This window comes from Dermacentor andersoni, chromosome 1 (genome assembly GCF_023375885.2).
Source record: "Dermacentor andersoni chromosome 1, qqDerAnde1_hic_scaffold, whole genome shotgun sequence".
Lineage (NCBI taxonomy): Eukaryota > Metazoa > Arthropoda > Arachnida > Ixodida > Ixodidae > Dermacentor > Dermacentor andersoni.
In genome coordinates, this window is record NC_092814.1 from 259,687,723 (window position 1) to 259,976,080 (window position 288,358).

The 288,358-nt window shown below is 45.5% G+C and overlaps 5 protein-coding genes and 3 long non-coding RNA genes across 10 annotated transcripts in view; 4 read left to right on the forward strand and 4 right to left on the reverse strand.

Annotated features, from left to right (window-relative positions):
* LOC126548415 (nose resistant to fluoxetine protein 6-like) overlaps positions 1–39,464 on the reverse strand; it is a 181,675-nt gene extending 142,211 nt beyond the window's left edge. The window contains exon 1 of the mRNA XM_055063702.2: positions 39,065–39,464. Within this exon, the coding sequence (XP_054919677.1) occupies positions 39,065–39,109 (45 nt within the window). The 5' untranslated portion in view covers positions 39,110–39,464. The remainder of the gene's footprint in view (positions 1–39,064) is intronic.
* A 12,167-nt stretch (positions 39,465–51,631) lies between these two features.
* On the reverse strand, positions 51,632–131,990 carry gcl (germ cell-less). 2 transcript variants are annotated; one of them, XM_050196557.3, is made up of 14 exons: positions 131,729–131,990; positions 130,910–131,033; positions 123,010–123,106; positions 121,240–121,337; positions 121,061–121,107; positions 119,942–120,079; positions 113,665–113,749; positions 111,782–111,869; positions 103,584–103,709; positions 101,196–101,265; positions 98,064–98,139; positions 78,277–78,338; positions 77,400–77,574; positions 51,632–58,831 (listed from the first exon to the last, which is right to left on the reverse strand). In XM_050196557.3, the coding sequence occupies exons 1-14, from the start codon at positions 131,851–131,853 to the stop codon at positions 58,718–58,720; spliced, it is 1,425 nt and encodes a 474-aa protein (XP_050052514.1). In that variant the 5' UTR covers positions 131,854–131,990; the 3' UTR covers positions 51,632–58,717. The 2 variants fall into 2 exon arrangements, with proteins under 2 accessions (XP_050052514.1, XP_050052513.1); XM_050196556.3 differs by having other exon boundaries at positions 103,584–103,712.
* Positions 131,991–132,237: 247 nt separating this feature from the next.
* LOC126548418 (uncharacterized) lies at positions 132,238–163,708 on the forward strand. Its single transcript, XM_050196558.2, has 7 exons — positions 132,238–133,089; positions 140,209–140,342; positions 144,553–144,714; positions 145,863–145,898; positions 148,911–149,006; positions 154,588–154,684; positions 162,897–163,708. The coding sequence occupies exons 1-7, from the start codon at positions 132,648–132,650 to the stop codon at positions 163,340–163,342; spliced, it is 1,413 nt and encodes a 470-aa protein (XP_050052515.1). The 5' UTR covers positions 132,238–132,647; the 3' UTR covers positions 163,343–163,708.
* Positions 163,709–164,256: 548 nt separating this feature from the next.
* On the reverse strand, positions 164,257–230,560 carry Nurf-38 (Inorganic pyrophosphatase Nurf-38). 2 transcript variants are annotated; one of them, XM_050196564.3, is made up of 11 exons: positions 230,310–230,560; positions 229,789–229,960; positions 226,096–226,211; positions 223,185–223,304; positions 203,098–203,184; positions 198,692–198,818; positions 186,955–186,995; positions 177,407–177,493; positions 173,629–173,711; positions 173,305–173,411; positions 164,257–164,349 (listed from the first exon to the last, which is right to left on the reverse strand). In XM_050196564.3, the coding sequence occupies exons 1-11, from the start codon at positions 230,358–230,360 to the stop codon at positions 164,318–164,320; spliced, it is 1,023 nt and encodes a 340-aa protein (XP_050052521.1). In that variant the 5' UTR covers positions 230,361–230,560; the 3' UTR covers positions 164,257–164,317. The 2 variants fall into 2 exon arrangements, with proteins under 2 accessions (XP_050052521.1, XP_050052520.1); XM_050196563.3 differs by having other exon boundaries at positions 173,305–173,414.
* LOC129381125 (uncharacterized) lies at positions 177,500–178,760 on the forward strand. The gene is made up of 2 exons (XR_008609359.2): positions 177,500–178,387; positions 178,457–178,760. It is a non-coding gene; the product is annotated as an uncharacterized lncRNA (long non-coding RNA).
* LOC140213269 (uncharacterized) lies at positions 226,262–228,603 on the forward strand. The gene is made up of 2 exons (XR_011890229.1): positions 226,262–226,384; positions 228,226–228,603. It is a non-coding gene; the product is annotated as an uncharacterized lncRNA (long non-coding RNA).
* Positions 230,561–257,934: 27,374 nt separating the features above from the next.
* LOC129381015 (uncharacterized) lies at positions 257,935–261,215 on the forward strand. The gene is made up of 2 exons (XR_008609262.1): positions 257,935–258,030; positions 261,044–261,215. It is a non-coding gene; the product is annotated as an uncharacterized lncRNA (long non-coding RNA).
* Positions 261,216–284,918: 23,703 nt separating this feature from the next.
* Positions 284,919–288,358, reverse strand: part of LOC140215311 (uncharacterized) — a 9,819-nt gene continuing 6,379 nt past the window's right edge. Inside the window, exon 2 of the mRNA XM_072285929.1 lies at positions 284,919–285,097. Within this exon, the coding sequence (XP_072142030.1) occupies positions 284,966–285,097 (132 nt within the window). The 3' untranslated portion in view covers positions 284,919–284,965. The remainder of the gene's footprint in view (positions 285,098–288,358) is intronic.

The window sequence follows — 288,358 nt, forward strand, 5'->3', positions numbered from 1 at the left end:
CGACGTCACACGGCATCGATAGTCAGCCGAATCGGTGCAGTGATCGAAGACACGCAGTAAAGGTGTGCGCACTGTCGATTTAAAAGTGCCTATCCGCGTTAATTTCCTTAGGCGTGCTCCGAAAGGGCTGGGCACGACACTTTTTTCTTTTTTCTTTCTTTTTACCGTGACGATTCAGGTTTATAGCGTGCTCAGTAGAGCGCGAGTGAAAAAAACAAATTCTGGGGTGTTACGTGCCAAAATCACGATCTGATTATGAGGCATGCCGTAGTGGGGGTCTCCGGGTTGATTTTGACCACATGGGGTTCTTTAAAGCGCACCCAATGCACGGTGCACGAGTGTTTTTGCCTTTCGTGCTCATCGAAATGCAGGCGCTGCGGCCGGGATCGAACCCGCGACCTCAGCAGCTCAATGCCATGACCACTGGGTCACCACCCCAGGTAGCGCGCAAATGTATGGACGGTGTTAGAGCGTCATTTGTAGAGACAAAAGCGTCAACTCAGCTCTACCATGTCGCATCTCGAAAGCACGTCTGGCCAGCGCGTATACGGATTCGGCTCCGTGTTTACACACGATTAAGGCAACTCGCCGCTGCACCATGGACTTCAAACTCTAGTAGTTTTATGCGCGCTGTGGTGAGTGTCGCCACTTGGGTTGACAGCGGTTCCGACACAACGAGGTGCACTCTAACGAGGCTCCATCCCCTTTTTAGCCGTCGTTCTGCCGGGCGGCGGTTCCTGTCTAAGATCGGGGAAAGAAAACCAAGGCCGGGGAATGAGGACAGAGAGCTACGGGGATGTTCCGCGCAGGCTCCAGCACTAAGGTGGCTTCCTTGCTGGCACTTGCGAGTAGCCAACATGCCCCGCGAGAGAGAGAGAGAAAATGATAAATGAAAGGCGGGGAGGTTAACCAGGACTGGGCCCGGTTGGCTTTAAAGGGGATCTGCAGCGACGCCTCTCACCGAAACGTGTCGCACCGTTTCTTTGTGTCTGAAGCCGCGGGACATTTTCCCTCCGCTCTTGTCGTTGCGTGCGCGTTGCATTATATACTGTGGCTGGGTCATGGCTCATCACAGCACCCGGCATACTCAGTCATACCAATGTGTATCCGCCCGCTGCACTTGTTTCTTTCTGGCGCCATCTATAGCTGAAACAGAAGCCCATACTTCTCCAGGCGCGTCTTTCTTATCTTTTCTCCCTCTTTTTTTGTCACTGCACCCGGGAAGTGCTCCGCTGTCTTCCGAAGACACCTGCCATTATAGTACATTTCATGTTCGATAAAGCACTCGTGTGCATAATATCGACGCAAATGTGTTCACGACCGATTACGAAGAGTGAAACGCAGGAAAAGGTTAACAACAGGTATAAAGCACCCTTTTAACCAATTACGCACTAACACGGAAAGATACGCTGATGGTACTCGAGAGCTCGACCAGCAACTTCCATATAAAGCAAGGCATGCCGGCTTTGAGCCGTGACGTCACGCTGGAAGGCTGAGAGCCCATACATTTCAATGGAAGACGACGCCAACGATGCTTACCTCTATCATCAGTTTCTCTCTCTCTCTTCTTCTACAACGCGCTGTTGTCAGTGGGAGCCTCGGCCTTCCTTGATGACGTCACAGTCAGAGCGCACAAGCCTTCCGTTATCCAGCAGGTGTTGGCTGAACCGGCTGAACCTAGCGAGACGCAGACGTACGGCGCCAGCAGGAACAGAAGTAGGAAATGTATGTTACGTAAGATAATGGGAGCGCGCAGTGCACTCGCGAGTTGGTCGCGAGTCCATAGGCACTGCGAAATGGCAGCAGTCTGGTGTGCGTGTGTATTCTCGGAAAATGAGTTTAGAACGGCTGACACGGCGAAACCATCGTTAGTGCTGAAGCCCCCCCCCTAACGTCGGGACCCCGTAACACGCGCATTTCCTTGCGTGTTACGCGTTTCCGGCTCTTCACATGTCTCACTTCCGGCTCGCCTGAAGGCGGCCGCTTGGATTTTCCGCAGGAAGCAGACGCATGGAGATTGTTTCGAAATTAACTTGCATGTAGTGCTTGTCGCTCTGAAGGTTTAGGGACCTAAAAATAAATTTTGGGTACATAGAAAAGTACTTATTATGTAATAAATATATGAGGCTACCATTGCTTTGGCATCCCGCAAAGAGGTTGTAAACACGCGTTTTTCATAGCTACAGGGCCCTTCATGCTGTGGTAGAATCGACACGCTGCGGAGAGCTAGAAAAGTGTTCATTTATGATGCCGATGATGACGAAGCCCGTTATCAAGCGATATGATGCCCATGATAGTGACAGGGCACTTTAACATTGGCATAGCTGGCCACGCTAACAATTGGGTCTTCAAGTTCATGAAGGAGGCCGTCAGGCAAAGCGACGTGACGCCAGGTGCTGCCTGCAATAGAAAGGTGCGGCAGGACAAACGACGCCATCATGCGGCTTCCGCAACCAGCACTGCGCTGTCAGGAGAATACCATATTCGACACGAGTCTCAACTTGCTTAGGCGTGGTATTCCCGTGGCATTGCGTCTTCTGACCGCCGTGGCAGCATTGGCTGCTTACACAGCCGAGTAGAACGCGATAACTAGATGGCTCAGGTGACGTTCGTTGTTCAGTCTCACACCATGAGCGGCGGAGACACGGTTTACAACTTCGGTGTTGCAAGTCAGGGACTGCGAGCTGTACCGCCCTCTAGCGAGCTCATCGGCCCGGCGACTCTTCTGGTATTCATAAAACGACTGGTACGTAAATCCCTGCAGGAACATACCTTCGCCTGGAACAGCCGTACACAGATTGCGGGAGACGCTTGCATGCCATAATATTGCATAATTATACAGAACAACCAGAAAACAGTCAGCAAACTTGAACACTATATCCTGAGGGATGCTACGGCAATATATTAAACAGCAAGAGTTCCAAGAGACCCTGCAAAAGATTATGCGCGATTATTACGCCAGATGATAGCTTCAGAAACCTGTAGTTTGATACTGGTACGGCGCCGTTGTCTCCCTCTCTCTCCTTCTCTTTCTATCTATCTATCTACTCCTTTCGTCAAGACATACACCACTTCCGTTTCCTCCGTCCACGCTGCTCCTCCGTGGGTGCAAAGCAAAAACGCTGAGGATGGCCCTGGAAATGTACAGGTCTGTGTTATATATATATATATATATATATATATATATATATATATATATTCTTTCCCTCTCTCAAACATCTTGCCTGCATTCGCGCCGGGCTACGCGGATGGATCCACGTCCCGGGCGGACGTTCCTTCTCACGCTGCTGCGGCTCGGTGGCGTTGCACGAAACTATATTAGCGCACCACACGGAGCGGAGCGCGGCAGCTGCGGCATGCGACAACCGCCAGTGGCGGCGGCCCTCCCGCGAGGAGCAGCCGCCGGTGTTGCAGCGACGAGTGGTGAAGGGTTCCTCTCTCCGTGAATGTGCGTGTGTGAGCGCTCTCGCCGATGCATACACTCAGGAACGAGGAATTTCCCCGTCCGCGCTGACACCGTCGAGCCTCGGCGTAAGCTCGCTGTTCCTCCCGAAAGGCGTGCCCGGCGGTACCTTAGACGGAGGGACCCTCTCCACAACTGCTACTCTTTATCTTTTTATTTTAAAAAGTGGATCATCCCGCCATTCGGCACCGTCGCCGTCGTAATGTGGCTGCAGGCGCGATATGGTATGCCAGTCTGGAGGGGCAGTCGGTTCGTTTTTGTGGCCTCAGAGCTTGGAAGTATGCTTGTGTGCGAGCGCACGTATGTGCATGTGTCTTTAGACCAGAAATGTGGTGCTAACAAGCAGATTCAACAAGGATGGCGACGCCGATCGATGTTCACTGAATATGCACTTCACAAGGCACGAGGCCATTCCTCAAGCTGAAGTCAATTGTAGCCTTGTTCAACGCGTCGTGAAAGAAATGTGGTTTATAATAAAGACATACGAATCAGGAGTAGAAAAGACAGCAGCAGTGTATATCTGGCGGTCGTACGAGAGAGTTGCGCAATAGAGTGGCGGTCAAGGGATTGTTGCGCCTCTCTCGCCCCACCCCAATCTCCCACATTCCATATTTTATCATTTTAAATGCTATATGCTATATGCTCTGTGCTTTTCTTTTTCTTTACTCTGATATATTCACGGCTGGCTTTCGTCACTGAATGTCAACAGTACGCGCCCTTTGCATCGGTGGTGAAAGTCCGACGACCAACCACCGACTACGAAAACGATTGAAAGAGCCAACCCCCTCGCCCTCCCCCCTCCACAAAAAAAAATCGCTTTAAAACAAAATATATGCGCATCATTTTATGACGTGTACTGCCTTGTGCACTCAAAACCACAGCTTCACAGGCCTTCTATCGCACTGCTCAATGTTGGGATAACATTCTTTAGCGCCAGCGGACGAGGATAGAAAGGGAGACGTTGACAACACAACGCGTGATTGATCTGCAGTGTGTTGTCGACGTCTTCCTTTCCGTCCTCGTCCGCTGGTGCTAAAAAAGGTGGTTGTCTATCGTTTTCATTCTCCCTGCCAAAGGTTCAGCATGGTGCGAGCGAGCTGGAAGCCATTCAGTGCGGTTCGGGCACCGCTCTTGCGAAGCGCCACGCTAGTAACATCGTCTGATACGAATTCCTTTGATACAGATGTGTTGTACACTACACTTGATGCGCCATTCCGCGTGGGATGATTTTTTTTTCTAGAGCCACTGGTGTTCAAACCCACGCAGTCATAAAATGCGCAGATATGAGGTGGTACGGATACGAATAACCATTAAAAGCATCCTGAGAAGCGCCGCCCCTTGGGGCGACACTGCGGGCCACGTGTCCCACGTGGGGACAGTTAGGCCTAGCCTAACCGCCGCATCGCAGGCTCTCTGGACAGTCCAAAGCTGACGATGGTATTCCGAGCTCTTGATGGCCAAGTTCCACTTCTGATCAGTGATGTCCTTATCCTCTCGTAACGAGGGACATGGCCAGAGCATGCGATCTTAATTGCATGTCCCTCCGCAGCTAGGACACTGTGAGCTAAAAACGTCCGGGAATAAACAGTGCATGAAGGCCAGACTACGATAAGAGCTAGTCTGAAGCATCCTAAGAGTTACAGCCTGAGATCTTGTGAGCTTTTTATGTGGCGGAGGAAAGATTCTTCTCTCCGGATAGAAATGTTTAGAGAATTCTTTAAAGGTGAATAGAGTGTCCCGGAACTCTTGGACATTGCACTGTGACAAGGCTCCTCCTCCCGCGCGGAGAGTTATTACGCGCGCCTCGGAGTGGGCAATGTCGTTGAGATTGGTGAGCGATCATGACGGATGCTATATGTATAGCTGTGCGGCACTCTTGGTCATCATATTTATGAACATTATCTTCCTCCTACTCCAGCAGGTACGCAACAGTCAATGATATATAGCTAAATGAACATAATTTACACATATATGTCTTGCGGAAGACATTACGTACCCACATTTCTCCCAAATATTTCGTCGATGCACGCCCAGCGACTGTAGTGTTGTAAACTTTATCAGCCCCTTGTTTACCGGTATAAAAATACAAAGCATTGAAATTACCGGCGCGATACTCATCGGTGTGGTGCAGAGCCCGGCGTCCTTTACGTAATTAATGTAATCAAGAAAAGAGACGAGGCACCTTGAAGAAACGCGGAAGCAGCTTTTTCTTAAAGAACTTCGTAACCTGTTTAGAGGAGGCATGTTTGGCGATAAATATTATATACGTAAACGATAAACGTGCCTGCCCTACTGACAGTGGTGCTGATATCCCAGATATCATGTGTATGACGCATGCCCCTATCGTCATCTGTGAGCCCCTCTCGTCATCTTTTCCAGCTGGGGCTCCTAGTTCTCAAGTCTGTCACCAGCAGCAGTCACCTCATAAGTGTGCAGTTATTCTGTGCCACCTCACGCCGAGCAAGGTGACCTTCAGTCAACTGTACTAAAAGAAACTGTGCTGGCTCCCGTATAGAGCGGGCGCCATGTTGTATATAGGGAAACATAATATAGTACCCATATTTTCGGAAGTTTGTCAGCTATATGTTACTGACTTTTTGTCAGAGAGCCTGCGTTCAAACAGCGAGCTATCTGTCAACGAAGGGTTCCGATGTAGCAAAAAAAAAGGAAGAAAAACGAGAGAGAGAGAGAGAGAGAGAGAGAGAGAGAGGGAGAGAGAGAGAATTGAGAGAGAGACTTTGGAAGGGCTTCTTTTTGTTGATTTTCTACGATAACATATAGAAAACGACCTTGACGACAACGTGATTGCGATTATACCATGATATCCCTGACTTCTATGGACTTCGGCAACGAAAGACAGTCAAGGACAGTGACTTGTATGACTGGAACAGTCGAACATACCCGCATGTTGTCCGTGGAAAACTAAACCAACATATCTCCAAGACTGTCGGAAATATTCTGTTTCACGTTCAAATCAATCATCTGAAAGCAGGAAATTTACCACATTCCTTGTGGTACTTGCTGAAATGTTGTGTGCCTGGCCTTGCTTGCACAATTGCATCATAACTCGCGTTATCTAGTACACATTTTGTGTGAGCTTTAAAACTGCCCCTCCTGGATTAACGACACTGCTTATAGCCTTCGAAGAAGATAGCGTACTCGGTCGTTCCCGCGATAGTTTCCACTGGTGGCAGAGAGAAGTTCGACGAATTGGGGCAAAGAGGCCCTGTATTTCTTGTAATTTTCTTACTATTTGCTTAGTCATACGAAGAAATCCCCTCAAATCTTTAAGACGCCCTCACAGTAAAAAAAATGCTATTTGGCATTGCTGACGGCAGATGCTTTGTCGAATGTTGCAACTTCCAGTGTCACGCAAGCGCTGGCGGTAGATGGCGCCAGGCTATGCCCTCAGATAAGGTGCCTTAATACCACGCTGGCATCGAGGAACCCTACTTACGCAACCATCAGTTAGTGAGAGCTGAAGAATGCAGTGGCAAATGCACCTGAAAGAGTGTCTACTACGTGCGCCAACAGGTGTAGTCTCACAGCTGTAAGGGTAGTATGCCACCTTAGTACAGAGTTAGCATAGAGCTAGATACTGACCCTATTCTCGAAGCGTGTAGGTGCGCGCACATGCTTTATGTCCATTTCCCGCAAGCCAATCAATCCTCGTCGCTAATTTGCGCCCTCTTGGAGCGTGAGTGCACTTGCGTTGCGAATACGTCGCCCTATCAACTGGTAGCAATTTGTTGGGCGCAGTTATTGTACTCATCACACTAATCATGAGTACTCATCATAAACGGTATTGTGTGACTCCTGCTTTAAAAGGTGCTTCTTTCTTTTCTTCTCTGTCACTTGCATATATACGTTTTCAACCCGAATAATTAGCAGCTTATTCGGCTAGACCATAATAGTGCATAACGAAACAACTCAGAGGAGGCAGTTTTGTTGTAGTTATGCGTAACTGGTCCTGGTCCTCGAAGATTACCTATTGCTCCTGCGAACATGCAATGAAGCGTCACTGGGCCTTGCCCTATAGTTATTGTTAAAGAGGCGGAAGTGACGTTCTGTAGCAACACTCACTTGCACTCTTTGACTTTGCTTGACATTTTTTCATGATGCTTTTGTTTCATTAATATCAAACAAATACAGAAGACGAGAATATTTACCACTTAGTGTATATACAAACAAGTGCACCAGTCTCAGTACTAATTGAAACAGCGGCCACGCATTCTGTTCGGTGTTTTCCAAACAAGTGAGAAACGCTTCATAGGCAGCATTAAGAAAACAAGAGAAAAATATAATGGAGTTGCGAGGTTAACATCTAATTTCCCGTATTACTTGAACTACTGCAGGGCACCTTAATATGCACATTTCATATTTTCATTGCAACTGTCGCATTACTGAGGCATGAAGCATATCAAAAAATCAGTGCCCTTCTACTCTGTTAAGAAGGATGACAAGCGAAGCTGTGTATGTGGGCCCCTTAATGGCGAACTGCACCTCCACCGCGGGTCGGCCCGGCATTGCACTATCTTCGAGATCGGCCCACGTATGGGGGGTGCTTAACGCCTGCTTCACCTCCGCCGCGGGTCGACTCGGTATTGTATTATCTTCGGGATCGGCCCACGTATGGGGAGTGCTTAACGCCTGCTTCACCTCTGCCGCGGGTCGATCCGGCATTGCACCAACTTCGGGATCAACCGACGTATGGGGAGTGCTTAACGCCTGCTTCACCTCCGCCGTGGGTCGGGCCGGTGTTGCACTATCTTCGGAATCTGCCGACGTATGGAGAGTGCTTAACGCCTGCTTCGCCTCCACCGCAGGTCGGGCTGGCATTGCACTATCTTCGGGATCGGTCCACGTATGGGGAGTGCCTTATGCCTGTTTCACCTCCACCGCGGGTCCGCTCGTCATTGCACTATCTCCGGGATCGGCCCACATATGGGGTTTTTTTGCTTACCACGCCAACAACGACATGAAAATATCCTTGGGCGGTAGAGGTATACAGCTTCGCTGTAAAATCAGTTTGCTTTTGTGCTGGTGTTTGTATATTATTGTGGCTCTGCTCCTCTATCTTTTCGCCAGCTGTGGGACGTAGCGACGGCCGCCGCGCGCCCCCAGAAGGTCCTGCAGTGGGCAGTTCCCACTGACCCTTTGTTGTCTAGAATTGAGCCCTTGGGCTTCTCGCCACGGATGAGCGCAGATGAGTAAGCGCATACGAAGCTTGGCCGCCGATGCATCCTCAAAAGCCATGTACAGGGACACTAACCTCTACAGGAAAGCGTAGGGTCCACAAGCTTTTTCTGACGTCCAACGGCTCCTCTTGGAAATGCTCGCACATGAGCTTGTATACGGCTCTTTGCACCTGCGGCAAACGCGTACCATTTGTTAAGCCTTTCCGAACGTTAATACAAAGAGCTGTGTCTACAATCGTAGTCAAATCCCGCTTATAACAGTGCCGCCTATCCAGGAGAAAAGTTCAAAATAACTGCACTTACTATGCGGCCCGAGTATATATACGCTCGAGCCGCACGCCGCACAGCCCGCCTGCCGCACGCGTGTGATGGTGCGAAAAATTGCACATGTCGTATACTATGTGAAGACCCTACCCTCTCTGGCTTCCACACTGTATCGGACAGGAACGAGGGAGGCAGAGGACTAGCCACGATGATAAAAAAAAATCTAGCCTTTATTGAACATCCAATCCAATCTGGACGGGGTGAGGCGGATGCCCTTCTCGTGAAGGTTATACCGCACGGGCGTCTTAAGCAGAGCGTCTTTGTGCTTAATGTCTATAGCCCTTCGTCGGACGAGAGACAGACGTTTAACTCCCTGCTTAGGAAGGCGACGTCGATAGCCAAAAACTCTCCCCTGACAGTTGCCGGGGACTTTACCGCCCCGTATAACTCCCCTCAATGTTTGGCATGGCATGCATGGGGCTACGTCAGATGGACTGTAGAAGGAGAGAACCTGGCGAGGATCCTGGATGATCTCGCGTTTGCGGTAATCATGGACCCAGGATTCCCCACTAGGCTAGGCACGTCAGTTGCGCGAGACACAACGCCTGATTTACCATGTGTAAGGAACGTAGGTAACGTAACGTGGGCCATAAAGCAGGAGAACCTGGACAGTGACCACTTCATAGTGGCGGTAACTTTACGGGTGGACGCCTGACCGGCCCGGGTATTTCGAGTCACGGACTGGGAGGAGTTCAGGAAACTTAGAAAGGAGCGAAAGAGCACATTTGCCTCGTTTGGCGAGGCTATGGGCTCGCTAAAGAAGGACGTAGAGAGGGCCACTAAGGTAGTACAAACGGAAGCGGAGGTCCTAAGAATGGATACGTACCTAGCGCACCTGTTGGAGGCCAAATCGTCAATTGTGATGAGGTAGAAAACACAAAGGTTAAATCGCAGGCTGAGGAAAAAGGTTGCGAAGCTTAATAGAGAAATCGAGAGAGAGAGAGAGAGAGAGAGAGAGCAAATGATAAAGGAAAGGTAGGGAGGGTGTACCAGGACTGAGCCCGGTTGGCTACCCTACGAGAAATCGAGAGATATTGCGCGGAGCTCAATAGGCTACAATGGGACGAGATCTGCGCGGAAGTAGACGGGTCCATGCGCTCAGGAGGACAGTGGAACCTCATCAAGCACCTCCTGGGTGACGCGCAGACTAAGCGGAATCAAAAGCAAACACTTAGTAAAGTCATACACCGGCACAAACAGGAGGGAGGTACTGACCAGTCACTTTTGAATGCGGTCGCGGATAGATACCTCCCCATAGGGCCCACGCAGGAAGAGGATTATCCGCAGATCGAGTGCACGACGGTAGAGGAGCTGGACGCGCCCTTCCCAGAATCGGAGTTCAGGGCGGTGCTCTACAATTTAAACAGCAGATCGGCTCCGGGTCCTGATAAAGTTTCTAACAGGCTATTATTAAACCTGGAGGATAAGGCAGTGGAACTACTAAGGAGGTAAACAGGGTATGGGAGACAGGACAGGTGCCTGACGGGTGGAGGCCGGCTATGGTGACACTCATCCCTAAACCAGGAAAGCCCCTTCATTTGGACAACATGAGGCCAATATGACTAACCTCGTGCATAGGCAAGGTAGCGGAGTACGCTAGTTTGAACAGGGTTTCCGGGTACATAGAGAGCAGAGACATCTCCCCACATAATATGGTTGGTTTTCGGCCCGGCCTATCGACGCATGATGTTATGCTAATGCTAAGGAAGCAAATCTTTGATAGCGGCACCCGGGACTTGAGAGGGATTCTCGCCCTGGATCTCACTAAGGCGTTCGACCCAGTGTTACATCGATACATTCTGCAGGCCACGGCCGGGATAGGCCTGGGAGTCAAATCCCAGGCCTTTGTCAGGTCCTTTCTCATGAATATAACTGCTACTATTGGTGCAGATTCGGTCGAGCGTGTACGGATTAGGAGCTCGGGGTACCCCTCAGGGATCAGTCATCTCGCCACTGCTCTTCAATATAGTCATGAAGAGTCTTTCAGACAGGCTGGGCGGCCTCCAGGGCATAAGTCACGCACTTTACGGAGATGACATGACGATCTGGTGCCCAGGGGGCTCCCTAGCGGAAATGCAGCAAGCTCTACAAGCGGCCTTGGATGAGACGGAGGCTTACCTCGCAGACACGGGTCTCAAGCTGTCAACGAGTAAGTCGGAGCTGTTACTTTACAGACCCGCAAGGCAAGGGATTAGGGCTCTGACACCCCTCAACCAGCTACCCGTAGTATTATACGCGAATAATGGGCAGAAAATTCCTACTGTCGACTCAGTTAAGATCCTAGGCCTGCTCATAGACGCGAGGGGCTGTAATGCCAGAACAATTACCCACGTTACAGCCAAGACGGAGAATATGTTGCGGTTAATCGCTAGGGTATCCAACCGAACGAAGGGGTTAGGTGAAGACAACCTCCTTCGGATGTACAACGCGTTTCTCATAAGCCATATTAACTATGTGGCGTCAGCTCTAGTATAGACCAAAACGGAAAAGACCAAGTTAAATGCCCTCATGCGCAAGAGCATCAAGAGAGTGCTAGCCTTGCCTATTGCCACGAGCTCCGACAGGCTAGATCAACTCCGGATGCACAATAGCATAGACGAGATCACAGAGGCACAGGTTACTGCCCAGGTGGTTAGGCTATTGTCGACCAAATCTGACAGGCGAATTCTCGACGAGGTTGGCATGGCTCCTAGGTTAATGGAGGACCGGCGCATAACATTGACACGAGAAATTAGGGCGACCTACCTGGTGAGGCCCTTCCCGCGAAATGTACATCCACAGCATAACGAGGGTAGACGTAAAGCCCGTGCACGAGCCATATTGAAGAAAGTTAGAGATGATGGAGACTCCGCGGTCTTTGTCGATGTGGCGCAGTACGGGAACAGGAGAGTATTCGCGTTGTCGGTTGTTAACGGGTGGGGGGTGCGTCGCTCCTCGGCCTCGGTCAAAGCGACCACCGCGAGCATAGCAGAGCAAATTGCGCTTACGCTCGCCTTGTGTTACACAGCGCGTTCCTACATTTACACTGACTCGAGAGACGCAATCAGAGCTTTCGAATCGGGTAACCTCGCTCGAGAAGCGGCCTCTATTCTAGAGAAAAGGGCTTGCGCCGGTTCTCATTATATCACGTGGTTCACCGCACACATTGGGGACGAACGTTCTCGAGGGCTTCCCAAAACTCAACGAGCTGGCCCACGACCGTGCGCAAGAACTCAGGCGCCGCGACGCTCTGGAGGCTCCGGAGGGCCAGGAAGGTACTCAGCGGAATGATCCGCTCCTCATATTTAATGAAATTACTAAACATTACCATCTTGGTCGGAGAGTTTATCCTCTGCCTCACCCGAAGCTCAGTAGAGGTCAGTCAGCTACTCTTAGAATGTTGCAGACGGGGTTTCATCCGTCGTGGGGATTCCTCAGTAGGAAGTACACGGATGTGGACCCTTGTTGTCCCGACTGCAGTGACACCGTCTGTCTGTCTGTCTGTCTGTCTGTCTGTCTGTCTGTCTGTCTGTCTGTCTGTCTGTCTGTCTGTCTGTCTGTCTGTCTGTCTGTCTGTCTGTCTGTCTGTCTGTCTGTCTGTCTGTCTGTCTGTCTGTCTGTCTGTCTGTCTGTCTGTCTGTCTGTCTGTCTGTCTGTCTGTCTGTCTGTCTGTCTGTCTGTCTGTCTGTCTGTCTGTCTGTCTGTCTGTCTGTCTGTCTGTCTGTCTGTCTGTCTGTCTGTCTGTCTGTCTGTCTGTCTGTCTGTCTGTCTGTCTGTCTGTCTGTCTGTCTGTCTGTCTGTCTGTCTGTCTGTCTGTCTGTCTGTCTGTCTGTCTGTCTGTCTGTCTGTCTGTCTGTCTGTCTGTCTGTCTGTCTGTCTGTCTGTCTGTCTGTCTGTCTGTCTGTCTGTCTGTCTGTCTGTCTGTCTGTCTGTCTGTCTGTCTGTCTGTCTGTCTGTCTGTCTGTCTGTCTGTCTGTCTGTCTGTCTGTCTGTCTGTCTGTCTGTCTGTCTGTCTGTCTGTCTGTCTGTCTGTCTGTCTGTCTGTCTGTCTGTCTGTCTGTCTGTCTGTCTGTCTGTCTGTCTGTCTGTCTGTCTGTCTGTCTGTCTGTCTGTCTGTCTGTCTGTCTGTCTGTCTGTCTGTCTGTCTGTCTGTCTGTCTGTCTGTCTGTCTGTCTGTCTGTCTGTCTGTCTGTCTGTCTGTCTGTCTGTCTGTCTGTCTGTCTGTCTGTCTGTCTGTCTGTCTGTCTGTCTGTCTGTCTGTCTGTCTGTCTGTCTGTCTGTCTGTCTGTCTGTCTGTCTGTCTGTCTGTCTGTCTGTCTGTCTGTCTGTCTGTCTGTCTGTCTGTCTGTCTGTCTGTCTGTCTGTCTGTCTGTCTGTCTGTCTGTCTGTCTGTCTGTCTGTCTGTCTGTCTGTCTGTCTGTCTGTCTGTCTGTCTGTCTGTCTGTCTGTCTGTCTGTCTGTCTGTCTGTCTGTCTGTCTGTCTGTCTGTCTGTCTGTCTGTCTGTCTGTCTGTCTGTCTGTCTGTCTGTCTGTCTGTCTGTCTGTCTGTCTGTCTGTCTGTCTGTCTGTCTGTCTGTCTGTCTGTCTGTCTGTCTGTCTGTCTGTCTGTCTGTCTGTCTGTCTGTCTGTCTGTCTGTCTGTCTGTCTGTCTGTCTGTCTGTCTGTCTGTCTGTCTGTCTGTCTGTCTGTCTGTCTGTCTGTCTGTCTGTCTGTCTGTCTGTCTGTCTGTCTGTCTGTCTGTCTGTCTGTCTGTCTGTCTGTCTGTCTTATACTGGTGCACAAATTTAGGTTTAGACTGAGTGCACATCAGTGTAAACCAAAATTTGAGCACCAGTGTGCGACATGTGCAGTTTTTCGCACGACCGCTTGCGTGCGGCAGGCGGGTGGTCCGGCGGGCGGCTCCAGCGTAAAACTAACGAAGCGCAAAACTAACAAAGCGCGACTTAACACAGTAGGTAGCACTATGTAGCACTATTTCCAAATGATTCTAACATCGCGATTCCAAACCGTACGTAAGCAGCAGGCGACCGTGAGAGCGGCTAGGTACAACAAGCTTAAACAGCACTCAAAACGAGTAGGGAAGGAAAGTATGGCGGTGCGGTTCGAGTCACTTAATCGAAAACCACGAGCCACGTACGCACAGGCATACATGCATCTGCTTACTGGCGCGTCTCGCTGCCCCAGTCACAGTCGCTATCGAATCAGGAATGTTATGCCTCCTAAATAGCTACGTCAAACGAGTCTGTCACCTAGAGGTGTCATCAGTCAGACATGGTTCGTACCCTTCGCGCAGGGCGACATCATCATCAGCAGCAGCAGCCTGGTTACGCCCGGTGCAGGGCAAAGGCCTCTACCATACTTCTCCAACTACCCCGGTCATGTACTAATTGTGGCCATGTTGTCCCTGCAAACTTCTTAATCTCATCCGCCCACCTAACTTTCTGCCGCCCCCTGCTACGCCTCCCTTCCCTTGGAATCCAGTCCGTAACCCTTAATGACCATCGGTTATCTTCCCTCCTCATTACATGTCCTGCCTATACCAATTTCTTTTTCTTGATTTCAACTAAGATGTCATTAACTCGCGTTTGTTCCCTCACCCAATCTGCTCTTTTCTTATCCCTTAACGTTATAACGTTACACCCATCATTCTTCTTTCCATAGCTCGTTCCGTCGTCCTCAATTTAAGTAGAACCCTTTTCGTAAGCCTCCATGCTTCTGCCCCGTACGTGAGAGCTGGTAAGACACAGCTGTTATACACTTTTCTCTTGAGGGATAATGGCAATCTGCTGTTCATGATCTGAGAATGCCTGCCAAACGCACCCCAGCCCATTCTTATTCTTCTGACTATTTTAGTCTCATAATCCGCATCCGCGGTCACTACCTGTCCTAATTAGATGTATTCCCTTACTACTTCCAGTGCCTCGCTACCTATCGTAAACTGCTGTTGTCTTCCAAGACTGTTTAACATTAGTTTTGTGCAGATTAATGTTTAGACCCACCCTTCTGCTTTGCCTCTCCAGGTCAGCGAGCATGCATACAATTGGTCCCCTGAGTTACTAAGCAAGGCAATATCATCAGCGAATCGCAAGTTACTAAGGTATTCTCCATTAACCCTTATCCCCGATTCTTCCCAATCCAGGTCTCTGAATACCTCCTGTAAACACGCTGTGAATAGCATTGGAGAGATCGTATCTCCCTGCCTGACGCCTTTCTTTATTGGGATTTTGTTGCTTTCTTTATGGAGGACTACGGTTGCTGTGGAGCCGCTATAGATAGCTTTCAGTATTTTTACATACGACTCGTCTACACCCTGATTCCGTAACGCCTCCATGACTGCTGAGGTTTCGACTGAATCAAACACTTTCTCGTAATCAATGAAATCTATATATAAGGATTGGTTATATTCCGCACATTTCTCTATCACCTGATTGACTGTGTGAATATAGTCTATTGTTGAGTAGCCTTTACGGACCTGGTCCTTTGGTTGACAGAAGACTAAGGTGTTCCTGATTCTATTTGCGATTACCTTAGTAAATACTTTGTAGGCAACGGACAGTAAGCTGATCGGTCTATAATTTTTCAAGTCTTTGACGACCCCTTTCTTATGGATTAGGATTATGTTAGCGTTCTTCCAAGATTCCGGTACGCTCGAAGTCATGAGGCATTGCGTATACAGGGTGGCCAGTTTTTCTAGAACAATCTGCCCACCATCCTTCAACAAATCTGCTGTTACCTGATCCTCCCCAGATGCCTTCCCCCTTTGCGTACCTCCCAAGGCTTTCTTTACTTCTTCCGGCGTTATTTGTGGGATTTCAAGTTCCTCTAGACTATTATCTCTTCGATTATAGTCGTGGGTGCCACTAGTACTGTATAAATCTCTATAGAACTCCTCAGCCACTTGAACTATCTCATCCATATTAGTAATGATATTGCCGGCTTTGTCTCTTAACGCATACATCTGATTCTTGTCTATTCCTAGTTTCTTCTTCGCTGCTTTTAAGCTTCCTCCGTCCCAGGGGGACAGCCGTGCAATAAATGAATACCACATCAAGTCATGCGCTACATCGAGGGCCGAGGCATCGGCCATGACTTAGGTGAACTGGATGGACAAAACTATAACTGATTTATGCTAGAAAGCAGTGCAAAGCTAACGGAGCGTGACTTAACGCGGTACGTAGCACTATGTAGTACTATTTCTGAATGGTTCTAACATCGTGGTTCCAAATTGCACGTATGCACATAAATATGGAACCGTGGGAGCTGCTAGGGTAGTTGGCTAGGTAGTTAGTTGGTTTATGCATCTACAAATAGTTCTTTAAATTTGTAGGGAGCATGGATACTTGTCATATGAACAAGACACATATGAACGAGGCACCACTGGAAGTGGTTTTCTGTCAATATATGTCCGGCGGGCGACAGTGGTGTGTCCTGCATACATAGATTGATGTTGGCGTGTAAACAGCACATTCATTGATACAGTGTGGTTGTGCAATGGACACAGTGTTCAACTTCTGAGCGCTCACCTCTTCTGTTTTTCCCGTCGCATAACAGCCGCATTTTAGAAGGAGATTACTGCCCGTGCCGGTGCGCATGGAGCGCTTGTGTTCCTGTGGACGCTCATTGAAACAGCGGCCAGTTCGACCTATGCGGTACCAGGTGCACGACAGAGGTATCTCGTATATCACATTAGAGATGCATTTAGTCAACTTGCTCGGATGGTTCTTCTTGCATGAGCTATACTCCTTTTTTGCTTTGGTCAGTAACGTTGGCCAACTTTCTTAAGTTTGCAAGGCGCTGTAAAGACGGCGCGAATCCCATATCTTCTGGCAACTTTCTTAATATTATGGGATGGACAATGCAAATATGGCACGACAAAAGGTGGTTTTCGGCCCAAGCGTTGCTCTTTCCTTTCTGGAGAGTCTAGTTTTTGACGCAGGCTTTCGGATGTGCTGCGAATTAAGTGGTGCGGGTAGCCAGCAGACAGCAGACGCTCAATCTGGCATGTGAAATTGGACGATGCTGCGTGTGCACAAGATTTCTGTAGAGCAGAAAGGCAACTAGGCGTGATGATGCCTCGTTTCACAAGTTTCGAATGCGCACTCTTGTAAGGTAATATATACTTTTGTTAGACCTTGCATTATTCGACCAACAAACGAGGGCATCGGTGAACTGCATATTAAGGTCTAGAAAGTGGATGTGGTGGTCCTTAGTCAATTCATGGGTGAAAGTCGAATCTTGCCCGTCAGAGGAGGAGTTAAGAACATTAGTGACAACACTGTCAAGGTCAATATTGAGAGAATTGCCTAAAATCACTAAAAAGTCTTTTTTTTTGCATGCCGCCTAATTACATGGTTAGTCTTAAGTAATTAATCAACTTCTGAAATATAATTGGACGAAAAGTGTCAGAGAGAAAATTGTTGAGAAACATGAAAAACTCCTGATAAAGCTTTCTGTTGCCCAATGCGTGCTACATATAAAAGTGCTTTTCCGAGCGTGAAAGAAGCCCGCGATATACGCAAAGTGCCTCGAGCGGCCAGTCGCGCGGCAATTTTACGTGTATTTGCGGGCTTCTTTCCCGCTCGAAAACAAACAAAAAAAAAACTTTTCTATAGGACGCATTGAGCAACAGAAAGCTGAATCGGGACTTTTTCATGTTGCTCTACAATTTTTTTCATTGACACTTTTCATCTAATTGTAATATTTGAGGCGTTGATTAATTCATTAAGAATAATTATGCATTAGGCGGAAGGCAAAACATAATCTGAGCATCTCCAAGCGACGACAAAGAACACATATTACCTTGGTTCTGTTCAGCTATGTGGCATTTGCATATTTTTAAATCTTGGTGCATGATAGTTCGAACACCCTGTATATACGAAGGTTATATATGCGCCGAATGCCAGTGCCATCAAACTGACTTATATTTCTCGTGTATGCCGACTGACAAAGTAGGACGAGCGCGTGCATCTCCATTCTCGTAATAAATAATTAAGTTCCTGCATAAAACCTGAACATATAATGCCGACTCGGGTACATCTGGAGCACACTGATTTGTTAATGGAACAGCGCATTATATATTCAGCAGATTCTTTGGTTTATTTATATTCGATTTAATCATTCAGTATGTGCCCATGGCCCACTTTTTAGTCAATCCTCCAGAACGGGTATGTGATATACTGCGGCACAAGTGAAACATAATTCAGACATGTTGCAATATGTGCGCTGTAACTTCCTGCAGATGAACCTGCCATCACTATTATTCCTTCGACAAACGCCTTACATCACCTTCGCCCTCATAACATCGTTACACAGACGTCTCACACTGTACCTACCTGATTTAGTGTTTATAGTTCGCCATAGCTTGTGCGTGGTGTAGTGCATAAACGTGCGTAAAACGAAAAAAAAAATGCATGTACTTAATGTTTTATATTTACAGTGGAACCACATAATCCTTTTATCAGGTTGAACGCTGCATAGAATGAAATCAAACACGATTGTGTGTACCGCCGTTACTTGTAAAGTATTTAATTTACCGCTTCGCTTCGCGTGTACTCGAACATGTGCGTTTATTTTGCATAACTTTAGTTTCATATTTTTTCTTAATCGCTACTAATTAACAGTAATCCTCTATCAGAGACCACCTCTAAATGGGTACAAGGAAGCCACTTATCTCCAAGTGTGCGTTCCTTAGCTTGTGTGAAGTATTGAAATAAAGAGGCTAAAATTGTACAGAACCTTCCTGCATTGAAGGAATTATCTGCTCCATACGTATGACCATATATACTTTGCTTACAGTATACGTAGATGCGAACATGTACCAAACAGCCATTCCTTTTGTCATTGAGCGAAAACTTGTTTTCAGCACATACTCGTACAAAACAACATACCGTTCTTATATAGGTTGCAGCACGTACAAACAGCTCTTTGTGTGTGCTGCTCACCTGCCCTTCTCCACTCCAAGCACTTTACTTGAAGCCAAAAAAATACCCAGCTACCCAAAATACCTCCATTTTAGGCCCTGAAATGCCAATATTTGCAGCTACGGTTGCAAAAAAATTTCAGCTATATCTTTTTGAACGCTCATTTGTATGGATTGTATACAATTGTATTTGGATTGGATTGTAATTGTCACCAAGCGCACCTTGTATCCTCGTGCTGTGCTGTCGTCCGTCAAATGATTCTACTGAATTTGTCAATAATTTCAACGATTCACGTAGTTTTTTTTTTCAGTACAGACATCCAAAAGTAGCAATAATATTAGCCGGGGATTTCAATTATCCTGAAATAGACTGGCGGACATGCACACCTGTGGGCGGTACAAGAATAAATGAGTGTACGGCATTCCTTGATACAGTTTCATTGTTCAACTGGACGCAAATGGTTTCTCTCCCAACACGCGGAAGTTCTGTACTTCCTTTAGTGCTTACTACCGAGCTGCAGAATATGTGCGTTCATGTACTGGAATGCATTAGTGAGCATAATGTTTTGCACTGCGAAGCCATGATAAAAGTCGAAAAGCCAGAAAAAAAATTACTATACGAATACAAACGGGCGGACGTGGAGCACCTTTTAACCGACTTGTCCTCTTCCTCAGATATTTTTTTTCCAGCTTCTATAATCGAAGTACTAACGAAAACTGGCGAATGGTTCACGAGAAGCTCTTACAACTAAAACATCAACACATTCCTAAAATCACAATCACGTCTTCGTTGAGTTGAGTTGAGTTGAGTGGCTGTAGGCTACTGGTGGGATTAGCCTTGCAGTTGCGGCCGGCAATTGCTCCACCGTAGCGACACTACACTACACAACTACACATAGTCACTCCTAAGGTCACCATGTGGAGGCCAAATCCGTGTCCTGCAGGTAATTTAGAAGAAGGCGAGAAACCTCCTTCCTACCTAATTGGTTCCCGCGCGGGAAAACAATGTCCTGAAGAGAACTGTGCGGAATTCCTGTCTTCTTGAGGGACCCGAATAACACACTCCTTTCCGCGTTATACAGAGTACAGCACATAAGGTAATGTTCTATGTCACCGCACACACCGCACGTTGAACATAATGGAGACAACGCCAGGCCAGTCTTATACATCCACGCAGGGGTACGAGCAGAGCCCGAGGGATTGCGGAGCAGTAATGTGGCTTGGTTTCTTTTGAGGCCGTTGGTCACACATGGCTTGTGAGGTGAACTCCACAAAGAACTGAAGTGGCACGACACCCGCTTCTCTGAAGAGTCTCTTGTCCTTTTGAGGCACTTTTCTCAATGGATTCCCAGACCGCTCTATGGGCGAGGCTGTCCGTCATCTCGTTGCCTATGATACCTATGTGCGAGAGCACCTATTAGAACCGTATGGGGAAGCCTTTGATATGGAGATTGTGCACCGAGCGTAGGAAGCTTAGACATAAAGCATCAGTAGGGAACCCGTGCTCTAACCTTTGATGGGCGGATTTTGAATCTGTAAGAATGATAACAGGTTGAGGCGTACAAAACCGTAGCTTCTTTAGAGCTGCCTCAATGGTAACGCTTTCGGCCGTTGTGGAGGACACAACTGCAGTGAAGCGAACCTACCAATCATACTTCAAAGAGGGAATGTGAAAAGCAGCTGCACTAGATCCTCTGACCTTGTCCACAGAGCCATCAGTAAAAATTTGAAGATGACGTGCATATTCAGTCTCAAGATATTCCAGTACGAGCGAACGCGTTGCCGCCAAAGGAGAACTTCGCTTAGCGCGAACATGAGGAATTGTCAACGAACAATCGAGGCTCGCGAAAGACCAAGGTGGTTTCAACCTCTTAGTTCGACCTCTAGCGTCAAGACCCAGGTAACCAAGAGTATTAAGGGCCAAGTATGCTCGGGACTCAAATCTCTTTCGAAGGCTCTGTAGCAGGGCTCGCCCGGCTATCGTTTGTTTGAGGCGGCCAATTTGCATCAATAACCTTTGTGAAGCGACTAGGCTAAGAGGTCTCGATAGAGACTCATATAGTATTGCATTGTTAGGAGCAGTCTGCGGAACGCCAAGAGCCCTCCTTAGGCCCTTTCTGTGCAAAACCTCAAGCCGTTCCAGCTGTGATAGTGAGGGGGAAATGAAAGGGAGCTGGTACATTATTCGACTCGTCACTAGTGCATCGTGCAGCCTGATCATTGAAGAAGGGTGATTTCCCCATTGCTCACTTGCAACTCTACGGATCACATTGAGACGCGGAGATAGTGATGTCACAATAGAGTCCATAGCTCGTCGCCACTGTAGACGGTAGTCAATAATGACGCCCAAAAAGCGCTTGTGCTTCAAGTGACGAAGGCAAGATTGATCAAGGTCTATCTTCAGCCGCGCTTCCCGTCTTCCTCTACCTGGAAACATGATGAAGCCAGATTTTTCCACCGAGAGAGTCAACCCAACACCTTGAAGGTAATTTTGAACTGAAAGTAATACCTGTCGAGCTATCAGAGCTAAACGCTTGTGTTGATATCCAATTAACCAAATACAAATGTCGTCCGCATATATCGACATAAGGATATGCCTGCAATGTTTTTGCACTTCAGCGGGAAGACCAGCCATTACATCATTAAACAGCGTCGGGGAAAGAACCCTTCCCTGAGGTACACCTCGCGATACCGCCCTTTCGGTGCTTATGGTACTTCCTAACCGCACTTGAATTTTACGATCACTGATAAATGAGTGAATGAATCGCAGAAGATAGCCCTGTACGCCTATAGCCTGCAAGCTATTTAGTATTGAGCTCTGAAGGACGCTATCATAAGCCTTTGATACGTCTAGGAAAATAGCTAGTGTTGAGAGGCCGAAAGCTATCTGATGTTCAATGTGGCTTATCAAGTCCAAGACGCTATCTTGCGCGCTTAAACCTGTGCGGAATCCAGTCATGCATGTTGGCAGAGCCCTTCTATCTTCGAGCCAACATGATAAACGCTTACTTGCCAGCTTCTCCATGAGCTTAGCCACACACGACGTCAGTGATACAGGACGATACGAGGCCAAGTCTGTCATTTCTTTGCCGGGCTTCAGCACTGGGACAACACAAGCCACCCTACTTGAGGGAGGAACGTTGCCAGTCTCCCATACTCGATTGAGATAGCTTAGGAGCATCTTCCGGTGTTCTAGAGGTAGGTTCTGCATCATCTGGTTGGTAATGCCGTTAGGACCTGGTGCACATCGACGCCGCAGGCTGCTGAGTGCTGTCTGTAGCTCTCGAAGTGTGAACGGGGCGTCCATAACAGACGTAGATGTTGCAAGCAGAGCACATGGATGAATTCCTAAACTTGCACGTACAAATGCATCTGCAAATTCCTCTGCAAAGCACGCGAGAGGTTTCTACTTACGCAGTGCCAGCGCTTCGAAAGGCTTACTAGGACGAGAATCACCAGAAAGGCTACCAATGACTCGCCAAATTCTCGTCATCGGTGAAAAAACAGTCAAGCTAGCGCGTCTTCCACGTCTTCCAGTCACCGTCCGTGGTTAACTTCACACGTAAAGCGGTGCATCAACAACAAAAAGCGCTTGTATTCAAAAGCAACGTTCTCAGGCTCTGATGGCGATTGGGAAAATTATAGAAAGCAAGCAAGTTTATGTAATAAAGAAATATCAATAGCTAAAGGCAAATTTTTTTAATGGCGATGTGCATGCTTTGCTAACAAACAATACTACAAATTTTGGAAAGTGGTTAATCCTAGAATTTCCTCTGTAAATTCCGTTCATTTAACTAAAGACTGAGATTTTGTCTCCATCGGAGGCTGCAGAAGAGTTAAACTTATTCTTTGATTCCGTTTTCAATGAAAAGGAGCCCATTTCTGCTGTTATAAAATTTGACTCCATTAACGCCACTATGAATTACATCGTGATCCCATATGAAGGAATCGAATTAGCTTTGAACGTCTCAAAAATAACTCATCATTTGGCCGAGACGGTATATGCCTCAAATTAATTAAAATTACCAAGCCGGTTATGTCACTCATTTTATTTGGCAGCTATATTTCAACAATCTATTGACACAGGATGTGTGCCTGAAAACTGGAGCTCGCGTGACTCCGATATTGAAATCAGGCGGTCCTTCCGTGCTTTCAGATTACAGGCCCATTTCCTTACCCATTATACCTTGCAAATTACTAGAAGGCATCATATCATCCGCAATAATAAAGTGTTTAACTGAGCACAATTATTTTTTTTATAACCACCATGGTTTCCAACGTGGTCGTTCATGTGAAGCACAATTATTCCAATTATTTACCGATCTCCATCATGCTGTTCATGTATCCACACTAACTGATGCCATATTTATCGATTTTGCTAAAGCGTTTGATAAGGTTCCTCACAGTCGTCTGATAATGAAACATGACCGCCTTAACAAACATAAACATTATTAACTAGATAACTAGTTTTTTTACGTAACCGTAATCAATTCGTTACTGTGAATGATTGGTCGTCATCATTGATCCAAGTTAAATCGGGGGTACCTCATGCAAGGCTCAGTACTTGGGCCGATACTCTTCCTCATCTACATTAACGACATTATTTACAACCTGACATCTACGACACACTTGTTTGCAGACGACTGCGTCATTTATAGACAGATTGCTAACCGCGACGACAACGCCGCTTTACAAAAGGACCTTGACAGCATTGCCACTTGGTGTGATCAATGGCAAATGAAGATTAAAGGGGTGGAGACATGAAAATTTTCGTTCATGCGTTCTTCAATTCAAGCGTTGAGTACTGCTTCAGGAAGCACGCTACACACCGCGGGATTCATATATACTCGATAAATAATTTAATAATAGCATTATTACACCGAGCGATTTCGGTTTCGGTTTCTGGACTCCGGGTGATGCTATGACGTCATAGGAGAGGAAACGCAGCACGGCTTGGTCACGTGGGTCACAAAAATAGTGACGTAAAACTATGCTGTGTCGTCTGCTCGCGCATACGCGTGCTCTGCCAGCAGAGGTAAACAACTGGCGATTCGGAGTGAATGTCGCGATTATTATAATTATTGCGAAGAGCGACAACAACGGTAAGAAAATATTGCGGCTTGTGAGAGTCGGTGATTCATTCCGAAGCGCCGTAAGCTTTAGCTTTGAAGTGAACCGGAAAAGGCCTATAGCGACGATATCGGCGACGCCGAACGATCAGGGGCGGTGAGGCTGCCGTCGGTGCCAGAGTGACTACTCCTCGGTCGCTGATTGGCCGCTTCGCCGTACGGCTGCCGCACAAACGGGTCCCGGGCCCGTTCTCTCTACGGCAAGGAAATTTCGTCGTTCGCGAGCAAAACCACCGTCGCACGGGGGCCCGCGAACGGCGTGCGGCGAGTTTCCATGCCGGTAACGTGGACGGGCCTTCCCATTGAGAAAGGCCAAGCGAACGAGAGACCGCTCCGAGCTGCCGAACTATGCGACTGGCAGATGCTACGTCAACTGCTCTCCGCGACAGCGCTGTGCATGTCTCGGTTAGCCAGGGGTAGCTCGGTTACAGTGTTCTAGAAGCCTGTAGCATAGAGAAAGGATTTTTAGAATGACAGGAAGCTGAGCTAGTTGGTTAGAATTCATAATGCAAATTAAGGGGCGATCGCGTTCAGACACGGACACAAGAGGAGAGAAGCGGACAACAGGAACGCCGCATATCCTGGTCCCTTTCGGAGTCGGCCAGCTAGTGTTACACTCAACGTGTAAAGGCCCGTCCACATTACCGGCACGGCAACTCGCCGCACGCAGTTTGCCGTTCGCGGGACGCCGTGCGGCCTTCGTGTTGTCCACTTCTCTCCTCCTGTGTCCGTGTCTGCACGCCTTATCCCTTCTTTGCAATAAGAAAGGATTTCTATATGCCCGCAGCTCGGTCATAGTGGAGGCTATGCTCGGTCGCTCGGCTCAGCAGGCTCCGTAATCGGCATTTCATCGCTACTCATCCTACGTCACGTTTTTGTGCTAGTGTGCTATGACATCAAAATTTTCGTTCCTCCGCTGTGACGTCATAACTGCCGCGCTAGCGATGGGCCTCGAGAACGAGAAGGAGCTTTTAGTGACCTTTTGGAGCTGAATTAAAATTATTTCGAAATGTTTGCAGCGTTCAATACCTCGTTGTGGGTGTCCTTGCATACGGAAGCAGCCTACAACATACTTTTTATAGCCTCAAAATTTGGTGTCCCAACCCCTTTAACGCTTCCAAAACCAAAGTTATAACTTTTACGACTGCTACTAACCCCCCACGGAATCACTACGTGATTAACGCAATGTCCATTGAACACGCTCCTTCATTAAAGTACTCAGGCGTGCACCTGTCTGCCGGCCTAACATGGAATACCCACATTGACGCAATAACTACCAAAGCATCCAAAACACTCGGATTTATCAGACGTCGCTTACATCGAGCTAACCCGAAGACAAAACTTATGGTATACACCACTACGGTGTATGCCATCAGCCCCCCCCCCCCCCCCCCAACCCCATCTGTGTAATGGCCGGAAGTGCCTTTAGGGTACGTGAATAAAAAAAAAACAGTTTGCGCATGCTACTTACTCGTTAACGTACGTTGACCCAAATGAATATTATTTTACTGAAACCGAGCTTAATGGAAATAACTCCGTCGTTCAATGTATTAATTTCTCGCCATATACATATTCCCTTTTGAGTTATTGACAATATCGGCATTTCACAAAATGCACTGACACTATATCACAAGAAAGCGCGAACACAGCACAATTCAAAAACGCGCACCAGACCTGAACGCGGTCTCTTGCTGCACGCCCTTCGCTTCCCCTTTCCCTGACCAAGTCGCAGTTTCGCCCAAAATGCGAAGCGTTGATAGCGAAAGAAAATAATTAGACAGCTGTACGAAGTAAGGTTAGTAAAGTTATCGACTGTATAAACTGCAGCAAACATTCGCTCGCAAGCTAAACTAAAAGCATGGTGTCACGCGCGCATAGGCAATCGCTCACTCACAGAACGCTGCGCGTGATGAAGAGCCGCAGCAACGGCGAGCGAATCTTCGTGCTGCCGCCTCCAGCTTCAATGTGTCTTCGAAACTTGAGATTTCTTGGCGCCATTTGTGGCAGTGCTTCATGTATGCTGTTTTTCAAGCATGGTCCTTTTGTGCGCGGCCGAGCGGGCCGTTTATGGGCTGGTCCCGGTTAACGCCGCTTTTGAGGGTCGCTCGCTATATGGGGATTTTTTTTTTTCTGCTAAAATGGAGAAGCACAGGATGTTATCCCGGAGCTGACTAAGCATGAAGTGCTCGTGCGTGGTCGTACTTCGCCATTGGAGACTAACGCCGAGTGAGAGGGCCGCGCGCTCTCGCAGCAAGGAGCTAGCGGCGCCCATGCTGCGTTTTTGCCCATGGCGCGGGGGAACCTTTGCTTCCTCTGCCGCCAGCGACTAGCTAGGCGTTTGTACAGTGCTAGGTGTTCGATGGAGACAAAATAAACCTGTCCTTCGTCAACTTGGCCACTGCCGTGCTTCTTGCGGCGCAAGGCTCGGTGCCCCTCGAGTGCGCTACGCGGTGCGCCCGATTACGCGCGGTGTTGGAATCGTACCGCTGGCACGAGTTGTTGGGGTCTCGGTGCTGACGCCCGTTATTGCCAATGGGTCGCAAGCCCCAAGGGTAGCGTTGGCCTGGCGGCCTGGGGCAGTGGAAGCATCCGAAGGTCCCGGCAAAGCATGAGAAGACTGGTAACAGAACAACTTGTTTATTCTAACATAGCAAAAGAGCGGCCGGTCAGGTCGACCGGAGTGGAGAGACGGGAGAGCACGTAACTCAACAGTACAAATCGGAGCCTCTCCTCTGGCGTCCGGGGGCAGCTGCTCTTATACTCCCGGCGTCGCGGTCCAAAAGGGAAGGAGGGAAGGTCACGGGATGAAGGTCACGGGACGGCGCAGCAGGAGCCCACGACGGCGCGAACTGTCGGGCCGAGAGACCTGCTGAACCGAGTGTAGTGACGCATTGCCAACCCTCACCCACACGACGGCGCGAACAGTTGAGCCGAGAGACGTCCAGGCTCCTCATTCGGGGAACTCCGCTCCCCGGCTACCGCGCTTTGACAAGCGAGGGCACACACACACACACGCACACACGAAGACACGTGGCACTGAAACACGCCTGGACACGCTTGGCGGGTAGGCGTTGCGGCGTCGTCGGACGGGCCAAAATGTCCGCCGCTTTGAACAAAGCCCCGGCGTCCGTTGCATCCGCGCCGGCATTACCGCGCGTTGTAGGCGAAACGTAACAGCGGCGACGCGGCCGGCACTGCGGCTCGCTATAAGCGCTGAACCCGCCTTGGTCAGAACGCCGGCAAAAAATCGCGCCACCACAATGCGAACGAAGGAACTCAATGACAAAAAAAAAAAGATCGCGAGGCCACGCTACACAAAGAAAAAAAAAAGGGAACTACGTTTCACCGGTGTCCATACAAAACCGCGAACAGACTTCTTAAGGCTCAAGCTTGAGGCTCTTGCTTGGCTCAAGTTACGTGGGACACTCTATATATGAGGTGTGATCGACGATGTACACGATAGTTTAATTTTTGAACGGCTTTGCCTTCTCATACGAATGTTACTCAGACCTATAAGCGCTGTGAACCGCCTCCTCCCACATGTGGGGCGTGCTCTCCTTCAGAACATTATATATATATATATATATATACGCGGTCCCAGCTATAACTTTATACAAAGCTTAAAAATATGCTATAAATATTGTTTGCTGTCACTTGGAGGTACTCGAATTATTTTTTTCATTCCGCCTAATCAGATAAATAGTCTTAATTGATTTATCAACTTCTCAAATATTATAATCAGATCAAAAGTGTCAATGAGAAAATTGTAGAGAAACATGATAAACTCCCGATACAGCTTTCTGATTCTCAATACGTGCTTCATAAAAGTGTCTTTCCGAGCGTGAAAGAAGCCCACAAATACACGCGAAGTGTCTCGAGCAGCCAGTCACGCGGCAATTTTGCGCGCAAGTGCGGGCTACTAGCGCGTATTGAACAACAGAAAGCTGTATCGGGAGTTTTTCATGTTGCTCTCCAATTTTCTCATTGACAGTTATAATCTAATCACAATATTTGAAAAGTTGATTACCTAAATAATTAAGCCTAATTATCTAATTAGGTAGAGTGAAAAAAATCATTTGAGCATCTTTAAGCGACGGCAAACAACATTACCTTGGTTCTGTGCAGCTATACGCGGCATTTGCGTATTTTTGAACTCTGGCTAAAGTTAGCCGGGACAGCCTGCGTGTATATATATATATATATATATATATATATATATATATATATATATATATATATATATTTCAGGGGCGTAGCCAGGGGGGGGGCTTATGAGGCTTCAGCCCCCCCCCCCCCCCGAAATTTTTTCGTGCTGTCCATGCACCGCCGACCAAAGCAACCCCCGGCGCGGGAAATCATTCTGCATTTTGTCTAGAATGCCTTTTTCACGCTCGAAAAAACATTTCACTGCTAACATTGCGAACTCGGGCGTGATTTCTCGACAACATCCATGCACCGGAAGTCACATAACGCAAGCAGCCCCATCCGAGCACAAAGTTTCGAGGGCGTTTTCATTGCGAACGGGCTCGCCGCAGCATCTCGCGGAGGCCGCGGAATCTACGGAGCGCATGGATGTCAATTCCGAAACTTTATGGGTATAACGTTCTCATAAACTTTTGATGTGAAAGGTGCATTGGCATTTCCAAAGTTGTACTTTCGATTTTCATTTGCGGAACTTTGTTGGTTTAATGCTGTTATAAACATTTGACGCCAAAGGTGTATTGACTTTTCTAAAGTGGTGCATCGGAACATACAACTAGGCAAGCCAAATCAACGCACTATCAGACAAGTTGACAAAGCACGCAGCGAGGTCCGATGAGGCGAAGCGTTTTGGTGGTTCATTTGTGCCGCCATCTCACACATAAAAATATAAACATTTTTTTTCACCTACTCTAAAGCATCCATGTCAAGACACTAAAGCCAGCAAAGGTAGCTACATTCTTATTTATTTTTTCAACTTTGACTTTTATTCACGAGGACACATTGAGCCTCTTCAATTTTTTTTTCTCGCTACCCGACCCGCGGGCTGCCAGAGCCAGCCAGAGCGCATGCGTTTTTCTCGTGTTGCCCCGACCTATTTTAGCCTAGCAGAGTTTTGGACGCTTTCTGGCTAGCGGAACAGAAAAAGAAACAATGGTCGCTCGCGGCCCTCACTGTGGGGACTCGACGGATTGCACCGCGTTCGCTTGAGAGCAATGTCTCCGGAAAGTCTTGTCTAGCCGGTGTAGGATACCGAGCGGTATGCGTATGGTTCTCGGTGGACCAAACATTTTACGTTTTCTTCGATATTCCTTCGGTAGCCACATTAGGGGCCCAAAGTAGGCATTCGATTGTGGCCAAGATACTTTGCGTTTTTCTTTTTTTTTCATTTCGGTGCCCCCGCCCCACAAAAAGGGGGAAAAAGACATTGTTGTGGCGCAGAGAATTGTCGCATGGTGAAAGTTCGATTTTGTTACTTCTTTTGTGGAAAGGAAAGCAATGGGCCACGGGACGCTTCACTTGCCGGATACTCTTATTATATTATTGCGATAGCAATTATGCGGACACTACCGGCGCATTCCTACCGTCGCCGTCGCCCTCACCTTCCGCATATAGTCCAATGGCGATAACATAGGGACCGTGCGCCGCATGCTGTATGTGCGAGGGAAAGCGTAAGGGGGGAGGGTGGCATGGATGGGCCGACGATGGTGGCTCAGTCTTATGCGTGCAAAGGAGAAAAGCGGGGAGGAAGCGCGCCGCCTTCCGTCGCGGGTGATATATCGGGGGGAGTGGATGGAATGGGGGCGGGATCTAGGATTCCGTGAATCTGTGATTGCGCAACGTGTTTATTTGCCTTATTTAATCCATTATATACCGTGACTTTTTCTTAGATACGTAGATTTATTGGAGACTTATACGTATATTTGAATATCTTCTTGCGAGGTTTTGTGTATACGCGTGCAGCGAACTTTGTTTCCAGTGACACCTTTTTGCCCTTTATCAATCTGTATCTTAGCATTTATATATTCCATTGTATCTTAGCATTTCTAATGTACGAGGGCGAGTCAAATAAAAGTGAGTCTACCCACCCCGCGCAATAATGGTTCGGTTCAGTATCTGCGAAACATGCGCGTAGCACACAGGCATCTCTAATTTACAAAAGTGACAGGCAGGTGTGAGGATAAATGTTCTGTAATGCTCTCATACACTGGGTTGAACATGGTTGCGTGACATAATGGACGCTCTAGAAGTTTAGCAGCGTGATGCCATGAGGTTTTTGACAGCTGAAGGTATTATGAAGGTACGTATGGCTGCCGTGTACCTAGAACATTGCATTTCATTGGCCTCTGTGAAAAGTTGGAGCAAACGGTTCAAAGAAGGACGTGAAAGTTGTAAAGACGATCAAAGACCGAGCCAAAGCCTTGTTTACTTGTTTTACTTGTTTTGACAGTGCGTAGCGTTCAAGAATTCGTTTGCAGCATCTTTGGAAATGGCAATGCAGCTATTGCTCATGTATTTGATCCCTCGACAAATTGTTTAAGAGGAAGCTTTAGCTCGGGCCCAACTCCGACGCGGTCTATTCAGATGCATGTAAAACGCAAGAACGCTTTTGTGAGATAACCCCTGGATCCCTCTTAATGAAATTTGTTGCATTTGACATATAAAGTTGAATTCTAGTGTCTGTTGGAAGTGGAATTTGGATTTAGGGCCTGAAGTTTGTTTAAAATATTTTGAAAAATTCGAAATTTCGAAAAAAAAATAGAAGCACGATGTTTACATAACTAACAGCTCTGCATCAAGAACAGATATCGCGGTTCTGCAAACGGAATCTACTATAACAGTCAAAGCGGATAAATTTGGTGTGTCAGTTTGTATCTTGCGGGAATTGGTTACGTTGTGTACAATGGTTCTGCAAAAGCCGTATTTCCATAATACTAATGTTTTTGAGCTTCATGTGTAACATATCAATTTTGTCCGCTGTGGGTGTACTGTAGGTGCAATTCACAGAATTGTGATATCATTTTCATTGTTGAGTTACAGAGTTTTAAACTTGATAGTTTCATTTTCTGAAAATTTTCGATTTTTGCCAATTTTCAATAAAGAATGGACGATCTAAATGAAAAATTCGAAACCAACAGTCACTAGAATTTAAGCTTTTCTTTTAAATGCAACAAACCTCGTCAGACTTGGTGCAGTGGTTGCCGAGAAAAACGACTTCGCCTTCTACATGTATTTTGATAGGAGCACCCGAACTAAAGCTTCCTCTTGAGGAGGAGGCCGAACTACAACGTGAGCTATATAACGGTGCTCTGCCGGACCACCGTCAGTTGCACTTCGCTCCTTGAAGAGGCAAGACGTGCGTCGTGTAAGCTCCCGATAAAGACTTTGCAGCGTGGCGAACACGCTTTATAGGTCACGGATCCGGGACATCAATGAGGTGCGACGTAACGCTTACGCATTTCTCACGCATTTAACGCGGGGGGTTGGATGGGCACACCCAAAGTACATGATCTTGGCCTGCGGTTAGTGCTTCGCAGCGCCTGCACTTTAGTTTGGATTCTTTCTTGGAAATTTCAGCCAACCTTTTGGAGCTTAGCACGGATCGAGTCTGTATACCCGCCGTAAAGTCGTGGCCTGATCCCGGGAGAGAATCGATTCTTCGGCAAGCCCCCACGCTCGATGCCTGGGAGTGTGCGATCAAAACGGATGACGCAGAATGCGAAGTCATGTTGGCAGAGTGGGCTAACCGCGTCGCGGCCACATGACTTCCGCGCTAGCTCCTCTGCCAGGGTCTCAACGAGTAATTTACGCCTCCAATAAAGTTTATTTATCTCGCATTTACCACTAAATAGCCACTGAATGTTTGTTTGTGCATCATTCGATTGATCTATACACACCGGTTGACAGACGAAGCAACCGACCAATGAAGCACTCAACACGGCACGAGCCTACACCCTTCGAGCGCTGGCAAACAAGCGTCCCTTCGGCTCTCTGGGAATCAAAACTAGAGGCATGCCGCTCCTATATAGACACGTGCACTAGTTAGCGCCGCAGCGCGGCCGACCGCACCAAGGAGTTCCTCCTTAACCACTTGGTATATAAAAAGCTTCCATTATTCTGCGGGCGCGAGAGCCGCTTTTCACGTTGCCTTTTCTTCCGCCATTGTAGCTTTTCTTTTTAAATTCACTTGTCTCGCACCGTTCTCTCACTCTCTCTTGCTTTGTCCGCGCCGAACAGCAGAGCTGCCGCATACCGCAGACTGAACGCAAAGGTCCCAAATTATTACGACTGGAGATGCCGGCTCGTTCGGCTCAACACGGTAGTTAAATTTTGACACACGGACAGTCGTTTAACGTGCATCTCTGCCCGAGAGCTTTCTTGCGCTTCGGTGCTTTCCCAAGTGCGACCACTCGTGCGCAGGAAGCTGAACGACAACGTCTGACATTACGTGCTCCTCGGCTTGAACACGTAAATGCGGCTTGAACGGATAAATATAGCTATACGCGGCGCCCGTGAAGCCAATCCGGATTTTACTTTCATTGCAAAAAGTTGTCAAAAGAATGCAAGGGTAGCTTCGGGTAGCAACTGGAAGCTTTAAAGAAAGAGACAGAATTAAAGTTTCGCGCGGTATAAATACCCAAATGTATACAACAGGCACGTACCCGGGGTTTTTTTTTAGAGGGGGGGGGGGGGGCAACCCAAGGCAACTTCTATGCAAATGAGGGGGAGGGGTACTTTACTAGTACAAATGTGGATAACGTCCACCATTCGCCATAAAAATGCGTAAACCCACAAAATAGAAATGACATAAGGTGTATTTTACAGGTATGCCTGTGCGATACGTACACCTCTCCTTTACTTGGCAAACAAGGAACTACGTCAAATGGACTTGCGCAGGAAAGAAGCGCAGGAAGAACAGTGCCAAGAACAAGTCAAGACGCCGAAGTATAAAATAAAGATTACTTTAAAAGAATACAACTATAAAAATACAGCAGTTGGCAACCAAGGCACACAAATCGCGCGGAATTATGTTACTTCGCCAGCCAATCACAGAAGCAAACAAAATCGTCGTCATGCGGCCTTTTCAAAATGGCGTCGTACTTGATACCTCCGGAGCGTCTGCTCTTCTTGAAGAGTCTTTTCATCGGCGGAAGCAATGAGGTGTGCAACAGACATGGACAAAGTGTATGGAGTCTGAGCATTTCACTCTTCAGAACTCTGCGGTGCCGGTCATTTCACTGCTGAACCCGTTTTACTCATGAAACTTCACTGCCAACTGAAGTGACACTTGACAATAAATAGTTGCAGCAAAGCAAGCGTGTTAGTTCAGTTCAATAAAGAATTAGGCTTTGGTCATTCCACTATTCCACTTAAATTCGGAGGGGGGGGGGGGCGTGCCCCCCCAGGCCCCCCCTTGGGTATGTGCCTGGTATACAACATATACGCGCAACAAGACATGGGCCAACAAAGCCTGCCAAATGCAACAGTGGGCCCTTTGAGCCCCCCCCGCTCTGAAAGGCCGCCGGGTGCCACAAGCGAGCCGCCTTGAAGTAAACGATGAGGCGTGGCAACTGCATGTTGCCGGGGTGGCATTCCCCGCTCTGAAGGGCCACCGGGCAACAGTTAAATTAGATAAAACAGACCATTGAGTGTAAAAGCTTGCTTATTTTGCGGCTTTTCCCTTCCGCATCTGGGCAAACGCGAAACCGTCGCACGTGAAGCTGCGTCGATTCAGCGTCTGTTCCGAGCAACTAAAAACACTGTCAAACGCTGGCGGACTACTTGGCGCAGTAACACATGTGAAGAAGCTTCGCCCCCGTAGCTTTCGCTTCATTGCCACAGAAACTTGTCCGCGAGTATAGTCTCTACCGCAGATCCATTCACGTTTCCCCATGTTCCCTAAAACCAAAGGCCACGCACGGGCAGGATAACTATACGTTATCGCTGGGCGGTATACTGTGATAAAACTTGGTGCTGGGCTAGTTGGTGATGCATTCTTTAAAACTGATGGTAGCGCTAAAAGGACGGACACAAGATGAAAAGACGACACGACGACGAGGAAACGTTTCCTCGTCGTCGTGTCGTCTTTTCATCTTGTGTCCGTCCTTTTAGCGCTACCATCAGTTTTAAAGGTATACTGTGACCCGCCGTCGTTGCTTAGTGGCTATGGTGTTGGGCTGCTAAGCACGAGGTCGAGGGATCGAATCCCGGCCCAGGCGGCCGCATTTCGATGGGGGCGAAATGCGAAAACACCCGTGTACTTAGATTTAGGTGCATGTTAAAGAACCCCAGGTGGTCAAAATTTCCGGAGTCCCCCACTACGGCGTGCCTCATAAACACGTCGTGGTTTACCCCATAATTTCATTGGGTGGGTACTGTGACATAATAACACGACATGCTCAATGGTGTCCGCACCATTTTCACACGTTATAGACAAATCTTCACCAGGAAATTTCCTGCTATAATTCCGTGTTTGGGACACCCTCACCCGGCTTTGAACAATAGGGCAAACTAGGAAACGATAGAGCTAGCTTCCTCTCCATTGCGTCTATCTAGAATAATATTTCTGCATATCTGACTTTAAGTTAGCGTAATACACTTACTGGTTATTTGCCTGCTTCAATTCCACCAGTGTGAGTCAAGGTTCTTTCTACGCGGGTATTACCGAAATAATCTACCCGTTCATCTATTTACGTTCATATTCCTCAGTCGTTTTTCTAAGAAGCTTTTGCTCTGAACCTCCGGCACTTCACACAAACTTGCAGCGGACGAAAACTGGACCAAGGGACACACACATGTACAGTCAGGAGCAAAAGTCGAGAGATCACGGCTTCAGCCGTGGAATTGTCTGAATGCTTTACATTAGTCACACAGGCGCACGTAACCTGTAGCATAATGGCGTAGCCAGGAGTGGTTTTTTTTCTTGTTTTTTGTGGAGGGGGCGCACATGTTCGGGGACGGGAAAGGAGAGGGGGCAGGGCAGGCGGCATCCTGGTACACAGAATTTTTTTAGGGGGATGGGGGGCAGGGGACGTGCTCAATATGCTCCCCCATTGGCGACGCATCTGGCCGGTACCACTTGATTTCAGCCTGCAGGGCTAGGCGGCGAAGGGGGAAAAAATTCATACCTTTTGCGGTCTCTATACTTTCATTCGCGACTCTATAGCATACATACAGAGCTGACCGGCATGAAGGCTTTAATCGCGGATCGGTCTTAAACAATAATGAACAAGACTTTCATATTGAATATCTTTACACGACCCCCATTACAGCATATTGCGTAAATATATTCAATGTCTCAGTTTCCAGAGAGATACACTGAAGGGCTGGCAACACCATCATTCTTGCACCGATCAAATTCGACAGCTCCTAGTATGTCCCCTGTTAGCATTGTCTGGATGCTTGTGCAACGACATAAACAGTAATGAAAGGTTGGGGAACAATCTCACTGGCGGCAATGGGGGGCTAGATTGCCCGATATAGCAGTTCTGCCTGTAATGTATTATGTCACTGACATAATACTGACTGACACATTTAACATTAATCCAACATTGACACATCGACGTAGCTCTTTCCACAGAACACCGGCAGCGAGAAGACAACGCGCTCCGTGCCTGACACTAACTGGTTTTGGTATGGTATGGTATGAAAAACTTTATTTTGGTCCTGAGGGATCAGTCTGGGACTGATGCGGGCCGCTCCCACGTCGGTACAGAGAGGCCGAGCCCCTCTGCTGGCCTGTTTAATTTTCGCTGCCACTAAAGGATACGTCTGGTGGATGTGTTGGTGATACATTAAGGAAACGTAACTACAATACAGTCAGAGCTGCTACATCTGGTAACCTAGTCCTCCACTGGCACAAGTGCGATTGCTCCCCTACCTCTCATGAATGTACATACCTCCCCCTCCCCCCACGCCTCCGTGTTACGCACAAGAATTCAGACAAACCAACCAGAGTACTAGGAGCTTTCGGAATCGATCCAAGCAAGAATGATTGTATCAGCAGCCGTGGAAAAGAAATTAAATGTCTACGCAGTATTGCAATCACCGATAAGAAAACCTTGGGCGAAATTCACCAAGCGAACTTACGAACAAATTTCGGGGTAAGAAAGACCTTACGAAAAAAGCGTATTCACAAACCTATAGAACTGTTCGTAATATCAGCAAGATTGCGATGCCTGCCGCTGCAAAGACGAGCGCTGTAGCCGAAAAACGGCGTGTATGTAATGGTAGCGCAGGTGTGAACTTCAGTATACTTGCGCCATAGTAAGGAAATAAGTCGATTAACAAAACCTAACAGCCGTCGTAGCTGCCGACATAAGAAGAAATTTCAACAATAGGCGGGTAGCAGTCTTACGAACCTAATTATGCCTGTCTGCGCTGCTCTAGCTGAAGCGAGTAAACTTTCGAACGTGCTGTAGCGGCCATTAGGCCAGAGGCCACCACTGATAGCCGAGGATAGCGCGTGCTTACGTTTTTGTGGGGCGCTTTGATTTTTCATCTCAAAATGCATTGAACAGTTTTAGTGGATAATTGTATTGGGCGCGCGCTGCTGTGGAAGACTAACATTAATGCAGTGCTGAGAACTTCTGCCTAATGTCTGATAGGCTGTGTTTCTTCGTGCGCGCAATAGCCGGATTTTTCATACTCCTCATGACATGGTGGTAGCAAATAGAAGTGCAGCGTCCGTCCCTGACAACCATCAAGTTTGTCATTTATGTCTTTTGAACACTGCTATATATATTTCTTTCTAGTTTCAGCTTTCTCTCGCTCATAGGGCTGCGGAGAGAGAGAGAGAGAGAGAGAGAAACAACTACATTTGGTCCACTATGGACGCAAGCAAACTCAACGTCACCTGGCTAGGCCCACTCGGGGACCATCAGGTGAAACCTGACGGCCCTCTCGCGAGCCCTCTGGACTGCCAGGAATGCGGATAATTATGGATCGTCTGGAATGCCAGGGCTGCGGATAATTATTTTTACCAACGCTTTTAAGGTTATAATTCTCCATGCGCGATGAAACAACGAAAAAAAAAACAGAAAGCGCCTAAACGTTTATAATTATCAAAACTTTTTGCGTTTGTACAATTCGCTGTCGTCTTCCATGCTGTTACCCTCAGCCTTCTATTATATTGCTCTAGTTTCAATTCAGCACTAAGTCGAAGCGACATAGTGTCTGTGCCCACGGTTTGGCTCATCCTGTGGCCTATGGTGTGAGCGAACGTATGCATACGTACAACGGACGACAATCCTGTCTTCGCATGATATGAAGCGGGACGACAAATTCGATGACGTATAGAAAATGAAATGGCGAATAAAATCGCGTACCACCTTGCTACGAAAATCATGTGGACTGCTCGAACAAGAGCTAGTGATGCTGTTAAATAAAACACACCTCACGAACGGAGCGAACAATTGTCGCATAAGTCCACACACACACACACACACACACGCGCGCGCACACGCGCGCGTGCCCACGTACGCATGTACCTTCGTAATGCATACAACCTTCGTAACACACACTTCGTTTTTGGTACTTCTTCTTTCTATCTTTTCCTCCTCTCACTTAAGAAGCCCTTCATGGGCGTTTGTGAATTCAGCACAAGAACTTTGCTCCAGTGCGCGACGGTCTTACGGTGTTCCGCGCCAGCTGCACAGCAGTGAAGCCAAATGACTACATGAAAAAGCTGGCCACAGCGGCCTGGTATCGCCAAGTGAACAATGTGAAGCGTGCACGACGTTAAGTGTGGTCACTAAAACGCGTCGTATCAGCAAGATCAGCATTTGCATCGCTCCAATTAAGCTGCCTTGTCTGCTGACCCGGCGGCGTACAGTTCGATCACTTAAGTCAGCGCGCTTGGACGAAGCTACGACATTTGCACATAATTAGCGGTGCAAGTGCACATCGTATGGATTGTACTGAAGGATTGAACGACCTTCACATCAACGCCGTGGTAATTGCAGCATTCGGCTGACAACCGGAAAATTATTTCATTTACGTGTAACGTCCCTATTTACGTTCAGCCACAGCGCACGCATTCCGCAACTCCTCAGGCTTCGACTCTGCCTCAATGGGATTTCCGGCTTCACATGTTTTAATTAGCCGCAGGAAAAGTGGGAAAATGTACGTTTATCGAGAAAGTGGTCAGGCAAGGAGACACAAATCTCTCCAACGATATTCACTGCATGCTTAGAAGAAATATCCAAGCTGTTACACTGGGAAGGAATAGGAGCGATGATAAACGGCGAATTTCTCAACACCCTTCAGCTTGCCGACGACATTGTTCTGTTCAGCAACGCTAGGGACACATTGCAACAATTGAATGAGAACCTTAACCAAGAAAGTGTAAGAGTAGGTTGGAGATTATGCAAAAGAAAAAGGTAATGTTGAATAATCTGTCAGGCGAACAAGAATTCCTGATCGGCAGTCAGCCTCTAGAGTGTGTGCAGGAGTAAGTTTATCCAGGTCAATTACTCACTGGGAGCCTTGATAATGAGAAGGAAATTGACAGAAGAATGAAAATGGGTCAGAGCGCATACGGCCGGCATTACCAAATCATGATTGGGAGCTCACCGCGGTGGTTGAAAAATGTAGTCCACAATCATTCCATTCTTCTATTACTATCATATACAACAGAAACTTGGAGGTTAACAATGAAACTTGAGAAAAAGATAAGGAGCGCTCAAACAAGCGGTGGAACGAGAAATGTTAGGCCTAACGTTGAGACAGAAAGAGAGCGGTGTGGATCACTGCAGAGAGCAAACGGGAGTTGTGGTAGATGAAATTAAGAGGAAAACTTGAAGCTGGGCAGGCAACGCGGAAGCACGCAGCTACCTAGTAGACGTCTACCTTCCAGCTTGATCCAGCTAAGGACACACCTAGTAAGTAGCCTTCTATTGTAAGCTGTACTCTAGACCTAGATCTATACAATTAAGACAGCTGGTAGCTAAGCTAATACTCCCTCCACTTACGGCTAGTAGCCATCATGGGAAGCAATGCTGTAGCTGTGGTGTAGACATTCAATGTTCAGGCTTGTTCCGGCTTCGCATGTGCTATAGTTAGCTCTACTTACCACGTTCACAATCCTGGAAGGTTGAATTCTTAATGAGAGCAGCATTCCGGGCAAGTTGGTAAGCCATTACTTAAATTATATTGCGCGACACAAAAAACGACACGGACGTGAGAGAAGACGACACACCCAAGCGCAAACTTTCAACTAAGTTTATTGTGCCACTGCGTCGGTTTTATACATGGCAGGCAGCGTAGATCGCGCATGCGCTTACAAGGAAATGAAGTGCGAATTCATGTAACATGGTTACGAGTCATGTGATGCCGCGTCCAAGAAACTTAATTCTTTTTCTGTGAGAGCCAGAGACGGCAAGCTAACACACGTGTCACCCATTTTCGCGATCATCTGCGCTTCAGATATTTCACGGATGAGCTGCGTGCTGCCACGGGAAACAATCGTGCATTGATCCTCAAGAGGCTTGCATCCATGATCGCGACTTGTAAAAAACGGCTCTGGTGGTTTCTTGGCGATCCACTGTCGCGATCATGGATGCAAGCCTCTTGAGGATCAATGCACGATTGTTTCCCGTGGCAGCACGCAGCTCATCCGTGAAATATCTGAAGCGCAGATGATCGCGAAAATGGGTGACACGTGTGTTAGCTTCCCGTCTCTGGCTCTCACAGAAAAAGAATTAAGTTTCTTGGACGCGGCATCACATGACTCGTAACCATGTTACATGAATTCGCACTTCATTTCCTTGTAAGCGCATGCGCGATCTACGCTGCCTGCCATGTATAAAACCGACGCAGTGGCACAATAAACTTAGTTGAAAGTTTGCGCTTGGGTGTGTCGTCTTCTCTCACGTCCGTGTCGTTTTTTTTTTTTTGTGTGTGTGTGTGTGTGTCGCGCAATATCATTTAAGTAGTTGAATTCTTATTTCACATGTCCCTACAAAAGCACAAGCAAGGCAACAACCACCGTAACGTTTTGACATAGACTGCGGTCAGTGCATTTCTTGTGCCAAGCTAATTCCCAACCAGGTGAGTTGTTGTCAAGCCCTTGATTTCATGCCACTGTAATAGTGCACAAATACTAAACTGCTAATCATTTAGAGAAGTAATAAATACAGTGCAACAAAAGATTTTTGTCAATACATAGCACCAGTATCGAAATATTTATGCCAACGTTCACAAAGAAATGTATTTGTGCTCTATATATTGTTCTTCCACACCTGCCTTTTAAGCTGCTCGACAACATGCAGTTTGTGCCTAAGCTTGTGCAAGTATAAGCATCTCTGTTGATCAAATGGCATCAGCACTCGCCAACTTTAATGTGTACCAAAATTGGTAATGAAACATTATTGGAGGATTTCATACAAAGTCTGACGTCTGCCACTATGCCCATATGGCCGAAAAACCAACTTTTCATTACGCCCTTTGTTTTTAAAAACTTAATGTACAGTTTAAACAAGCGTTGCCATTCAGTCTACGCACACACTGAGTGTACATAAAACACTGCAGTCCACTCATTTTATTCAGCCATTCTCAATGTTCGAGCTCCATGCTTGTAAATTGTTCTACATTTTAAGAGTCAGAAAGGTTAATTGTTTTGTGACACTAGTTGATCAGTATTAGCATACCATACTATGCATGCCGGCTATAGCAGTGCACTTAATAAGCATGTCTGTCTGAAATATTGCAACAAATGTACAGTTATATTTCCCTTGTTCCACAGGCCATGAGTAGGGCTGCTATATCGTAAAACTATTCCAATCTGTTTTTATTCCAAATCGGTCATTAGCCCTCCGCGATAGGTCAAGATGGCTCGGGCTCTGCCCATATGGGCATGGCGCCCACCCATATGGGCTGGACTCAGACCATTCTGGACGCAAACCAGTACTTATTTCGGGCACTGAACAACAACCTAACTACTGCCCGGAATAAGTTAGGTAGCCTGTGCAAACAATTCAATCGGATGACCGAGAGCAAAAAAAAAAAAGTTGTAAAAAGCAGCACAGGCAGCCGTTTTTTGTTGACTGTTGTGACTGCGTAGTTTAGAAGATTCCTATTTCATGCAAGCGTTTCTATATCGGTCAACGGGGCGGTGCATCAATGACCGCATGCGCGAACACTCAAACAAGGTTCAAAAACAAGCTAGAGATAGTCAATTGTACCTGCATTGCAATGAATGCGGCTGCAAGCCGTCTTTTAAAGAATTGACATTCTTGTCAAAATGCCACGATGAACGCGCACGTCTTATTTTTGAAGTTTTTCACATCCATCAGGGCGGCGATGCATATGTGTAAGTCTCCTCTCCATTTCCCTCCTTCAGAAGGAGATAGCATTTGTATCTCAACGATTACAATTTATTGCCCCTGCGCATGCTGAATTTGTCCCTTTATTGTTTTTTGTTCTGTTCTTCGTGATTGTGGTAGAGTATACATATATGCTGACTGAAAGAATAAAAACACTTGGTTGTTAGCCCTGTCTGTCCTTCTCTTCGTCTTGTCGTTTAGAGCTGTTTTCTGCTTGCAATCATGCAATCATGGCCCAACCAGCCCAAATGCGCGCTGTTCTAGTTGGTAGGGATTTTTCGCTGGCTCGTGCTCACCCAAGAACAGTACGGCCACCTAGCGGCCGCGGCAACTCACACAGACCTCAAACGGTAGCTGGAAAAGGACGTTGTCTTTAGTTTACGCGTAACAGAATTCTTTTCTCATATATATCCAAATTACAATCCGAAGCTATCATGAGCTGCAGCTTGTGTGTAAGTCATACTTTATTTATTTATTTATTTATTTATTTATTTATTTATTTATTTATTTATTTATTTATTTATACTGCGAATCACTACTGTGGTCCAAGCAGGAGGGGCCGTCAATCGCGATGACAAAAACAGGTGCAACCGACAACCCAAAAAAACATAATGAATGCACAATATAAATGTCACACACATAAGGTATGGTAAATTAAGAGCCGCAAAAATGACACCCCAGTTCATGCGAAAAATCGCTAGAATCAAGCACACTTGCAGGTAATCTGTTCCACTCCGAGACAGTTTTAGGAAAGAAGCTATTCTTAAATGCGTTAGTCCTAGCGAAAATCGGCGTCAGTGCCCTATCATGAGTATGTCGAGTTTTCCTTGTGGAATGAGGCTTTACTGGTATGATAAGTTCAGTAGTTCAGGAAAGACAGTTGTGTAACGCAAGGCGGCTAACTTTTCTGCGGGACTCCAGAGTAGGAATACAGTGCTGAGGTATTAACAAAGTGGGTGAGTCATGTTTTCGGTACATATTGAAAATGAATCGCACTGCCTTCCTCTGAACACGCTCGAGCTGTGCAATGTCGCCTTTATTGTGCGGGTCCCATACAATCACGGCGTATTGAAGCTTCGCTCGAACACAAGCGTTATAAGCGAGAAGTTTGACATGAAATGGTACATTGTTAAGTTTTCTCCGGAGAAACCATACTTTTTTTTTAGATCTGATGAACATATTACAGAAATGTATGTAGACCAAGAAAGTTTGCTGTCTGCAATGAAGTCTGCAAGGTACTTGTAATTGTCTACTTCTGAAATATCGCGGTTTTGCGGTTTTAGTGGTTTTTAGGTTTTCTTTCTTGTTAGGCGCAATATAACAGTTCTTTCAGTGTTATTTTCATATTCCAGTATGTGCACCCATCATCAATACACTAAGTTATTTTGCAATACGTAGTGATCATTTTGAGCAGTAATTTGTTCAAAAACAATACAATCATCTGAGAACAGCCGGATAGATACACCCCCATGAATGACATCGGCAAAATCGTTCACATAAATTAAAAACAGTAGCGGCCCCCGCCCACTTCCCTGAGGCACGCCAGAAGTGACCGGTAGCGCACCTGAACCACAATTATTTATTCTTACAAACTGCTCCATATTCTCAAGATAAGCCGCAATCCACTGGATATCATGCGGTGGCAGATGAATACGCTCAAGTTTATGCAACAACTTTCCGTGAGGCACCCTATCAATCGCCTTCGAAAAATCCAAAAATATGTCAAGCTGTACAGACAGGTCAAGTAATGATGCAAATTCATGCACAGTTGACAGAAGTTGCGTAACCGTAGACATCTGTTTCCAAAAGCCGTGCTGAGCTATAGGGTGATAAGATGTTTCGTTTAGCAAAAAAAAAAAAAAATATGTATGTCGCAATCACACGTTCTAACAGTTTACAACATGTGCTGGAAATGGGCTGGGAGTTTATGATAACGAAACGCGGTCGCCTTTTTTATGAATCGGAGTGACGCGCGCCTTGCTCCAGTCGTTCGGTATTTCCCCAGTAGTAACTGAAATATTAAAAATATCTGTCAAAAATTGAGCTATTTGCTCTGAATAGCGCCGCAAAAATACATTCGGGATGCAGTCGGGGCCACAGGACTTCTTTACATCGACTTTCAGAAGCATGGCTATGACGCCTTTAAGAGTAACCAGAGTAACTAGAGGGCCTTCGTGCACTGGTATACTAGCACATTGCTAAGCATAGAAGTACCGGATTTTGAGAAAACGCTTTGGAAGCACTGATTAAAATGATTATCTATGTCCGCAGCATCCGTAATCATTACGCTTTCAACTTTTATTTTCGTAACATCTTCTTTGTTTTCTTTCAAACGACGCCAAAACTTTTCACTATCGCTTTTAATCAAGTCATCAAGAGTATTTGAAAAATAACGTTAAAAGTAACGTCTGCTTTAGTGCAAAAGATCCGAAAGATAGCGTTTTCTTCTGTTTGCGAAGTCTCTTAATTTTTCGTTTTGTTTGGATAATTTCCCGAGTAGTCAAAGGGTTCGATATTCGCTGATCTGTTTGTTTAAAGGGTACATAATCCTTCCCACAAACGGCGACAACATTGCGAAATCTATTCCAAGAGACTTGAATGTCAGTAATAGGAAAGTCGAGGTTAGTATCTAGATAGTCAATTGTAGAGGTATCGTCTGCCTTAGGAAAATCTTTAAAGACAGAGAGCGTTTTAGAGCGATCGTGTGTAGTACCAGGTGAGTTCCAAGAAAAATATATTAAATCATGATCTGAAATTCCTGGGTGTACCGAAACATCCACACCGTGAAAAAGCTCGCCGATAAACAATAGGTCCAGAATTGCATTACCTCGCATGCTTTAATAGTCTGCTCCATACTTAGACAAAACATCGTCTAATAAAGTATCATCTGCGCTAGAGCAACCATAGTTCACACGTTCCCAATTAATGGATGGAAAATTTAAATCTCCCGTTAAAATGAAGTTCATTCCACATAGACACCGCACATGATCGTATAGTTTATCCATGAATGATTCATTGGAATCAGGTGATCGATATACGGCGCACAAAATGAATGTAATCCCGTCGGCAGACAAGTTTAGCAGCAGGTTTTCGTGTTCAGTGATTTGATCACAAACGGTAACCTCGGCAGAATGTTTCGTGACGACAGCCACGCCTCCTCCGCGGGAACCCCTATTCCGACGATATACGCTGTATCCCGGCGGTACGATTTCACTGTCACCGATAGCCCCATGCAGCCAGAGAGAGAGAGAGAGAGAGAAAATTTATTTGAAAGAAGGCGGAGAGGTCGGCTTGAGCTAACGCGCTCTACTAGCCTGCTACTCTGCACATAAGGAGGGGGAACGAGGACATAAAGGTGTGATGAGGGATGATGATGACATAGAAAGAGGGATGCGCAACGGTGAAAGCAAGTTCACCCCTCTGATGAGAAACATTCAGAAATCTCATCCATGACGCCACTATCGGGTTCCGTATCTAGTCTGTAGTCACGAGTTCAAGTGAACCTAAAGATAAAGGGGCTAAGGTTTCACAGATCACGCATACATGTGGTTCGTAAGTGAGCAAAAGGGATTCAAGAGAGTCCAATTTATTAACGCTCCTGGCATTTAAAAAAAAAAAAAAGCAGACGTAAATCCTTTGCGTCAGTTTTTAGCTGCGCGACTATGGGGCGTCGTTTTTTGAAACTGCTTCACGCGCCGTTGGACTATCATCCCACACAAATAGTTCAACATTGATACGAAGTTTGTCGTGAACCAGACTGATCTTTTTTCCTTGATCTTTCTCCAGCTTTGCGCTTTCCCAAAGCAGTTTCCGCTTTCGAAGTGTTTCGGTTCAATAATCATTTTGTAGAAATATACGCCTTCCTTTCAATACATGGGCGTTACGTTGTACTTCTTTTTCTCTGTAGTCCTGGAAGTGCAGCAAAATATGTCTTTTTGGTGCTGGTTTTCCAAGCCGACGAATGTGGCTAAGTGATATGGAGTTTACGCCTAGCCTGTCGTGAAACAGCTCTTTGATAATTTTATCGCGCCAAGCTGACTGACGCATTAGGTACACTATGAACGCCAAAAATAACAAGGTTTGAACGTCTGCTTCTATCTTCCAACTCGACCATTTTGGCATGTGCCGACCTCCGAGTCTCGTGCACTGTAGCGATAGCTGTTTGCAGGTCTGCCATGATAGTCACTGATTGGTCCAACGCCTGCATCTCTCCTTCCAGATTTGAAAGGCAGTTTTCATGGCTCGAAATCTTTTTTTTTTTTCAGTGTTTTCTAGGCGACTATTGAATGAATTTCCTGACGCCAATTCACTTCGAAAAATTCAATAAGTTCAATAAGGCACTAGCGTTTGGCGGAGCGCCTAGAAGAACGAGGATGCATGCTGCACTTCCGCACACGTGCGTGCGCACCTTACGTACGTCGCTTGTAGTGGCGGTGCTTGTCTAACGTCGTCTAACGTCATTTGGGGTAGTGGTAGTAGTCTAACGTCGGTTATGCTTGTCTAACGTCGGCAACAGCGTGGCTGTACCTCCACTTTCACTGCATGGGCGGAATGGAGGCGGATTTTTTTTTCTCACCCGCGAGCATGTTTGCATGGCTCAACCGACAATCATGCGCGCTCAGGAACGACGGAAAGAGCTCAAGGTACCACTTTGTCAGCGCTGTGCAGACGTTGCTCAATGCCACATAAGAATGGCAAATGCGTCTATGTCATAATTTTTCTCACTTTCCTTTTTTTCGAGAACAAATCCTTTGCAGTTTCTTTCAAAGAAAGCGAATGGCTTTCTTTGGGAGCTGGACGCGTTTTTCCGCATAGTCTGGCCGGATACGCGCGTCGCTCGAATGTGTAGCTCGTTTTTTTTTTGTTTTTTTTTTGCCCCAATTTATTTATTACCCTCATCGGTATTCCATCCAGAGTGGTTGCCGTACAGTTTGGTACTTGCTCTTCCGACATTTTTCATATTAGGTTGTTCAGGACACCCGCGCCCGCGCGGCACGGGCGATGATGGTGGAAACTGCACCACGCGCACCGCTGTTCGCGCCGACAGCACTTGTGGTTTCGGCGATCTGTGCGACAAGATTCGCCGTAAACTGCAATATTATAGCTTCATTTTTATTTTATCCCTTTCAAATGTAAGAAGCAGAACATAAGCGAAATTATCTCACTAGAGGGGGATCGGGCAGTGCGGCCAAACCGGATGAGCGCGCCTGTCACTGGTGATGACTGGACGGCGCGCACCATATCTTCACGTATGCTTGGGCCACGCGCTCCGCTGTTCAACTTTCATTTGACGCTGATAGTACATGGTGAGGATGGAGAGGGCACTAGAAGGAAGCAATATCGGGTTTAATCTCTCATACAAACAGGCGGGTACAGTAATAAAGCAGCAACTCCCAGGTTTGTTTTATGCGGACGACATTGTGTTGCTAGCTAACAAGCAAAGTGATTTGCAACGTCTGGCTAATATCTGTGGACAGGAAGGCAACAATTTAGGTTTGAAATTTAGTGTTAGAAAATCAGGTGTTATGGTATTCAATGAAAACAGTGAACAGACAGTGGAGATACAGGGCCAAGAAATACCTCGGGTAACAGAATATAAATACCTTGGTATATGGATAAACGAAGGCAATGGATATATGGAAGCACGGGACAAAACCATAACAGTAAAGGGGAAGAGAAATGCAGCCATAATGAAGCACAGAGCGCTATGGGGATACAATAGGTACGAGGTCCTCCGAGGTATGTGGAAAGGTGTAATGGTTCCAGGACTTACTTTTGGAAATGCGGTTGTTTGCTTTAAATCAGGGGTACAATCAGGACTCGACGGGAACCAAAGGTCAGTGGGTCGCCTCGCATTGGGCGCTCACGGGCGGTCGATTTAGGCACCACTGGCCTCCTTGAAGCCCTTGGGTTCAGCGGGAGCAGTGGTAAAGCAAACATGTCCGCAATAGACATTAGTAAGAGGCGATTGGAGGATTGGTGGAAGAAAAGTAGGGAAACGACAAAAGACGGAGACGTACAAAAGCACAGTTCACAATAGGGGATCATAAAATTTGGGCGTGGTAGTTCATAGTGTTATTTTTTTTTCTTTTTTCATTGTTTAACCTAGGTAGGATATTAGGCAGTATAGTAGCAAGAGCTTGGTGGCGCAACCCACCACCCCGTCCCAAAGGGGACGCTCATAACATCCATCCATAACCGAAGGGACATGCTTTTGCGTTCGCACTAAACGCGTTTTCCTTCGATAGAAATGTATGGTTTAACATCGGGGCTTTCCAGTGCGTTCGAATTAAGCGATAATCGAATTAACTGAAATTGAATTAACGGGAGTCGAGTGCAAGTTCACGATTCTTAAAAAAAGGCATTGCACAGCTAAAGCTACCCAGCGAGAGATATGCATCTCGTCACGAATGCATCTGACGTTTATTTTAAATGGCAGCATGACTGCCAACGCTAGCGTCTTTCATTGCTGAGCGGTACCATGCTCAGCGTTCGACTGCTGGGTGCTTACTCGCGAACATTACATATATATCAGGGAAGACAAAGAAATGTACTAATGTTCCCGACACCGGTTCCGCCGCCAACTAAGGCCTTGAATGCCTGTGGCGAGCTTTTTTTACAGCGCTTATTTTCAGGCAAAGATGTTGAACGCAAAGTACGGTGCTCGTGTACTCCTAATTTTCACGGTGTACGAGTATAACGGGATCCGAGTTAAACGCAGCCTCACGTTCGGCGAGACACCTGTAATGTCTACTACCGGCGCGGGAGTTATCTCTGTTTGAGATAAAAAAGACTGGACTCGGATGAAACCGAAGCGAGCGTTTATTCCCTCTGTGTCGTATGCCGCGCTTGCGGTGGCCCTCCCCGTCCCAGCCCAGTTGTCGCACCGGGGTTCTTTCGTAATGCACGTAGGGGGCGCTGCTTGTAGTTAGGCTTTTTCTCGGTTTTGCTACACCACCTTCGCGTTCTTTTAGAGAGAGGCGCACGAATGTTCTTATAGCGACAGTAAATACTCGTATGTGGCCTGCTTTTCGAGACGCACGTTTCTTAGACCCCTCTATCACCGCCATGTTGAACAGAAAGTGCGATATCCTCATGCTTAGGTTCCCTTAGGACACTCGGGACATGCACCCCTCTGTTGGTGTTTTATAGTGCACACTCCTCCCCCTGCATATGGTCTCCCCACCGTGGTTCTTTCCTCTCGCCTGGCCTAAAGCCACTCCATACACGTTTCCGCGGCGGTGGCGCGTGGACGGAAGGGCTTTAGCCTGGCTGTGGCAAAACTTTGCTAGTCACACATTCTTCCACCGTTTCAGCTGCATGATGTCTGCGCGTACATCGATTGTGACGTTCGCGGCACTATAAAGGTTAGCCTTGACTCGCGGATAATCCCATGTAAAGTTTCCCGGTTTCCCGCAAATCTTCGGAGCCAGATACCAGCGTGTGTGAATGCTCATTCGTACGCGCCTCGGTTCACAGGCCTGCGCCCGCGATAGTGTTCATGTAAGGTCTCCGAATCCGGCACAGGCGAACAGTGAATCAACTGATGGGATTTCACGTCCCAAAACAACGAACGGGTCATACATGTCCGATATGGCTTAGAGGAGGGCTGTGGTTTTTGGCCACCCCGTGTTCTTTAACAAGACTGTACGTCCGTATACGAGTCAGGCAAGAAGACAAGGCCTTCTTAGCCGACTCCACTTCCAGAAAAAGAAAAAAGAACTTCTGGTTAGGTGACTTGTAGATGTATGAACATGAAAATGGTAGCAAATGATACCTATTCATGACGAAAGCGCGTAGCAATAGATACAGTAACAGCAGAGTTTGGGACGGAGGAGAGCAGAGTCAGAGAAGCAGGTAGATGTTGACAAATTGGTTTTTCGCGTAACAATTGAAAAAAGAAAGAGCCAGACAGACAGACAGACAGGAAAGGGATAACAGAGAGGGAAGAGAAACAGAGATGGGACAGCAGGGAGACCGATGAGCCGCCGGTCGTGCAAGTGCGTCGCCCAGGCCTTGGGTGTGTTTTGAAGAAGCCGTAACGGTAAGCACTCGGGGCTAATGGACCCTATACATCGTGGTAGCATCAAAAAGCTACAAGGGGCAACAAGAAAACCGACGCGAGGGGTACATTGTCAAAACCGATACAGTGTCAAATTCTAGCTGAAGAAAGGGGTAAACCATGTGTTTACGCTAAAGAAGACAAAGTCAACATAACTGTGCGGGAAATACGATGCGAATAAGATACGAAATGGGTGAATGATGTACATGAAAAAGAGACCAGATATAATCGATATTTAATCATAGAATCATTTGAAACACCATGTACGTCAACCTTGCCTTGTTAGTGTCGACGCATGGTTGCCCCTTTCTTTTTGCATTAATCCCTCGTCGAAATGTATACATTTATAGTCACCAGTCAAGAATCAATTCTACGACCACGTTCTCGGCAGGCGAGCAGCTGCATTCACATCCCATGAGTCGAGCCTCTAAGGTTCCTCAGGGTGGATTCTTCGAGAAACTATCCTTTGTGGCTAGCCAGTATTTAATTCGTAGACACCATAATCAAGACCTTTTACGTAAGCAGTTGCATAACGTCTGTGCTCCTGACTACGGGGTGAGGTAGGTGCTTTGACGTATAGCTGCCACGCCAGTCCTACACCAATTCTAGAGGCTTTATGGTGCATTAGGTGAGTTTACAAGTATAATTAGTTTTTCATGCATCTGGATTATGTATAAAACCGTTTGTGAATTCGGAACTGTCAAGTCCTGAACTGTCAAGACAAATAAAGGGGTGGCGACACCAGCTTAGAATTCCCGGATCAGCTTCACACAGAGGCAAATGGCAGCAATGACAAGAAATACTGAATGATGGAAGAAAAAAAAACAGTACATTGAAAGTGGAGTCTTGTACACTTGTCTAACACAAAAAGGAAAAATAATCTATGAAGTGACCATGAAATGTTGAATGTTAACCAACGACATCATCAATGTCGTTTCTGCATAAGCACTACACTAGTCACTTATTCAACCTTTCGCGTTTCCTTTTCACACTCTGAAAAGCCTAATTTTACAGCTCCCCTAATGTTTATAATGGTACGAGAGAAAAAAAAAAAGATGCGCAAAGTACACACCCTTTGTTACGCAGATTGGACATATGCTATTTGAATTCTCGGTATAACTTAGGCCAACTTCAAGATCATTCTAAGGCCTATAAGTATTTTCAGGATTTTTCCTCGCATTAAATGTTCCTTGACTTCAAGTGCTGCCCAGATTCATGCGAGTTTGGTGGGGGGGGGGGGGGGGGGGGGTACTCGAATGAAGTGGTCACGACGCTTTATTAATGTTCTGCGGTGATTTTTGACCCGAGGGCTTGCTTCGAAAAGACCAGCACTTTTATATGGACGCCTGTGCCCGACAATGAAATTGCAGCCCAGGAATTGTTGAGAAACATTATTTACATGCAGTGGCTACTTCATCTGATCACAGCGGTGCCCTTCACTGCCGCAATAAAGCTCCATTTATCTCTCCCCCAAGTACACGCCACATCTTTAGCAGATGGTACAAGAATACATGGGGACAAGACATTTATATGAAATATAATCGAACCCCGATTTAATGAAACCCGATTGTACAACATTTTTGATTTGATGAAGTGCTTTCAATTCTTTGACACACAGTCATAGGGCCTAAGCTATTGAAAAACTTGAGGCAACGAACTAAACTCCACATCTCGCCAGATTCGACAAAGTTTTGGAAACCTGTTGTGCACAATATTCCTCAAAATTTATTGACACACTATTGCTACAACAAATGAATTATCATGCTGGCTTGGTGCAGGCCATTTTCCGTTTAAGAAAATGCATGCTGCAGGGTCTTAGAATTGCAGACTTGGCATCAGCCCTACCAGAGAGTGCCAGCTGCTCTGTCACAGTGGAGTTGAAATGGGCTTGCTGTCTGCAATAAGTGCCTAAGCCTTCTGCTGAAAAAGTCCACACAGGCAAAAATTGCACCATTTTTCACTCTTGAAGAAATATGGTATTTGCAAGAGTGGTTAAGCATTTTCAAATGAACAAAGTTCTCAGTTTAAAGAAATATTTCTCAAGTACCATCAACTTCGCTAAATCAGATTTATATGCATTCCAAATTTCCACGTTGGCAGTCAACTGTTTACTAGACTGGAAAGATGAGGTTAGTAATAGTATAGTACAACAGCAGACATGGCAGTGCATTACCGAGCACTTGTGCCATCAACACAGTCATTTCTGGTTTGTAATGACTAACTTCAAATGATTATTAAATGTATGTACATGATCTTCCCCACAGTACAACTTTATTTAAGGTAATAAGTAACATGCCTCTAGGTTAATGAAAACAAAATGCAAACTAGGAACAATCTTGCAGGTTCGGCAGAGGATTCAAATTACGAATTTGCGGGAATACCATTGATTTCAATTTTAATAGCATTATGCATGCATGCTGCATGCAATTAGAAATAACACAACACAAAAGCAACTGTCACCGAGTGATATTTGCAGTTATTCTGAACCAGCACTAGCAAACACTCTGTTGAAACAAGACACTTCGAGAAAAAAAAAGTTTTGCACCAAACATAGTTTGCAAATGTATTGCACAGCAGATTGCTAGTACCTTCCATCAATAAAAGCAAAAGAACATGTCCTAATACCAGAAAAAGCCCACACACCACAACAGTTAAAAAAAAAAATTTGTTTTTCTTGCAGCTCCCAGTTCGAAATCAAGTGGTGCTTTTGCAGTAGTCACATGAATCTGTGTAGGCTGCATTGTTAAGTTATACAATGTATGCTTTTTCAAAAGGAAACTATTTCTTGGTAACTGCTGTGGTCTGCGTACTTCTGCCAGCAAAGGAGCACTTGTCAGAGCTGTGAAAAATATTTCAAAAGTTCAGCACTCCTACGTCACTCAGTGCTAAAAAGAATGCACCAAGTCATTTGCTATACAGTCTCTCAACGACAACATGAAATATTTGCAACCACACTCAAACACACATTAACACTGTCTGCGCAGTCCAAACAAGATGGAAGCTCAACATGCATGAAAGTTGCTGTTGCTTCAGCAATACAGACTAGAACATGAGAACAGCGCAGGCAAAAAAAAAGTGTTGGGGGGGGGGAGGACTTTTTGGAGCAAGAAATGTCCACTAACACAAAATATTGCAAGCAAAAGACCTGCACTGTCAATATAAATCAGTAAATGGTGCTTAAATTAAGGCAGGCATCAGCTTGTTAGTAGAAACAGTGCATACTGGCAATAAACAAAAAGGGTGAGAAAAATGTTTGTGTATTTTACATTCTAAGGCTTTATAACACTAATTTCACACACTGGCAGCTTTTTTATTCTTTTCTATGTGGCTTGAAACACCTTTCAATGTTTATCACATGTGTTACAAGGTAAAAATGCATAAAGTTATGCAGCTCTCCTTTGTGTCTTTATAACACAGCACAAAAGTATGATAAAGTGGAATTAGAACATGCTACTAGATATTTTAGCTAAGTGTAGTAGATTATTAAACTTGTCCAGTGGTTGGTCTTATTAGTACAGATAAAAAGTTTGAATGCCTTTTTTCTTCTTCTTTATTTGCTCTTAAACCAGCATATATCACGGGCAAGATCTATAGGCAACCGCATTAGGTAAGAAAAAGTGGATGGCATATGTGCATTTTGCTCAAATAAGCAAATAACAAATTTGTAACTAAACCAAGAACAAAATTGTACTCTGCATCATAGTCACCAGCACTGGTGCACCATGTTAAGTGGCCTTCACGGTGAAGCTCATGCATATCCATGTTTCCGAAGCTGTGAAAAAAAAACGTGGCAGTTTCATAAAGCCAAGAAATAACTTGCCTCTACACCAGGAACTAGATTTCTACTTCTTCTAGGCCATTCCTGTTTTCTTTTAATACAAGCCTGCTGCTTCTGGCAGATTCCCTCCACATAACCACCCATCTGTACCATTTGTGGGCACCACTGTTGTGCGTGATTTGAAAGCCACTTTTTAATGCTAAACAACATGCTAAAACAAATAACAGGTCGCAGCTTTTTAAACTTCTTATAAGCCACTGTTATCATACATAAATGGAAAGCACATTGCTTATGCAATATTCCCCTCACTTGACTATCTGAATCAGCTCTTTGCAAATGCAAGTTTTGTGCATGGACTTTGCTAGAGTCACTTCTCAATGCTGAACAAGCTGCTAATGCAAACAGTCATACAGCTATTTTTAGACCCTTAGATCTCTTTAGGCAGATCAGTGACATTGCACCAAAAAAACCTTTAACTGCACCTGCTAGTGAGAAATGTTCACAACAGAATGTGCTTTCAGGCCAGTTGGCAATACTATTAAGCATGAGCATGCAGGACAAAAGGTATAATGAAATATAACGGTGCTATAAAACAACTAAATTTAATAAAAGAGCTGCCCCCCCCCCCCTCAACATGACAAAGGCGTACATATATGTAGCCACAAAAGAGCAACACATGAGCAGGCTTATGGTGAAAAAGTGAGCACAATGACTTCATGATATGTACAATATAAATTTTTGCAATGCAAGAAACAAGAAAAGATGCTGTTACATATTGAAGGATAAAAATAAGAATGCCTTTTTTCTTTCATGCACTTCTTTTCTTCTAACAGCATTTTATTTGCCCATGAAAAGTACTAAAAGAAAAGTTAGTTTCTAACTCCAGTTTTCTTTGAATATAGAATTGTTGGGAAGAGTGACTAGGACAGCGAATAAAGAATGTTTCCCAACTGAAAAGCACATACTGCTGTTTATGCCCACACACATGCATAATTTTTGTATTCGTCTAGTTAGCCATGCGGCATAATGTGAAAATGAAATTAGTGTGTGTAAACATGGAGGTCCATTTCATGCAGATACTGAAATAGTGACTTTAGTGACTCGTGAAATGTATACTTGTTATGCTGTAAAAGAAGGACCTACAAATAAATTTCAGTCACCGGCTACTAGCACATATACTCCCACTTTATGCCCTTTGTCCTGCAGCTTCATGGTCTAAATGCCTAATATGTATTATATCCAAGTCAAAGCCTTCAGACTTGCAACAAAATGTAAAAATGGACGCACCTACACAACTGTAGAAATGAATGTGCTTGCACAACCGTAAACACAACAACAAAAAGATCCTCCCACAACCATGCAAACATGCATCAAAACCAAGCACGAACCTCTTCAAACAGCAGTTCACATGACGAATGCTTCTGCAAATGCTTCCAAGACACTTGCACGTCTAAAAACACAAAGGAGACAACACCTACACAACTGTAGAAATGTACCCACTTGCACAACCGTAAGCACAACAAAAAAATTATCCCACACCTACGCACACACACATTAAAAGTAGCACGAACATCTTCAAACAGCAGTTCACATGACGAATGCTTCTGCAAATGATTCAAGACACTTGTATGTCTAAAAACACCAAGGAAACAAGATGTAAATACCTCGCAAAAGCAGATTCTTAGCATCGCAACTCCAAACATTTTGTCACAGGCAAGGCACTTTGTTCTCACATTATAAGTCGTACAACTCAATCTCAAATCACTCAACAGGCAAGCTCTTTCGTGAATGATGTTAATATCTGCACTGAAACAGCACAATACCAAACGGCCTTTCTGCCACAAACATGCAGAATGAGTAGTTCGTGCTCACTAAACAATCTCCGTGCTGAATTTTCATACCACCGCCATTGCATGTTAAAGTTAACAAAACACAATGACACCACAGTAGCGAAGTGGACTAGGGCCAGTATAATGTAGTGGTTCCTATCACTCAATTCCACACCAGTCTTATCATCCACCTTTCATGGCTGGCTGATCCGGCCAATAAATGCAGGTGGAGCACTGCTCCAACGACTGAAGAAGTGCAACAAGAAATGGCATTAGAATATAATCGTTACATTATCCTGGCCTAGTATTCCAATAACTGGTAACAAACCTAGCAATGCCAAATGGGTGCATAAAAATTTTGTGAATTTACTGCATGCAAATAAATATAGAAAAACCTTTCTGTTGCAATAAAATTTTAACACTGTATCAGCAGCATTTTTCTGGTATTCAAGAATCGATTCAGTCACTCAAAAACTGCCATCTTGGATATTGTGCAGTTGCTGTGCGCATTAATACTGTAGACCAGGACAACAGATTGTTTAGAGAAAACACACACACAGCTTGAAATACATAAAACATCTGTCACACAACTGGAAAATAGACTAAAATCTACCACATGTGCATTGCATAATCATGTTCTGCTTATCTTTACATTAGTAGAACACCAGAAAACACAATAACGCTAAGAGCAATTCAGAAAAAGAAAAATCATGCATCACAGATACTAAAGTTTGCCGACAACAATGAGTAACATTAAAATCGCAGCTCTCACTTTTGACAAATAAAAATGTGACATGGGACATGAAGCCATATGTGATGATCTGATGAATACCGATGACAAAAGTGTTAGGATGAGAAGGTTAAGCACAGAAGGTAAATCTGCGTCAGGGTAACAAGATATATGTACAGTGCAAGTTAAACCAACTAAAAGTATGCCTTCTTTCTGGCTACTAGCATAATATTTCGGGCTTATAATAAATTAATTTTTTTTGTGAAGCCTATATTAAGAATGTTTGTTTTGAGGGTTTCATTATATTTAAGGCTAACATGTGTCACAGCTTGCTTTATTTCCCTCTTGGCAGATTATCATGCACACAGGCTCATTAGAAGATAACTCTTTGATGTTGGGAGCAATTATAATCGCTAAGTGCTTCATTGGGCTAGTAAAATCTCACTCTTCCAGTTAGTTAAGGTCACTGTGGCCAGAAACAAGCGTAAATATTTTACTGGAAGCAAAATGGACTATTTAGGAGAAGCCCAGGGGCCAAATTTTTACACTGGGTGTCCCAGTCGATGTGCACAAACTGATTTACAAAAGAAGGCCCTCTGGAACGATAAAACCTACTCTATATTTGCCATCAGCAATATTACGTGCTCTTAAGCCAATATTTACAAAGTAATCAGCAAATTCCACAGAACTAAAATTCCGTTCAGAAGAGACAAAAGTAAAAAAATTAATTTGGGGAGAGTTCAAGCGCTGGTTCAGCCTGCTGAAAGGCACATGGCTGCTTTTCGTGTCATGCTCGCCACTTCCATTGTTAGAGATATCGCTCCTTTCTTGATTTTGTTGCTAACGCTTGGCTTTTTTTTTTTTTTTTTTTATAAAGCTTTCGCCTTGTTCCAGACAAGTTTATATCACCTACCTGCACCCTTCATCAGTACTTTGCACCTCTGTTAAACTTTACCACGACATTGCCTTTCGACACGTGTGCAAATACCCCGCTTGCCTCAGAGACCTTCAAGATCCAACACTGACTGCCTTACACTGAGCAGTGACTGATTTCAGTTCCACATCCATGCAATGATCACATTGCTGCACTGGGCACCATTTAGTACACTGTAGTGTGACCTTGGCACCACCTACATGTGGCTGCTTTCCCAGTAAAGCTGGGCCCATTTTCCAGTAACCCTTCTCCTCTGCCTTACAACTGGTGCGAACCACTTGCATACAAATGCTTCCTACAGGAGAGATTTGTTTGAGTAAAAGCTAATAACATAGAAGAAATTGCAGGCACCTTTGGAAAAGCATCTCTAACATTCTACACCTGGTAAACATTTTCATAGAAGAGTCTTGTTCTCTCTGTCATTCTTGGTGCATATCAACTGGGGCATCGGGATGTACCTGCCACCCTTTGCTATGATGGCACTGGGATCCATATATGCTGATCACATTTTTGTGTTTTTGCATCCATGACAAAAACCCTTGAGTATGCAGAAAGAAAGCAATTGCAATAAATTTTATGCTGCAAACAAAACTTGCTGTGTAGACGTTGGCTACACAGCCTAATGTTTATCTCCTAACCTTTGGATTGTTGCCAGTACTTGGAGAGTTTTTGCTCATGCAGCTTCTTGTTTTACAAACTGTTTTACAAGCAGAATGTTTGCAAATGATTCATCACTTTTATTGGCTGCTAAGAAAAAAAGTTTCCATTGTCTTGCATGAGCAAGGGAATACTGCACCTATGCAAACATTTCATTTTATTTTTTACAGCCATGACAAAATTCTTATTGAATCACTAAGAATGCTATTTTTCTTTTTGCACAGCAAATCATTAAGTTATAAGTTCTCACTGCAAAAGATGTTTGCGTTTGAAGTGCACACCAACAGTATGTGCCCCAACATTTACAGATGAGGCAAACAAAAATTAAAACATCTGGTACTATAAGAGTCAGTGATGTAGGCATCAGCAACAATGTGTCAGGTGAAAACTACGTGCCACGATCAATAAATCAAACTCTCAGAATTTCGAGTAGTTCATATCAAGAGTGAATTTGCAAAGGCTTTTATGACACAGCCAAATGGTAACTTCTGTGAATGACATATATTTACCGATATTTTTGTGCTCTTTAACATGTCTGTGCATGACACTGCACTTGTGACTTAAATCATAAAGTGATTGTGATAAACATGAACTTTAATTGTGACACATGGGACTGCACAGCTAAGGAGGGGAAGGGGGCTGCCTTGCAAACCAATTCCTGGCATAGACCACCAGTGGTGGAAGACCGTGGACACAAGGTAGCCCACTACATTCGCGTGAGAAATAACGCATGAACAAAAACATGCATCTCGTGGAGCTGCATTCACAGAAACAGGACCAAACCATGCACCAAGGAGGAAAGACATGTATTGCAGTGCCTCCTACGCTGGCTCCAAAATTTAACCTTGGCATTGTATGCAGTCAAGCTGCAGTTGTTCTTGGTGTGACCAGCTGATCAATATGTGGTGTGCCGGCAAATTCCACAAGTGTGCTTCCCCACACAATTTGTCTGGCCTGACCAAGATGGCGGACCTTGGACTAGAATTAAAAATATGGCATCAATGCTTGTGCCACCATCCCTGCCGCCCTTCACTCAGTCCAAGCTTTTAGAACATATTACTTGGCTCTGGCAGTGATGCAAGCGGGAGCTTGGTCTAATTGGTTAGGGCAACTTAGGCGTGAGGAAAAGCCAGCTCAACGAATTTCACATATCCCTTATTCCACGAATGGGTCAGCCAGTTGATTCTGCTTTCCTTCCAGTTGCACTGTTTACAGGCTCCTGTTTCCCTGTATCCTGTATCGCTGTAATGGTGGTCGTTTGTACTGTTAATGAAGTGTACATGCCACTAGCCAATATTTTGATTTTTACACACCGGCATGCAATGAGATAGCACACACAGAACCCGGCAGTCCTGCAGTAGTAACCTTTCACACATTTTGCTGTTCACTGGGATCAAACTGCACGTAGCGAGTTAGCTCTGCACAGCCTCAGTGGTCTCGTGGGAGAGTGGTGTGGTCACAAGAAAGTTGGCGCTGATGATGATAGGAAGCTTGAACTCCTTCTCGATGGTGAGCACTTTGGTCTCCTGTAGGAAAAAGAAAATGCCACGTCGGATGGCCTTGTGAAAAAGCTTCTACTGTTGCGTAATACTGTTGCGTAGTACTGTTGCGCAATACTCTACTTTAAGCGACGATGTCAAACTTTATACAAGCTTTTCTGGTTAAATGTTCTCATTGTATATATTATATGAAATCGCAAAAGGCTCTGTGCAAATGGAAACAATTTTCTGTTGGTGCAAGTTGTACATTTTAGTTGTCAGCATTGTTTTACTTGTGTCTAATTAATGGCAAATTCTGTAGTGCTAGCACAAGCACTCTCAAGTGCTCAAAAATCGTTCTTACGAGGCCGTGCACTGGCTTGATGCTAGTGATGCTCGTGCATCACCAGCCTTAACAGCCACTGACGCTGGTGCAAACCCTTTCGCTGAGAACAAAGCTTTTGTAAATCAGCAAATGATGCAAGCATAAGGGAGGCATCATGAATGCAAAAATATGAAAAAAGCTCTTGATGAAGTCTGATGTTCTGTTTGTATAGTCGAATGGCTCTACAATGAAATAACCTGTATAACGAAGGAATGATTCTGTCCCGGTTATATTGTGAGCTGTGCAGTACACAACCTCTACAACGAAGTAACCTGTATAATAAATTATTAAGGAGGCTCCAAGCTTTTCGTTATAAAGGTGTTCCACTGTAATTCGTAAACAGAAGTAATCCAACGTCAACAAAAATGTGAATACACTGCAATATAAAGAAAATGCGTTTGGCCAATTTTTATCAGATTTTTCTGCTGAAAAGGACTTCTTGATGCTGCCTGTTAGAATCACTCTATTACACATGAATGTAGGCAGTTTCTTGATGTGCTTTCTTTGTTTAATTTGAGTCAAATAGTAACATGTCCCATGCATGGCCATTCACTAATAGATCTTGTACTGACCACAGAACCACAAAGTATGTTTGTACGCATCCTTGACTGCATGAGTAATCACAACGTTATCCGCTGTCAGTATACTATAAAATGTGAAAAACCTTGTAATATAAGGAAAATCTACTATTACAACACAGTAAATGTACGCATATTAAATGATGACCCACTAAAATTTTCTATGCAGTTTTTTAATTACCTATTCCAATACAAAAAAAAAATAAATTAGCAGATTTTTAAACGGAAGCTCACTGAACAAAAGGCAATATATCTTCTGAAAATTACTATGACATCTTGAAATGAAAACACATGTTTTACAACATATGTAGAGCAGTGCATTAATAAGTAAAAAGAATGTACTCAAAGGCAAAACATTTAACCTCTGTTGATGACTGGGAATGCTATTGCAAACAGTCAAGACTGTGCAAAGCAGAAGTTGAAGCAGCAAAGAAAAAATGTTAGAGCTACCACTTATCACAAATGTTAAAAAACAACTCTACAAAATTTGGGGAAGTAGTAAGTCTGAAACCACAATCACTACCCCTTGTGTCGATGACACAAGGAAATACGGTGAGCCCCTTCTGCAGTCAGATGTTGCAGATGAATCAAACATTTTTGTTCAGTTTTTACATTAGAGGAACCAATACCATCAGATCTGAACTTCATCAGCCAAAACACTTCAATGAATGACCTCATAATTACTTGCGAGGGTGTAGAAACTGCTATAAATTGCTTTCCAGTTAATTCGGCACCCTTATCAGATGACATCTGCACAAAACTGCTAAACAAACAGAACCAGCCATATCACGCATCTTGGTTGTAACAGTTGGCTGATGCAGGATGCGTGCCCGACACCTGAAGGAGTGCGTGCATGATTCTCATTTTGGTGATGCCTCCTTAGTGTCAAACTACAGGCCAACTCCACTAACAAGCATAGGTTATGAATTATTGGAGTGCATCATTTCATCCACTGTCATGTACTTTCTAATAGAATTCAATGTATTCTTTAGCAATCAGCATGGTTTCTTTCATGGTCATTGCTGTGAAACTCAACTGTTCGAATTGGTAACCGATCTCCACGAGGCTGTTCAGCATGCACTAAACATAGATGCTATATTCATTGATTTTGCAACAGCGCTTGACAAGGTTCTGCACATCATCTTCATAATGAAGCTAGCCAATTCTTTAACCAACCAAAGTCTTAACCAATCAATCTATGTGAACGGGTACTCATCTTCACTTTCGCAAGTAAAATTCGGCGTACTGCAGTATGCAGTCCTGGGTCCAATCTTATTCCTAATCTATATTAACGACATAGGAAACAATTTATTTCCTACTATCAGGTTATCACAGATGACTGTATCATCTACAAACAAATTATTAACATTGAAGATAAGAACTCATTAAAGTTAGACCACGACGAACTCGCATTTTGGTGTCACAACTGGCAAATGGAAATTAACATTTCTAAACTAAGGCCGTGATGTTCATGAGAGCACATAACATAGGGCAGAGCTAGTATGCAATTCAGGGAATCCCTCTTCAAAAATTATCCACATTTCAATATCTGGGAGTTCATTTATCGCCTAATTTATCTTGGAACAAGCACACTGATATCATAACCAGTATGCCATCCAAAACACTCGGCTTCATTAAACAAACATACCCTAACTTATACTTGGCCAACTCTGCTACTAAACTATTAGCACACACCACACTTGCTCGTTCTAAGGTAGAATACACCTTCATTATAAGGAATCCGCATCAAACATATCTGGTCGATCAACTTGAAACAATACAGAATAAAGCAGCAAGATTTATCACGAAGAAATACCTGCACAACAGCAGCATTTCAGATATCAGGGAATCACTTTCATTGTGCTCCCTTCAAAATCACTAACTAATAAAGCTGTAATCAAATTTCCATGCACTTTATCATAGCAAATACCTGTTCTGTGAATCTCGCATCAATGCAGCTCATTGCATTTTTTAGCATTTTGGTCACCCATTTAAAGTACAATCCTTTTTTGCATGCACTAATCTGTATTGTCATTCACCACTACTTTGGCAATATACCACTGGAACAAACTACCAAGGGACATTGTACCTGTTATTAATCATGACGTTTTTAAGAGCTGAAGCTTTTTCCCTAAATGCGTGATTATTTCCGTGTTTGGTGCTTACTTGAATATGTTTTTTTTCTGTATATAATTATGTCACTGTATCCTATTAATGTTTTTTTCTTTTTTTGCACATTCGTCATTGTAATGCCCAAATTGGCCTTTAGGGTATATGAATAAATGAATAAATCAGTATTTGTAATAGTGTGGTGCCCTCTCTGTGTGGCCTTTTGACTTGACGCAACTTATGATGCCTGCGCTCGACAGGGCATGGCCCCCAAAATTGCTGGCACAGTGGGTGACATATCACTACCTATTCCCTTGGGCACTGCCGTATTTTGCTGAATTTTTGCTCAGTGACTGTACAATAAAACCTCAATAATACGTAGTTGGCAGGGAACATGGATCAGGTATGATCACGAATGCACTATTAACCGAGAATGTCAGATGAGTGGCCACAGACTTACTAACCAGAAAAAGCTATGTCTTAATGTTCACTCAAATACACATGCAGACAAGTTTTATTTGTGAGCAGGCAGCAATAAATGTGATTTTCACTTGCTGCCTTGGTCAGCCACGACAACATCCTCAAACTTAACAAGGCCACAAGCCAGTTTCTCCATGAGGCCCCACTTCTCTGTGAACACCCTCATGACAGTCAACACACACGCCGTGCCGGATATGCAAGGGCCATCATCCACTTCCACATCGCCCATGTCCACAACGTGGAAGGCCAGAAGCTATGGGAGCAGGAAACACATCATGGCCACCATGTTTTGACGTTGCTATCGGTGGCGACTGCAGTCCGGAAAAGGTCTGTGCGGTCTATGCGCATGGCATTTTGCCTATTTTGCGTTTGTATACGCCGAAAAATGAAGTAAACACTACGCATTAACCATTTGGAATGCGGTAAGAGACCACGGCTTAAGCGGTCAGCTAATACATGACGTTCAATGGCGGCAGGGTGGGGGATTCATTGCAGCTATATTTAAACTGGAATTACTTATTAAGTGGCTACTTAGTAATGAGGTTTTACTGTAGTAAGTTATTCCTTGGCACAGGAGAAACACGGAGGCATTCAGGTTTGTATTTTGTTAGACTAGCCAGATATTGAAAAGTGCTTCCATTCACCCAATAATTTTCATCATTTGGCAAACCACATTTCCTGCATCTTCAGAATCATCAAAAGAGTACAGCTGCAAAATAAATTAGGAATTTTCAATTCTTCAGAAAGTTTTGTTCAAGGGGCCCCGAGACACTTTTTTAACTAATCATAGAATGGTCTCACTATTAAAGGATGTCACCTTATGAATCTCCTGCCTCAAACGTTTTTTTCAAATCCTTCAAGTATAAACTGAGTTAGATGTAGTTATCTCACTGATGAGTGGCTTTCTCTCTCCTTTCATCTCCACTACCGCATTGGAAGCTACACAGGGGAGGTGGCAAGGGGGCAAGGCTCCACCAAGAAGTTGAGCATCTCACCGGTGAGGGGGCTCGTCCAGCACCCGGTGGTGGCCACGGCATCTACATTACGCAGCCTGCCACAGCTATCTTGGAGGCTACACAGCTACACGCAACTGTCATGTGTAGACCAGCAGTGCAAAGATGAAATGCTTTTTTTGTCTTTTTGAAATCGCAGACATACAATAGGCCTTCCTTATAACGAAGTGAATGAGACAGTGAAAAAATTAGATACAAGCAGAAATTCTATTTATGTGAATGCTTCATCGTAGCTCTGAAGTACAGCCAAATTAGCCATGACAACTCCACAGAAGTGGTAAGTGTGAGATATTCAGTGAAACAAACCTTCATTGAGGTACAAAAGAAGTCGGTGAGGCGAGTCTGTCGGGTGTTTTTGCTGGGCACGAGGAGTGCCTGCTCCAGTTTGCTCAGCTACAGCAGGAGGTCGTGGCCGTCGCCCATGCAGTCGACTTTGTTTTGCAACGGACAGAGGCTCTCCTGCGTCTGCGCCACTGGTGGTATTTCGTGAGGTTGTTCATCTATCGGCTCTTCTTCGTCTTGAGGGCCACCAAAAAACAAGTCTACTATTGTGGCATCCGTAGCTAGGGCGACAATGGGAACATGTATGCCAGCCATCGTGAATGATTCGAAGCTGCCTTCCAACTTTTTGCCAACGATTCTTTGCACAGCTTCGTAGAGATCATTGTAGACCTCGAAATCATCATCAGCCTCTCCTGCATACAACTGGTAAAATCCAGCATGTGCAAAGCAGTTTGCAATGTTTGCAGGTGCCAGCTCTTTCCATGAAAGGATTAATAAATGTATTGCACAAAGCAAGTCGATGTTGTACATAGTACTTGTTGGCATCATATGCAATGAGCATATGTTGCAAAAGACTTTCTTGGTAGAACTTCCGCATTGTCTCAATAATGCCTGGGTCCATAGGCTGCAATATCGCCGTTGTGTTCACTGGTAGAAATTTCAAAGTGATTGCTTGAAGATTTTCAATCTTGCCATGGCTGGGGTAGTTGCCAATAACAAAAAGCACATGCCTTTGCTTTGCCCTAAACTTTTGATCGAGCAGGTGCACATACTCTTCGAAAAGGGCTGCGGTCATCCAAGCTCATCTGTTGCTTTCGTATATTGTTGCGAAGTCGAGGGCCCGTGCAGCCAACAAAGGTTCCATGGACCGGTGCCGTGACAGGTACCAGGGGAAAGGGTTCTGAGCGACGTTTAAGAGAATGAAAAAAAAAAAAAAGGATTATATTAAAATAAAGTACATGGTTGAGTTTTACAATATGGCTCCAACTATCGGAGCACACTATGGTAGCGTCTTTGCATGTCCGAGTGTCTCTCTGCCTCCTCTCTCTCACAGCTGTCTGGATCCACTTTTTATGCCCTGCGTTGTCATTGTTCAGTCGCTTCCCGCGATCCAGCGTCAGGAGACTGATGAACTCAGGTCCCACCAAACCAGAGGTTTGTTGCCCTTTTCCTTCGACAGGAGTTTTGTCAGAAACACACGCACATCACGGGGCACAAAGAGAGGAACTGGGGTCGTACACTGACTACGTCTCCAGCGTGGTCGTGCCAATTTGTGCGGCTGACAGGTGTGAAGAATCGTAACCTTGCACGGACCTCATCTGCGGTGTGGATGGGCCGATTTGGGCTGCTGACAGGTGTGAAGAATCATAGCCTTGCACTGACCCGAGCTACTCCAGTGGCAGTCATACAACATCCCATTTGATGAGGCCGTCGGCTCGTTTCCCATAATTGCTTTATCCGTGACCAGAGTTTTGTCACAGAGTGAACGGCCGACCATAACGGCCTTAGTGGGCTCTTCGTGACAGTCAGGAGAGACGACCTTGCTGTCTTCAAGTGAGCTGCCTTGAAGTGAATGATGAGGCGTGACAACTGCATGTCGCTGGCGTGGCATCCCCGCTCTCAAGGACCACCGGGCACAACAATATGCAATCTTGGGGACCGTTGTGTTGCGGAAGCCCCATGGCTTTGCCGCCTTCCCGAGTATCAGCAAAGGAAGCTTGTCCTCCCCCGTCACATTAGCACTCTGGACAGCACTGTAACGCGCTTTTTGTTTTGTTTACATCCTGATGAGGATCTGCCCGGTGCAGTGTACATGTGTTTCGGCAACATTTTGTAAAACTATGCCGCCTCGTCTATGTTGTAGATGTCCTTATCTTCATACTGCTAAGTTTTTCAACAAAGGCGGACATCATTCGACGGGTGGAGGCTGGCGAGAAAAATTCGTTGGTCACCGCGGTGTTCGGAATTCCTCGCAACACCCCGAGTACGATCCTCAAGAACAAAGCCGATGTTAAGCTGAAGGCAGTGCAGTCCAGTTGCCCTGGAGCGTGGCGTGTGTGTGTCCCAACCTTTCACAAGGTCGAGAAGGCATTGTACGCCTGGTTTTTGGAGACGTGTGCCAAGAACATACCTGTTGACGGCCCAACGCTCATGGAGAATGCCAAATGGTTTGCTGTGGTTTTCGGAGAAGAAAGCTTCACTGGTGGCACTGGTTGGCAGCAGCGATTTAAGAGTCGCTACAGCATCATCAGAAAGACCCTTTCAGGCAAAAGCGAGGCGACTAGCACAAGTCACATAGAGAAGCGGTTGTCCGAAGAGTGGCCAAATGTTTCCAACAGCTTTTCGCCATCGCAAATATTCAACGCAGATGAGACGGCACTGTTTTGGCAAATGCTGCCAAGCAAGACTCTACATCTGAAGAGCACTGCATGCCATGGTGGAAAGAACAGCAAAGTGTGCATATCGATTTTGCTTGCTGCAAATATGGATGGGTCATGCAAACTATGGTAATTTGTTATTGGAAAGAGCAGGTCGCCACGCTGCTTTAGGAACGTGAAAGGCCTCCCGGTTCGATACGCGTCCAATAAAAAAGCTTGGATGACACGAAATTTTTTCGTTGAGTGGCTACAGGCGTGGGATGCCGAACTGGAGAAGTCTGGCCACAAAGTTTGTCTTCTTCTTGACAATTGTTCGGCCCATCATGTCGTCTGCCCATTAAAGTTGATCACCCTCAAGTTTCTGCCGCCAAACACAACGGCAAAACTTCAGCCTCTTGACCAAAGCATTGTGAAAGCGTTTAAGGTTGGGTACAGACGACGACTGGTGCAGAGGCTCCTAATCAACCTTTGATTAGGAATTGAACTCAAGGTGGACCTCCTCGGAGCCATTCAAATGCTGGCTGGTGCTTGGAACGTGAAGAAAAGCACAATTGTGAACTGCTTCCGCAAAGCAGGCTTTGTGGTAGCTGCAGACGACGGATGTCTTGATAGTGAAGACGATGACACTGGATGCCTGGACAGCGAATTTCGCGAGCTCTCTGCATTCCCAGGCGCCATCCCAGGCGGCGTTACAGCATGCGATTTCGTCAGCGCTGACGACGGCGTGCAAGCTGCAGCGGATCGCGCTGATGCGGAGATTGTGGCTGACATCATGGGTGACGAGGACGCAGACTTGAGCAGCGGCGAAGGTTGCGACGAAGAGGACCAACCACCATGCACCACTGCAGCTGAACTTGCATCAGCGTCATTCGCCGCTGTTGTGGCACAATGGAAGGAGCTGGCCTTTCTCATTTGGACACTGTCAACAAGCTTGAGGACAGCTTAATGAACTTGATGGTGCAGAAGAAAAAGCAAGCAAAGGTCACCAATTTGTTTTCTTCCGAAATAGAGTGCTCTGGTCATTACGCTGCGTTTGTTTTTTTATGTGCCTTAGAGGCACAGATCGGTAAGTTACCATTAGTCACGACATCGGGAAACTGCCTTGGGATGTGTGGAGTTGTTAGAGAAGCTTTTGACATGCATATTTTATATTTCGAATTATCGATATATCGAACTACTTCGTGATCCTTTTCGAGTTCGATATATCCGGGATCGACTGCATTTATTTTTTGCTGTTATGGCAAAGAGCAAGTTGCAAGAGTGAATTCATATCGAAGTGAGTGGACCAGGACGGATTGGTTACTGCGAACTTGTTGCGCAGTCGCTGCCCCCAGCGGATGTCACCGCGCTGACTTCTGGGCAAAAAGTGGCATTTTCTGGCTGGCCAAAAACCAGTGACACGACAAGCCACAGCGATGGATCACCCTCACCGACGGCAAAACCTGTCGCTTGTCACCATCACTCAAAAATTGAGTCCATGGGGTTTCGCGCCTTTGCGATAGTCCTTAATGCGAAATTAGAGCGCAGCTCTATACGAGTTTTCATTTTGTGGTATATTGGCTGGTGCGGTCAATCTGTCTCGTGTGGCACATTGGAAACGGAGCAAAGCGTGGCGCGACTGCCTCACTAATTGGTAAGTCACGAGAGAGTGCGCGTGGGCGATGCATGAGTGCAATTCACCGAAGCTGCCGCAGACAGACTTCCGCTCATGCAGCGCTTTGTTTCCATACAGACGATGCGCGCTACTCTAGCGCCATCTCGTAGCCATTGTCACTGCAAAGTCCGTCTTGCGCAGCACTACGCTTTTCTTCTCACACTTTCGTGATACCCTCCTTCTCCGCTTTCCGCCTCACGGTTCCGCTGCACCTGTGGCGCTCCGCATTCGCTTTCATCCTTCATTGTGCTTGTTCACTCGGTTACGAGGGACAATGCCAACACCGACGTTCACCGCAGGAATGGCCACCTAAGAGCTACGCTCTAAGAGCGCACGTAATTCACGTGCAGAAAGTCCCGTATTCATACAGACTTCAGCGGACGACACAAGTTCACAAGTAGTGCCACAGAACAACGCTGAAAAAAAAGTAGTGGGTCTTGGTTCTGGCATGGAGGGCACACAACCCCCCCCCCCCCCGCCCCCGCTACCACTCCTCACACACATTCCCAAAGTGCCGCCAAATCAATCTGGAGACTTGACAGCTATTCAGTGGTCAACATTTTGCTGCCTTTTTCACTCCTTTTGGATGGCTGTAGTTATCGGCATCTCCTGGGGTGTGAAGGCCAGTTTTCTCATTGATTTGATGCCCACACGATTAACTCGAGATGCATTCAGTTGTCAGCTTCTACTTTAATGGTCACGCGCATCGTTGTTGCTTTGTTAGTTCAACCTTCTTTGTTCAGACTCATCCAGGGATCAGGAAAAGGATTCAGTTTGTCGTCAGCTGGTTTGTATGCTCTTGAAACGAGTTGCGGCTGGAGAAAATGCCAGTTACGCTTAACTTTTCCTTTTGCTTCATTATTTCCTCGAGTGACGGCTCGCCACGACACTGGCAGATCCTTTGAAACATATACACGTGATATGGGTTAGATAAGGTGGAAAATAAAATCATGCAAAACATTGTCCACCATCAGACCCTGCAATAACCGTTAAACCATAAACAATATGAATGTGACCCGTTACCTCGTCTGGTTTGTCTATAATTACAGTAAAACCTTGTTAAACCGTACCCGCTTGAACAGTAGTTTCATTTTAAATGTAGTAAAGTTAAATCCCCGACTCAGTGGCCATTGAACATAATGTGTTTTGTATCCGCATAAACCGTATCAGCTTATGCGCACGTATCGGTTAAAGGGCCCCTCACCAGGCCCCATACAAAATCTTGGTTATAAGCTGGAAGTTGTTACGTGTTCTCTAGGGAGCGTTCTGCCGCAAAAATGTTTCAAGTCGGCTCATTAATAGCTCAGATAGAAATATTTCAGTGCCGCTAACCCATGAAATCAGCAGGCGGGCTTCACTGCATAGTAAGACTCCCTCTCCACTTGCCCCGTCTAGCCTTCGCAAGTGAAATTCTTTCCCTGCGTTCTCCTATGCCGGACCTCAAGGATCGCGTGACACATACGTCACGGGACCCGCCTTCACTTTTTTTTTCTTCTCGCTTTATTTTTTTTCGGCACTTCGCATTTCCGCCAATGGTGTCGCGCTCATTTTGCACAGCGCACAATTTTGTGCGCTGTGCATAAGGAAACATGACTAGCGGTGTAATTCAGGGCTACACGAATACTGAGGCAGAACAAGTGGATCGCATAGCGTGATCACGCGCTGGAACACGGTAGAAAATGGCATAGTTTCGGTACCTGCGCACATGACCGCACGACCGTGTGAACAAGCAGACGAAGTGGAAGTACATCTCTCTTGCTTCGGTGCGAAGTAAAACAAAAAACATGCAGACATTCCGATTGTGTGTTTTATTATTCCTCTTAACTTCAATTCGTCAATTCAAGCAACAGATCGCACAGATAACAGATGTCTTGAATAATTCTTGAAGTCCCGTGTCACCATGAGCGATGTCACATTGTGGACATGATTATGTAGGCACAGGGGCACTATTACGTCACCGTCAAGCTTGGAGCGCGGCAGCCACGAGTGAAGAGGGAAACGGCGTTCTGATTGAAATTTCAGATCTTTTCGCAGCACGTAGCCATGTAATACTTTGCAGACACGATTGTTATTGCGCAATGTATGCGCTCCGTTTGTCAGCTCAAAATGGCCAGACCTGGTGAGGGGCCCTTTAACACGTAGTGTTTCCACTCTTCGTCGCTCAATCACAGCGGTGCTTCGTCCCCATCGGGCGGCCCGGAAGAACAACGGCCTCCAAGCGACCTGTGCATTTGCGCATGAAGCCACATCAACATCATTTCGGCGCTGTGCTGCCGTGGCAGAGGTGTACTGTGGTTTTGTGTAGTCGTGCAAGCTACAGGACTCGCGTCACGCTGAAACTCGGATAAAAAAACACCGGGTGCTCAGCATAGAAGAAAAATTGGACATCGTTCGTGCTATCAAACGTGACATGAAGAAGTCGGCGCTGGCATGCGAAAGGGATCTACCGCTGACTACGGTGTGTGGCGTTTGGAAGGCGAAGTTGCTCGGCAGCGATGTTGTGACCGCACAGAGATGTTGGCTACGAGATTCAACTTTTAGCCATTGTTGCCTCTGTTGTTGCTGAAGTGTCGCCTAATGACAGTGATGAGGACGACACGGAAAGCGACAGCACAGGCAATTCAGGCCTGACAGTGGCAGAAGCTGCGCGTAATGTCTGCCTCATGAATGCAATCGTTGCGACGAGAACAGCTCCCCGCAATGAAAAAGTCGCCCCACGACTTCTGCAGCACATTCACGCGCGTGCACAAAGAATATGCAACGTCAACGAGGAATCTGCCATGCAAGTGTTTGCAAAGAAGAGGGTGCTGGCTGAAAAGCTGGCTCGCAGCTTCAGTAAGAGGCTGCTGTTGTCGCTGCTAGGCCGCGGCGACATCAAATGAAAATAAGACTTGTCGCGCGAAGTGAATAAATACTGCATGTTTTTGCCCTTTCATCGCACTCTCTCAGAGTTCTGTTTTTGACAGGTAAGTGGGCGATCTCATGCTTTTTCAGTTAAGCAGTACTACCGTTTATGCGTACTTTTTCCGAGGTCCGGACAATTACGGCTTACCGAGGTTTCGCTGTATACGGCACTTTTCGTGCAAAATTGGCAACTGGAAACAAGAGTCACAAGGAGTTGAGAAATTAAGCAATCTACTAAGGGAGAGAGCGAAGGCAACAGCCAAACGGGAACAAAAAGCGAAAATTAACAAATTTAACAGTAGTTTGTGGAAATATGTATGGATCAACATCTTTTTATTTAAGAAGGAACTAGTGAAAATGCCGTCGGAAGTGGAGAATGATTACATTTGTTTTGAATAGCACTTCTACAGTTATCAGTCAGGCCGCCTGACGTGGCCACTTCTCTGTTGTGCTTACGTGAGTGTTTTCCTAACCTTCCGTGGTGGTCGCAGTAGGCCTACAACTGCAGCGTCCTGCGCTCTACACAGTTGTACGGGACTGGTGGCCACGCATCGTTATGCAACTTCCCAAATAACAATACGATTCGGTTTTGGCACTTAACTTGCTAAAGCAGTAAACGAGGGACCCAGAAGAACCCTCCTCTGATTGTTCCGCAAATATATATTTCTCTATAATTCTTCCAGAGCCAATTCAAGAAACACTACTAGAAATCTTTATTTTACATGTTCGCTTGTTTACTTGTTCTTGGCAGTGTTCTTCCTGCAAATCTTTCCTGCGCAAGTCCACTTGATGTGGTTCCTTGTTTGTCAAGAAAAGGAGAGGTATCTCACAGGCATACCTGTGAGATACATCATATTTCATTTCTCTTTTGCGGGTTTACACGTCTTTATGGCGAACGGTGGGCATTATTCACAATTGTACTAGTAAAGGTAACCCCCCCTACGCCCTTCTACTGCATAAATAAGTTACCTTGGATTGCTCCGATTCCCCCCCCCCCCCCAAAAAAAAAATATTCCAGGGCGTGGTACAGTGGCATCTCGATAAATGGAAATCGCTTAAACGGAACTGCCTCTCAAATGAAACACCATCCTCATAGTTTGCCAGTTTTGTATTCATGCAAATGTATTTAGCTTTGTAGCTTTGTCTCTCAGTAAATGGAACTCCTTATAAATGGAACCAATTTCCCTGGTCCCCTGAAGTTCCATTTAAAAAAAGTCCACTGAGTCGGTATATAAAATAAAAATGTTATACACAAAATATTTTCAAGGAAATTTTACAGCTGTTCATTCTACACAATGATGAGTTATATGTGGGTTTGATATATCTGGGTTTGACTGTATATGATACCCATGCAACTTCTCCAAACCTCACAGAATCAAAAAGAAGGAAAATCTTGCATGTTTACGAGAAATCTGTGTCACATCTAGTGATAAAGTACAAAGTGACTGTAACTCGAAGTAATTTTTGAGTGATTTCTTTTTTCTTCTTTAAATGTATGGTAGCAGCTTGTCACACAATGTGCAAAAAAATTCATAATTAAACAGTTTATTTTCAGAATTCTTACACCTCAAAGCAGAGCACAAAAAATACGAGGGTGTTTGTCTGCCCATTATATGTCTATTGCGATGTTTTGAACAAGCAAGAGATTTGGGTGGTTCTGTGAGCCAAGCATTGATTGCTGTATCATATGTGATACAAGGGCTGTTTTGTGGCACGGCCGCTCGATGCAAAGCAAGGTGCGGCCAGCTACGTTGCGCCGCGGACAATAGGCGGGCGCGTCTCGGCCGAGTTTACAGTTGCGACCGCTTTTCTTTGTGAGGGCGCCACCGGTCGGGGATGCTTTCGCGACTTGGCGCCGGGGCAAGCGGGCGTTGGTTCTCGCGTCAGAACGTGTTTGCCTCGCGCTCTATGCACTAATCTCGTGCTTTTTTCGTGCGTGTGTGTGAACAAGTTGGTTCGCGTCAGAACGTGTTTGCCTCGTGCGATATGCATTAATCTCGTGCTTTTTCGCACGCGTGTGTGTGAGCAAGTCGGTTCGCGTCAGAACGTGTTTGCCTCGTGCGGTATGCATCAATCTCGTGCTTTCTCGCGTGCGTGTGTGTGAGCAAGTTTGCCTGTGCTTGCTGTGCTTTGTTAAGGCTCTTCGGTGTGCGTGTGTGCCGTAGCCAGCCTCGTTCATGTGGCGCGATGCCGCGCAGCTGTTGTGTGCCACTCTGCGACACAAATGCCAAAAAGGACCAGACTGTGAAACGTCACGAGTTCCCATGCGACTTGGAGCGTCGAGAAGCGTGGCTAAAAAATATCCCTCGCCAAGGAGTGTCTGGAAAAGGAAGCAAGTGGGAACTGAGCGATAGATCTCTGGTATGTTCCCTGCACTTTACAGAAAGTGACTATAAAACGAACACAGAACTTAGGCTCCTGCTTCCGAATGCGGTACCGACCGTGTGTTGCAAATATCCACAGTAGCTGCAAAAAGAAAATGTGCAGCCCAAAAAACGCCATCGAGGAAACTTTACTGATCACACAGTAGTTGAGGCAAGCGATAATTGCGGTAGCTCAGGAGAAAGCCCCGACATCGAAAGTGCCTTGCAGTTTCTCAGCGACGAGGTGGAAGCTCTAGTTCCAGAGACTGCCTTAGAATCATGCTCTGAACGTAGTTTTTCCGTTGACCAGGCCTGCCAAACTACATTAGATATTGTGGACGTCCTAGAACAGTCAAAGCAAGCAGTCAAGAGATTGAAAAAAAAAAAATAAAGTTGCCCGTCAAGGAGAAGAGTTGCAAAAATTGCAGTCCGAACGGGACGAAATGAAAAACCGCCTCTTACTTTATGAAAACAACAACGAAATTCAGTTCTTTGTTCAGGTATTACAAAGAGCGGAAAAATGAGACAAAGCTGCTGTTTTTATCGGCAACCAAGTAGCCACTTCAGGGGAAAAAAAACCTGCCTACAATGAAAGAATACTGCGGAATGTGTTTTATGGAAAGCGTGCTCAAATAAAGGGTATGAGCATGTTCGAAGCAGAGGCCTTTTGAAGCTTCGTTAAAAGGGACGCACTCCTTAGATAGCCTCTAGCATCACTCAATATGCTCCGTTTTCATGAGAAACAATCTACTGATGATTACTTGCAATGATAAGCGTTTTTATTTCATCTAAGTTAGTTTGAATTACTTGGGAAACACGTACAAGTTCTCCCTATGTAAAGTTTTTACTTTGCGTACGTGTTCACGAGAAGTGAATAAAAGTACTGATAGATTGCTCCAAGCAGAACCTCTCGATGGAAGTGCACCAACCGGTCGTGCATCGTACGGGCAACCGTCACAGATAGCGTTCAGGCGTATTCTAGAACAGATTTCCACCCCTGTGACAACCTGTTGGCGTTTGTGGCGTAATCAGCACTTCCAATGACGACTTAAAATATTTTTTTCTGCAATTTCCAAATATAAAACGCATTATTTACGCCTTGACTGGAGGGGAGATAGCGCGTGCCGACGCAGCTGTGAAGGCGCTCTCTATCAGCAGCCATCCCCGAGCGGTGGCGCCACAGCGGGCGCACGGAGAACTAGGCCTGAGACGCCGTTCAGGCGTGACGCAGCAGGCCGCACCTTGTGCTTTTGGATCGAGCGGCCGTATTTGTGGAGAAGAGCAGAGATCTGTTTAGTCATGAGTGAACAAATTTGCTGGCAAAATATAATGCTTTTACAGGCGATATACTGTTTCTTAGCACCATCGCTATTATGAAAATGTTGTAAAATGAAAATGTTAGCAGTGTTTACAATAAACATAGTGTAGGGCTTGCCGTGTTCCAAGAGCTAACAACAATAGCATAACCAAGAGCTCTTGGAGGAAGACTAACAAAGACTTCTTTCTGCTTGCGTCAAGCTCCCAGAAGCTATGCAAAGCAAAAATACACATAAAAGGAAGCATGTTAAGGGGGGAGGAGGGGATCAGAATTAACTTTTTTGTTTCTTGACAGAAAGGGCTGAAATTTGGCACACACACTGCACATTGCAATAAAGAGACAAATCTAAAATTTCATTAGGATATCTTAATTAGTTTTTGTTTTATAAGAATTTATAAGTTCCTTGCTTGTGGAAAGCCTGGCACAGTAACGAAACATGATAGGGAGCTGGGAATACTTTGCATGTTTGCCCAGATGTCTAATCTACATCAAGACAGTGTTCGATATTTTTTTTAGTGCGCTAATAATTTTTTGCTCAACATAACATGCACATGACTGTGCTTCACTGCATGGAGCCATGTAGTAATTGTGAAATAATTAAATAATGGAAAGATAAAGAAACATTTCAGGACTGTCTTTAAGTGCAGCACAGCTTGTGGATCACAGCAAAACAAACTGGGCCAAAATCGGTCCAGCCATTGTTGTGCTACGCTTTCCACGAGCGAGGTGATTGACAAAAAAATGCAATTGAGAAAACTGGCTGCAAAGTTTTAAAAGCACTGCAAATTTATTAAAAAGCACCAGGGCTGTAATATTTTGAATCATTGCTGTCAGGCATCTTCTTACACCTTTGCCTCATTGTTTGGTGGGCTTTGGATGCCTTCTTCAGGCGTTCTTTATCCTTTTCTTGCGCCGTCTGGAGTAGTGCATGACCACCATTTTCACTGCCAGACCGAGCCTGGTATCGCACTGCACACCCACAGAACGCTGTTGGCATCTTGGGCACAGAGTTTTAGCGATCAAAGAGTTCATCGCGGAAACAGGCATAATAATGAATTCAGTCACAAGGGGCCGAAATTCGTTCTTGGCATTGCTGCTTCCGCTCAGTCGCGGACACTGCGCGAAGGGAGTCGCGAACACTGCATGCCTGCGCTTCTGCAGTCACCGCTGACACAAAACGCGGCTCGAGGAGCGTCTGAATCATGCGACGATTCGTCTGGTGAGCCTTGAGTCACCATACAGTATGTAGCTCGTCGACGGTTGAAGCTTACTCGCAGGCTGCGTGTTCCTGTCGCACGATGCATCGGAAACGCACACCGTCTCTGCCGGCGATGGAGACCTTCGACCCGCGTCGCCTCCAACAACGCGATCTCGGTTGCTGACTCGCGCGGCCGTACGCACAGGTCCGAGAGCCTCCGTTGGCACGTCTTCCGGTGGCTTGGTTATCAGTATCGATGTCACAGGGCGATTGTCGGTATCGCTGCTGGAATCGCACGGTGCAAGATAACGCGGCACGTTATTCGCGTGTTCAGTCGGGTTCTCCGCTTCCCCCGCTGGCCGCCGCCTTTTTCTCGCCGTAGGAGGCTTGCGCTTCCGTTTTCCGAAGGCATGCTTCATTTAAAAGTTCTTTTCGAATGAGCGACGATCCATCACTGACCTGGGAGCTTTCATAAATCCGAATTCTGGAGTTCAAACGAAGAACGACGCCGGTGTGGTTTTCAAAGCAGACAACTGCGGTCCGCTGTGGTTGCCAGCTTGCCCGCTGCTGCAGCAGCAACCAATGGCGAGACGCCTTTCAGTACGGCAACCAATCGGAGGCCCGCTTTCATCGCAGGGCCCGTGTGACCGCCTCTAGCAGACCCGCGCTTCTTTTGTGTTTGTGTGTTTGTTACAAGATGGCGACGACCGAAGAATTCAGAAACGGAATGGCGAAACTTCGAGCTTTCGAACGATACCAAGGTGGCGGCGTTCGGTGGCGGGAAAGACGAGTTAGGGCTCCGCGAACTGCGGTGATTTTACGCTATTTAAAGCTGTTTTCTCGCCCTACGCACTGATAAATTAATTTTTTTCGGGCACTTTTAGCGCGTTTTCAGTCAAACCATTTTGATACAATGTAGATTAGGCATTGCAGATACCGAAACGCGTCGTTGCCAAAAATCTATCTTTTTTGCGATTTTCGCGATCTGATCCCCGCGTCCCCCCTTAAGGGACCAGGCTTAAATAGTGAAGGTATCTTTTAATCAAGAAAGGATGACATCATGAAATTTTTAAAGAACTTGTACTAGGGGAATATGTGAGAAATTTAAATGTATGTCTTTCTGCGTAGTCATAAAACATACATGTAAATGCATGGTGTGTCATATGAAATATGCAATATTGCGCGGGATCTGTACAATGCTGTTGCAGAGGAGGAGCAAAGGTGATAAGATGGTGGTTTTTGTTAGCCCAGAGTGTTTCACCAAAATAGGCTCTTGGCACAGAAAATGAGGTGTCTGCGCAACAGCTGCAGGTAAGCATCAGCACATCATAAGGTCTCACTGCTTAGGGCCAGGGGCACAGGTTTTATCAAACCCCGAATGGCGGAACATGTGAGCTGTTTAGTTGTTTAATAAAATAACAACCATGCACTTCTTTACAAAATAGAAGGTTGCTTGGGCAATCCTGGCTAAAACAAAGGCTTGTCTAATTCGTTCAAAAAAAAAAAAAAATTGCTGCCGTGATGGGTTAATCAGTTCCTGGCCTGATGTGATACAAAAAAAAAAAAAAAAATTTCTGAATTTCTTTTTTGCAGGTTGATAATTCGGACATTATCAGTCTCCCCACCTCCTCCCATATGTCTCAGAAGTACATAAATGGCTTTATTTTTTATTTACCTCAAAGGCCCGAGATTGGGGCATTGCATGATGGGTGGGGCTACAACGAAAAGAATAGTAGGGATGGAAGGAACCATCCAGTGCACAAAGTACCATAGATTGCACATGTATAATGTACGTCTTTGTGTATGTCTTACTAGTCATTCACGAATTTGCATAAAACATTTTGAATTCAAAGTGTATGATTCAAGTACCAAGTATGTATTCTGAATTCAAAACATGAATACAAATAATCTTGCACCCCCTGCAAGCTGAAGCAGAATATGAAAGGAAACTCACAGCATTCCTGCCAAGAGTGAGTGACCGAAGACCTGTTGAGTCCAGCAATACAGCGTCACCTAGGGGCCCCAGTGTGTACACTGAAAGCCGGTAGAGTAGATGCCTCCGGCCCCAAGCCACATTTGAACGTAGCACTTCAGGCTCTGACCGGTCATTGCGCCGAAATTTGATGGTCCTGTGCAGAATGAAAGTTGAGGACACCAAAACTGAGCAAAGAGCTTCATCTTTTCCTTCTACAATATTGTGTGTGTGCACTGACAAAGAAGAAGACAGACTGTGCCCTGAAGACAACGTCAGCAATGTAAGCCGACTACATGGACTGCACACAAGTTTGTGCGCCACCTAATCATACCATAAATGATTGATTGGATTTAATGCTGCAATGTAACAAGAGGCTATGAAAGATGTGGTAGAAGGCTCTGGATTATATTCTTGCCACCTTGGGTCCGTTAACCTGTACCCAATGCTTGGTACATTAGTGTTTTTGCATTCTGCTGCCACCCAGAATTTGTATACCAAAAGTAAACCGTTAAAAATAGGCATCTTTGGTTGACTTTTATTCAGCCAATACAGTCTGACAATTCACAAATTAACACGTGGAGTACGTGAACATGCTAAAAATGCAGCTTGTGCCACTATCAATTGGCCATGCAAACTGGTGTCGCATTTAGGTTAGAGTATGCAGTCTTTTATTTGAATTTGTGGACTTCTTGTGACAGTCAGCAGTACAATATTTGGCAAAAGTAATTAAAATCACATGCTCCATGGGCTGTTCTGGTTCACTCAAAAGTGTTACCTATTCAAGGGTCCTTCAAGGATTATTCCTAGTGGTAATAATTAGGGTCAACAAAAAAGATAAACCATCTACACAACAAACCTGGTTTGGTAAGTAACGATGAGGTCCACCCCAAAGTTGTAGCCTGTCCACCGCCAAATGTGCTGCTCAGAGAAAATTTAAACACATACAGCAAATGTAAAAACACAAGTTCAATATCTTCACATTTTCAAACATGCATGTTTAAGAAAGCACTGAATCATCCAAAATGGGCATTCCAGTTTCTGTCTGTGCCATTTATACCAGCACAACGAGTATCAAAGATGAATGTGCCACCATAAGAGGTGCTGATAACAGCTTCTGCCACCTTTTTCATGGCTGATATTGAAAGAAACATTGACACAGAAAGACAACTTTGCTCCCACTGCAATGTGGGAGCGAAGGGGTACTGACAGAAAATTGTCTTTTTTTTTTTGCTTGTACCAGTATCACCAATGGTTGCACTAATACAATAACGCCAATATGTTGTACCAATATCGCCAATGACGAGTGACACTCGTTCAGCCCGATGTCATGCTGCTCCCACTGCCACAGACGAGTTACGCCCTCAAAAGCTGCCCTCAAGAGCAGCTTTTTTTTTCTGTTAATTTTAACTAAAAAACCAATCAAGTAATACATTTCCAGAATCAGAATGACATAGGAAGATTGTGATAAGATAAAAAAAATTGGGAAATTTGGTACGTTCTTCCGCAATTCATTTGGGGGTTAAAGGGTTAACGGGATAGCTGCCTTTTGTTTAGAAAGCCGCCTATAGTTGTTCAGCTTTGAATGCAGAACAAATAATTAATTATATCATATTTTAATTCAACCACTTCAAAACACATTCCAAATGGAGCACTGCTTCAAGTGTGTTAAGGAGGTTCCCCGTTGCATAAAAAAAGTTGGAGGGGCTCGTCCTGCATCAAACTGCTGACTCGTGGGTTGGTCAGCCTGGTGCAGTAGTTGCATGTCATACTGATGCTACACCATGCCATCTCGCTGAAAGCTGAGCATATGTGCTTGATCAGATAATAGGGAAGACAAGGTGAGAGGAATGCTTCACTTTTCGAACAAAGTGACAGCAGGGGACCAGGCTTATCCCATGTCAAATGTGGAGAAGCACAGTAGGTAGGAAGTGCCAAAGTGCACCCACTTTTTGGTGACACAATCATGGTGTAGCTGGCAACCACCGCACTGGGCTGACTGAGGCATGCATCAGCAGCTTGTGATACCACGTTAGCATTGCCTTCTATATCCATGATGTAACAAGGAGTCCTGCTCATTGCACCTTAATGCCATCAAGCTATGCTCCACTTGGAGCATATTTTGCTTTAAAGGGTTGAATTAAATGATGCTGTAGTGAATGCATTATCTGTTGTGTGCTAACAAAATTCAGGCCTGAGACTGTAATCATGAAGTCGGCAGCTGTGCAATTATTATAATTAAGCCACAAAAAAAGTGACAACATTTTTGTGTTAGGAATTTTTTAAATGTAACTCTTTTATGTACTTAATGTACTTAATGTTACATTACTCAGCCCCTCCTGTAGTAAAGAACAGCAGACCTCACTGAGCAGCTGAATAGTGTCCCATTTAGATCAATAGTGCATAGTACTATTAACCATAGGCTCCTCTTCAGTCCCTGTTGATTTTACAAATGATAAGCCTGTTAGGGCAATGCATGTCATCACCACGTAACTTGTACATTGTGCGGCTTGTCCTGTCGTGCTTTCCACCTGAATGTTTATGCAGCATGCTAACAATGAAAACCCATGCCACTTTCCATACACAGTACCTCATATGCCCTTCAGTTGCAAATTATGATGAACTGTCAATAAATGCGTCAAACTTGCACAATTTTATTCGAAGGTGCTGCAAACTCCATAGAAAGAAAGTCAAGATAATAGGACGATGAACTTTGCACTTTCTAGTGGGCCCTCATAATTGATAAAGTGTATGGTGATTCATGCTGCATTTATTTTTCATAAAAAAGAAAAAAAAAAGCTAAAAGCCGTTCGCTATTGGCTGGAAATATTAGGAGAAAGGAAAAACCATTATTTCGCCATTGCTAATAAAATACAGCATGTCAACAAGCCATAAAACACAGTAGGACTTTCAACAAAGTGGCTGTGCATAGCAATGCTCAGTGCTCTGAAGCAAAATGAAGCCACATTAGGTATGCCAGAGGGCTAAATGTATTTTCAGCTCAATGTCCTAGTTTCTTCCTTGCAACCACTCAACAGAACTGGCATAAACAAGCTGCGAACACACAAATGTGTACATTGCGACTGAATGGGTTATGTAACCCATTCTGTTGCAGTGCTTCATTGCCCGGTCCCACATGCATGTAAGAAAACTGCATTCCACTGCACCAATTTCCTATGCTTCATGCATGCATTAAAGCAGTGAGCTACCTTCATGTCCACACTGCCTGAAATGTATGTGTTCGCTATACCACGTAAGATCTAACGGACACTTTCCTTCCAACTCTGCTGCAAATCACTGAATGACATTTCATCCCTTCTGTGTTTCTGACTGGGCAGCCTTGCTTCCCTCCAGCATGACTGGGCCTGACTTCACACAGGGTGGAATTTCTATGAGGGGGCCAGACGAAGCAGACGTGCCTCGCATCGGTTCCACCAAAACCTGATTTATGCCTGTTCCAATGACTGTAGGACAATAACCAAGATATCGATTGGACTATACTCGACGAGATCTACACCCGGATATCATTTTCAAACCAGTACACGAAATTTTTTACCTCAATATTGAAGTTTGAAAATGCGAAGCGGGTGCAGCTGCGTCGAGTAACAAATGCGGCAAGAACGCTCACAGAAACGCACGGCGTTCGCTACGCCTAGTCGTGGCCTGTGAGACCGCTGCCGCCTCAACGATACAGAAAATGCCTCAGAAGGCCTCTAAAGAGCCAATGACGGCTACCGGTACAACGCCGGCACCAATGTACTCCACCTCAGGGCACTCACCGAATGATTATAACGAACAATCTTCATCCACCGAGATGGAACATGAGTTCGACAAGGGCCTCATCGAAACCGACCCAACAAAGGCCGACCGCACTGGCGGTAGTTGGCACATTGTAGAATCACAAAGAGCTAAGAAACGAAAAAGGCCAGGAAGCCCAATCTCCGAAGCAACATGGCTCACCAAGTCAGGCAAACTTCGCGAGAGGGGAACACGGCGACCATCCATATGGTATGGCTGACAAATGAATGAATGTGTATTGTTTAGTGGCGCAAGGGCCAGGGATGGCCAAAGAGCGCCATGACTGATAATGTTTTGTTAAGCGCTGATTTGCGAGTTTCGATGGTGGGATGTAACATGGCTGTAAAGTGGCCTAAAATCAATGCGTATCATAGAAGCGTAAAATGATATATAGTATAAAATTATGATAGTGATATATGTAGTTGTCTATGGATATAGTACGTTTGATAAGTGATCATGACCCTAAAATGCAAGAATATGGAAATAGCTCCTATGCCTCCGGAAGGCCTTTGAGCCCAAAGGCTGGGAGGCAGGTGCTTTCTGCTAATGCAGTTACCGCAGCACAAACCTCAGTTAAGAGGCTGTGCTACGAATTTCCTGGTGATATAACATGAAAACTACGTACATCTTTTAAAAATTCGAACAATGATTGATATTTAAAGAGAGGTTCTATACCTATGAACATTTGAGGATGGAGCGGAATTCGCTGCCGATGTGGTAGTGGAAAATGCTTTTTCCTATTTGTGTCTAATTCCCTGCATTGCATCAGGATATGAAGCACGGTTAGTGGCTCACCACATTTATCACACGTGGGTGGATCGCCGCCGGACAAGAGGTATGCGTGTGTGCTGTATGTGTGTCCTATCCTGAGTCTGCAAAGTGTTACTTCTGTATGGCGGTTCTTTGATACCGGGGGCAGTTGCCAAGATACGGCTTGATAACATGTAGTTTATTTTCTGTTTCCTTGTCCCACAAGCGCTGCCAGAAAGCCCTTAGCTTTTTTCTTATTGAGGGCTTGAGGTCCATTACAGGGACAGTCGTGGAAGTGTTGGAAGCGTTCGTGTGGGCGGATGTGGCTAGCTGGTCAGCCAACACGTTTCCCTCTATCTCTCGGTGCCCCGGCACCCAGCATAGGACGATATGCTGCTTGGACGCATAGGTGGTTAGTAATGCTGAGTAAAGAGATACAATGACAGGGTTTTGATACTATTTCTTGACACTTTTCAAAGCGTTTACGACGCTCAAAGAATCTGTGTATATAACTGCCTTTTGGATATTAAATTCTTTAATGTGTTTAACGGCGGCCAATATCGCGTAGGCCTCTGCTGTGAAAATACTTGTGCTAGGATTCAATACACCGGAATCCGAAAAGGATGGACCGACCGCTGCGTAAGACACGCCAGAATAACACTTCGATGCGTCTGTAAAAAATTCAGGAGAGGAGTATTTGTGCTGTAATTCGAGGAAGTGCATTCGGATATGCGCTACAGGCGCGCACTTTGTAACATCTACGAAAGATGTATCACAGTGTATAGGTTGCCACAGCCAGGGCGGGGGCCGTATAACCGGGGGCATAAGGTGGTATTCAAGCAGTGGAACCCTTGTTTCTTCAGCTATGTCTCTAACACGTAGTGAGAAAGGCTTTGCCACTGTGGGCCGGTTGCGGAAAAGTTGGGAACTGAACAAATCATTTATAGTGGAATACGCGGGGTGCTCACTGTTTGCGTTCACTCTCAGAAAATACATAAAAGACGAATATGTTCTCTGCAGTTGAAGTGACCATTCATCCGATTCAACGTACAGGCTTTCCACTGGGCTTGTTCTGAAGGCGCCTGTGGACAGGCGAATTCCTAGGTGATGGACAGGGTCTAGCATCTTCAGAGCAGTTGGAGTAGTCGACTGGTAAACTATGGCTCCATAGTCTAGCCGTGTGCGTATGAGGCTTTTATATAAGTTCATAAGACATTTTCTATCACTGCCCCAGGTTGTGCGGGACAGCACCTTTAAGATATTCATTGTTTTCATACATTTGTTTTTAAGATACTTTATGTGCTGTATAAAGGTTAATTTCGCGTCTAAGATTATGCCTAAAAATTTCTGTTCCCTATTTACAGGCAGATGCTCACCATGCAGGCCTCTTTTTCTAGAGAAAACGACACATATGCTCTTTTGTGGGTTCAGTCTGAACCCGTTCTCATCCGCCCATTTGGAGACATTGTTAAGAGCAAGCTGGACCTGTCGCTCACAGATTGGGAGAGAAATTGATTGAAATCCTATCTGCACATCGTCAACATATGTGGAATAGAAGATGTTACTTGGTATGTGTAGACGAAGAGAATTCATTTTTACTATAAAGAGCGTGCAGCTGAGCACCCCGCCCTGCGGCACTCCAGTTTCCTGTACAAATTTTCGTGACAGAACGTTGCCCACTCGAACACGGAATGTGCGATTAGACAGATAACTTTTGATAACATTTAACATATTACCGTGTATACCTAACTGTGAGAGGTCTCTCAATATACCAAACCGCCACGTAGTATCATATGCTTTCTCCATATCTAGGAATATTGATACGAAAAACTGCTTATGAACAAAAGCTTCCCGGATACGTGCCTCGATACGTATGAGATGGTCATTGGTGGATCGACCCTCCCGAAACCCGCACTGGTATGGATTGAGCAATTTGTTTTACTCGAGGAAGTGTAGTAGGCGACAGTTAATCATTTTTTCGAATACTTTGCAGAGACAACTTGTTAGTGCTATAGGTCTGTAACTAGTTACAGAGGAAGGATCCTTTCCGTGCTTCAGAATGGGAATTATTATAGCCTCCTTCCAAGCAGAGGGGATCTCGCCGGAAAACCATATAACGTTGTAAAGGGAAAGGAGGGTTTTCTGTGTTTCGAATGGTAGTTGTTTTAACATCTCATATATTACGCGGTCTGAACCTGGGGCGGATGTATTACAACAGTTTAGAGCTGCCTGCAGTTCTGCTATGCAGAATGGTTCGTTGTACACCGCACTTTTTGCACATTTTCTTCCTAACTTTTGCTTCTCTATTCGTGTTTTGTAATTTAGGAATGTTTCGGAGTAGTGTGAGGAGCTGGATATGTGTTCAAAGTGTGTACCAAGAAAGTTGGCTTGATCTTCCAGGCTTTCTCCGTGGCTATTTACTAAAGGCAGGGAATATGTTTGTTGCCCATCGACTTTTTTCACTTTATTCCATACTTTCCTCTCATCTGTGTACGAGTTGATGCTTGATATATACTTCGCCCAACTCTCTCGTCTTGCTTGTCGGCGCGTTCTCCTCGCCTGCGATTAGACATGTTTAAAGTTTTCCAGGTTTTCTGCTGTTGGAGAATCGCGAAGCATCGCCCACGCTTTGTTCTGGTTCCTCCGTGCTTGCCTACATGCATCGTTCCACCAGGGAACACGCCGTTTGGAACCAATGCCGCTCGCTTGAGTAATACATTTACATGCGGCATCAAGTATAAAAGCTGTAAAATATGCAACAGCGTCATCTATGGTTATACCGGACATCTCAGACCAGGTCATGTGTGTAAGAGTTCGGTACTGTTCCCAATCGGCTGAGTCAACCTTCCACCGAGGGACCTGCGGGGGAAGTTGATCTTGTTTCGGCGTAGTTAGGATTATTGGGAAGTGGTCACTCCCATACGGGTTGTTAAGCACATTCCATTTAAAATACGGTAAAAGCGTCGGCGATAAAATGCTAAGATCTATGGCAGAGTATGACTTGTTGGCCACGTTAAAATATGTGGGCTCCTTCGTGTTTAAGAGACATGTTCCAGAGGAAAAAAGCACCTGTTCAATGACGCGACCTCACGCATCACAGCGTAAATCACCCCACAAACTACTGTGTGCATTAAAATCACCGAGAATCATATAGGGCTCTGGGAGCTCATCTATTAATGATTCTAAGTCGCGTCTGTGAAGCTGATAATGTGGTGGTATGTACAAAGAGCAGATGGTAATGAGTGTATTTAAAAGTACGGCTCGAATGGCCACGGCCTCAAGGGCCGTTTGGAGCTTCAGAAGCTGACACGCTACACTTCTATCAGCAATGATGGCTACACCGCCAGATGATGCGACAGCATCCTCGCGGTCTTTTCTGAAAGTCATGTATTGCCGGAGGAAGTTAGTGTGCTTGGAAGTTAGGTGGGTTTCTTGAACACACAGCACTTTAGGTTTAAACTTACAGAGGATTTCTTGGACATCATCTAGGTTTCTTAATAGTCCTCTAACATTCCACTGTATGACGTCATCCATGTTTAAAAAGAAATTGTGCTGTGTGTCTCAAAAGTGACATTACTTTACAGAGCCTTTGTTAGGCCCTGTAATTGGTGTTTTGTCTTTTTTGGAGCGGTCAAGAGAACCTCGCCGCTCCTGCGACGCTACTTGCGCCGTTTGGCTTGGACCGGTGTCCATAGCCTCTTGCGAGGCACTGGACACCCGCTCCAGAGAGCGATGTGTGCGTCGCGTAGACTTCATCTCAAGCGATGAAGTCTTCGTCCCTACCGGGGCAGAGGTCGACAAGACCCCCGTGGCCTCTGCAGTGCCCTGGCTTCTGCCGGAGCTTGAAGAGACCACTGGTGTGGACAGTTTGAGAGATGGCAGGGCAGCGCTGGCTGCTCCCACCGTAGGAGCGGGTGGCGCTAGCCTCGGCACGCTAGGCGTGGTCCAGGCTGCCGCCAGAGGCTGTTGTGGTGCCGCCCCCCGTTGCACCACTTCAGCGAAAGTTGTTTTTAGTGAAAATAACGAGGAAACCCTTTGTCGTGCTTCACGGAATGTTATGTTCTCCTTAAATTTTACAGTAATTATTTCCTTTTCTTTCTTCCAGGCTGGACAAGCTCTGGAGTATGCAGGGTGACTGCCATCGCAGTTCGCACAATGTACCTCATTATTGCAGTCGTCAGCAGAGTGACCGGTTGTGGCGCACTTTGCACACATAAGTTGTCCTCGGCAGCTCTGGGATGCATGACCAAATCTCTGACATTTGAAGCAACGTCGCGGGTTCGGAATGTAGGGTCGAACATGAAGTTTTACATAGCCGGTTTCAAGTGTTTCGGGTAGAGTAGTTGAGCTGAAAGTGAGTATTAAATGCTTTGTTGGAATTTCATTGTCATTTCGTCTGATTTTGATGCGCTGCACATGGATTATGCCTTGGTCCTTCCATCCATCCAGGAGTTCTTCTTCATTCAATGTCATTAGGTCTTCATCTGATACTACGCCTTTTACTGTATTCATGGTTCGATGTGCGCTCACAGAAACAGGGATGTTACCAAAGGCTACGAGGTGTGCGAGTTTGTTGTACTGTTCCTTGTCTTTTAGCTCGAGGAGCAAATCCCCACTTGCCATCTTTGTTACCTTATAGCCAGCTCCAATAGTCTCTTTTAGGCACTTGGCCACAAGAAATGGTGAAATTGTTCTTGCTTTTGTAGATAATTGTTCGCAGTGAAGTACGTGGAATTTCGGGAAAGTTTCGTTGCTTCTTGGAATGAATAGAGAGGTTGCGTCGGTGCGTACCCTTTTCGAGGCACGATCAGGTGAAAATGGGTTCGAGGATCCCATAGAAAAAGTGATTTGTTCGGCAACGGCGTCTGCCACCCACCACGGAGCCCAACAAGGGGACGTGGCAGAACATGTAAACAAGTCTGCACAGCGCCAGCAGTATGCCGTTACTATAACCCAATATGGTATACCCAAGGTAGGACAGCCACACCAGGTTAACCCTTGCCGCCAGGAAAATTTGAAGTGAATGGAAAAGATGAGAGGACAGGAAAGATTAAAAGTAGAAGAGAAAGGCGAAGATGAGGGTAGAGAGAGACAGGAAAAGGCGACTGCCGATTTCCCCCGGGTGGGTCAGTCCAGGGGTGCCGTCTACGTGAAGCAGAGGCCAAAGAGGCGTGTTGCCTCCGCCGGGGGGCCTTAAAGGTCCGAACACCCGGCGTCGGCTCAACCCCCAGGATCCCCCTTTCCCCGGACACGGCTAAGCCGCGCACAGCTACACGCGGGAGGGTCCAACCCTCGTGTGATCAGGTACGTGGTGTCGCAACACACCAAACGCCTGTATACGCAGACGCCCCTGCGGGGGGTGTGGCTGACAACCAAGGAAATTGCTTCCACCATCCAAAGCAGAAACCTCTGCCAGCACTACCAAAGGATGATGTAAAAATCATCATGTGTCCAACAAAGGGATTAACAATCAAAGACATACTAATACCAACCTTGGCGAGTGCCATTCTCAAGGCAAGCCAACCAATCCAAGACCATCTCAGTCAAACTCAAGATGGACCAGTGAAGCGACAGAATCACAGGCGCGGATTTCATCCTGCGCACTTGCCCCGGATCGAACATTATAATTTTATCGGTGAGCAGGACAGAAGTGGCCAACGTACTCCGCCGCATCATGCAACTCAAACTGAATGGACGCATGCACCAATTCAACACATACATAGCTGACCCCTACAACTGCTATCGAGGTGTGGTTCACGGCATTCCAGCGGACACACCCATGGAACATTCAGTAGTCAACATGCGAGTAAGGAAACACGGAGTTCAAATCAAACGAATTCACATGCTAGGCAAGTCATCCACGGCACTCATCACGTTAACTGGTGGCTCCCTTCCCAAATGTATTTATTACATGGGAGGAGAGATGCGACTTCATCCATACAAGCCCACTGTTCAAATATGCACGGAATGTTTCCAAGCGGGACACCGACCGGATGTGTGCCCCCACCCGATCAACATCTGGAAAAAATGCAGCCTGAAGGATCCCCCTGCCCCTGGGCACGAGTGTGTGATCAAATGCGCTGTGCGCGGGGCGGCAGGCCACAAGACTGGCAGCAACCTATGCCCACAGAAACTAAAGAACACAATCGTCAGTCCCGCTCATGAGAGCGAGTGGGCCAGAAAAAACTGCGATGGTTCAGCTCAGAAGATGAGGAAGACAGCCATCACCACAAGTCCACATCTCCTAATGGCAAAAGAAGTAGGAGCCCAGGAGCTGTCCAGGGCCGCACGAACGCCAGTGCCCCCGCAGCACCAGTAGTTACAAAAGCCTCGGGTGAGCTGGGCGACGGTTGTATTTCACAATGCTCCGCAACACACACCAAACACACAGCGAGATCCCGGCTATGAAATACTTAAACAGGAAAATGCGCAGCTACGCACACAACTTCGAGACTAGGAACGCAAATGACAGCGATCCGATGAGAAATTTAAGGAGCTAGAGGAACGCCTCACACGAAAAATACAACAGCTCGAATTGGATCATAGACAATCAGCCGCAGAACCGACACAAATCACCTCAAATACCAACACTCTCACACATGGTGAACCAAAACCACCAACACCGCAAATACCAAATACCAAAGCGCCACCCGCAATGGCCCAAATCCAACTATTATTGGCAGAAACCTCTAAATCACTAACGCACGAGATGATAACCCTCGTGAATCAGAAACTCCTCGATTTCATATCACCAATGATGGTAGAATTCGAGAGGCACAAACAACAAGTGACGGAGCAGCTAAAAACCACAGCTAAAACCACAACTACTAAGAAACATGCCATAGCAGTCGGCGCCGAATCAGCCGAAACCAAGACGGCCCACCGCATGATTGATACGGACGGATTAGACACAGGGATGTCAAAAGCATAAATAACGAGTGGGAACCATGGCTACCACTACAACAGTTAAAGAGAAAACAAAACCAAATAACCTGGAACAATTAGAGATCTGGCAATGGAACTGCTGATCCTTCGCTAGAAAGACGGCAGCCCTCCAGCAATTTATTAAAAGCTCTCGGGTAGCTCCGGACATAATATGCCTTCAGGAGGTCGGGCCCAAACGGGCCCGACTACAGGGCTGTTATGTTCTGAGCGACCCCCAAAATTCTAATGCTGCCACGCTGGTGAGCAAGTCAATCACAACACAAATAATATTCCTCCCCCAACGTACCGGGCAAACCAATTCCGTAACGATCAGCGTGCTAGCGCGGAAAAGAGGCAAAGCACACAGCATGATAACAAACATTTACAGCTCTCCCAAAAGCAAAGGTCTGGACCTACCCCAAATTTTGCCGGACACTAAGACCATAGTGGGCACCAAAGACCGGATGGTGACATTGGGCGATTTCAACGCACCACATACAATGTGGGGCTACGTGTTCACATCCCCTAAAGGAGCCCTACTTGAGCAATAAGTTGAGAATCTCGGCATGCAGACAGCAAACCACATAGGCATGCCCACACGCACAGGTAACAGCGTGAGCAGGGACACAACACTCGATCGCGCGTACACACTAAACAATAAAGATGCACAGTGGGCATCGCTAAACGAAAACTTGGGGAGTGATCGTGACCTGATTCGCTTTTCACTCTCCACCCCCAAATTACGTAGAATGATTGGCACAACGAAATTAACCGACTGGTCAATATACAGGGAGCTCCAACGGAACCTCGACACAGCAAGGACTCCCGACAACATACATGAATGGACAAAACTCATCCGGTAAACACACAAAGACACTACCAAAACCATAGAGCGCACATCGGAGGCCCCCGTGGTAGACTCCCACCTAGTAAACTTGTGTGACAAAAGACACAGATTAGTTAAGCGTTAGAAAAAACAACGCCTCAACAAACAGCTACGTGCCCGCATAACACTTCTGGCGGAGCAAGCGCAACAACACGCAGACGAATTAGCGAAAAACGAGTGGGCTACGTTCGGCGGGTCCCTCTCAGGGACCTTGGGAAAGGCTGGCACGTGGCGCATCCTTCGTGGGATGCTTGACCCGGATAGCACACGCATGGAAAACAACAAATGACTCCAAATCATATCAGACAGTTTCCCAGGCACAGATGCGGAACTACTAGAGAAACTGAAAGAATGATAGATAGGACCATCACTAAACACAGACACACCAAACAAGACATGACCATACCTTGGAAAGGCCAATTCCAAATTAGGTTAACCTTTCACATATGCAGAAGTCTTTGAGGCAGCTCAAGCAGCCGCCAAAAACTCGGCTCCTGGCCCTGATGCCATCACGAACGAGATGCTTCGGAGCCTGGACGGTAGAGTCCCGACTAAAATCACAGAACTGTTCAATGGCGAGAGCTGGCTCAAAGGCCAATTTCCCCCAGAATGGAAACATGCTAAAATTATCATGATCCCCAAACCTAAAAAGACACCCTCAATAGGCGCTCTGAGGCCCATTTCTCTCACGTCCTGCCTGGGTAAACTGTATGAACGAGTAATACAAACAAGACTGCAGCGGTTTCCAAACACCATGATAGGGTTCCGTACGGGGCTATCCTGTCAAGACTCATTCTTACTGATCAGAGAAGAAGTTATAGCTAACATCGCCCGTGGAGAGGAAAGACTAGTGCTTGCACTAGACCTTAAGGGAACATTTGATAACGTTTCGCACAAAACAATATTGGAGGAACTCGAATTTAAAGGATGCGGAGAACGTACGTACAACTACAGGCTTTTCTCACTAACCGCACCGCCACAATAGGAATTGGTCAAATCGCTTCCCAAAAGTTCAAACACCCCAAGGGGCAATAATCTCACCTTTGCTGTTCAATATAGCGATGCGTCGCCTGGCGCAACAGCTGGACCAAATCCCCGATTTGGGTTACACACTGTATGCGGACGACATAATGCTGTGGGCAGCAAGGGGCCCTCTGGGACACAAAGAACCAGTACTACAACAAGCAGCCGAGGCAGTAGACAAATTCTCAAGGAGTAGTGGCCTCAAATGTGCCCCCAAAGAATCGCAGCTCATTCGGGTACACTCGAGGCGCTACATATCCAACAGACCTGTCAACATCGTTGTGGAAGGACACGCGGTCCAAGAAGTTACGGCGATGCGGATCATGGGCTTCTGGCTCCAAAGTAGCGGGAAAGCATCTCACACCATCAAAACACTGAAAACCACTGCAAATAACATTGCACAAATGATCCATCGCGTAACTGATCGGAAAGCGGGCATGCAAGAACACGACACGCTGAGGCTCGTCCAAGCACTAGTGATAAGCCGAGTCACATACGGCCTGCCCTACCACTTCCTTAGTCGCGAGGAGAAGAGGCAGGTCGACATCATAATAAGATCAGCATACAAAGAGGCCCTTGGACTACCTAAGGGGACGTCCACAGAACGCCGCTAGCCTTAGGAGTACACAACACATTTGAAGAGCTAAAAGAAGCCACACTAATCTCTCAGAGGGAACGCTTGAGCTACACTTACGCAGGACGGGCCCTACTGACAAAAGCATGTATTTCCCCACACCCACAATTTATCAGTGAACACGTATTACCACTACCGACCTCAACACGAGCTCGAATAACGGTGGTCCACAAACCCGAAAACATGCACCCGGAATACAATAAAGCAAGGCAAAAACATGCACACAACATATTAGAACAATGTATGAAAATAATCCCATGTACAACACAATACACACGGATGCAGCCGCGTATTTGAACGTACACTTGAATGCCAGTGATGCCCAAAAGAATGTCAAGAGGTACACAGTGGCAATCATCGACACGAAAGCACAGCAGCAATTTACGGCATCTGTCAGGGCAGGTACTTCGGCGAATGCCGAAACTTTCGTCGTGGCAATGGCCCTCGCTCCCGCGGAACGCACGCAAAAGAGTGTCACCATAATAACAGACTCACAAGAAGCATGTCGCCTGCTTCTCAGGGGCCACGCGCCCAAAACATGTCACTCAATAAGACCGACGAAATTCGCCCATCATCACCGGATCCTATGGTGCGCTGGTCACACAGGCCTTGAGGGCAATGAACTGGCCGATTCACTAGCCCGAGTTATTATTAACCAGGCCGACTCGACTGGGGCAGTCCCAGGAAGCCACTGTAATAACTCCAATCCAACAAATGCCCGGGAGATCCTTGCTCATCAGCGTGCAACTAGAAAAAAATACCCTCCCCCTCACCCACAACTCAGTGGAAAGGAAGCCGTCAGCTGGCACAAAATTCAGACCGGGGTATTCACCCCACCTTAAATCACAAAATGCCATGTTTCCCACTCACTACAGGCTCGACTGCCCGTGGTGCGGCGGCATACCAACACTACAACACATTACATGGGGTTGTGAATCACACCCGTTTGATAAAACACACCACACAGTGGAACAATGGGAGGCACAGCGAACCAGCTCAGACCTGGCAGGACAACAGTCCTTCATAAGTGGGCACGGGATAGCGGCAACCATGCAGTCGCCGCTAAACCCTTTTTGCTTCTTCATGCAGTTCATCGTGCTCCTTGGAGTATGGCTGTATCCCTCGACCTGCGCATGTGCGGTTTCACCAGTGCTCATCTATAATGACTCACCGACACCGTTGCCAGTCCGGCTATCTGACGCAAGTCAAGATCTTTGGTGCCAGCAAGTAATCCAGGGCGCCATCTTCATACCTTTGCACACGGATTCACAGCCGCCAGGAGCGACATCTCCCTTCTGGCTCTACTTAAGCAGCTGCCTTCGTCCGGCCACTTTCAGTGGGCACGGGATAGCGGCAACCATGCAGTCACCGCTAAACCCTTTTTGCTTCTTCATGCAGTTCATCGTGCTCCTTGGAGTATGGCTGTATCCCTCGACCTGCGCATGTGCGGTTTCACCAGTGCTCATCTATAATGACTCACCGACACCGTTGCCAGTCCGGCTATCTGACGCAAGTCAAGATCTTTGGTGCCAGCAAGTAATCCAGGGCGCCATCTTCATACCTTTGCACACGGATTCACAGCCGCCAGGAGCGACATCTCCCTTCTGGCTCTACTTAAGCAGCTGCCTTCGTCCGGCCACTTTCAGTGGGCACGGGATAGCGGCAACCATGCAGTCACCGCTAAACCCTTTTTGCTTCTTCATGCAGGTCTGTGAAGCTCCGTCTCTTTACTCTAAACGTACGAGTAACGTCTGTCTGCTGCTTTTCCCGTGCCCAAGTGTATTTTTTGCCTCACTGTGTGAATGTGCGTTTGTTGCAAGGCTACTCATCCTATCTGGTGACGTTGAACTTAATCCGGGACCCGCAACTGACGCGCAGTACAAAGAACTTCTTGCAGCCATTTCTGCCCTTTCAGCAAAAATAGATTCACGACACACAGAGGTAATGAGTGGTCTCGCCGAATTAAAGGAAAAACAGGCTCAATTAACTAATCAAGTGTCCGATTTAACCACTAGATTAACGACAGTTGAATCGCTTGTTGAATCACTTGAGCTTAACCCATCGTCAGCTGACATACCTGCAGTTGTAGCTCACGCCGTTAAAACTGAAAATGCCTCCCTCCTGACACGTCTCGATGATCTAGAAGATCGCTCCCGCCGGGATAACTTAATATTTTATGGTATTTCTGACACTCCGTCAGAAACATGGGCGCAGTCCGAAAAATTGGTGTGCGAATTTTTATCTCATCATCTTAAGTTTGAGGTCCCCGAGAATATGGTATGTAGAGCCCACCGACTTGGCTCGTATACTGCTAATAAGACTCGCCCGATTATAATGAAATTTTCTTGCTCAAAACTAAAGGATAAAATTCTGGCACTAAAATCTAATCTGAAATCCACCGGGGTATCTGTGGGCGAAGATTTCTGCCGAGCAACGCGCCAGTCTAGGAAAAAGCTGCTTGATTTTGCTAAGGCATCAGGACAGACATACTCAATACGGCTAAATAAGTTGTTTTTGAACAAGAAGTGCTACGTTTACTGTTCTACCACTGACAATGTATGCGAAGTCAACATGCCACGTGCAGCACGCTCTTCTGTTCGGTCGCGTCAAGCTATCGAAGGAAATGGTTCGACATAGCTAGCACATGCGCAATCTAATAACACCATATCTGTCTTTTTCACTAACGTGCGAAGTCTACTAAATAAACGTGCTGCGGTGTCCTCACTGATTGATTCATGCGCTGCTGACATAGTATGTCTCACTGAAACATGGCTCTCTGCTCGGATAAAAAATAGCGAAATTTTTTATTGTGAAAAACTGTATTCATGTTATCGCTGCGATCGTGGTGTGCGATCAGGTGGAGGTGTCTTGATTGCAGTATCTGAAACGCTCACTTCAAGCTCAGTTTCCATAGAAACACCACTTGAACTTGTTTGCGTGCGCGTTGTACTCGACAACAGAGATGTTATATTTTGCACATGCTATCGCCCTCCTACTGCTTCGACATCATTTTGCGATGACCTTCACGACGCATTGAACAAATTAGTTGTCAGATACCCTAACGCTCCCCTTTTTCTTCTTGGTGACTTTAACTTTCCCGATATCATTTGGCGTAACGACATGGCAACGTCCCAGTCTTCTCAGAGTACCCAGTTCATAAACACTTGTTTGGATTTCCACTTCACCCAGCTTGTACTGAAACCAACGCGCGTGTCTGCCTCTTCATCTAACATACTAGATCTGATTCTCACTACGAACCCTGACACAGTTTCCCCAATTATTTACATAAAAGGCTTAAGTGATCACCTTGCACTCACTTTTCATATCAACGCACGGGCTCCTGTTAAGAAAACTACGAAGGTGATCCGCGATTACAGCAAAGCCAACTTGGCTTCCATCACCGCTGAAATGGAAAATTTCGCAGCTTCTTACATCGCTAATTGCGATCAGCGCTGTGTTGAAGAAAACTGGTGCATTTTCAAAAATAAATTGTTGTCATTAATCGAACGTTTCGTACCGCAAAGAACAGTCGCTTGCAAGCCACGGTCCCCTTGGTTCAACCCCTTTTTGAAGCGACTACGTAACAAAAAAAAGCGGTTGTTTCGTCGCGCAAAAGTTTCATGCAGTGACGTTGCTTGGTCCGCTTACTACCTCACTGAAAATGACTACAACACAGCCTCCGCTAGTGCGAAACAGCATTTTTATTCTGTTACCCTTCCGTCCATCTTACAAACTAATCCTCGCAAATTCTGGACCATAGTTAACGGTACACCAAGCAAAATAATCCAATTAACATACCCAAATGATCAACCTGTTGCTCCTGAAGAATGCTGTAATGTATTTAATGATGTTTTCTCTTCACATGTTACCACAATGCCACGTGGATTACCGCTTGTATCCAATTCTGGTTTTTCGCCCATGGATCCAATCTCTATTGACTGGGTTGGTGTTAGCTGCCTAATTAACAATCACAAAACGTCCTCCTCTGCCGGCCCAGACTGCCTGAACTCAAAAATTTTGAAGTGTACTAATGTATTTTCTGCTGTTATTTTGTCGCACATTTTCACTCAGTCATTACAGCAGTCTGTTCTTCCACACGACTGGTGCGTGGGAAAGGTGATTCCAGTTCATAAATCAGGTAACACACACTTACCAAGCAATTACAGGCCTATCTCACTAACAAGCATTTCATGTAAAATTCTTGAGCATATAATATATTCTCATTTGGCTGAGTTTTTAGAATCAAACTCCTTTTTCAACCCCTGTCAACATGGTTTCCGTAAGTTCTTTTCCTGTGAAACACAGCTCTTAACATTTACTAACGATCTCTTTGCAATTTCTGATCTAGGTACCGACATTGACTGCGTATTTCTTGATTTTGCCAAAGCCTTTGACTCTGTGACCCATGATTTACTTCTGCTTAAGCTGTCTCAACTTAACTTGGACGCTAATGTACTCGAATGGATAAAAAACTTTCTTTCTAACAGGACGCAGTTTGTAAACACTAATAACTGTAATTCTCGGTTTTCTAACGTACCAGCAGGTGTTCCTCAAGGGTCAGTCCTGGGTCCACTTCTCTTTCTAATCTATATTAACGATCTTCCGAACTGCGTTCTTTACTCTTCCATAAAGCTTTTCGCGGATGACTGTGTTCTTTACCGTAAAATTACTAATCCTTCAGATTCGCAAGAGCTGCAGGACGACCTTAACCGCGTAATTGAGTGGTGTTCTAATTGGTGCATGCAACTAAATTCAAATAAATGCAAGGCCATGCGTATATCTCGTAACGCTGCCACACACACCTACTTTATTAATGGTGCACCTGTGACGTCAGTTAACTCTTACAAGTATCTCGGCCTTCACATATCAAATAACCTTTCTTGGCACTCGCATATTGACTATGTTACTAAAAACGCTAATAGCATGCTTGGTTACTTACGCCGTAATTTTAGCTCTGCCCCTTCTTCCCTGAAGCTAACTCTTTATAAAACTTTAGTTCGCTCCAAATTGGAGTATGCTTCAGCCATTTGGGATCCGACTCAGTCTTCATTAGTTTCTACTCTTGAAAGTATTCAAAATCGAAGTGCACGCTTTGTATTATCTAATTATTCTCGCTATGCAAGTATTTCTTCAATGAAACGAACTCTTAACTTACCTGATCTTTCGTCACGCCGCAAATCTTCCCGTCTCTCCCTTTTTCACAAAGTTTTTCACTTGAACCCCCTGTTAAAAGAGACCCTTCTTGCCCCTCCGTCTTATATTTCTGCCCGCACTGACCACAGCCTTAAAATCGGGGTGCCATTGTGCCGTACTAACCGGTACAGTGACTCATTCATCCCCAGGACGAGCACGGACTGGAATCGCCTTCCCGCCTCAATCGCACTCATCACCGACCCTACTAACTTCAAGACCGCCGTTCAAAATGCCTTTTGTTAGTATTTTTGTTAATACTTTTTTGTTTGTATTTTTTACTGCATTACTTCTTGTTTTGACTCCACTCCTTTCTGTAACGCCTTCGGGCCTTGAAAGTACGTGAAATAAATAAATAAATAAATAAATAAATAAGACAGGTCAAGAGGGCTGCCGAGGCCTGCGGGAACTTGGACTAAAGGGGTTCCAACCATAGCACGTAAATCGTTTAAGACAATAAAAGTTTATCTCTCTCTCTCACACAGGGCAGACCTCAACAGCATTTCTGAAATGAGCACTCACACCTAACTGTACATCCACTACTTCAAGTCTGACAATGTTGACAGCAATGAAGATTGGAGTACTATTAAGGTTAAGATAAAGATGTCCTAGCCACAATGTAAAGTGGCTAGCACATCTATTTTTCAGAGCATGTACACATTTATTTGCTTTACCTGTACAAGCCATAGCTAAAAGTTAATTTCCAAATTTAGGAGAAAAAAATGTGTGGCCCATATGAGAATGTATGGTAATATAATTTTCAACAGATAAGTTTGATTATAATGTTGTAATGCACCAAATACACTCACAATGGACACTTTTGTGACGCACTCAAAGCATGAAATTCAAGTACATCCTATGGCATGAGTTCCTGCCAGTCAGAACTAGTTGTGACATGCTGTGACTCCAAACAGCCACTGCCACAGTGTTTCCAAGTACACACAGCAGAGGCAAGCATCTCGAAACCTTCCAAACTGACTTCTATGGAAATCAATTTAAAAGTTTTTCTAGTTTTTCATAAAACTGCAACAGGCATGAACACTTTCAGTGACAAGCTATTTCCACAAAATGAGGTTTCTTAACAACTGGTATGCAGTTCCTTTAAATGAGACACACTGCATACATCGACAATAAGCCAGGGGCGGCCAGGCGGACATACTCTTAAAGCCACAAAAGATTTTACCAATGTTTCCAAGAGGCACAGTGAAACACAGAAGTTTCAGACTCTAATGCCATTGACTCCCTGCCCTTTGAATACTCGAACTTCCTGTTGAGAACACACTTCTGGTTTTTGAGAATGGCAAATGCGTTAAAAAAGAAGTTTGGTAAAAGCCAGCCAGTGCTGCATGTGTCTACACTATTGAAAGTAGGCCTGAGGAGAACAGCATGCTGCTCACAAGCTGCAGTCTGGCTGCCCCTGCAATAAGCCTAGCCTACATACCTGTACATCTGTCATAAGGATTCGGCCACAACGCAGGCAGCATTTGTCAAACTCTTCTTCCGCTATGTTTTTTGGACTGAAAACAAAACAGTTACAGACAAGAATCAGCATAAAATAAGGCATACACTCAAAACAGTGTGCACTCATATGCTACCAGAAAGCCAACCTGAAATGCGAACTACTGTTCTGAAAATCAGAGAGACAGCTACACCTAATTATTTTAACTGGGCACTAGACAGAACAAAGAATCTGTGCTGCTTGTAAAGGCAATTTTTTTTACAGTGAAGCCCTTTTGCATATTCAGAAAATTTTGTTCCAGCCTTTCTTTCGATAATAAATCTTCAGTTGTCTCCCAGTTCTTTCAGACTTTGCATGCCATGTTAAAGAAATGCATAGTCAAACCCGGATATATTGCACCCGCATATAACGAATTATTATTCAGAATGAACAGCTGTAAAATCCCCTTGAAAATGTTTGTAGAAACTTATGTGATACAGTTAAACCTGCCTACAACAAACCTCCATACAACGAATTCCCCAATATTCAGAAATTTTTCTATTCCCCGCCGTCACTCCACAGAAGCACATGTATTTGAGACCTCTATGTGACAAAGTGGCAGTGGGAGACACCCTGGAAATAACAAATTCCCTTCACCGACCACCTAGTGGATTTTACCCCCAATTTTTTTTGTTTAGTGTGAGCAGCAGCCGCGTGCATTTCCTGCAGTTGCCCCTCCGACGACGGAGTGCAAAGCGGTGTCATTGCGCTTGGCATGCACGTAGTAGCCCCGCAAGAGTGAGGCTTCCGCAGAGTGCCGTTGGCGTAGAGAGTAGGGAGGGATGACGCTTGTCCATGTGAGTCTACATGCGTATTGAGGTACCCCTGCGTCCCTTGAGCCAGCTGGCAATGTTATTCTTGATGATAGTGACCTAAAGAAGGGACAGATGCTTGATTCTGCAACCCATGAGGAAGCACAGCGAAGCATCACCACGGCCATGTCCTTATTTCCTCCTCCCTTCAAACATCCCGCCCGCTCGTTCAAAGCAATGTTGCTGCCGCTTACGGGTTGCCGGCGGCGCGTTGGCAGCGCCACTCTTTGGTAGCTACAGAAGTCTCTGCACTTCACTTCGTTAACCTGACACCAGGTGACACTACTAAGAAGAAAAGGACTGCTTTTCGTGTCTCGTGGACTGGTGGTCCTTCCTTCTCTCTTTGGTTTTGACGCCGTGCGCGCGTGTGCGTCTGCTCCTGTGTCCACACATCCAATCACTTCGGTGTATCATTCCAAGGACGAGTGCCTCGATGAAAAAACGTAAAATATTGACTCTTGAAGACAAAATGACTATCTTGGAAGCTGTTTCTGGAAGTGAAGAAAAGAAAGATGTAGCTGCCAAATTTGGCATCCCAGCTAGTTCTCTGTCTAAAATTACGAATGCAAACGCAGCGCAGTGGAGTCAGGTACCGACTGCAAGAAGCCGAAGCCATCAACACACACCGACGTCGACAAAGCGGTGTTTACTTGGTTCATGGACATGAGAGCATGAAATGTTCCCATCAGCAGCGCTGTTTTGCAGCAAAAAGCAAGGAATTATGCTTGTATCTTGGGCTGCAATGATTTAAAAGCAAGTAACGGGTGGTTTCAAGGCCGCAAAAGCAGGTATGGAATTGTCAGCAAAGTAATTAGTGGTGAGTCCTCCTCTGCAGGCAGCGATGGTGCCACTTCTTGGATTGAGCACAAACTACCAGGCATTTTGGAGCATTACGATGCGTGTGATAAACACAACACTGATGAGACGGCCCTTTTTTACGAGTTGCTCCCAAACCGCACCCTTGCACTAAAATGAGACATCTGCCACGGCGGCAAGCAGAGCAAACGTCGCTTGACTGTTTTGCTCTGCGTAAATTTGGACGGAAGCGACAAGCGAGTTCCACTGCTTATCGGCAAAAGCGCCCGACCCAGATGTTTTAAAGAGACACACAGAATGCCTGTGAAATACGTGGCAAATGCAAAAGCATGGATGACACGGGCATATTTAGTGACTGGTTGAGAGAGTTCGACAAAGATATCAAGAAACAAGGCCGCAGAATTTATCTATTCGTAGACAACTGTACTGCACACCAAGTTGAAGGCCTCAAGCTGTTTAACATTGAACTCCAATTTTTACCCGCAAACTGTACCTTGCTCATACAGCCCCTTGACAAAGGAATTATTAACAGTGCGAAGTGTTCCTACCAGCGTAGACCAATGCAAAGGCTGCTTCTGAACATTTGTCTTCAGTGGGAAACAAAGGTGGACATTTTTCAAGCAGTTGAGATGCTTGAAGCATCCTGGCGGGAAACAAGTGCAGACATTATTAGGAACTGCTTCAGCAAAGCCTGGTTCGAGGTTCAGGCTGCGGAAACTGACAGTGGAGAGAAAGAGCTCTCAGGCCCGCCCGATCTCGCCGAAGCTTAGGTTTCACTGCGCGCGAATGGATGACGGATGGATGACAGCCCCGGATGACGTGCAGCTTTGCGATTTTTTGTATGCGGACGACTACACAGTCACTACGGAAGAGATCTCAGATGAGGCACTGGTGGAAAGTAGCCGATATCACATTGACGACGACGAATCTTCGGAGGTCGATGCTGCGTCGTGGGCTCACTAGATGATGATGAAACAGCGTTGTGTACTTTGATGTCTTATGAGTGTTCAGTGTTGCCGTACCTCACCAACAAACCACAGAGCAAAATAACACAGTTTATTGCCACTAAATAAATGCGTTTTGGGTGAGTACCTCCAGTTCCCCCTTTGTTTAATTTGTGCATTTCTTTTTCAGATTTTCATGCTGAAACTGCATATAACGAACACCTCTTTGTAATGAAAATTTTCGAGCATTTGTCAATTTCGTTATATCGAGGTTTAACTGTATATCCAATTACCTACTTATCCAACTTTTTAGTGAGCCCCTTCAGATTCTATATATCCGGGTTCAACTGTATTAAACTGAAAACTTGTGATCAAATTTGGCAGCTTGCACAATTTATGTTATTCTGCTTCCTAATCATACACCAGAAAAAATTTGAGGCACAAGTGCAATGTATGCTCAGGTAAAGTAAAACTCTTGCACTGACAAACATGTCAAGGCTTACCCCTTGTCGAGGCCTTGGTCGATTCTCAGCATTTGGTACCACTGGTTACGGAACACAGGATACAGAGACTCTACATCAAAAATAAGTTAAATGTGGTCAAGAATCTCCCGCAAAAGATACAGAATAGATGTTGAGACAGCACCAACATTTTCTATCAAATAAAATCCTCAAATATCTTTTAAAAGTTTGTTTACCAAAATCTCACTTGGTAAATACACCAATGAAACAGCACTTCCTCCCGAGATAGTGCTCCTAATATTTCCTGTGTGATATATCACACACATAATCAGGTATACATATACACAGTAAAAGTTGATAGCTATAGCTGGCCCCAAAGTGCTAGAATTAAAACACAAAATGCAGAGCAGTTGACAGCTGCGTAAATTTTAATGGCATAACACAACTAAATTTCCAAGGGGTCTATTTAAGCCTTATCTCAAAATATTTGTCACCAAAGGAGACAAGAAAAATTTGCTAACTTGAAATACATATTTTAAAAACATTTATGGATACACTAACCAAGAATGAATAAGACACCTAGGTGATCAAAGATATTATAGAGTTCGAATTTGTCTGGCAGACATATTCATAACTCACACTCAACAAAGGGAACCTTGCACACATATTACATACAGTACTTCAAAGCACCAAGCAGCAACCACATAAAAGTGATATTCAAGCGACAGCAACAAGCGATGTGACAGACACACCCTGTCGCATCGCAGAGCAACCCTATGGACACGACATTGCGAAAAAAGTAGCAATAAATTTACATTGTTGTGCAAAAAAACACTATCGTGAACCCTTACAGAAATGTCAAATGTATCACGAGGCCAATGTTTCAACAAGCGTCTATTAGATCTAGCTTTAATATGCTGTCATCACCAGTGGAAATCTGTTACATGTCACCAGTGTGAAATGCCATGGTACCATCTGGTGAGCGAACTTTAACACACTTTCGCAGCTCTCAGTGGTGTCTCAGGCCTAACAGTGTCAAAACAAACAACCAATCTCAATAATAATGACAATAGAGCGTGAATATACTTTGTCCTCAGTGTGAGACAAGACGAAGCGATGGGTGATTTTACTATTTATTTTTTTGCTGTCACAGCAGAGAACAAGTAGTAAGAGCAAATTCAGATCGAAGCGGGTGGACTGGTTGCTTCCATGTTGTTGTGCAATCACACTGTCCCCGGCAGAAGTCGCTATGTGGACTTGCTAACTTTTCTGGCTGGCCAAAAACCGGCGACGCAACCAGTGACAGTGACGGATTGCCCCCCACAAAGGCAAAACCTGTCACTCATCACCATCACTTGTCGCTGTTGCTCGAAAATTGCGTCTATGCGGTTGCACCTTTACAAACCATTATGGGGTTTAATGCCTTGAAGTGACACATGGGCTATGAAGGGTGCCGTAGTGGGGGGCTCCAGATTAATTTCAACCACCTCGGGTCTTTGAACAAGTACCTAAAACTAAAGCGTTTTTGCATTCCGCCCCATATTGAGATGCTTCCACCATCGCCGGGAATAGATTGATTTGTGGGGTTTAAAGGGACACTAAAGCAAAACCCTAAATCAATTTAATAATGATAAAGTATTTTTTGAAAACCCTATTGTTGTTAATTTCGCAATATGTTGATTATTAGAAGAAAAAATGAAGTTGAAAGTTCAATTTTTTAAAATTTTGCACCGAATCCCCAATGCCAGTAAGTCAGTGTGACATCATCATCATCACCACCATCATCATCATATGTTTATTTCTATACATCGTTACAAACGTTCCTGAAATTTCAAAGTATTTTTTTTTAATTTGGGTTGTGCTGGCTCAGTAAAAGTTAGTTCCCAAAACTTGCCATGTTCAGTCCACGGTTCCTTTGCAACACAATGTACCTAGTTCAGAATTAACTAGGACCTAGCAGACACTGTTAAAATCCATGACGTTGCAGCGAGCTGGTGCGGGAACTTCAAGGCAGTGTCACCACCAGGCTTTCATTTTTGTGCCTTTTCAGTTTTTTCTCGTGGTAAGAGTGTTCTTTTTGGATATTGTAGAAGGGTAATTTACTAATACAGGTAACATCATTGTTCTCTTTAATGGTCCCTATAACGTAACAAAGCAACACCGGCACTATGATAGATGATGTCATAGTGGAGGGCTCTGGACTAATTTTGACCACCTGGGGTTCTTTAACGTGCATTTAAATTAAGTACATCAGCATTTTCCTATTCCGCCCTCATCAGAATGCTGCCGCTGTGGACGAAAATCGAACCTGCAATCCCCACAAGCAGAAAGCCAAAGCCACTGAGTCCAAAGCCACTGAGTCACCATGGTGGGTTTTCTGCATTACACAAACAGCCTTTTCATACCACACATGCATACAAACACACACACCTTTTGGGTAGATGTTGTTCTGCTCTATCATCACCACGTCTAAGGGGTGGTTGATGAGATGCTCAATTCGCAGGCCCTTGTACACCTCTGTGTATTCCTGGCCTTCTTCACACTGTGTGAAGCAGTCTCCTTGCCAAAATAAAAGGAGAAAACAGAAATGGTGAACAAAACTTTAAAAAAATCGAGAAAATAAAAACAAATGAATACGCACACAATTTTAAGCACGGGCTTACGATAGGAATAGGTTAAAGCAGAATAGGCAATGGGTAACAAGTTTAACTTTCAAAGAGGACTCGAACCCAAAAGTGCAGAGTTCATCCCTGCCTCTCTGCCCCCCGCAACACCAGGGATGATCACCAGCGATAAATATAATAAAAAGTGCAAACTGGTTTGCACCGTTCCTCCATTGTGTTCAATATCCTTGAATGTTGGTTCTCTTTTGACAGATCCGTAGAACACGGAGGTTTTCACGTGCACATGAAATCAAATTTTGACTGAATCTTAAGAGATTTGTCCGACTAAGAGTACTGCCCTAACTTAGTTACCTGCATATGGTCAGGTGAAATATCAAAGAAGTTTCGGCCTAGGAATTTGGACAAGGCGTTTCCAAAAGCAAGAAAAAAGAATGTTTTGCTGGAGTAAATGTTTCCTAATTCAAACGCCGTTAATGCAAACTTTAAGATAATCGAACCAATTGCCATGATCCCACCAAAGCTGCATATAACTCGAAGTGTAAAAAGAAGGCACTGAATATGAATACTCATTGGTTCAGCCATCGATCATTTGAACCATGTGCTGCCGAGTGTCCGATATCACGGTACAGCAAATGCAGCAGAGTGGAGAGGCAAGACTCTTGCATGGCAGTCATGGAAGGGCAGAGTAGGAACACCACAGTAGTGGTGCCTTGCTAGTCATGATTGCCATTGTAAGTCTCCTGGGCGCACACATTCCTGCAAGCGACTTGTTGAGTGAACGTGTGCTGAAGATCCCAGTGGTGGCAACGCCGAGAGGTAAAAATAATCTCTTTCCCAATTCCTTCCTAAAGGGCAACTGCAACGAAATTTCACTTTGGCTAAATTGTTTATAAATGAGTATTATATACTACAGATGCAATCACGGCAAAGATGCAGGGCTGGTAGTTGTCTCATTCTCTTATTAACAGCCTTAGCCTCTAAGCAGACAATGCGCGCACCTGACAGTTCGCAGAAATTCCAGACCACGGTTTCAAAAATTTTCAGTGTAATGTGGGCACTGCTTGATATCAGAGACCATGCCGAGGAAATGAGCTTGGTTCTCAATATTTCGCAGCTTATGGCCCTTCCAGCAAGCAGTAATGGTGATGTCTTTCAAGTTTTAGTACACAAAACAACAAAACATTTATGTTTTGAGAGTTCTTTACGATGCATCCACTAGTATTTTAAGTGCAAAACTTTGCTCAAAGGCTGCTTTATATCTACACTATATGAAATAATTTACATGATCAAAAATTTCACTGCAGTTCGCCTTTAAAGCTTCCAGCATTACTGTGCCCATGTTTGAGCTGTGGGCTGTTTCCTTTGGCTCTACATGTGCTGATCGTGGCTAATCATGCATGTGGTGCAGAACTGTGGCATCTTAGTTGTTGCCGACACGCAAGGCACCTCCTGTTTATGCTTTGTGCAACCTGTGAAGTGAGCGATTTTCGGCGCACGCAGACACATGGAGAACAGGAACACCATGCTTTTATGGAAAAAATTTCTTCTGCATTGTTAACCAATGCTATGCTACACCACGCAATGCAATTACTGTAATGCATGGTGTTGCTCTGTGATATGTTAATAATGAGCATATAATTCATTATATAATGAATCTCACATTAATATATGTACAACCACTTTATATGCACGCATAGCCTAGTTGTATTGGTTTGTTGTCACTGTTGTGATCAGAGAGACTGATGACCTTTAATTTGTTGTTGTGGAATCTGAGTACTTCAAGGCACACGGACAAACAATTTAAAAGTGTGTTGCTTCTGCAACAATGGCCAGCCAACTAGCCCCTCAATATCTCCTTATTAAACTTTTCTTTAGCTTGCTCAGTTCCACGTTGTGTAGTTCATTTCACCTTAGCTTTCCTCCACTTATATATGGCATTGCGTGTGCTTTGAATGATATAAATCTGCCTTGGTTACACTTCAGATCATCTGTTTTCTTATTATTCAGTATTAAATTCAATGGCAGAGAAAAGTATTTATTTTTTCTGAATACCTGTGCCAATTTATATTCAGGATTTCACTACAGTAGAACCTAGTTGATACCTTCCCATTACGTACGTTTTCCCGGCGCCAACACTCGCAATCAAGAAAGCAAAAAATGACCCAACAGAGTTACGCTCGTTTTTTAGCGGTTCCAACGTTCCAGGAAAACACGATTTTTCGGCACCACCATTCAATACATTGCCAAACTGCGATTGTATGATAAGTTTTCCGGCTGCTAGATCCCATGTAAGCAAGAAAATTCGCGGTCCAGAACATTATATAGCTGCGGCATCCGATTTCACCCACCAGCTCGACTTTGTTTCAGTTTCCAGTTGGCCTCTTAAAGGGCCCATCCCCAGGCTCCACAGCAAATTTTGGTTATATGCCGGAAGTTGTTATGTGTCCCCTAGGGAGCATTCTGTCGCAAAAATTTTTCAAATCATCTCATTAATAGCCGAGATAGAAATATTTCAGTGCCGCGAACCGATGATTTCAGGAGGCAAGCTCCACTGCCAAGCGAGACACTCTCTCCACTCGCCCCCTCTAGCCTCTGCAAGTGAAATTCCTTCCCTGCGTTCTCCCATACCGGACCTCAAGGATCACGTGACGCGTACATCATGGGCCCCAGCTTCATTTAGTTTCCTCCTCGCTTTTTTGCGGCACGGCACACTTCCGCTGACAGCGTCGCGCACGAGCTGTTGTGATTGTCTCGTTTCACTCAGTGCACAATTTTGCGCGCTGTACATGAAGACATCTGACTAGTGGTATAAGTCACTGCTACATGAATAGAGAGGCAGACACAAGCGGATCACAGAGCATAATCGCGTGCTGGAACATGGCAGAAAATGACATGCCGTATCTACTCACATAATGGTCGCACTTTTCTGTAAAAAAATTGCCGCAAAATTCAGGGGTGCGATTATTACGTGGGCTAAATTTACTGCGAAAAGAAAATCTTTTTTTTTCATCTCGCATTTGCTGCGGGATGACAACAGGTCAACAAACAGGTGGCTGCCGCTGTAACAGTATGGGACACCAAAACAAAAATGGCGGCCGGCGGAGCAAACCGAATGCGCCGAACGCGATTTTTCTTCTTTTCGCGAGTACATTACGCGCACTGAAACAGTTTCTTCTATATCAGTAATGAATAATATCATTAATATCGGCACATCTGCAGCAATAACGTAGCCATGTCCACTTTGAGGGGACAGAAATGGGCATGCTTAGCTGCCAGTGACATAGAGACACATGGCGGGTATGCTGCGGAAACTGTAGCATTTGTCTTCACTACCATCCTAATACAGCATGTTTCCGATAAGGATGGGCGAATATCTTAGCTGTATTACAAGCGTCAGCATATGAATAGGGTACACTTCTAACGTATCAGTGTAAACGTGGCTACTATCGTTGCCGCTTGCAATTTGTTCCGTGCCCACAAGTGCAGACGAGAAGAATCAAAAGGCGCTTTTTTGTTGTTGTTGTTGACCATAACCATCATAAAGCCTACAAATAATAAAGCCAAGGCAAGTTTGGTTGTAGTTTTGTTCTTTCATGGAAGTGTGGAAAGTGATGAAAGGAATAAAATGAGGCATCTGCTTTAGAATGTTTGGTGCGTGCAGACCACTTGGTATGTCTTGAAGAGTCGTTCGCGTAGCATTCAACAGCATTCGACAGATGGTAAGTGCGATCATCATTAGCTAGACTTGGCACACGAGATATCGCTGTGGCGAATTCGGAGTGCGATCATTACTCGGTAATGAAACAAAAATCGAATTTTGACGACAAAATTCAGGGGTGCAATTTTTACGCGAGTGCGATCATTATGCAAGTAAATACGGTAGTTTCGGTGTCTGCGCGCACGACGTGGGAACAACCAGACGAAATGGAAGTACATCTCTCTTGCTGTGGTGCAAAGTAAAACAAAAACATGCAGAAATTCGGTTTGTGTGTTTTGTTATTTCTCTAAGCTTTCATTCGTCTATTCAAGCAACATGTTACACAAATAACAGATGTTGTCTTGAATAATTCTCGAAGTCATGTGTCACCACGAGTGACGTCACAGTGCAAACACATGTACATAGGCGCACTAGCATGTGTACGTCATCCTCTGGCTTGGACCGCAGGATGGTATGGTATGGTGGGATGCCAAAAATTCCTTAACACACAAACTTAACTAGGGCGACATATCCACCAATGGTAAAACTTTATTGAAGTCCTGCAGATCGTGAGTCATCATGAAGTGGGCCGCTCCCACGTGCGAACCGGAAGGCCAAGCCTCTCGGCCGCATTGTGGGCCTGCTGGACAGCCCAGAGTTGGGCCAGAGAGCAGTGGCCGCAAGGAGAAGGGAAAATGGCGTTCGGTTAGAAATTTCAGATCTTTTTGAGGCATGTAGCGATGTAATATTTTGCAGACCCGATTGTTATCGCGCAATGTATGCTCTGCGCAAAATGGCTAGACCTGGTGAGTGGCCCTTTAAAACACCACGCAATAGCAAAACAACAAAATGCCTCTCCAGCCACCGAAGCACCACCAGCTCGACGTGCGTCAGCGTCGCATGTCACAACAATCCGTGCGACGCTTCGCTTCACGCAGATGTGAACAATAGTTGAGTCTGTCAAATTTTTTTAGTTGCTTCGGCTATTACGTTTTCCCGGTTAGTATGTTTTTTTCTTGCAGTTTTTCCAAAACGCATGAACTAAGTTCTACTGTACATCTGCACATGCCCACTGACATGTAAAGTATGCAAGTACAGTTGAACCCCATTATAAAAAAAGGTTGTATCTGGCACAAAAATATCTACACCATATCTGATATTTGTCACACGTGTATAATCCAGTGCACACAGATATCAGTGAGAAATGTTTTGAATTTACTTTGCTTTATCCAATAATTTGTTATATCAGCGTTTGAGGCTCAACTCTATATACACTGCTTGAACTCTATGTCACTTAGCTGTATCGCTTTTTTGCAGTCCTTAGATAACTACGGTCCAACACCCATAGAAAATAATGCTTGTTTGGCAGTATTAAGACAGTACTCACAATATTTCTGCATAACCAGACTTCCTTTATTCCTTTAGGATTACATTCGAACCCACTTGTAACAATATTCAAGTGCCACAAAAATTTCATTGTTATAACCGATAATTGTTACAACCGGGTTGCATGAAAAAAAGCAAAATAGAGGGATGGCAGAGCTGTTGTGAGAAAACTATAATGGCAGGGAGGCCAATGCCTCTCCCCACCTTCTTTCTACATCTGGCTGCTGATTGTGCTGATTGTGACTGTTTAACTCTGCTTCCTGCACGCTCCGATCACATGTAACAAGCTGTGGCTGTCGGCGTTCAGGAATGGCACTGCCATAACAACTGCAAAGAGGGGTCATCGGTGGCAAGTGACATGCGAGCTCCGCCAAGGTATCACTTAGGTGGCCCCAAAACGGGCCTTTAAAGAAATGCGAGAAAGTTGCTGCAGCAGCCACTAAGCTTGAGAAATTCAAAAGAAATGCTGGAGCGAGATCGCCACAAGCATCTCGCGACGTACTTCTCATTGGCTTGCACGAGAAAACCCCATTTCCATCAACCTTGCTTGCTTTACACGAAGCTTGCCGACATTCTTCTCCTAGGCATCCAGGTGTTTCACATAGTGCAGCAGGAGGTCTCTCGCAAAACCAAAACCCTGGAGGGACTGATTCATCTGCAGGGCATCCTGAGAGGACAACGTTGAGGATGCCTGCCCTACCACGTCCACTGACGTTGTTTCCATCACTCTCGTCATCACTGTTGCTGTCGCAATCCTATGCAAGCGACATCGCCTCATTGGTTAGAAGTTCTGACGTTTCTAATGCCCCGATTGCATGTAGAAACTCTTCCGAGTCCTGAAGCATCCTTGTCGACTGCAGATCAAAGCTCAGGCATCACTTCTTCAGTGGGAGCTTTGCAGGCTTCATATAAGTAACTGCTGCCTTGGACAAAGCACGCTTTCCTAAAGCAGTTCCGCACCGTAGAAGCGCTTACTTCGGACCACGCACAAAAGATAAACTGCACAGCCATCAATAGATTGATATTCAAGTCTGGTTTCTCCCTGCTTGTCTACGTGGCCACGTCCATCAACAAGACCAACTTCTTCAGGACGCGACGATGATACATGACCTTAAAATTTGGCATCCATGGGCTGCAAGCATGCCGTTGTGTTTAACGGCAGGAAAAAAATTTCTGCACTTGAGAGCTTAGGCATGGAGTGGTGGGCACTACAATTATCTAGGATGAGCACCACCTTCCTCTTAGATCGCTTGATATGTTGATTGAACTCCAAGAGCCACTCATGAAAAAGTTCTCACGTTATCCATGCCTTCCAGTTGTGAAGATAGCGTACCGGTATCCTGGCAGTACCATAGATGTTTTGATTTCCCAATGACAAATGCAGGGCACTTGTTGCTCCTATCCACGTTGGCGAACAAAAACACAGTTAGGCACAGCTTGCTGTTTTCACTGCCCTTACACGTGCCTTGTTTGAGTGCACATGTCTTGGATGGCAACATCTGGAAGAACAGTCTTGTTTTGTCGCCATTATAAATGTCGGTGTCAACGTAGTTGTCAAGGATGCGGGGCAGCATTTTCTCCACTCACTTCAGCTCTGTCTCCATGTCAGGCAAAGCTTCCTCGCTGGTGATGGCTTTCTAAACAGTGCCATGCCGCTCTTCGAAGCACTGTGCCCAGCCACCACCTGGAAGTCCACATGGTTGACGAGTAGCGCAAACTGCTTTGCCTTTGTGGCCAGAATTGGCCCCGTGATGGGCAAGCTCATGGCAGGGATACCGAGAAACCACACGTAGAGGGCCTCTTCCACCTCCTTAGGTACCCTGTCAAACGCATTTGCACCCGTTGTCTACCGAGCAGTTTTCTATGTTGAACTAACTTCTCTGCTGAGCAGATGATTGTCGGCACTGTCGGTTGCGATAGTCCATACTTCTTCACCAAATCACACACTTTTTTAGCATCTCTGTAGTCCTTCACGATACTGCACTTCGTTTCCAAATCTATAGCAGTGCGCTTTCTTTTCACCGGCAACGTCGTGCATTGCCCATGATGAGCCGCTGGATCAGCCACCATTTGTTTCGGCGGCGAGTCAAACAAGGCGGAGAAACCACATGGCCAGGAACGACTTCGATGCAACCAGCAAAGACGAGCACAAGCGATTTAATCCATTGGCAGAACTGCGCAGACTGAGGGGCCAGCGAGCAATCTGGGAGCAGCACTGTCAGCACAGTTGGCACGGTCCATTCGCGTTTTGGAGAATGGTGCGGCATAGAGCTATGGGCGCAGCCCATTCGTGTTCGGAAAGGTGAAAGGGCGACGCGAGAGAGGCACGGGAGAATGGTGATGCGGAGAAGGCTGTAAAACAGGTTCTACTGTATGAGCGCACAGCGGCTGTTGGGGCGGTGGGCAAGGATGTAGCAGCTTGAATTTCGCTTTTTATTTTTTATTTTCAAGGATTTCCCATTCAATTACCTTTTGGCGTGGACATCCAGACTTCATCGTTCAAACCAATAATGCGGCACAGGGACGGTGTAGTAGGTGGGTTATTTCACCATAGAAAACATATAAAAGTTGATGGTGCAGCAGCTTCTTATCGTTATAACAGATATATTGTTGAAACTGGTATTGTTATAAGTGGGTTCGACTGTATAAGGACGTATATATGAAATGTTATCAGCATTAAACTAGTACTATATGCTTATAAAGGATATCAGATACATATAACAAAGGTATTTTATGTCGGATGCGACTTCGTTGTAACGAGATTTGACTGTAGATAATAACCACCCAACAAATCCGACAGAGTAGTAAAGTAGTTAATGACCTCAATGCGCAAGATCACTTACGAATCTAACTGTGAGGAGGAGGAAGTCAGTGAAAACATCCGAGCAAGGACGCACACACAAAAAAGCCAAGGGGCTCACCTGATTTCTCCTTAAAGTATTTGTGTGCTTCCAGTGCACACTCCTTCAGGTCACCTTCCCAAGAAGGGTGCTCCCTCAAAAAAGTCCACTGCAATGAAATGTGTACACACAGCTTGCACTCAGCTTACTCTGCTGATATTGATGGTGTCATGCAACAGTGCGGCACTGAAAGTTAAACTAAGTCACAAAACAGACAAATTAAACTTCTATTTTTAATGAAAATGCGAACTGATGAATCCAGTTCAGAATTGTCTTACGCAGTTGCACTCAAAAGGCACATGTATTTCTTGAATGAAGTGAAAGTAAAAACTGCAGAAGGACATTAACTCCTTCTGCAACTGAGATGCACAGCCGAAAATTGGCATTTCAGGTGGAATATCTTGCGTTGCAACTTTCACCATTTCAACAAATAGGAGAACAGAGCATTATTCGAGAAACGGGATAACTCAATATTTTGCTTCACTACATTCAGAAGCATCGAGTACGAAATGGCACCGAACATCTCTGGTGAAGTTACACTTCCTAAAAGAAATTACAAAAGGCAATGTTGTGATGGTTTGCCAACAAAACACTGACAATAAATTGAAATATACACCACGCACCACTAGGCAGCAAGAAAAGATTAAAAAATTATGCAGATCCCATGCACTGTGGGAATCAATGTAAGTGAAGCTTTCTGTGGTGTTTCCATTAACTGACAGTAATTGGTGGTGGTGCTGATGGCAAAAGTTTAGTTATTGAGCACTTGGTGCAATATGAGAGTGCTGGGGTGATGTTCCCCTTGCATGCACCCCTTGTGTTTGTCGACATAGTACACAGAAAAAACAGCAAGGCATGTTTGCTCGAGGCATTGTTATGGGCCACTGTTAATAGCCTGTGAGAAGGTTAGCACTGTCATTTCCTCACATGGCACATCGTATCATGGCAGAAGTGTTAAACTTCAATTAAATGATGGTGATTTAGGTGCTAAAACCACAATCTGATTGTGAGGCACGCTGTAGTCGGGGGCTGCAGATAAATTTTTACTACCTGGGGCTCTGTAATGTGCACATAAAATCGCATTTTTCCCTCTGAAATACGGCCACCAAGGTCAGGATCAAACCTGTGACCTCGAGCAACACCATAGCCACTAAGATACTGCGTCAGATACAGAAGCGTTGATTTGGCGATTGCAGCCACTTTCATGGTGTAGTAATGACACTACAGAGCTTTACTGCGCCTTTGCGTCTGCACGCTCTGCATCAGTTTTCCACAGAACAAATTTGCACTATGTTAATTTTTCAGAAATATCAGAAACATACTGTATCATACCTTAAATTAACATTTATCCACTTAGTATTCAACTGTTGCCACGTGTCGTAGTAGCCTTTCCTTTACTGAAAGGTTCCCAAATGAAGCAAGCTTTCTGACGTCACAGTGCCCCTCGCTTGTGCCGTGTACATGAGCTGCCATACACAAAGAGTGGTACAGTTCGCTCATTTTGCAACTGCATTGGTGAATAAATAGGTAGGGCATCCGGTTCTATCCAGTCTCTGACTCCTCTCTCTACTCCCTCTCAGAATTGCTGCGTGTGAGCACAGAGGAAAGCGCTGCAGCTTCTGCAATGCTTTTGCCGGGAGAGGGCATTGTGCCAATTCCCAAGGAGCTCCAGAGAGCATCGTGACTGCGCTCTCCTCAAACGAGGCATGCTTTATGAATCTCTTCTTCAGCCCTCCTACCATATGCTCTCAACTCCCTCCTGATGCAGCATGCAAGACAGCGACAGCAGCAGCAGTAGTGGAAAAGTCAAAGGAAGAGGCAAAGAAAGCTTCACTTTAAAAGAAAGCGAAAAACATAGCCATATACACGCATGCTCAAACAGAAAGCAGAAGAGCACAACTCACGGCCGTGACCATAAGGTAGAGTGAGAACTCTGTCTGCACGACGACTAATCTAGGTGATTTGACCAGCTGCTCCATGAGGCCAGGGCTGAAAGTGAACATTGTTTCCCACTCTAAGGCCAAAAATCACTCTCATTGTAACAATAGCGGTAATAATCTGAGTCACTAAATGTACAATAGAAAGTAAGATCACAAAAAATAAATTTCGCCCAAGCACAAGTGGTGCAGCACTGCGGTTAGCCTCACAGGTTCTTCATAGAAGGGACATTACAGATAAAATATGGCTGATAATAACTACATGACGCTTCCGGTGTTTATAACATATTACATGCAGGGTCCTTCATTTTTTGGGTGAAACCCAATTTCTAACAGATGTTTTGCCCTTTTGTAAAGGGTAAGAATAAATGCAGGTGCCACAAAACCAATGAACACTGCTCACCTTGTGTGAGCAAGTGGTCAAGATATATCAAATCAATATAGTATTATATTAATCAAATATGAATATGATATATGCTTCGTTTTTGCTAACACTCAAGCAAAAACAGTGATATATATAATACGTTCAGCGCCTGCCAGCCTTGAGTGAATGGAACCTTGCAGCCCTTTTATTAGCCACATTTACATAGCTACAATAATAGCACATCGCATCACATCTTCCGCATGTTGCAGACAAGTAAACGGCAATGCGCTAGGAAGCGAAAGCAGTGCTGATGTTACTGTACTACATTGCGAACGGCAGCCATGACGTTGAAAGAATGTTTTCTCAACTAAGGTACCTGCAGAGAAGGGTGGCAGATTGGCTAGCAGTTATTCCATTAATTTTGTTGCACAGAGTATAGTGCAAACCGTAGAACAAGATGACAACAGATAAGAACAAAAAGTCTGACAGGTTTAGGATGGACACAGAAATGCTCAAAATGCACATAATAATGTATGCCAATAAGGGCCTGAAAGATAACTAACAGCATCACACTTCTTGTGAAGCAGGCCCACATGTGCACCATTATTCGTGCTTTTCTTTCTTTCTTTGTTAAGCAAAAGTGCAGAGAACAAAGTAAACAAAAGAACAGACTGGTGGGCTAGTTGTTGTTGCATAACTTGAAGTATAGCACAAAAGGGCATGCAGGACAACAGAGGAGATGTGTCTCACAAAGGAGATGATAGAGGAGACGACAGAGCACTGTGCCTTCATCTCCTTTTAACAACGTATTGTAGTGCAAAGGCACAATTGCAAAAAGACACACATCACAGGCGTGTGTTATGTGTACATTATGTCGTTAAGCAAACACCAACAAGTCCTCCTTCATCCTTCTCTGTCATCCTCCGTGCTCTCTTTTATGCTACACCTCAAGTTCAAAAAAGGATCGTCAGGAATGGTTCTATTAGCTGCGTGTTTTGTTTTTTTTAATGTGTAAATAATGGAGAATTTCTCTAGATAAGCTCATAATAACTTGTGTGCTTTAACTAGTAACTCTTTGTCAATAGTAGTATATGTTCCTGTGAGTGATTTCGCTTGTTTACACGACATGTCTCTGAACAAAGGCAGACCAATGCCTGCGTTAATAGTTTGTGAAAGTTACCAAGAAAATCTAGAAATGGGCTGACAGACAATCCCCCGCCCCCCCTATTTCTCCTTGACCTTTCTCATTTAAAATATCCGCGATTTTTACCCGAATTTAAAAGAACATAAAACCCGGAAACGAAGGACCCGAAATACTGTAATGTTATGATCTGAGCTTCGTTGACAACTAAAAACTAGGGATGCACAAATATTAGAAATATTGAATACAGATTGTATAGTCATTGCAATTCGATTTGCACTCGATTCAAGAATTCACTACATGAACTCAAACATTTGTTTCTGTCCCAATGCCAGGGATAACAAAATTTATTGGAGTCTACAAGAAGCAAGATAAACGCAAATGGTGGCTGATCCAAATGGTTGTGCTGCTGAGAAGCCACAGTTGCCGCGCAGAGGCACCAGTTGCCAAGCAGACACATGGAGTAGCTAACTCCTGTTCAATATTTTCCAGTCATTCAATAAGCATGCCTCACCTTTAGACTGCTTACCAATTCGTTTTCTCAGTTTAAGCAAAACAATATATTATTAGGAAAAGCTCACCATGTTTTCCTCTCTTTAGACCAATGTGCGGTTCTGTAGTACAGTAGAACCTTGTTGATACGTCTTTTAATCCTTTGAGGGTCTACTTTTTTCGCCATATGCAACCACCCAGGGTCGTTTTTTTTTTATTGCAGATTCCAATTCTCCTTAGGGACTTCTTTTTTAAAAAATGTACCGCAATTTTTCTAGGGTGATCGTGAAGTGAGGAAAACATTTTTTGCGTTGGTATATATGTACAGTGTTCACGGAATTAAACGCGTCAATTTAGGGCTAAATAATGTGCATACTTTCGCTTCAACCGACTGCAGGTCGTGTCACATCGATGTAATTCTGGCACGTACACTTACATCGGAGCCCTAGTCACCTTTGGTGACCAAATTCCTAGTGACATGACATTGTGCTCTCGTGTGCTTTGCACATATGTAGCGTTGTACTAAATGCTCCATGTCCTATTTCAATCCGTGAGCACTATACTCTTCATTCATGAATAACAACAATGAAAAAAGGAATAAACTTATAGGAATTAAAAATTTGATGCATCTTTATACACATAGTTCAAGGCCTTGAAAATGCGCACACGAGAATATTTTGCAAGACTCAAATGTTCCTGCTCTTACACTAATATGTACATCCATAGCGTAATCGAACTGAGTAGGTGCGCAGACTCAAGAAAACTGTGGTTGTGTGCCCATCAAAAAAGCACGTGTGACAAACTTCCACTAATCTTCAACTTATCGCCAACCAGAGGCAATTAGCTTTCGAGAGTGTAAAAAAAAAAGAAAAGCAAAGGAAACGCACGCACAGCAGTATCCTTCCTGTGTGCATCCCTGTGAGCACTAAACGAGCGAGAAAGAGGCGGTCGCCCTTTGAGCGATTAGTTACGAGATAGCCATCAGTTTTGCAAGCACAAGAAGTCGAAACCGCCCGCGGAACAAAACCCGAACCGCTGCTCGCCCTCGCGCACTCCAATGCGCCAGCGGTAGTACATAGACGTGTGGGAGCAATCTAGCTCTAAAACAAACCATGCAACGAAAACCGAGAGAGAGAGAGGCGCGCAAAAAAATTCCCTGTATTCCCATGTAGTGGCAGTACATGACAGAAAATAAAAAGTTAGGAAATTGGCACGCTTTTTAAACGTACAGACGACACCGTAAATATACGGCATCGACCATTTTTGGACTTGTTCGTGGCGCCGTATATTTACGCCATTGACCCTTAAAGGGTTAAGGGACCGTGGAAGAAAAAAAAAAAAAAATGTAACAGCCGGGAAATGTTACTGTGGGCCTCTTCAATTACGAGTCCCTGACAGCCCCAGATTGCTTGGGACTGCTGTGCTGCATTCCATTTTGCTCGGACAGCTTCGGAAGCTCCGCCCACTAGTCCTAGAGTTGTCGGAGGCATGTTTGGTTTTGACGTGGAGCGGAAGTTCAGGACTGCCCATGGACTGCTGGAGCTGTCAGCAGATTTCTGCTCAGACCGGTGCAAGCTGTTAGAAAACCGACAGCTGTCAGAAAAAGATGCGTGCGACGTCTGCCGCCATGTTATGAAAGAAGCCGTGTGTTTCTGCATACTTTGTGCATTCCAGACAGCAAATATTGCATACTTAGCTATCATGTCTCTTACATCAGGGCCTTGTGTGCCAACATGCGAGCTTTTCATTAGCCGTGTAATTGATACAGTTTTATTCTTCCGGGTTTCTTTAAGAGACAAGCACACAATCAGGCGCACATGCTTGTTTTTCTTGATGTGTTTCACAAAGTCTGTCATGCTCATTGCTTAGTAAATCGGTCTATTTCGCCTTTCAAGTGAATGAATGAGCGAAACTGGTGCACGAGGAAGCATATCATATTGCATGTGGCCGTTTCTTGCAGGCAGCTGGGGTGGTACACAATTGAAGCTTTGGGAATTGCTGTTGTGTTGATCTAAATCTATTGCCAAGTTTGAGAGTTGATTCTTTGGCGTGCATGATTAATATAGACGGTGAACATTTGCTCTGTCCGAGATACATGTTAGGCCTTTCGTAGACGGTCTCACAAGCTTTGAGGATATCGGCGCCACTTTCTGTGTGAAAGTCATGTGGTATGGTCGCGATTTTGCTTACATTAATGTGGGAATTCCACTTAAATTTTGCACACTGAGGCAGCTTAACTACAGACATTAGGTTACACGAAGAGCGAGAGTGTGACGTAAATCGTGCCATGCAAACACATTCTATGGTTTCAGCCTGCGATTCTGCTTCGCAAGCGCCAGTGTCATCTTCTTTTCCTTCGTGCTTGTTTGTTTAGCGCTGTTAATTTCTGGGAACGAGCTTTATGGTTGTGTCGGTGACGTGGCTCCCAATACTGCACCATCCCATAGGCCACGCTAACGAATTCGCTGAGAAGTGGGGCTATCTACGAGTAGCTATGAGCAGAAGACGACATTCAGGAGAGTGACTGCTAGTTACGGTGCTTTGGAGTGAAACCTCGAACAGTCCCTGGCAGCTGGATCACGTGACTGTGCCATGCTCTTCTGTCAGGGCTAGTCAGAGCGAAAGCCGCGGACAGTCTCAGACTGCATAATCAAAGAAGCCCAGTGAGGAAAGCCGCAAATCGCCGCAATAAAGTCAGAAGCAGCTCTGAATGGTCTGGCTCTGGCCAGTACAGTTATTAGACATCTTGGTGTTTGTATTGTGACCGGAAACGGCACATGAGTGCATGTGTAATTAAGGGGAACGCTCTATGTTCCATGACAGTGGTTCCTTTCCACTTTTAGATGCTTCACCACAATATACTGCGTATGCTTTTATGCATAACATGGTGTATTTCGGCGAAGCTGACTTTAGGGAACCGGCAAAAACCACAACCACACCGTGACATGCATTAATAGGGCTGACAATAACATACTTCCTGCATTTAAAGGTGAGGCCATGGGCAGTGTTTGACAAGCTTAACTGCGAGTTAACATTTATCGTCTTCGTAGCAGCATGCAAAAGTGAATTTACCTCATCACCGCTGAATTTACATGACCACAGTGTTCAAACCCAATGTAAGATGCAGGAACATACAGAACAGCGACATATCAAATGGGAATGTAATACATAGGAGTCAATGGGCTTTAGATCGAGACCACAAAAACGCAATGTAGCAGTCGGGAAAGCACAACAGCGAGGAACATATCAATGGTGTTTCACAGTAACATACTTTGTAGCTTCAACACACAGTGCACCCGACACTTAAAGAAGTTAGCACCCTTTGGGGCTCATCTTGTCCTACAATAATTGTCATCTATTTTGCCTGCATTTCCTTTCTTCAACGCTGCGAGCCTGGTACTTCCAGGTCACGAATGGCATGCACATCATCAGCGTGACATAGCATTCTCGGCAGGAAATTAGCAAGCGCAGAGTTTTCAAGAAAGGAAATGCAAGCAAGGCAGATGACGATTACTGTTGTGGGACAAGATAAGCACCAAAGGCTGCGAACTTTTTTAAGAGCGTACTTGCATCTGGTGAGGTGTTGCTCCTGCATTTCATCAATGCCATTGTGAGCACCAGTTAAGATCATCTTTCAACTGTCTCTCATTTAGAAGTTTATCACTTGATCAGACATCATAATTGCAGTACATGATTCAAATGTTGTAAATAAGCCTTTTTTTAGCAACCAAACTCAGCACGACCTTTATATATCCCTTCGTTTAGTAATAAGAACACGTTTGGTATTCGATTAGACATTCAAAGGTTGCTTTTGTAAAATATTGGTACATAATTTGAATAGAAAATTTTGCTATTGCAACACTCATGCTAATAACATAAAGATTGCTAATTCAAATGAGTGAATGAAGCCTGTAAGTACCATAAAACCTAACATATAATATGGACCCAAATATACAATATGAATGGAAACTTTGAGGCCACCAAAGGGAAAAATTAAGAAATTTGTGCGAGTATAGTACAATCAAGAAACATTTTTTTTTTGTTTTTGGCAATAGGACATAAGTTTTCTTAAACACTAAAACCCATAAACACTTTGATATATACCTGACAATAATTTGACAGCATGTCAACATCCTGCAAAAAATCCTATTTTAGTGCAAGTTTTATGTTATTAAAGCTTCTTTCCTTTTTTGTTTTTTACCAGCAATCTTTTGGGAATACTTCATTGCCCTAAGTGCGAAACTTACGAAATCTGCCGTAGAGTTTTCGCGTCCTCATTGACAAGGAACGTGAGATTGCGTTCCAGCCATTCGAAGCACTTCTGCTTCAGGCGTGTCAGAGCGTACTGTTCAGCAACTTCGTAATATGAAATAACAGTGTCCAGCCTGCAGCAAGAAAAAGAACAGTAAATCATTTTTTAAAAAGAAGATGCCTACAGTGGTATAACATACAATCCACAGCTTAAATAATTAATTGGACCTAAGTTGTGGGTACAAAATAAATTTCTAACTTTAGAAATGAAAGTAAGATCTGAAGTGATGCTAGATTGATGGTTAATACTTGTGAAATAGAGAATAGATCAAGTTTACCAAAGGTTGTAGTAATGAGTGGCTGAGGCTAGTTAAGTGCAAAATCATACGCTGCGCGACACGAGACAAACACAAGAGCTCGCATGCGCGAGAGCGTCAGCGGAAGTGCCCCGCTCAGCAAAAAAATGAGAATAAAAAGAATGCAGGGCCCGTGACACATGTGTCACGCGATTCTCCAGTTCCAATACGGGAGTAAGCAGGGAAGAAATTTCGCTTTCGGAGGCTAGACGGGGGCAAGTGTAGAGAGCGTCCATGTTGGTGATGACGCTCGCCTTCTGAAATCATCACTTCACGGCACTGAAATGTTTCTATCTAGACTATAATTGAACCAATTTGAAAAATTATTGCAGCAGAATGCTCCCTAGAGGGCATGTAACAACTTCTAGTGTATAATCAAAGTTTGCTATGTGGCCTGGTGAGGGGCCCTTAAAGAGGCTGAATTCAAAATGTGTTCAAAATTTTAAAAGGAGACAGCGTACAGATAGGCATGTAAATTTTTGTTTTAATAAATAAAGCACAACAAAAGCAAAACATCCAGCAGTAAACACATGCTGCCAAGGATGAATTAATGGACAAATTAGGCATTTGCTTATAAAAAAGCAAGAAAGTGTGCCTCATTTCGCAAGAAAAAAAAAGAAAAGAAAGAGGTTCATGGAAATGGGGCAGGAACATATTTGCAAACAATTTAAAACAGCCTCCTTTCATTCTCTATCAAGTTTGCCAGCACTTAAGAGTCTCCTAAGAACTTAAGCTAGTGAAGCAGCCGACAGAACTTACTTGATTGTCTCTTCCATTATTTCAGAGCACAGCTGTATGAGTTCATCCTAAAAAAAAATTATATATATATGTATATATATTCATGGTCCACACTTTAATGGCACAAGAAATAAACGATTACAACATAAGTGCACAGTTCCCACTAGAGAAATGAAAATGCCAAGAGAAACAGTGCATACCAGTTGAAACAAGGTTGCCGTCGCCAGCACAGGGATCACATCATCTGGCTCAATGACAATTTCATCCAGGTACAGTGAGCCAAAAACAATCTTCAGGGCTGCAATGACAAAGCAAACTTAGGATGAAATCATTGCTAAATTGCCATTGCAATCATGGTCAAAAGTGTTTTACCTGAAGAAAGAAGTATTATAGTCAAGCCTTGTTATAACAAAATGGGTTATAATGAACTAATGGTTATAACTAAGCAATCTTATATCGCCTTAACATTCACACTGAAACCCAAGCCTTTAAAGTCTTGCTGTAACAAAGCAAAAAATTTCCCCATAAATGGATATTTATGGGGAAATTGGTCATGGATGAGGCCTGGCTGGACGTATCAGGTTAAAGCAAGTGTTGACACAAATGCTAGTCTCTCATTATTCAGGATGGCATGTTAAAATAAAGTTTCACGCAATCCCTACTGGACAAGGTCAACATTTTAGTTGCACATTGAAACAGCTGGGGTCCCACGCACCATGTTGATACTGTGTGAAGATAGCACAGCATCTGCTGCACGGCTGTGGCTGATGAAGTGTGAGCTTGGCAAAGAGAGGTGTGGTTCATGAGTGAATTATTTTGAATTTCTGTCGTTTTTTTCTGAAATATACAGCTGTAAATCTTGGGGTTTTTAACCCTTACCAAAGAATAATACAGTATTTTGATGTAGTGAAGTGCTGATTTTTGTGACTTCATTGTATCAATTGAGGCTTAACTGTGTTTTCCCGATATATAAGCTACATAAGACAAAACGATCTAGAAGCTACATAATAATAAAAAAAATGTTTTGAAAGTAAAATAAAACTATTATTACCTACGTTAAGTTTCATAGTCCTAGTGTTAGTAACATGAAAAGTGAGTTTCTCATAATATCTTCCCTTAATAAGCATTTGTAAAATTATCTGCATCAAATGCATAAATGTTTACACAAACATCTCTTTCTACAGCTTGCTTTCTAAGCCCTGACAAGGATGCACAGGCATGCTTGAATATTGCAAGATTTTGTACTTCCTTATCTTTGTTTTCTCTGAGCCGTGAATTTTTAGTTTGAACTCTTGTGCAAGATACATTCTTAGGATCTGACAGCACTTCACATGTCATGATTTCGGAGGTCACATTGAGAAAGATGGGTCTGTCGTATAAGACTGCGTATGATGCATATACCGAATACTCAAAATGTCCTGATGACTAGAATTTAGGACACGCGGTGACACATTATAAATAGGATTTGGCTGTACGTCACATTTCTCAAATTTTATTTGTGCTTGCCACTAATGCTGTCATTGAATGATTTGGATCGTACTTCAGCCAGCACAAGTTCACCAAAATAAATTCTTGCCTTTTCGATGTCTGTAGTTTCATATGCGTCGCTTCCAGAAATAAAATTCATTTAAGAGTAGTGTTGTGTCCATCTTTCTTGGCTGTTGCTGGTTTCATAACAGTGCCAGAAAATCTCATAACAGCACTAGAAAATCACAGCCCTTCACCTGCATACGTATTGGGCCGCCTACTGCATGAGATACTAATATGCAATCTGCAGTCCATGAAAGTTGTTCTCAGGACGAAAAGTGACATTTTACATCCTTGCCTGATGCTTTGGTAAAATGTCAGCTTACCACCCTGCGTGCGAGACTGTATCAAACACTTCTGCTCACTTATCTGCAATCACGGAGTAACACATAGGCATCAGTGCTAACAGACTAATGTTAAGCATATTTATGTAGTAGGCTCACCATCACAGGTAATTCGTGGATCTTCAATTCCCACCTCCACAACACCTTCTTCTTTCTCTTTCCAATCACCACAGAACATGCTTGCAAAATATGGAGACTGTGGAGAGAAAAAAAGAATGCAATGCAAACAGTGTGTATGGCTGTACATAACAACAGTGCTAAACCAATTTCCATTTTCCCACACCACCTCCTCTTTCTGACTTTCTGTTCTCTAATGCACATTAGTCATATGCTTTCACGGCCTTGAAAAGTTTGCTCAAAGTAAGACTTCATGAAAGAAGGCAGGCACACACTTGGTAATAAATTAAACACGCTCAACTAATGTAATACCTCTAGCATTTTTTTTTTTTCAATATACTTATGTGCAAAATGTTGGAGTGCTGTTATGATAGATGTGTTCCAAGTTTTCATTGGAGGGCAAACTATCTAAGTTGTGGCTCTCCAACTTTGGTTGTCTTATTTCACCAAGTTATATCAACCAGCACCAATGGCCTGGTATCACTAAAGTACCTGTACCAAGTGGAACAAGTCGAACGGCACACTAAAAATTCCTTGGAGTTCCAAATAAAAAAAAAATATTTATTTCTTAATCATGTACGTATCTGGTCTGTAGATTTAACAGAAGGCTTTCCTTACCCCCCTTTTTCACAATCATTGTCACATGAAGTATTGTCACATCACACGTGACACCAAGGAAAACCAGAAAGAATGTCGGGAGTTTCAAAGCTATAGATTTCTCGTGCATATTTGGATTAAAACTGCAGCTCAGTTGACCACATATAGGATTAAAACAGAATAGGAAGTAGAACAGAATTGTTCCAGTCCCTTTGCTGCAGCAAGGCGCATGAGCACACGTATAGAACCCGAATGTTTCATTGCATAAACAGCCCCCTTGGTCACACAAAAATGAACAACATATTTAGTTTCAGAAGTGAGTTGACGTTATTGGAGTCGTTTCTGTTGCTGACGAGAAGCTTTGAGCCTTTGTCCAATATTTCCCCTCCGACATGCCCTAGTAGAGGGTCTGCAAGGCCTTCTGAACAATTTGTCGAACCAGTTTGGAACGGTTCCTCTAACAAGTTCAGGTTCGATTCCAGTTCAGTTGAAAATACCTGTTGAGCTCCAATTTTCAGTTCAGTTCCGGTTCAACACCTAAATGCAGGCATTCAATGAAAAATCAAAAGTCAAAACAGAACATAATATTATTTATTCAATAACTGCTTATCACACTACACTGTAATGCCACTAGGCTGTTGTGCAATGTATATTTTGTCCACAGCTTATTTTATTCTACCTAAAACTAATTACTATGTACAAACTGGTGCAAAGAAACAATAGTGGTGGCGTTGTGTACAAGAAAATCTGCAAAGTGTTGAATGTCGCACAGCCATAGATGTGTACATTTCTTTTCAGCACTCTCCTTTTAAGGAGCCCCTCATCAGGTCATATAGCTAATTTTGGTTATATGCCGGAGATTGTCACATGTCCTCTAAGGAGTGTTCTACAGTAAGAATTTTTCGCATTAGCTCATTAACAGAAGAGAGAAATATTTGAAGTGCTGTGAATGCATAGTTTCAGGAGGCAAGGATCACTGCCAACATAGACACTCTCTCCACTTGCCTTGTCTAGCCTCCGTAAGTGAAATTCCTTCCCTGCATTCTCCAATACCGGAGCCGAAGGAACATGTGACGAAAACATCATCTGTCTTCCTTTTTATTTTTTCTCTCTCGTGTTTTTGCTGAGTGGTGCACCTCCTGTGACGGTCTCGCGCGTGAGCTGTTACGCTTGTCTCATTTCATGCAGCAGATGATTTTGAGAGCTCAGCACAAGAACACTTGATTAGCGGTATAAGTCAGTGCCACAATCTCGAGCACTAAGGCAGGCATGAGAAGATGAAAGAGCATGATTGTAGCACTGGAACATGGTAGATATGACATAGTTTCATTCTCTGCACATGCGACTGCACAACAGTGGCAGTGGAGCCCGCCTGCTGAAATCATGGGTTCGCAGCACTGAAATTTTTGTATCTCTGCTATTAATGACCCGATTTCAAAAATTTTTACAGCAGAACGCTCCCTAGAGGACATGTAACAACTTGCAGCATATGACCAAAATTTGCTATGGGGCCTGGTGAGAGGCCCTTTAACAGTACTGCTCCTTACGGAATTAGCAATGAACTAAAAATTCTATCTAAATGTCATAGCTGCAACAGATTTACGCCTTCAAGAGCATCATTCCTTCAACAAAGCGAATAGCTTTCTAGATGCATTAAGCCATTTGCTTGCATTGATTGTCATCGTTGAAGGTTTCTGCATGATTTTTTTTTTGTTTACATTCAGCAATCCAGCTTGAAAAAATGTTTGTAGTAGCGCTTCTGTCTTTCTACATTGTCCAACATCCTCCTTCGTCCTCAGTTTTCTCATAATAAATAAAAGCTAACCTGTTTGTCTTCACAAAATAAAATTATAAACAGTTGATGGTCTAGGGCGATCTTTGCAAGTACAAATGCACCAATGTCTGGCTATGGTTATGGCTCCACATGGTTCTTGTATGGCTAAGCTACATTTGTCACTTTTTTATGCAAAAATTTCATTTTCCCAGAACAGAAGTGTGGCTTATACAAAGGTAAAATCTAAAAGTAGTTCATGTGTATGTTACAAAATAATTACACAAGTACATGAGTTATACCCATGCCACACAAGCACAGAAAAAGACATTAACTTGCTAATGCCTTGAATCTTAATGCCATTTGCGTGATGCCACAAGGACAAACCAAATGCCATTTGCCTTAATGTAATTCATTACCAAATGCATTCATCAGAAAACATTTGACTGAGAAATGCATACTTTCAACTCCATAGAGTTGTATATGGAAGAAGAAGGAAGTCCCGTGGGGGGATGATAAAAAAAGGAAGTTGATGTACATGCATCGATTGCATCATTCTTCTATGTTCTTCTAAATACAACATATTGGTGATGAGGATTCAACCTATGCAAGGGCAAGTGTCTTGGTGATTTCCCCTGCTAGATTCCCACAATGATCTTTCCGGGATTACAACTACCACTGCCTTTCCTGCCTTCACCTGGTCATCCGGCAGTTCCATGGGACCAGTGGAAGTAGGCCTTGGAGACGTATATCGTAGCTTCCGGAGCTTCCAAGCTTCTAGCCGAACACTGCAGAGCGATTCTGCTCACCTGTCTTGGCATGGAGGGGCAGCGGATTTTCTCTACGTTGAAGTCAGCGGACTTGTCGTTGGGCTTTGCTGCTGGCCCTTTGAATGCAGGTGACACCATGTCGACAAAGGACGCGTATGACTCTGCAATCTCCTTGCTTTCTGACCATTTCAAGCGTTTAGTAAACGTCATCATGGCTCGACAGCAGTTCGGTTGCCGAGCTCAACATGCAGGTGAGACAGTGGAAGAATACATCGCTGCTATGCGATCAGCTTGTCTCGAAAACAACGAATCATCATTTATGTGAGCGGTTACTCTTTGAAGGCTCCTCACCGACGCTCTCACGATCACAAGTCAGTACGAACAGGCCGTGAATCAAGCTAAGGAATTTTGCTATGATGCCTCAGCTCATCATGTTAAAAAAGCACTAAGTTTTCCTCAATCATCAGAACGGACACATGACCATGTACATTGTGACAAGTGCAAAGCCAAAACGTGCGAGCTTACAATAGAAGGTGCCATGAACCTTAGAGCATGCTAGCGTTGTGGAGCGACTGACCCCCTTGCCCTGCATGTAAGGCATGCAAGAGCAGATGTCAGCGCTGCGAGAAGATTGGGCATCTATATTTTATGTGTAAGTCGTCTGGTCATTCAGCGAAAGTTCGACAAGTCGATGACTAGCTCGCACTGCAGCAAAAAAACAATTTGTGTTGTCAAGGGACACAAACATGTCATTTACGCATCCACCTGTGACTACTCTAGCAAAAGAACTCTATCGCTATTTTTTCGCAAGTACTTGGCCTTTGAAGCCTACCTCAGTACAGCTTTTCAACTACTCCAAGTCAAAAATAGAAGTTCAAGGATGCTTTATTGCATCAGCTGTTCCACGACAGAAGTGTTTGCATTCTTCTGTATGTTGTGTCTGAGGGCACCACTGTTCTGGGCCTAGATACCATTGTGGCACTACAAATGAAGATTGAAGGTACATCCCTTCAGTGTCTTGCAGTGACCCCTAGCACTCCTGTATTGCTGCTGGAGTTATGTTCAGAGTACGAACACCTGTTTGACAAACAGCTTAGATTCGCCAGTGGATTTAAACATAGAGTTAAGGTTCACGAGTCCATTTTATCCGTTGCCAGCAGGCTCCGAAGGTTGGTTCACGAGCAAGTGTCAGCTGAACTACAGAAACTTGAAGCACAAGACATTATTGAGCGCATTGACGCCTCTCAGTTTAGCAACAGTGGTGGTTCAGAAAAAGGTTGGATCAATACAAATGTGCGTTGATCTGCGAGAAACCAATAAAGTTATAATTGTTGATAGCTTTACACTTCCACAGGCAGGGCTGCTACATAGCTTTGCTGACACCTAGAGATTTTCGAAGCTGGGTTTAGCATCAGCTTACCACCAAGTGGAACTCGACTCTGAGAGTTGTGATCTGACAACCTTTATTGCGCATGATGGGCTCTTTCGTTTTAAGAGAGTGTGCTTTGGCTTCAGCTCCATTTGCATTTGAGAAGAGGATGTATCTCATAGTGAAAGGATGCAAAGGTGTACTTTTCTACATAGACAACATTATTGTCTATAGAAGTTCTTGTGATGATCATCGCTCACCTCTGTCTTGCAATGGCTTTCTAAAGCAGGCCTTAAACTCAACCAGAAGTGCGTTTTTGACATCACAGAACTCACGTTTCTGGGGCATGTTGTGAACGGCAAAGGACTTTTTCCACTAGCGTCATCTATTCAAGCGATAAAAGAAGCTCCCGTGCCTTCACACGTAAATGAACTTCGTTCTCTGCTAGGACAGGCAGGATTTTATTCCAAGATTGTTCCGCATTTTTTTTATGTTGTGGAACCTTTAGGGGCATTGCTTTGAGGCAATGAACTATTTGCTTGGACACCAGTTGCTGAACAAACTTTCGTCCATTTAAAATCCCTACTGACAACTTGCAACGTCCTACATTTCTTTGATCCGAACCTTCCTGTCACAGTCACGGCCGATGCCTCTGGGTACAGACTGGGTGCGGTGCTGCAACAAGATAACAAGCAAACTCTACACACATCTGTCTTTGCCTCCCGCACATTGAGCCCACAAGAACGAAGATATTCTGCAGGTGAACATGAAGCCTTAGAATGCATTTGGGCTTGTGAACATTGGCACATCTATCTTTGGGGTTATCCCTTTGTCTTGCGAACTGACCATAGTGCTCTCGTCACCATGTTGTCAACAAAAGGTACTGGACATCGGCCTATGCGTATTCCACGTTGGTCAGTGTGCCTACTTTGTTACAAGTACACTATACAGTACCGCAAGGAAAGTGGCAACGTAGTTTCATCGCTGATGCGCTCTCTTGACTACCTTAGCATGGAGAACCTAATCAGGTTGCTGTTGAACATGAGTTTGTTTGCCTTTTTTCGCCAATGGTAACAAGATAGCCTGACCTTTCATGTAGACCGCCTCTTCAAGTTAGCGCGTTGCCTGTGGCTGAGCAGCCTGCTGACTGTCCGTCTATGTCACGGCAAGACATAACAGCACAAGCGCACAACTGTGAATAAAGTAGAGAGCTGTCTTCTCAGCAGGAAGAACAGACCGGCCCATAACCACAGAATAGCGTTTGAGTTAAGAAAACGCCCTCAAAACTGAGGGACTACGCGCTATGCAAGCGACAGTTTTTTTTTTATCAGCCGAAGAAATGTCTATGGAAGAAGGAAGCCACGTGGGGGGCAATAAAGAAAGGAAGATGATGTACATGCATCGATTGCATCATTCTTTTATGTTTTTCTACACACAGCACATAGCTTGCGTAGTGCAGTATAATTGAAGTATTTGAAACAGTCTCTACTATGCAAAAAAATAATGTATACATAATTTTCAACAATGCTGCTGTAAGGTGTTGTACTTGGTGAACTTCCTCAGGTCAGTGTTGGAATGGCTTTGACGGGCCAAGCGGCATTTTCATTTTAGGCTTTGGATTTGACTTGGAATGGCCGAAGTTGCTATGGTCAGTTGCGACGTTGTAAAAGACAGCAACAAATTCAAGCTAACAGCACTATAGTATGCTTGTTTTTATGATTCAATATTCATGAAGGCGTAAAGTAAACTTGTAAATGCATACTTATTTTTTGTTTACTACCTTAAAATTGCTCAGTCCAGAAGATGCTCTCCGCGACATTGCCACATCAAATATGAATAAATTTAAACATGTGGCAGCTCCGCCAAAAAAAATGTCCTAATGGAACTTAAGGAATTAACGAACGAATTTCATTTTCTGTGCCCGTATGGAAAGGGTCTTAATTTCAGGGACCAGCTCAGTCAGTTAAAAAGATATTCTCAAACATTTTGCTACAGTAATAACACACACGTGTGCATCTTCAGACAATACACATACACACAGAGCCTACTTTCAAAGGCTTTCTGTAAAAAACAGATACTTGGTAGCAGCAGTTTCTCAGACACTGCCAGCTGTTTCCTTGTTCTACTTGAGGACATGAAATTGTAGTTCCATTCAATAAAGGTGTTTGTTTGACTGTAGCAGAGTTCTGAATATAAGTCTGTTAGAGGTCCCATGCTAAAAACACTAACATTGCAATAACCTTTGTTACAAAAAAAAGTGTCCCACAGGTACTCAAGAATTCATAGTACTAGTTGTCTGTGCAGTGCTCATGGTAAAGATGATGTCCTGTACAATCCCCTTCGCCTTAAATGTAAGTACTGCACAAACAACTATTATGAGCATGTACGAACTTGCTCAGCTTGCAGTTCTTATGTACACAAGCATAAAAGGCAATTCATCATATTGGGAAGCACATGTGTGGTTCTGTATATGATGAAATAACAGCTCAAAATGTTCCAAACAAGAAGTGCTTTTAGTGTGTGATGAAATACACCCTGTAATCAGTGCAGTCTTCTTAATTCTATTTTTCAAGCCGTTCATTTGTGATGCAGCTTCACTAAAGTCTTCACATTTTAAATACCTTATCATAGAGACGAATTTGTTCAGGCTGGCAATAAAAGATTCCAGCAGAACTTTCATATAATATAAACATGCTAAAAAGATTTGATTGTGCGATGTTTGGTATCAAAAAAAAAAGGAGGGATTGCACAATACAAACTGGAAATGTACTATTAGCACACCACGGCCTTACTATAATGAGCCAGAAAATATAAAGAAAGAGATTGCACAAAAGAATATAGGCTGTCTTGATTAGCTATAAATGCTTACTTGTATAAGTGCAATGAAAAAATCTTAACAATTAAAAGGAATTACCCACGTTACATGTAGTCACTCACTGTGAACACTGGCAGGCAAAAAAGTGATGGAGATACATATCAGTGTTACACAGCCCACTCCCACAAGATGCTAGTTTGCATTCCTAAATAAAAAGCTACAAACCAGGCTGTGAAACAATGCACATGCTTAGCTGATATGTTGAAAAAAATAATTCAATCCAGAGCAGCCAACATGATCAGTTTGCTCGGCACTGGTGGCGCATGCAACACACTTTCTCGAAAGTAAACTAGCTTCTATGCGAACATTGCAGTGACACTGCGCGTAAAACACAGCCAGAGCGAAATAGTACAGTAAACTAAGCGTGACATGTGCCACGTCCAACAGTGGTAGTATCAATTATGGTCCTGGTACACACTTTCAGAGCATGCAAAACTTAAAAGAACATCTGACTAATGTTTGCGGTAAGCGAGTGTGAACATATGTAGAGCTCACTATACCTGACAGAGGTAGACCTTGTGGAGGCACCAATCGATTCCCAAGGCCACGATGGTCACGTCGCTGTTTTGTCCTTCCAGGAACAGCGTGCGGTAGATGTACTGTGATGTAGTCATGAGCTTCTTTCTGCGAGGACGTGCCACATGCCTGATGAGCGTCAGAATTCCATTTACGGGGCCTGTAGGACGCTGAACCGAACCCATCATTACTATAGGTTTCAAGCGGCAGCGTCGCTGACACTCGCACAAGCGTCTCTGGCACCGAATCGGCATATCTCGGCGTCTGGGGCCTTCGAAAGGGACAGCAACAAACAAAACGCGGTAGCACAAAGCAAAGAATCGGCCCAACCGTGTCAGTCACGCCTTGCGAAAGAAACTTAAAAACGCGGCGCACGCATGGGAAGAAAACTCGTCCTCTCCCGATATTGGGGACAGTGAACCACTTCCTAGCTGCAACGCCCATGAGACGCTGATCGCCGCCTGAAGCTGCCAACCAGGTCATTCCTTTAAGCAACGCTATGAGGATAATCCGGAGATCGCAGACGACTGCTATTCGTTTATCTGCACCAACGGTGCCATCCGGTACCCGCGGGCAAAACACGTCTGACAGAAGCCGTGCCATACAAAAGACGCTGGCCTTACGACAGACTATCTTGGCGTGCATGCATCCCATCTGTGCGGAAGTGCACTCGTTTTTGATGCTTTAAAACTTTCGGTACGCTGTAAAAAGGCCGCAATGTATATGGGTGTCAAGGACGGACACACAGTGTTAGAAGCACGGTACTTAAACGTCGCTTTACATGAAGTGTGGGGGGACAACACCTTTTCGGCGCCGAGGCCCACTCCGAGTCTTGTCCGGAGGAATCATCGTCCGTGGATTTCCGCTTTCGTTTTGCGAAAGACGTTGCCGCTGTGCTCAGAGGCGACGTAAGCAGGATGTTTCCCATAGTGATTATGCTGTACCAACGTTATGCGGGACAAAAGAGGCCCGACAACGTAGGCACAAAACTTGCTCCTTGCTGCCGACTAGTACGCTAGTACGATCAGCTGCGACGACGGTTGACTTGTGTAGTGCTTGCTTGACTCGCTCGCGTGGGAGGAGCGACACGCGCATACGTCACTTCAAAACAAACATTTCGCTTTCGCTTTCATTGCTGGTTACCCATGCACAATTGAAGACATATTCAAAGACGACGCATGTAATCCAACAAAAATTTGTTAAAGATTCAGATTTGATTAATTTTAAATTAAGAAACCGTAGCATGTGAATTCTTAATATATTTTGACTAGCCTGTTTCAAACACACAAGCCATTAGTAGCCTAGCGTTTGCCTAAGTCAAAATCCATTCATCAAAACTGTAGCTCTGTGTGTCGCGTGCGTTTCGTCATTTTCTACTAATTTTCACGTCTAAAATTAAGTTTACAGATTTGCAGTAGTTATAGCTTTTGCTTTTAGCACTGATGACTACTAGGAGAATATGTAATATTTGCGACTTTGATTTTCAGCTGCTATTACAAGCACGTGGCTCGATTCGTGCGTCAGGCACGTTTCGAACGCGTTGTTGTCGACGATCTTTGACCTGGATAGGGCATTCTGTTGCGAGTTTTCTAGCCAAGCGGATGCGCCGGAGACCGGAGACTCGCTGTCTGCCGTCTGTGAAAGTTATTTGAGAATTGTGCCTTTTTGAAGGACGAGGAGCCGATCTTGGAGTGTTCGCTGGTGTATTTGGTGGGTAGTAAGATGTGGGACGTTGAGGACGAAGACAGCAATTCGAATCGGGAGGTGGACAGTGACGAGCCGGACAGTGACATCGAGTCATTTCTTTACGCTAGCCTGCACTACAGCGTAGGGAAAGAGGGCATAGTGCCGGAGACGTCTCCGACTGTTGTCGCTGACGAAAGTGACGCGGACGATGTGACGATGTCGGGAGTCGCCACGCCGAGGATACGTCGTACCGGTAGCTGTGTGGTGAGCGCGGAAGAATTGAAATGCGTCTCGAAAAGGCCCAAGAGGAAAAAAAGACGTGTAATGGCAGCCGCTGTCGAAGAGCCGGGACCAGGCACAACGCCTAATGTCGTCGTGTTGAGCAGTGATGACGACGAGGTAATAATCTTCAGCGAAGACAGCCAGCAGAGCCTTGCTCTCAACGTGACGGAAACGCCGAGAAGAAAAGGAACCGAATGTGAGCACGGAATTTGGACACTAGTAACGTTTCTGTGTTTGTCCTAACGTTTACTGAAGTATCAAACCGAGACATGTCCAAATTGGCTTAGTAGTAGTACTTTGTGCCGTCAACTATTGCTTTAAAAAAACAATCCACTAATAGTTTATCATTGTCCGTTAACTTCAAAGCGTAAACTTTTTCTAATGTTTGCGGTCGTGCCACTTTCAGCTAAAATACAAGTGGCCTTTTGATATGCGACATATATGTCATTTTTTCCTTGTCTGACTCGCCGTTTTTGCCCTTCCGAGACCAATACGATTGAAGTTAATTAAGTTGCATCCTGAGGTTTAATTACAGCTACAGAATTTTGATCGGGGTTATACAAATCACAGCCAAAAGAAGTAATGCCATTACTTTAGTTGCACGCCCGCACACACACACACACACACACACACACACACACACGTGTGTGTGTATATATATATATATATATATATATATATATATATATATATATATATATATATATATATATATATATATATAAAGAAGCCGAACGAATAATGACACCAAGGACAGCATAGGGGAAATTATCTGCAGTGCTTAATTACGGTTATGTTACGGTGACGGCATTGGAGAACTTTAAATATGGGGATGGGCAACTGGGCTTGCGTACCCTTATGTAAAGCTTTTCATTAATAATGTGCCTTTGGGAATCCTAATATTTCTCTTTACTACAGGGCATGAAATGCTGTCAGCTTGCATTCATGACAATGATGATGGAGCTGTATTATCATTTCATCTTATCAAAGTTCTTGCAGGGGGAGTGGGGGAGGGCATCAATGTTAAAAGGCAGGTGTGCAAGGTGGTAGAGTATGAGTGAACAAGTCAACCACAATATCTGTTGAAGTGGTTTGCCAGTATTTCAACAAGTTAATTACTGATTTGCCCACTCATGTTTCTGGTTGTGTGAATGAGTGTGTGCACAGCTTGACACTGATTTTGGCCACCCCAACTTCTGTGTTCTGTGCCAGTGAACACTGCCATAGCTTCAAGTTGTTGCTGTACAATTCTACAGATGGTTTGCATCGATGTCATTGTGGCCGCCATGTTGGTGTACCAGCACAGTGAGAAGTTCCATAAACAAGAAACGCAAGAGCACAGGACGAATTTCAAGTGAGGCAACTACGTAGTGCGAGGTTTGTGCTGGTGGTTCTGACCAACATTCTTAGATTCCTTGCAGTTTGCAAGCTCCCCCAAGCCACGCGCAAGAAGGTGACCCCCTTCCGTTTCCACTCTCCACGCGGCGCTGCTGTCACTGTCGGCCCGAAGCACTCACGCTCAGCAGCTGTTGCGAGAGCCTTCTCCACCGGCCTTTTCTGAGCTGTCACGTTGAAACTTCAGTCTCATGGTTAAAGAACTGTTTTCGCCTGCACGGTAAGAGTGAGATAAAGAGCAGCCTAATGCAAGATCCCGAAAAACTGATCATTTAATTTCTTTGCGCTTTCTTTATCGCATGCACTTCCGACGTTTACCCCGAACATTTTAGTGTTTGTTAGAGTAACGCTTATTTGGAAGAATGCATAAAACAATATGGAAAAGCTATAATTAGCTATGTTCCGTTCCGTTTCTAGACCACAGTCACGAAATTCCGCGCTCTGTTGCTGACGCGTAGAGCACCGCACAGACTATAGCAGAGTTTTGCGTGCTAATTTTTAGAATGGTAATTTCAGTCAGCACAAACAAGCATTAAATGAAGTCAGACTTAGTCGAAAGCATGGAGGAAATAGCCACAGAATAATTTTTTTATTAGCAATGGCAGCGTTTTCTCTGTTTTCCAGCAGGTGCTTCACATCTCTCGCATAAAAATTTGTGCGAGTCACAATGACGAAATGCAGTACCTGGTATGTAAAAGTGGCCATATGCTCTGCACATCCAACTCGAGCAAGGTCTAGCAATTCCAGCTCTTCTAACACGTCCCAAAAGATATCTCCCAAAACGGGACCTTCTTTTAAGGAAATAGAAACTAATTTGTTTGCAGTATTTGTAAACTGTAGCATGTTTTTGGTGGGATGCTTTAGGCACCCTTGCTTGAAGCTCTTGTACACCATAAGGTATGAGTCACTGCCAACAACTGGCACTGGAGAGTCTATATCTTCCATACAGAAAGGGCAAGTTGTGCTCTTGGAGAATTTGTGCATCACATAGCCTGAAGAGTAGTACGAGATGCTATCATCCACTTCTCCCTTGGAGTAAATGTGGTCACTGTCTTTGGGCGAGTCAGCTTCAGAAGTTAACTGGAGCATTCTGGACTCGATCAGTTCATGCAGGCGAGCTTGCTTCCAATGGTGTGCTACTCTCGATTTCTTCAGTGTGTCCTGAACACCCACAAGCACAGTACTCGGTGCATCCTCCACACTTCCATGGAGACCTCTCTTTAGAGGTGTGTAGAGACTAAGCAATTGGAATATTTGAGTAAAGCTCACACTTGAAAAAGTACAGCTCGCTACTTCGATCAGGTGGCGGCGACAATGGGAAGAGACTACCGATCGGGCAAACAGCGTGACGAGCGCCACCGCGTGGCAGGAACCCGAAGAGTGACACTCTGCGCGCTGCAGCTTTCAAACTGAAAGGAATCTAAAGACGTTGGTTCTGACATAGACCACCAGCATTCCAGCCATGTCTCTGCCACAAAGAACAGGTTATTCACGGCGATGAATATTGTGCGGTGACAATGTTGGTGAACCAGCACAGTGAGAATTGCCTGTGACCTCTCATGAAAACTATATATATATATATATATATGCTGAACTAGACTGACCGCTAGATTGCTCTCTTAAAATTCTGTTGATGTTTGCTTGATGGAAAAGATGAATTTGAGGTGAGAGGGAATTTCACTTTAAGGCTCGACTTTTTGCACAATAATGGCATCAGTCATGTCCTTGTGCCACACCACATATTTGGCTGAATTTTAGTAGATTGGCCTTTCTTTTATAGCGAAGTTGTATATAGCTACCCTCCAGTGGTGGTCGATGTCCATCTACACATTGCGTCAACACAAAAAAATTTTCGTCTCTACTTTCTCGAGGGTGCTCTGTAGCTCTCAATCTGAGGTAGATGTCTCGAAAAAAAACTCATACTGAAATTGGCCGCTAAAACGACTCAATCATTATGCTGTTTTACTTGTTATAATTAGTTCAGCCATCGATGCGGCCACCACAGGCTCTTGAAAGTTATAATTAGTTCACAGTGAAGTTGTAATCATTACAGAATTCCTGTCTGCTGTCAATACATGGCCGTTTACAGAGAGAGTATGGTTGCAGAAAACTGGTGTAACTCGTTTTATCGAAACTATCCCGAAATAAATTATATGACAATTAGCCGCTAAGACGACTCTAACATTACACCGAGTTTCATCTAGTTTTCATAATTATGCAGTTCACGGTGAAGTTGTATATTGTGGCATTCCCGTCTGCTATCAATACATGGGCTTCTACGGGAGGGAAACGGACAGCCCCATGTTTGTCCACTAGAATAAAACTCTAGTCCTTCCAAGTTTCATTCAGCTAATTAACTAGGAAGTATGCTCAATCGCAAATTACAAACAAACGTGTTTTGTTTCATGCACTCCTTTGACTGCACCCCGATCAACGCATATCGTTGCTCTTGTCAAGGCTCTGTTTATCGGCCACCTGCGTCCTATACACACTGTTACCACCAGTGGGTGTTGTGTGTTGTTGTTACGTCGTAGTTGTATTCTTATTCATAAAAGAATAAGGATAAATCTCTCCACAGTCAAAAGATCTATTTGTTGTCTGTGTCCAATTATTATCGTAATAATACCTATATATAGATAGATGTATCAATTGAGGTAGAACACAGCACAGCTTCACTGCTTGTCCTTCTTCACAGAGTGAAAGGGCTGATGAACATTTTCCTTTTGTTTCTGAAGAAATTCACAAAATTGGCTGGTTGAATTTTTATTTTCACATTATCTCGATCATGTAAGTACGATCTTTCACATAACCCCAAAGAAAGAAATCGAGTGGAGAGAGGTCAGGTGATCTAGCCAGCCAATTTACCGACTCGTGCCTTCCAGTCTATTGCGCATGAAAAGTCTCGTCCAGCCAGTTTCGTGCTCGGCTACTGCTGTGTGCTGGTGCTCCGTCTTGCTGATACCACAGAAGTGGAAGATGTGACAGCGGGACTTCGCTGAGAAATTGATCCACCACTCCTTCAAGGATTTCGTCCATGTAACACTGTCCAGTCAGTATATGATCGAAGAATATGGGACCGATTAAAGCACCAGCGTAAATTCTGAACCACACATTGAACGACCACTGGTACTGGTGCCAAGTGAGCGTTACTCAGTGTGGATTGGAGTCACTCCAATAGTGTGCATTATGCAAATTTACCTGGCTGTTTCTGCAAAAATTGTCTTCATCTGTGCACACAATGTTGCTCAAAAAGTCCGTTGCCTCACCGGCTTGAGTGAGGACCCAATTTGAGAAATCTAGACGATTCTACAGGTCCCTATCTTCCAAGCATCTGTGCTGGTTAAGGTGGTACGGGTGAAAGGCCGTCATTTAGAATCCTCCAAACTGATTACTTGTAAATTGGTACCTGGGCGGCCACGTCCCACACACTAGCATGAGAGTTTGAGACCATAAATGGTAGAACATACGTGCGTAGGCTAGGACTCAAAGATGGAGTCCTATGCCGCTGTTTCTTGAAGCTGCTGGTTTGTTTCAGGTTTTCATAATTTCTGATGATAGTTGATGCGTTTAGTCTACCGCCACACTTCCATGACTGATATATATTTGCGACCTTCCTTTTGTTGTCATTTGCAGCTCCCAAGGCAAGGTTCATTTTTACCTTCTGCTCATTAGAGAAAGACATGGTGACTGGGACGAAACAAAGCACACCTTTAAACATTTGCACTGACATTTTCAGTTCACTTTTGTGGGGATAGGGTTTGTGGCAAAAAAAAAAAAAACCATCCATGGACTTTATCTACGCTAATTGACAACAGCTATCACAGCTTGTTTCCAACTAACACCAAACAGGACGTTTTACTTCGGCGGAGGCGTGGCAGATAAGGCACTAGCTCGATCAAGATGTTTTACATCGAAGCTGTATATGGCTAGCCGATTCGTCCGTCTGTTGCCTGTACACCAAAAACTTCTGGCGCTACCACATGCGAATGCATGAAAAAAAAAAATGAGAGAGAGGCGCAGATTGGCTGCGCCTGTAGTGGCGTTTTTGCTCTTCATCACAGCCGAGCGGGCATGCAGCAGTTTCTTTCCGGCTCCAAAATGAACAGGCCATGCGTCATACGTACTCCTGAGGAGCTGGCAGCCTTCGATCAGCAATGCCGCGAGCAGAACCAGGAATGAGCTCGTCTACACTATTGCAATGCTGCAGCCCAGGTACAAGAACAGGCTCATGCAGCCGAGCACAAGCAGCAACTGCATACCGAGGATCTGGCTGCCTACCAAGCCGTCGTTTAATGAACCGTCGGCATTAACCCAGTGATAAAAACCGGGGCCGGACGTTTCAGCTTTGCTGGTTAACCATCTGTACGAAGTGCTTGGGTGATTTTTTTTCTTTATTTCCTTCATTTATTTCTGGCTAACTCAGAAGGAGCCTGTTCAAGGGCACTGTTTCATGATGCGGGTGGAAGTGCAGTCACGTGGTACTCGCCATATTTCGCAGGGTTTATTTATCAGTCGGAAAAAATTAGTACGCAATCTCTGCTGAAAATACCACAGTTAGATGTTCCTTGGCTGCACCTACAAATGCCTCATTGACACTTTGATAATTATGATCTCGAGTTAGATAATTAATTACATTCACCAAATTAAGTCTCAGTAATGAAAAAATTACTGGCAGCTAGTCCACTGTACTGGAAACAATATGCACTAGGTTTTCTACGAGTAATGCATAGCTTTTCTTTGAAATTTTGGTGCATGATAGTTAATTGGGACACCCTGTATATAGTTATGACCTCTGCATGCAAGTGACCATGTTTCGGTCCCTAATAGATGTTGTCATAGATGTTGTAATAGTCATTCCTTTAATGAGTCGTTAGCTTTGCTTAATGGAAGGAGAAGCGATACTGAGACATATTATTCACGTGTATCTCACACGCCGTAGATAAAAGACTTTGTCGAAGGGGTCACCAAAGTGTACAGGTTTTTTTCAGGGTCTAAAAAGCAAGCAAAGCATTTTGAAGCAAGGCGAACATATAGCAACATATTCATTCTCTAGGCATAAGCTATCCATACCTTTAAAAATAATTTTTAATTGGCTACCTCCTTCTCTTCAAATATATATTAAACTTCCTCCTGTGTATGTATTTAAATATATTGCGTATGCACACATGGTGTTTACAGTGGAAATTTAAAGCAATGTTGAAGTGAGAAAATAAGGATGAGGCAGCCACTGCTGGTACTTCTAATGCGCTTGTTCTCCTTTTATCAGGATTTGAAGAAATAAAGCAGAGTATGAATTAAAAATCCCTGCACATCCGCACCAACAATGATGCAGTAAGCTATCAGCCACATTAAAGCTTACGTGAAAAAGTCTAGTCAAAAGAAACCTCAAATGATGTGGGTGACTAAACTCTGGCAATGACATGTTAGGTAGGGAAGGGAGGGGGGTAGGCTTCGGCATTGCTGGGACGGGCTCAGCCCCCCCCCCTCCCCCCCCCATATATCTCCGAAGGGGGTTTGGGCCCAGGAACCCCCCCCCCCTCCCTAGCCAGCGCTTATGCTTCGTTATATAGAAAGTTTCATTATATTGAAGTTCGATGTATCGAGGTTTAACTGTATAATACTGAGAACTGCAGCTGTTGTATGTTTTGTAGATTCCACACAAAATTTTACTAGTAAACCACATGGCAAAATTTTATGCTGTCTGTGAGCTTTTCCAGATACCTCATTGGAGATATGGCATAGATGGTACACTAGCTCCAACTCTTGGCTTTTAGGTGTCATTAGCACATGAAATCTTGTCGCTACAATTCTCTATTCGCTGAACGTGCTCTGCAAGAAAAAAGAATCTTGCTTGTATGTGTTACAAAAATCAACTTGCTGAAGCCTCTCAGGTCTTAGACGCATTGTATACTGCTTGCAGCTGGCCTGTGGCATGTGGATGCCGAAGACCTTTACCGCAATAGCCGAGGTTTTCGATATCACAATGCGGGCAACATCCACTGCCGCAAGTGTGATCAGATGGGGCACTTGGCTAAGTACTGCCGTAAGCCAAAGGTAAGCCTTCACTGTCTTGTTCATATATTTCTTCAGTATAAGTAATATACTTTTTTGCACTTTTCCATATAAACATCTACTGCTTAATAATTAGGAAAAAAAGGAAAAAATATATAAAACTAGGCAATGAGGTTTAATATGGTTATGTTTTGTTATCTCACCAAAGGTAGGCACATAGGCATCATGCTATCGACAATTTCTATCGGCACTTTTAGGCATATAGTAAGTTGGTTTCATTTTGAGCAGTAGCTGGGCATAGGTCAGAAATTGCATTGCTGTCTGCAAAAAGGGCAATTCTTGAAACAATTCCACGCTTTTGTCAAGCATTGCTATGGCGCTGACCTCTGCTGAAGTGTGGTATATTTAGCTCAAGAAGTGGTAAAGACTATAAACTTGTGCCAGATGTTTAGTCTTTTGGTGCTGTATCTTCTTGGCTGTGTAATGTAACATTGGTGTCCTTGAGGGAGAGAGAAGAGGATTGCCAGAAAGGGCATTACATTATCCTTCTCCCTGAAAAGCTTCCCATGTGCTTATGTATTTGAGGTTGGTCCATTTGCAACAGAATTAGCTAAGACGCCCCCTCAAGCTACCATGAAGGTACCATGAATTAAATATAATTCAGCAGAATAAAATTACTTTTGGGCAATGTATCAGCAGGTTCAACTTGACCATTCCTTTGAGTGAGCAGTAGCCAGTTACCACCACTTGCAACCAGAGTCAAAAGTTGATAGACCATGGCATTGGCAATAAAAGAATTTCCTTGCTAACTTTGCACACAGTCTAGAAGCGATAAGTGCAGCCTGCACTTGCAGGTACAACTACAATCAACTAGTGTGTGCCTAAATTTGAGACTGATGTTGTGTGTTCAGATCGGTGGGTAATTGTTTTTCTGCATCCCAATCACCATGCAAGCTTTGTGTTATGGATATCTCAATCGTGCTCTTGCAACAAAGTAATGCCAACACAGTAGTGGAAACAAACCAAAGAGAATTTTTGTGCCTTCTATGCAATAAGCAAGCTAGCCGAATGACAACTAATGGAACATGCCGATGGACGCTGACGAATCAAGAATGTCTGACTGACTGTGATCGGATATTGAGCGAATATGTTCGCCGCATGCTAGACTACAACTCCTGAGTCATTCGCGGGTGAAGTCTCTTGAATAGAGGCGCATACGAGTGAATGAAAAGGTGTCCGAGGGACGGTCCCTTGAAGCGCCTCATCGAGCTTGTGTAGTCTGTCTCTGCGCTTTGAGTTTCTGTAGCCAGAGAGGAGGAGGCTACTTCCCTTTGCACCCAACTATCCCCGCTGTCCAGTGGCATTAGCAGCGGATCACCCGCTATATCTCATAGTGCTGCACAACTACTGGTGCTGCACATGCCACACAGGGAAGCAATATTCCAGGAGACTCAAGAGTCGTGCAGGGAAAATAACATCGGAGGACGCAAGAGAGTCTGGTGTCTCCACAGTGTGCACAGTTGTGCAGTTGTAAGGCTCCCCCACTTTATAATCTCATCATTGATTTGCATTGAGCAAAAGTTTTGGAAGTTGTATCGGTTTCTCTTTTTCTTGCAAGTACCATGGCCTTGAAGCTTGTGATCTGGTTTCGATAACACCATGAAGTGCCACAGGCCAAACAGCTTCTCACACTCGTAGATTGAATTTTCTCATGCGTAATCAACCGGTTTCACCACATGCTGCAGCATGATGACAGTAGTCCTCAACATTTTCCCGCTGTACTTGGATTCAGGGCAACTTTGGGGAGAATGCCATTGTGGATTTTTCCCATGAACTTTAGGGGGAAGCTGGGGGTGTATCTCTTCAGCCCCTCTCATGCTATAGAATACTTCTATTCTTACCTTCCTGCTTTTGGATTGTTTGTCATAGTGCAAACACATTTGAAACAGAACAGCGCGGTTTTGACGGGAACTAGGAGGGAGACAAGCACATGCTTCTTACCATAGTTGCCTTTGAGCCAGCCGGCATGCTTTACAGCAAAACTCGTGAAATCATCTATTGATGCCAAGCTGCTGGCACTGCATGCACAGGTTTTGTTTTTTCCTTATGGGTCATTTATTATGGTAAATTAAAGTGCACAAAGGGCAAAGGCCTCTCCCAGTTGGAGATGTATGGGAGAGGCCTTTGCCCTGCAGTGGGCGTAACCAGGCTGATGATGATGATGATGATGAAAGTGCACAATTAACAATGATTTGATGTTAGCCATTTTGCGAAAGCCCTCACTAAGGGAGATGACAACAAAGCAGCAACAGGATATGTGCTGAACTTGTAAATCAAGAGCTCTTGTCAGTGAACATTGCCCTCATGTGCACACAAGGCAGTCATGTAAGCCCTCAGGACATCAGTACAAAAAAAATGAAACATAACACAGTGCCACCACTGAACATATGTGTAATGATACTATCTAATGGATGTCTAAAGAAATGATGCAAAATACATCAGAATTGCAGAAAATAATTCAGCAACACTGCAGGCGAGTTACAACACATGATTGAGGACCTTAACAGAGAGAGTGTAAGAGTGGGGTTGAAGATTAACATGCAGAAGACAAAGATAATGATGAATAGCTGGGCAAGGAAACAAGAGTTCAGGATCACCAGTCAGCCTATAGAGTCTGTGAAGGAGTACATTTACCTAGGTCAATTAATGACAGGGAACACTGATGATGAGAAGGAAATTGACAGAAGAATAAAAATGGGTTGGAGCGCTTACGGCAAACATTGTCAGATCCTGACTGGAAAGTTACTATTATCATTGAAAAGAGAGTTGTACAATAGATGTGTACAATCAGTGCATTTTACCGGTACTCACACATGGGGCAGAGACTTGGAGACTGACAAAGAAGCTCCAAAACAAGTTAAGGACCTCGTAAAGAGCGATGGAACGAAGAATGCTAGGCATAACATTAAGCGACAGAAAGAGAGCGGTTTCGATCAGAGAGAAAACGGGTGTAGCCAATATTCTAATTGACATTAAGGGAAAAAAATGGAGCTGGGCAGGTCATGTAATGCGCAGGTTAGATAACCATTGGACCATTAGCACTACAGAATGGGCACCAAGAGAAGAAAAGCACGGTTGAGGACGGTAGAAGGCTAGGTGGGGTGATGAAATTAGGAAATTCGCGGGTGCTAGTTGATATCAGTTGGTGCAGGACAGGGGTAATTGGAGATTGCAGAGAGAGGCTTTCGTCCTGCAGTGGACATAAAATAGGCTGATGATGATGGTGATGATGAATGAGTCGTGTCTAAATTATTCAAGTAATAATCAGATCTCTCAGTTCTTTTTCTTATAGTAATAAGAGCCCTGTGCTATGACAAGTGCTGTCAGCATGTGGTAAGTTCGTTTCAGTCTGAACAGTAACTGGGGGGTGGGGAAGTGGGGGGAGGGGATCAGGAATCACCCAGATACAAAAGCCTTCTTTTTACTTTCATACATAATACACCTCAGCTATTATTTCCCTTCAAAGCTGATGATTATTACACTGAGTGAGAGTAGCCTGTTTGTAGTTGTGTAGCTGCAGACTCATTTCATCAGACAAATTTACACCAACTCCCTCAATGTTTAGTTTTGTATAGCATGATGATGAAACAGTGCTAAAGATAAACACAGGGAGCAGAGGTAACAAGATGGTGCACTGTGTTTGTCTTTTGCGCTGTTTCATCATGTTACCCCGCCAACTCACTTGGCTGTGCCTACTTTTGTATAGTAGCCAACCTGGTTTTGTTAATTATCCACTTTGCTCATTAGCACCTGCTGCCTTTATTTTCTCATTAATTGTCTTGTATTTTCCAAGTGGTGTGCAGATGAGTGTATTACTTTTTTGACCAGTAGTCATAACTATTTGCTGGTTGTTCTCCTCCATCACCTCCATACATGATGCTCCACAAAGGTACCTGAAGTGTATTATACACTTGGGAGATGTTATAACTAACTAACTTGGAAGATGACTATGGACTGCTTAACACACGATGCCATGTTTAGCATTGCCACACTCAAAACATCTTGCTGGCATACTGCAGTGGCACCTCCTCATACAAGGACATGAATTAACAGAGCTTCCCCCAGATAAGGGCATGAATTAACATTGAAACAACCTGGCATTTGCTTCACTGTTAATTCATGCCCTTAACTTTGAGGCTAGTGCAGTAATGGGGCACAAGGTGAAGTTCTAATACCGTGGTTTGCCTTGCAGTTCAAAGTGTGCTTCTACTGCTCAGACTTGGGTCATGATGGCGGGCGGTGTCCCCAACGGATGTGCTCTCGTTGCTATGAGCAAGGGCACACAGTGGCTGAGTGCAAAGAGACTTTTTTGCCTTCATGCACCATATGTAACACCAAGGGCCACTCTGATAGTGTAAGTGCTATGTCATGCTGTCTTTTCTGCGTTGTGAACTTTGCGAGTGTGTTCTGACTAATGATGTAGCTACCACAGCATGGCTGCAGTTCCAAGTGTTTCCTTTAGCCACAACATTTCTGTGTGGAGATGCAGCCTGCTTTGCTTCTGGAAATGGTAGCAGGAACATAAGCATGAAAAGTCGCTCTTGTTTATAACGGGCATCATCAGGGAACAAAAAGTCGTGGCACTTTATGTGATGGTGCAAAGGTGTGCACGAAAAAAGAAATATTCAATATAGATGCACATGTTGCATGCATAACATACACATGAGCAGGGCTCAGAGATGAGGAAGCAAAAAGAAAATGTCATGTCACTGTGCTATGTCATGTTTTGTTCGCATCCTCATCTCTCAGTCCTTCTTGAGTGCCATGACCAACCAGTTATCTCAATGAGACACGTCATGTGCACGCCACTGTCAGGGCCAAATTATATGCAAAAACAATGACTCAAAATGGACACATGCCCTGTTCAGGGCTATACATACTCTTCTGCATTGCTGCTTTACCAGTTTGTTTTGTTAGGAAGCCGCATTGTAGGAGCTAGCCCAAGGTTAGCCTTTGGTTGGAGTGTGTACCCATATGCTGTGACATAACTTGCATTGTTGATTCTGTAGGCTTAAATAATCTTACTCTGTGTACAGCACCACGGCTGGAACTATGCAAGTTTTACCTAACTTCATAATTTGGAAATGAAAATGTTAACAGATGAAACTTGAGCAGCCTGAACATGTGCCCGAAACAGAGATTCTGTCCCCAAAATCTGTCATCTTTAAGCCTCATTCTCAACCTTAGGACCTTTTACTTGCCTCCTAATCAGCCATCCCTTGTGCTTGCAAGTGGCACTGGTCAAGTTTAGGGCTGGGGTCAGTAAAATGTTTTCACATAATGGAAACATCTACTACTGAATGAAGAGTTCATTTACCTTTAGGTAACGTGTGAATCAGAGTGCCAGTTGTGGATCATACAGAACATATTCATCGAACAAATTATTGCTCATCTGTGCTTTTTTATCTTTAAGTCATGTTAAAATGCCAGCTGCGTGCACGTGTATATGTGTGGTGCAAATTTTGCTCAAGCAAAGCTCTTACATTGTCCGATTCATTGCAGCTTTGTCCTGACTTGTGGCGGCGATACCACATGACGGTAAGTTTGAGGTTTGATTTATTAAAATACGCCTCATCTTACCATATAATTGTTACATTCCATTTCATTTTCTATTTTCTTATCATGCATCACACTTTTTTTTTTTTTTTGCTTTAAATGAAGGCCCTAGACCTCTGAACCTTAGAAAAAACACTTGAAAGCCTCAGAGCACCCTAAATAAGCTAATATAACAACAGCTTTTCTACAGCCTGTTTTGGTTTCGTTTCTACTGTGTCATAACGTAGTATGTAGTCATGTAAGTGTAGGACATTGTGACATTTTGACACTTGCTTCAGTCATCTGACATGCTGCTACTTCGGCCCTCACAATGAGTAGCAGCATACGATGCGGCCGAGTGAGCCGGAGTGAGTGCCAAAATGTCGCAGTGTCCTCCTCCTACGGGACCACATACTGTGTCATGATGTCGCGACACACTATCCTCCTGGGAAACAAAACCGAAACTGGCTGTAGAAAAGCTGTTATAGTAAAATATGTACAGTGCTTTTTGAGGCTTGTCACTATTTTTAATACAAAAGTGTTTTGTGCTGAGGTCCACTATCAATTTCCTGTGATGGTTGTGACGTCAGCGTGGGCGCATAAAAAATGTTCTCTCTCGACAGGAATGGCGCTGTCATTTAGGAGCAGTGAAGCCAAGTACTGCACCATGACACTACTATAATGAGCACAAACAGTGAGCGTTTCGGTAGTCTCAGCGCAGCGGAGGCTGCACGGTAGTGTAGCCTGGTGTAAGTGGTGTAGGCCACCTGCTGAGGTGACAACGCAGTTTCCGCGCATAGTTTGTGTTTCGCGTTCGATTAACCTGTGACGCCTCGTTGTCGAGGGAGTGCAGCTTTAACATGCAACAGCAGTGCTTACACGCAGCCTACTGCTTCGCTTGCGATGGCCCCAGCTAAGAAAACTGCTGCGCTAAGCAGTGCAGAAAAGCAACGACGTTGACGGGTGAATCTCACTTTGGTCTGGCGAGAGACATGCCAACGTGAAGCAGAACGCGTTCGCCGCACACGCTGCAAACTTTGCCACTCGCATTCCTGAAGCTGAGAGCGTCGCAAATCAACTGGCTGCCCAAGACACTACGGAGCCGGACCAAAATGCTCATACCTACGCTGAAGCAACTTGGCAGCAGGACCCCGCTCGCTATGCAAACCTGCAACATGGTAGCCGACCTGAAATCATGCGCCTTTCGCTGCAGTGGACCGTGGGTTCACCTAGCAAACATGTAACAGCTTCTGTGAAGACACGTTTCACTTTCGTGTTCTGCCGATTGCTATGAAAGAGGGACCAACCATAATTTTGGTAGGGTTCAGAGGTCTAGGACCGCCATTTAACGAAAAAAAATATTTGAAAATATCATGTTGGTACCCCCTTTAAAAAGCTCTCATAAAGAAAAGGCATTGCTAAAAATTCTGCTTTACCCAGAAAATGCTGTCTGCTTAATTAGATATGCTTTGGGAGCCGTACATTTTGGCAATTAAATGTTTCGTTTGTTTTGCTATATTTTTGGCCAACTTGGCTGCTTTTGAAGTTTAATGACAGATGACAAGTTACACAACTTAATAGAAAGCCTTTATAGTAGAGGGAGAGGGTTTTATGTAAGCTGGCAAGGTTGTCTTTCTGGTATGGATGAGTGACTGGGGAGATGAAAGAAGAGGGGAAGGCGTGTGCAGGATTAGAGAGTGAAGGTGTTGATGCTGCAGAGGGCTACTGTTCTGTGCTGCCTCTCTCTCTGCTCTGGAGAGAAGACTGAATGTATACAGCGGGGAAGTTGCACTGGGAAAGATTGAAGTATGTTCTGGAAGTGCTGCAACTCTAGTAACAGCTTTTTATGTGGGTGGATCTCTGTTTGCAGGCTTTCAGTTTCTTGGAAAACAATTTTATGGTCGACGTCTTTCGTATGTTCTATGGCGGCACTGTGTTCTCGAGCAAAGGTTCTGACGTTGTGCTGATTGATTTTTTTTCCTTGAGATTTTCTGTTTCTGTAGTTTTTGTCACTTGGCAGTCAGCACATAGGAACCTACAAATGATACCTTGGTACCTTTCCTTTTCTTTGTCGATCATCCATACCAGAAAAACGAGTTTACCAGCCTACATGAAACCCCCTCCGCCTTTTATCAAGATCTTCTATAAAGCTGCATTGCTTGCCATTCATTGTTTAATTCCTGGAGGAGCTGAGTTGGGCCTGAAACATTGGGGGTAATAAGCCATCTTGGGTTGGAGATGTTATTAATTTTATAGATAAGTATTGTGTTACACTGCAGCTGTCCAGAAAATCTTGCTTTGCTCACTCAAAACATCACTTTGGTAGACAGTAGAACCTTGTTAAGACATAACGATAGGAACATGAAATAAGGCGCTAGCACGAACAGCTCAAGACTTTGACGTCAAAATATGGCTGCTAAAGGGGCCTTCTTGATAAGGAAAACCTCTGCAGACTAATATGTTAGGTTAGGCTAGGTTAGGTTAGGCCAGGTTAGGTTGGGTTAGGTATGACATGGCAACTGGTGGAGCTCCCTCTACATTGCTCAGATAAGTGATTTGGAGCTGATGGGGATGTTGAAGAGCTGCTGCGCGATGTCAGTGCTGAAGGTGAACTTATGACTCCCTTTAGTTTTGAGGGCTTTCATATTGTCCTATGAGCATCACATGTCAAACTACCAGGTCCACTAACAAAATGTGCATGCCTTGTTCTCTTGTTAGATAGATATGTACTGACTCTTAAGGCAAAAGCTATGGTTAAGAAGAAACGGTAATTTTTTTTTTATTTATTGCAAAGCTGCGCACAGAACTTTTCAGGATGTGTAAACTGCAGAGAAACATTAATTCTTCATAGCTCAAGCATGCAGCCTGCAGTTGAGCTGTGCAATTAAGTACTGCGACTACAAGATCTATTACCAAGAAAAATTCGCACTTCCTCCTTAAGCAGTGCCATGGTTTAATCGGGAACAATAACTCCTCTCTTGAGTTGATCAGAACCATTTTTTTCCCTTGCTGTAGACCGAGGATGGTCCCATTGTGCGGGTTCAACTCAAGATGCGGCCTCCAGAAGAACGTTACTGCTACAACTGCGGTCGCCAGGGGCATTATGGCCACGTAAGTCAAAGTCCATAAATGTATTGCATGCTAATGTTGCTGTCTTTTTTTATGGCTCCTAAATTGTTAAATGGGTGTCATGTGCTTCTAGCTGAATGAATTTCTACCAACTTAATGACTACTACTACAGTCAAGACGCATTGGCAAGCTTCCATTGCCTGTTCAAATCTGTTGAGTGCATTATATGGGCTACCTTTGAGAAAATATAAATATATGTGTTCTGCTTTATTCTTTAGATTTGTCCTGTTGCTCTTCCTTTCCTCTTTCCTCCCCTCCTTCCTATCTTCCATTTCTGTGTTGCTGTCACCTCCTTTCTGAAGAGTAAGCAGGCATTGTGCCCTTTCCGGTGGCAGTTGCCAGCTTGCTCCTCGCTTTCCCTTTCCTGTTAATTGTATATATGTGTTCCAAACAAATAGAGAAAATATACTGTGAACAGATAGTACAGTCACCCACCGTTTATTCGCACCTCACGGGGACTGCGGAAATGTCTGAATAAACAGGTGTCCAAGAAAGCAGATTAAGAAAAAAAAAAGTCCTTTATTTCCACGCATTTATTCGGGCTCGGCAGTAGGCTTGAAGAAATCGTGAATGCGCGCGCCATTGCATGCCGTTCCGCTTACGCGCAATCAGATAAGCCTGAATCTCGGAGAGGGTCGTACGGTCACTATAGGCGGCTGAAAGCACAGTCACTGCTTGTACTTGGAGTCTTCAGAGCCGACTCGGAGTCGTCGTCCGGCGGTGTAGCAGAAACCTGACAAATGATCTTGCAGTTGTCGAGTTCTGCACATGTCAGTACAGCAGTGTCAGCACCTGTGAAACTGTCAAGTGAGACGGTGTCCGGAATCGCAATGCAACCATTGCGCAGGTCTTGGCAGAACATTTTCAGCGTCAGTAGGGAGCACATCTGAAGGCGACAAATCCTAGGCCTCCCGGCATCCGCTTCCCGGCATTCCCCAGTGCAATCTGCACGGGCACTGTCGGCGCCATTAGACACTTGACGCGATGCTTCTCTGTGGATCACCACAACCTCGACACAGAACACAAACACCACCACGCTGTCACGCCGACACCAGTCGCACAAACGAAAAACGTCGCCTCGCAGCGTCGTACACGAAGAAGAAGCAAATCAGCTGCTGGATTGTCTTGACATGGCTTACTAAGCTGAGACAGCAACTGCTGTAGCCACCCTATCGAACCAGGCAGAAACGATGATGATGAGCGGGAATTTGCAGTAGCGCCACTTCGTGGGGCAGGAAGGAAGCTCCGTTCAAAACAAAAATGGTGTTCAGCAAGTCAAACCATGCACCGGTCAGAGTCTGTGTATGGTGCTCTCGATCGAGTTGGCTCAAGGAGTGTCCGAAAAATCAGACGAGGGGTTGCAAGGTGTCCGAACTTTCGGCAGTTGTTATACATTATGGTCTATGGGGAGAATGGCGGTGCCGCGAAGCATACCGAATAATCGAGCATGTCCGAATTTTTGGAGTCCGAGAAATCAGTTGGCGACTGTATCTGGTAAGAAAGAGAATTATTAACCATTTGTTCAGTTAAACCACAGTATAACGAGGTATTTAGCTTTTCATAACCTTTTGCCATAGAACACCATGTATGTATTTAGAACCTCAATATAAGGAAGTGTGTTTGCATGTGATTTCAATATAACGAAATTTTGCTTCCGCCGCAAAGAAATGCCCAGACAATAAATGGAAACTTCTGCAGACGCAGATGGTCAAATGATTGAATTACAAGTGGCTGCTTGCAAACGCACCTGTCAAATGGCACGCGGCGCGACAAGAACCACCGCGGAAGTGGAGCTGCATCATGTTCCGTATAAAGTTCAAGTGCGATACGATCCTATCGCACCCAGCAGACTTTGTGCTATAGGTGCAAGTGAAAGTGGCTTCAGGAGTGCCGCCTTCCCGCGCTAGCAGAAGGAAAAAGGGGGAGGGGAGCGAGCTCGCGGTAACAGGTTTAAGTGCGCGCAAGGGGCGGGGGGGGGGGGGGGGGGGGTTGGCGCGCATCTGGGGCACGTCTGGGCCGTGGCTGTGCATGGCTGTAAGCGCTGCTGAGCGCATACACAGCAGCGTGCCCTGCTTTAAGCCCAGACCACACGTGCGCTTGCAGACGGTGCTGCATGGCTCGTGCACGCTCGAAACGCGGCGTGATCTCGGGGAACAGCTCCTCTCTGTTATCGCACACTTGGGCTGCCTCGCGTCAGCGAGCCTGGCTACGGAGCTACGGCGCGGTACATTCAACTCTCAGTGAAGCAGATTTATATCACGGAAGAAAGTGCTTCTTCTTTCCCCCCCCCCCTTTTTTTTTGTTTTGTTTTGTTTAGGCTGCTGAGCACAAGGTCGCGTGATCGAATCTCAGCCAGGGCGGCCGCATTCCGATGGGGGCGAAATGCGAAAACACCCGTGTACTACTTAAATTTAGGTGCACGTTAAGAACCCCAGGTGGTCAAAATTTCCGGAGTCCTCCACTACGCTGATTATCACCTCATAATCAGAAAGTGGTTTTGGCACGTAAAACCCCATCATTTAATTTTTTTTCCTTTTTGTGTTGATCTAACAGCTATAAAAATATAACAACTAACGTTTATAGATATAAAAGCATTTAGAAACACTGTCAATAACAAAATACGAAGCGGCGTCTGCCAAGGTGTCTGTGAGTGAGCCCTGTGAGTGCACGCTGATGGCCTATCGTGTGTCTTTGTGGACGCAAACCGCCATTCCTCGCGAGGGGCAGCAGGCGCTAGGCACACGTCCACAACCGTACATGTTGTCTTGGCTTTAGAGATAATCTGCCACGTGTTTAAAGAGTGGGTGTGCCGAGATGGCGTGGCATCACCTAAGCTATCTTCCCGCGCATTTAGTATTGGAGGTTGCGTAACCTCGAGTTTTGGTGACCCGTTGGAGTGAGAGGCGGACGAAGCATTCGCTCCCCACTGCCGGCGCTTTTCATGATAGCGTCGTCCCAGTGCCGGCGAAAGGGTGGCTAGCTTCGCTTAATTCGTACCGCCAATGTGAATATATCGTTGATGTGGCGCGAGACCCTATCGTTCGTCGCCTACTCCCAAATTCATCACAATGAATTGTTTTCTCATTCAAATTTGCTTTTTTCAATTTCCCAATAATATGGAAAATTCTGTGGCCCCTTTCTGAATAAAAAAAATAGATCAGCGACTGTGCTTATTTTATTTGCATGGAAGGTCGAATTTCAATACAAATTTTTGATGTAACGAAGCAAATTGCCGCTTTTACCTACTTCGTTATATAGAGGTTTAACTGTATATTGCTGCAGTACAATAGGTTGTATGGCTTTTGTCAATAAAGATGTTGCCATCTTCTCTTTTTGTTTCTTCTTGGCTAAAAGAAATTTGAGCTATTATTTTATCACTGGGTAAGGGATAAGGTCATTGTTTCAGCAGCCTCACAACTGCCCTTGTTATTTTATTGTACACCAGAACACCAAAAAAGTTGGCTTGCCACTGAAAGTGAAGGTGTGGGTGATCAAGGAAACTGGAGGTGGGGGTCACATATTACCACACACCTGCACCTGCCCACCTGCACCTGCAGGTTGACACCTGCACCATCATCATGCTGTTGAAAGCTGATTGTACTGAGCAGTCAACTGGATAAGAGGGGAGAGAAGGAGATAAGGGACTCTTGTGTTCCCAAAGAAGCCATGGCAGAAGATCAAGGTTGTGTTGAACACAGATGTGTTCACTATGAAAAAGGATGGAAGAGGCTATCTGGCATGAGTGGTCTGCGATATTACTTGACCACCATTTGCATTTTCTGTGATGTAGTCAGCTTCCTGATTCACATCCAAAGCTGCACTGCACTGCACTGAGTGCATTTTTCAGTTACATATGTAGTAGTGTTTACATACATAGTTACATAGTAGTAGGCATTTGTTGGATGTTCTAGAAGTGGAGGTCTTATACCATCATTAGTTTACAGCTAGTTAACGAAGGAAGAAAAGTGAGACACAAGATTTTTGTGTCATTACTCCTGTTGTAGGGACCACGAGCCAGAAAATTTTTTCTCAACTGGCACTTCCGAGTAACTGTCTTCAGAATACAGCATGAAAAATTTTTATCAGAAAGGTGCAGCATTGGCTGATGCATAAAACTTTGCTTGTGTGTCTTTTCGTCAGCAGTTACTTCATGCTGGCATGCACCTAGCCTGCAAATATGCCCATGTACCATGCATTGGGTGCATGTTAAAGAAGCCCCAGGTGGTCATAATTAATCTAGAATTAGAATCCCCCACTACAGCATGCCTCATAATCATATTGTGGTTTTGGTTAGTAAATCCCCAGAATTCAATTTAAATCAAAGTGCATAAGTGATGCAAGTTTGATCAAAATGTGCCCATAAATAAAAGATGTCTTTAAATGTAGTGTCAGATCAGGCATAAAGATGACCATTCTATGAGCTAATGCATCCTGGTTCGATCATTAACAGCATGCCATCTTACTTGGCACGTAGCACATTAGCAAAAAGCTCCTCAGGTCGAATTCGTGTTGGAACAAGGTTATGCTAAGCATTTGGGTATTCGTTTCTGTGCCAGGACATGCTCTCGCTGCGGTGCTTGCATCATGGCATACCTGTGCTTTGCTTGCGTCGTGTGCCACTTCTTCTGCACATGCTCTGTAGCATCACAGAGTTCTTGCCTGTGAGCAGTCAGCGAAACAGCTGTTGTCTCTTTTATAAGCAGATTGTTTCTATGCAATGTGATGGATATGTGCCAATAATCTCGAGGCACTAGTTGAATAGTGGTAAGGATGACAGCTGTACACTCCTTCCACGTCTGTGTCTGTGGCCTAATGTAAGGCATTTTACATTTTTCTTGCACTTATGTATGGCAAATGTGCACCTTCGAAACTAGCAAACAGCAATCACGGTAATTGCTGTGAATCCATGGCTACAGGCAGCACATCTTATGTTGTCTGTCCCTTGTCTTCCCATCTCTTTTACACTGCCTGTAGCCATAGCTTTGAAAACTAATTGCACACACTGATCATGGAATTCATTAATGCTAATGCATTTTTTTCACTGAACTGTTCTGAAGACTCAGAACTATCTGCATTAGAACTCTTCTCATGTAGAACTTGTAACACTGTGAAATATAGCTCACAGTGCATCATGCCTGTCATGTCATGCCCTTTGTTGCGCCAATATGTAATGGGTATGTATGTGGTTTAAAATAGGAGGCCCAGATGTCAACAGATGTCTGTACACAGAGTGTAGTTTCACTGAATGGATTGCTAGCAGCAGCTATGTCTACAACTACATTGGAAGCTTTGTTTTTTGCTAATGAATTGTTTAAAAAGTTTCTGGGGCATTTCAGTTAACAAGGAAGCTCTGCACCTAAACAGTCTGCAAACACAGGTGTATTTAGCATGGGCACTGAATAATGTAAAAGCTTGCCCTGCCAGAAAAAATTTGTTTTCACCACAAAACATCACTTCAACCACAGTTAATTGTGCATTGAGCAGCTATCTATGTTATTCACTACATTTGTTGTTGATGATCATGCCTTTAAGAATACTATTTATAACTTACTCTTCTTGGCAGCAATGCCACCAGAGAAAGTGTGGACGGCCATCAACACCTTACATCGTTTCTTACAAGGACCCATACCTCCCTGAGAAGCCCCCACTTGTGCTGAGAGGTAAGCGCACGCTGAACAGATTTCTCTTCTCCTGCTGGCAGTTGGCATTGAAACAGACGTTTTAAGAAGTCGTGGTTTCGACCGAAAGGCGAACCATCAATTGTGATAGCAAATTAGTGGACAGCTATACGAAGTAAGGATAGTAGTTTTATTGGCCGTATAAACTTGCAAACATAGGCACACTAACTAAATTAACAAGTATAGTGTCATGCGCGCACCAGCAAACATGAACACATCTCACTCGATGACCGCAGAAACTTGTCAAAATGCTGGAGTGAGGAAGCGCGACAGCAGCAGTGAGCGAATTGACCTTCATGCTGCATCTCACATCAACGCAAACTAAGCCATGAAAACGCAGTGCATGGCTGACTCTGCCCCTGTTGCAGATGGCTTTCAAGATACAGTCACGGCCGCTGGATAAAAAAAAAAAAAGGTGCAGCCTGCCATGTCAGGCGGTCTGCTATGGGAGCGAACGTGACAGCCATAGTTGCATTCTCGGCCGCTTGGCTGGGCCGAACAGCGCTAGCTCTCGGGGACGAGACGCGTCGGTTTCCACGGGCGATGGCGTTCAAAGCGCGTTCCTCACGCACTTTCTATGCCGATCCGAGACAACAGTTCCCGTCTGGCAGCGCCGCGGCGGATGACAGCGTTTTCGATGCACGCGGCAGGCCGCACCTTTTTTTTTTTATTTAGCAGCCGTGATACAGTGGCCCAGACAGGTGCATGTGGCTGCCCGAAAAAGAATGCCCCTCCCCCCTCCCTGCCCTCCCCCTGGAGCCTTGGCACCACACGCTGTGAAACATAGTCGAAGATGCTTATCGCAATAGGATTGGCGTTGATAGCTGTGAATGTTGTGAATGCCACATGCGACGACCCCGGAGAAGATTTGCTGGTACCGAAATGAGGAGCTGAGTGCGTGCCAGCGTTTTCACGTGAGACAAGCGGGTGGCAGTGGTGAAGCTGCCGTGATGAGCAGCTGTATAATGTTCTGGATCGTGTGCGCCTCGCGCATTTTCTAGCTTACATGGGATCTAGTGGCCGGAAAACGTGTCATACGATCGCAGTTTGGCAACGTACTGGAACATTGGTGCCAAAAAATCGAGTTTTTTTGAGAACATATGAACTGGTAAAAAATGAGCATAAGTTTATTGTGTCATTTTTTGTGTTCTCAATTGAGAATGTTGGCGCTGGGAAAACGTATTTAACGGGAACGTATCAATGACTTTCTACTGTGTACTCTACTTACTCATGTAAAGCCCAAACTTTTTTTTCTGATTCTTTTACTGGGTGTGGGCCTTAAAGGGACCCTGAAACGATTTTGACGATGTTGTACAAACATACTGAGTCATTAGAGTAGGTCCTTCTGATCATTAATTGACGCATCTAGAAGCTCCATGTAAAGCGTGTAATTTATTATAAGGTTTTAAAGATGTACACCGCTGCCAATTGCAGCACACCGCTCGGCTGAATTTTCAGCCGCCCCTAACCATTTGACGTAGATTGCCCTAATGACGCTACTAGGGTGAGCTATCCGATTGGCTACCCAGGGCGTGTCATCGATAACTTTTCCAACTTTATGGTGAAAGAATGTTCGTAATAGTTGGAGTGTTCGTTAATTTGTTTCTGTAAAAAGAAAGTGACAGACAGAGAATGCTCAAGAACAATATCTCACTTCCGGCACACAGCAAGTGTTGTCTGCATGTGTTGCAACATGCTCCGTGTTGACGAGAGCTCCGTGGTCAGTGTCGGTTTCAGTCCTTTCGCGAATGGTGAGCACCATGATTCGCCTTTCTTGTGTTGTGGGCTGCAAACGTAGCGACTGGCAATATGTCAAGCTGCGACATTGTGTCCCTCTGCAAGGCAGCAGACGAGCGGAGTGGCTGCAGCGCATCGGACTGTCACTATCTGATTGGTGTCAGGATTTGCACGTTTGCAGCCGTCACTTTGCAGCGGAGGATTACTACCACAATAGTGTTTCAAGAGTCCGGTATTCGGGTAAACGCAAGCGCAAGGGGACTGAGCCTGGCCGCTTGACCATGCCGTTTTACGGGGTGAGCAGAAGCACAAACTTGAATAGTGTGCACATTGCAGCTGCCTAGTGGCACAGAGCTTAACCAAACACCGTAGCAGTAACGAAATGTATTCTTCTTTGCTGCTGGTGTAAATTTTTCACAGTAGCGTAATCATTAACACATTGTTTTTGTGTTTAAAATTTTTTACACTTGGTTAGAGCAACATTAGCTCTTTGTTTGGCTGGTTAAGCTCTCTGCCACCAGGTGGCTGGACCATGCAGTTCCATGCCGATCAGGCCGCTCACATATGTCAACGCTAAAGTTCCTTCATCGGCTTGAGTTTATGCCTCCACCCATCCGTCAAAACGCCCAGCTCGCCTCTGGTGACCGGAATACCAGTCACGTTGGCGCTGCAACAGAATGCTCGCAACGCACACTACTTCGACAGCTCTCGCTTGGAGTCAACTGCCAAGCAGCTGGCAGAGAGGTTAGAGAGGCTTCGCGCGCGTACTCTTAGACAACCGGAAGTAGATGACACGACGTGCCATCGTGACGCAGAACCAATGAAGGTGGAGCTTAGGCCCAATCACTCAGCGAACGAGTTGAGAAAATGCATGGCTATGGAGGAGGGTACTATATTTACTCGTTTCTAATGCGCCCTCGATTGTAATGTGCACATGTTTTCTGTGACCAAAAAATAAAAAAAAAAATTAAAACCTCGATTGTAAGAAGCGCCCGTCTTCTATGATTCCCCCCCCCCCCCCCCCAAAAAAAGTACAATACTGCGCACCTCGTGCTTTCATATAGAAATACTATTTACTCTCATTTGGAAAAAACAGATTTATTCCCAATACACTAAAGTTGCGATAAATAAAAACACCAATGGAAGCGGCATACCTTGCCGCCAAGATTTTCACTGCGCCAGTATGAGTCGTGTGGGGCAATAGATATCACTTGTCGTCGCTATCTGACAACTCCTTATCGCTATCAACAGACCGAAACATTTCATCCTCGGTGCCGTCCATGGCATTCGAAATCCCACACTTTTTAAAGGCCTTGTTGACCATGGCAGACGGGATTGTGCACCATGCATCTTTCACCCATCCAGCAAAGTCCTGCAGCGAGGCACGCTTAATTTTATTGGTGGGTGTGAATTCGTGGCAGCCACTGACAAGTCATTCGGTGTAGAGCACCCGAATTCTGTCTTTCACGGGCTTGTTCAAACAAACATCGAGCGGCTGGCGCTGCGATGTCGTGCCACCGGGTATCACGACAAGGTCAGTGTTGCATGCAGCCAGCTTGTCCTTGATGCGCTGGTCAATGTGGCACCTGAACGCTTTGAGCACAAGCGTCCCACGCAGACCCAAACTGCTGCCGGGTCTCTTCCACCAGATGTTATCAAACCAGTCAGCGATCAAGTCCATGGTCATACAACCTTTTTCATTTGCGTGCACAATCACGCCACTTTGAAACATGATTCCTTTCAGGAGCATCTTCTTTCTGAAGATAAGATACAGGCGCAGCTTGTGCCCATCCGCAGTGCAACAAAGCATTGCGGCATTGCGGCCAAAAGGCAAAACGCACACTTGCTTTGCCCCCTTCTTTTCAATGGTTGTGGTGGCAGGCATGTCAAAGTAGAGCAGCGTCTGATCGGCATTTCCAATCTGTCCGAAGTGGTAGCTGTTTTTATAGTGCAACTTCAAAACGCATCGCTGAAAACTGTGCAATTTCTCTTCATATCCTTCGGGCAATTTTTGGCATATCGCTGTCCGCCTTCGAAGAGAAAAGCCTTTTCTTTTCATAAAATTTGATAGCCAGCACCTGCTTGCTTTGAAGTCACTCCGCATTAGCCTTTTCTGTAGGGCTAACTGCATCGCCCGTACTTTGAGCAGATCGGTCGTCACAGGCCGCTGTGCCGCTCGCTGCTCTTGGAACGTATACCGCAAGCAGCTCTTCTATTTCGGCGAAGCAACAAGGAAGGGTCCACTGAAACCCTTCCTTGTTGCTTTGCTGGCGAAAATATTCTCCTTCTGTTTGCGCCAATCCCGCATGCAAGTTTCGGGGACTCCAAGCGCCCGTGATGCGGCCCGATTTCCGTTCGTCTCTGCGCACATGATAACTTTCCTTTTAAATGTGGCATCATGGTGGACTCGGCATGTATTCGCAGTCGGCGCTTCCATGCTGATTGAATTAATGCAGAAAACGGGAAGACAGGCTGTAGACTAGGTTGCACCAGCGCCTGGTTACACGTATAGCATGGAGGTATGCACATGGAGGCAGCTACGGCAGCTAGGCTAGAACAGCGTACGAGGCAGCGATTTTTCAAATGTCGATGGCGATATGGTAACGCAGATTTAGGGTTGTACTTGATTCTAACGCACATGGGATTTTTGGACCCGTTTTATCGGAAAAAAGGTGTGCGTTAGATTTTAGTAAATACGGTAACTTGTAATCGTACGTAGCTCTCTTAATATGAGACGCTTCATACAAATTGTGGTGCGAATGACTAACTTTAGCTGTACCCTATGTGTCTACAAAATTTGTGCGAAGCGTTTCAGGGGCCCTTTAAACTAGGCAGGCTTATAGCTACTCAGTGAAGCCTCGAAGTACATTCGGACTGTTGTGCAATAAAGCAACCACTGTGAACACATTCGCAGTCACAGTGCAATTTTTTGAACATGAATAATGCCACGAAAATGGCTGAATATTTGGGCTCTATGAAAAAAAAATGCAGTGGTAAAACTGATTTCGTAGTTTTTTATATCATCGGCACAGCAGAATATTTGTTTATACACTTTTGCTCAGTGTTATGCTCCATTAAAATAATGTTTACTTGTAATTTCTGAATAGGTGAGGCCGCGGGTGCGTTACACGTTCATCCATCGTACAACCCGACATGCGGTGTGGGTTGGCGCAAAGTACAGATACGGCGCAGGTGACCTTGACTCCGCAGCACTGTCAGTTTAGGCTGTGCTGTGCAATATCAGTATAAAGTTATATTGGCTCTGTGCCCACATGCGAGCTTGCACCATTCCATCCAGTAAACGCACAGATGAACTTGGAAAGCATTCGAAGTAGTTGCCAGCTGATCACTTGCAGACCCAAACTCCATGCACGTGGCCGTCAGTCCAACCTGTGGGCATGATTACTTACTGATCGCCGATGGGGTCTTCTGGTACAAACATTTTGAGGACGAACTTGCTGTCCGCTGCACCCACCAGCTAGGCCTAACCAGCGCCGGCTCATTGGAGTCGGTCACCAAAGTCGTGTTTAATGCTGAGTGCAGGACATGGTGGCAACTACGATAATGCCATTGTCGCCAGGACAACTAGTGAAATCTTTGTAATGGCTTGTGAAAATTAACGAACACTTGTACGAGTGTAATGCTTAGTGAAAATTTTGTTCAACTATAGGACATTCTAGACGAATTTTTGCCGTCGACGTTGCCGTGATGTTCCATATACAAAGTCTAAGTGTGATAAAAATTAGCGTCCCACGCATTGTATGCTATGGGTGTGAGTCATCATAAGTCGTCATATTCTCGTCATAAGGATGACTGAATAAGCGAGAACTTAACACAGACATAAAAAGGCATATTACACACACAACACAGGCATCATGTGTGTACGTGCTTCTTTATTTGTGTGTCCAGTTCGCACTTCATCATCCATATTGAATACAGTCGAACCCACTTATAACAATATTCAAGTGCCACGAAAATTTTATTGTTATAACCGGGTTGCCTGAAAAAAAAAAAAAAAGAAATCAAAGTGGGGGATGGCGTAGCTGTTCAGAGAAAACTATAATGGCGGGGAGGCCAGTACTCCCCACCACCTTCCTCCATCCGGCTTCCGATTGTGTGGACTCTGTGAACTGTTTAACTCTGCTTCCTGTGCACTGCGATCGCATGTTGTAAACTAGCCACAGTTGTCGGTGTTCAAGAATGGCACTGCTATAACAGCTGCAAACAGGGGTCACAGGCAGCAAGTGGCATACGAGCTCCACCGAGGCATCACTTTGGTGGCCCCAAAAGGCACCTTTTAAAAAATGCGGTAAGGTTGCCACGGCAGAACCTCAGCTTGAGAAATCCAGAAGAAACGCTGGGACAAGATCGCCACGAGCATCTCGCCACATACTTCCCACTGGCTTGCACGAGAAACGTGCATGTCCGTCAGCTTTGCTTGCTTTATGGAAAGCTTGCCGACATCTTTCTCCAAGGCATCCAGGGGCTCCACATAGTGAAGCGGAAAGTCCGGTGGACTGAATCATCTACAGGACTTCCCACGGGGACAGTGTTGAGGCAGCCTGCCCTACCGCATCAGCGCTACCGTCATGACCATCACTGTCGCTATCTGATACGAGCACGATCGCCTCATCGGTCAGAAGCACTTCATTTCTAAACCTATAGCAGAGCGCTTTCTTTTCACCGGCAACGTCATGCATTGTCGATGATCAGTCATGTTCCGTTTCAGCAGTAAGTCAAATGAGGCTGAGAAACTACATGGCCAGGAACAACTTCAACACAATGAGCAAAAATGAGCACGAGCAACCTAATTTGTTAGCACGATTGCACAGAATAAGGTCCCAGCGAGCAATCTGGAAGCAGTGCCGGCACTGTTGTCAGCACAGTTGGGGCGGTCCATTTGCGTTTTGGAGGGGGGTGCGGCGCAGAGTATGGGCGCAGCTGATTTGCGTTCGGAGGGGTGGAAGAGTGACGACAGAGATGCGCGCAAGGCTGGCGTGCATCTCTCGGGGAGAGAAGTGCGCAGCGGCAGTTGGGGTGGCAGGTGATCGCGCAGCAGCTCGCATTTCACTTTTTTTTTCTTTTCGAGGATTTCGCATTGCATTACCTTTCGGCACGGACACCCAGCAGCCAGACTTTATCGTTATAACCGATAATGCAGCATGGGGACATTGTAATAAGCAGGTTATTTCTCCATAGAAAACATACAAAAGTTGACGCTGCAGCAGCTTTTCATTGTGATAACCGACATATTGCTAAAACCGGTATCGTTATAAGTGGGTTCGACTGTACCAATTTGTCCAAACTGCCTCTCTGGTGAATTATTCGTCTTTGGATTGTGTTGGCCGTGAGCCATGTTAATGGCATTGCGATTTGCTTACAGAAACAAGCAGTCTATTGTAGAGGTTTTAAAATTCATTCTTAATACTTCAAAAATTCTACTTACTAATTTAAAAAATATTGAATATTTGCACCAGCTTAATATATTCGTTGCACACTGACATTGGCAAAAAAAGAGGTTAGAATTACTTTAGAATTACTTAGTTATATCTAGGGTTGAACATTTCGTGCGTTTATATTCCCAAAAATGGGCTTACTTTTAGGTGAATTTCCAGCTGAAAATTAGGTTTTTTAGACGAATGCATATTTTTCTAGATAGTTTCATCAGCTTTTTTGACGGATAAGTTTTGCATGGAGCTCACCCATTATATTGTTTACATGAATATCTGGTTCAGTAGTGCTTCAAGCAGTTTATCGTGCTCCAGAAGCACGATTCCTTTTTGTACCAATAGGGGAACGTTTTCTTTGACCATTGCTACTGGTCTTGCAATATATGTAGGTGCCTTTCCATGATTTCTTCTGCGATATTATAATAGGTAAACATGCTGTGTCAACTTGTGTCCCGAGTAACTTGTGCCAAAATTCAAAAAATATGCAAGTGCCACATTGCTGGACAGAACCATGGTAATCTTGTTTGCTCTCGCTTGGAGCAAGTCATACTATTTGCTTAATTACTTATTAATTGATCAACTTTGCAAATATTATATTCAGAGCAAATGTGCCAATAAGAAAATTGTAGACCATTGTGAAAATTTTCCTATCCAGGTTTCTATTGCTCAATACATGCTACGTATAAGTTTTTTCCAAGCCTGAAAGAAAGCCCGTGAAATATGAGATGAGACTTTAAGCAAAATACAAAAAATAGTCTGCCTTGCATATTTTTCTGGCACAAGTTACGTGGGACACATCGTTGTATATACGTGCATGATGTAAAATGTTTTGCATGGAAAGAAATTGCCCTGCAAGTTTCCATTTAGTTGCTATAGGATGAATCAAGATGTTTTCGCTGTAGGCTGCACGTATATGCTCGTGCTTTTTACTTTGATTCACATTTGTTACGTGGTGTAGGTGATAATTTTGTTTCAATACTTCAGTTTGTACTTCTTCATTGTTTCAGATGCAAAACGACTGCAGCGTGCAAACAAGAAACGCAAGCGTAAGAGCGAACAGATGAAGGGGCTACAGACAGTCGAGTGCAATGGCCAGGCAGCACAAAACAATGAGCAAGCCGGTTGCCATGACCAACAGACGACCCAGCCTGATGTGCCAGCTGCAGCAGATACGGCGCCACCAGAGGGTAACTGCAATGGCGAGCAAGTTTCAGAAGACGCAACACCTTCAGCAAAGCGGCGGAAGAAGGCGCCCGTCAAGACACCCAACTCCCTCAGCAAGCAAGCGCTAAAAAGGAGAAGGATAAAAGAGAGAGCTAAGAAAAAGAAAATGAAGCAGCAACCTAAGAGGCCTTTCCAAGGAGAAGAAAGCAGCAAATCTTCTGTGTTCGATAACCCTAGTTTTTACATGCCTAACAACCACTGCTACCAAACATACTGGGGCTACTACTGATGAAAGCCATCGCTTAGCCATATTAGTTGTGCTTAGCATTGTTTATACTCGTGTAACTGTCAAACAAAGTCACAGCCTTTTGCAAAACAGAGGGTATATCTGAAATGCAAGGTTTGGATCAAGACACCAGAGCAGAAGTAATGAAAGCAGTGCTTTTTTGTCGTCATACATGCAGTGTTCAGTAAAATACATGTGGACTGTTTTTTTTGCAGGTGATACAAAGATAAAAGGGATGAGGAATGAAATGCAAATCATCTGGACTGTGATCTTGGTTTTAATCTGTTACTTATATAAAAGGGGGGAAGAGCGGGGCAGCATGGATGTGCATGTCAATAAATGGGGCATGATTTGTCTGCTTAATGTGCATTCAGTTGTGTTAGTCTGCAGTACTTTTTTTTCATAGATTTCAAAGACAAAGAACCTCCTCCTTTTTTGAAACAAGGATGCAGCAGAAACGGTATAATCCAAATGGGGTATCTCGACTGTACCCCGCCATGTGTGTAAACTGGGCTAATTGTATACGAGATTCGGCTGCATTTGCGACCTAAGACTTCTGTTGTTTACATTGAATTGTTTTATTTCTGCAAGGTTACCAAATTACATACAATTATGCTGCATTACAGGCAGCTAATGGCATCCTGCTGAGGAATTCAGCACGCATATTTCCTGTTATTCACTTCTCACTGGCATCTCCACAATTATTGGGTGTTACTGCCACTGAACTTACCTTAGTCGCTACGTGCTTATTAAAAACATCGCAGCAGTTGCCCAGCTCCTGTAGTTAATGACGCACTGTGCAGCAGTATCTTTTTTAGTGAGTGCTCATGTATGATAATGTTGTTGGTGTGCTTGAAATGGTCAATTTTTCAGTTCTTGTTAGCTTTGGTATCAAGGAATGACGTACCAGTGAAAAATGAGTTTCTATGAGGCAGATTTATTGTATGCACGTCTCTTGAAAGTATCCATTGATGGCATTCACTTGAGGCACACAAAGTGCCACTTGTCCACTGTTACAGGGGAAAAAAATATAATAAAACCATTATTTCAGAGAGAATATAGTACATGTCTCAAGTTAAATTATTGTCAATGTTAACAGTGAAAGACGCACGCAAGCACGGGCAGCTCTATAAAATATAGCACAAGTACTAACAAGAACCTATGTTGTTGTTATGGCACACAAATTGATTAGTACAATATTGTTTGAATACCAGGCAACAAGCCACAATGACAGCATGAAATTAGAGGCTTCAAGGCCCAGATGTACAAATTCTAGGGTTTTACATGGCAGAACAATGATACACAATTATGAGGCACCCGCGGCAAGTTTTCACCACCTAAGGTTCTTTAACATGCACCTAAAGTATGCGAGTTCTTTTCCCATTTCGCCCCCATTGAATTCCGTGGCCTGGATTGAACCCATGAGCTCCAGTTTATATATAAGCCCAACACTATAGCCACTAATTAAGCTACCACGTGAGCTTGTTTTTTTAAAGCATGGACTGAAATGAAATGAACACGGCTTACAGGCCAAAGATTAGTTACATAATAGTTCAATAAGACTGTTTTCGGCACCTGAGGTCCGACCTAATAAAAGACCCCATACCAATTACTCCGCATTCTGTTATGCGAGGAACATGCAAACATGAATAGAATTTTGCGCTAAATCTTCTTTTTTTTTTTTTCTCTAAGTATATACTTCACGTAAATCTGAGAACAGTGGAATGCTGGATGGGGCAGATATGTTTTATTTCTTAAAAAGGCAAGCAACAAGCATAGTTTAATTTTTTTTTTTCTGCCTTTCACAAAACCTACTGATAGAAAACTATATGGGCAAGTAGAAGCAGTAAACGTTTATTGCATGAAGGGGATTGAATTATGTGTGGGCGGGGCCCTCAGCCCAGGGCTCCACTGGCCTTAGCGGCTCACCGGGCAAGAATACATATGCGAGACACGCTGCTTGAAGAACAAGCGAAATATTTATTCCAAGGCAACTACAACAATAGCTGAATTAAAGATGACAGTGTGGCCGCAATGCACGCACAATCACCACGTGGCATTAAAAAAAAAGAAAGGCATTTATTGTCAAAGGTACATTATTCTTAAGACAATTAGATGTCACATGTAATTGGGAACACCATTTGAGCGGTCTGATGAGAAATAGCACCACACGAAGCAGTACGAACGACCCCACCAAGCAGAATTGCGAGAAGTTTCCAATGGCGTGACCTTGATGCTGTCCATTCAGCGCTGCCACAGTATTTTTCGCCGTGGAGTGCCTCACTGCAAAGCATGAGCTGCTCCAGCCGTTCGTCCCACTGAATCTAATTGTACGCCCGTTAAGAGAAAAATGTGCGAATGACGATCCGGATGACTCCGACGGGCCTCCGCCTCCTTCGATGATGATGATAGGATACTGTTGGCTTTGCTTTCAGTTTTGCTGCGAAGCATCGACAGAAGGAGGGTTTGGCTCTCATGCATGCTTTGGCATAGCCTTGGCACAATTTTCTACTAAAATGCTGTTTTGGCACATGATGGCGCAAAGGTCCACACTCAGCGCAGTTAAAGAAAAATTAAATTATGGAGTTTTATGTGTCAAAACCATTTTCTGATTATGAGGCACGCCGTAGTGGAGGGCTCCAGAAATTTTGACCACCTGGGGTTCTTTAATGTGCACCTAACTAAGTACACAAGTGTTTTTGCATTTTGCCCCTAACGAAATGTGGTCGCTATGGCCGGGATTCGATCCTGCGATCTCGTGCTTAGCAGCCCAACACCATAGCCACTAAGCAGCTATGGCAGGTGACTCTCGGTGCAGTTTGGTGCAATTGGCGTGGCTGTTCCACCACTGATTGATTTAGAGCTAGTTGTACACCTGCTTTAATCAAGTTAATTACTATATATTGGCAATTGTAAATCGACGTGTCTTTCATAAAATGACCTTCGAATGTTCGGGGGTCAACCTATAATCAGAGTCGACTTATACGCGGAATCATAAAGTCAACTTATCTGTGGGGTTGAAAGTAGTTTCGATTGAGCTGCGGGTGGTATCACACGCCATGCACGCATAATTTCGCAATAGGTATCGGACACGGTGCGAAAGTGGGCTGTTTAAAAAAGCAGAATATATCTTATGATACACCTTAAACTTTTATTTTCATACGAGAGAAATGCTTTGTCGACAACCGGTGGGCATCCCACACAAAAGCTGGCAGCGCCATCGGGGCTGGCAACACTTCGTGGGGAACTAAACCATGTGACCCGTCACGTGCACCAATGCTGCATGCGCCCACGAGTGTCTTCGCATGTTTTTGCATTCTTTCCATGCTTGTTCGCCATTTCTGCATTTTGCTTCACTTCCAAACAGTGGTGTGCGTGATTTACGCTACTGCCCAACGGACGCCAAGATGCCGCTGCCACGCCGGCAACAGTACAGCGCTGCTTCAAGCAGCAAGTGATCCTCTACACAGAGTAGGAAAACAATGTTGCAGCAGGGTGCAAGTTCAATGTGTTGGAAAAGTATATGAGGAAACAGAGAAAACAAAAAAGCAAGATCTTTGCATGTACTGCTACATGCCGTTCCTTTCGCGGACCGAAGTTGGAACAATACCCTGCACTTGAGGAGGCGGTTCGAGATTGGGTTCATGACCGGAGAAGCAAAAGCCTGAGTGTTTGCTACGCTGATATTGGAGCAAAAGCACATACTGTTGCGGATATGTACATCCCGCGTTCAAAGTAAGGACCGACTGACCCACGTTCAACTGCTGTTCACATGGAACCCTTCTCCACTTCAGTCCTCAAGGTTCTCACTTGAGTATTTGCTACTACCACCAAGATCTGCACCAGTGGCGGCTCCAGGCGGGCTCACGCCCGACACCTTCAACGCCTACCGCTGCGGCCCTCCTACTCGTCGCGGCCTAGCACCCCCACATTTCGTGCTTTTCTGCCGGCGACGGCCGGGGATAGGCGCGATGCTAGAGCGCCACCCTTTTTGGGGCTATTTGCTTCGGCAGATGAGTTGTTACACACTCCTTAGCGGATTTGGACTTCCATGGCCACCATTCAAAGTTCAAAGTGTCCAAGAAATGCGTCATGAACTTCATGAAATGGAACAGCCTGAGCCTAAGATGACACACGACCATATGCTAAAGGTTGCCCGAAGCAAACAAAGAAAAACAGTGCATGTTTCTGCACTTGTGAGTGACCTGTGTGCAAAACATTCATTCCTGCTGGGTCAAATCAGCAATGCCGACCAGACTTCCGTCTGGTTCGACATGTCTAGCAAGGGGGCCGTGTCCAGAAAAGGGGAGCGTCAGGTTCGCCTGCTAACAACAGGCAACACGCACAACTGTTTCACTGTCCTGTTGTGCTGTATGGCCGACAGGCACAAGCTACTCCCATTTCTTCTGTTCAAAAGGAAAATGATCCCAACGAAAGAAATGTCGAAAGAAGAAACGTGTAGAGTTTTCCACACCGCTTTCGACGTCGAGCAGCAGCAGTGCCTCGCACAAAGGCAATAACCACGACTGCGTCCTTTTCTCAAGCAACGTTGAGTCATAAGCGATGTCTCATGGACAAATGAATGTTTCTTTGCATGACTTGCTCTTCTGAAAAACTTATCGGTGAGCTAGGGCCGCAGATTGCAGCTACGCTCAGAGTCAACTTTTTTTTTTTTTTTTTTTTGCCTAGAAGGTGTTGCAAATTTCGGCAATACTACAGTCAAACCCGGCTATATCGAGCTCTCAAAAAAACGCCTATCAGTTCGATATAGAGCATAATTCGATATAAGCCTGCTAAATAATTGGATGTCATAAAAGCACATACCATTTATAAAATCACTTTATTGAAGAAACTAGCGTAGTTTTGCATAAATTAGTCCAGCATTTTCTTCTGCTTGGGCAATTTCGCTGCCTGCAACGCACGCACTTCCCCACGTTGTCTAAGGAGTCGGAGCAGCTGAGGCCGCAACCTTCCGCATTTGCGCAGAAGCACCGGACTAATGCGAGTGCACCAATCACTTCGGAGGATGTGGGCAAAGGACCGTAGTTGCTTTCCTCAAGGTGCCTACTTTCATTTGTGCTCGGTACGATGTCGGCGATGTAGTCTTCGTTTCCGGGCTCTCCCGTGGTCGCGACACCATCATCTGCACTCACAAACTCGTCCACCGTTGATTCGAATGTCCCGGAAATTTTGACAGCTCGCTCCAAACTTCAGCAACACTGGCAACGGCTTTGTCACATTCATTAAAATTTACAGTCATCACCGAGCACGCGGAAACCGGAACGTATGAAGAACCCCTCGTACACGGCCGTGCGTACGCGTCGGGCGCCATGGGCACCGCGTTGCGAGTCTGGCCACTTTAGCCCTAATCGTGCCGAGAGTGCTCCTCGGAATCTTGCACGCTGTGGGGACATCCAACTTCTCATCGCGTTCGACGCAATTTATGATTTCGAGCTTCACGACGAAAGGCGAATTCTGCCGCTTCATTACGGCAACACTGCGGGAGAAGGCCCACAAGGCACAAACACGATAAACCAGAAAAGCAGCCAGACAACTCGCACTTTCGCCATCTTGCACGAAGACAGCACAAGAGCCTCTGATTGGCTGTCTGAGCAAGCGCTGAGGCGGGCCAGGATCATTTTTTGCTGGGGAGTGTCGATAGATAGTGATCTAACGAAAGGAAGGACGCTTGATTCTGCAACCCGTGAGGGAGCACGGCGAAGCGTCGTCAGGGGAGAGGGAATGGGAAGTGAAAGATGATAGAGAAAGAAAGAGGTGGCCTAATAGACTCCACTATGTGCGACAGGGGGAGTGTCGACGGCTCGCCCGAACAGCCCGAGGCAGCGCGGTCACGGTAGGGAGAGCGATTGGATGGAGTCACGCCGCCGGGTTTCCCCGCTACCGCGAGGGAAAGCTAACTTCTGAGGGCACTTTTCCGCCGCTTGACGTTCAATGTATCGGGAGTCACTGCGATATTTATTCGATGTAAGCGTAATTTTTGCTATATATACTCATTGTAACTATACCGTGACCAGAAATTGTTCAATATATAGAATAATTAGATGTAAACGGGTTCGACTGTATACGGTAAGCGAAGCCCTGCAATGGGGCATCGTTGCAAATTGTAACAGTGTAACTCAAAAAGCTCACCTATCAACCACCTAGCTGTAACTAGGTTTATTAAAGAACAAAAACAAGAACATCAGGACATAGTTTTACAGGCTTTCTTTTTATTCCAGCCTTATGTTGCGTTGTACACAGTGCCCTGTCCGTGAGTTACATGTGCCAGACAGCGAAAGTCTATTCAATGCAAGGCAGACAGACACTGCGCGGCGTCTGCTGTTTGCAAGCAAAGTGAAAGGCACTTCGATTTCTACCCATGTACTAGCATCAGACTATCGCAGCGACTAGGTTGTCAACCATAGAAGTGCACAAATCACCCTTGATTGTTTGGAGAGCACATCATGCCGCAGCTGCACTCTCGTAGCCTTGAACCATTCACATGCATTTTCGTGGAAGTTCACCCAACATGGCTGCGAGCATCTATCATTTGCATGTGTTGAACAAATGTGAAATTGTCACACGGATTTCGTGTACAATACATACAATACAAACGTATTTCTTCTTGAAATAAAAGCATGCTGATACACTACACACGTCCTTGGCCATAGGCTTGCGCACAGCGGTTGTCCTGATCCGAGGAAATTGTAATCAAATGTTTGCTGTCCTTTAATAAAGATTCGTGCGCATGGGCCGCAGTATGTGAAGCTTTCGTGTAAGCTTGTGCGCTTTTGCATGCCGCCAGGTATTTGTACATGAGCAAACATTCAACAGTCGCTCTTGCTCTGTGAGGTAAATGACGCAGTCCGTAGCCAGGCATGCATCTCGATGCTGGTGTCGCCATTTGCGAGGCGTGGTGTCCAGGCGCCAACTTCGCAGTTGAACTAGATGGTTGCGATGGGCAACGGCATTTTTAACAGCAGTGCGAATGGTAATTAGACTTACAACTCTGGCAAACTGCTTCGTTCAAGCAGCGACAATTGCAATTAACTTGCTCACTACTGTACAGCACCTTTTCACACGCAGCGAAGGCTTTATTTGGTTTACTAGTCCTCACCATCAGCCTCTTGAGGCATATGTCCTCTGCTCAGCATATACTGGCCTTCAAAGACTTTTTTTAACTCCAGAGAGCTCACCTGTATAGTCTCACGACGACACAAAATAGCACTACACTAGTGGAAGACTGAATGATGGATATTGCCATATTTTCACCGAAAGACTGCAAGAACAACATATTGGCGCAGGGTCGGCGTAAATCACGCAATTTTTGTCCAAATGTAGCAGGTTTTAACTCTTGGCGCAGTTTAACTTAGCAATTGCATCACTGTGTTCTCTGAAACATCTAATTCAGCAGCATCCAACTCCCTATTTGGTTACGTAATTATATTTTCTTTCTGTGTTCTAAAGATAGCCTGTGAAATAAATACATATGGGCAAATAAAGAAAAATGTGGCATGCCCATTTGCACACCGCAAATGCAGTGCTCTCGAACGTGCCATGCATGAACAAACAGGGCACTTAGTGTTGTGACCCGACGCTTAAAACGTCATAGAGCAGCAATGCAGGTGTTGGCTGCACGACTTATGTGAGTAATACCTGCTTACCATGCTGTGGTTCATGATAGCGATAAGCAGACTGCCCTGTCACTGCTGTCACTTTTTAAGCTGTGGCACATTCGAGAGCGTTGCAATCGGGGTGTACAAACAGTCAGGTCATGCTTTTTTTTTTCATGCTTTGCAGACTTTCTTCAGGTCGCAGATAAAATGAGTACGTAACAAGCTGGAGCTTAAAAGCTGCTGAATTGTATGTTTCCTAGTTCCTAGAACAATCTACAAGCTTCTTACTGGAAGTTTTGCTAAATTAATACTTCTAAAGCGGGTTCATTAATCTTCGCTAATTATGCAGTTAAGCAGAAAGCAAAAAGTTAGTGACGTTTCACTTTGTGAACGCGGGTGACGCGCAAGCATATGGGTGCTATAGCGCACATGATGCTATCGGCCCTCAGTGCACCTAGACGTCTACACTGTCCGCATCGCAGATCGTATTCAAGACTGGGCTCGTGCGGCCGTGCGATCGCTGGAGTAGAACCTCCCCCCGTGGGAAGACGGCGCACTTCCTCCCACTTTCTTCCCTTGCACATGCGAGATTGAGCTGTCATCACCGGCTCATCATATTGCAAGCTTTCACTGACACACACAGCATACGGCGTGTAAGGACTATGCTATCACGAGATGAACCCGGCACGTCTGTATCGCAAACAAAACCTGCAGCAACTGCCAGAGGAGGTCAACCCAGCGTGCCTCCACCTACCTTCCTCCTCTGTCGATGCTTTGCTTCGTTTCTCCTTCCCCCTTTGCTCAATGTCACCTAGACCTTCCCCTAGGTGGCACTGCTTTGCCACGCGCTCCGCGCGTACCTTTGTACTTGCCCTGGTGCGCAATTCTCTTCACCTCGAGGCACCTTCCTGCTCCGCTTCCTTCATGGCTTTGAACAAACATTCACTTACTACACTAGCTGGCCAGTTACGTTTGCGTGCACAAATGGTGTGACTTGTTGCATACAATAGCCAGCATTAATTTAGAGGCGTACTCTCAAGAGTGCTTCATCATATTTTTAAGGCTTGGCTAAAGTTCGCTGGAACACCCTGTATAGTTCACAAGGTACAAGAAAGCTGTTGTAGCACTACTACAGTATTTACTCGCATAATGATCGCACCCCTGAATTTTGTCATCAAAATTAGATTTTTTTTCTTTCCCGTGCAATGATCGCATCCTGAACTTGTCGCAGCGATATGTCGTGTGCCAAGTCTAGCTAATGATGATCGCACTCACCATCTGTCGAAAGTTACGCAAACGACTCTTCAAGACATACCAAAGGGTCTGCACACACCAAACATTCTTAAGCAGATGCTCCATTTCATTCCTTTCATCACTTTCCACACTTCCATGAAAAAAAAAAAAAAAGCTACAACTAAACTTGCCTTGGCTTTATTATTTGTAGGCTTTATAATGGTTATGGTCAACAACAACATAAAGGGCGCCTTTATGATAGTGGCCACGTTTACACCGATACATTAAAGTGTGCCCTATTCATATGCCGACGCTTGTAACGCAGCCAAGATATTCGCCCACACTTAGCGGAAGTGTGCCTTATAAGGATAGCAGTGAAGACAAATGCGGCCGCTTCCGCAGCATGCCCGCCATGTGTTTCTATGTCACTGGCAGCTAAGCGCACCCATCTCTGTTTCTGTCCCCTCAAAGTGGACATGGCTAAGTTATTGCCGCAAACTTGCTGATATTAACAATATTATTCATTACTGATACGGAAGAAACTGTTTCGATGCACGCAATGTACTCGCGAGAAAAATAATCGCGTTCGGCGCGTTCGGCTTGCTCCGCCGGCCGCCATATTTGTTTTGGTGTCCCACACTGACAGCGGCAGCCGCCTGCTTGTCATCCCGCAGCAAATGCGGGATGAAAAAAGAAAGTGTTTCTTTTCGTGGGAAATTTAACCTGTGTAATGATCACACCCCTGAATTTTCGTCAATTTTTTTTTACAGAAAAGTGCGATCATCATGCGAGTAAATACGGCATTCAAAAAAGAAAGTCAATGCTGATAACTGAAAATAGTATGTGCTTTCAAAAAGTTCACTCCGCCATCATTCTTTTTTGGTTCATTTTACAATTACAAAGTTCCACTATAAAAATGATTTCTGTGTCCTGCAAGTTTCATGTAACAGAATTCAACTGCACCATGCATTTCCAGCTGTACTGAGCAAGACTTCAATGAACTGGGGTACCTTGAAGCCATTTGCAATAGAATTGCCTATATGATATGAAAAGTTAGTGTATGACTTCCGTTTTCATAGCTTACTTTCATGCAGCTAGATACAAAGTTCCACCTACCAATAGGATCCCTGCCAGCATCAGGACCAAGCTCTGGCGTAGAATTGACTATGGAAGAAGCTTCGTCATCACTAATATGGTGTGGAGATCCAGTCTGGACAGTAGAGCTACTGAAACAACATGAGAAAAATAGTAAGGCAAATTTGATCACAAGTAGCAAGCCACATCCTGCCTGATTTACTTTGCATTATCTGTCATGTGCTGGTAACTGTAATAGCTTTTGCTATTGCTTGTAAAGCTGCCTTAAGCTGTATGCAAGAAGCCATGGTTCATTTTACCAGTACTGCAAGAGGAACAAAATTCCATTGCAAGCAGCATACTTACCAGTTCAATGGGGAAGTGTCGGAACGTTTCATCAGTGCCTTCCAGAAATCGTGAGTCTCTGCAATGATTTTCTCTGCAAACTCCTGCACAATTAGCAAATTTTGTGTAAAGAAGACATGCACTTGACTATCACTTATGCGCCAAAATTACTATTCCACAGCAGCACCAGCTCAAATCACATGGTATTTGATGAGCCGCAATGTTTCCTCCAGGTATTAAAACTCTGCTTGCAACTCGTGCATTGAAAATTGTGCCAACACTCAGTGAAAATTCACAGGGTATTATAACCAGACACGACCTGGATCATGACCAAGCTCTAACTTCAAGAGCTAAGCAATGGCTCTTGGTGTCCACAAGAAATGCTATCTTTTATAGCATTGGCAGTCCTTAGCTCTAAACCCATATGTGTATCTAACAGTCCATGAGTTTTACGTAAAACCTGCAGCCAAATTCAATATGAGCTGTAACAGTGAAAAAAGGGACACACATTGAATGGCTAGCGTGATGCACGGTGGCTGTAAATACGTTTTCAAATCAAGTACAGTAGATTCCCTCTACGACGAACTCAAAGGGACCCTGAAAATTTGTTCGTCTTATGAGAAGAATAATTGACAACATGACAAGGTGCATATAAATATCTTACTTCAAAACGGTAAATAAAGTAGACATAAAGCAGGGGAAAAATGACATAAAAAGCATTTATTTAGCTGAACTTAATAGAAAAATGTTTTCAGGTGGTACTCTTGCTTGAATCCATCCAGTCCGTGATGGATGTTTGGTGCTTCTGTGGAAATCGGCAAGCAGCTACAAACAATGTCATCTCACCTATTGACTTTAAAACTGTAAAACCCACTGAAGTCATTCAGCACTAGCCAACTAACATGGAGACATACGAGAACTGCAAGAAATCTTACAAGAGCGAAACAGAGCACAAAACAAGCGTTTATTGCAAGCCTTGTAACATTCTTCTATGTTTCACATCGAGGAACTGCTTTGCTGCATGGCATGCCCAACAGAATGGCTTCCGGTTAAACTTTTGTAGCACAAGTAGTTCTCATGAAAAATTTGTTATTTCTTTGCACATAGCTGCTATTAAATAGAGAAACAGCTTGTATATGAAAATAAATTTAGCATCCTTTTCTTTTTAGATACAAGCATATCTTACAAATTTTGTTCCAATTTTATTCTACCATCTTGTTTTGGGCAATTTATATTTTTATTATGACATAAATTTCATTGATTAACGTTGTATGCCTGAAAAGCGGATTCATTTTGCATTGCTTTCATGTATTGCATTACATATTGAGTGCAAAAATTTTTTTAAAAAATATATATATAGTCGACTCTCGTTACAACGGACACGGATAATCAGACAAAGAATGTCCGTTTTATCCGAAGCCTGTAATATCCGAAACACCTCACTTCCAAAACTTTGGTCGAAATGTTTAACAACGTTATTGCAGAGTGAGTGACGAACATCCAAAGTAAGAAAACAAGCCGCATCTTCGTCTTTTGAAGCATCACATAGCAAATTAGTAGACAGCTATGCGAAGCAAGGATAGTAGTTTTATCTCGCTCGATGACCATGGAAAGTCACTATCAGAACGTTGGAGTGAGGAAGCGTGGCAGCAGCAGCGAGTGAATTGGCCTTCATGCTGTCTCTCGCTTCAACGCGAACGTTGAAAGCAGAACGCATATGAAGCTACCAGTACTGGGCGCACTTTGTCGACATCGCAGATCACTTTGAAGATGAGGCCCGCACGGGTGCGTACTTTGCCCACATCGCAGATCGCTTTCAAGATACGGCGGCTGCGCAGCCACGCCATAAGCAGCAGCCGCCGGAGTAGAACCCTTCTCTTCATGGCCTCGCATGTAATGAAAGACAACACATTTCCGCCCCGCCTTCCTCTCTCGCGCACGCGATACTGAGCTGCAATCATCGGCTGACCCTCGCAAGTAGTTGTGAGCCCATGTCGACACAGCAAAAGTAGTAGACAAATCTACCAGACAATGTGCGCCACTCTGGCGCCACCTCGTAGCCATCGTCGCCGCAACCTCCTCTCCGTTCGCTCAGTTACGCCACCGCTGCTGGAACGGGCGCCTAAGAGCTGCGCTCTAAAGCAATCGCAAATGGTGACGATCGAAACAAGCACGAATGAGACCAAACCAAGCAAACCAAACAAGCACGAGCGACAGCTGATACGAGCAGACGATAGTACGAAACGAGCGGTCCGGCTAAGACTAGATATGAGAGCGCATCGAGCAGGTTCACATGACACCAGTTTCCCGCGTGCACGTCACTAAAGGGGCTGCTCTCATTGGCCTCTGCCATTCGCGGCTTTCATCTCCCGCTCCGCATACACTCTTTCATCTTTTGCTGTGCTCGTACACTCAGTTACACCGCTGCTCGCCGCAGGAATGGGCGCCTAAGAGCTGTGCTCTAAAGGTGTAGGTATTTGGTTGCAGAAGAAACTGCTGCCACATCCATTGTGATGTCCATTACAGTCCAAATTGAGAAAAATTGAAAACATAAGAGAGCTCACTAAGTGGCCAGACCAAACAAACCAGCAGTCTTTAAAAATAGACTAGACAAAGGAATCGCCAAGCTTATGTGAAGTGTGAATTTGGCCATAGTCTTCTGCGTGAACCTCACAGTGCTCTAACTGTTAACAATGTCCATGTTTCCCCTTAATTAGGAAAGTAGATAGTGTGCAGTGGCAGTCATGCTTTAAGATTTGTCAAGTATGTTGAACCTGTCAATGGCCATCCATTCTAGCCACACTGCAGCGCCACAAGTCCTTACCCAAGAAGTTTCAAGATTGTCAAGGGCTGCCAACATGGCAGCCGTTCCAGCATAGATGGATTAGAAAAGTGAGAGGAGCCACAAGTGATAGCAGCCAATTTAATTGGGAGAACTGCACACATAAGCAGCAGTGTGTGACATTGGGCTAGATGGTGTTGCGTGGCATCTGAAGCGAGAGATACTGCAGCAAAACGAAAAGCGGAGGAGCGCTTGTTCTTTTCTTGCTATCTGTCCTTGCCTTGCTATACTGTCTCGCACTCAAGAACATACACATAAGAGCTGCGGCTATTGCACAACAAACTCTGTCATTAAATATTCATAATACTAATCTCTGCACTGATCTGTCAGGCATGGGTGTTCGAAATTTGGAGGACGTTTAAGCTTCGCCTTTAAGAGTGGAAAGCGATATCTCACGCTTCCCGGCAACTGCAGCTTATGTAACCGTAATGTTTACAGGGAAACGCTGGTGCTGAACACTATGCACGAAGGCAAGCTTTCTGGTAGAAACGCGGCCTCTTGAGTGGGCCACAATGCAGTAGAGGCGAGCGCCATCTGGGGGTGTTGCATGGAACCGGGCGCTCCGCTCCATGACCTCCGAGATTTGCGCGTGGCAGCGCGTGCAAATCTCGGATGCCGTAGCCGGTCTATGTATGGTAGAAATGCTGGAAAAGGGGTTTGTGCTTGAGTTTCTGCATAAGAGAATTATGTTTTCTTGAATATTCAAATTACAGTCTGACGCTATCATGTCTGTAAGTTGTGTGTAAGTCGTACTTTACGATTTTTCTGACATAATTTAATTTGAGAAATTCAAATAGTTCAGTAACTTCTTTGCGCTACGTGGAGGGCCTGCTTGGTTGGGAATTATTTTTGCCAAAACAATGGTCAACGCTGGATGCCAACGCCGGGTTTTCTACAACACGGGGCCCTTAGTGCTGTCGAATTAAAATGGGAGCACAAAAAAAACAAGCACTGTACCTTGTTCTTAGCTTCGCCATTAAATGCAAATTGGTTCTCTGGTTTGCCATCGGGAATCTTATAGATGCGAAACCATTCAGTAGTTGCCTGTAATTGAAACATAAAAGTTATTATGCGCATACAATGCATACATATATGGCACATTAACACATACGTGACTGAACAGCAAAAGGAAGGGCTGGCTGTGTACACTTCCCATCAGATGCAAGCAAAATCCAACAGTACGAGTCTGCTCACTGAAGCTACTGAGAATGCATAACATACATAGCACTCACACGCAGCTAAGAAACACTTGAGTATAGAGCAGTGTAATATTGCTACATAAGCTTTCTAGTGAGTAATATATACCCAAATTATTTCCTTTAAAGTATGCTACCACCTTTGGAAATGCTTTCATTTAAACAAAAATTATTTTCTATTTATGACATTTTAACCACCTCAGACATTTGAAAAACTAGCATAAACATTATATCCCTGCCTTGTTTTATTCAGTTGCAGGCAATTTTTAAAGTACCAGCAAACATTTCAGTCAGATGTTTAAAAAATATTTTCTTTTTGATCTTCTAAAATTTACTTTTCTGGAATTTTTTTGTGACATGAACACTGATAATTTCAATATGAACAAACTTTTCAATTAAACTTTTTATGGTGTTAGATATGGGGCTGTTTCCTGAGCCTACTTCAAATTCCCCAGACCACTTCGAGTCGCGCCACTTCTAAGTAAGGGATGCAGAAACACGGATGACACATTCCAGAGGATCGCTCGAGCCAACAAATTCACGTGCCAAAAGTTCTTACGCCGCCGGTAGCTATTGAATGCTTGAGTTTTCCAGAAAACGAAGGGGTAGCCCGGCATTGTTGCAAGGAAAGTGGGTCCCGAAACAACACGGCTGCGATGTACCGGGAAGGCCCAAGCGTCCCCCTTCTTCGCCTTTGAAGAAGGCATTTGCCACCACAGCGGGGCCGTACCACCGGGAGCAGGTGAGCCCTCGGACAATGGGGCCCAATCGTCCCCCTTCTCCGCCTTTGAAGAAGTGCATTGCACCACAGCAAGGCAAGACCGCGGGGAGCCGCCGGGTGCGACATCACCGCACGGGTGCCTACCATTGGCCGAAGGTGGCGTCATCGGAGCGGGCTCTCCCATTGGCCGAACATGACGCGACTTCCAGTCCTCGAAGGGTTTAAAAGAAGCATTCCAGAGAGACCTGAGCATTCCCCGATTTACCTCTCTCGAACTTCTTGCCGCGGGCCGCAGCGTCAGAGTTGCTGCCGGCCCGTAATGACTGTACGACTGTTACTTGACTCTCACCTCTCTGTATATAATGTAAAATAAACCTCCCAAGTAGGTTTTTCATCCCGAAGTCCGTCCTCAACTCCTACAATGGTCACTCCTACACATTAGGATGTGCAATAAGCTATGGTAACTGAAAACAATTTCTGATGCTATGATGGTTTATTTGGAATGAGACTCCAAAACTGCCGATCTTTATTTTTAAGTCTCAGCTATAACACGCTGCACGATAATAAAAGAGAAATATCCCAGTTTGTGAGACAACTTACTTATTTGACTGTACTAGTGCAAAATATTTTCCATTCATGCACTCCAGTTGTTACGATTGTTAGCATAGCAGGCATATTTGGGTAAATTTTTCTTACATAGAAAAAAATTATTCTAACTTCTTGATAGTATAGTACGTCTGAAGGGCCTTAAAAGTGCCCTTTAGGAGACAGATATGAAATAATTTTATGACTGAAGTTGAAGTAGATTTTCTAAAAGGTGGTGGCTTCACTACCGTTCTAACTGAAAACATCTTACCAAATTTTGAACATTACCATGTGCAGTACTGCGTGCAACACCTTGAACGGAAGTGCGCCGTGCAGCAAGTATAATTACAGGGAATTTTGGCGAGGACAATAAAAGATGGGGTATTGACCAAACGTGTGCTGTTCACTTGTAGTGTGCAGTATCTCTGACATGCACCAGTGGAGCTCACAAGTGCAAGGGAAATCAAAATCAAGGTGGGGCTTGTGATGTATGCGTCACGCGATCCTCGAGCTCCGGTATGGGGGAACATAAGGAAGGAATTTCGCTTACGGAGGCTAGACGGGGTAAGTGGAGAAAGTGTCTCTCTTGGAAGTGGTACAGTCGCCGACCGTTTATTCGGACCTCACGGGGACTGCGGAAATGTCCGAATAAACAGGTGTACGAAAAAGCGGATTAAGAAAAAAAAAATGAAATCCTTTATTTGCACGCACTTATTCGGGCTCGGCAGTAGGCTTGAAGAAATCGTGAGTGCGCCGTTGCACGCTGTTCCGTTTACGCGCAATCAGATAAGCCTGAATCTCGGAGAGGGTCGTACGGTCACTATAGGCGGCTGAAAGCACAGTCACTGCTTGTGCACGCTCCGCATGCGACGGCAGCGTAGCACATGGTGCGTCATCTTCCGACTCGGAGTCATCGTCCGGCGGTGCAGCAGAAACCTGACGAATGATCTCGCCGTCGTCGAGTTCTGCGCATGTCAGTACAGCAGTGTCAGCACCTTTGAAGCTGTCAAATGAGACGGTGTCCGGAATCGCAATGCAACCACTGCGCAGGTTTCGGCAGAACATTTTCCACGTCACTAGGGAGCACATCGGAAGGGATGTTTCCGCATGCCGCGTTGGATCACCGAAACCTTGACACAGCACACAAAGCAAACACTGCAAATCAGCTGCTGGATTGTCATGACATGGCTTACTAAGCTGAAACCGGAACTGCTGTACGGTCACTCTATCGAACCAGGCAGAAACGATGATGATGAGCGGGGATTTCCAGTAGCGCCACTTCGTGGGACAGCAAGGAGGCTCCGTTCAAAACAAAAATGGCGTTCAGCAAGTCGAACTATGCGCCGGTCAGAGTCGGTGCATGATACCCTCGATCGAGTTGGCTCAAGGAGTGTCCGAAAAATCCGACGAGAGGTCGCAAGGTGTCCGAACTTTCGGCAGTTGTTATACACTATGGTCTATGGGGAGAATGGCGGTGCCGCGAAGCTGACCGAATAATCGGGCATGTCCGAATTTTTGGAGTCGGGAAAATTGGTCGGCGACTGTATTTGCTTCCTGAAATCATGGGTTTGCGGCACTGAAATAGTTATATCTCGGCTATTAAGGAACCAATTTGAAAAATTATTGTGGCAGAATGTTTCCTTGAGGGCACGTCACAACTTCTAACGTATAACCGAAATTTGCTATGTGGCCTGGTGAGGGGCCACATAGCCACATGTGGCCTGGTGAGGGGCCACATAGCCACATGTGGCCCTTTAAAGCACACTAAAGTGAATTTCAATGTTGGATGTTAGTTGCTGACCACATTGTATAGGTCATTACAGCACCACTCTATCACGTTCAAGACAAGATTTAATTAAAAATGCAGACAGTGATTAATCATAAACACTTGTGAGCTCCACTGGTGCATGTCAGAGATACTTTACACTACAAGTGAACAGCACACGTTTGGTCAATACCCCATCTTATTGTCCTTACCGAAATTCCCTGTAATTATACTTGACTGCTATTTTTATGTTTACTAACACACTTTTATGCAGCACAACAAATGACCATATTTTTTACCAGAAGGGTACTACTGCAACGGCTTCACAAAAATAAATTTATTGTATTTTACTCTACCAGGAGCTCAAAAACTCCCTTATGCATTTTTTTCTTGGTCTTGCACTTAAGTGCAGAGGCCACAATTGGCCAAACTTCACACTAGGAGTCCCAGTCAGGACCTGGGCACACTGTTCAAGGTTTTTCCATTCGTGCACAAGTGATGGGCCAGAAACCTACACTGGTAAGCTAACACTTAAAGCCGCTTGCAGACACGCGCATAATCTCTGACTGTATAGCCCGATGGGACAGACAATGTAATAGGGTGGCTTGCTGCAGTCAAAGCTTCCTGTGTATGCAGTAATTAAAGGGCAACTACAGCAATTTTTCTATGTCCACTGATCTTAATAAAAGTTTGAGTATATGTTCTCTTTTGCACAATGATTATCTGTGCCAAACTGCAAGTCATTTAGTTTTCCTGAAAATGATTTTTAAAAATTGGTTGCATTCCCGACTCACGACTTTTTACTGGCCACCCTGTGTATGTGATGTCAGAGACTACACCGCCACTGCCGCTGAAATCGTCACTTAAATCACCACTGTCTAGTTCGAAAACTGTATAAGCGCCCTGTGTCGTCAGGAGACATCATCAGCTTCGCTTCTTCGGTGTTAACGTCAAGTGTAATGCGTGCTTAGCACATGTTCTGCGTTTTTACATTATGGTAGTGTAGGATCCAACGCCATCGACTCATTGTGCCATAACACGAATCAGCTACCCGTTTTGGTTTTGGTATCTCGTTTATTGGTTATTTAAAGTTATTGATGAATTTCTAATCAAATTGAATCGCCCTACCGGTGACAGGACTGTCGATGCCATTTGAAAATTACAATATCCTAATACGGTTAAAAAAACGCTGGAGTTGCCCTTTAACAGTGGTAGAACAAGGAATGTTGCTGAAGCCAACGCTTCGACAAGGGAAGACAAGTCCCCATATTCCTGTGAACCTCTGCACACACAGTACAGTTGCCGATCGCTAAATCGGACATGCTCGGTAAACCTTCGGACCGCGTCGCAACACCGCCAATGGCCCCATAGACTTAAATGTGTAAAGACCAATATTTCGGACAGCAGCCAGCTCTACATTCGATTATCCGGACCCTGTCCGTGGTTGTAATGTACGCTGACTCTGCTGCCATTATCTCCTCTGGCAACCTCGACGAAACAGCAAGTATAGCCTCAGAGATATGAGACATCAAGTACGGCCTCTGACAGAGTTTCTCACCATAACACCTAGAGGGAAATCTGGCGCCACCGTCTATGGGAGTTTCTTAAGGGGCGCTGTGCCGTGATGGGAATGACGGTATATGTGTCTGCGAGGCTCGTGTTGGCTGGTGTTGTAAGAGGCTTCGCCTATAACGTGGATATGGCTACACAAATAACGCGTTCTGAAAGTAAAATCTTCATAAAATGTTTCCATTCATGCAAACTCCATCTTTACTCACCTACAATGCATCACGAAGGGAAGAAATGCAAGAACAAACGACAAACTGTTTCAAAGCAAGCGCGAATCTTGTCTGTCCTCCAACTTTAGCGGCCTGCTGATACTTTTTACGTTTCATATAATTTTACATGCAGCAACAAGTTCTCATAGTTAAACAAAACATGTTTTTGTGTAATAATAAAGCTAAAACAGCTTGTTACATGCTGTTTTAGTAGAAAATGAATCATTGTGACAGATGGAACGGTGCTTGCCTGGCTCTCCGAGAACTATGCCAATCCGAAGTCACAATATATCGGCATTCCCATGCATACCACAGCGCAGCAGCGCCAGATTTCCCTCTAGGTAATATAGTGAGAAACTCTATGGCCTCTGAGATTACACATTAGAAGGTAATCTCTGAGGCCTTGCCTTGGTCGAAGCACTAAGTCTCGGAGATTTAACTCCGAATGCCAATCTTGGGAGGCTTTGCCTGTAGTATAGGTTGCATGAACATCGGGATCATCACATCCTATTCCGGCAACCCCGCGCACGGCCAGCTCTCGACATTCCGTTTGTTGAGTTAGCCTTTCGGACAGCGTTCTACTACTCCGAGCTCATTTGTTTAGTTTGCGTTCCAGACAGCGCTCTGCTGGGTCCAAGAAGTCTTTCTTGTGAGCGTATCACAGGCCGAGTCAAGTGGCACCAACAGTGCCCTTGCAGTCCAAATGAGCCCGGCTCAACAACTGAAGAGTCTGTACTGCCGCCTACCATAACGAGCTCAAATCCGGACATCATTGATGACTTGCAAGGCTGTGGTGTGCAGATTCTTGCCGCCAACACATTTGAAAACTGTGCAGACGTCAGCAGCACTGTGTCGTCATGAGACAAACTGAATGACAAAACAATTGAGCAAGTTCTCCCACTATCAAACTGCGACTCTAACTAGGATGATGATTATGACGATGATGTGCCGGGTGCTCCGGAGCCTTGACATGTGGATCTGACTCAAGCTTCTGCAGTCCTTGCATTGGCGTACAGAGACGGCACAAAACTGGGAGAATACAGGTGGACTTCGTTGCATGTAAGCGGAAGTGCGTGCTGCAATGAATGGACCACTTCTTCCTTGTACAGGGGCCTTAAAGGGACACTGAAACGATTTTGACAATTTTCTACAAATGTACCGAGTCGTTATAGCAGGTCCTTCTGATCTTTAATTGACGCATCTAAGTGCTCTGCGTAAAGTGTGTAATTTATTATAAGGTTTTAAAAATGTACATCGCTGCCGGTCGCAGCACACTGCTCGGCTGAATTTTCAGCCGCCCCTACCCATTTGACGACATTCACCCAATTGACGTCATTGGGGCTCGTCATCGATAATTTTTCCAACTTTATGGTGAACAAATGTTTTTCGTAATAGTTGGAATGTGAGTTAATTTGTTTCTATAAAAAGAAAGTAACAGAAAGAGAATGCACAAGAACAATTTCTCGGTACACTTAAGCACTTCCGGCACACAGCAAGTGTCGTCTGCTTGTGTTACAACGTGCTTCGTTTTGATGACAGCTCTGCGGTCAGTGTCGGTCTCAGTCTTTTCGGGAGCACCATGGTTCACCTTTGTTACGTTGTGGGCTGCAAATGTAGTGGCTGGCAATATGTCAAGTTGTGACATTGTGTCGATCTGCACGGCAGCAGACGAGCAGAGTGACTCCAGCGCACTGGACTGTTACTATCCGATCGGCGCCAGGATTTGCGCATTTGCGGCCATCACTTTACATCAGAGGATTACTACCACAATAGCGTTTCGCGAGTCCGGTATTCGGGTAAACACAAGTGCAATGGGACAGGGCCTGGCTGTTTGACCGTGCCGTTTCACGGGATGAGCAGAAGCGCAAACCTGAATGGTCTGCACGGTGCAGCCACCTGGTGGCACAGTGCTCAACCAAACACAGTGGTAGTAACGAAGTGTATTCTTTTTTGCTGCTGGTGTAAATATTTCGCAGGATCGTAATCGATAACACATTGTTTCTGTAAATGTTTAAAGGGGCCCTGAAATGACTGGAACAAATTTTGTAGACGCGTAGGGTACAGCTAAAGTTAATCATTTGCACCACAAGTGAAACGTCTCATATTAAGATAGCTACGGACGATTACACATTACCCTCCTCCATAGCCATGCATTTTCTCCTCAACTCTTTCGCCGAGTGATCAAGCTAAGCTCCCTCCGCCTTCACTGGCTCTGTGTCATGGTGGCACGTTGTGTCGTCGACTTCCAGTTCTCTAAGAGCGAGCGCGCGAAGCCTCTCCAAACTCTCTGCCAGCTGCTTGGCAGTCGACCCCAAGCGAGAGCTATCGAAGCAGCGTGCGTTGCGAGCATTCTGTCGCAGCACCAAATGTATCTGGTATTCCGGTAACCGAGCTGGGCGTTTCAATGGAACGGCGCAGGCATAAACTCAAGCTAAAGGAACTTTAGTGTAGACGTACGTGAGCTGCCCGATCGGTCTCCTAGGTCCAGCCACCCGTTGCTGCAGAGCTTAACCAGCCAAACAAAGTGCTAATATTCCTCTAACCAAGTGTAAAACATTTTAAACATTTGTGAAAACAATGTGTTAATGATTCCAATCCTGGGGAAAATTTGCACCAGCAGCAAATAAGAATACATTTCGTTACTGCTACTGTGTGGTTGAGCTCTATGCCCCACCAGGTGGCTCTACCATGCAGACCATTCACATTTGTGCTTCTGCTCATCCCATGAAACGACACAGTCCGGTGGCCAGGCCCTGTCCCCTTGCCCTTGCGTTTACCCTAGTACCAGACTCACGAAATGCTATTGCATTAGTAATCTTCTGGTGTAAAGTGATGGCCGCAAACACGCAAATCCTGGTGCTGATCGGATAGTGGCAGTCCGATGCGCTGCAGCCAGTCCGCTTGTTTGTGGCCTTGCAGAGGGACATGATGTCGCAGCTTGACATATTGCCAGTCGCTACGTTTGCAGTCCACAACGCAGCAAAGTCAAATCATAGTGCACGCGAAAAGACTGGGACCGACTCTGACTGCGGAGCTCTCGTCAAAATGGAGCACATAACGCAAGCAGACGACGGTTGCTGTATGCCAGAAGTCCTTAAGCGTAGTGAGAAATTGTTTTTGTGCATTCTCTTTCTGTTACTTTCTTTTTATAGAAACAAATTAACTAACATTCCAACTATTACAAATATCATTTGTTCACCATAAAGGTGGAAAAATTATCGATGACGCGCCCTGGGCAGCCAATTGGATAGTTCGCCCTACTGACGTCAATTGGGTGATTTACGTCTATGGGTAGGGGCGGCTGAAAATTCCTCCAAGCAGTGTGCTGTGATCGGCAGCGATGTACATTTTTAAAACCTTATAATAAATTACATGCTTTACGCGGAGTCCTTTGATCCATCAATTAATGATCAGAATGACCTACTCTAACGACTCAGTACTTTTGTACAAAATCGGCAAAATCGTCTCAGGGTCCCTTTAAAATGTTTTACACTCGGTTAGAGCAATATCAGCTCTTTGTTTGGCTGGTTAAGCTCTGCGCCAACGGGTGGCTAGACCGTGTAGACCGATGAGGCCGCTCATGTACGTCTACGCTAAAGTTCTTTCATCAGCTTGAGTTTATGCCTCCACCATTCCGTCGAAATGTCCAGCTCGCCTGTGGTTACCGGAATACCAGACACGTTCGGCGCTGCGACAGAATGCTCGTAATGCACGGTGCTTCGATAGATCTCGTTTGGGGTCAACTGCCTAGCAGCTGGCAGAGAGGTTGGAGAGGCTTCGTGCGTTCGCTCCTGGAGAACCGCAAGTAAATCGCACGACGTGCCATCTTTGTCTCACACATAACATACAAATAGCCAGCACAATGCAAACAAAGGGTTTCCTGTGAAAGCAGAGCATGTAATACAATGCCAAGAAATGTATCACACAGCAAAAGATGGAGAGAGTGAAAAAGCAATTGGGAGATAGGGGTCGTTCACCATGTGGGTGCTCAGCTCCGATATGGCAGAAGGCAGGTGGGGAATGTTGCTTGCAAGAGCTGGTCATGGCAATGGAAAAAATGCTTCTGCTGTGGGAATAGTAACTTACCTCTTTGCACAATCGCCTCGCCACATTTTATTTGCTTCTACCTCTGCTGTCACATAAGCCGTTTCAAAAATTATTGTGGTTGAACGCACACTGGACAGCACTTTACAACATACAATGTCAACGAGAAGCAGAGAGGCTAACCAGACGTGCGTCTTGTTAACCTTGCAGCCTTTTCTTGCTGCTCTTATGAATCCTAGTGAGGAGCCCTTTAACGTATACGTTTGTAACTTAAGTTCAAGGCATAAAATAAACACATGGCACAAGCTATGTAGTCACAATTCTTCTGCAGTGTTGCAAGCATCACAAGGCTTTAGGCTTGTGCTCTACCGGTTCAGCACAAAGGTTACAATGGGCAACTTATATAATCTACTTGCCTTGAGAAGGCCAGGCATGTGCTTTTCAATATCTCCAACATCTGCAAAGCAAACAAAATATGTGCCTCAGTTATATAAAAGAACTAATGCACAGTGCATTTCCTGCCAGCACAAAGCCGAATGTAAATTGACAGCTACGGTGCTTTGACCATATGAAGCAGCACAGTGAATGCAGATGCACACCTGATGAACACTCATCAATGAAAGTAACCTCCATTGGTACAGTTGGACCTCAATATAACGAATTATCAGCTACAATAGAGTACAGTCAATGCCCAATTTTTTTACTCCCTAGGGAATGAGAAAACGTCTGAAAAATCTGGCAGTCTGAAAGAATGAACGAATGCCTGCTACTGCCCCCAAAGGCTCAAACCGCCACAGGTACGTCTGAAACAGCTCTGAAGGCCTGCCAGTACACTAATTAGGTGTATAGGTGCTTGTACTGCCACAGGAGACAGCGAGCGCATAAGTGTATCAGTCGTGGCATGCTTCACGGCGTAACACGACTGTATTGCAGCAAATCTGACTTTCAGGAACCGGCATTATGCAATGTTTGACCCTTACTGTGCTTTCTATGCTTTAAAGCCATCATCAAGGATGACAAAAGCGAAGTCTGCACCATTGCTGACAGCGGCAAATTTTTTCAATGAAAAACATGGCACCAAACTGCAGGAAGCTTGGTAGCAAACATCAAAGCAGTTAGGCCTAGCATTGCTGTGGCGATACCTACGGCTGCCAGCACATCAGCGTGCAGAAGTGCCGATTAGAAGCTGCAAGATAATAAAATATGGCAGCAGCGGTGGCTTTGATTAATGACGTTTCAGACCTGCAGTCATGGCAAATAGTCCGGAAAATTGGATGGCAAGAGGTTTTCGCGTCTGAAATTTCAGATGTTCTTTTACACTGGCTCTATGGGATACGTGACGGTACCACAAAGATGTTCGGATTATCAGTTGTTGACTGTAAATGTCGAATTTGGCTGGCTATACTTTGTATTAATGGGTCTTCCACAACTTCAATGCAACCAAGAATGCAAGATATGACGCATCTGTTACAGAGAATAGTATTTTTTTGCTAGCAGCATAAAAATGTATTCTGGCACTAAAAATGTCAAAGCCTCAGCAAGAGAACCTTGCAATGGTAGTTTCCTGCATGTTGGACTCACGTGCAAAAGTATGCATTCTGGATGTGTAAGTGCGTGCCTCAGCAAATGGCTTGGCCTGTCTAGCCTAAGTCGGCAGCCAGCTTCTGCTAATCCCACATGATCATACAGACCACACTATACCGCATAGCTTTATGTTTACGAATACGAAAAATGCCTTTCAATTTAGTATTTATGTGCTGCCATGTATCGGCACTGCAAGTCACTGATAAGCCAGCAAAAACAGAGAGATGTAGAGTGTCCAATTTTACAGTAAACACAAAGAGTGGGTGTTTCACTGGATGAGTGGAGGTGCAAGTGTGAACATCCTGCACGGTGCAGCCACCTGGTGGCACAGAGCCCAAGCAGACAAAGACAGCCGATATTTCAGTAACCAATGGTATGCTGCTGGTGTAAATTTTCAGCAGAAACACGATCATGCAGCTGCTGAAAATGTACACCAGCAGCGACGACAAATATACACTTGGTTACTGCAATATCAGCTCTGTGCTTGCCTGGTTGAGCTCTGTGCCACCAAGTGGCTGCACCATGCAGGCCATTCACGTTGGCATGACCGCTTATCCAGTAAAACGCCCAGTCCGCTTGCATTTTCCTGGAATATAGTAATGGACACGCTAAAACTGTCTATTGCCTATCTGCGCGCCAAGCAGCCAGATGGGCAAGTCGGCAATTAGGCGAGTGCGGACACGAGCCTCCTTAGTTCGCCCGTCAATGGGTACCGATACATGGCATCATGCCTTTTGTTTATTTTGCATAGACCATGATTGTGGATTTGTTTACATCAATATCAGTGAGTGTGTTATAACAAATACAGTAGAACCTTGTTCATACATTGTGGAGAAAAAAACATGAGAAAGAATGTATACTAACTGAGTAAAATACAACCCGAAGTCATAAAAAAGTTTGGCAGGTTCAACTGTAGTTGATATCTACATAAACCAAAGCATGACATGAATCGTTGCAGCACGAGACTCGGACGTGTGCTGTCGTCATTTTTGCAGCTTCGGCAAGCTTACGTTTGTGTGCCTCGAATTCGGCCAGACTTAGCAGCGTCTTCGAGTGGGGCATTTTGGCAGGAAATTTTGATGTGCCCTCTTGGTAAAAATTGTTGGGGCACGAGACGCCAATGCACGTCGACCTGGTTGGGCCCAAGCATAGTTTATGACCACAGGAAACCAAAACAAAACGAGCTGACCAGCAAGACCGGATTACAATGCCGCCAGAACGAAACACGACACTCGCAGCAGCATACAGTAGCGCTTTTGGGTCACTGCCTATTTGGGTAGCCACCAACATTTTCGAAGTTGGAAAAAAAATAAATACAGTCGCACCCGACTATATCGAACTCGTTTGCATTGAATTTTCCCGTATATAGAACAATTTCTGAACACCGTAATGTTACAATGAGAATATATAGCAAGAAGTATGGTTAAGTCGAACAAAAATAGCAGCTGTACAGGATATATTGAACTTCAAGCACCACAAGATTGCACCAGAAATTGGCGTCCCCACACGGCGGTTGAGCCAGCTGCCGACACCACAGTCCCAGACAAAGTGGTTTAGCCCAACTGAGCATGTGCGGCACTGCTCTTGCTTCCTCAGACTGCCACCCCAGAAAAAGTGTTTCGACACATCTCTAACTCTCGCACAGCCACGTGCGATCGCCTCAACTGCCTCAGTGTTCAGTTGGTTCAGTTGCAAGATTGTGTGCATTGTCACATCCTCAGAATGCAGTGCTCGTCCGCTCTTTTAAGAGATGGCTGCCGTCAAACAGCAGAATTTGAGCATATCCGCAAAGATAGAGATTATCGGAAGAGTTGAACACGGAGAAAAGAAGTCGAATGTCGCCGCAGCGTACAACATCCCAAGAAGCACGTTGAGTACGCTATCAAGAAATAAAGCCAACATTAGGGCAAAGGTGGACAAGAGGCCTGGTGCTACCGGCCCCCGACGAGTACGCACGGCTGCATATGAAGGCGTGGAGGCAGCAGTGTATAAGTGATTCCTTGATTTTAGGTCGCGAAACATCCCTGTTTCTGACCCCATAATTGAGCAGAAAGCAAAGGATCATGCTTTCTTTCTCAACAGACTTGACTTCAAAGGCAGTTCAGGTTGGCTGCAACGTTTCAAAGAGCACCGCAGCATTGTCAGCTGGGCTGTCACCAGTGAAAGCTGCGCGGTGGACGTCAGGAGTGTGAACAAATGGATTGAAGAAAATTGGAGCAACATCACGACAAGATACCATCCCAGTGATACATTTAAAGCCGATGAGACGGCTTTGTTCTGGCAAATGCTCCCGAACAAAACGCTGGCGTGTCGTGATGACATGTCCCACAGCGGGAAAGGGGAGATGAGGGTCATAAAACATTTTTTATTTTTCAACATATGTTGCTTAAATTTTGTGTATAGATATACTGTAGAATGCCGATTTCAAATATGTATTTAGATTTCAAATATCTCACTTAGAAGAAAAGATATGACAGAATATAATAGTCCTAATTGGGTTATTTCTTACGGGCCTTTGTAGTAATTTCTCATTAAAATAAAGTGTTCTTAAGAATATGCAGGCGTTTCCAAAGGCCCACTGCACATCCTAAAGCTAAGCAAATAGCAATAAAGTAATCGTGATTAGCACAAATAAATACCAAAGTTGGGAAGAATAAACAATGTGGCAGTAATTAGCCTACATTTGATCTAATTAATAATCTACCACATCTCAGAAAAAATTGAAAGCTTTAGGATGTAGCTGTGATATTACTAAAAAAATGATACCTAGTTCCCTGAAATCAGTTGATGCAAACATTATTAAAACTTCCGTAAGGCAAAAGCACTTGACGGAAATAAACAAAGTAGAGAAAATTGCATTTAAAGTTTTACTGCCACTTCCTCTTTTGTCTATTAAACATATGGAAAACTTTTAGGCTCTAGCATGTTGCCCAGGCGTTGCTGAGCACAAGAACACCAAATTTACTGAAATAGATTCATAAGGCAAAGGCACTTGACAGAAGAACACATCCAGGAAGACACTTTCAAGTTTTCACTTTCAAGCGTCGCCCCTTAAATGGAACTGCTGCTTAAACGGAATGCCAGCCTCATGATTGGTTGGTTTTGTATTCATGCAATGTTTTGAAACGCGAAACTTTCAGGACACATCTAATCTTGTGTGCTGCTTACAAATATGCAATTAAGTTTTTTTCTAAAGTCAATAAGAAAAGTAGTTACAATTTTTCTTGTCTTAAAAATTTGGCATGTGACTTGCAAAAAATATAATGCAACAGGATAGCTAAAAGTAATCAAGTACGTTCATGGATGTTCAAATACTGCAAGTTAGTACTTGGATGTTTGTATCTGTACTTCAGCCAAAGTTATGAAATTCTAAAGTTGCATGCAGCTTTACAAATGTAAATTCTTGTTCGTGATTTCTACAGGATTTCAAAATATTTCAGTGTCCTAAGACACTATATGATAGTTTTTGTGCACTCTCCGACTCACCTGCATTCAGGGTAAAAAAGAATGACGATAACTGAATGAGTAAAAGGGGCATAGTACTGATCCCAACATTTGACACTTTGAAAAAGTTATACTTAAGAAAAACTAAAAGCTAGAAAAAAAACTAGGAAAATATAAATTTCAAGCTTCAGAACTGGGAAATAATAATTACAACATAATTAACAACGCAAAATTTTTCCGCTGATGTAGACATTAGGCACACATATAGGCTCCTAACAGAATCTGGAATGCCCCAGCACGAACCCGTGTACGCGCAAGAGGCACGGGAATACAGTAAAATCTTGTTACTATGAACACCACATTAACGAACTTTTCAGATTTACGATCTTATTGAAATCCCCGCCAAAATGCCTATATTTTCAATGTAAAAAACTTTCAGTACTACGAATTTCAGATTACCGAATATTTCAGAATAACGTACATAATTTAATCCCGTAATCACCAAGATGCTTCGTTATTACAAAGTTCCGTTGAAGTTTCGGTACCAAATCCCCGAGGCTTACAGCTATCATCATCATCCACAGCAGCAGCAGCCATGCGCTGGGGAACCCGTTTCAACGGGTACAGCCCCAGCAGCATCGCCATCAGCGTGAGCGTCGCATATGGTCATGTTCGGACTCTCCTACTACATCGTACGCCTAGCGTCACCACGTTGATAACGATCGGCAGGAGCTGCGAAGTTATTGGTGCTGTGATTGTGTTGTGTGTTCACTTTGCTGACAATGAGTTCTCCTGGCCCCCGCGTTAAAAAGTGATGCCAGTTTTCGCTCACAGAAAAAGTGGACATTTTGATGCAGCTGAATGCTGGAAGAAAGCAAGTCGACCCGTGCAGGGAGCGTCAACAATGGCAACGATGATCAAGGATCGGTAAAAGATCATGAAATTGCATCGAGAGTCACAGCTGGCTCCCTCAAGAAAATGCTTGCGACTTGGCAACTACCAGAACGTTGACAACGCAGTCCTCACATGGTTTAATGATGCCAGACAAAATGATGTGCCCTTGTCAGGCCCGATTATTCAAGAGAAGGCGCTACAACTCGCGGCCACCTTGGACATCTCCGGTTTCGATGCAAGTGCCGGATGGCTTTACCGCTTCCGGCAAAGGAATGGCATTGCGTGGCAGGTTGCTTGTGGCGAAGAAAAGGCAGCAGACGCCGAGAGTGCGGTTGCCTGGTGGAATGAGCGCTTTCAAGAGACCATCGACTCTTTCTCTCCAGACGACGTTTTTAACGTTGATGAAACTGCATTCTTTTATCAGTTGTTGCCTGATAAAACAATGAACTTCAAAGGTGACAGGTGCAAGGGTGGAAAGAAATCACGTCTCCGCGTATCGGTTCTGTTCTGCTGCAACTCCACAGGCACGGAAAAACTCAAGCCGCTAGTTGTTGGCAAGTCTGCTAAGCCATACTGCTTGAAAAATATTGTCTCGTTGCCTTGCGACTACCAAGCCACAAAATAGACGCAAGATAGCACGTCTATGCTTATTCCACAAGTTGTACTACCATTTTCAACATCTGCGCGAACCACTCCTTCTACCACCAGCACGTTTGTCACGACGCCTGTTCAATTCACTCAGTTTACAGCGCCTGTATGGATCAACTTCTGCCTTCAATAAATCATTTTTACCCACAGCAATCCAGGAATGGAATGCACTCCCAGATGCGATTGCCAGGGAGCATGATACTGAAGAATGTAAAGAGCGGTTGCTTTCACATTTTGGAAACTACAATTGAACGATTTCTCTTTTCATTCCAAGTGTTGTTGCATTTGAAGTCGCCTGTACTCCTATTTTGTTTTGCTGCATTACTTAACCTGCGTTATTTCAATTCATTCTTGATGTAACATCTTTGACTTATGTATATCTATGACTCCCCCCCCTTATGTAATACCCTGTAAAGGGTCCTTAAGGGTCCAATAAATGATGATGATGATGACGCGAGAATTGTTCACTCGGTGGCTGCTGCAGCTTGATGACACAATGAAGAAGAAAGACAGAAAAATTCTCCTCATCATTGACAATTGCTCGGCGCATATCGTGAACGTGCGATTGAGCACTGTGCAACTTGAATTTATGCCCTCGAATTGTACTTCTTTGCTCCAACCTTTGGATCATGGCATCATCAGATGTGTGAAGGCTGAATTTCGGAAGCGTCTTGTGCAGCGCCTCCTGATCAATATTCCACTGAAGCTGCCCACACAGGTAAACATCCGTCAAGCTGCAGAAATGCTTACAGGGTCGTGGTGGAACGTGAAGGCAAGCACGATCAGCAACTGCTGGCGAAAGGCAGGCCTTTAAAAGCTCCACCTACGCCACAAGACTGCGAGGACACAGAGGAGCTCAACCCAGAACTGTGGAATGAGCTTACCGAGAAGCTCCCCGTCGACACCACGGTGACCTTCGATGATTACATTGACAGCTACAGCGCGGCGGCTACATCCGTGGAACTCACCAACGAAGACATTGTGAATAAAGTGCGTGAGCAAGAAGATTGCAGTAGTGACGAAGACGATGCCGACACTGGGTCAATCCACGAAGAGGAAGAGACTGTTTCCAGCTCGGATGTTTTAGTTTTTCTAGAAAAGACACGATCATTCCTCGGACGCTGTAAACATGTCCCCAATGATGATCAGAGGAAGGTCAAGGATGTGGAGGCGTTCATCCTGCAGCGCTTGCTGTCTACTCACCAGAAGAAGATTACAGACTTCTTCAAGCAATAAATTGTAGTTAAACTGTGCCCAGCGTTCTCGTTTATTATTTACGTACGAACACGCGCATCTGCTGCAAAGGTATGTGATTTTCATTGTTGTGTTACATTATTGACATGAAAATATTGGTTTTTCAGTACTAGGATAACACAAATTAACAAATTAAATTTGGCGGTCCCGCGAAGTTCGTTGTAACGAGATTCTACTGTACCGTATTTACTCGAATCTAACACGCGCTTTTTTTCCGATAAAACTGGTCCAAAAATTGCATGCGCGTTAGAATTGAGTACAACCCTAAATCCGCGCTACCGTATCGCCATCGACATTAGGAAAATGGCCGCCTCGCATGCGCTTCTAGCCTTGCTGCCGTAGCTTCCTCCATGTGCATACCTCCCCGTTGTACATGAAACCAGGCGCTGGTGTAACGTAGTCTACCGCCCGTCTTCCCGTTTTCTGCATTTATTCAATCAGCATGGAAGCGCCAACTGCGAAGACACGCCGAGTCCACCATAATGCTGCATTTAAAAGGAAAGGTTATCATGTGCGCAGAGACGGATGGAAATCGGGCCACATTACAGGCGTTCGGAGTTCCCGAAACTTGCGTGCGGGACTGGCGCAAACAGAAGGAGAATATTTTCACCAGCAAAGCAACAAGGAAGCGTTTCAGTGGACAAAGGCAGGGCCACTTCGCCGAAATGGAAGAGCTGCTTGCGGTATATGTGCAAGAGCAGCGAGCGGCACAGCGGCCTGTGATGACCGATCTGCTCAAAGTATGGGCGATGCAGTTAGCCCTATAGAATTTTTTGTATTTAGCCCTACACTGAATTTTTTTGGTCACGGAAAACGGGTGCATGTTACAATCGAGGGCGCATTAGAATTGAGTAAATACGGTAGGCATCGGGCATATCGTCTGCGGTCTCCAAAGTAAACCTACAAGCGGTGATAGAGGGCAATAGTTAGGTTCGCTGCTGTGTTATTGTCGATGAGACTGCGCCACGCAGTGACTTATCTCCGGCGCGATCTTGTCGCCTTGTCTGAACCTTGGGATAACCACCTCCTCCTTCTTGCCGTAGGAAGCAGAGATGACTTGCACTTCGCTTTTCGTGCACGCATGTTCAGTTTGAAACTTTTTTTTTTAGTGAGGGTCGATTTGCTGCTTACATTCGTAATATGATGAACAAAAAAATGGTGTATCAGCTGTTTTCGAAGAGACCCACTGCCAGGTATAGCAGACAAGCTTGACTGCTAGGCCTAGTTGCCATAGCAACAGCCAATCAGAAGGCACCTCTCAGTGCATTGGCGCACTGAGCCAATAGGAGGGCCACGTGCATCGCGAGCTTCGTCACGCCGGCCCCTGATTGCTTTACATTTGCGCTTTTTCTATGCCGCCATTGTCGGCGAAGATGCGAGGAACTGAAAGGCAGAACTTTGAGCTTTCGAACGATACCAAGATGGCGGCACTCAGCGCCGGGAAAGACGAGAAATAGCTATGTGAACTCCAGTGTTTCTGCACGATTTTGGAGTCGTTTCTCGCCATCCGTGCTGACAAAATTTTTTTAGGGCACTTAGGGTGCGTTTTGGGGCATATCGTTTTGATACAGTGTAGATTAGGCATTACAGATGCCGAAACAAGTAGTTCCGAAAAATCCATTTTTTTTCCCGCGATTTTCGGTTTTTAAAACCCGCGTCCCCCCTTAACAAAGCTTGAATATTGGTCAATGTTGCTCGCCACCAACATTGATGGATCAACCAAGCTTCGACCACTCGTGATTGGAAAAAGCAAATCGTCGCGGTGCCTAAAGGATGCACTCTCTGTCCCAGTGACCTACAGATCCAACGGAAAAGCTTGGATGACAAGCCAACTTTTTGTAAAGTGGCTGAAGTCCTGGGACGACAACCTGGTAAGCAAAGGCAGAAAGGTCTGCTTACTCATTGATAATTGTTCTGCTCACCATTGTAAGGTCAGCATCAGCAACATTGAGCTTCGCTTCCTGCCACCGAACACAACGTCGGTGCTGCAGCCTTTAGACCAAGGTGTCATTTGTGCACTGAAGGCGGGCTACAGAAAGTGCCTTGTGCAACGGCTATTGCTAAATCTTTGCACTGGCCGAGAGTTGAAAATTGACCTCCTGGGTGCAATAACGATGTTGAATGCGTTGTGGAACGACGTCAAAAAAGAAATGATTCTAAATTGTTTCCGTCATTGTGGACTCGGTGTTTCCTGCGAGGCTGGCGCCAGCTCATCTAAAAATTTCGTTGAACCCCTCGGCATCGATGAACCACTCGAGGAACTTGACGATTTATTAAGACAGCTGTCCAAGTTTCGGGGTGCCGTTTGTGATAAGACTATGGCTACAGACTTTGCCTCTGTTATTGAAAATGTTGCGACTACCGGAGAGCTCGCTGATGAAGACATTGTTTCCGATCTGGCTTAGGATCTCGCCGACGACAGTGACACCAAGGACCCAACGAGTTTCGACCTGCCCACGTGTTCCGACGCACTTCATGTGCTGAGTGTTGTTCGCCACCACTGCGCATCCATAGAAGGCTGTGTGCTCAGCTGTTCCCAGTCACTCAACAACGTTGAAAAGTGTATCCTAAGAAATGCTTTCAAAGTGAAAAAGCAAAAGAAGATCGGTGACTATTTCTCACGCTAATATGCCCGTGGTACATGTATTTAGAAAGTAAAGAACACTTCTTAATGAGGTGCATTTTGTACATTGTAAATTTCTTTAAACGTTCTATACTGAATTACACGATATATCGAACTAATTCCACTTTTTTACCGAGTTCGATATATGCGGGTCTGACTGCATGGGGTGATACTACAGTAGAACCCCACTGTTACGTTCCTCACTGCTGCGTTTTCCCGGCTGCTACGTCGTTTTCATCCGGTCCCGGCATAGCTTCCATAGGATCCAATGTATAAGGAACCCCGCTGTTACGTAGTAGCTGTGAAAACGTTCCCGCATGATGCGTCGCAACCCGAACCCGCCTGCGCTAAAGTAGGCAACGCACTCCAACCGCCATTTTGGCTTTTGACGAGTTTTGACCGAGCTTGGCCGGGCTTGGCAATGGAACTGGCTGCAAAAAGCCGCACGCCAGTTCGAGAGGCGGCCACTAGGCGGCCATTCGTGAGAAATGCTCTCACTATCATCACTGTGATTACGGTCACCGCATGGTGGTTGGACGGGTCGACTCACGGAGGAAGGAAACTCTGGAGAGGCCCTGACGTCACTCTTTGTGAAGCTAAAGTGGACCGGAAGTTGGCGTTGCTCGTGTCGTTGCTCCGCCTATCGGGCCAGCTCTCCTCTCTTGTTTACATTTCTCCCACGCCGCGCTGCGCGCAACCGGGCTGCTCGGACGCGCGCGCTCCGCAGCAATACTAAACAATCGTTACCATGATTACGCCAAAGAGGGCAAAATTTCCCGCGGATATTCCTTCGTCCGTTGCCATTGCCGTGGCGTGGTGACGACGCAGAGCACGAGCCGCATGATGCCGGGGAGTTGCCAAATCCTAGCTTTGGAGAAGCCGTCGCGGCTATGGACCTCCTCCGCAGGTACGTCGCACCTCACAGCGATGCTGACAGCAATGCGGCCTTCCAGGCTATTGAGAAACGTGTGGCGATTTCTAGCGAGCGAAAGAAATGGCAAGCCACCATTCTAGACTTTTTTTAAGTCCTAAGCGCACTCTGTGGAAATAAATTGTCTATAGTTGAAGCTGCACTTTTTTTTTCATTTTCGGAGCTTTCCTCACTGTTGCGTTTTCCCGGCTGTTACGTTTTTTTTCCCCGGTCCGGTGAAAAACGTATGAACGGCCTGCAGTATGCTTTCAAGTGCACTAGGCCACACACGCTATGAAACAGATAGGTGAACATAGCAATATGGCAGGCGATGATAGCTGTAAATGCAATGTGCGACAACCGCGAGAAATTTGCTGGTACTGGAAGAGGAAACCTAGTGCATGATGGCATTTTCATGTGACTGAGTGCTTCATACCTTTTCTTGTTCACATGGGATCTAGCAGCCAGAAAACATATCATACGATCGCAGTTTGGCAAAGTACTGATCATTACTGCCGAAAAATCATTTTTTCCAAAAACATATTAACCATACAAAAGAAGTGTAACTGCAATGGGTCATTTCTTGTGTTTTCAATCACGAACGTTGGCGCCAGAAAATCATACGGAATGGGATTGTATGAAAGAGCTTCTACTTTATTCGGTATAACAAAGCTATTCAGCATCAGATGCAACTTCATTATCTTTGTGGTTCGAATAATAGCAGAAAATAGCTATACAGTACTAGTGTAAGCACCTCTACAGTGCTGCAGAAAAACGTAAAACAGTTCTCACGCACCATTTAGCTCCTTGGCCAGGGGATCTTTGACATCAATAGCAAGCAGCTTCCAGTCAGTTTCCCCTTCGTCTACGAGTGCCACGACACCAAGGACCTTCACTTGAATTACCTCGCCTCGCTTGGCCACCTGGAACAGAGGAGGACGTCATGAACCAAATGAATTAGTTTATACACAATATAATGAAATCTACGCTAACATTTACACAACCATTACATAATTTCATGCAAACAGTCTACTGAATATACAGTATATTGGCATCAGTTCTATTTATTAGGCTTGTGCAAATATCCTACATTCCAGGCACGTAGCCAGAAGGGGGCCCAGGGCCCCCCCCCTTGAAATTAAGCGGCATGCACCCCCCCCCCCCTTCCCACCCACGCCACCACTTCTCACACACATTCCTAACGCTCCGACAAATCAATCTATTTGGCGGTCAACATTCTGCTGACTTTTACAACGAAAGCTGTATATGACTAACTTTACGTAGTTTTTTCAGCTTCAGTCAAGAGAAAAAATAACTGCGTGGGCAGATCCTGGTGACAGTGCAAAAGGGGTCCAAGCTCAATGGCACATACCTCTGTGGGCTCAGGAACCTGTAACGCGCCCTTCGGGATCATAGGGATGGGCCCATGTATGGGGAGTGCTTAACGCCTGCGTCACCTCCGCCGCGGGTGGGCCCGGTATTGCACTATCTTCAGGATCGGCCCACGTAGGGGACTGCTTAAGGTGTATCTAGAAGACGGAGCACGGACCTGTTTTGGTCCGCAGACCCGGCGACACGTCACATTTACTTCTGGTCTGTCAGGGCTGTGCCGGGTCCACGTGAAATGCGAGTGCATTTTTTCTGGCGGCAGCCCGCAGACATATTAGGGTCTTTTCAGTTACCAGGTCTAGCAACAGTGCAACACTGGTCGTTTTCGCAGCCAAATCAGCAGCGCCACCATACACACAAGCCGCAGCACGGCTACAAGTTGGTTTTTCACAAGCTGCTGCAACTATGCATCGTGGTCAGATGACGCCACATTTCACTTTTTGGCCTAGGTCCAACAATTTCCTACTTTGTGGGACAGCATCTGGGATGACTTCTCAAGATGTCCAAAAAAAGAATTTCTGTGGATCAAGATTTGCAAGGAGATGTCCCCCCCCCCATCGCAGCATCCGTCATGTTAATCTCGGAAGCAGTGCATTGCAACGAGTTCGCGGAGCTGCGGGGTCGAGAGTATCTCTACCGGGCCGTGCTGTTGTCTGCTCTTCGGGCCCACTGTGTGGATGCTGTCACGAGCAGGGCCAAGCATGGTCGACCCCACGTGACCGGTCCGCGGCCCGGTCTGTGGTGGTCAGTCATTTGGTTAACTCCTGCGTCACCTCCACCGCAGGTCGGCCCGGCATTGCACACTACCTTGGGGCCGACCCACGGCGGAGGTGAAGCCCTTTGCTTTTCGTTTCAGAGCTTTGACTGTCGTCAGCTTTGCTGCCATTCCATCTTCAGAGTGGAATGGCAAATTTTTTTCACTCCTTTTGGATGGCGGTAGTTATCGGCAACTCCTGGGGTGTGAAGGCCAGTTTTTTCATCGATTCGGCGCCCGCGCGATTAAGTCGAGTTGCGTTCAGTTGTCAACACCTATTCAACGACAATGCGAAGCACTGTTGCTTCGTTAGTCCAACCATCTTTGTTTAGACTGATCCAGGGACCAGGAAAGGGATTCGGTTTGTAGTCGGCTGGTTTGCATGTTCGTGGAACGAGTTGTGGTCGGAGAAAACGTCAGCTGCGTTTAACTTTTCCTTTTGCTTCATTATTTCCTCAAGTGACGGCTCGCCGTGACGCTGGCAGATCGTCGGAACCATATACCCACGATATGGGTTAGATAAGGTGGAAAATAATATGATGAAAACAGCGTCCATCCTCAAGCCCTGCAACAATCGTTAAACCCATAAACAATATGACTGTCACCTGTTATCTGTCTGGATTTTCCTTAATTGTACAGCACTTTTCATGCAAAATTGGCAACTGGAAACAAGAGTCGCAAGGAGTTGAGAAATTAAATGATCTACAAAAGGAGAGAGCCAAGGCAACAGCCAAACATGAAGGAAAAGCAGAAATTAACAAATTTAACCATTGTCTGTTAAATTATTTATGGATCAACATCTTTTTATTTAAAAAGGAAGTAATGAAAACACCGCCAGAAGTGGAGAATATTTCCGTGCGTTTTGAATGATGCTTGTACAGTTATCAATCAAGCCGTCTGATGTAGCCACTTCTCTGCTGTGCTAATGTGGGTGTTTTTTTAACCTTCCGCGGCGGGCGCAGTACGCCTAGAACTGCAGCGTCCTGCGCTGTACGCGGTTGTACAGGACTGGTGACCACGCATCGTTACCCAACTTCCCAAATAACAACACGAGTCAGTTTTGGCACTTCAATTGGTGAGCAGTAAACAAGGAATACAAAAGAAATGTGATTGTTCTGCAAATATATTTCTCTATATTTCTTACAGAGCTAATTAAAAAAACGCTGCTAGAAATGTTTATTTTACACTTTTACTTGTTTACTTGTTCTAGGCAGTGTTCTTCCTGTGCTTCTTTCACGTGCGAGTCCATTTGATGCGGTTCCTTGTTTGCCAAATCTGTATCTCATCGGCGTACCTGTGAGATATACCTTATTTCATTTCTCTTTTGCGGGTTTACACGTCTTTATGGCGAATGGTGGGCATTATTCATATTTGTACTAGTAAAGGTACCTCCCCCCCTCATTCGCATAGAAATGTTACCTTGAGTTGGGCCCACCCTGAAAAAAAAAATCCTGGGTATGTGCCTGCTATATTCACTTCAGCCTGAATTTCAGTACTCATGAACCTTTACAGGAAGACATGGAGCTCCTTTTTGGGCGACCAAGTTGGTGAGATTGCACGGGCAACCAACCCCTATCAAATCTGGTTGAGCCTCTCTCAATACAGTAGAAACACTGTTTTTCTTGCCGATCATGACATCGGCATTGTCGGAACACATAGCCAACAGGTTTCCAACAGGCAAATTCTGAGACTTCATCTCGTCCAGAACGAAATTAGCAATCTTGTGACCCGTCGCTACCCCTTGGATTGTCCCGAGGCAAAGAAGGCGGCTTTTGACTCTACTCGGTTCTTTAACGAAATATGTCGCAACAATAGGGTAAAGCTGCGTATCCCTATTGTTACTGCCATCCAAAGCGATCGAAAATACTTGCTGTTTTAGGGCATTCAGCAAACGAGTCTCAGCATTGGCGGCCATTTCCCGAACAATTTACGTCATCTTTGTTCGCTCACAGGCGTAGCATTTCACTTCTTCACACTTGGGGAACCTCTTCCGGAAAAGCGGTTCGGCATGATCGCTGACACTCGGCGGGATGTTGCGTTCAACGCTGTGAAGAGGCATTCTGCACGTATCACACCAATGTCATTGTCGCTTCATACAAAACTTGCTAGGCTTAGCTGGCTGTCCGCAGCTCGCACATATCCCTGATGCTTTTTCGAAGCGATGCGCACCTTGATGTCAGACTTGCCGCCATGCGAGATGTTCACATCACAGGCACACGTGGTGCAGAATCCGAACTTCTCCCCTTTCTTCGACGGCACGAAGCACGGAAATTCTGCCGCATACAATTTCCAAAGCACTTGGAAGTACTGTCGGAGTTTGTAGCCCACCATTGCACTGCGAAGCCGCTACAGGCCAAAGTCGCACTGCGTTTGACGCGGCAGCTAGTCACACAAAAGGTGAGGCCAACACTGCAGTGACTGAAGCTGACTGAAGTCCAAATCCGCGTGCCCGCGCAAACAAAGGCAACAGCACGGCAACAGGTTTGCAGAGACGCTATCGGCACTATTGAGCTTTGGATATGGATTCGGGACCCCCCTTGTAGACGACAGAAGTCGCTACAACCTTGCAGCTGTCGATGATGATACCACGCATACATATTGCCCTCTCGTGGTGGCGCAAGGTACCAGGGTGTAGTTTTACTACATTTGCACTTTTTTTTTGCAAATAAAATGTTTTCCGTAAAATTTCAAGCAAGATTCATAAAATTGTAAGACTGCTTGAAATTCGTACATTTTATGGAAAATTTGGAAGAGTTGGCAAGTATGATAATGTTAGAGACATGAATTGCAATTAATTTTGCAAGCGTAATGACACGTAACGACATTTATTCAATGTCATATTCCAATTTTAACTCAATCCTGTCAATAAATTGTTCCTATAACATTCAGATTTGCTAGAGAAGAGGTAGTAAATATATTTTATGTACAGTGACTGAGAGTTATACATCGCTTTATAATGCACTGGAAATCAGTGCAGCCACCTAATGGCTGTTGCCAAATACCCCAGATACGCACATGCAAGCATCAGAGTGCAAAAGACAAAAGCTTCACCAGCTTACCCGATAGCCGATCTCGCAGATATCAATGGGATCATTGTCTCCCTTGCAGTTGGTCTTGTTGTCTGTGTGGCTTGGATCCTCCCAAGTCTGCAAAGAATACACAAATGATAAAATGTGAATGAGCAGTTAGTGAGCATAAAAAAATCGTGCTTAAATGATACTGTACTAAAAAAAATAAGGACGCAGGCCTGGTGAATGTCTCCGAGCCAAATCAGTCAAGACAAGGTTTATTACACAAACCTGCAAAAGGAAGAATATTATCACAACACCAACTTTACAGATAAGTGAATAAGCACACTGACTTATCAAACATTCAGCTACAGTAGGAAAACATCAAAAGTTGGAATTCAAGGCATAAAAGTGCACAGTTGAACAGGTAGTGAAATGATATAGGACATATGCTAACTAGCAAGTAAATTCTATTTCAAGCAGGAAACATTTAAAGGGACACTAGAGCAAAACACTAATTCAGTTTAGACTGATAAAGCATTCTTCGAAAGCTTTGTTGTCGTTAGTTTCGATATATTAGGTTGATTATTAGAAGAGAAATGGAAGGTGAAAGGTTAAATTCTTTAATTTCACGCCAAAACCCCCTCTTTATACGTCAGTATGACATCCCGGATTTCAAAGTACTTTTTGTATTTGGGCCGCATAGGCTCCATAAAAGTTCCAGGAACTTGCCATGTTCAGTCTGACTCCTTTAGAACACAATGTAGTCAATCTCTGCCACAAAATAATTAACTACACTTTAGCAGGCGCTGTCAAAATCTATGATGTTACGGCATGCTGGTGCAGGAACTTGAGCGTCACCACCTGGTTTTCGTTCTCACACTTTTTTTTCTGGCTTACCAAGCATCTTCACATGGTAAGAGTCATGTTCCTGATATTGTAGAAGGGTGATTTACTAATGCAGAACAAATCATCTTTCTGTTTAGTGCCCCTTTAACCCTTTGAGGGTAAATTTTTTTCGCCATGTGCGACCGCCCAGGGTCGTTTTTTTTTTATTGCAGATTCCAATTCTTCTTAGGGACTTATTCCGAAAAAAATACCCCGTAATTTTTCTAGGGTGACCGTAAAGTGAGAAAAAAATATTTTGCGTTGGTATATATGCACTCTTCATTCATGAATAACAACAATAAAAAAGGAAATAAACTTATAAGAATTGAACATTTGGTACATTGTCATAGTTCAAGGCTGTATATTTTGCAATATTTCGCAAGATTCAAATGTTCCTGCTGTTACACTAATATGTACATACATCCATAGCGTAATCGAACTGCGTAGGTGCACACACAAGGAAACTGTGTGGTTGTGTGCCCATCAAAAAAGCAAAACGTGTGACAAGCTTCTGCTAATCTTCATCTTATCGCCAACAAGAGGCAATTAGTTTTCGTGAATCTCAAAAAAAAAAAAAAAAAAAGCAGCAGACATGCATGCATGGCAGCATCCTTCCTATGCGCACCCTTGTGAGCCCTAAACGAGTGAGAAACAAGCAGTAGCCATTTGAGAGATTCGTAACGAGATAGCTATCAGTTTGCAAGCGAAAGAAGCCAAAACCGCCCAAGGAACAAAAGCCAAACCGCCGCCCGCCCGCGCGCAATAGAATATAAATGCGCCGGCGCAAACTAGCTCTAAAACCATGTCTAAAATAAACCATACCACAAGAACCGAGAGAGGGAGGTGCGCGAAAAAAATTCCCTATATTCCCACATAGTGGCAGCACATGACAGAAAAGAAAAAGTTAGGAAATTGGCGCGCTTTTTAGACGTACAGACGGCGCCGTAAATATACGGCATCGACCATTTTGGGCTTCGTTCGCGGTGCCGCATATTTACGTCATTGACCCTCAAAGGGTTAAAGATGCAAGAGAGTGTATCGAAAACACACTGCATAATGAGTGAATAACAGGAAGGTACATTCTTTAGAGTGACTTAATGATACAGCCTATTCACTGAATTTTTTTTTAAAAAAAAGCTGTGTTCACAGCAGTACGATGAAGGCATTGCCAATATACAAGTTCACTCATTCTTTTGTATGTGAGATACCGTACCTACTCGCATAATGATCACACTTTTTTGTCAAAAGAAATTGCTGCAAATTCAGGGATGCGATCATCACGGGGGGTTAAATTTCCCGTGAAAGGAAAAAAATTTGTTTCATCCTGCATTTGCTGCGGGATGACAACAGGTCAATAAACAGGCGGCTGCCACTGTAACAGGGACACCAAAACAAAAATGGCAGCCCGCAGAGCAAGCCGAACAAGATTTTTTTCTTTTCGCGAGTACATTACGCGCATTGAAACAGTTTCTTCCATATCAATAATGAATAATATCGTTAATATCGGCAAGTCTGTGGCAATAACGTTGCCATGTCCACTTTGAGGGGATAGAAACAGAGATGGGCATGCTTAGCTGCCAGTGACATAGAAACACGACAGGTATGCTGCGGAAATTGCGGCATTTGTCTTCACTACTATCTTAAACGGCACGTTTCCACTAAGGGTGGACAAATATTGCTACGGAACAGCCGCCACAGTGTGGCTGCACTGAGGAGGACGAAGACGACGTGTGATATAGCGTCGCCATTTTGGCCTCCGTGAGCTTCCCTGTAAATAAATTGTAAATAGTATTCGGCTTCAGCTTCACGTAACATTAATTTGGTGGAGGTGGACGTTCCCCGTACCCATCATGGAGCTTCGCAGAGGTCGCAACGGCGACAATGCAACTTCGGCTCCTGCTAGCGGCACTTGATCTACGCAAGCGTCTCCGCCTGCAGCCCCGACCTACGTCGCCGTTTCCCCACCTCGGGATCCTGGTCTTTTCAACAGAGTCGGCAGTCCTGATGTTGACGTGTGGCTTCGCTTATACGAATGTGTCAGCACCAGTCACAGGTGGGATCCGACTATTATGCTTGCCAACGTACTTTTCTACCTCGACGGAGCTCCATTGGCGTGGTTCCAGACTCACGAAGAGGAGATCTCGAGCTGGGATCTCTTCAAAGACAAGCTACACGACCTTTTTGGCAATCCGTTTGGTCGACAAGTCCATGCCAAGAAAGCCCTAGCCACACGTGTACAGACGTCGACCGAGTCCTACGTGTCGTACATTCTCAACGTCGTGGCCCTTTGTGCCAAGGCTGACCCGAACACGACTGAGGACTATAAGGTCAATCACGTCCTCAAAGGCATTGCTGACGCCTTCAATTTACTGGTGTTTACGAACGTCACCAGCATCGATACCATCCTCAAGGAGTGCCGCCGTCTCGAGCATGCTAAAAGCCACCGTGTATCCCAGCACATCACACGACTTCCCAACACAGCTGCTACGTCATCCTGTGACGACCTCTTCCACCAGCCGTCGCGATGTGACAACTTGACCCGCATCATTTGTCGTGAGTTCGAAGCGGCACAACCGGCGGCCCCTTCATTCCCGTTACCTGATCATTCTCCAGTGACAATCTCCTTGATCCAAGCCATCATCCGTCAAGAGTTGTCCAACGTCTGCCTGCAATCCATTCGTTCCATACGCTCGGAACCTTTGTCTCCATGCACGTCCCCACCGCGCTCTTCTTACTCCTCTTATGGACAGCGCAACCCCTCCGAATGGCGAACCGTGGACGACAAGCCGATCTGTTTTAACTGCCGACGCATTGGACATGTCGCTCGCCACTGCCGCAGGACTTCTCCGACACGCTATTATCCTGATTACCCCCCTCACCCCTCTAGCGCATCCTTTTCCTTCACCCCTTCTATGCCCGCTCCATCATCTGACCCTGCGACACCTTTGACACGACCCCGCTACTCCCGCTCGCCTTCTCCCTCCCGCCGCCGTCACGTCGTGCTCCTTCTCCGACCTACTCGCCGCACACCCGACCAGAAAACTAGACAGTGTGGAGGTGAAGCTGCATTGACGACATTGGCACGAAATCCTCGCTTCACCTTACCCACGAACAAGAATCTTTTGGACGTTCTCGTCGACAATGTTCCTGTGTGCACGTTGATTGACACCGGGGCACATGGGTCCATTTTGAGTGCTGCTCTTCACCGTCGGCTCAAGAAAGTTCTGACGCCTGCCCCGAACCGAGTTGTACAAGTCGCCGACGGAGGGACTGTCGCTATTGTTGGCATGTGTCCTGCCTGACTCACCATTGCTGAGAGACACACCGTCGTTCTCTTCACCGTCATCGAGCATTGCCCTCACGAACTCATTCTCGGTCTGGATTTTCTTGCCAATCATTCTGCCCTCATTGACTGTTCAGCCGGCTCACTTCGCCTTGACTTGCCTCTTCTTGCTGACCCTGTGGACCCGCCTCCAAGCCATCTGAGCTGCATGGATTTTATTCGCCTACCGCCTCACTCTGTGACACACGTCGACTTGTCCTCACCAGCTGTACCTGACGGCAATTACGTGCCCGCACCAATTCCGGCCGTTATGCTTACACATGGTGTTACCGTGCCGCATACTGTGCTGAAAATTACTGGCAACCGCACCTGCCTTCCACTTGTCAATTTTGCGCTAACCGCGCAAGTTCTTCCTCAAGGGATCTCCTTGGCTATAATTAGCGCTTCACAGGATGATGAGGTCGAGCCATTCACAGTGGAAGATCGTTACAGCTCAGCCCATACCGTGACGTCATCGCACAGTACTGACGTCGACATTAAGAAGATGGTTTCCTCTGACCTTACACCTGCTCAAGCTGAAGCTCTTTGCCACGTTCTTGAAGGCTATTGCGACATTTTTGACTTTGACAATAGACCCTTAGGTCAAACATCCGTCGTGACCCATCGCATAAATACTGGCGATGCGAACCCTATTCACCGACGTCCATATCGTGTTTCTGCGTCGGAACGAGCTGTTATCCAACAGGAAGTCAAAAAGATGCTTGCAAAGGACATTATCGAGCCTTCCTGTAGTCCCTGGGCATCTCCCGTCGTACTTGTCAAAAAAAAGAATGGAACGTGGCGCTTTTGTGTAGATTATCGCCACCTGAACAAAATCACAAAAAAGGACGTGTACCCTTTGCCACGTATTGATGACGCTCTAGACTGCCTGTACGGTGCCACCTATTTTTCTTCTATCGACCTACGGTCCGGCTACTGGCAGATATCCGTCGATGACATGGACCAAGAGAAGACTGCATTTGTTACCCCTGACGGCCTTTATCAGTTCAAGGTGATGCCTTTCGGTCTCTGTAACGCGCCCGCCACCTTCGAACGAATGATGGACTCTTTGCTTCAGGGGTTCAGTGGTCCACCTGTTTATGCTATCTGGACGACGTAATCGTGTATTCACCCACATTTGACACGCATCTAGACCGTCTTTCAGCAATTCTTGACGTGTTCCACCGCGCCGGTCTCCAGTTGAACTCGTGAAAATGTTATTTCGCTCGCCGCCAGATCACCGTCCTTGGACACCTCGAAGACGCCAGAGGGGTGCGACCCGATCCAGACAAAATTCGTGCCGTTACGAATTTTCCTGTTCCGAAGTCTACCAAGGACGTTCGTAGTTTCGTAGGGCTGTGCTCTTATTTCCCGACGCTTTGTGAAAGATTTTGCGACCATCGCACGTCCCCTTACCGACCTCTTGAAGAAAGACGCCCCTTTTTTCTTGGGGTCCTGACCATGCCGCATCTTTTTCGCAGCTGACTAATTCTCCTTACCATGCCTCCAATTTTGGCCCACTTTGACCCGTCTGCGTCAACGGAAGTTCGAACTGATGCCAGTGGTCATGGCATAGGAACAGTGTTAGCACAGCGCCAGTGTGGACATGATCACGCTATAGCCTATGCCAGCTGACTTCTATCACCCGCCGAGCGCAATTATTCAATCACAGAGCGTGAGTGCCTCGCTCTTGTTTGTGCTGTTGCGAAATTTCGTCCATACTTGTACGGACTGATCACCAAGCTCTCTGCTGGCTATCCTCGCTCAAGGACCCCACGGGACGACTCGCTCGCTGGGCGTTACGCCTGCAAGAATATACCTTTTCCGTGGTATACAAGACGGGACGCTTGCACCAGGATGCTGATTGTTTGTCCTGCTACCCCGTCGACGAACCGGCTGATGCGGACGCCATCGCTTGAGTTTTCTTTGTGTCCCAGTTGCTTCAAATCGGCAACAAGCAACGGCGCGATCCTTCCTTACGAGTCCTCATCGACTGTCTGGAGTCAACTCCTGGCTATGCCTCTCTCCGGATGTTTCTCCTTAAGGAGGGGGCATGATACCGCTGCAATTTTGATCCACACGGCCTTGACCTTCTGCTCGTCATTCCATCACACCTGCGTTCGACTGTCCTCCAGCAACTTCACGATGCTCCCTTGGCTGGACACTTGAGCGTCTCGCGCACATACGACCGTGTACGCCGTCGATTCTTTTGGCCGGGTCTCGCCCGCTCCGTGCGGCGCTACGTTGCCGCTTGTGAGCCCTGTCAGCGCCAGAAGAGGCCCTCCACACCTCCAGCTGGATGTCTCCAGCCAATCGACATCCCACCCGAACCCTTTTTCCGCGTTGGTCTAGACCTTCTTGCACCATTTCCTCTCTCGGGCTCCGGAAATAAATGGGTCGCCGTCGCTACCGATTATGCTATGCGGTACGCAATCACCAGAGCCCTCCCGACAAGTTGCGCTACTGACGTTGCTGACTTTCTGCTCTATGACATCATTTTAGTGCATGGTGCTCCGCGCCAATTACTCACTGACCGTGGCCGCAGCTTTCTGTCGGCAGTCATCGAGGACATCCTCCGCTCCTGCTCGACAAAGCACAAGTTCAGCACGTCCTACCACCCACAGACCAACGGCCTCACGGAGCGCCTCAACCGGACCATCACCGACATGCTTTCGAAGTACGTTGCGACCGACCACCACGACTGGGATCTTCACTTACCATATGTGACATTCGCGTATAATTCATCGCGTCACGACACCGCCGGCTATTCACCATTCTATCTCCCATATGGCCGAGAACCCGTGTTGCCCTTGGACACTTTGCTGCCCTCGGCCACACGTTCCGCCACTGAATATGCCCGCGACGCGATCGCACACGCCGACCACGCGCGCCAGCTCGCCCGCACCCGTCTCGAGGCCTCACAGCAGCATCAGAGATGCCTCTATGATTGCCACCATCGTGACGTGCACTTTTCTCCGGTTTCTCTGGTGCTTCTCTGGTCACCCGTTCGACGCGTGGGACTTTCCGAAAAGCTACTGTCGCGCGACACTGGCCCTTACCGTGTGGGTGGTACGACAAGTGACCGATGTCACGTATGAAATCATCCCCGCCGATCTCTCAGCGTCATCATCAGCTGCAAGTGACATCGTTCACGTGGCAAGACTAAAACCATACCACACACCTTTCACCGCGATGATGCTACGGAACAGCCGCCACAGTGTGGCTGCACTGACGAGGACGAAGACGACGTGTGTGCCCGTTTTGATATAGCGTCGCCATTTTGGCCTCCGTGAGCTTCCCTGTAAATAAATTGTAAATAGTATTCGGCTTCAGCTTCACGTAACAATATCTTAGCTGTGTTATAAGCGTCGGCATATGAATAGGGTACACTTCTAACGTATCAGTGTAAACGTGGCTACTATCGTTGCCGCTCGCGATTTGTTTCGTGCCCATGAGTGCAGACGAGAAGAATCGAAAGGCACCTCTTTTGTTGTTGTTGTTGACCACAACCGTTATAAAGCCTAGAAATAATAAAGCCAAGGCAAGTTTGGTTGTAATTTTTTTTTTTTTCATGGAAGTGTGGAAAGTGATGAAAGGAATAAAATGGGGCATCTGCTTAAGAATGTTTGATGCGTGCAGACAGCTTGGTATGTCTTGAAGAGTCGTTCGCGTAGCATTCGACAGATGATAAGCGTGATCATCATTAGCTAGACTTGGCACACTACATATCGCTGCGGCAAGTTCGGGGTGTAATCATTACACGAGAAAGAAAAAAAATCTAATTTTGACGACAAAATTCAGGGGTGCGATCATTATGCGAGTGCGATCATTATGCAAGTAAATACCACTAACTAACTCCACTAACTCGTGCACAAGTGTGTCACGACTCTTGCTCAGAATTCAGATCCTAGGAAGCCAGCTCACAGGTGCAGGACTGACAATTCACTGGTAAATATGACACAGCCGTATTATTATCAAACTCCTGATCTGTATTGATCATACAGGCTGACAGGTCAATGCCTGAGTACGAGACCAGGTCATATTCATGTGATTGGTTGCAGATCCATCAGCCCATTTGGCTAATATAGACTTTTCTGCATGTGAGCAAGATTTGACACACTATGCCAATGGCACAGGCAACATTATTAAGGCCTTGCATACTTCTTTCTGCATGAGGGACGTGCTTGAATCGAATTAAATTCTGGGGTTTTACATGCAAAAACCACGATTTGATTATGAGGCATGCTGTAATGGGGGACTCCGGATTAATTGTGACCACCAGGTGATCTATAACATGCCCTCATAGCATGGGACATCAGCGTTTTTGCATTTCACCCCCATCAAAACGCGACCGCGGCAGCTGGGATTTGATCCCGCAACCTTGTGCTTAGCAGCCCAACACCACAGCCGCTAAGCCGCCACGGCGGGTCGAGGCAGGTCCTTGTGTGGTCCCAAGATACATTGGTAATGTCATTATATTAGATACAAAGCAACATGATGCAGCATCTAAAAAAACAAGCAATGGAGAGCTTCATCATGGCTCTGTTCGTTCACAGAACTTCCAAGACACGTGACACATCAGCTACCGACTCTGTACTATGCATAGCTGAAACTGAACATTAGAAATTTTATAATCCTTAAAAAAGATTAAATTCTGTGGTTTTACGTGCCAAAACCACGATCTGGTTATGAGGCATGTTGTAGTGGAGGACTCCAGGTTTTGTTAAATTATTAACAACAGTGTCAACAGCAGAAAATGAAAAGTTGCTTTTAGATGGATGCTGTTATAGTGAAAATAGTTGGTTCTTGCTGGTCCATACATCACTAGCTGGCAGATGAACAATAATTCCTTGCTAAAGGCATTTGCCACAGAAACCTTGATACTAATACAGTCGAACTTCAATATATCAAACAGCTCGGTGACGGCAAAATAGTTCGATATAGCCAGAATTCGCTATATAAAATCACATAAATAACGCGTCAAAAACTCCTGCAAATCAATCAATGAACAAAGGGTGCGATCAGGGATCGTTGTTCAGAGTGCGCGGTCGATTGCGCCGCACGCGGTTGGCCTAAGCCACACCTATTTCGTCAGCCGCGCAAAGTCGGCGCGGTCTAGGCCAATCGCGCGTGGCGCAATCAAATGCGTGCTCCGAACAACGATCCCCAATCATGCCCCAATCGTGGCGCAGTAGATACTCACTTAAAGCTTCACACAAAGTATTTATTTATTTGGCTGAAAGTACTGCAACAGTGTAGCCTGCTTCTTATTGGCAGCCGCATGCTTAAACACGGAGTCCTCAACATAGTCTTAAAAGATTTACAAGCGACAGGCCACTAGCGCCGTAGAAGGGCCAAAGCAGCTACAGCCTCAGTTGAAGTCGGGAGCGGGGCAACATCAGTGCTTGTGGGATCAACCTCGGCAGCGTCTTCATTTGGGCGCTGTTTCTGCTGCAATCTCCACGTCTGTCATTCGAATCATTTTGAAACACTGTTAATAAGAAAGTATGAAGTGGCATCTGCCAAGGCGTCTGTGAGTGAGCCCAGTGAGCCCGTGCTGTCGCAAGTCTTTGCAGATGCAAACCGCCATTGCTCGCGAGGCGCAGCAGGCGCAGAGCGCAGCACCGAGGAGGAGTCAGTGCGGCAAATGCAATACGTCATTGACGTTGTCGAACTAGCCAAGCCGCCACATGTGTGTGCCGCTACGTTCAAATGGCACCCTTGGCGCGATCCATGTGTGCAGCTAGAGTGTGCAGCAGTCGGGAACGCCCATCGCGCCACCTCTAGCTTCAAGAGTATTGTGGGAAAGCTCACCGCCTGTCAACAGAGCGCATGTGGTCTAGGGTGGCAGAGTTCGATATATACACTTCACGTCCGACCCAGTTTGATGGATGGATGGATGAATAACTTTCTTGAGGTCCCTCAGTGCGCACGATTAGCATGCCGTGAGCTGCTCCCAAGTCGAGACAGAGAGGCCATGCCCCTCCGCCGCGTCGAGGGCCTGATGGACAGCCAAGACCTGTGCTTCAAGGTCCAAGCTGCGTAGAGCTTTATCCCACTCTTCCCGTTCGAAAGAAAAAATTTAATATACATGCGATTTTCCAGGTGATACAGAAAGTGTTCGATATACACAATAATTCTATATATCCGTGTTCAATATATCGAGGTTTGACTGTACCTGGGTCACGCGGGCAAATTTAGTGTCACTTTGAGTGAGTGCACTCTGCCTTAAGTGTCATTCGCAGGCTGTCAGACAGTCAGGTTTAATGACACTTCACGTGGAGTGCACTTGCCAGCAAGTGAAATAAGCGCTGCCATCATCAGCAGCCTATTTTTACGCCCACTGACAAGGACGAAGGTCTCTGCCAGTGGTCTCCAATTACCCCTACCTTGTGCTAGCTGATTACAAGTTATGCCTGCGAATTTCCTCATTTCATCACAATATCTAATTCTCTGGCATCCTTGGCTGCAATTATTTTCCCTTGGCATCCATTCTGTAACTCTAATGGTCCACCAGTAATCTACCCTATGCATTACATGGCCTGCCCAGCTCCATTCTTTCCTCTTAATGTCAACTAGCATATAGGCTACCCCTGTTTGCTCTCCAATCCACACCGCTGTCTTCCTGTTTCTCAACATTACGCCCCAGATTTTTTTGTTCCATTGCTCAGTGCACAGTCCTAAAGTGCTGCCATAACACGCTCCAAATGCTTGTGATCTCTTCCCGTGCCATTCTGAACGGAATCCAAGATTTTTTTCCCCTGCTCGGCTTGGATGCGATGCTGCTGTTCTGTCTTGGCTCGTGATGATCAATGATGTTTATGAGGTTGAAATGAATTACAGTCAACAACTGAATTTTCGGACATGCCTGATATTTCGGACATCTTCGCGGCACCGCCACGAGCCCCATAGAATCAATGTACAGTAAAACCTCGTTAGACCGTACCCGCTTAAACAGTAGTTTCGTCTTAAAAGTAGTAAAGTCAAATCCCCGACTCAGCGGCCATTGAACATAATGTGTTTTGTATCCGCATAAACCGTACCAGCTTACTGCGTACGCATCAGTTAAAACGCAGCGTTTCAACTTTTCATCACGCAAACACGGCAGTGTATCGTCTCCATCAGGCGGCCCGGCAGAACAACAAGCCACCTCAGAGATCGGAACAACGGCCTCCAAGCGCCCTGTGCGTTTGCGCGTGAAGCCACATCAACATAAGCATCATTTCGACGCCGTGCCAGAGAGCGTTATGGCGTCGTGGAAGCGAGGACTCGCGTCATTCAGAAGCTCGGATAAAAAAGACGCCGGGTGCTCAGCATAGAAGAAAAATTAGACATCGTCCGTGCTATCGAACGTGACACAAAGAAGTCGGCACTGGCATGCGACAAGGATCTGCCGTTGACTACGGTATATCGCATTTGGAATGTGAAGAAGTTGCTCGGCAGCACTGCTGCGATCGCGAAGACATGTCGGCTACGAGGTTAGACTTTTCGCCATCGTTGCCTCTGTTGTTGCCGAAGTGTCGCCTAGCGACAGTGATAAGGACGACACAGAAAGCGACAGCACGGGCGATTCAGGCCCGACAGTGGCAGAAGCTATGCGTTACGTCAGCCTAATGAATGCAATCGTCGCGACGAGAACAGGGGCACGATAACGTAACTCTATTCCAAACGAAAAGTATTCCAAACTCCGGCACCCAGCAATGAAAATGCGCCCCCGGGACTTCTGCAGCACTACTGCGCGCGTGCACGGAGAATACGTAATGCCAACGAGGAATCTGCCATGCTAGTGTCTGCCGAGAAGAGGGGGCTGGCTGAAAAGCTGGCATGCAGCTTCAGTAAGTTTGAGGCCGCTGTCGTCGTGCTAGGCCGCTGCGGCATCAAACGAAAATGACACTTTTGTTGCGCGAAGTGAATAAATACTGCATGTTTTTTTCTTCTTTCATTGCACTCTCTCAGAGTTCCGTTTTCGACAGGTAAGTGGGCGATCTCATGCTATTTCGGTTAAACAGTACTACCGTTTAGTACGTAGTTCTTCCGAGCTCCGGCCAACTACGGTTTAACGAGGTTTCACTGTATAAGGATATCTGAAGTTTCGGACGCTCGAACCCCCCGCCGCCCAATTTTCCTGACTTTTTGACGCGACGGAAGGTCCTTTGGCTTCTTGCGCAGTGCCCTTGCGAAAGAAATCGACTTGCAGCCGAAGCATATCACCGCTTTGAACCACAACTAGCCGAATCTAGCCGTCACACACCGATTTGGTCTGGCCACGCTGGCTAAGGTCATCGCCGCAAATGGCCGCACTTCCGCCTCCGACGCAGTTTCCGGAGCGGCGCTATCATAGGTGTTCTGTGGCGCTATTTCGTTTGTTTGCGCAGACCATGTTTTGGCTAGCGTGGTGCGTGGTTGTGCTGTTGTGTCAAGTCAAAAGGAGGCGTTGGTCAAGTGTGCTCTGCGACGCTAAGCCTGGGTGCTTCGACGCTCGTCAGCGAACTCCACTGTTCACAACTTGAGGATTTCGCTTGCCTTCGATGGCCCCCACTCCGTCTTCGTCGTCCTCACCGATGGCATCGAAGCGCGGAAAGCAGTACCGTACCCACGGAAATAACTTTTGAACAGTTTGTTGACGCTGACAACGAGCTCAACTTTGCTGCGCAGAACTGACTGAAGAGGGAATAGTCCATCAGGTTGTGGGGGATTCAGAAGACTCCGATGTTGAAAATGAGGAGCCAATGCCCGCGCCGCCTACAAGCGCCGAGTTGACGCGAGCACTGTTGACTCTTTCATCAGTGTACAGTGCTGACATGACCCTTGCTCAGATCGAGGCGAATATGATCGCATGCAACCGGAATGCCGTCCAAACAACAATCAACAAGTTCTTCAAGACAGTGCAGCAATAACACTGGCTGCCCGACGATGCACATGTACATAATAAACCGGCAGTCGGCTGCATACAGAGTTTTTGAACGCCTCTTTTTATAGCATGTTCATTGATGCTTTGGCAGGGTTTTGGAAGCCTGGTACTTCGCCCTTTACCTCTAGAGCTGAGAAAAAAAGAAAAAAGGTGGGTTTTTCTGCATGCATTCATTTTTTCGGACTGCCTGAATTTTCTGACATTTTTACGTTCCCTAGAGGGTCCGAAAAATCGGTCGTTGACTGTACTTCATTTGCACCTATGTTTATTCTAAATTCTGTTTCTAGCTATAGCACACTATTTTGCAGACATTGCTTAAAATAACAAATTCTGTGAAGTGCCAATAGTTTGAAATCTCTTAATTCAAACTGACGGATAATTCGAACTGTTCCGCTGGTCCTGGCAAAGTTCTATGTAATTGAATAGAGAAAGACTCCCGTTAATTCAACTCCACATACCGTGCAACGGTTATTTCGAACAAGATTTCTCACTCCATGATCCTCTTTTCTGATAAACCTGAGCCAAAGTCAAAGGTTGTATGCATCACTAGCTATCGTAACACCGCATGCCATAATAATGACGCGGAAAGACACGCGAGAAGCCGAGGCCTAGCCGGACAAAGCAGAGCAGCACGCCCTCCTTTGCCAGCCAGCTTAAATGAGCAGGAAGGAGCCCCTAGCACACTTGAACACGTCAGCTCCAACATGGGACATGCGGGAGGCCAGTGCACATCAAGCCACCATCCTTCTTGGCTCACCCTCACATATTTTCCTTAGCACCCACAACAAATGGCACATGAGGCATAATTGAACTTCGTATGGTACCTAGGCTTCTTCTGGCACATGTCGTCATGCGGCAATGGAGGAAAGTTAGACTCTCAATGCAAGCCCACTGACAGTTTTGTACGCTGTACCTCACAATTGCTTTAAAGAGGCTATCCTTAGTTCAAAGACGTTTCCGGTCCCCATGAACCTCGAATTAACAAGATTCTGTAATGTTGTGCCAACTGATTTACCCACTGCCATTAAAGGGCGTTTTTCTTTCTTATGTAGCAATGCGCCGCCCAAAGTAACACTCGGGTAGCTGAAGTGCAAATGCTCAAGGCGACACTAAATTTGAATGTGCAATCCATGTATGACACTTGTCCTATAGCATCGTCATATGATGTCATCTGGAACTTCGCTCATGAGGAGAACCATCACTGCAGTTAAGCACTTACCGATGAAAGAGCATTTAATAAATCTCAGCCAGCACAAAAATATTTCTTCCAAGGCATCATACACATGAGTTTTCATTAGTTTGAGAATGAAATTGTGTCTTACTATGGCAGTTGCAGCATAATTTTTTTCAGTGAGCACCCTCTCACCAATTATTTTGGTTAGAGAAGGTACTAGCATAGTTCCAGCCAATTTGAAGAGGTCAGGTATGTCGGTGCATTCACTGTTGTATGCACCGACAGAAAGGGGAGGAGAGATGCTGGTCCGAGTGAGCGCCATGCCAATTGTGGTGACCCAGTCCTGTCTGTTTTTTGTCACATGCTGAAATCCTCCACTTCCAGTAAATGACAAGTACAGTCGCCGACCGTTTATTCGGACCTCACGGGGACTGCGGAAATGTCCGAATAAACAGGTGTCCGAAAAAGCAGATTAAGAAAAAAAAAATGAAATCCTTTATTTGCACGCACTTATTCGGGCTCGGCAGTAGGCTTGAAGAAATCGTGAATGCGCCGTTGCACGCTGTTCAGTTTACGCGCAATCAGATAAGCCTGAATCTCGGAGAGGGTTGTACGGTCACTATAGGCGGCTGAAAGCACAGTCACTGCTTGTGCACGCTCCGCATGCGACGGCAGCGTAGCACATGGTGCGTCATCTTCCGACTCAGAGTACTCGTCCGGCGGAGCAGCAGAAACCTGACGAACGATCTCGCCGTCGTCGAGTTCTGCGCATGTCAGTACAGCAATGTCAGCACTTGTGAAACTGTCAAATGAGACGGTGTCCGGAATCGCAATGCAACCACTGCGCAGGTCTCGGCAGAATATTTTCCGCGTCAGTAGGGAGCACATCGGAAGGCAACAAATCTTAGGCCTCCCGGCACCCGCTAGCCGGCATTCCCCAGCGCAGTCTGCGCGGGCACTGTCGGCGCCATTAGACACTTGACGCGATGTTTCCGTACGCCGCGTTGGATCACCGAAACCTCGATACAGCACACAACGCAAACACCACCGTGCCGACACCAGTCGCACAAACGAAAAACGTGCTGCTCGCAGCGTCGTGCGCGAAAGAAAGAAATCAGCTGCTGGATTGTCTTGACATGGCTTACTAAGCTGAAACCGGAACTGCTGTACGACCACTCTATCGAACCAGGCAGAAACGATGATGATGAGCGGTGATTTCCAGTAGCGCCACTTCGTGGGGCAGCAAGGAGGCTCCGTTCAAAACAAAAATGGCGTTCAGCAAGTCGAACTATGCGCCGGTCAGAGTCTGTGCATGATGCCCTCGATCGAGTTGGCTCAAGGAGTGTCCGAAAAATCAGACGAGGGGTTGCAAGGTGTCCGAACTTTCGGCAGTTGTTATACATTATGGTCTATGGGGAGAATGGCGGTGCCGCGAAGCTGACCGAATAATCGGGCATGTCCGAATTTTTGGAGTCCGGAAAATCGGTCGGCGACTGTACTGTGATATGCACTGCCTCTTCTCATTGCCCTCGCTTTGTGGAACAAATAGAGGTAACATATTGACTCTAGAGGAAAAGCTGGGCGAGAAAAGTGGTAACCGCAGACATGTTGCTACTTCTCGACATTGTAATGCAAAAAATAATCAGAACAGGATGCAAAAACAAGCATTTACACGTAGCACATACATATGGACAACATGTAAAGTTCATTCCATATATTTCTGAGAAATACCCAATGGCTATAAACGATAGCTAAATAACCGAGACACATGAACTAGATGTCATTACCATACCGAGAGAGGTTCGGGATCGTGTTAATTGCACGCCTCGTCTGAATCACATATCGTTATCAGTGCCTGCACGTCTGCCCGGAGTAGCAACATTGCGGCGCCCTTGTGGTTTCCGATTTCAATGCATATGCGCTATGGGGAGTTTTGCCTCTGGAGTTGGTTATACAGTGAACTCTCGTTAAGATGAATTTGGTTAAGCCGAATTCTCACATATAACCAACATGGGAACATTTGTTTGGTTTTCTATAGACTCAATGCAAATAAAATCTGCTTAAGACGAACTGCCTCAGACATGCTCTTTGGTTAAAATGAACATTCGGAGTGACCGCCAGCATTACCAATCCTCCAAGTGCCTCGATGCACTGTACCCGGGGGTCCACGGACGATGTGCAAAGTCCGTGGGCAGAGGTGAAAACAAGAGGAAACAAAAAGCGACAGTGACGTCTCACTTCGTGAATCCGGGTGACGCGCAAGCGCATTGGTGCTATATGCATACGAAGCTATTGGCCCTCAGTGTGTCTGGACTGTCCGCATGACAGATCCTATTCAATCAAGACGGGGCTTGCATGGCCGCGCCATACACAGTAGCCGGCAGAGTAGAACGTCCCCTTGTAAACATTTGCTAAATTAACAAGCATGGTGTCAGCGCACACAGGCAAACATGAACACACTACACTTTATGACCGCGGATGCTCGGTGTCAAAACGCTGGCGTGAGGAATCGCGGCAGCAGCGAGCGAAGCGACCTTCGTGCTGTCCATCACTTCAACGCAAACTGAGTGGCGAGAACACAGCATACACAAAGCTACAAGCCATCGGCCCACCTAGACTGTGCCCCCAAAGTAGATTGAATTCAAAATAAAGCCCGCGCAACCGATGTACCTCCCCTCCCTGGTGCCATGCACACGATGGAAGACGGTTTGCTTTCCCCCCCTCCGGGGGCTTTACCGTTTCCTCTTTCGCACACGCAAGATTGAGCCACCATCGTTGGCTCACCGTCGCATGCTTTCACTCGCACACAAAGCGTACGGCACACGAGGACGAGGTTATCCTGAGACGAACCCAGTATGTTCGTATCGCAAACGAAACCTGTAGCAACTGCCAGAGGAGGTCAACCCAACATACCTCTGCCTACCTTCTTCCTCCGCAATGCTTTGCCTCGTTTCTCCTTCCCCACTTCGCTCAACGTCAGCTAGACTTTCCTCTAGGTCATGTTGCTTTGCCGCGTGCTCCTTCGTACTTGTGCTAGCTCGGAGCCTGCACTAATGACCTGCGAGGCAGCAAATGCCTTCTTTAGCCTCCTACAAGGTGTCTACCAAGCTGACATTTCCAAATTTCCTGAGTTTTCCAGGTTTTCCCTGAGTGTCTTTTCAAAATTCCTTGAGTGACACAGAACTTTGTTTTATGTCAAGACGGGCTGACACAGTGTCGCCCGATGCTGGCACTCTCTAGTAAGCATGTTGAGAATAAAAAAAACAATGTAATCCAGTTTGTATAGTAAGAAGTAGTGTTTATCTTATTCAAAAGAAAACAGAAGGGAGGGGTTAGTAAAATACACAGCGAATCAAATATCTTCGAAGAAAAATGCTAAAGCCCATTGCAAATCGAGCCGAACAGTTTCAATACGAATAGAAAGAGATGCATACCGAGGATACAGAAGCAAATATTTTCGAATATGAGCTATTTCTATCAAATGATAGCAAGCTCATTGGTATGAGGCCCAAACTTTGTCATAAGTAAGATTCTCTCTCTGCAGCTGGAAAGTCAACCTCGACTGTCCCGAAATACTCTCAGCCCGCGCACAACACCTGTGTTGCGTTTCACTGCTTTAAAGAGCTTATTTAGGTTTGGATGAGGTACACCTGCATCTAGGCGTTAGCCAATACTTTGCTTTTTGAGCTCAAGCTCCTTCAAAAAAGCGGTGGCACATTTTCTTTCCAGTTCATTCCTCAATGCGTTGGTCCTTTCTGTTCTCGACCTCCTCCTGCTGCACGTTCACCCCACGGACCGTTTGAAGCATCCTCTTGGTCAGTTGTACAGTAAAAGCCCGATTTTTCTGACTCCCTAGGGGTCGCAAAAACATAAGAAAAATCGGACAGTTCGAAAAAATGAATGCATGTCTTTTACTGCCCTTAACGGCTCAAATCGCCACAGGCACATCCCAAAAAGCTCTGAAGGCCTGCCAGTACACTTATTAGTGCTCCTTCTGGGACAGGAGATGGCAGGCGCACGCGTGTATAATTAAGGAATACACACTGGGTCCCGTGACAATTGCCCCTTCCCCCACTTATTAAACTTCACCGCAAAACTTTGCACATGCTTCGCCGCGTAGCATTGCTGTATTGTGGCGAAGCTTAATTTTGAGAACCGGCATAATTTAACGTGTCGTGCTTTCCAAGCCTCAATACCATTTGAGTATAACAAAGGCTGAGTCAGCACCTAACAGCGGCGCATTGCCAACAGTAGCGAACATCGAAGTAGCTAGGCCTAGCGTTGCTGCGGTAGTGGCTACGGCTGCCAGCGGACCTGCACGAGATAGCACCGGTTCAAAGCGGCGAGATAATCAAAATGGCGGCGGTGGTGGCTTTGATTAATGCCGTTTCGGACCTGCAATCATGGCAAGAAGTTGCGAAAATCGGATGGAGAAGGGTTCTTGCGTCCAAAATTTCATACGTGCTTATGCACTGACTCTACGGGGCGCGTGGCGGTGCCACGAAGTCATCCGAATTATCGGGCATGTCCCAAAAATCGGGTGTCCGGAAAATCAGTCATTGACTGTACACTGGCAAGTCTTCCTGCCGATGAAATGGCGTCAAAGACGATTCGTTATGATTGCTGTCACTCGAGCCAGCGTTAGTGCGAGTTTCGTTCCCTTGCAATGAAATTACAGCTAATTTTCCCTGATAGAAGCATAAATTCCCAAAGTTTTCCCTGAGTACTTTCAGACTATTCAACATCCCTCAGAATTCTCGGTTTTCCCGGCTGGCAGACACCGTGTTCCTAGTGAACTTTTTTCTGCACCACGAAGGCACAGAAGGATTTTTAAGGTCATTAGGTAAGATGACGTCATTTGTAGCTGCTCGCCAATTTGTACAGAAGCGCCAAAGATCCATCACAAACTCGATGAAACCAAGCAAGAGTACCACTTGAAAACAGTTTTCTATTAAGTTCAGCTAAATAAATGCTTTTTATATAATTTTCCCACGTTTTATGTCTACTTCATTTACTGTTTAGAGGTAAGATATTTGGATGCACCTGGTCATGTTGCCAATTATTCTTCTGATAAGATGAACGTCTGATAAGACGAACAAATATTCATGGTCCCTTCGAGTTGTATTCACCCAATGGGAACAAATGGCCACAGGACGTACGTAATCACGCAAGACGTAGAAACACCTTTTTATGAATGCAAGTAAAGGCAAAAGTAGATGCTGCCAATGTCCACTAGGTGAACTTAGTTGAAAGTTGGCACTCGTGGTGTACATTTCATGTGTCTTCATGACCTTGTCTTTTTTTCACCATATAGCATTTAGATGAACTACGTACCAACTTGCCCAAGCATCAGTGCTATTCTACTAGGTGAACTGTTTGTTTCACTAAGAATGAAAGCAGGTGCCATGAGTGCCTGATAATTGCAGAAAGCGCCAGACATGAAAAAGTTGCAACTGCTGTTTGTCAATTTGTTATTTCAGCATTAATCACTATAGTTATCAGGAGAAAAATAATGAATGTATACATTAGGTTTCAATGTACATATATTAAACATCCACAGTAGGAAACTGTGAATGATTGTGGTGTCACAAAGGTGTAAGGTAAGGTTTAAGGTAACCTGAGCATTAAATAAAATCGGTGTCAGCATCAAAGAGATTGCACATTATGTTTGGGAGAGGAGCAGCTCCATCCATGTCATGCAGAGCACAGAAATATGGGGCACGAATTAGTGTGACTGTGTGCTCTACACACCACACTTGTTTGTTCAAAATCTGATTCAAGGCCCCTTCAAGAAGACGCTGTGAAACTTCCATAATCAACCAGTTCACTGTACTTCACAGCACCTGCGGGATGGCACCATAGTTCCAAATGTAACCGTGGTGGGGGAAGCAGTTGTGAACATAGCGTAGCTTCCCTTTCTTGACATCTTGCTTGATGGGGTTCAGGGGCTCCTTGGTGGCTATCTGAAAAAAAAAAAAAAATTAAACCAAATCATACAGGGCCTGTTAGGGCTGTTACACAACCAACCCCTAAGCTGCTGTCAGCTGCTGAAGGCTGCTTAGAGACGGAGGCATGAGCAGAACAGACCAAAATAAGCAGCATCATAATACCCTCCACACTTGGAGAACAGTATAGATACAGGTTACTTGGATGACGTACAACAGAACTTCCAATGATGCTGTGTGGTTAAATATAAACCCACGTGCCGCACAATATTGCAGTTATATAATAGCAACATCAAGCCAGCAGAGCAGTATCTGGATAGTTCTAAATTAAAGCAGGCATATTTTGTTTTATATGGCATGAAATCTAATAATGAGTGTACATCTACACAAAGCACATTCAAGCCTATAGATAGTTCCAATCTTGGTTACAGTGCAGTTACTGGGATGCTAACAGGAAAATTTTTCACACTGCTGTACATGGAACAATTTCCGCGGCACAGCAACACAACATAAAAAATCTATAGCTATCAATGCTCTTGCTGTACTCAAAATGGTCCTCAACTTTGAACTTCAGTGGCATATATACAGTACAATCTCGGTAAATAGAAATTGCTTAAACACAATTGCCACTTTAATGAAACAACAGTCTCATGATTGGTTGGTTTTGCATTAAGCTAATGCAAAAAGAAAAAGAAAGGAAGAAAGCTTGATAAACGGAAACCACATTTTTTACAACTCCGAACCAAAAGTATATTACAAAAAATGAAACTGAGCGGCCAATCACAGTGGCACTGCGACAGGCATTGGTATTATTGCTATTAGTGCATTTATTCTTTTTACTTTTCTTTCCAAGATCAAAGTTATCGATGAAGGAAACAATCACAAATCTTGATGTGGTCACCAGTTTGTCAGATATACTTACTGGTTTTATGTTATAGCCTCATTTGAAATGGGTAAATGTACTCAAGTTAACCTCAGGAAAGCATGACACTTATAAAAAAACCTGGAGAATTTGACAAATGATCACAGAGAGTAGACATTAGGATAATGTAGTGGAATGCATGAAGCTTTCTACTCAGTCTAAGCTCTACCAGATGAAATAAAAGCCTTGGAAAAGAAGGTAAAGCTTGCAAGTCCCCACAACAGTGTCAAAATTTGTGAATGCCATGTGTCTGCAACCATCATATTCCCTCTGCTTAAGGTATTGGTGAAAGAAAACAAGTCCTCAGCATGACTACATGTTGAGGGACAACAGACTCATTGCATCCGATAACTTTGCAAGCATTGCACCTGAAAACTTCAGCAATAGGATGTTAGTACTAGTATATAAGTCCTGCAGGAGATTTGCAAGACGCGCTTACTAAATGACTATTTTTCGTGTAAGAATACTTAAATACAAGCACCCAGTTTCCCAACATACTTTCCTTGTGGTTGCTGTTACCTGCAAGATACAAATGAATGGAAATGCTTGCTACAACTGAAGAGAAGAAATACTATGACAACTCTTATGCACCAAATGTTGCTCTACCTTTGCTTATACTATCAGAGCGTGCAGCAATGACATAAGGCTCCTGTGGTAGCATTCACAATGAGCACGTTTAGCCCCTTAGCTGTTTTGATGGAGCGTTGCTCATCACCCCTTCACGTCCCCAAAGCATTTAGGACGAGTGCAGCTTACCCTTGCGTCATATGTTCACCCCTTGAGCATTTTCAATGAGAGATGCTCATCTGGAGTTTAATTACTTTTTGGATGGCAGATGGCAGTATGTCATCGGAAATTCCTTTTTTTCTATAGCCGGAGTGCTTTTTTTGTGTGGCAACAGGTGTTTTCAAAATGGCGTCCAGTGGAGGCGTTTCATGTATTTCCAACCCATCTTTCAGAAAAAAGGGCATTTCTTTGTCGTCACTTTCTTCAGCCAATAATGGCTCAGACATCGAGGTGTAGATTGTTTAAGAAAGCAAAGGCAAGCGTGATGACAACCGAGGTGAGCAGCTCCTCAGATGAAAGTGACGATGAGCAAAGCTCGATGCACGATATCAGAAATGTGCATTTGTGGACTGAAATTGTTGTGAACAGCGTTCCACCAAAGCCTTTACTGTTTCCTCTTTCTTCCGTGCACTGTAAGAAGTTTGCTTTAAGCTAACCAGCTAAATTGTTTGAACATACCAAGTGTTTTCTAGAGAATGAGGTGGTTTTGATGATAGTCGATAAAATCCATCAGAAAGCCACTCTGCATATTCCCTTGTTTTGAGCTGTACGACATACTGCCAAAGCTCTCTTCTAGTCAAATGCACTGTTAGCATGCACAGTTGATGTGATGAAGACTGAAAATGACTGTATACATTCCCTCCATAATTTTTGTTGATTCCTAGCATGTAGTTGGTTTTTACATACTAAAGTGTACAACAAACTACAGTGGGCTACTTTTATTTACTCTAGGGCAGTTACATTTTTCCGCCTTAAAGACCAGCTTTTTAGCACTAGACTCACAATCAGCAATTTAAAAAAAATAACATTCTTGGTTAGAGATGCCTAGACATAATAAAACAGCTAAGGGGTTAACTTGGCAGTAATTTCAGATGAACAAGTAATGAAGAGCATCAACATGCCACCTACACAAATTTTTCACGTGGTATGCTACAGCTGAAACTGAGTACAGAAATTTGCGCAATGGAGGCCACACCAAACTTAGGGCAACTTCTTCTGGCCCTTAATTTCTGTCCCACCCATTGGCAACAAGAAACTACTACAAGCAAGACAAATTATGAAAGAACCAAATCAAACAGACCCCAAAGGTAAAGCACGCACCTCCATTTTCGCATTTGTCCAGCGGGGCACTTCCACAACCATGTTGTAAATGCGGTTGGCCTCATCCGCAAACATGGGGATATCATGGAAAGGGGAGATGTATTGGTCTCCCTTGCCTACAGAGAAGTGATAACAGCAGCTTTTTAATATGCTGTTACACAAGCATCAGCCGTTACCATGGCAAAAGTGCAATTCAAAACAGCACTGATAACAATAATAATGGCAATTTTCACTTGCAGGAACAGCAAGAAATACTGCAAAAATGCCATCAAGATATGCTTGAGCTGCAGTATCCTTATATACGCAAGTAGTCTGCACTTAATGCTTTCCAGGCAAAGTGCACAAAGATGCAGGAATGGTAGATATTTAACTGTGGCATTGACTTTTCATTGACATCACCACCTCAAGTCACACTGAGATACCCCCCCCCCCCGTTGCGAAACTATAGCAAATATTTAGACATATCCTCTATCTTACAATCACAACAGACCTGCCTAAAGTGCAGATGGGGGGCTAAGAACTAATGCCCACAACTAAAATATCTTCAGAGTTTAGTCTGCATGATGCTTGACAGAAACTGGTCAATGAACTATTAAACATAGAAAAATATTGTGTCAGGCCAGTTATGTATAGGCAAATCAACTTTAAGTAAAACTGCCTAAAGCTACGCATGAACAAAAAAATACACAAAAATGATGAGGATGAGTAGACTTACAGCTTTATTGAAGAAAGCACATCAATACACGTCATCATAGAAAAACACGAATTTTTGTTTTACTTCAAATTGCAGCTGCATATTCTAACCAGAAAAGGCATAAACACAAAGTGAAGAAATGGTGGCTACTGGAGAGAAAAGTAAATTGTATTCCCTATATCAATGATAGAGCAACATTGATAATGTGTGCAAAATTGCTCAGTTGTCGATGGTCAGGTATGCATTGTATTTTACTCTTTCATAACTTTTTTTTTTCATATTGGTTTATGCATTTTCTGGTTAGAACACACAGTCATGGGTTTGAAATAAGTTAGATAAACACATTTTTCTGTAATAACTGTCCTTTAATTATTTCCTTCAGGTGCCAATGAATTCTGTCCAGTGAAAATTTTGTTTCATCACATTTCTTGTACCTTCGTAATCATGCGAACCGCACAGCTGCAGAGCAAATGAGGAATTTTCAATTCTTCAGCGAGTTTTCTCAGGTTTACAGTATGTGTACTCCATGCTAAAGCTCTTGACAGGGAAGTCAGATATTAGAATCTCAACTAATTCTAATATATTTGGAAAGCACCCATCCAGACACTTGAAATATGAGCCCGATATAAAACATTGTGAAAACAATGAAAGAACCCGCAACAGGAAGACAAACTGACACTGTGCGGGCAAACATCCAGTCATCTACCTACCAGCTCACTCTACCAAAACACTTCACACTTATCATTCAACCTTGCAGTACAGGCCTAATAAGAAGTGCTTCAAGAAGTTTTAGACATAATTAAAATATTATTCAGTGCTTTTGATGCACTACCTTCATGTGCACAATTGTGCACACAGCACATGAAGGGGACATGTTTGGTGCGATTTCTTCCAATTAAATTGGAAGGCAGTGCCAACGCTTCTGTCTCACTCTGTCCATGTAACTTTATCATTGCCAACAGTGTAGTGCAAATGCAATTAAATGTGATTCTAACGACTCACACAAATTTAGCATTATTTATAGTTTGGTACAGAGAAAACCAGCCAAGGTGCAGGAGGTGCAATCATAGCAGATAATTTCCAATTCTATATCAAGTAAAAAGAACAAAAATGCTGTGACCACTAGTTAGGAAGCCTTTGCACTTTTCACCAATTATTAAATATGGGGTATGTGTAAATGGCGGGCAGTAAGTAATATTCAAAGATAAAGTCAACTTTAGTCCCCCAAATACATCTTCAGTACACCAAATGTGCCAGAGATGTGGTCCTCTCTAAAGATTATGCTTCCTTCTATGTGGTGCTTCAGAGTTCTTGTTCAACAACAGTTGCCTTAAGGGTCCCGTCCTCTGTCTGGCGTGAGCACATAAAATTTTCTACAGGAATGTGAACAATAGTTGTTTCTGTATTGTGATGCTTCCTTTATAAACTTGCTGCAGATATTTACTGTTTTACTCCATATTTCATCTGTGCTCTTTGATTATACTTTATATAACCACAACCAAACACTGGATGCTGAATCAGAAGAGAGAATGCCAACTTCATTGCCTTTAATGGAGGGGCAAAGGACATACAGATAAGACAGCACCTGTACATCGAGGAAATATGCAGCAGACCGCAGCTGTTTGTTCCGAGGGAACAGCAAAAGCCGACAGAACGTACAAACACAGCAAAACAGAAAAATGTTGGCTCAGTGAAATGAAGCTCAACTGAGCTGTGTGATCTGCCAGCTGTATAAGACATGCAATGTATATTTTATGTTGGGCAGAAATCGGTGAACCTGAAAAAATAATAAATGAAAAGTTTGTATTTTCCAACTGCAACATGGTACAACGAAATAAGCAGAAGTACTCGAACTTTCTTTTAGAGCTGTTTTTAAATTGATAACACTCGCTGAAGCTGAAAGTTACGGTTGTCGTGCTCACATGACATTTGTATGTCAGGTGATGTGTACACGCCAACGCAAGTTCCCGTGAATTATATCGCTACCCATAACCCAAAGGCGTTGCTATGCTACAGGTCCCGAAATACATCTTTCGACCCTGCACCATTGATTCAACAGGGAACGGCGTAAGCCCACGAATAGAACTGCGTTATTTATTTTGATTGTACGCTAAAGTTCGAATGTGCTATGTAGCATCTATGTAACATCGCGTATCGAGTCGTGCCTCTTTAAGTCATGCCACTTTTACAAGACACAATGACTGTCCCGTTGGCTCGTACGAAACAACGCGCGTCAGATAACGCGATATAACAGCAAGATGAGATAAGGCGCTACACAATTCAGGTGCCTGCACAGCGTAGTGCGTCCCACAACTCTATAGAGAAGAATTAAAAGAAAGAAAACGCAATGCTAGAACAGGTCTATAAAACAAGAACACACCACAAAATGCGATGGACGTGAAAACTAAACGAGCCAAGATATCAAGAAAGCTGCCGGGCAAACTAGCTGAAGACACAGCTTCTGGACACGGCAGACAAAAAATGCCATATTGCGATTCGTTTTAAACCAAATCGCGATATCGTTGCTATCTGCTAACCCAGTTTACAATTCACGATGACTGTAAACGCCGCGTTGGTGTCGTCCGCTATCTACTGATATTCGTTTTTATTGGCAGGCGACCGCGCGCATTATATATATATATATATATATATATATATATATATATATATATATATATATATATATATATATATATACCGTACAACTTTGGATCAGCCGCAAACATGCAGGACAAGAAACCAGGTCGAAGCAGCTCCAGAAACACCTCCAGCATCCACAACCGCAGGAATCAAGCATCAGACATCACAAGCGTAGACGGACAGTGCTCACATGCATTTATCTAACTTACGGAAATACATGCTGTAGTTCGCGGAGTTTGGACTTCCCCGTTCCACAGTGAAGTAATCGTCCACGGCCATGCCAGACGCTAGCGTTATCAAATCAGGCAAAATACCCACCAAGGATAAAACGATGTAACTGCATGCGACTAATAACTTACGAAAATACAGCCTGTAATCCAAGGTGTTGGGAGAACCTCTCTCGACAGTTGAAAAAGCCATGGTTCGTGAAATGCACCCCAACCTGGTTGTGGCACCTCGCAGTAATCCGGTTGTAAAGACCGTTCCCACGTGTGAAAGCATTTCCAGCGCCGGCTCCCACAGCAGCGGCACCTGTCGGTCAAACACAAAATGTGAATAGCGGACCAGTGTGGCCAGCATCGGCGGACTTTCTACATGCACGCGCGTACTTGGTTGCACTCGCGCTCGCTCTGTGATAATTTATCGCCAATTTGCCGGTTTGTCGGAAAATGGAAAATAATGCTCCCTGTTGCACCACATCACGCCTTACTAAAACCTCAAGTTTCGCTATCTGCGCTGAACCATTCATTGCTCAAAGGGCCCAATGTAGATACATTTGTTACTACACAGGAAGAAACATATAGACGCAGACAGCACTGAAACATCGCTGCGGCACGGCGTAGCGAATTGTTTTGGGTCAATGTAAAACGTGCATACGAACCTGTGACGCTAATAAAAGCACGGTTATTCCAATGAAGCCTGGCAATAGCATGTTCACGCGCACAACATGTTTGGTGTGAAGACAGCAGCAGTTCAGTCAACTTTGAGCGCCGGCGAAACGCACTCAGCCAGATGAAAACGAATGCGTCTGACGCTTTCGCAAAACGTGCACATCAACATCATTACCAGTGATTCTTGACAATGTAACCATACAGTTGGAAATATTCATTCCGTTAAAGTGAATTGTGCGAAAGGAAGCGTCGCCATTGCAACGTGAGAGCAAATAGCAGCACCAGATGTCGCCACATGTACCACCTTCCATGTTTCAGAGGGAGCTCAACTAGCTTAAGAGGAAGCTTTAGCTCGGGTGCTCCTATCTAAATACATGTAAAAGGGGAATTCGTTTTTCTCGGCAACCACTGCACCAAATTTGACGAGGTTTGTTGCATTTGAAAGACAAACTTAATATCTAGTGACTGTTGGTTTCGAATTTTTGAGTTAGTTCGTCAATTTTTTATTAAAAATTGGCAAAAATCAAAAATTTTCAAGAAACGAAACTATCAGGTTTACAACTCTGTAACTCAACCACTAAACGTGATAATACAATTCTGTGAATTGCATCTAATAGCACATCTAAAGCGGACAAAATTGATGTGTTACACATGAATATAAAAAATATTTAATCATAAGGAAATACAACTTTTGCAAAACCGTTGTAAGCGACGTAACAAATTCACGTAAGATGTAAAATGACATATTGAATTTGTCCGCTTTGAATGATCTAATGGATGCCGTTTACAGAACCGCAATATCAGTTCTTGATGCAGAGCTATGAATTTGTAAACTTCGTGCTTCCATTTTTTTGAAACTGTCAAATATTTGAAAATCAATTTAAGGAAATTCAAGCCCTAAATCGAAATTCCGCTTCCAACAGTCACTAGAATTTGACTTTCTCTTTCAAATGCAACAAGTTTCATCAAAATCGGTCCAGGGGTTATCTCATAAAAACGTTTTTGCGTTTTACATGCATTTGAATAGGCCGCGTCGGAGTTGGGCCCGAGCTAAAGCTTCCTCTTAGAGGAAGCTTTAGCTCGGGCCCAACTCCGACGCGGCCTATTCAAATGCATGTAAAACGCAAAAACGGACGGACGGAAAAAACTTTAATGGAAAAAGGACCTGCGAGGTTGCCAGCCCGGGCTCAGGCCACCCGGGCATTGTGTGCGGTGAGGCATAGCCTTTCCACCGCTGCCCGGGCCCGCTGGATAGCCCATAATTGGTCGTTTAGTTCTGAGCTAGTCAGAGCGCCTAGCCATCGCTCCTCGAGAAGGTCCGGTTCTATGTTGTCCTCTACGTATACTGAACTGATCTGTGTGCACTTCCACAAGATGTGTGCCATGTCTGCGTGTTCGTGTTTGCAGAGCTTGCAGCTAGCGTCTGGATATTGTGTTGAATTTATTCTGTTTAAGTGTACTGGGTTTCGGAACGTTCTGGTTTGCAATCTTCTCCAATCTATTTCTTGAGACCTGTCGAGTTGTTTGTGGGGTTGTGGGTATGCTTCTCTTTGTTTCGTGTAGTGTGTCAGTATGTCGTGGTACGTGACCAGTCTGTCCCTGTCGTCTTTTATCGCTTCTTCGTCGTCGTCGCCTCCTCCGTCTTCTCCATCGCCTCCGCCGCAGTCCTTCCCCCTTCCCCGGGAGTTGCGGGGTGTTGGGCCGTCACTGGCCGGGCCGCGGTGGGTTAGTTTTCGCGCGACTCGGTGGGCCTTCTCGTTGAGGTTGGGAGGGGCACTCATGGTAACTTCTCCCATATGTGCCGGGATCCATTTGAGGTATTTGGGTGTAATTGTGCCGTTCCTAAAGTCTTCTGCTCTCTGGTTCAGGATTTTGGCCGCCTCGGTGGAGACCCAGCCCTTTGTGAAATTCCTAATAGCCGTCTTGGAGTCGCTGATTATTGTTCTGTATTGTTGCCGACCGCTGATTATAGCCAATGCGATTGCCGTTTCTTCCGCTGCCTCCGACGATCTAGTCCTTACGGAGCCCGCAGTCACGGTCTTTCCTTTCGTGCATACGACCGCCATTGCGAAGAGGGAGTTACCTTTGTCAGCGCCGACACCACCATTGTCGTCCCTGTTTCGGGGGTACCGCGCGGCGTCTACGAAGAGCACCCCCTCCCGCGCGCCGTGGTTTTTGAGAATCGTTTTCGTGCGGCATTTCCTTCTCTCGACATTGTGCACGGGGTGCATGTTCTTCGGGATATTTTCCGTGTTAAGAGGAAGCTTTAGCTCGGGCCCAACTCCGACGCGGCCTATTCAAATACATGTAAAACGCAAAAACGTTTTTATGAGATAACCCCTGGACCGATTTTGATGAAATTTATTGCATTTGAAAGAGAAAGTTAAATTCTAGTGACTGTTGGAAGCGGAATTTCGATTTAGGGCTTGAATTTTCTTAAAACGATTTTCAAATATTTGACCGTTTGAAAAAAATAGAAGCACGAAGTTTACAAATTCATAGCTCTGCTTAAAGAACTGATATCGCGGTTCTGTAAACGGCATCCATTAGATCATTCAAAGCGGACAAATTCAATATGTCATTCTACATCTTACGTGAATTTGTTACGTTGCTTACAACGGTTTTGCAAAAGTTGTATTTCCCTATGATTAAATTTTTTTATATTCATGTGTAAGATATCAATTTTGTCCGCTTTAGATGTACTATTAGATTCAATTCACAGAATTGTATTATAATTTTTCGTGGTTGAGTTACAGAGTTGTAAACCTGATAGTTTCGTTTCTTAAAAATTTTTGATTTTTGCCATTTTTTAATAAAAAATTGACGAACTAACTCAAAAATTCGAAACCAACAGTCACTAGATATTAAGTTTGTCTTTTAAATGCAACAAACCTCGTCAAATTTGGTGCAGTGGTTGCCGAGAAAAACGAATTCTCCTTTTACATGTATTTAGATAGGAGCCCTCGAGCTAAAGCTTCCTCTTAAAGCCCCTCCATAGACAAGAACGGCACCGAGAGCGGCGCTGCTGCGCCTGCGTTGAGAGCGCCGCATGCGATGCAAAATTCTATTAGCGGGTGGTACCCCTCTCCCATCTCTCGTTCGTGCCGCCTTGATTGCCTCCTGCACTGCGCGTGTTTTGGCACGTTTCGCGCCGCGCGCGGTGTGTGCCTACGTGTGTGCGCGTGGAGATTTCGTTCGAAGGGCGGTGTACAGTCTGTTTCACATTTAGGGGGAAAACTCGCAGCGCATTGCATCGCGATGCGGCGAGCGCTTGAGTCAGGCGGCGGCAGCAGCTCGCGCAGGTGCTCGAGGGGCGGGATCTTGAACGGCGTCGTCTGCTACGGCGGCGCGCGCTGGCCGCATTGTCGGGAAACGTTCTACTATCAGTTGCAGGGCGCCGATCTCATCGCTACGGCGTGAAATGAGCCGGTATTCTTTACTATGCGTTGTGCGACGCCAACTGATACGCCTCGAAGGTAAGTTCATCGCTGCAGGGCAGTCATAGACGACGTACTGATTCCATACATTCTTGACGGCCCGTTTCTGGAAGGCGACTATATATTCGAACGCGATAGGTCGCCGATCCACACTGCTCGTGTGGTGCAACAACTGCTAGAAGAGCGCGCAGTCACTCTCTTGGAGTGGCCGCCTCAATCCCCGGGCGCCAACATCATTTAAAATGTCTGGGGCTCGTTGAAAGTATCGCTGGCGCACCGTCCCCTCTATCAGTCGCCCGAGGATAGGCTTCGATCCACCATCGTCAGTGACTGAGACGTGCTGCAAATGAACACATCCCTGATCAAGTCATTCTGCACTTCACTGCCTTCCAGGATGAGCGCTGTCATCGCTGCCGCTGGGGACATGACGAGATACTAACTGAAGTTCCGAGCGTGACGTGTCCAATTCCCCGCCGGCGGGCAGAGTCTGTCTGGTGTAGCGAATGATTGTCGAGAAAAACCATTTCCAGCTCATTGTCTGAACCTAAAACATTCATTTAATCGTATCCGTTTGTTTCATCGTGTTCGACTCCCATAGTTATCATTGTTGAGTGCTTTGTTTTCCTTTCGAGTCAAACAAAGACTGAACACGTTGCGCGCACATCTTGGTGCGTCTTGTCGCTGCTTATTACGGTAGCACACACAGTGAAGAAATATACGTACACTGCCCCTGACAGTAGCACGCTTCCGTACAATGCGGCCAGCGCGCGCCGCCGTAGCAGACGACATAGATCACGACTCCGCCCCTCGAGCGTCTGCGCCTGCTCGAGCTGCTGCCACCGCACGACTGCATTGCTTGCCGCATCGCGATGCAATACGTTCCCAGTTTTCCCCTAAGTGTGAAACAGACTGTACACGCTTCTATTTGCCTTTAAGAAGATCGGTAGGCTTGACGATTATTTTTATGGCTGCAATGCGGCGAAAGGGCAGCGTCTGCTTAACCATGTAAGTGATGCTGAGCAGGTGATTGGAAACGACATCGTATGTACCGCCGGAAAAATCGTCAGCACATACGATGCGGCACATACATACGGCACATACGAGCTAAAGTCATTTTTGCAGTTTCTCACAATATGTTTGCTACAAATCCGTGTTGTCTCTGATGGCGACAACGGTCTTCCATCGACACTGTGCGGAAATAAACAAAATGTATCGCTGCATAGCACAAGTACTACATGCGCACACAACTTTAACTAGTGCGTCCCCTACAATATGGAATAGAAGCACCAATGTAGACAGCTTGGCCATTTTTTAACAGTGCTCAAGAGACGGAAGTTGAAAGTATTAGTAATCATTCCTGCTTCAGCAATGCCGGCGCGACCAAGACGCGGGCCGCGTATCGTCCAGTAACTCGATCGATCGGTGCAGTGGTGAAGCGGGAATGAACTCCGGTCATGTTCAATGCATCGTGCACATATTCAATTTCTCGGCACGCGTGAACTTCGGCCACTGCTAGCGCATACAACAGAAGTGGTTTCCATCCTTGGGCAGCGCACACATAAACGAAACACGAGAAAGAAGACAGGACAAGCGCTCGTCGAACAAAAGTTTTTATATGAATAAAAGGATTATGTACCGAGTAATTATTAAATTCATGTGGGTTACATATAAAAACCGTCATACACTCAGGAGTGATCAATGAACGAGCTCGCTTCGTTTGCCAGTTGTTTACTTCGCTCGGCACACCGCAGTAATCCATGTGTGTCGTCTGCTTTTTTCGTACCATTTTCTTGTGAATCGGCAGAATTTCACTGGTGGCATCAACCATTTCGTGTTTACATTGCTGTCGTGACAGTTAACAACACAATAATAATTTCCGGTCATCCGGTCATCCGAAGAGGCGCCCTCGCAAACAAGAGACGTTTCGCGCGCAGCGCGAACTGAACGCGGGCGCGACCGAGGGAAGCGGCGGCGGAAACCTACACCCGTTGGAGATTAAATCGTTCCGCCAGGGGAGAAACGAGCGCTGGCGTCTAGGATGAAACTTGGCGTGCGGTCGTCCATACACGTTTCCGCCGACCAGGGAAAGCGGCGGCACTTGCTATGAATAAAGTTTTTCTGTCTGTCTGTCTGTGGCGCGTGGATGTAGGGGCTTTAAACTAGCTCAACTCTGATGCCGCCTATTGAAATGCACATAAAACGCTGAAACGTTGAATTTTAGTGACAGTTGGAAGCGGAATTTTGATTTAGGGTCTAAATGTTTTTAATTAATTTTTAAAAATTCGTAAGTTTGAAAAAAATCGAAGCACACTGTTTACAAATTCGTTGCTCTGCACCAATAACAGCGTAGAGGAAGGAAACTCAAGAGAGGCCCTACGTCACTCTTTGTGAAGCTAATGGTATTTTCGACTGGTCGCCTCCATCCCCCGAAGCAGAGTCGGGCAGATCTGGCGTTCCCCGAGCTCAGAGGACAAGAGCGCAAGCTGCACGGACAACTCGCTCTCGGAGGAGGAAATGGCAGATGCGAAACCACGTGACTACTGCCAATGTCTGAAACGGCGGACGCGCCGGTGGGACGAGCGTTCGTCGAGACGCCAGCATGCAGTCACAGAACACCTATACAAAATGTTTAAATCTTGACGACTGCTCCGACGACCGGGCTCGGAGCGCATCAGAGCGCTCGAAGATGGAGGAGAGCAATCGAGATGAACCACCCGCATGCGTGGCGCGCACCCTCTTTCAACCAGCCGAAGACAACGCCGCTCGCGAAAGCGCTCCATAGCGCTCAGAGAAATGACCAGATGAAGATGGCATAAGTGAAGCCGGAAGTTGGCGTTGCTCATGGCGTTGCTCCGCTTATCTCTTGTTTACCTTTCTCGCGAAACCACGCCGCGCTGCGCGCAACCGAGCTGCTCGGACGCGCGCGCTCCGCAGCAATGCTAAACAATCGCGATGTCTCATTGCATTAGCGTTGCTGAAATCATGTTGAAAGAAGTTAACAATGAACGTCGCAAATTGGGCTGTGAGGTCGAATCGGCTGCTTTTACCGGCTTTTATGAAAATAAACATGCCTTATAAGGCCAACCAACTGAGCTGTTCTCATCAACCGCAGGTACCGGCCGCTGCCAAGTTCTTGCGTGTTTTTTAAAAAAGGTAACCTTTATCGCTGCCTTCTACTTGTTTTTCTCTGCCTGGGCTTCCTCGGGCTCTCAGTCGGTCTTGCGAGCTAGACGTCTGGCGAAACGAAAAAAAAATGTACGCATTCTCACTGCACTGCAAGAACGCACTGGAGACACGTACGACACACCAACCCATTTGCGATCCATTTGGAGTTTATGAGCACAAACACATTCTCCCTTGAGGAATCGTCGTGCTTCATTGAACAAACTTCGGGTGGTGGCGCATCACTACGGCAGCGTGCCGCGGCGAGGAGGCGGAATGTCATTTCTCACTCCGCGTTTAGACTCATTGACTGCGGCCTGAGGTGCCTTCTTACCACGGTAAGTGAAGCTTCACGGAACCAAAGTTTTGCGATAGCCGCCGCACGGTGCAGAACAGTACGCGCGTAGAACCGGCCTACATGCGACTATGGAACAGCCGTTTGATGTGTCCGCAGGCGTATGTTCTGTGGAGCCTTGCTCACTCTTGCAGCGCATCCGCTAACCTTCACTTCCCTGCGCTTCTCGCGCACGGATAAGATACGCCGGCGGTGGGGAGGATTCGTTCCTTAAGTGAAAGCTACCGCTTCTGTCTTATCATCCGGGATGAAGCGTCGACTGGCCGGCACACGGTGCCGAGGGCAGCAACATGCACATATCCTGTGTAACGCCCTATCAGCATGTGTATTGAGATACACCTGTGCAGGTGTGCATGAACCTTGAACGCGCTCTGCTTAAAAGACTTCGTGCTGTCGCGAGTACTCCGAGGAACAAGCAACATGACATGTGTTTTAATATGCACAAAAGCAAGTTGTTACTGAACACGAACTATGCATTCATAACGTACGTTCTACGTGCCGCAAGTGCATCATATGCGCTGTCAAAAGCAGGAAACTGACCTGCACGGCGTTCATTGTACAGATTGTGAAACGCATCGGTTTCGGCCTTCGATGGCACGCTAGCGAGGGCAAAATTTCCCGCGTATATTCCTTCGTCCGTTGCCATTGCCGTGCGCGGTACATTGCGTACAGCGTTGCATGCGCGTTCGTTTCACGAACTTTAGTTCCTCCTGTCCAACCTGGCCACAGCAACATCCGGTAGAGCACGGTCCAGATAACGCAGCGCAACAAAACACGGAGACCAACGCAAACCTGCCCGCACGGCGCCTTTGCCACGGTACGAAACCTACGGAGCAACACGTGTGAGCGCACAGGACCAAAACAAAGCCGCCATTGTGGCCCGAAAGGCATGGCCGCGACGGCAAAGAAATAAAAAATCAGCAAAAAAAGAGGAGAACCTACTACGTCACTTCCTCCATACTTTTCTCCTAGCGCGCGGAGGGGGTAGGGCCTCTCCTGAGTTTCCTTCCTCCATGTGCCCACTGCAGGACAAAGGCCTCTCCCTGCGATCTCCAATTACCCCTGTCCTGCGCCAACCGATTCCAAGCAGCGTCCGCGAATTTCCTAATTTCATCGCTCCACCTAGTCTTCTGCCGTCCTCGACTGCGTTTCCCTTCTCTTGGTATCCATTCTGTAACCTTAATGGTCCAATGGTTATCTAACCTGCGCATTACATGACCTGCCCAGCTCCATTTCTTTCTCTTAATGTCCATTAGAATATCAGCTATACCCGTTTGCCTTCTGATCCAAAGCGCTCTCTTTCTGTCTCTTAACGTTATGCCTAGCATTCTTCGTTCCATCGCTCTTTGCGCGGTCCTTAACTTGGTCTCAAGCTTCTTTGTCAGTCTAGAAGTCTCTGCCCCATATGTCATCACTGGTAAAATGCATTGATTGTACACCTTCCTTTTCAATGATAACGGTATAAGCTTCCAGTCAGAAGCTGACAATGTCTGCTGTATGCGAGCCAACCCCTTTTTATTCTTCTATGAATTTCATTCTCATGATCAGGGTTCCCTGTGATTATTTGACCTAGGTAAACGTACTCCTTCACAGACTCTGGAGGCTGACTGGCGATCCTGAACTCTTGTTCCCTTCCCCGGCTATTCATGATTATCTTTGTCTTCTCCATATTAATCTTCAACCCCACTCTTACACTCTCCCTATTAAGGTCCTCAATCATTTGATGTAACTTGTCTCCAATATTGCTGAACAGAACAACGTCATTTGCAAACCGAAGGTTGCTGAGGTATTCGCCGTCGATCTTTACTCCTAAGCTTACCCAGTTTAATAGCTTGAATACTTCCAAACACGCAATGAATAGCATGGAGAGATTGTGTCTCTCTGTCTGACCCCTTTCTTTATAGGTATCTTCCTACTTGTGTAGAATTAAGGTAGCTGTGGAATCTCTGTAGATATTTTCCAAGGTATTTACGTAAGCGGTCTGTACTCCTTGATTGCGTAATGCCTCTATGACTGCTGGTATCTCTACTGAATCAAATGTCTTCTCGTAATCTATGAAAGCCATATAGAGAGGCTTATTGTGCTCTGCGAATTTCTCGATTACCTGATTAACGACATAGATGTGATCCATTGTAGAGTATCTCTTCCTGAAGCCAGCCGATTCCCTTGATTGACTCAAGTCCAGTGTAGCCCTTATTCTATTGGAGATTATCTTGGTGAATATTTTATATAATACTGGGAGTAAGCTAATGGGCCTAAAATTTTGAAATTCTTTAACGTCTCCGTTTTTGTGGATTAGTATAATGCTTGCATTCTTCCAGTTTTCTGGGAGCCTTGCAGTTGATAGACACCTCGTATAAAGAGCCGCCAGTTTTCCGAGCATTATGTCTCCTCCATCTTTGATTAAATCGACTGTTATTCCACCTTCTCCTGTCGCTCTTCCTCGTTTCATGTGTTGTAAGGTCCTTCTCACCTCATCGCTAGTTACAGTAGAAGTTTCTGTATCGTATTCATTACTGTTCCTCATGGAGGTATCCTGACTCCCCTGGGTCAGTGTACAGGTCAGTATAGAATTCTTCCGCTGCTTTTACTATACCTTCGAGATTGCTGATGGAATTACCCTGCTTATCTTTCAGTGCATACATCTTGGTATGTCCTATGCCAAGTGTCCTTCTCACTGATTTCAGGCTGCGTCCGTTTTAACGCGGGAGTTTCTGTATCTTATTCATTACTGTTCCTCATGGAGGTATCCTGACTCCCCTGGGTCAGTATACAGGTCAGTATAGAATTCTTCCGCTGCTTTTACTATACCTTCGAGATTGCTGATGACATTACCCTGCTTATCTTTCAGTGCATAAATCTTGGTTTGTCCTATGCCAAGTGTCCTTCTGACTGATTTCAGACTGCGTCCGTTTTAACGCGACAGTGTTAAGGAGCTCGTGTCGCAGAAAAGTCGGTGTCGTCGGTGTCGGCACGTTGGCCGTGAGCGATAAATTCGGGAAGGCACTTCATAAATAAAAAACAACCTGCAAGATGGGAATCGAACCAGGGTCTCCGGAGTGTGAGACGGAGACGCTACCAGCCACGAGTTCGATAGTTCAAAGAGGGACAAAAGGGCCTCTAGTGAATGCGGTGTTGCCTTAGAAACGTGCCGTAGAAAGTTATACTGCGGTGTATATTGGTAATTATGAGCATGTAAATGACAGAAGTCGCAGTTACACGAGTATCGAAGTAAGTTTCCGCTACATTTCTTCTGCGCTCTGCGCACACGCAGAGCCATCTTGTGGCAAACACAGAAGATCCCCTCCTCGCAATGTACGGCGCTGCCCCGACACCTGGCGCGCCACTCGCTCCATGATCGCGTCCGCCTTCATGGCGCGTCAAGGCCCGGCTGTCCGTGCCGATCGCGACGTTTGGCTCGCGTAGATCGTTTGAGTGGGCGGTGCGAACGGGGTGCGATAACACTATCGCGTTCCACTATTTTCCACTCTAAGCGTTCCACTCTAAGCGTCCTCCAATTTTTTTACGGCTTCTTCAGTCTTTCTCACGTTATGGTTACGAATATCACTTATTTTCGCCTTGTTGTTCAGTTTTGACAGTTCCGCGAATTCTATCTTATCTCTTGAGTTCGACACTTTCATTCTTTGTCGCTTCTTTATTAGGTCCTTTGTTACTTGGGAGAGCTTGCCTACTGGTTGCCTTGGTGCCTTGCCTCCCACTTCTACTGCTGCCTCTGAAGCCAGCCTAGTTACTGTTTCATTCATTACGGTCCAGATGGCTGTCCAACTGCGCAATTTGCGCGATTTCGCTACAATTCGACTTGTCTGTTCCTGGGTGCGCCCACTCAAGTGCAATTTGCGCCAACTGCGCAAAACTGCCGTATTTTCGCGTTTTCACGGCAATGAAATGTTTTCAGCAGGGTTTGTCAGTGACCGATTTTCCGGACGCCCCATTTTTCGCACATGCCCGATAAGTCGTATACCTACGGTACCCCATAGAGTCAATTTATAAGAACGCCTGAAATTACGGAAGCAAAAACACTTTTCTGTCTGATTTTCCGGACTTTTTTGCCATGACCGCAGGTCGGAAACGGCATTCATCGAAGCTACCACCGTCGCCATTTTGATTATCTCGTCATCTTGAACTGGTACTCTTGCACGCAGATCCGCTAGCAGCCGTAGCCACCACCGCGGCAACGCTAGGCCTAGCTACTTCGACGTTCGCTACCAAGCTTCTTGCTCTTCGGTGCTTTTCATTAAAACAGTTTGTCGCTGTTAACAATGGTGCCGACTCCGCCTTTGTAATCCTCGCCAATGGTGTCCAAGCTCGGAAAGCACGACGGTTGAATAATATTGGTTCCTGAAAGCCAGCTTCGCCTCAGTACAGCTGTGTTACGCGATGAAGCATACGGTAAGTACTGCGGTGAAGCATACCAAGAGTGGGAAGAAGCAGTTGTCAGGGGACACAGTATGTATTCCTTAATTATATACGCATGCACTCGCCGTCTCCTGTCACATTTCGAGCACCGACACGCCTAACAATTGTATTGGCAGGCCTTCAGAGCTATTTCGGACGTGCCTGTCACGATTTCAGCCCTTGGGGGCAGTAAAAGGTAGCGCTTCGAAAGTTTGGTCGGGTATGGGCGACAAAAGTTAACGGTTTTACGCCGAATCGACTCGTATCTATTACCAGAGGCCACATGACAAACGGGAAGCCGACAAGCCGCCTCAAAACGAAAGCGAGTGTACAGGATGGTACGAACATTGTTCTCGACCGCCATTACCATCTTTTCGACATACCGTGCGGAGGCACTTCACCTTGGCGCTGTTCATAGACCCATAGTCTCTTGTTGAGGTTCTAGCATTGTTAGCGGGCGTAATACACATTTTGTGTAGTGCAGTAAAGCATATGAAATCACATCTGTCAGTTGGAGAGGACATAATACATTTGCCATCACTTCTTGTCTTTTGCCTGAAGGCGTCAATTGTTCTAGCTCATTTGTAATTTTATGTCTGCCTTGCGCCCAGGCGCGTATCTTTGTTCTCGTTAGCCTACAAAATTTTATTTATTTGTTTACAAAATTCACTTCCTTGCCTGCCCAAAGAAATATGTTTGCAGCATACTGTGTACGGTATACAATCCGTGGGCAGGCAGGCTTAATGGGTCGCTGTGGGCTTTGTGACTTGCTTCATTGTTGAGCAGCACTTACTGATTGCACAGTAATATTAAGCTTCGCCAAATGACTAAATATTACTTCTGTACTACTCCAAGTGTTCCAAAATGACCAATTTTTCTGCTTCGAAACTGCTCCAAACTCCTGGTGTCACTGCTCCTAAACTGCTCCAAAACGGCATTTTCCTGTTCCAAAGATTGCTCAGAATCCTAAATAGGCTGGACCAGCACTTATTGCCTCTATGTCATCATCATCATCTCTGTTCTAAGGCTGCATATTTGTTTGCAAGTACCAGCCTCAATTTGTCTGCTTTTACCTTTACTGCCTCTAGGTTGACCTGTTTCTTCTTGACCAATTTTGCTCTTTCTGTCTTCAAATTAAGGTGAATCCTAGCCCTCACTAACCTATGATCACTGCACTTTACCCTACCTATCACTTCTACATCCTGCGTCATGCTAGGGTCGGCAGAAAGTATGAAATCAATTTCATTTCTTGTTTCGCCATTAGGGCTTTTCCAAGTCCGCTTTCTATTGCTACGCTTCCTGAAAAAGCTGTTCATTATTCGAAGCTTATTCCTTTCTGCGAATTCTACCAGCATCTCTCCTCTATCGTTCCTAGAATCGACGGCGTAGTTTCCAACTGCTTGTTCCCCAGCCTGCTTTTTCCCCACTTTTGCATTGAAGTCGTCCATTACTACAGTATACTGAGTTTGCACTTTTCTCATCGCTAATGTCAGTATACAATGAGGTCAGTATACAGTGTAACTTTTTCTTTTATATGCAACAAACCTAATCAAACTTGGTGCAGTAGTTGCCGTTTCTCTTTTCACATGCATTATAGATAGGAGCGCCCGAGCTAAAGCTTCCTCTTAGAAGTCGATCGAAAGTTCAACTAAACGTGGGAGTAACCTGACCGCGTAAATTCTCAGAGCACGGAAGTCGGCATATAGTTTCTCACGAGCACATTAGTACAAAGCACTATGGAAATCGCGGAAAGGTTTCACTTTATTAAATTCACAGCACCGGCCTTTTAGTAAGTTATAGGCAGATGCATCCCATTGGACCACGCATCTCCAGTGAATGTCCAAAGGACGTCCAACAAAGGATATTTTGATGTCCGTCGGACATCCCTAGAAGTCCCGATGATGTACTACGAATGTCCATAGGATCGTCCGACGCAAGAGAATTGCACATCAAACGAACGTCCATCGTACATCATAATCAAATATTCGGACGTCCACAGGACCTTTGAAGATAACCCATTGGAGCACCAGCGTCCTACAGATGCCCAGCAGAGATCGAAAATGGGACATTCGGACGTCCCTGGGATTGACGTTCATAGAAACGTCCCCCGAATGTCATAATTGGATATTCGGACGTCCAAGAGATGTTTAAACACGGATTATTCTTATTGCATAACCCCGAGTACATCCTAAGGACATTTTTGTCAGGATGTAGGACGCTTCTGGGACATTTTACCAATCGTCCAAAGGACGTTTGTGGGACATTTGGTTGGGGATTTAGGATATCCACAGGGCGTCCATATTGAATATAAGTTACCATAATTGGGACGTTTCTCAGAATGGGCCCTACAGTGCAGCAAGCCTGCTGCAATTTACATACCATTAACAAAGCTAGGCCTGGTTTTGTGATGACTTGTAGGCAATGATGAAAAGGAACTGCATGGCTCTTGAAGATCCATCCCAGCGGTCCAATAAGGCGACCAAATATTTTTGTCATGCAAAAGCTGAAGTACCAGGAGACAAGCCAGGAATGCAGCCCACCGCATCTCCAAGCACGTTAAATGAAGGCTGCAGTGCAACTAAGCATTGTGCACATGGTTCCCTGCTACGCTAAGCAAATACATGACATACAACTTGATAAAAATGCATTAATTCAAAACATATAGACATGCAACCTATACTTTTTTGTACTAACAGGACGAAGCTACAGAACTAAGTTCTGCAGACTGCTGAATCATTTGACAATCTCATTAAAAATACAGCATTTATTTCAATAAAACAGTTACAGGAAGATCACTCGTTGAACTCTAAAATGCACTCAGCAGTTTTCAGTAAAACCCATCAATGCAAACAAAGAAAACTCAATAATTTCATCATACAAGCTCAGCTATTAGGAGTTATTTATACCGCACCATGGTTAGTAAAAGTGCACATTAATCAAACTCTTTACAAATGCACTTTGGGTAGCAAGTAAACTTAAGAATTCGCAGTGAAGCCACTATGGAACTTATCACGAGGCTTGCTGTGGGCTCACTTCCATGGTCGCAGGCACATCTGTGCAAAATATGCTGAAAAGTTTAGATATGTTAGCCACTTTAAGTTGCCGGAGCCTTTCCCTAGGCCATATTCAGTAGTTACATACACGAACGCGAGTTATGCTAAATTAAAATGTCACAACTACATTAGGCATTAACAAAATTACTCGAGACTAGTTCAGTGGTCATATATAGACAAACAGGTGCTGTATGATCATCCATTTACACTCTAAAAAGAGTTGCACCCTTTGGGGTGTATATTTGCCACAGAACAATAATCGTCATCTGTCTTGTCCGCATTTCCTTTAATGCTGCAAGCCCGGTACTTCCATGTCACGAACGGCATGCGCATTATCAGCATGACAGAGCATTCTCGACAGGAAAGTAACGAGCGCAGGGTTTTCAAGAAAGTAAACGCAAGCAAGACAGATGACGATTATTGTTCTGTGGCAAATTTACAGTTCTGGCAAAGGTCACCAGAGCAAGTTCTGGCAAAGGTCACCAGAGCAAACATCGACTCTTTCGTGTGTAGTGACAAGACCATTTCAGTTTAGCTAATAATTCGCAGATGCACCTCGGCCAGTAAAATAACTGTAAAAGCCCTATGCAAGGGTGGGGGGGGGGGGGGGGGGGTACAAAGGAAGTTAGTAGGAGGGCTACTGTGGGCCGGCTCACTTCAACGGTCGCGGGCACATAAATGCAATATTTGCTGGAAAGTTCTGCGTTGTCTTAGACATGACGGAAGCTATTCCACTTTCTGCAGGCCTCCTTCAGTCGTTGCACACAGTAAAAGTACTAAATGTTTTATAGACACACTGGGCATTAAAAAAAACTAAAGGATCACTTAAGCAGTTGCATACACGAACATTACTGGACAGTTCACAGATACAAAAGCAGTTACAAGACACTTACTTCAACATAATACCAAACTGATTTCACAGGTACTAGAGTTACAAGACACTTTACAAGATTTTTTTTTTCGCGGATCTCAGTGCTGCGCAGAAATATAGGACAGAGTAAGCTCGGAAGTTTGCAGAAAAGTAGTACGATGCGACCAAACGCAACACAACGCATGGTCAATCGCCGATTGATGTTACCGTCGCTGCAAAAGATGGGGATGTACTACAATGCCCGCTATTCGATTATGCGCAGACACGACACTTGCAGGGCTGATAATAGAAAAACATTGACTTCATGAACTGTCACTTACCTCTTGATAGGCGTAAGACGTACAGGCGCCGCAGAAATTGAGCTCCAAAGCGCATGACAAAAACGTTCACCTGGAGCTGACCAGCGCTCACCCTGGAACTCATGAGCACATGGCACAACGATATTACCACCACGTTCAGAGAAAGCGCGTGAACTGAGCGTGTGAGAGCGCGGACCACACCAACCCAGCAACCTTCAGGCCTTCAGGCATTCCGAGCTTACGCAGAAGGGCGAAGAGATCCAATAAGACGGCGTCGTTAAGTCATGTGACCGATTACGCGCAAATCAGCGCAAAGCGTGCGTGTGCATGCAACAGACAGTGGTGATTCGACTGGGTAACGGCAGTCACTACTCTGTACAACGGCACGGGTTGCAGGCGTTGCAGAGGTTGCCGTACTCTTCCAACTCTTCTTTCTTGATATGTTCGGAGAGCGTAGCAAAAGCACACGATTGATTCGGTTACCCCTTGCGATAGGTGGCAATGCGCAGCTGTTCTCCTGTCTCTTTGTGACGTTTCCTCCCAGTTTGCTTGTGCAGTTTCGGTCGTTCATTTGAACTTCTCCATTTATCATCTGCATTAGAAGTTTGATTATGAGTGCAGCAACTTCACATTGCTGGCTGACATGTCTTTTCGGAAGAGCGTGCGCTGAGGGCAGTCGTGGTAGAGATTTCATATTCCGCGATATGATCACGTAGTACGTGTTGGACTGTGTGTCTTGGTCCCACATATGGCCGGTATGGGACATCCCGTTGAAAACATCCTTCGGACATTCATAGGATTAAAGTTTTGGGATTTTGTTTAGATCCCAGAAGTTCAATCGTGTGGATGTCTGAAGGATGTCTTAAATAGGACATCCCGAAATTAATGTCCACATGTTATCCACTGGACTTCCTGACCGGGACTTGGACGTTCTGATCTAATCGGGATGTCCAGAGGATATTCGGGGTCCAATGGGATCCTACTGAGATTTTTTGTTTCTTGTGCGATGGATGTAGCAGTGCTCAAAAAAAAAAAAAAAAAAAAAAAAAAAAAAAAAAAAACCAGGTGCACCCTCTACGTGCTATGGCACTGCCAGCATACTGTTCAGGTTATGTATAGCTATTTCTTGCTGTGTACATCGCGAGAAAATGTTTGGAAACCACATATGCCGCGAAAGAAATTTGTTTTTCTTTCGCAACATCGGTAGGGCTAGGCATGCAGGCTGAGATTAATGGTACTGCACGCGTGCACGTACCGCCGCGCATTGCACAGCTGTGCTAGAACTCGCGGCCTTTATGGTTCCATCCCTCACTAAAGACATGTCGAATCGCTTGCAATAAACCATAACGTAAATCATCCAATGACAGTTCTGATAGAGCGCCGCGTGTTCTTTTGGAACGAGTTTTGTACCGGAATATCCGTTTCGTACTTGAGATTCAAGGACCACATGATTATCAAAAGAGGCATTGATCTTCGGCATTTGAGCGATATGCTATCAACAATGCGTTTGTAGGCCACGAAAACAAGATGAAATGAAAACGCGTCGGGTCGAGGACAATGTAAGGCTGTATCAGTAGCGGTAGTACGAGCAATGCGCTTGACCTAATAGTATCGCCAAGGAATTGAAAGAGCTTCTAGCGAAATCTTCAGCTACACGGAATACTCACGGAACAATAGCGCCTAGCGTTGGTTCGAAAGGAGCGTATCCGACACCAGACCAGGTATAAGGTATTCCGTCACCAGACTTCATAGTGTTTACAGCAGGTAGAAGCCGTTGATGCGTAGACACGTTTGAACGTGTGGAGCGTGCTCTACCCAATGTCCGCTACAGCAATGCGTAAGTTTCTTTGATAACTGTGGGGGAGCGCTTGAGTATTCTGTACAAATGCCCCTGTATCTCCTATACATTTATCTTATCCATGACCAACGGAGTGTTTTTGGAGTTTTGTTTGAATACCCTGGAAAGTTTCAGCGTGCAGATAAGTCAGACGCCATTGACAGAAGTTTTATCACAGTTGACTGTCTCGCCCCCGCTTTGCTTGCTTGCTTGCTCGCTTTTACTTTCTCAAGTCCTGTGCTGTTTGGACGCTGTGATGTAGAGGGGTACATAAATGGCAGGTTTGAAAGAGGTGAAAGAAAACGTTCTTATAAAGACAGTACCGAAAATAGACTTTTCGGTAACAAAATGTTCGCTAGCGTGGTTATCAGGAAGGGAGCTCTCTTTCTTGTTTTCCTCCTTTTCTATTATTGACGGCGATGCTGTTCTGACGTTCCCCTAGGGGACCTTCTTCATTACTACTGTTACGTTTCGCCTACAACGCGCGGTAATGCCGGCGCGGATGCAACGGACGCCGGGGCTTTGTTCAAAACGGCGGACATTTTGGCCTGTTCGACGCCGCCGCAACGCCTACCCGCCAAGCGTGTCCAGGCGTGTTTCAGTGCCACGTGTGCGTGTGTGTGTGTGCCCTCGCTTGTCAAAGCGCGGCAGCCGGGGAGCGGAGTTCCCCGAATGAGGAGCCTGGACGTCTCTCGGCTCAACAGTTCGCGCCGTCGTGTGGGTGAGGGTTGGCGATGCGTCACTACACTCGGTTCAGCAGGTCTCTCGGCCCGACAGTTCGCGCCGTCGTGGGCTCATGCTCCGCCGTCCCGTGACCTTCATCCCGTGACCTTCCCTCCTTCCCTTTTGGACCGCGACGCCGAGAGTATAAGAGCAGCTGCCCCCGGACGCCAGGAGAGAGGCTCCGATTTGTACTGTTGAGCTACGTGCTCTCCCGTCTCTCCACTTCGGTCGACCTGACCGGCCGCTCTTTTGCTATGTTAGAATAAACAAGTTGTTCTGTTACCAGTCTTCTCATGCTTTGCCGGGACCTTCGGATGCTTCCAGTGCCCCAGGCCGCCAGGCCAACGCTACCCTTGGGGCTTGCGACCCATTGGCAATAACGGGCGTCAGCACCGAGACCCCAACAACTCGGGCCAGCGGTGCGATTCCAACATCTGGTTGCCAGCGGTGAGATCGCGACAACGGAGGCCAGCAGCGAAGAGATGCGGTTGACTGTATGCTGAGCAGCTCAACGACCATCCGGGAGCAGTGCAACGAGCCCTGTGTGATGACTGGTTGCCTGCAGCGGAACGACTGCGCGGAATTCTTGGCTGCGAGGTTTGGTGAGTGCGGGACTTTCTTCTTCTGAGTTTTGCCAGGCTTTTGTTAGTGTTAGAAACAGAGCTGGTAATTGTGGTTGTCGTTGCTGCCGGGTTAGTTTGCGGCAAGACAATAGTAGGCAGTAGAGAAAGCAGCATTCAGAGCAGCCATGGATTTGAAGTCGTTGCGCAAACCGAAATTGCTGGAGCTTGCGAGAGAATTGGGTCTGGATGTCTCAGACAAACTCAGAAAACCAGAACTGCTAAGGGCTATTCTTGAGTTAGAAGCTGAGGATGACGAGCTGTCGGAATGCCTTGAGACCATTGAGGAGAGGGAGACGGCAAAAAGACAGGAGCGTGAACTTAAAGAACAGAAAGAGAAAGATGAGCGTGAACGAAAAGAACAGAAAGAGAAAGATGAGCGCGAACTTAAAGAACAAAAAGAGAAAGAAAAAGAAGAGCGCGACCGTCAACACGCTTTGGAAATGAAGCGTCTCGAGTTAGAGATGGAACGCGCTCGTAATGGAAGTCAGGCACACGGTGCAGGAGAACGAGTATTGTTCAAAATGACTGACCTGATGCGGCCGTTTAAGCTTGGAGAGGACATTGGTTTGTTCCTGGTTAACTTTGAGCGAACGTGCGAGAAGCAGGGGTTCTCTCGGGAAACGTGGCCACAGCGCTTGCTCACTTTGCTACCCGGCGAGGCGGCCGACGTAGTCGCTCGCTTGGAGAGAGAGGAGGCAGAGGATTTCGACAAAGTGAAATCGAGTCTGCTAAAAAAGTACCGGCTGTCAGCGGAGGCGTTCCGTCGGAAGTTCCGGGAAAATGAGAAAGGCAGAAGTGAGTCGTATACAGAGTTTGCCTACAGGCTAATGTCAAACATGCAGGAGTGGCTCAAAGAAGAGAAAGCGTTTGGTGACCACGAGAAAGTTCTGCAGTGTTTCGGGCTAGAACAGTTTTATAGTCGGTTACCTGAGAACGTGCGGTACTGGGTCTTGGATAGGCCAGACGTTAGTACGGTGGCTAGAGCCGCTGAGTTAGCCGAGGAGTTTGTGACGCGTCGGGCTCGTGGAGCTAAGGACGGTCAAAAGGGTGAATTTGGCTCCAAGTTTGAGAGGCCAAAGTTCACGCCCATGAGAGCAAAGGGGGACACACGTAGTGCGGATGCGAGTGAAAGCAGTCCGACCGAACGTAAGGAGACGGCGGCAACCGAAGCCGAACGCAGAAAGCGGTTCGAGATGAGGCAAGCGCGCGTTTGTTATACGTGCCAGAAGCCGGGTCACTTTTCGGCGCAGTGTCCAGAAACAAAAACACAAGTCGTGTTTTTGTCTATATGCAGCACTGACGAGAACATGAAGCTTCTCGAGCCTTACATGCGAGACCTCCTCGTGAACGGGAAAGAGTGCCGAGTGCTTCGCGATTCCGCAGCTACAATGGATGTAGTTCACCCCTCTTACGTAGAACCCGATATGTTCACGGGCGAGTGCGCATGGATCAAGCAAGCAGTGGAAGCTCATAGCGTGTGTCTGCCGGTAGCAAAAGTGCTTATTGAAGGACCTTTCGGAGCACTTGAGACGGAGGCCGCAGTGTCATCTATGCTGCCCCCCCAGTACCCGTACTTATTTTCAAACAGGTCCGATCACCTCCTGCGCGAGAAGGGGCTTTTGTTTGGTGAGGCTAGCGTTCAGGCCTTAACCAGATCGAAGGTTCGGGAGCTCGCTGCAAAGGCGGTAGTTGCGGGGCCGACGTTGTTGAACGATGAGAAAGGGTCAGAGGCGCAGCGAGCTGGTATTCAGAGCACGCCCGAACGGGATAAAATTGAGCCTGTAGCGTTAAAGGCACCAGATACTGGAGAGGAAATTCCCGATGCGGGAAAGTTAGAAGAGCTTCCGGTCGAGCTTCCGGGACTAGGCTCAGTGACGAACAGGAAAGACACCGATCAAGTCATTAGTGACTTAATAAGTAAAGCATCGCTGTCGCCTGAGCAGAAAACCGAACTACACCAGCTCTTACAAGAGTTTCAAGGTCTGTTCTCTGAGAGGCCTGGTAGGACTTCTGTCCTTACTCATGACATAGAACTTACCTCCCCAGAGCCAGTACGATCCAAGGCGTACCGTGTGTCACCCCGCCAGAGCGATATTATGGAGGCTGAGGTAAAGAAAATGCTACAGCTCGGTGTTATTGAAGCGGGTGAGAGTGATTATACCTCCCCTTTGATTTTAGTTGAGGTACCGGGCAAGGAACCTCGTCCTTGCGTCGACTACCGCAGGCTTAATTCCATCACTAAGGATCAAATTTATCCGATCCCTAACATCGAGGAGCGCCTTGAGAGAGTGAGTAGCGCTCAGTTTATTTCCACCCTAGATCTTGTCAGGGGTTATTGGCAGGTTCCACTTACAGAAGAGGCTAGTAGGTATGCGGCGTTCATTTCACCAATGGGGACATTCCGTCCTAAAGTTTTGAGTTTTGGTTTGAAGAACGCGCCATACTGCTTTTCAAGCCTCATGGATAAAGTGTTGCGGGGACAGCAAGAATTCGCTTTACCGTATCTAGACGACGTAGCAATATTCTCCGCATCCTGGCCTGAGCATATGGCGCACTTACGGGCAGTGCTAACCCGCCTGCGCGATGCGGGCTTGACAGTCAAGGCTCCCAAGTGCCAGTTAGCACGGGCCGAGGTTGTCTACCTCGGACACGTGATTGGTCGGGGTCGTCGCCGCCCCTCTGAAATAAAGGTGGCCGCTGTGCGAGACTTCCCGCAACCGCGCACGAAGACCGATATTCGGTCGTTCTTAGGTGTCGCCGGCTACTATCAGAGGTACATCCCCAGGTACTCTGATATCGCGGCTCCCTTGACGGATGCTCTAAGAAAGACAGAGCCGCAAACAGTCGTCTGGGATGAGACAAAGGAAAGAGCTTTTAGCGCCCTAAAGAGCGCCCTAACAAGCCAGCCTGTGCTACGATCGCCCGACTACACAAAAGGGTTCGTTGTTCAGTGTGATGCTAGTGAGCGAGGCATGGGCGTTGTACTGTGCCAACGGGAAAATGGAGAAGTAGAACACCCCGTCCTGTATGCTAGTCGTAAGCTGACCAGTCGTGAGCAGGCGTATAGCGCCACCGAGAAAGAGTGTGCGTGTATCGTGTGGGCCGTTCAGAAATTGTCATGTTACCTAGCCGGCTCGAGGTTTATCATTGAAACGGATCACTGCCCTCTCCAATGGCTGCAGACCGTCTCTCCCAAAAATGGCCGCCTCCTGCGCTGGAGCCTCGCTTTGCAACAATATTCCTTTGAGGTGCGTTACAAAAAGGGGAGTCTCAACGGTAACGCCGATGGCTTAAGTCGAAGCCCCTAACGTGGGAATCAGCCTCAAAATTGCTTGTTACTGATGTTTTTCTTCCTGAGGCAGGATTTTTAACCTATTGCTTTTGTGTAGTGTTTCAAAGTGATGATGATGTGCTTTTTAGTGCAAATTTTCCGATTTGTGGACGCGTTCTGAGTGCTGCTAAACTACTGTAAGGAACTAGGCAGCAGTATAAAAGGGGGAAGAGCCTGGCAGGGCTTAGTGAGGGTTGTGCCGTGCTTGCTGACTGAGCGGTTGACTTTTGGCGTGGTTCTAACGCTTGCCGGAAACGAGAACAAAAATGTCAACTCTCCCGAAGTCACTTTGCAGTGTCCTGTGTGCACCTGAACGTGAGAACGAGGCCTTCTCTGTGCGCTGCGCTCAAGAAACGCCCAAGGACGCCCAACTTCGGTTATGAGCATCATCGAGCGACATCCCTCCGGACAGCGGATGCAGTCCCCTGACCATCGGGATCTCCTTCCCCCGGCGGGGCGGTCTGTTACGTTTCGCCTACAACGCGCGGTAATGCCGGCGCGGATGCAACGGACGCCGGGGCTTTGTTCAAAACGGCGGACATTTTGGCCTGTTCGACGCCGCCGCAACGCCTACCCGCCAAGCGTGTCCAGGCGTGTTTCAGTGCCACGTGTGCGTGTGTGTGTGTGCCCTCGCTTGTCAAAGCGCGGCAGCCGGGGAGCGGAGTTCCCCGAATGAGGAGCCTGGACGTCTCTCGGCTCAACAGTTCGCGCCGTCGTGTGGGTGAGGGTTGGCGATGCGTCACTACACTCGGTTCAGCAGGTCTCTCGGCCCGACAGTTCGCGCCGTCGTGGGCTCATGCTCCGCCGTCCCGTGACCTTCATCCCGTGACCTTCCCTCCTTCCCTTTTGGACCGCGACGCCGAGAGTATAAGAGCAGCTGCCCCCGGACGCCAGGAGAGAGGCTCCGATTTGTACTGTTGAGCTACGTGCTCTCCCGTCTCTCCACTTCGGTCGACCTGACCGGCCGCTCTTTTGCTATGTTAGAATAAACAAGTTGTTCTGTTACCAGTCTTCTCATGCTTTGCCGGGACCTTCGGATGCTTCCAGTGCCCCAGGCCGCCAGGCCAACGCTACCCTTGGGGCTTGCGACCCATTGGCAATAACGGGCGTCAGCACCGAGACCCCAACAACTCGGGCCAGCGGTGCGATTCCAACACTACCTACTCTGGCCTCGTGAGCTCCCGTGGACCCCCTAAAAAAGCAACAGCGCGATCAACAAGTCGCCAGCCCACTTCTCGTCCAAGCCTATAATTGAAGTGGATCCCGTCTCGTTGAAAACCACCACACCTTCTCACTTCCCTGTTTACTTCGACAACTTCGAAGCCTGCACGTTAAAGAACCCCAGGTGGTCGAAATTTCCGGACTCCTCCACTACGGCGTGCCTCATAATCAGAAAGTGGTTTTGGCACGTAAAACCCCATACTTTAATTTTTAACCTCGAAGCCTTTCTCTCGGCTCATTTTCCACATCGCCTCATTAGCAACCACTACGGCACTTTGTACGTGACTGTCACGTAGCGGCACCTCCGACACCGTGCACACCACGATCTGCACCTGAGGGGACAGATCGCGCAAGTCGTCTACCCCATTCGCCAAGCGCTGGGCTAGTTCTGTCCCTTTCCTGTTTAGGACGTCATTTAGCCCACCTGCTACTACGACAAGCTTGCGTGCGCGGGCATTTTCCGCGAGCTTCGCTTTTGCTCGCTCCATGACAGAACCCAGTGTCCGCCCCGGAAATGTCCCTACCGCCACTCTTTTATCGCCTTTCACCCTCTCCACAATTGCTTCTGAGCACCTATCCAGGTTTGAGTCGCCGGCGATAATCACCATTTCACTTTCTCCTACCTCTCCCTGCTTCCCTTTGTCCTTTTCCGTGTGATTTGGACTTGACAAGGGGCATTGACCCCGGCGCTCCTGCTTTTTTCGCGTGGCGGCCTCAAGGTAGGTGTCGCTCTTTCCAGCTAGCCCCTCACCACGTTGCACGCATTCCACGTGCTTTTCTGACACTTATCTCCTATCACGTCGGGGGAATGCGTTCCGTTGTCACGGCCATTCTCGTTCACAATGACGGCCCTATTCAGCTTTTCCTCGGCTGCTTGAAGTCTTTTTTCCACCACCTTCCGTGCATCACGCTCCATATTTAGCTCATTTTTGAGCTCTTCGACTTGTTTGACAAGTTCATCCTGGAAAGCCTCCATTTTCTTCAGCCTAGTATCGACATCACAGTGTCTGCCGATTGACTCAATTACCTCTGCATTCTCATCCGTCCCTTTGTCTGCCTTGAGGGACCCCCCGCACACTGCACGCTTTCCCGGCTTTCTGGCCATGTATTGCACGGCTTTTTCTAATGCAAATACTATAATACTATAATAATGCAGAGCACGTGCCTTCTAGCAAAAACCAATGCGCACAGAATCTAAATCCTTAAAATGCCGCAAAGTGATTCTCACCAATGTTTTAAAAGCAATCAATGCCGCCCAGGCTTAAGGTATGACACGTTTTCGCCCGTGTTCAACCACGCGGACATCCCTTACAAAAATGACTTTAGACTGTCTATAGAAAGTCTATAGACTTTTCATAGACGACCTTTCCTTTCTATAGATTTGGACTTTTGTTGATACAAAGTCTATAGACTGTCTGTAGACGAAAGTCGATAAAGTTTCTATTTCTTTTTGTCTATTCGCAGTCTATAGACGGTCTATAGAAAAAAGTTTATAAGGTGTTTGTTTCCTTTTTGTCTACTTCCCCTCTATAGAATACCTACAGACGAAAGTCGACACAGTCTCTATCTATTTTTTTCCATACTTTGTCTATAGACTTTCTATAGACGAAAGTCGATAGGGTTTCTATTTCTTTTTGTCTACTCGCAGTCTATAGACGGTCTATAGAAAAAAGTTGATAAGGTGTTTGTTTCCTTTTTGTCTACTTCCCCTCTATAGAATACCTACAGACGAAAGTCGACACAGTCTCTATCTATATTTTCCATACTTTGTCTATAGACTTTCTATAGACGAAAGTCGATAGGCTTTCTATTTCTTTGTGTCTACTCGTAGTCTACAGACGGTCTATAGAAAAAAGTCGCTAAGGTGTTTGTTTCCTTTCTGTCTACTTCCCCTCTATGGACTACCTATAGACGAAAGTCGATACTGTTTCTATCCATTTTGTCCATACTTTGTCTATAGACTTTCTATAGACGAAAGTCGATAAGGTTTCTATTTCTTTTTGTCTACTCACAGTCTATAGACGGTCTATAGAAAAAAGTCGATAAGGTGTTTGTTTCTTTTGCCTACTTCCCCTCTATGGACTACCTATAGGCGAAAGTCGATACAGTTTCTATCCATTTTGTCCATACTTTGTCTATAGACTTTCTATAGACGAAAGTCGATAAGGTTTCTATTTGTTTTTGTCTACTCGCAGTCTATAGACGGTCTATAGGAAAAAGTCGATAACGTGTTTGTTTCTTTTTTGCCTACTTCCCCTCTATGGACCACCTATAGACGAAAGTGGATACAGTCTCTATCTATTTTTGTCCATACTTTGTTTATAGACTTTCTATAGACGAAAGTCGATAAGGTTTCGATTTCTTTTTGTCTACTCGTTGTCTATAGACGGTCTATAGAAAAAATCGATAAGGTGTTTGTTTCTTTTTGTCTATTTCCCCTCTATGGGCTACTTTTAGACCAAAGTCGATACAGTGTCTATCTATTTTTGTCCATATACTTTGTATATAGACTTTCTATAGACGAAAGTCGATAAGATTTCAATTTCTTTTTATCTACTTGCAGTCTATAGAAAAAATTCGATAAGGTGTTTGTTTCTTCTTTGTCTATTTCCCCTCTATATGGACTACCTGTAGACGAAAGCAGATACAGTTTCTATTTATTTTTGTCCATACTTTGTCTATAGACTCTCTATATTATGGACAATATAGTCGACAAGGTTTCTATTTCTTTTTCTCTACTCCCGGTGTATTGAATATGTATAGAAGAAAGTCGATAATTTGTAATTCCGAGTTCCCATACCCCCCGCCCTCTGCGAACGCGATGATATGGCACTGGTTCATGCACGACGGCACCGCAACTCCGGCGCGGCGGGCAAACCGTGCAGACTGCTAGTCTGCGTTCGGTGCAGCTGCCCCGAACGAGGATCGCGGCGGAGCAGGCACCGTCCGAGTCACCAAGGTCTTCCAGGCACCCGAAGGCCCTAAACCTGGCTGCTTCCCGGACGTACACTTCGCGAAGACCAGGTGGTGAAGGTCAGATGGTGATGATGTGGCAAAGGTGGTGAATAAGTGGCGAAAGCCGGCAGACCAGGTGGTGAATTCACCACCTGGTCTTCCTCTGAGTTGTCGTGGTCTTGCATGTCTATAGATTAACAATAGACAAACATCGTTAATCTGGGCCCAACCCGTGTACGCTGTAACCAAGCGCAGGTACCGGTGGATAATACGTAGCTGCGTTTGATATAAGCCACTGAAGTTGTATACTGCTGAGATTGCTGTAGAGCCTATTTGTAGACATTAGTATACACATAGTGTATACCTCCGCATTTGTTGACCACATGATATCATCTACGTAGCCGCTCTCGGCAATCCCAAGACAGTCTTCACAGTTGTCGCATCACTTTTGCGGCAGTAGAATAAAGTAAGCAAAACGCCGATCCAATTGTTATAATAGATGTTATGAACGCCAGCTTCAGCTACAAGTGGATTCCAAACAGGCATCAAGCTAACAGCAAATACACTCGTAATGTTTGTAGCTGACAACGCGGACTTTGTGAATGTGCGATGAACCGATGTCGCGCATGTGGTCTTCGCGTTGTGTGTCGTCCGATTCTCGGATACATTTCACATTGTCTTCATATCTCGGCTGCGTCACTAACATCGGGCGGTTTTTTGTTGACTGATATCCTGCGCTATAAACCTATCAAAGTTTCTCATTCACTTAAAATAGGTGCCAAATTCTCTGAGCCCACCCAGTATTTCGCCGGCGGTATGCCTGCGCAGCCACGCATATGAGTACCTCAATGCTGTACTGATTGCTTTGACCTATCATCGGAACAGAAAATTAGCACTAACATACGTGCGGGCATCACATTTGGCGGTACGCTGGAAGATATGCTACAAGTACGCTGTATTACTAATCGACGCTGGCAATAATGCGTCTGAAACGTCTGAAGGGCCCTGTAACGGCTTTTACAAACAGCGCATTCATGTTAGCGTTCCAGTCTCATACGATAGCCCACAGCGTTTGTCATACAACCTACCAGCGCATTTCCTTCGTCCATGAAAAAAGATGAATAGTGGTGTTAAAGATGAATAAGCCACCCGTTCCGGCGCGCATGGCGCGCACAGAGAGCGAGAGAGAGAGAAAGAGACAAAAAAAAATGAAGGAGGAAAAGGCGCTCACACTCCTCCGAGCGCGCACGCCCTCGCGCGCGGAGCTCCTGCGCATGCTCGGAGCTCTTGCGCATGCGCGGCGGTGCGCCGTCTCCACGAGTGCGCCAGGCACGTAAACGGTTATACCGGTGTGCGGTGTATGCCTGAACGTCGGTGTCTGTGTATGCGTGTCATCTTTGTGGCATCACACGTCAACTACACTGAACGGTAAGCTTTAGCAAAGACGTTTTGCGTCAATAGCTCATGATTATGTGAGCGCATCTCTTAGCGCGAAGCGGCTGCATGTAGCGCAGGCGACTCGGGTATAGTGTCGGTTTGTCGTTGACATGGTTTGATAACGCGCTCTTGTTCTCGCTTCTACTATACGGAATGTTTTACGGCGAGCGATCGCTCGGGCTTGTTGATTTTAGCATTATAGTTTACGTGCGTAAAGAAGGACGTACACCATGTTTTAACTTGATACTGTATGTTGTGTATGTTGTGTATGTTGTGCATTGTGTATGTTGGGCAGCCAGTGCGGTAGATCTAATTTCGTGGCGCTTGATCCGGCCGCGATGAATGCTGCGCCGCATGTCTAGTGAAATTCTCGTGACACGCTTTACGTATATATCTCGAAATTGTGTTAGCATCAAGAATGTTCAGACAGACACGTATAGTTGAATAACTGCTAACGTACTCGAATGAAAGGCCGTGTTTGCGGGGCATGCATCAGCAGTGTGTGCGCTGCCGTTTTCGCATCGTTTGGGAACTTACCGCAAGTTAATTTTGGGAAGTTACCGCAAGCAAAACACGAGACTTGAAGAAATATCAAGCAAAAATCTCTAATTCACCCAATCTATTTATATGCAACCACAAACGCTTTGGAGCATCAAACCTGCGATAAGCTCAGTCACTTGCAGCTTCGCAACTTAGCCGAAAAAATTGGAGAACACTAAATTAGTCGTTCCGGGAAGCACCTTTACACGTTTCAAACTGAAGGCATTGCGTTTGACGGTAGTTGGAAGATTTTTTTTTGTCTCTTTTTTTAAACAGTTTAGCAGCAGAAGTTATCTTTCGAGCTATATGAAAAGCGTTAAGCGCCTTTCGATGCTTCGGCGTTATGCAGTTTACGTGCTCTTAATCACTAGGCAGCTGCTGGCGCAGATTCGCATTGTGCCAGTCGTGCATGGTATGAAGCCCTTGTGGTGTGTAATAAGTGTTCCGGTTTTCATTACTGTTGCATGTAGTGCCGTCGTCTTGGACAGACTGCATACTATATGCGCTGTACAAAAGAAAAAAGAGCCAGATTATCAATTTGGTGGTCTTTTCTTAGTAGATAACGCACAGATTATTCAAATAATTCAGTGGACATTGCATTTGTTCTACCCTTATCACCACGCCTAAGAGATTGTAACATGTTTTAGTTGGTAAGTAACCTGATCAGTACGCCCCCATTCATGTGCATTCTACTGAAAGTGTGGCAAATGTATTCATCTCGAAGTATGAGAAAAGAGACATTGCAGACTGTTCTAAACGGAAATAAATTGCAAATGTTAACGTGATTGTTCAAAAGTGCAGTCAGTATGCTGAGCATGTTCGTTCGGCACGGGCATATTGCATTAACACCTGAAAAATGTGCACAGTCCAGCCGGGTATCTTTGTTTCAACAATTATTATTATAGGAATCGTTTGGGATTCTCGCATTTATTTTATTTTTATAAGTACACTGTGTGTCACATGAACCTGTCTTGAAACGAAACGTACCGTTGCTGGCACCGGCGACCATTACGGTTGTCTAACTGCTTATCACACTGTAATATAACGAAACATCATAATGGTACTGATTAATATTGCCATGTAGTCTTTAGTCAGAGAAACAAAGTTAAACTAGAGGCATAAGTGATGAGAGCAAATTATATAAAAAACTACTATTGAACCGTAAAAATATCTCATTGTATAGTTTTCGCTCACATTGTTGCATTTGTTTTACGTGTGTCTCTGTGTCTTCCGTGCTGTACTCGTGTGGCCATCAATTAGGAACTTGCCGAAGCCCTTGTCAGCTTTATTAAACAAGGGATTCAAGTCAGTTGCATCTAATACTACATATCAAGTGACCGACGTGTTATTCGTTTTATCTAAATATTATGGACTGGCAGTACTTGGCAAGCATTAAACCACAATATTTTTTTTATTGCACTTAAGCTGCAGGCGTCATAGATTGCCAGAAAATTTTCATGAAAACAGCCAGGGAAGGCTTGGAAAAAGATCGGGAAATCTTAAAATGGCCACATAGGTATGCTGTCTTGTCATATGTCATACAACGTTACCAGAGAATCTCTGTGTTAAATATATTTTTAAAACCTTTCACTTCATAAAAATTGAGGGAAATTGGTCCTATTTATTGAAAAAAAAAATGAAAGTCAAGCATACTGACAAGGCATTTCTTACTCAATATGTTTTTTTTTGCGTTAACGTCCTGAACCTCGATAGCCTAGAAAAAAATTTCATCTTTCAAAGCACCTTAAATAATTTACTGTGATAGAATTCATTCGAACTATCTTATCAGTTCTGTTTCCTAGGAGGTGCATATCTGTCGTGCCATGACACAAAGTGCTCGTGTGGTATTTCGGGTGCTCATGTGGTATACCTAACTTGGAAACCTGTTAGCATGCCCAAGAGGCCTCATTACCTGTAAGAAATTAAGTGACCATATCAATACAATCAACCCATCTGCCTTCTGTTGAAGTTATGGCCAATGACCATTCATTTAAAAGTATGAGAAAGACATTTAAATGTGTATTAAGCAAAATAAATTACAATCTTAGGCATGATACTGTGAATATTCCAGTCACGTCTTCTGAAAATATCCCTCTGCACGGGCATACTTAACTACCAGCCAAAAAATTGTACAGACAGCACAACTGGGTAACGTTTCAGCAATAAATATAGAGACCATTTGGGATAAGTACATTAATGCATCATATATGAACTTGTCATAAAAGGGAACATACTGTTGCTGGCACGAGCAGCAGTTGTGACTGTTTAATTGTTCACCATACCATGCAATAAAACATTGTATAAAGGTACTGATTTGTATTGACAAGCAGCCCTTAGTCATAGTTAAACCGCATTAAGTATTGACTTAGATGGTTTGAGCAAATATATTAAGCTGCTTAATGAACATACAAAGAATACACACTTGTTATTTTTGCCTCATATTGCTGCATCTACTTATTTGCAGCATACACCTGCAGCACCTTTGGGACTAATGACACAAAGGTCAAGGCCAGCCTGGCGACCATGCTTGCCAAGGAGTAGTGTAAATATGTAATCTGTTTCCATAATTAGCATAAGACATGAATTTAAGGAATTCATATATTATATCGAGCAATAAAAACGGTTAATGCATTGCCGGTGCATTTGTTTTATTTTTTTTGCACTGCATGATTCAACACTATATAAATTCTTTCTGTTTATGCAACATATATGAAAGTACAGCTGGTTCAGGAGCATTATTAATCTGCTAACGGTAATGCATAAGTGCAGATGAAAAGGAACAGGTGCACATGCATAAATACATTCAAAACGTTTTGCTACCGCATGTAAAGAAAAATGTAAACTAACTTGTAAAAAAAAAAACTAGTAGGTAGCCGCTATGGAGTTATGGCCTTATACACTCTTTGTAGACTTGTCTATAAAATGTCTGTGTCTATAGAGTGTCTGTAGATTAATGAAAATGCATGTTTGTTGACAAATGTCTGCAGAATGTCATAGAAGAAAGTGTATCGGATTATAAAGTTCTGTTTTTGTAGACTGAAGTCTATAGAATGTCTATAGACTATCTATATACATTTGTCTATAGACATTCCATAGACTTCAGTCTGCAAAAGTAGAAGTGTATATATAGTTCTACTTTTGTAGACTGAAGTGTATAAAATGTATACAGACAAATGACATCTATAGACATTCTATAGACTTCAGTTTACAAAAGTAGAACTGTAAGCCTATACACTTGTCCATCGACATTCTGCAGACAACTGTCTACAAACATGAATTTTAATTAATCCATAGGCACTCTATAGACTCAGACTTTTTATAGACTAGTCCATAAAAAGTGTATGGCCATAAGTCTATTGACAGTCTATAGGCTCAGACTTCTTATAGACTAGTCTATAAAATGTGTATGGCCATAAGTCTATAGATAGTCTAAAGACTCAGACTTTTTATAGACTAGTCTGTAAAAAGTATGGCCATCAGACTATAGACTGTCTATATGTAGTGTATAGACAGTCTATAGACTCAGACTTTTTATAGACTAGTCTGTAAAAAGTATGGCCATAAGTCTTTAGACTGTCTATATGTAGTGTATAGACAGTCTATAGACTCAGACTTTTTATAGACTATTCTATAAAAAGTGTATGGCCATAAGTCTATAAGCGGTCTATAGGCAGTCTATAGACTCAGACTTTTTATAGACTAGTCTATAAAAAGTGTATGGCCATAAGTCTATAGACCGTCTATAGACAGTCTATAGACTCAGACTTCTTATAGACTAGTCTATAAGAAGTGTATGGCCATAAGTCTATAGACAGTCTATAGACAATCTATAGACTCAGACTTTTTATAGACTAGTCTATAAAAAGTATGGCTATAAGTCTATAGACTGTCTATAGACAGTGTATAGACTGTCTATAGACTCAGACTTTTTATAGACTAGTCTATAAAAAGTGTATGGCCATAAGTCCATAGACTGTCTATAGACTAGTCTAAAGAAATGTCTATAGACAGTCTATAGACTCCATAGACAAATGTCTATAGACTGTCTATGGACTTTCTATAAAAAATTTTGTAAGGGATGCTCTCACTTTACTACCAAAGCAATATTCCCGATACCAAAGCACACACAGTAAAACCACTAATAGCTATTAGTCTTGCCACTTCCAAACTACTATTTAAAGGCTATAAAGACTTAATGTCCCACCCAGTTGCACGTCTTGAAGCACGTGGCGTGAAATGACGCTCTGACTATCCTGCAAAATCTAATATACACAACACACCCGCGCGCACGAAAACACAAAAAGAGGAAAAAAGAAAACTACACAATTATTATTTAAATGCTAAAAAATCAGCAAATCAAAAACAGAAGCAAGCTCAAAGCACGCACAAAATACTTATGATTTCGTCGCCGCCACGGAGCTCTGGAGAAACACGTCCATTCGTCACAAAATCTCACGCTACACTCTAAAAAAGTTTACTCCCTTTGGAGTGTATATTTGCCACACAACGATAATCGTCATCTGTCTTTCCCGCATTTCCTTTTTTGAAAACGCTGCGCTCGTTACTTTCCTGTCGAGAATGCTCTGTCATGCTGATAACGCGCATGTCATTCGTGACTTGGAAGTGCCGGGCTCGCAGCGTTAAAGAAAGGAAATGCGGGCAAGACAGATGACGAGTATCGTTGTGTGGCAAATATACACCCCTAAGGGTGCAAATGTTTTTAGAGTATACTCCTCACGATGCACCCCTAGTTTAGCGCCCTCTCATTTGATTTACCTGCACTAAGTGCCCCCGTGGGAGCGCACGCATTCCATTCGCAGATTTGACGAGAGCGATCTCAGCCGGAACGACACGCTCCGTTCGTGATCCGACCGAGCGCTCGCGATCTGCCATTGGAATTAAACATAAGTTGTTATTGGGCGAACAAGTACCCAGTGCCCACAAGAACAGGCTGCACTCAAAGCACAACGATAGCAGCGAACACAATCGGCGATCGTCGAAACCTTATCAGCAGGTGAAGCGCGTCGGCTTTTGTACATCACTCATCGAAGGTTCTAGTGTAAACGCTGGTGCCCACGTGGTTTCCTGAAACTGCTACACCATTCGTGTCGCGCATGCAGTCTGATCATACAAGGTTCGGCGAGGACATACACAGCAGATAGCATAAGAAGCCAACAAACATTGACACCAAAGACAGCATAGGGGAAATTATCTGCATTTGTTAATTGAGATAAAGAAAGCATAAGTAAATGGAAATGAAAGTGGATTAAAAGACAACTGGCCGCAGGTTGGGTACTAACCCACTTCTTCGCATTACGCGTGTGATGCTCTTACCATTTGAGCTACCGCGGCACCGTTTTGCCATCCAGTTTTCTGGTATTTATGTTTATCCACTAGAACTAATCCTTTCTGCCGTAGGTGTCGCGTGTACGTGACCTTTTTGGGTGAAGTCAAATGGTCAGTAAACCCACACATGCTACCTTTATTTATCCTTTGGGTATTTTAATTAAGAACTGCCGATGATTTCCCCTAACCCGCCGTGGTTGCTCAGTGGCTATGGCGTTGGGCTGCTGAGCACGAGGTCGCGGGATCGAATCCCGGCCAGGGCGGCCGCATTTCGATGGAGGCGAAATGCGAAAACACCCGTGTACTTAGATTTAGGTGCACGTTAAAGAACCCCAGGTGGTCGAAATTTCCGGAGTCCTCCACTACGGCGTGCCTCATAATCAGAAAGTGGTTTTGGCACGTAAAACCCCATAATTTAATTTTAATTGATTTCCCCTATGCTATCCTTGATGTCATTATTAGTTGGCTTCTTATGACTAATAAAAATCGGGCCCCTCAGTTTCCTTTCTTCTCGTTCATTACACAGCGAGGGTCTCGAATTTGGCAGCATTGACGTCTTCAGGTAGCATGTGTGGCTTTATTGACCAGTTTCCTTCACCCAAAAAGATCACGTTCTCGTGACGCCCATGGCAGAAAGGATGTTCCACATCCGTCGCCAAATCTGTGAGTAGTTTCATGGCTAACACTCCCAAGGTTATTTCTCGTATATAAACATAAAGAGCCCAGAAATAGGATGGCGAAATGGCGCCGCGGTAGCTCAGCGGGTAACATCATCGCACGCGTAATGCGAAGAGGTGGGTTCGTATCCCACCTGTGGCCAGTTTTCTCATCCACCTTCATTTCCATTTATTTATCATTTCTTCATTTCAATTAAGAACTGCAGATAATTTCCCCTATGATGTCCTTGGTGTCATTGTTTGTTGGTTTCTTATGGTATCACTATATCTATATATATATATATATATATATATATATATATATATATATATATATATATATATATATATATGAAAGTGGACAAAAAACGATTGCCGCCGGCGGAAGCCCCACCTGTACTTTTTTCGTCCACTTAATGCTTGTGTGTGTGTTCTGCTCCCACGTGACCACCCTCTGCATATCATGACACGTGCACCTCCTAGGGAACGAAGCAGTTCGGGCAAAAGTTACTGTAGTAAAGGATCGAATTAGGGTGCTCTCAGGTTTGCCTTCTTCTTATTCTTGTTTTTTTTTTGTGTGTGTGTGGGTATCGAAGACCAGTAACCAAGCAAAAGAATGAGAAGTCTAAAATGCAATGTAAGTACTCATCTAAACTAAAGGCCCAAACTGCGCCTGCGGTGTAACTTCGTGTAGCTCATGGTAACAAACAAAACTCAGCTCTAAGACGGTTGTGTATTAGCAAAAAAGAAGAAAAAAAAAGAAGAAGGAAACACTGGCTCTCCCGTAATTGAGAGTAGATGTAAGCATGAAATGGCTACCGGCAAAGCAGATTGGTTGGAGAAGATACCAGCGGCAATATTAAAATGGGTGCAGTGCATGTTCGCAACGGCACACCCCACCACGCCATACTGTGCACTGGTCCATATGGACGCAATAGTTTCCTGTCGAAGACAGAACCTCATTGCGAATCTCGTCTCGGTCAAACAGCCATCCGCGGTGGGCCGGACGCGCCGCGGACCTCACGGACCGCTGGCGTTGAAAAAAGCACAAGCAACTCTGTCTCAGTGCCAAAAGGTCACAACCACGTGTATGGCGCCCTGTATCTGCCTTTTGAACGTCGACCCCTATTGGAAATTACAAATAAAACTTCAGCGTACTAGAGTGACAGCTTGAGTGATATTGTGAACAAGCATTTGGAAGAACTCGGAAGCAATATTTTTGTAACTTGTTTGGGAAGTAACTAGCGTATGTAATGCGGTCTTGACTGGTTGCCCGCATGATCTGCTTTTGTTCTCGCAACTTGCCCGGATGTTCTCGTTTGAGTGCTCGAATAACGGCTCTGGCTATTGGCTCAAGGTCACTTGAAGGTCGCCGACAATGGGAGCTAAAAGCATTTCAAGCTTAAAATTTCAGGAAGATTTCATATATATACGCGCCGTGGTTGCTTAGTGGCTATGGTGTTGGGCTGCTAAGCACGAGGTCGCGGAATCGAATCCCGGCTACGGAGGCTGCATTTCGATGGGGGCGAAATGCGAAAAGACCCGTGTACTTAGATTTAGGTGCACGTTAAAGAACCCCAGGTGGTTCAAATTTCAGGAGTCCCCCACTACGGCGTGCCCCATAATCAGATCGTGTTTTTGGCACGCAAAACCCCACAAAAAAAGATTTCATATATACTTCGCGAAGTGGCATAGTATACGCCGTAGCGGAGAGCTCCGGTCGCATTAGTTTTAGACTATACCTGCGGTCGGGCGCAGGGAGCATCCCGTCTTTACATGTGAAACATTGTAACTGCTGAAGGCCTTTGTTTCACCGCGCTGGTATTATCGGCAGGGGGAAGTCAAAGCACGAGCGCGAACTGCTTGAAGCGTTTCATATAAAAAATAACGGGCGGGTTTGTGCCCCTCTGCCTGTGTGCTTATCACACAGGCAGAGGGGCACTTTTTATCGGGGTTTCTTTGACATCTGCAATGTGTCTGATTGGTCTCTTTCTTTTGCATGTGCGCTTGCGTAAGAAAAGCGGTGTTTAAAAAAAAGTACGTCGATGTTTCATTAAATCAGCTGGAAGTCCGGCGACTGTGTGTATGTGCGCCTCCTTCTGGTCCTGCGTCTTGGTTCTCGCTGGCTTTTTTCGCTTTAAACATAAACCAAGTGGCCCAGTAATTCATGCTTCTAGATTAGTTTTGACAATTCGAAGTTCTTTAACGTGCACCAAAGGCACGGTTTTTTTCCACCCAAGGCACGAACGTTTTTGGGCCCGTCGGAATGTGGCCGCAGCGAACGGGAATCGAACCCGCGACCTCGTGCGCAGCAGCAAAACGCCACTGAGCCACCGCGGCGTATGCAGTGCTTACTTGCTGGGCCACATTAGCGAGGTTGAGTTTAGTGCCGAGATGCAGGATGATGTTACCCTCCCGGAGCCGCCGTCGAAGTACCGGTGGCTAGAGTTAGCAAGCCCGGCCACAAGTGGTCCGCGGGACATACCACTAGCAGTTAAGAGGAAGCTTTAGCTCGGGCCCAACTCCGACGCGGCCTATTCAAATACATGTAAAACGCAAAAACGTTTTTATGAGATAACCCCTGGACCGATTTTGATGAAATTTATTGCATTTGAAAGAGAAAGTTAAATTCTAGTGACTGTTGCAAGCGGAATTTCGATTTAGGGCTTGAATTTTCTTAAAACAATTTTCAAATATTTGACCGTTTGAAAAGAATAGAAGCACGAAGTTTACAAATTCATAGCTCTGCTTAAAGAACTGATGTCGCGGTTCTGTAAACGGCATCCATTAGATCATTCAAAGCGGACAAATTCAATATGTCATTCTACATCTTACGTGAATTTGTTACGTTGCTTACAACGGTTTTGCAAAAGTTGTATTTCCCTATGATTAAATTTTTTTATATTCATGTGTAAGATATCAATTTTGTCCGCTTTAGATGTACTATTAGATGCAATTCACAGAATTGTATTATAATTTTTCGTGGTTGAGTTACAGAGTTGTAAACCTGATAGTTTCGTTTTTTGAAAATTTTTGATTTTTGCCAATTTTTAATAAAAAATTGACGAACTAACTCAAAAATTCGAAACCAACAGTCACTAGATATTAAGTTTGTCTTTTAAATGCAACAAACCTCGTCAAATTTGGTGCAGTGGTTGCCGAGAAAAACGAATTCTCCTTTTACATGTATTTAGATAGGAGCCCTCGAGCTAAAGCTTCCTCTTAAACAATGCACTTGTCTGGCATGAGAGAGCTTGACCCGGGAGTGCTGGCAAGCTACGCGACGGCTTGGAGCAAACAGGCAATAACTGGATGAAGTTCCCAAAGAATGTTGGAATGCTAATCGCATTAAAAGACGCGGTTCCGATGCGGTCACTTTGTAAAGTGAACTCGCGAAAGCTCGACGAAAACCAAAATGTAAGAACACTCGTGTACCGTACATTGGGTGCACGTTAATGAACCTTAGATGATAAAAATTAATCCGGAGTTATTATGAGGCACTACGGCGTGCGTCATAATCACCTCGTGGCTTTGACGCGTAAAACCCCAGAATTAAAAAAAAATTAGCAGAACAGTTATTAAAAAGGTAATACCACCGTCACTTGTGGTCTGTTATGCTGTGTAATTGTGTTCTTAATGCGGTGTTTAGACAAAGTATAATTTCTGTCATTGTGTTAGACTATTAGCTACATGCCGCGTTGCGGTGCACATATTCGCATACTGTATACGTTATACGAGTATTGATTCAGTTTATTTATCCAAATACATAGGTGTACACCGGTACAACCTGTGCTCCTGAAGGTCGTTCCCGTAAACATATGTCGCGTATAGTACACCGATCTTTGTACATATTGTACGATATGCTGTTCCCTTTCCTCTTTTGTTACTTTCTCTGCAATACAGTTTATTACATGCACTCTAATGTTCCTGTCATTACACCTGCATGCCATTATTTGATGGTGTTATAGATACCCCTAAACTGTGTGGTAATGCTGTCCTCGTTTTCTTTTTTTTTTCCCATACGTATTTATAATACACCTTAAAAACATAAGTGACTTAATTGTTTTTGGCAATGGAAGCGCCGCGTATTAACAAAAAGGCCCCACTAACTTAATTCGGTTGCAAATACCACTATACCGCTGTAATTACGATCTATGGTTCGTAAGCTAACTGTGCTAGTCGTATGCACTACCTCACTTGGGTAGTAACTAAAACTACCAGCGCCGTTACTGACTGTCCTACTAAATCGTAGTTAAGCAATTGAGTTGTGACAAGCAAATACTAGCTTTTGATTAGCCACTTACGCGACGTTTTTTTTTTTTTTTTCTAATAGTATATAACGAGCTTTGCTCTTTCAGCGCGTCCTCTTCATCCATTTACACGTCGTTTATTTTCACTAGCAGTTGCTTTCTAAAATGTTTCTTCAGTCATCTTCCCTTATTTTCCTTGTATATACATCTGGCAGTGACAGTGTAAACTCGCTCGATGGGTGCATATGGAGAGAACGGCGGTGTTGTAACGTACGAACTACCTTGCGCACAAGATTGTGGTAGCTTGATGCTGCGATGCTCGGGTCTGGATCCTCTATTCTTCGCTTCATTTTTTTTTTTTTCTGAAGCTCAGAGGAGGCGCTGCCAGTTGGACCAATGAAAATCTGGAAAAAGAATCGTCTGTAGGTGATTGCCTGGGCATCAGCTCACCAAATGGCAATCGGCCAATCGCTATAACGAGGCGCACCAGCGCCGGTAGCTTTAAGATGAAGAAACAAATATTGAGCGCCCGGGTTTGCCTGTCGGAACATGCGCATTCGCGAGGCTGCTGCGTGGCACGACTGCGGGCCTTCTACGTATGCTGACGGTTGCCACAAAATTCATGTCCTCAAAGCTGCGTCTCATGTTCCAGCTTGTCTCGTCAAAAAAGTAACTGGTTTCATGTAAATGGTTACTGAAAAACCTAACTGAACTACAGTGAGCGTTACCAAGAAAAGTAATCGATGTATTAGAAAAGTACAAAGAGCATAATTGATTGCAAGTAAATAATTGCATGTAATTCGCTACGCTCAAGTTTGGCATACACGCGCGCATGCACGCGCGCACTCACGCATCACACACAAACGCGCCGGGGGAGGGCGCTGTTGAGAGAATGCGCGTTCTCGCACGGGCCGCTCACTGCAGCCATAAATCAGTTTCGGTCAGCGCGTCCGCTTCCCTCGATTCGTCTCGCCCTGTGCACTGCTGCAGACAAAGCACTACGACAAGTGTAACCGCGGCGACGAACTTTCTACAGCCGAAAGAGCGTGCAGGGTTTCGTCCCGGCGTACTGTCCGTCGGACTGCCGCAGTCCGCTTTTACCATGCGTTGGCAGCAGCTGGCACGCTCTATAAAACAGGCGCTCGCTCCTACCAGTGTACGGCGCGTTCCTCTCCGCAGCAGACCACGCGTATACTGTCATTGAAAAAAAAAAAAATGCAAGAAAATCAGTGTTGCTGTTGTGGTTGCTGTTGCTGCTGCTGCCGCTTCCGTCACCATAACTACGACTACAACGTTGTTGCTCCTCTGTGGCGTTGGCAGAAACTTAATTTCGGGAGGTGGGAGCTGCGTCTGAGTCTTGGGAGATAGGCTATAAGCAAGAAGTACTACAGGCACAGTAAATATTCAGGTTCCTGACTGATGTCAAGGCTTTTGCACCGCGCAACAGAGGCATGCAGACTGGCGCCTATAGCTGCACTTCCCTGGCCCATTTGTCATGCGCCACCAAAGTTGGTATGAAACAGGTTTATTGAAGAGCAGCACAGACTCAATGGCATATACCCACTGAAACAACTCGGTACCAATGAGGTAACGCTACCGGTGGGGCAGAGGGGGGCGGGGGGCACTTGCCAACCCACTGTCAAAAGAGGGGGGGGGGGGACAAAGTAGGCCATTCGCACCTTCCCCCTTTTGTAATCGGGCACTGTCGGCTGCACACTGGCAAATACAACAAACCAACAGCTGAGGCCAAGTTTTCTTTCATATTAGCGCCCGCGTAAGTATGCTTTCTTAATAAAGGGAAAATCGGACATTCACCCGTTCGTAGCAACCGCTACAAAGGAAACCCACACGGGTTCCTCGAAAGAAAAGCCTCGCAGTTGAAGAAAAATTCGTCCCGGACCAGGACGAATTTTTCTCCAACCACGCACCACGTGGTTTGACCTTGTACCAACCTTCAAACCAGTTTTGGAAGGTTTTCAGATGACATCTAGTACCTCAAGCCTGAAGTGATCGTTGTGGTCAACTATGCCTACGCCACCTCACCCCCCTCCCCCCAAAAAAAATATGGCTGACTTTTCATACATATTGCTCGTTACTCGTGCGCAGTGTGTAGTTGATCACGCTTTAACACTTATCTTGGAAAAGTAGTAGATATCGTAGAAAGTGATAGAAAAGGTGGAAATGTTGAAAATGTGGTAGATTTCGCTACTGCATTTCAGGAAAACGCAAAATATAGTGTATCCCTAGAAGCTTCATCACTGAATCACACACACTTACACAAAATGAAAAAAAATTCAGTACACCTAGTGATAAACCTGTAGCTGTGGTAACACTGGCCTAAGCAGAAACACAAGACAGCCGATTAATAAATTATTCTTAAAATCTGATTTTTCGCTATTTCACAGCCCGTATAATCACGGTAAGAGGTTCATTATTAGAAAATGAAGCGGAAGTGAAAGTTCTATTTTTTTAATTTCGCGCCGAAACGACCGCGGCGGTATACTTTAAAAGGACTGACAACCGATTTTTAAGGACCTTGTTTTTTATGGAGAAACGCAAAGCTCGCCCTCGGTAGTGTTTACATCTGCAGCGGTTACTTCCAAAAGCGCGTGGATATTTAATAACCAGAATTCTTCTGTCTCAGCAGCCTCTAAAAAAGTATGAGTCCCTCCTCCAGCAAGGCTGTGAAGTGTGAGCGATGTCGATAGCCCGCCTCGCAAATTGTGAAAGCCTCCCATCCTTCTTCTTTCACGGGAGTGAGTGTAACTGTGGTTAACCACCTACATTTTGACCTTTTCAACCCCCTTTGAATATAAGAAGCTGGTGCAATAAGTTCGCGTCGTTGTACAGACATTTCTTATATTTGTCCCGCGTTTTTCCCCAAGTACACGCCTACGCCATGGTTGGCTGGATCCCGACGCTGTTGTTCTGCCGATAGACGAGCCAAGTCAACTAATTGAAAACGAAGGCGAAGGCAGTGCCAATTTTCTGTCCACTGCAGACGAAGGCTTATCTGCACATTGTAAGGAAAAACTTATAATAATAAAAACTGCATTTCTATACTAATAGAACACTAGTAGAAGGACAGGGGTAATTAGAGATCGCAGGGAGAGGCCTTCGTCCTGCTGTGGATATAAAATAGACTGATGACCATGCTGATGATGATGAAGATGGCAGACTCAGTGGCGAACGCGTACCTTGAAAGCCCTGTCCTTCTAGTCGTACCGTTGTCTACCCACTTCACTGCGGTTAGATTACGGCCGCGTACAGTGAAGCCAGCGTTGTCTAAACCCACATTATTATTTCGCCTGACTATCAGCACTTCTTATATTTCTGGCGTAGTGAATTTTTCAATGCACGCACACTTCAAGTATCCCTCTAGAGATACTTTTGTTTGAAGACATTGCAATTCAGTGATTACCAAGTTCAGCTTTCGGATTCCGTCTGAATAGTTATCCCCAAAGGTGTGGTCTAACGCATTCGGCCTCAATGCATTTTAAGTAATGAGGAGGAAATAAGACGTCAGTTCCTTTTGCCACGCCGCTTCACGATATCTAGGAAAATAATCACTTAAGTTGTCGTTCGCAACATCGGCGTGGATCGCACAATTGCTGTCGGCCTTTTATATGAAGCTGCGACTCTCCTATACTCCACATCTTGATGTCTGCACCGCCATTGAATACTTTGATTCCAAACAACTGCGCAAATAAACCTGCGTATTTTATTATTATTATTATTATTATTATTATTATTATTATTATTATTATTGGTAGTAGTAGTATTTGTAGTAGGACTATAATTATTATTATTATTAGAAGTAGTTGTAGTTGTAGCACTATTCAATTCATGTTACGTCATTAATTTTCTTGCATCTGTCGCCTTGAATTTGTCCTTTTTTCGCAAATTTGCAAATCTAATTTATGTATATATTCATCAGCTTTATCCCCTCATTGATTCGCAAACTCGCTATAGTGGGTATGAATCACGAGCTAAAAGGAAAACAAAACAGCTCCACGAGCTAAGGGAACAAGAAGAAGAAAAAGAAGAAGTAAACCAGGGCAGATTCCTGTACAACCAGGGCTCCGTAAACGACGCATCCTGCGTAAGTCCTCCATCGTCGTCGGCCTTTGGCTCCTTTGCAGCAGAGGACAGCCAGGACGTGCCTGCGAATCATTCAGTGCCTGCTGTTACAGACAGCGGATCGGTATTTGCAAGAGCGGCGGTGGCAGTGCCTGTTCTGGCTTCCAATCCCGGAAGGGTCTTTCCATCGCGGAACAGCACAGCTGCCATCTTCGGTCACGCATTCCTCGACTTCTAAACGCCTTCATGCTGTTCCGACACAAGGGACCATTGGCCATCGCTGAGAAGGGGAACGAAAACCAGCGCGTGAGCAGCAGCCGTGTCAAGCTGTGGCATTCTCTCAGCACCACCAGTGAGGAGCCCTACCAGCGCAAGGCTACTGAACCTGCCGCCGTCAACCGAAGAAAGTACCCAGACTACGTCTACAATGCGCGTCAGGCCCACTGGCGCAAGCAGCAGCAGCAGCACATCGCCAAGGAAGTTGCCGGCAAGCTCGAGAATGGTAGTTCCGGGGAACAGGAGCAGCAGCCGAGTACTTCCACGGCCGCGTCTCAGGATCGAAGCCCCACGGTGTTCCAGCAGCGACATCATACACCGCTGACGCGTAGAAACAGATGCCGCGCAACCAACCAGCGTGTGAGCAGCCGCCTGGGCGAGCTGTGGCCTTCTCTCAGCGTCACCATCAAGGAACCCTACCAGCGCAAGGTGGCCGAAGCTGCCGCCGTCCTGCGAAGAAAGTACCCAGACTACGTCTACAAGGCACGTGAGGCCCGCAGGCACAAGCAGCATCAGCACATGGCCAAGGAAGTTGCCGGCAAGCTCGAGAATGGCAGTTCCGAGCACCAGGAGCAGCAGCCGAGTACTTCCACGGCCGCGTCCCAGGGTCGAACCCCCACGGTGTTCCAGCAGCGACATCAAACACTGCTGACGCATAGAAACAGATGCTGTGCAACCAACCAGCGTGTGAGCAGCCGCCTGGGCAAGCTGTGGGGTTCTCTCAGCGTCACCATCAAGGAACCCTACCAGCGCAAGGTGGCCGAAGCTGCCGCCGTCCTGCGAAGAAAGTACCCAGACTACGTCTACAAGGCACGTGAGGCCCGCAGGCGCAAGCAGCATCAGTACATGGCCAAGGAAGTTGCCGGCAAGCTCGAGAATGGCAGTTCCGAGCACCAGGAGCAGCAGCCGAGTACTTCCACGGCCGCGTCCCAGGGTCGCACCCCCACGGTGTTCCAGCAGCGACATCATACACTGCTGACGCATAGAAACAGATGCTGTGCAACCAACCAGCGTGTGAGCAGCCACCTGGGCAAGCTGTGGCGTTCTCTCAGCGTCACCATCCCGGAGCCCTACCAGCGCAAGGCGGCCGAAGCTGCTGCCGTCCACAGAGGAAAGTACCCAGACTACGTCTACAATGCACGTGAGGCCCGCAGGCGCAAGCAGCACCAGCACATGGCCAAGGAAGTTGCCGGCAAGCTCGAGAATGGCAGTTCCGGGCACCAGGAGCAGCAGCCGAGAACTTCCACGGCCGCGTCCCAAGGTCGAGCCCCCACGCTGTTCAAGCAGCGACATCATACACTGCTGACGCATAGAAACAGATGCTGTGCAACCAACCAGCGTGTGAGCAGCCGCCTGCGCAAGCTGTGGCGTTCTCTTAGCGTCCCCATCAAGGAGCCCTACCAGCGCAAGGCGGCCGAAGCTGCCGCCGTCCACAGAGGAAAGTACCCAGACTACGTCTACAATGCACGTGAGGCCCGCTGGCGCAAGCAGCAGCAGCACATGGCCAAGGAAGTAAGCTCGAGAAAGATAGTTCCGGGCACCAGAAGCAGCAGCAGCTGAGTACTTCCACGGCCGCGTCCCAGGGTCGAAGCCCCACGGTGTTCCAGCCGCAACAGCATCCACCGTCCACGAAAATGAACGTATGTCGTGCCACCAACCAGCTCGTGAGCAGCCGCCTCGGCAAGTTGTGCCGTTCCCTCAGTGCAACCGACAAGGCACCCTACCAGCGCAAGGCTTCGGACGTCGGTGAGGGTTGGGGTGCCGGTCCCTAGGCTAACCCCCACCGTCGCAGCCATGGCGTCGGCTTGCTTCGCTGCGCGGCTCTACAAGTCCACCGCTTACCGGGCCTTTGACACCGTAATTACGTAGGACACGAAAAAGCAAGCGCCGCGCCCACCAATCAATTCGCATTTCATGGATTCAGCCAACTAAACGCTGCTTGATGGCAAGTTTTCACCCGCGTTTGTGGACGGCTACGTTGTGGACAACGTCTCGCGTGTGGCAAGCTTGTCTTTTGACGTGGGTGGTTTCCTGCACCCCTTGGACTCTACAGACGACGCTACCGGCTATGGCCAATCATCGTATAGCCGACCGGTGGCTCCGCCGCTGCAGACGACCACCAGCCCGCGCCTGCTGTTACAGACATCGCATAAGTAGCACAAGTCAACGACGATATTTTTTAAGACGCGCAAATTGTGAAGTGTTACATATCAAGACAGTTTTGAGGGACGCACCTAATTGCTAAGTTGAAAATGTCTGACTTGTTTATTTCGCAGCCCTTCGTCATTACATGTAATGTATATTTAATTCTATTATTTGCATCTTTTTGGACACGATGTGATAATAAATAAGTATGTTTGTAGTGCTATGTAATATTTATATACTGTGGTATTACGTGCCAAAACCTCGACCTGATTATGAAGCACGCTGTAGTGAAGCGTTCCAAATTAATTTTGACCACCTGAGGTTATTTATTGCGCATCCAATGCACGGTTTACGATAGTTCGTGCGTTCCGCCACTGTCGCTGGTGCTATAGTTCCAGTGATTTGTGTTTTCGCTAAAGGAATGCCAGACTAACTGCTTACTGATCACGGGAGGCGAGAGCATTAGTCAGTGTCAAGTGTAGCCGGAATGCAAGATGAGAAACCTGTACGAGGAGACCGTAGAATGATCGAACGGTTCATCGCGCTGTAGGATGCGGGGAGCATAGAACGCGTATGCGTCTGTGAATTGCTGCGCTATAGCAAGGTCGAGCGCTTGAGTCAACGGAGAAAGTATATTGTTTGGAGGCTTACGGTATCTGTTCAGTTCCTCTCGGCGCCACCTCGTTTTCTCTCGGCACCAAAATTTATCGCCTTGTGGACGGCGTAGCACTAGTACCTCCTATGTCCGGAAAACCATCTCAGTATCCCTTCTTGTCCCATGGCGCAATGTGCGCGAGCCTGACCACCCCCTGAATAAGTGTCCTGCAGCGCCATCGTAACAGGTAGCACTCTGTCTTGCGCTCTTGGCCGTTCAACTTCTCCAGCTTTCTTGCGCAACACTCCTGAATCGCTGTGTACCCATGCGCATTTCCAACTAAACCTTGCTGATGCCTTCTGTTTCTGTGTCGTCAGTCTTGTCTTGTCTTGTGTCCCAGACAATGGCGCATACCCACTATGGGGGATTGGCCAAGAAGCAGGCGGTTTTTCGTATGCTTAGTAGTAAAGCCAAACTAGATTTAAATTGTGGAGCATGAGACTAGAACTGTAATTTAGACGTATGATGAAAATATTGTGAATTTTGATAAAATAAGTTAACGTAAATAAATGAAACAATAGAAAATATTGATAATTTTAGAAAGTCAGCAAGGTACTCTTTTTGTATCTCTAATAAAATTGTAAATTGCAAGAAAAGCATCCCTGTGGCTTGATCCCAGTGAGGTCGCACCAAAAGAAAGAATGGTTGGTGAGGTTAGCGATAGCCCAAGTTTGGTGAATGAGTGTACTAATAATTTTCTTTGTCTTATAAAGCGGCGGCAGGAGAGAAAATAATGTTCGATCGTTTCAGGTGCACTGCAAAAAGAACATAGAGGGGACATAGCGAGACCAGACCTGTGTAAGTAAAAATTTAGAGGAGGTATACGGCATCTCAATTTTGTAAAAGAAACTTCCAATTGTCTTGAAGGACACCAATTATTATTCCATGGGAAGCCAAGATGGTGGAAATCAGAAGACGGTGTTAGTATGGATGTTGTAGAGTTTTGGGATATAGCGAAATTTCTATACCTAGCCGTGGTGACATAAGCTGATGTCGGCAAAACAGATACGATAGGGCCGTTGAGGGATGCTCGTGCGAGTGAATCGGCCATTTCATTCAAGTGTAACCCATGATGTCCCGGTACCCAAAGTAAACATACTTTCCGTAAGTACGGAGGTACCATCGAACGAAATGTTCTTTGAATTCTTGTATCTAAAGATGCAGTCAGTGCTGCACATACAGATAGCGAGTCGGTCACAATAACAGCTAATGGGTCGTTTTGGGGAAGTTTTCGTAACGCTAATATAATTGCTAATAATTCTGCTTGAAATATAGGTGTGAAATCGGGAAGACGAAGCGAGTAAGACCATTGTAGAGATTCAGAGAAGATCCCCACTCCCGCCTTCTCATTGCACACAGAAGCGTCAGTGGCTATTACATTTTCAGTGGTTAGTTGGTGTAGGTGGTCGTGTAAGATGTTAATTAAATCTCGCCTTGGTAACAGTTTAGCATGATTCGGAAATATGTCCTCGAACTCAATTTTGAGGTCTGTTAAGTCATTATTTGAACGACAAACTTGGCGTATGGACACGTCCAATTGTTGTAACAGTGCTTGCACAAATAATATCTGAGGGCTGTGGAATCTTGACCACGATACCTGAAAAAACTCAGATGGTTCAGTGATAAAAGCATATTGCGTACGCATTTTTGAAAACTCATAAATTTTTAAATATGTCTGAACCGTAAGCATGCGGAATCTGCAATCTAGGGTGGGTATATGGGCTTCCTGATATAAAACAGCGTTGGCAACAAATCTAGGAAGCCCGAGGCATGACCGTAGAGCTTCTCTTTCTAAAAGTATGAGAGGTTTAATTTTGTAGGCGGGGCCACCGGAAAGTATCACGCAGCCGAATTCTAATATGGGCCGAACATACATTTTATAGATCATCAGTAGGGTATCCCTGCGTAGTCCAGAGCGACGGTGGCTGAGCCGGCGGAGCATAGCTACGGCTCGTTCTGCCTTTGTTTTAATATGTTCAATGTGACTGCGCCAGGTGAATTTGCCATCGTAAATAACACCAAGGTACTTGACTTCGTCAACTTGAGGAATGATTTCCTGTCGATATTGCAAAGATATATGCACTTGTGCAGTTAATGGGAAGACTAAGAGCGAACTTTTGCTAATATTTAATGACATACTTAATCTCTCTAGCCATGTCTCCAGCATTCCTAAGTAATTTTGCAACGACTGTTGTAGGGAATGTATATTGCTTGCGGAGGCAAAAAATGCGATATCGTCCGCATAAACATAAACATGTACTTCCGGGGACAAAGGAATGGTGCTTAGCAAAATATTAAATAATACAGGGGAAAGAACGGAACCCTGTGGTACACCTCTTATCTGCTTATGTTTAGACGTCGAAATACCGTGTTGGTAACAATAAAATTCTCTATCCCTTATAAATTCGCAGATCCAAGCGGTTATATATTTTGGGAAATTCGTAGAGTGAAGCTTATCGAATAGAATGCAAAGTTCTACAGAGTCGTATGCTTTTGCTAAATCTAGCGTCACCAAAGCTGCGTACTCTCGTTTGCGGTGAGCAAGTTTAATGCGGCTCTCTAAATCTACATGAGCGCACCATATGGAGTGGCCCGGACGAAATCCAATCTGACAAGGACTGAGAAGGTTATCATCCTGCATAAAATTTTTTATACGGCCATGAAGAACCCTTTCTATTAATTTTACCACATTTGAGGTAAGAGAAATCGGTCTTATGTTTTCTAAGTCAAGTCCTGATGATTTTTTCTTCAATAGTGGGATAATTTTAGCTACTCTCCACTCTCTTGGAACCCATGAATTCTTGAGAGAGAAATTTATTATGTTTAGTAGGTCCTGAGGCGCATAATCAAATAAAACTTTTAGCATTCCTGTTGTAATTTCATCTGGACCGGGGGCTGACGCCGGCAAAGAATTAATAATGCATTCAAGCTCTGTCGCTGTTACTGCTATAAAGTCGTCTACCAAGGGAGGTTTCTTTAGTCCTATCGGCAATTGATTTGTGAAACGTCGCGCAAGTCCTTGAGCAATTTTCTCAAGTGATTCTGATAATTCTTTTGTTGATAGAACAACAGATTCGACGTTCACGGGGGCCGGTATAGCTTTGCGAGATCGAAGAAATTTAAACAGGGCTTTTTTATTGCTAGACTTCGAAAGGTATGTGTAGTGCCTGGAATCGTAATCCTCCTTAGCTTTTGAGACTGTTCGTTTAAATGTGGTAGCTATATATGTATAATCAGCCCAATTAACAGGACACTGGTTGTATAAAAGCTTTTTCCATGCAGCTTTTCTACGTCTAAAATCTCGTTCGCACTCAGAATTCCACCAGGGACAATATGATCCACCCTTATAAGATTTCACAGCAAATTTAGCTTTTTTTGATGACTGTTTTAGTATTGAACATAGGCTCATTGCTTTTATATCCATCTCCATGCCCTCCTGGGCTTGTAAAGCTGATTTTAAAGCATTTTTAAATTTTTCGTAGTTAACAAAAGTACGCATATTATTATTTAAACTAGTTAACGGAGTAAGCAGTTCAAAAATTATAGGAAGGTGATCACTGTTAGTTCCGGAATCTAGAGTCTTCCAGGAGGTGACTGTGATGCTCGGGATAGCAAACGTAAGATCTAGGGCAGATCGCGACTGACCACGCACGAAGGTATGTGCTCTCGAATTTAAGCAGGAGAAATGATTCATTAAGACCCAATCCCACAGGCGTTTGCCACAAGTGTCCGTTCGGAAACCCCACGATACATGATGAGAATTAAAATCTCCCACTAGTATGATGTTCTTCTGACTGCGAGCAATAGAGGTATCTAGATAACGGGTATTTTGTACTCCAATGGGGAAGTACGTGTTTATTATAGAAAAAGGTGTGCAACCAGGTAGTATTATATCCAGTGTTAGGATTTCACAGTCTGGGGACATTATCTGGTATGCTATAGTAGCTCTATGGCAGATTTTTGATGACACAAACAGCACTAAACCACCGCCTCGGGATGGGCGATCCAATCGAAAACATCTGAAATTCTTTAGATGAAAAGATTGACCAGCAGCAAGCCAAGTTTCCTGTAAAATAATAATATCTGGAGAGTATGTAGAAATAAGATATAATAAATCTGTTGCGGCCGAAAGTATGGAACGACAGTTCCACTGAATTACTGTTAAAGTTCCTATGGTGAATAAATCCGAGCAGCAGAGACTGCTTGGTCTAAAACGTTCTCTTTTAAGAAGTCCTTCTTAGTCGGAGTCTCTCTAACGTACTTTTTTGCTTTGAAGTTGATGGGAGAGCTAGATTTTTTCTCTGTCGGTGACCTTGTTCGTTTAAGAGATCGGGGGTCGATGTCTACATCTTGATTTTCCACCCCATCTGTGTCGGAGAGACAGATTTGGTCGACTTTCTCAGGAGTTGATGGCTTTGGTGAATCGTTATTTGTGAATGGCTGCGCGGTCGATATTTCAATAGGTGGACTCCGCGGTAGACCCGACACCGGATCCACAATATTGGGTTTATTAGTTAGTTGAAGCCACGGAGTTAGTTGTGAGGACAGCACCTGAACGAGGGAGTCGGTGAGATTTGCCATCAAGCGCTCCATTGCTTTCTCCAATGCCTTTTCTACGGAAGCTGCCACAGCCTCAGAGATTGAGTTCTCCATAGACAATGTTTGACGGGCCGTTATACCAGCATACCCTTGAGATCTGCTCTGAATTTCTCCAATGGCCTCACGACGAGAGCATCGACGTCTGTCAATTATTTCGAGGATTTGCATTTCTTTTGCCCTTGCAGGGCAATTAGGTTCATTTGCAGGGTGGGGACCACTGCAAAGGCAGCAGGACTCATTTCGGGAAGAACAGTCATTTGAATCATGGCCTTCTCCACAAATTCTGCATCGTGTGTTTGACCTGCAGGCTTTTATCGAGTGCCCAAACCGCCAGCACTTTAGGCACTGAAGGACGCGAGGTGATAGAGGCTCAACTCGGTATATAAGTGGCCATGCCTTGATTTCCGATGGGCGGTTCATTCCAGCGAAAGTAGCTATGACTGTTTCAGTGGGCATGCGCTTATTATCAGCGACACGGCTGCAACGATACACAGAAATCACGCCTGCCGCTGAAAACATTTCCAAGATTTCTGCCGGACATAGACTTATGTCGACACCGCGGACTAGGCCTTTGGTACATGCAAGGTGATGAGGAATGAAACTGCTCACCGGATGTGTCGCAAAAACATCGCACTTCAGCAAATCTTGAACACAAGCCTGGTCTGACGAGCAGCAAAGAATGCCCCCTCGGCCAAACTGTCGAACCTCGGTGATTTGTTGAAAATTGGCCGAGGCCATCCGGAGTTCGGTTTGAATTGCTTTGGGATTCTTCATGCGAATCACCCCGCCATCACTCGGAACCAAAGCCACAGGTACGCTGCTCGTCCCACTGCGTAAGAAAAGCTCCACCGGCAAATCAGAGTTAGGAACAGAAGCCGACCAGGAGGAAACCTCCTGGCCTGGCGATGAGAGTGACATTGCCAAGAAATAGGAAATTACTCTGGAAGCTTATCAGATATTAAACAAAAGCTCAAAACCAATTACGTAAAACACACAGATTAAAAGAAACCGCCAGCTACTTGACCAGAACCAGTGTTCAGGAGCTTCGCAGGAACGACCACTGTCGGCCAGGAACGCAGCACCAGGTCGTCAGTGTCAGTGATTGTTGAACGTAGCTTGTTTTTTCTTTATTGTGCGCTCATCCGGTTCAATTTATTCGCATATGTTGCTTCCTCTATGCTGGAGATCATGAACTACCCTTTACCTCTGCTGACATAACCTCAGGTCTTCTCTTACATAGCACTTCCAACCTGCCGCAGAGAGAAATGTCGTCATTGTATTCAACGATCCAAGACGCTTCTCCAGTACCTGTATAATTTGCTTCCACCAAACACCAACTATTGCAGTGATTGGGTGTGGTGCATTTGTATGGAGCTGGCGCTGTCCTTTTAAAGCTCGTAGTTTCACTTGTAGGAAAATATCAGCCTTTGTCCTTGTTTCCTTGCACATTTACTTAGTCAGATGGGCGTGCTTATCTGTGGCGTTCCTCTTTTTCTTTACGTGAAGGTCCTTCCGGCTTCTTGTCTCGATAATCGGTCATAAGCATTCGAGCCAATGAAGATGGCCGTTCTATCAGCGTTGTTAGAGGCACTAATATTTTCGCGGGAGGTACACTGAAGAAAATATCCATGCTTTTGGATGTCGTGGACTGCGCATACTTCACAAAAAGCTTTTATGAACACTACGAAAGGCGGAAATATACTAGGAGATATTGCTTTAGAACTCATCTCGCCCGTAACCTTGCTCATGATGGAGGGGGCACGTATCGTAAAGTCTGAAGCTGCCATTCACGCTTAATCTTTGCATAAATGTAGGTGGAGAGATGCTTGGGGTATACTGGCACGTACCCACTCTGGGGGACAGGACAAGAATAATGTAGGTCAAAGTAAAGTACAAAATAGGTGGTAAAATTTTTATAATAGGAAAGCTAGAATTTGAAGATAAAGATTGCAGAGCCTGCATGATCTTATGAAAATGGGAAAATATACCATAGCCATAAAATAAAACAATCAAAATTCGATTTGGGTGAAAGAAAAGCAGGCTTGAAATTTTTATTCGCTGTTTACATCTCATTGATCCTAAAAGAAAATGTTGCAAGGAAGCGCTAGCCTTCCCGTGACTCTGCCCACATGTAAAGTAACCCAAGTAAATTTTGAACTGTTACGTCTAATCTAAGAAGGTGGAGTGCTTTTTCTAAGGTTCGTTTTCGTAAGCTAATGTATGGTGAGCGCGAAATTAAAGAAAAATTGTAGGGTCTAATTTTCTCTACACATATAACAAATCGGTGAGAGTGCCAGACAAGTCCTGTGTAAAAAAATATTTCCTGAAGGTAAGCGACAGCAATGCTTGCTAATAACTACTTCCATATTTCTCGGTATATACAGGAATACTTTGCCAGAGTTACAATAGCAGAACATGGTGATGTTTCTTCTGTGGTTACCAGTTGTTTTTGTTTCGAAACACTGTCTTATGTTCACTACGGGATATTGGCGAAGAAGCTGGTGGTTTCTCGTGTGTTATTATTGGATTATAACAAAAATAAAATTTTCGTAGCAGAGCGTAGGTTAAAGAAAGACAAATATATAAAGGAGAAGAAAGTGCTGTGAAAATTCTCCGACAACATAATTTAAAATCAGGAGATGAAATAACAAAAGTAATTGATAATCTTAATAGTTCAACAAGGTAATCTTTTGGTTCACATTAATGAAATTGCAAACTGCGAGAAGAAGCATCCCCGGGGTTGAATGCGAGGGAAGACGAATGGTTTCAAACTATTGAAGAAGTAGTATACTGCGTAGAAAGTGATAGTAAAATGAGAAAATATCGAAAAGTAGGAATTTCACATTTGTATTTCCGGAAGAGGCCAAAAATCAGTTGATGTGAAAGCGTTATCAATGAATCACTAACAATTTGGAAAAATCACAAAACCACCTAGTGGAGTTCAGCGTTGTTTGTGTGGGCGGCTGCATGTAAGGGTCACGCGGAGTGGACAGAAGAGATGCGTGATTCGACACCAAGACGGCGGCGGAGAGTTATAGCCATCCGGGGTGGGGGAGCCGCGGTTTACGAAGAGCGCGTAGACTGTGAGTCGGGGCTCCCGCCGTTCGGTTCGCAGAAGCAGTGCCGTGGCTTTGAAGGCGACCTCTCGCCGCTGAACCGCACCATGCCGAGAGATTCCGCAAACGGACCAGACGCCCCAACGGGGCGTGGAAATGTTTTCTGCGGGGGAGTGTGCCTTGCTTGTTTGTGAGACAAGAGACTCCTTGCACTGCAAAGGATGTGTGGCAACGGCCTTGACGTATTGGAACTCCGGATAGTGTCACCCTAGAGCCCCGTTGTGTGCACACTGCGCGCACCGCAGTGTGATTGGACAAACGATGGGGCGAGGAGGGTGTTGAGAATGCTTTTATGTACGTGCAGGGCCGTTGGAAGGGGAAGGGGGAAGAGAAAGAAGACCAAATTCTAAGTTTTGACTCGTAGGTTGATGTCCGTGTAAATAGTTTCCATTCTATCGCTTGCCTATCCTGTCTTAATAAACAGTTAACCCCTTTGCAATCAACCTCATTGCCTTGCCTACGGTAATGCGACTTTGCGACATCCACAACATCTTCAAGTTTCCCTCACTGACATCGAAACGAACATCAACTCACCTGATAAATCTTGGGCTTTTATCGCTGAATCTTAGGGCGACATTGAAACACACGAATTAAGGACAAGCACAAGCGCTAATTTCCAACTAAAGTTAAATTCCAGACCCTTTGAATAAATATACAAAGCAGCACAAGCCAAACAATTCAAAATAAGGAAACGAGCCAATCACAAGGCAGAGCAAGAACGCCGGCATTGTCAGCAATTATTGAGCTGTCACGAGCCGCCATCGCGAAAACCTATTTCTTTTCCAGGTAAACACACTGATGTTGACCTCACGTACTGATAACCACTTGCTCTACCATTTGATTGACTGGTTTCGTTCTTCTTATTATTTATTGCAAGAGCAATTATATGGACACTCCATGCCAGTTTCAGCCATCGCCGTGACGCTCTGTATAAAGTCCAAGTGCGGTAACCTCGCGGCCGCGCGCCGTAAGCTGTAGCTGCGAGCGAAGCCTTCCGAGGGTGCCCGAGCCGAGAAGTAGGCCGGCCTAGTGCGGCGGTGTCTTGTCCCGCTCGCAAGGGAGTGAGCGGAAATGTGCGGGCGTTAGGAGGGAGGGGGAGGTGGAGGTGGGGGATAAGTGCGCACCTCCTCCGCTACTCCAGCTGCGGCGTCTGAGTGCGGCCGCGCGCGTCCTATCGTGGACAGACAGACAGACAGAAAAAGTTTATTCATAGCAAGTGAGTTTGGACTCCTCTGGGTCCCTGGACCACCGCACGGTCCCGCACTACGTCGAAACGTTCATGCTCCTTTTGTTCATGACGTCGGCAGCCCGAGCCACCGCAGTAACCTGCGATGTCGGGGCCGTAGACGAGAGCAGGACCTCCCAGTCCTCCCAGCTTGAGATGGCGGGCTGTCCCTGCGGGGGAGGATCGGCAGGGCAGCCAAAAAGGATGTGGGAGAGTGTGGCGTGAGGGTCTCCGCATAGGGAGCATGTAGGGGAGATGCCACAGTAGTGGGATAGCAGCTGAGGGGATGGGAGAGAGCGGGTCTGGAGGCGTCTCCAGAGGATCTGTTGGGAGTGCGTCAGGGAGGGGTGGGGAGGAGGGTAAGTCCGACGGTCCAAACGGGGTATTTGCGTGAGCTCCGCAAAGCTGTGTACCCGCTCCCTCGAGAAACCCGGATCGAGGCTGTCCTGAGCCCGGCAAATTAAACCTCGGGCCAATTTATCGGCAGCCTCGTTTCCGGGGTTCCCAGAGTGAGCCGGCACCCACCGGAGCTCAACCCTGCGTGGTAAATTCTGGGTGGGGATGTTCAACAAGTTCCAGGCAGGGTTGTGAATTCTGCCTCTGGCAAAGTTGGACAAAGCAGTCTTTGAATCGCTAGAGATGTATTCAGCATCCGAAAGGGCAAGGGCTGTTACGTTTCGCCTACAACGCGCGGTAATGCCGGCGCGGATGCAACGGACGCCGGGGCTTTGTTCAAAGCGGCGGACATTTTGGCCCGTTCGACGCCGCCGAAACGCCTACCCGCCAAGCGTGTCCAGGCGTGTTTCAGTGCCACGTGTCTTCGTGTGTGCGTGTGTGTGTGTGTGCCCTCGCTTGTCAAAGCGCGGCAGCCGGGGAGCGGAGTTCCCCGAATGAGGAGCCTGGACGTCTCTCGGCTCAACTGTTCGCGCCGTCGTGTGGGTGAGGGTTGGCGATGCGTCACTACACTCGGTTCAGCAGGTCTCTCGGCCCGACAGTTCGCGCCGTCGTGGGGTCATGCTCCGCCGTCCCGTGACCTTCATCCCGTGACCTTCCCTCCTTCCCTTTTGGACCGCGACGCCGAGAGTATAAAAGCAGCTGCCCCCGGACGCCAGGGGAGAGGCTCCGATTTGTACTGTTGAGTTACGTGCTCTCCCGTCTCTCCACTTCGGTCGACCTGACCGGCCGCTCTTTTGCTATGTTAGAATAAACAAGTTGTTCTGTTACCAGTCTTCTCATGCTTTGCCGGGACCTTCGGATGCTTCCAGTGCCCCAGGCCGCCAGGCCAACGCTACCCTTGGGGCTTGCGACCCATTGGCAATAACGGGCGTCAACACCGAGACCCCAACAACTCGTGCCAGCGGTGCGATTACAACATCTGGTTGCCAGCGGTGAGATCGCGACAACGGAGGCCAGCAGCGAAGAGATGCGGTTGACTGTATGCTGAGCAGCACAACGACCATCCGGGAGCAGCGCAACGAGCCCTGTGTGATGACTGGTTGCCTGCAGCGGAACGACTGCGCTGAAGTCTTGGCTGCAAGGTTTGGTGAGTGCGGGACTTTCTTCTTCTGAGTTTTGCCAGGCTTTTGTTAGTGTTAGAAACAGAGCTGGTAATTGGGGTTGTCGTTGCTGCCGGGTTAGTTTGCGGCAAGACAATAGTAGGCAGTAGAGAAAGCAGCATTCAGAGCAGCCATGGATTTGAAGTCGTTGCGCAAACCGAAATTGTTGGAGCTTGCGAGAGAGTTGGGTCTGGATGTCTCAGACAAACTCAGAAAACCAGAACTGCTAAGGGCTATTCTTGAGTTAGAAGCTGAGGATGACGAGCTGTCGGAATGCCTTGAGACCATTGAGGAGAGGGAGACGGCAAAAAGACAGGAGCGTGAACTTAAAGAACAAAAAGAGAAAGAAAAAGAAGAGCGCGACCGTCAACACGCGTTGGAAATGAAGCGTCTCGAGTTAGAGATGGAACGCGCTCGTAATGGAAGTCAGGCACACGGTGCAGGAGAACGAGTATTGTTCAAAATGACTGACCTGATGCGGCCGTTTAAGCTTGGAGAGGACATTGGTTTGTTCCTGGTTAACTTTGAGCGAACGTGCGAGAAGCAGGGGTTCTCTCGGGAAACTTGGCCACAGCGCTTGCTCACTTTGCTACCCGGCGAGGCGGCCGACGTAGTCGCTCGCTTGGAGAGAGAGGAGGCAGAGGATTTCGACAAAGTGAAATCGAGTCTGCTAAAAAAGTACCGGCTGTCAGCGGAGGCGTTCCGTCGGAAGTTTCGGGAAAATGAGAAAGGCAGAAGTGAGTCATATACAGAGTTTGCGTACAGGCTTATGTCAAACATGCAGGAGTGGCTCAAAGAAGAGAAAGCGTTTGGTGACCACGAGAAAGTTCTGCAGTGTTTCGGGCTAGAACAGTTTTATAGTCGGTTACCTGAGAACGTGCGGTACTGGGTCTTGGATAGGCCAGACGTTAGTACGGTGGCTAGAGCCGCTGAGTTAGCCGAGGAGTTTGTGACGCGTCGGGCTCGTGGAGCTAAGGACGGTCAAAAGGGTGAATTTGGCTCCAAGTTTGAGAGGCCAAAGTTCACGCCCATGAGAGCAAAGGGGGACACACGTAGTGCGGATGCGAGTGAAAGCAGTCCGACCGAACGTAAGGAGACGGCGGCAACCGAAGCCGAACGCAGAAAGCGGTTCGAGATGAGGCAAGCGCGCGTTTGTTATACGTGCCAGAAGCCGGGTCACTTTTCGGCGCAGTGTCCAGAAACAAAAACACAAGTCGTGTTTTTGTCTATATGCAGCACTGACGAGAACATCAAGCTTCTCGAGCCTTACATGCGAGACCTCCTCGTGAACGGGAAAGAGTGCCGAGTGCTTCGCGATTCCGCAGCTACAATGGATGTAGTTCACCCCTCTTACGTAGAACCCGATATGTTCACGGGCGAGTGCGCATGGATCAAGCAAGCAGTGGAAGCTCATAGCGTGTGTCTGCCGGTAGCAAAAGTGCTTATTGAAGGACCTTTCGGAGCACTTGAGACGGAGGCCGCAGTGTCATCTATGCTGCCCCCCCAGTACCCGTACTTATTTTCGAACAGGTCCGATCACCTCCTGCGCGAGAAGGGGCTTTTGTTTGGTGAGGCTAGCGTTCAGGCCTTAACCAGATCGAAGGTTCGGGAGCTCGCTGCAAAGGCGGTAGTTGCGGGGCCGACGTTGTTGAACGATGAAAAAGGGTCAGAGGCGCAGCAAGCTGGTATTCAGAGCACGCCCGAACGGGATAAAATTGAGCCTGTAGCGTTAAAGGCACCAGATACTGGAGAGGAAATTCCCGATGCGGGAAAGTTAGAAGAGCTTCCGGTCGAGCTTCCGGGACTAGGCTCAGTGACGAACAGGAAAGACACCGATCAAGTCATTAGTGACTTAATAAGTAAAGCATCGCTGTC

Excerpts from the sequence above, each read along its gene's own strand:
- gcl (XM_050196556.3), bottom strand. The coding sequence starts at position 131,853 with ATGGGAAACATCCTGCTTACGTCGCCTCTGAGCACAGCGGCAACGTCT. Across the intron at positions 103,713-111,781 it reads ATACTTTAAGGAGAAATCAG|GAGACTGCTTCACACAGTGT; the intron begins GTGAGCCCCTTG and ends TATTTTGGCAAG. Across the intron at positions 98,140-101,195 it reads GACCAAGGCCTCGACAAGGG|TCCAAAAAACATAGCGGAAG; the intron begins GTAAGCCTTGAC and ends TTTTGTTTTCAG.
- LOC126548418 (XM_050196558.2), top strand. The coding sequence starts at position 132,648 with ATGTGGGACGTTGAGGACGAAGACAGCAATTCGAATCGGGAGGTGGAC. Across the intron at positions 140,343-144,552 it reads AGTACTGCCGTAAGCCAAAG|TTCAAAGTGTGCTTCTACTG; the intron begins GTAAGCCTTCAC and ends TTTGCCTTGCAG. Across the intron at positions 145,899-148,910 it reads GGCGGCGATACCACATGACG|ACCGAGGATGGTCCCATTGT; the intron begins GTAAGTTTGAGG and ends CCCTTGCTGTAG.
- Nurf-38 (XM_050196563.3), bottom strand. The coding sequence starts at position 230,360 with ATGCTATTGCCAGGCTTCATTGGAATAACCGTGCTTTTATTAGCGTCA. Across the intron at positions 203,185-223,184 it reads ACTATGGTGCCATCCCGCAG|ACTTGGGAGGATCCAAGCCA; the intron begins GTGCTGTGAAGT and ends TATTCTTTGCAG. Across the intron at positions 173,415-173,628 it reads GACACTTCCCCATTGAACTG|TAGCTCTACTGTCCAGACTG; the intron begins GTAAGTATGCTG and ends ATGTTGTTTCAG.